This window comes from Meriones unguiculatus, chromosome 14, assembly GCF_030254825.1.
Source record: "Meriones unguiculatus strain TT.TT164.6M chromosome 14, Bangor_MerUng_6.1, whole genome shotgun sequence".
NCBI classification, from domain to species: Eukaryota; Metazoa; Chordata; class Mammalia; order Rodentia; family Muridae; genus Meriones; species Meriones unguiculatus.
In genome coordinates this window covers 25446785-25707879 of record NC_083361.1, presented here as the reverse complement: position 1 = coordinate 25707879, position 261095 = coordinate 25446785, and the positions used below count along the sequence as shown (strand labels likewise).

General features: G+C 37.8%; 3 protein-coding genes and 2 non-coding genes across 9 annotated transcripts; 2 read left to right on the top strand and 3 right to left on the bottom strand.

Annotated features, from left to right (window-relative positions):
* Positions 1-25115: 25115 nt before the first annotated feature.
* Positions 25116-167422, top strand: Pde3b (phosphodiesterase 3B). Of its 2 annotated transcripts, none has more exons than XM_060366999.1 (16): positions 25116-26269; positions 115467-115517; positions 122420-122668; positions 125271-125410; positions 131956-132062; positions 136059-136269; positions 136809-136882; positions 144847-144986; positions 146073-146210; positions 147313-147424; positions 149920-150033; positions 155386-155585; positions 159322-159525; positions 161392-161553; positions 164083-164335; positions 165482-167422. In XM_060366999.1, the coding sequence occupies exons 1-16, from the start codon at positions 25358-25360 to the stop codon at positions 165694-165696; spliced, it is 3282 nt and encodes a 1093-aa protein (XP_060222982.1). In that variant the 5' UTR covers positions 25116-25357; the 3' UTR covers positions 165697-167422. The 2 variants fall into 2 exon arrangements, with proteins under 2 accessions (XP_060222982.1, XP_060222983.1); XM_060367000.1 differs by having other exon boundaries at positions 164083-164421; positions 165482-165585.
* On the bottom strand, positions 53051-53181 carry LOC132647563 (small nucleolar RNA SNORA17). Its single transcript, XR_009585922.1, has one exon. It is a non-coding gene; the product is annotated as a small nucleolar RNA SNORA17 (small nucleolar RNA).
* Positions 54020-54126, top strand: LOC132647554 (U6 spliceosomal RNA). The gene has a single exon (XR_009585915.1). It is a non-coding gene; the product is annotated as a U6 spliceosomal RNA (small nuclear RNA).
* Positions 167423-173472: 6050 nt separating the features above from the next.
* On the bottom strand, positions 173473-187375 carry LOC110549426 (vitamin D 25-hydroxylase). Of its 3 annotated transcripts, none has more exons than XM_021638609.2 (5): positions 187122-187375; positions 181492-181633; positions 179479-180111; positions 178406-178735; positions 173473-177138 (listed from the first exon to the last, which is right to left on the bottom strand). In XM_021638609.2, exons 1-5 carry the CDS (start codon positions 187344-187346, stop codon positions 176963-176965), a joined length of 1506 nt encoding a protein of 501 aa, XP_021494284.1. In that variant the 5' UTR covers positions 187347-187375; the 3' UTR covers positions 173473-176962. The 3 variants fall into 3 exon arrangements, with proteins under 3 accessions (XP_021494284.1, XP_060222984.1, XP_060222985.1); XM_060367001.1 differs by lacking the exon at positions 187122-187375 and adding an exon at positions 186841-187086; XM_060367002.1 differs by lacking the exon at positions 181492-181633 and having other exon boundaries at positions 187122-187222.
* Positions 187376-255045: 67670 nt separating this feature from the next.
* On the bottom strand, positions 255046-260332 carry LOC110549432 (calcitonin gene-related peptide 1). Of its 2 annotated transcripts, XM_060366998.1 has the most exons (5): positions 260103-260278; positions 259012-259106; positions 258250-258390; positions 256284-256467; positions 255046-255794 (listed from the first exon to the last, which is right to left on the bottom strand). In XM_060366998.1, the coding sequence occupies exons 2-4, from the start codon at positions 259095-259097 to the stop codon at positions 256308-256310; spliced, it is 387 nt and encodes a 128-aa protein (XP_060222981.1). In that variant the 5' UTR covers positions 259098-259106; positions 260103-260278; the 3' UTR covers positions 255046-255794; positions 256284-256307. The 2 variants fall into 2 exon arrangements, with proteins under 2 accessions (XP_060222981.1, XP_021494294.1); XM_021638619.2 differs by lacking the exons at positions 255046-255794; positions 256284-256467 and adding an exon at positions 256481-257570 and having other exon boundaries at positions 260103-260332.
* Positions 260333-261095: the final 763 nt, after the last annotated feature.

Here is a 261095-nt window from a genome sequence, read left to right as displayed (position 1 = left end):
AGAGTACAGTATTACCATCATGGATTATTTTCCTCACCTGGGCAGGGGTCTGTTCTGTAAACATTTCGTCTTCCTGGAATCCCAGGTGACTTTAAGTTTAGGACAATTGCATACCTCTGTGTCTTCAGGCAAAAAATACACAAGGTAAAGACATGGACGTCAGACTTTGATTCTGCTTTTAGTTACCAAGTGAGGAGTTTTGCCTTTTAGCAAAACAGCTTCTAAGTTCTTATTTCATGTACTGCATTAAAAATCATTCCACTTTTCACAAGATGCACAGCCATTTAAAACATAATGCTTTTTGGAGGGTATTTTGATGAAAAAATTGAAAGGAGTATTTTGACAAAACATAGTCTAAGCCTTAGTTCTTCCCTCTAAAATACTAGGACAGTATTATTGACTGTCTAAACAAGCACTCTACCACGGTGTCACATGCGCCACACAATTTTTAGTAGATATAGTAACTTTACTGTGACTAAAGTTAGGACTAAAAACAAACAAACAAACAAACAAAAAGAGAGAAAATCATCACATGTCTCATCATGTGTAACTAGTGGCAAACTTCCTATTGGTTTCAGCTAATCAGAACCAGCTTTCTAAAACTTCAGGACAATTATGCTGAGCACTACACAAAAGAAGTCAAGCTGTGAGACCATATACCTATGCATTTAACTCATGGATCAACAGGAATAAAAGCATGTAATTTCTTTTCTTTTCTTTTCTTTTCTTTTCTTTTCTTTTCTTTTTTTGGAGACAGGCTTTCTCTGTGTAGCCTTGGCTGTCCTGGAACTTGCCCTATAGACTGTCTGCCTCTACATCCCAACTGCTGGGATTAAAGGTGTGCAAAACAGTTAGCATGTCAGTTCTTAAAGAAAGCAGTTAAGGAAGATAGACACAAAGGAGAATCCAGCAGTCTAAATAATTCTGGCTGTGTCATGGATGAAGTAATATTGGACAGCTTTTAATTCTCTCTTGGTTGTTTTAAAATAAATTTCCATGTACATATGAAGCTTATAACAAGATTAAAATTATCAGTCTGCTACTTATTCAACAATTTCTTCAGTAAATACTTCTTATGTGCCTACTATAAAGGAAAGAGCTCTGAAAAATAATTGCACATCACTGGAATGTAGGCTACAAAATGAAACTATGGAAAAAACTTAGATTTTATTTATGGGAAACTACGGGAAACTTAGATTTTTATTTACAAGAGTGAATGAGTTTAAATTTAAAGGGCAAAGAGCCCTCAATGGTCAAAACTTTTTTCCCTTAAAACAAAACAACACTTCAAAACCACTATGTAAATCTGAGTTGTATCACCAATAAACAAACAAAATCCCTTCCATGGGAAGGAGTATCAGTAGTGTTTATTTTTGACTCTAATGAAGTTTATTTCATTATATAATAAGTCACATTTCCCTTTTGCTACTAACAGAAGTTCAGAAAATCTGGTGGCTATGTTTTATATAAACTAAAAAATGTTTCCCAAACTGGTACATTGGTGAATGTCAACTGGCTATCATCCCGTGTTCCGGTTACAACAAACTCAGTCTGAAAAGGCTGAAATGGGGGCAGACGCCCATGAACGCCATCTCTTTTCCTCTTCTGACTTACAGTCACCATGAACCTACCTTCTTTAGCCAGAAACTGGGTACTCATCTACTCTTCATTTTGTGTCATCGAACTGTTACTTCTATTTGCACAACAGGACTAAAATCTTCATTTCGTCATCACTGCCACTGCTGTATTGCCACCCCCTTCATCCTCACCGCACTATAAAGACCTCCAACATGATCTTCCTGACTTCGGACCATGGTGCTCAAGGCCACGGCTTCTTAAACTATAGAGTGTGACTTGATAGGAAATTGTGCAACTGAGTGTGAGGATCGTAAAACAACTATTTTTTCAGCAGACTATTTCTAAGTGTGCAGTAACCAATCAAATTCAGATTCAAACTCAAATGCCTAATGAATTCAAGGTGTTTTTATGGTGTCCGCCTACGTTGTATCACGTCTCCACTGGCGCCTTGGCTATGCACACAGCATGCACACTCCCCAATGCATATGTTACCCTTACACCCAATGCCAGTTACCTAAACACCTAGGCTGATTCGGGACTAGTGGGTTGTGAATTTCAGTGTTTTTACTGTACATATAGCTTTCTGCTATTATATAAAGGCTTAATTACTGAAAACTAAGACAATATTTTCTTACTGACATTCTTCGTCATGACAGTTATCAAATTAGTTTGTCTTTAGATTATACTTAGAATGTTTGATTTTTTTAAATTGCTGTTTAAATTATTGACTTGATTTCTTTTCTTTTTAAACATTATTTATTACTTATTACAGTTTATTCACTTTGTACCCTGGCTGTAGACCCCTCCCTCATGTCTTCCCAGTCCCACCCTCTCTCCCTCTTCTCCCCCTATGCCCCTCCCCTACTCCACTGATAGTTGAGGTCCTCATTCCCTACTATCTGACCCTAGACTATCAAGTATCATCAGGACTGGCTGCATAGTCTTCCTCTGTGGCCTGGCAAGGCTGCACTCTCCAGGGGGAGGTGATCAAAGAGCCAGTCACTGAGTTCATGTCAGAGACAGCCCCTTAGTAGGGAACCCACTTGGAGACTGAGCTGCCTATTGGCTACATCTGAGCTACATCATGCATGGTCCTTGGTTGGAGTATTAGTCTCTGAAGGTCGCCCTGGGCCCAGATATTTTCTCCATTGGTTTTCTTGTGGAGCTCCTGTCCCCTCCAGGTCTTTCTATCTCCCCATTCTTCCACAGGATTCCCTGCATATTATAAAATGTTAAAAAGGTATTTGTCTTCAAATTGTGATGGAATTTCCTACACTTTATAAAATGTCCTTCAACATATTTCTGTCATTTTGCATAATGTGTGCAAAGTGGTATTCTCAGCATTAGTAATTATAAAATAAAAATATTAATGAATTCTGAAGAAGATATTGAAGACTCTGTATTTCTGCAGTATTAAATATTCAGCCAAGGTGCTGGCAAGATGAGTTACCAGGTAATAAACTTTCTGGAAAAGGAGGAAGACCTGAGGTTGGATCCTCAGCACACAGGTTAAATGGCTAGGTGGTGAGTGTCTCTAGCCTTAGCATTGAAGGCTGCGGTGGAGATAAGGAGAGTTTCAGAAGTTTGCTGGCCAGCTCATATAGACAAAATAGCAAGCCGTAGGTTCAGTGACAAACTGTCTCAACAAAACTTGGTGGGAAACTGGGTCTGGTGGTGCATGCCTTTAATCCCAGTGCAGGGAGGCAGAGAGAGAGGCAGATCTCTGTAAAACTGAGGTTAGCCTGGTCTACACAAAGAAACCCTGTCCTGAACCAGCCCCAACCCCAAAATATAGTGGGTAGCTATAGAGGATGATGCTTGATAACAAGACCACATTTGTAGTCTACAAATGTGCACGTCTAGGCGAATGTACTTGCATACACGTGTGCACATACACATAACCTCCCTCCACACACACACAAACATGTCAAAAGATATTGCCCAATAGTTACTTCTTGATGTGAACCATAAGCAAGCATATTTATTTCATTAGTATGCAAAATTCCTTCATCTTTAATAAATGGTAAAATTATATGCATCTCAAAGAATTATTTTATTTTCACAAGAATTATTTTAAAAGAAATATATGATTGTCTTATCAACAAATATTTGATTTATAAGTCTATTTTATTTATCTATATGCTTGGGGTTACATAAACATTTCCTGAGCAAAAGGATCGATCCCAAGTAAAAAGTTTAAGGAGCAGAGACTGTATATACCTGGGTCACCTTTTCGAACTTACCTATGCTTCAAGATCATTTCTGCAAGTGGCACGTTCTTCTTCCAAATGCATGTCAGTTACTTTTCTGTTTCTGTGATGAAACACATGACCAAGACAATTTGTTAAGAAGGAGTTTATTCTGGCTTGCGGTTTTAGAGTGATAAGAGTCCACCATAGTGGGAAGGCACAGCAGCAAGCAGCCGGCTTGGTGGAAGAAGCAGGACTCTGGTTGATGACATTTTCATTGGCATGTGGGAATCACAAGAGCAAACAGGAAGTACAATGACACTATAAACTTTAAAAGCCTGTCCCAGGAACATACTTCCTCCAGAAAGATTCTACCTTTCAAAGGTTCCAAAACCTCCTCAGTCAGCACCACTACTCTCAACTAAGTGTTCAGCTGAGTCCATAGGAAACACTTCCCATTTAAACCCTACATATTGCCTGTCTAGACAGACTATACATGTTCTTACATCTACTGAATGTGTTATCTCTTTGCCTGGAATATCATAACTTCTTGGTAATCTACTTATCTCTGTGTCTAACTTAGGGACCATCTCCTCTAAAGAGCCTGTGATATCCACAGTTTGTTTGCTATCTCTGCTGACATTAACGTGGGATACTCTTTTCATAATTTTCTGCTTGCCCTGTGACGCTAGAGCCTGATTTAAAATTTTTTCCTTTATTATTATTATTTATTACAATTTATTCACTTTGTATCCCAGCTGTAGCACCCTCCCTCATCTCGTCCAGGTTCTGGAAAAAACTCCCCACAATGTCCTTCCCCTAGTCCACTGATAGGGGAGGTCCTCCTCCCCTACTATCTGACCCAAGCCTATCAGGTCTCATCAGGACTATCTGGATGCTCTTTCTCTGTGGTCTAGTTAGGCCACCTTGCCAGGGGGAGTTGATCAAATAGCCTGCCACTGAGTCCATGTCAGAGAGAGGCCCTGCTCCTCTTATTAGGGAACCCACATGGAGACTGAGCTGCCTATGGGCTAACATCTGGGCAGGGGCTGATTAATCTGTCTTTGCAGGATCCCCTGAGCCCAGAGTTTTTGGCTCTGTTGGTCTCCATGTGGAGCTCCTGTCCCCTCCAGGTCTTCCTATCTCCCCCTTCTTCCATAACATCCCCTGCATTCTGCCCAAAGTCTGGCTATGAGTCTCAGCACCTGCTTTGATACCCTGATGGGTAGAGACTTTTAAAGGCCCCCTGTGGAAGGCTCCTGCCCTATTCTCTGTCTTCTCTACTTACAATGGAATACTACTCAGCAAATAAAAAACAAAGAAACCATGAAATTTGTAGGCAAATGGATGGAACTAGAAAAGATCATCCTGAGTGAGGTAACCCAGAAACATAAAGACACACAAGGTATGTACTCACTTATAAGTGGATATTAGACATGTAATATAGGATAAACATACTAAAACCTATAGTCCTAAAGAAGGTAAACAACAAGGAGGATCCTAGGGAAGAGGCTTAATCCTCATTCAGAAGGGCAAACAGGAGGTTGACTCTTTTTGCACAACAGGTTTCAGTCCTTGCTTTTTTTTTTTTTTTTTTTTCAGTCCTTGCTTTTTGCTGGTCTGGAACAATCAGAGACCTGGAAGAAGCTAGGAAGATGGTGAAGAGTGATAAAGATAGCAATATTTTCCCAACTTCTCTTGGCAGAAAAAATATTACTGTCATTATATTGAATGTCTTGGCAGGGCCTGCATTAATCTACTACATCAGAACTCCTCTTCTATAGATTCATTTCTAGATTTTGGAAATCTCTTCAGGCCTAGAGGGGCCAAGTGCTGGTGTTCCACTGTCCTCAATTTTGTGCACCTTTGTGAATGAATCTCTTATCTAACTGTTTAAATTTCTTCTGAGCGTGCTGTCTGTTTACCACTATGACTGGCTTATAGTCGTGGCGCCCTTTATCGATCTCTTTAATTTCAATAAACACACTTTATTTCAAATAGTGTGGCTTTTCTCATTAACTTCCCTAAAAGCTAGGTCTGAATCCAGAGTAAAGAATGTTGTGGCTATGTAGGAAAGTGCCTCCTTTTCTAGGACGGTTTTGTAAACATGGTAGAGTATGCAGAGGCCAGAGCAAAGAGGAATATTCAGAACAGGAGAGACAGGGGGTCATCTTTTAGGTGAGGAGCTAACTTACAGCCTGGTATGTACATTAAATTATCTTCATCTGGCAGAAAGTAGTACATGCAGAAAACAATGGCTTTGATGCAACCTGGTCTTGGAAACCCACTTTGCATCTTATTAGCTATGCAACATCGGGCAGACTATGCTTGCAGCAAAGGAACTATGTTCTGGCTGTTTTTAGGTCATTTTATCTGTGAGGACGTCATCTGCTTCTCAGACGGATGCCCATTTCATTGCTTATTATTTTATTACTCACGCCCTAGCCCATGTCTTTCTTTTCCATTCTTCAAATATGCCTGCTTTATCTTCCAGACATCAGATTATGCTGTCTGATAGCATGTAACTATCCAGAAATGTGATTATTCTTCTTACTTCTTTAATTTTTCCTGTTTTTCAAGCTTGAGATTGTATCTCATTTAACTATTTCCTTAGTTACTGATTGACTTAATGGAATCCAGCTTCACTGACATAATTTCTGAACTTTGGCTGCCTCTAACATCTATTTGAACCACAGTAGCTTGTCAAATTGCCTTGTTATTTTTATTGCCTCTTACAGAACTACTGAAGCTTATTACCAATGGTCACTTCAAAATGCGTCAGCTATTTTAGTCTCTCAACAGTTATTCAAATGTAACACATTTTTTCTTGACCATTGAAACCTGTATGTTTTGTACCTGGCAGTGTGTATTTCTGGAAATACTATCTATATGGAATTGTCCAAATCATGAATGTATAAACAAATAGCCATTTAATACATTAAAACACAGAAACAGTATTTTAAAAAAAGATATCAATGCCTACTTCTCTAAAATGAGACTTTTACTGTATTATACAGCTTTCTCCTAACATTTTTCTATTTTCTATTCCTTCTATGGTCCTCCTATTTTAATGAGCCAAGGTTTTTTTTTTTTTTTTTGAGGGGGGGCGTGTCACAGACTGTTACAGATTGAGTAACTATTTGCTATAGTCTACTAAGTAATAAGCAACGGCGACTTTTGGTCAACTTTATGCAGGATTTCAAAGTTTATACTGTCGTTTCATTGAGTTTGAGTCTAGAACACAGGATCTTACATAAGTAACTTTTCTATTGCTAAAATAATAATTCTATTTTTGCCATACAGGCATGTTTAATACTTCTAAGGCAATTACTCAATTAATTAATTAATTCAACTAATATTTATTGAGTCTTCCCTATATTGAGCTCTATATTAGAAATCCTATACAAAAAGAGATGAATATGGCATAGCCCTGTATTTAAACCAGGGAGAAATATTTAATATTAATAAGCAATGATATGATGTTCAAATATTGTCATTTATTTAAAGGGTTAGAAGAATACAGGAGATGAGGAGGTTAACTCATGCCTAAGATTTGCAGAGGCTCAGGTTTCAGCAAATGGCAACTGTACAGAGAAAAACAGACAAGCAAATAATGAAACCCTGAAACAAAATGCTAATTTATGTGTTTTAAAAATATTTCATATAGCTGGGTGAGGTGGTACATTCCTGTAATCCTAGCACTTGGGCAGGCAGAGGCATGCATATTTTCTGTGAGTCTGAGGCCAGCCTGGTCTACAAAGTGAGTTTAGGACAGCCAGGGCTACACAGAGAAACCCTGTCTCAAAAAACCAAAAGAAAATTAATATAGTATTTTTTCTCTGGGGCATGTGTAGATGATACCACAGGGAAGATAATTGTGAAATCTAACAAAATAGGATACTGTACTCCTGACAGGTGGAATCACTGTCTTATTATCCTAGACATCTAAGCCCTAGGTTTTTTCATGAAAAATCTAGTTACATGAAATTTCTAGGCAATGACTACCAAATGAAACTTATGCCATATATATAGAACTTAAGTGTTTTAATTGAGTCATTATCTTTAAAAATCATGATAAAATAAATGCATGGAATCAGATGCTAGGTAGTATTTCCTGCTTATTTTTAATAATTTATTTTTATTTTATGTACATTTGTGTTTTGCTTACATATATGTCTAATTACAGACAGTTTTGACCTGCCATGTAGGTGTGGGAATTGAACCCAGATCTTCTGGAAGGTGCTTTTTAACTGTTGAGGCATCTCTCCTGCCCTCGTGTGTGTGTGTGTGTGTGTGTGTGTGTGTGTGTGTGTGTTAATAGTAGCAGTAAAAGTTTTATACTTGAATGATATTGGGTCCACACCTTAATTTTTTTTTTAGATGCTAGGGATTGAACCCAGATCCATGTATATTTTATATAGATACTTTACCAATGAGTTACAATCTTCAACACTTGTGGTTGCAAACATTGTGTATATGTTTTCTTAAGAGTGTTTTTAGCATTGTAACATGGTAAGACATTTTTTAGTTCTTTTTCAAAAGCAACTACAACAGAAAGAACAAGCAGAATTTCCTTTATAACTAATATTGACTTAACTTTATAGGGTCCCAAACTTGAATGCCTCTGTTTATTCATGAAATAGAGCCAGGCTATTGGTCCATTTGGATTCACTTCCAACTTTTGTAGTTCAAACTGTTCAGCCAGTTTAACTTTTGGCCTCTCAGGTGAATTGACTTACAAATGTTATAGAAAAGGCCACAGCAGTGCTGTTATGAAAGAAACCCATGCCCTGGAACACAGCCCAGTAGACTAAAGTCACTCAGCAAGAGAGTTTCCACTAGTTACACTTGGGAGTTACCCTTGGTTTTGCCTTTGTCTCAGACCATCTGGACGTCAAAAGTGCTAATAAGCAACTGACTCACTGGTGGAATAAATTCAATCTGTTGATTCTGTTCTGGAAAGCTCTGTAATGAGAGAAGTGCTGGCAATAAAGGAGCAGAGCAATTTCCCAAGGTTTGAGGTCATATAAGTGAGATGGCATATTGATATGAGTGGGCACCTGGAGGCTTAGCATATACCCACACAGATATATAGCATATATAATATATATTTATTAATGAAAGAAGCCATGTTTAAATCTTGGCCAACAATCTAATTTTTTCCTTTCTTCCTTCCTTCCTTCCTTCCTTCCTTCCTTCCTTCCTTCCTTCTCTCTAAAAAGCAGCAAATGTGGATTTCTTCTTAGAGACCTTAAGCTTATTTCATAGCCCTCAGTGGCAATTACTGGGAAAGTTTTATGAGACCTGGCAGTTCCCTGAAAGTTATCGAAAGAATTTTAAAATTGACCACTAAGCTAATGGCAGCGGAGAGAACCACTGAATCCTCTTAAGTCAGAGCATACAAGAATAACAATGCCTTAATGAGTCATCTTAATGAGGACTAGACATGCATGTGTCCCAGCAGCATATAATACCTTTTAATTTTCTTGTATTGGTTCTTACAATGACCCATGTTGGAAAAAAATGTGAATGTATTCATTAGAGACGATTTTTGGCGTGAGAGGGAGGGAAAAGACAGGGTTTCTCTGTGTAGCCCTGACTGTTTTAGAACTTAGCCTATAAAGCAAGCTGGTCCTGAACTCAAGAGATCTGCCTACCTCTGCCTCCGGAAAGCTGGGATTAAAGGCCAGCTGTAGAGCAAGGATTTTGATACAAAATCAGGCTAGCCTTAAACTGGAGATTGTTCTCCCTTGGTCTACTAATGCTGGTTTATTTATTTATATAGAAACAGGCATTTAGGTAACAGAAAACATCACTTTGTAGGGTGGCTAGTGTGTGCAATCATCTTATTTCAAAACTATACTTGATTTATTATTATTAAAATAACTTATCAGTAATCTCAAGTGAGAGATTTTATAAAATTATCTTAACACTAGCAAAGCTGGTTGTGAATTAATTGGCTCACGGCAACTCCTGTTTTGCCTCATCAGGTCAAATGTCCGTTTCCATAAGTAATTATTTCTTTCTAGCTTTACCATTATTTTTCTTTTCAGTTTTTCTTGGAAGCCTCATGCTCTCCAGAAAAACATTCCAAGCACTTTCACTTTAAAGGGCAACACGTATCTTTCACATTTCTTTTAAGCCTCTACTTAAGGAGTTAGCCTAACGTCCCATCTCTTCATCATATCTGATGGTTCTCTGTGACTTGGAAGAATACAAGTGATAAGGCTGAGTGTTTTTTATGTGTCAGCCACTACTGACTCTCAATTAGTATCTACTTAATTCTCATAATAACTCTGTGAGTTAGAGAAAGGTTGTCTAAGTCTACCTACATCTTCCTCAACTTCCTACTTTGTTCATTAGTTCATTTACACAACAATATGATTGTTAAACGTCAGGAGAATGTGTCTGAGAATAAGGTCTCAGACACATAGTGTGTAGCAACTGATATGGCGTGTTCTTTTCTATTATAAAAGAAGACTCAGAAGCGGTTCACATTTCTGTGAGTCTCACAAAAGCTTTCAGGCTTATATCAATTCTGCTGTCTTAATAAACTCTGAAGAGTCTAGATAGCAAAGACAAGTTACTTGATGGATTACATTGATAATAATAAAATTCTGATTTACAGGAAGGGGCTACTATGCTAAAGGCTTGGATGAAAAATGGTGTTCCAAAAAGTTGGAAATAAATCCTATGAAAATTTATGGATTTGACATTTTAGTGATTTAGGGCTCCAGTGGTCAAAATATGGTAAGATATCCCCTCTAAAGCAAAATGGAAAATTTCACAGATTCTATTCACTCTTACAAAGAATGAAATAAAGCACCTAGCAGGCTTTTTTAGGTAACACATTCTATATTTATCAAAACTGCTCCATAAACAAAGTGAATATTTTTGATTGAGGAGGTCCTACCTATGGAACAAAAATTATGCCAATTTGATCATAAAGCCCAGCAGATCTTATTGTGTTGGATATGTCAATAGTAGGAAAAAGAGGCAGTGTTTTAAGAAAAATATCAATGAGAGAATAATGATTCAGGGCCCTGTTATTCAGTGGCAAGGCCATTTGCTTCATATAACTATATGTCTTTTGAGCAAAGGCTCTTGTGAGTTGTTGGAAAGTGACCATGGGTCTTGAGTACATTATAAGCTAGGTTCTAATGAATATGTTTAATCACACAGCTGTGTAGGCTCAGAACTAGACCAGCGTGATATGGTAGTGATGCAGCTAGGATTAAGCCTGAGCATGACAAAAGCCACAGAACATAGTTCAGACTAGCATATCACTCACAACAATGACAATAATCTTCTCAGCTTGTTTCTTTGCTGTAGGAGTGGAAGGGGAGCTTGTATGATCACAGAAAGGAAGAAAAGTCTACTTTTGTTTTCTGAGTGGTTATAGTCTCAGAAATGAGTACAGGCTGAAAACAGGCCATGGCTACCTTACAATGATGTTCAAGGAAAGCTCTAAAGGACAGTGGAGAAGAAAAATCTTCCCAGTAAGAAGAGCCATGAACCATGTTCTTAGTCACTAAGTTTTGATGGGATGAGAAGTAGTCCAGTAAACATGTATTTGGCAAATGGCCAATGGTCTGGCTGTCTGCTCAGGGCATGGAATGAAAAGCATTGGGAGACTGGAAACAAAAGTTATAGAATAAAAAAATGTAGATGATCTTGAGCAGGTTTGTGGCCAAACAAAATGTATCTACTGCAAAAAAAGTAATGAACAACCAAGAAGATACGTTAGCATAAGTATGCCTTTGTTATTGGCCACTTACAACTGCCATAATAGGCACATGAACAAAGTGGTCATAGTGGCAAAACAGAGTAGGCCTCAGCTCAGGAGCACAGGGTTCTTTTTCAGACTTCCGTCTTACTATCAAAGCTGAAAGTAGCTTCTGCTGCTTCTGAATGTCCAACTTATCAGCAACAGAGACTAATGCTGGCATATCACTATTTCTTCATGAAGCCAATCAGTTGCACTGGAAAAACAGTGCATCCCTAGGGTCTCTGGTTTATCTCTCTTGCAAGCAAGCATTCCTTCAAAGAAGGCTTAGAGAAGATCCTTATTTTAAATCTGCATTAAAGAATGTATCTGTCTAAATCAAGGGGTCGACCACAGTAACCATGAAAATGTGCCTCCAAAATCTTTTGCAATGGGGAACATAACTGATTGTTGGTGCCTGAACTGTCTTAATCCATCCTTCACTTTACACTGGCTTACATTTCTCTTATTCAGTGCCGATGAAGGTAATAACATAGGACCATTACTATTTTAAAAGTTGTTGTTTCAATCATGACTTCAGCTTGAGGACTCCACAATGGCCTGGTTGACATTTTCCTTAGTGACATTCTAAAGTCTAAGACTCTTCCTACTTTGGTCTCCTCTCTTCTCCAACTTCCACTAGTGTCAGACTTTATCACAGTCTGAAACTTCTTCCTACTTTCCATATCGTCCCCTGTCCTTCAGAGGTACTTTCTCTAGCATGTCTAATTCTGTCCTGACATCTGCTTCTCAGAGGATTCAGACTGAGAGTGCTGCTGGGAAAATGAGACTTCAGCTAAAAAGACAGCATTAAGGTGCCAAGCAGACAGACTTAAGCCTACATTTCTGTACTGGGTCTATAGAAATTTCTTATCTAATGTTGATCTTGTTTTCTCTGAATACCAATTAAATTTCCATATTTTGCCATCCTAATTCAAACCAAGTGCTTACAAAAAGAAAAAAAAAAGCAATCATTTTCTCTTCCTTTAGCTACTCTTTCACTTTTTCTATTTATATATATATATTTAGTCTGCAATTATATAGGCAGGTATTCATAGCACTTAGCATTTGAGAAAAGTAATGTCTACTATTAGACTATTCAAAAGTTTACTCAGAAATTTTCTAAAGAATTAAAAGTATAATCCTAATTCAAGCAAGAGGGAACAATTTGTAATTGCTTAGTCAGTTCTTTAAGATGAGAAATGAACATTGGGATTCCTGTATAGTACTGTATCTCATCTTTGCTATTGGTGTACAGATATATCACTTGAGTTACGACACATTATGTTAATATATAGCTAAACTATATGAGCCTTTTCTATGTCAATCATACCTCATAATGTGTGCATGTGTATGAAGTAGGAAAATAAGATTAAGATTTTGGGGTAAGAAGTTCTTAACTCAGTTCTACAACATTTAAGAAATCTGGACAAATCTTATTGCCTCACTGAATTCTGGGTAGCTCACTGGCTGTTACAAAGTTCAAGCAAAGCAGAATATGAGAAAAAGGCTTTGCAAACTATAAAATTCTGTATCAGTGTGGATTTTCATGTGATGATAATTTGGAATCCTTGTGACAGTTTCTGATATGACAGATCTATATCATTTAGGAAAAGTAGGAAGTTAATTGGGCTTGAAGTATTAGTTTGCCAGGGCTGTCATGACAAAATACTACAAACTGGGTGGCAACAGAACAACAGAAATTATTTTTCTTAGTTTTGAAATTCCAAAATCAAGGTGTTAGCAGGTTTTGTTTGTTATGAGGCTTGAGAATTACAATTCTTGAAGATGGCTGCCTTTTTACAATGACCTCATATGTCCTTTTCTCTGGGTGTGGGCCTCCCTAGTGTCTCTTCCTCTTATAAAGATGTCAGTCAGTCATATCAGATTAGGGCCCTATCCTTACAAGTTCATTTAACCTTTACCCCATTAAAGGGCCATTTGCAAATACAGTCACACAGGGGGCAACAATTCAGTCTAACATGCATCATTACACGTGTCCAAGCCCATTCGATGTTTTAAGTTTTATTCAGAACTGCTGGTCTACCTCAGGAACTTGTAGCTCCTAACCCTTCTGTTCAGGAATACTGTAGGCATGGTAGGGATGCATGTTTCTTACTCTTATCTTTGGTTTACAGAGTTAGAATCTTTGGTGTTAAAAGTGCAGAAATCTTCACTTTTACCATATAGATACATGTTATCTGGGTGATTTTTACATAATGTTAATAATTACTGATATAATGGAATGCATACAGGAGCTCTGGAGTCACATCGCATGGGTTTAGTATCAGATCAGCCCATTACTAGATGTGTGAATTTTGCTAAATTACTTCCTTACTCTGTTCTGCAACTTCCTCATACAGAAGATAAAGATTATTTCCTTCATATTGTGAGAATCAGTAAGGGGACTTAAAATGTCACTGCAGTATTTTTTTATTTTTACCCTTCTCAAACTTTATATTGCTCATGAATATTTTCTTCTCATTTATACCCTTTCTCCTGTTCCTAAATTATATTTACTCCTTAAAGACAGATTTTTTTAACTGATCATGTGCGTTAATTTACTTATTTCAAAGATTTATTTATTTATTTATTATTTATACCGCGCACCAGAAAAGGGCACCTGATCTCACTATAGATGGTTGTGAGCCACCATGGGGTTGCTAGGAATTGAACTCAGGACCTTAGGAAGAACAGTCATCTCTCTGAGCCGTCTCCCTAGCCTCTAATTTATTTATTTATTACAATTTATTTTCTTTGTATCCCCACTCCATCTCTTCCCAGTCCCACCCACCCTATGCCCCTTATCTAGTCCACTGATAGGGGAGGACCTCCTCCCCTTGTATCTACCTTAGCCTCTCAAGTTAAAGACAGAATTTTTTATTAATTTATTTTTTATTAATTACAGTTTATTCATTTTGTATCCCAGCTGTAGCCCCCTCCCTGAGCCCCTCCCAAAACCACTCACCCTTCCTCTTCTCCTACCTTGCCTTTCCCCTAATCCACTGATAGGGGCGGTCCTCCTCCCCTTCCCTCTGACCCTAGCTTATCAGGTCTCAATCAGGACTGGCTGCATTGTTAAAGATTTTTAAGTGTGTGTGTGTGTGTAAGTGCCTTATACATGCCTGTCAAGTGCTCTATCACTGGAGACTTATTTCATGTAAACAGATTCCCATTGCAATCTGGCTATTTTTTAGGGCAATCCATTGTGTATTATAATATTTTTTGTATGGCCATTGTTGATTTCATCCCAACAAATACATGCATATATATCACATCATGGTCCTGCATGTGACATGCATTCCTTGAGGGTCCAGAACAAGCCAAATTAACACATATTTTGTCTATTCTTCAATAAAAGGAGATGTGATTTTTTTCAAAGTGATGTTGTATTTGGGAAACTGAGGTTTTTTTTTTTTATGACCATGATAATAAGAAGTAGGCCATAATTAGGGGCCAATAGTGTGCCACAGAATTAAAAAACAGAATATTGACAAAGGCGAATGTATGCAGGGAACTGAAGCTAACACTTTTCTCCATTCTTAAATCTTGGAAAACAAAAAGTCTGTAAACTTTACCCCATTATGAGTATGTGGCTGGAGATACTTCCTAATAGGTGGTTCTAGAAGAATAGAACTTGATAGCAACAGTGGGGAAGGATGAAGGAATTTTGATTGTTAGAGAAACTTGGAGCCCTCCGTTTATTTTGAAACTATTTTTAGTAAAGATTTAGTCAGGATCATTCCTATGAAGGTTTAGAAATGTCTGGTCTATTTTATAGCACAATAAAACCTTATGGTTTCCTGGTTGGTTGGTATTTGTTTAAAGAGAGTGGGTTGCTGGTACTGACAACATTTGAGGGGTTATAATGGGGAGAAATCTGATGTAAACCTTTTTACCTGTAAAAAAGTGGGTTATTAAGGACTAAAACCAGCCATGCCTGTGAGGTATTTTTGATTTGTTTAAAGTCTTGTTCATATTAAAGTAGATGTTAGTCATCCTTTCAAACATGATTAAACATCCCCAAATACAGCATTAAAATCTTGAATTTATGTAAGGGTTCTTGTTATTTTTCAGTTTGCACTTATGTTTAATATAGTTTCCAAAGCACCTAACCATGCTAGAGCGTTGTCACTGGGAACAGTCCAAGCATAATTTGACTGAAGATTGATGCTAGGTTAAAACTGAAGCACTACAGCTAATCCTGGTTATTTATCAGGGAAATATCTAACCAAACATTAAAAAATTCTCAAAATGTACAAATCTGTCTTTTGCTTTTAATTAGTAGATCTAGTTGGCTGTTTGCTATTACCAGAGCTGATGAAAATATAGTGATTTTAAGCAAAGAACATTGAGCAAGACTAAACGATCTCATCTGAGTCTTTCAAAAAATGAAGACATGTCACTGACTTCAAAGGGGTGCTTGAAGAAAAAAAAAGAATCGGGCTCATATTGCATTACTCTTTGAAGCTGGGTGGATAATTGTTCAATTAAACAACTTTCCGATCTGCTGAGATTCCTATTTGCTCTTGTATCATGAAGACTGTAGTCTCAGTCTATTTTGTTCTCTTCGTTTGTAAGACATAGGGCTATAAAGTTAGTGCTTACTTCTAACATTTATTTATGAAAATATATTAAAGACTGTATGCCCTTTAGAGAAATCTGCCAAGTTCACTCATGGTTCTGGGACTGAACCCAGGGCTTCGTGCTTAGTAGGCAAGCAGCACAAAGCCAGCACTCTACTGGTTACTTGCATCTTCAAACTTTTTTTTCAAAATAAAAAATCGAGACAGCATCTCCCTGGTTTTGAGCTTGTAGTCCTCCTGCTTCAGCCTCATCAGTAGCAGGGTTTTAAAGTGTGTGGTATGTGCTACCATGCCTAACAACCTTTTTCTTTACACAGCCAAAATCAAAGGCGTATCAACTTTCTATTAATTCACTAAGCCATTTAAATAATGCTTGTAAGGCCCACACCGATAAGAAACAAACAAAACCCCCAAGACACTAAAAAAAAAAATGTTATGTCCTGGGTAATTACTTAGAATTAAACTTTTGTTGTTGTTAATGCCAATGTAAGTATTTATCTTTTCCTTAAGTCACTGCCAATGCCTTTTGCCTATACAAATACCAGTGTTGGTTCACATAACAGCAACAACGGTTTCTGGTGAGTATTTTCTTGTCCTTATCTTTTTCTGTCTTTCAAACTTTCCTCACATTGATTTGCAACATTTCTATTACCTGGTTCTTTTTCTAGCATTTTTCCTCCACAGTCATCATTTTGTTCCATATCCCCTCTTGGTGCTCTTCGGAGTTAAAAAAGCAAACAAACAACTGATCTGTGCTTCATGCATTCTACCTATACACTATAGGATTCCAATCTGCCTCTCCAATCCAAATTGCTATTGTGTTTCACATCTTCTGTAGTTTTCAATGAAAAATGTAGTTTAAAAATGAATTCCATAACCTTTACTCCCCGCTATTCCTCTAATATTTTTTCTCTTCATTAATGCCTTTAAAATTATTTGTCTGGTCACCTAGACTAGACAAAGGGAACTTTTTTCACAGTACCATTTGAATAATTTGGAATTGATCAGACTTATTATAATTATTTCTTAAATGGTTTTCCTGGCTTTGGTATCATATTCTCAAAATTATCCCTATGAACTATTTTAAAATGCACAATTACAACGGATCATGCTTTACTTCTGCTTTAGAACCGTCCACAGGTCCTAATTATCCATACAATCAAGTTGTTTATACTTCTTAGTAACTCAAAGGGTTTCCCACACTTGGTCTCCACATTTCTCTTTTGTGTTTTTTTTCACATCCACCTTTCTTCTACCCCAAATCATACCAATCTGCTTACAGTCCCAGAACTTCCTGTGACAGCCCTCATGGTTCTGCACATCCTGCTCTTTGTCTGGCTTCTTGTCTTTCTTCTTTTACACTTGGGAAGCCTTTATTTATTCTTCAGTAATCAGGCTAGCATCTCTTTGTCTGAGAGCTCCTCTTTGTTCCAGGCTGTACTTGCTAAGAACTCATTTCACACTATGCTGCTCTTGTTTACATATTTTCCCTTCTACTAAACTGAGGGAAGAGGCTGTAATTTGTTTGAACTTATTTGTAACTTTAGTGTCTAAATAGTGCCTGGTACATGCTAAATGAAGGAATAAACTTCTAAACACAAATATTTCCTTGTCTTTACGATGTTTAATGTTACTATGAATGAAACACATTGTTAATATCAGATTTTTTTTTTTTTGTTTCTCCTGCTGTCATGAATAGGCCCTAAAACAACATATATTCTGTAGTATAAGTTTCCACAGGCCTACAAGTTTCCATAGGCTAATAATATAGTTATTCCATGGAAAGTAATGTATTCATTCTACACTTTTAGTAATTAGGACACTAAAACCCTTTATCATTGCTTTGTGATGAGGGCTGTTTATTTATCTATATGTTGATGATGGAGTTAGGAAAGTAAAGCTATAAAATGAAATTAAGTTTAAAGGAAGCCTCGAGAAAGAGTTGAACAAATGGTGAGACATGGCGATCTCTTTGGTAAAACTTGTTAACAGTTTTATGGAGCGTTAGGAAGAGGATAGATAAGAAACACACACACAACCACACACACAGTATCTACACATTGCTATCTACCTTAAATATATAACTTGATTTATATATTAACATAATATATAACATAATAAAAACATATATAACATAATAAAAACTCCGAGAGGACAGGCATGTAAAAGATGAGGTCGGTAACATGAGACATCAATGAGCTCCGAGGTCATGGACCTACAAAGTGGCAACTAGACCAGGCTGACAGTGAAACTTCTTCATTCACATCATGCTGCTTTCCAACCAATTCCCAGAACTGCTGTGCTGCTGCTGTGTGCAGCTTGGTCACACACACAAAGATACATTGCTGCTTTTCTCTGCGATGATCATGTGTAGGTGGTTCATTTAGCAGTTCCGAGTAATACAATTATAATTTTATTTTCAATTCCACCCCCTTAAACTTATAAAAGAATAGTTAACATTTATTGATGTTGCTACATAATTTATCAAATGATTTCTCTTAAGCTTCTCTTTCAAAACAGCACAGATAAATTTTAAGCAGGTTTAGCAGACCAAGCTGACTCCCAAGTTTTTCTTGGTGTGTTCCACTGTTGGCTGTTTGAAATCCCGAAAGGAACTGCTGTCTGGTGTGAAAGGTAGTTTGCTCTTGCTGCCTCCCATAGGTGCTCTGCCTGGCAGTTTGTCACTCTCCTGGGCAAGTGCCCAGCTTGTGGTAATGAGGTGGTTTTGTGGCAGAGCTCCACAATTAACCGCAAGTTCAGTGTCAACGGCAGGCTGCCACCGTCGTGGCTGTGATCCTTCACATCTGCTGGGATAGCCTGAGTTGAAGAAACTACTGCTTGTCTAAGGAGGGAACAGGAAAACTTGGAAAGAGTCTGCATTGCTGTTTATTGTTCAAGCTTGAGCTTTTAGGTATAAAACAACACGAACAAAAATCCAGGAAACTTCGGATTAATAGTCAAGAGATTTAATATCTTTACCAGTTATTATATTTTTAAATCTCAGCAGTGAATTTTTGGCACAGATATGATCATTGTTATAAAAATTAGAAAATTCAAATATTAGGATATAGTCTTTTATAGCAAAATAAATTTAGGCATTATCATTTGACTTAAATTTTAAAAATCACCTACATTTCTTGTAAGAATTTAGTTTATATTATAATTTAAATCACTCATGAAAGTGTTTAAAAGCAGCTTTTTTTCTCTTGAGGTAATTGCTGTCTCAAAGGCCTGCAGCTTCCTTCTGCTAACCCAGGCCTAGTCCTAGAAGCTTCTAGGTCTGTGTGATTTCTTGCCAGAGCAGCCATGTTCTGAATTAAAATTCCTCTACAGAAGCGTGTATTTCTTTTTTTATAAACTTAAAAAGTGTCTTTTTCTTAATTTTGTGAAAATAGATGTTAAAGTATTTATAAAAATATGGAATCTTGTTTTCTGTCAAATCATCTAAGGAATTTCTATTAAAATTCTTTGATGAAGCAAAAAAATTATATCAGCGAACAAGTAACTGAAAGTCTTATTTGTAAAACTCGCTTTGAGAAACACTAACTTGACAAATGTCTAATCACTTGCTATAGGATGAAGACTGTGCTACTCAGGAGATCAAGCTAAGTCTGAACAAGAGAATTCTTTGCGGTATCAGTACAGAATTTTGTACTTGCTTGCTTCCAGATTCTCTTTTCTTCCCACGTTACTTAGGTAACTTCTATTTTCCTCTCAATATTGATCCTGACATGACTTCCTTCACCTGACACCAGACCCTTATTCCTCACATGCTCTTCCCAGGACAGCCTAGGCAGATGCTCTTGCGCTGGCCTTTCCAAGTACAAAGACCACAGTTTAACTCTCCATCAAAGATTCCATTTCATATTTAGTAGTTATTTTTACTCTCCAATGTTCTACTAGACCATGGATCATTATCATTACAGTATCTTTGCTACCAGGAACCAGGCACTTAATAAATGAATGCATCTGTTAGAGATGTGGTATTAAATGTTTGTGGAGAATGGTGCTATAGAGGAAGTGAGGGAATTAATTTCAGAGATTAAAAGAAAACAGAGAAGGAGAGAGACATGAGAGACACACAGTAGAGGCATTCTAAAGATAAAATTTTTTCTTTAATAGTTATGAATACTTGTAACCAAGTTTTTATGTGCTATGCTGCACTTTTTAAATAGTTTATGTGCATAAAATTTCTTTTTCCTAGAGACAGCTGTAGCTCTGAAGGAGTTATGAAGAACTGTTTATAGTCTATTTGTTTTTGAATATAGTATATTAAGTATTCTGCAAATAGAAACTTGATGAATTATGAGAAAGTAAGGAGCTGGGGATAGGGATAAAGTGCTTGCTGTATGATGACCAGTTTAGATCTTTACTACCCATTTAAATGTCCAGTAGGCCTGGGATCCCACCTGTAATTCTAGCAATAGGAAGCTGGAGATGGCATCCTCAGAACAAGATGGCCAGGAGGATTGGTGAGCTCTGGGTTCAGCTAGAGAGCCTGCCTCCATAAATAAGGTGCTAAACTGTGGGCATCCACATGGATATACAAGTGTACCCCTACACATTGTACCCCACACATGTAAACATTCATATACATATATACGGCACAGGCACACATGAAAACAAAAGGATAAGGAAAAGGCAGACTCCATTCTGAGAAGGGTATTAGCTAGAAGGAAAGCAGATATTTTTAACATCTTTGGGCAGCATAGTTGCCTGACTGTTCAAAATAGAACAATCTTTTCTATACTGGAAAACGGTTTTTATTTTTTTAATCTAGGTTAGTAAGTATGTTGATTCTCCCACTTTTTCAAAAAATCTTACAAGTTTCATATGTAACTTAGGGGAAAAAATCTTAATATTAGAAATTAGGAACTTCAATGACACTGGTTAACTGACTTATTCCTGAAGGTTTCTTTTGATACTTAACATGTGCCAGATTGCTTTGTGTCTTTGTTCCTAAAAAAATCAAAACTATATTTTATGGAATTTTGTAAAGTGACATTTAGGAAAAACATTCAGGATTTTTCTAAGCATTTTTTTCTCAAGTAGTCTAGAGATTTTATTTATTCTAGAGGTTTTAACTCCCCCCCCCCCCAACCAGGGGTTTCATAGATTGGTTTAGCTCAGACTAGGAAGTGCTAGAGAGCTTCTGAAGGGCTGGACATTTTTACTTAAAGAAGAGCAGCCTAGGGCTGGGTGTGGTGGAGCATACACCTTTAATCCTAGCATTTCTGAGGCAGAGACAGGCAGATCTCTGAGTGCAGGGCTAGCCTGGTCTAAATAACAAGGTCCAGGACATCCAGGGCTCTGTAGAGAGACATTGTCTCAAAACCAACCAACCAAATCAAAACAAACCAAAAAGCAGCCTATCATTTGCATAACATTTTTTCCTGAAAATTAACTGAAAATCATGGTTAAGTGGCAACATACATTGGGAACAGTTTTAAAAATTTTTAAAGAACTAGTAAATATTATTCTCTTTGCAAGGCCTCTTAATAAATATTTCATAATTTCTCTACCTTCTTGCTTCTCTCTGTCTCTTCTGTTTTCCATCCTTTCACTGTCCTCCTTCCTTCCCCTTCTTTTGGTGTTGTGAGTTAGGATCTTCTCATGTAGCATCCCAGGTTGCTTTTGTACTCATGATCCTTCTGCCTCAGGCTCCGGAATGTTACCATCATGCCTGGCTTCTCTTAGCTGTCAGATTCTAAAGAGTTGTCTTTTGTCTGATAATAAAGATGAGAGTCAATTATTCAATTTCCTGAACTATTCTTTTCTATTTATGTTCCATAATTGCAATTATAAGAACCACTATGGGTGCACCAGCCAAGATTCACTGAAAAAAATTGATGTTAGAAAAGAATTTCTGGGAATATTGCTCTAGAAATGGATTTTCTTTATCTCTGGGTTTTAGAGTTAGGAAATGATCCTATCAAAACAACAGTTGAAAATACAAGTCATAAAAAAAAAAGGAAAATACAAGTCCTAAGGGTAGGAAATTAGTTACCAGAAGATACAGTGGAAGGGAAAATAGTTGAGAGCAAACATGAGCCCTCTTTATCTTTTGGATTCACTGAGAACCATTTTTGATGCATCGATGACTAGCACCAGATATTTCAGATGCAGAAGACATTTTAGCAGTTGGGCAGACCCTAGGGCTGATATGTCTCAAATTGTGCTTGCAGTCAGGTAACATATATTAATGATAAAAGTGTCCTTAGGCACTAAACTAGTTTTCAGAGTCAAGTTTTAGGCTCTGAGAATAAAAAGATTAGGATGGGTTTCCTCCAGAGTCAATGGAAGCTTCAATAGCTTATTGGCGTAAGTACTCCTTTAAGGAATAAAGAACAAAATTCCCGTCCTTTGTATTAGAGCACACAAAGCAACTCTGGGTATTTGGAACTTGACAGAGACTCCAATATTATATAAAAAATTAACACATAGGGGGTTGCCCTGCTTCAGCAAAACTTAGGAGATGAGTGGTAAGCACCTGGATTCCATGTCATGTGTCATCAAACTAAAAAGTGAAGATAGTAGAGAGACAGGAACTAAGGCCAACTTGGGTTAAAGAAAGCTGGGAAAAGAAAGAGCTAAGAGAAGTTAAGTTAAGGTCTTCTGGCATAACAAATAATGGTCAGAGATTCTTGAACCTAAAGATGAGAACGAAGGAAATCTATTAGTTGTTTAAGTGTGGCAGAAGAATTAATTTGCCCTCTAAGAAATGCAGCCTAGTAATCTTTGACAAAGACTATAAATAGAGAAGGGAGTTATTATAAACATAGCTAGCTCTTTCTTTTGTTAAGTAAACTTCGGAGCGTCTCGTCACAATCCTTACATTTTATTTTAGAATCCTCAGGTACTGGGCTGCTTACAGAAGGATGTGATCCATCCATGTGTTATTGAGAAAGTTGGGCTTTTAGACCTACAAAGATCTTGACTACAGCTAAAAGAATTTTAAAGAACTGCAAAGTAAAACAGTTTCGTGAAAGTGGCTTTGAATTCTATGAAAGAATGAGGCTTCTTTCTCTCTTTCTTTCGTTTATAGAGCCGTGGATTGTTTACTATTAGGGCATGAGTAGCCAGGTGTTTGGAACTCAACTCAAGAAACGGCATCTAGTCCATTATTGTTTTCATTACCATGTCTGTCCTATCTCAGAGGACAAGCTCAGACTTAAAAATAACAAAAGCACAATTTTTAGAAAGAACAGTGTAATAACTTTAATTTGTTTTATAATTTATTATTTAAAAAATTACCTAAAATGGGTCTTTTAGTAATGTTGATGTTTGTTTTGTCATGCTGTTCTATACAAGCTCTAAATGTGTAGATTAAGTTTCCTATTTAGTCTTCAGTTGATTGTGTTTGTGTGATGACTTCTGTTTATAGGATTTAAAATACATATTTGTTGAGTTTAGCTAAAATGAGCTCCCTCCTTTCATTTGTCTAGTGGAAAAACGACCCAGTGATTTTTTCTTTCTTTCTTTCTTTCTTTCTTTCTTTCTTTCTTTCTTTCTAAATCATTTAGGACATTTGGGTAACCATTACAACACTATTAAATATTTCTTCTTTATCCAGCACATAGAAAACCAAGGAAATTGTGGTCTTTTCCCACATTTGTTAAATTCTTGTGTTAATTCCACATATTATGTATGTGAACTACGACCATATATGAAATGGTCTGCTTTAGGTCATGGCTGTGGGCTGAGATTAATTGGTGAAAAATAGTCCTGTTTGTGGGATTTACCACACAGTAAGGTTTCTCCTCTCCCTGGAAAAATGTGGAATTAGCTTTTTGAGAAAAGCAGGCCTGTCAGGAGGTTGAAGGGAGAGTTTTGGTGGAGGAAACAGTTCATACTTTCTAAGGCAGTTATGACTGGTTGGATTCTTTAGAAAGTTCATGCTTTCTAAGGCAGTTATGACTGGTTGTGTCCTTTGGTTTAGGAGAGTTCTTTTCTCTCACTTCTAAGTCTGTCTTTGCTAATGTCACTTCCACTTTTGTCTTTCCTAATGTCCCCAGTTTCACAAGTCCTTCACGGAAAACTTATTTGGCTTTTTCCAAGGCCAAGCCATTCAAACTGATGAGTGGTCTTAGGGCTATGGGGCTCTGTCCTCTCACCCAGAACACACTGTTGCCCAGAAAAAGTCTCTGACTTGGAAAGAACTTTTGGGACAGCAAGTCTATGCTGTGGTGGAGTGGCAGGGGTGTGAAGCAGCGAGTGTCTGCCAAGGATGGCAAACACAGGACTGGATATTAGTTCGCAGTCTCATTGAAAAGGGTTCTTCTGCAAGACATACTTGCTGTCAGAAAGCACCCTCCAGGGCCCTGCCGTCTTGAGCCAATGAAGGGAAGGCGGGCCTGATGCTGGGCCCTAAGTCTACCTTGCCTCGGAAGCCAGATGCAACAGAGCCGAGTTTCTTCATCCCGGAACGCCCCCTTCCCCCAACCCTTACCCCGTTATCCTCATTAGGCACTGATTTGGGGTTCGCGTCTCACCGAGACCAGCTTGCAGGGCAGTATGTGACTTACCGCCAAAGTGATCAGTGTTTGGGGGCGGGGGGGCTCTCAGGAGTCCCTCCCATCTGCCAAAGAGCACGTCGCTCTTTGGTAGGTGTCCCAACCGCGGCGGCCCCGCTCGCGGTGGCCCGGGCGCGCCACCCCTCCGAGGGGTCCGAGTCCGGCCGCCCGACCCGAGGGCCGTCTCAGGCGGAGCGACCATCCCGGCCGCGCGCTCAGCCGCGGGGTCCCGGATGCGCATCCCGACGGGGGCGGCGGCCGCCCGAGTGAGCGGCCGAGTCACGGGAGCGCGCGCGGGGCCGCCGGCGGGGCGCGCGCCCGGCAGGGGCAGCCGCGCCGGCGGGGGGGAGGAGCGCCCGACCGCGCGCCCAACGGACCGAGCCGCGGCCGGGAGGTAACTGTTGCAGCGCGCGGGAGCGGGGAGGGGACGCCGCCGTCTCCCGTCCCGAGCGGTGCCCGAGGAGGCGGGGGCGGAGGGGGGGGGGCGGAAAAAACAAACCGACCCAGAACCAGAGGAGGCGTCCGCGGCGGCCCGGGACACCGAGGAGCCCCTCCCGCCGCTCTCCTCCGCCGGCATGAGGCGGACGCCGCCGCCCCTCAGCCCGCGCGCCGGGGAGCCCGGGCGGCGGCGGCGACGGGCGCAGCCCTGACCGCCCTGCGGAGCTCGGCGAGGGGCGCCCCGGAACGCGGAGGGCGCGGGGCTCGGCGAGCCGCCGGCGGGGGGCCATGAGGAAGGACGAGCGCGAGCGGGACGCGCCAGCCATGAGGTCCCCGGCCGCCTCGCCCCCCGAGAGCCTGCGCAACGGCTACGTGAAGGGCTGCGTGAGCCCGCTGCGGCCGGACCCCCCGCGCGGCTTCTTCTTCCACCTCTGCCGCTTCTGCAACGTGGAGCCGCCGGCGGCCTCGCTCGGCGCCGGGGCGCGCCTCTCGCTCGGCGCCCTGGCCGCCTTTGTCCTGGCCGTGCTGCTGGGCGCGGGGCCCGAGCGCTGGGCGGCCGCGGCGGCCGGGCTGCGGACGCTGCTGGGCGCCTGCTCGCTCAGCCTCAGCCCGCTCTTCAGCATCGCCTGTGCCTTCTTCTTCCTCACCTGCTTCCTGCGGCGCGCGCCGCGCGGCCCGGGCCGCGGCGCCGGCTCCTGGTGGCTGCTGGCGCTGCCCGCCTGCTGCTACCTGGGCGACTTCGCGGCGTGGCAGTGGTGGTCGTGGCTGCGCGGGGAGCCGGCGGCGTCGGCGGCGGCGGCGGCGGGGGGCCGCCTGTGCCTGGTGCTGAGCTGCGTGGGGCTGCTGACCCTCGCTCCCCGCGTGACGCTGCGGCACGGCGTCCTGGTGCTGCTGGTCGCCGGCCTGGTGTGGTGGGTGTCCTTCTCCGGCCTCGGGGCTCTGCCGCCCGCGCTCAGGCCTCTGCTGTCGTGCCTGGTCGGGGGAGCGGGATGCCTGCTGGCCCTGGGCTTGGACCACTTCTTCCACGTCCGGGGAGCCGCTCCTGCCCCGCGCCCGGCGGGTACCGCGGAGGAAAAAGTGCCTGTGATCCGACCCCGGAGGAGGTCCAGCTGCGTGTCGCTGGGAGAAAGCGCCGCCGGTTACTATGGCAGTGGCAAGATGTTCAGGAGACCGTCGTTGCCTTGCATTTCCCGAGAACAGGTAGGGTTCTTGGGTGAGCAGGGTCTGGGAGAGAGGAGCGCGGGGGGGACCGCCTGCGTGTCCCCGGCGCAGGAGCGCCCCTGGGAGAGCGCGCTGGCTCTCTCGGTGGAAAGCGAGGGGCAGGGACATCATGATGTTCTGGGCTGGAACGGCTGCCCCCAGTACAGGGGTGCCTCCAGACCCCAGAAGCCAGTGGCTTTTCATCAGTGAGTGGAAACGAGATAGCCTGCTCTCCGACTTGGCTTATGCAGGAGGGAGAGTTTTCAAGAATGAAGTGAACAACTTGAGGTTTAATAGATTGACTGCTCCCACTTTCGACATACTGGGCTCCTATACATAACATTTTGGTATCGCTTTTCTAGTAAAATGAGGATGTCTGCCTGGAGATGACCAGCTGCCTTTAGAACGAGAGTGTATGTATATGCAGATTTTTGACAGGCTCGTCACGAATGGTGAGCTGAGAGGACAAATGAGTGTTTTCATAATTAAAAGAACAGAAACGAGCCTTGGAATTGAGACTTAATTTAGATGAACAGACAGCAGTATACACTAATGCAATTAAAATGTTTTTGCAGACTAACTCATGGGCTTGTGTATTTCTTGCATAATTAGGAGAACGTTTTAGCAACTTAACCTTTAAACTTAGTAATGTGTGGAATGATGCCCAAAACATTCCCCCCCACACCCCCAATAGGCTTTCATATTTTGTTTTTAAAGGAGTTGAAATCACTACTTGAGGGAATGAACTTGAATCTGTATAGCATTGGAACATCCACCTGGTCTACAGCACCAAGAGATCCTCGGTATTGAACATTTACCGAGTGCAAACACTTCACATTTATTGTTTCAGATCCTCCCAGGGTCTGTGTTTGGCTGGGTAAGGTTCACATTGGTTTAGACAGGTATGTATTCAGGCAGACGCAGAAGATCCAGAGCCAAAAAAAGTGGCAGTGGTAGGGTCTGATTAGATTTTTCAGTTCTCAGAGGTGTGTTCTTTGCAGCGTACAGGGTAACTGTAGGAACTCTATGAAGGATTGTATATCCTTAGCTGTCAGAGTTTGCTGATTAGTGATTTTTCTTTTCTTCACACTGTGACCCAGAAGACGGGAAACAAAAGTTTCTTGTCCTTAACACTTTTGAGGCACTGGTCTCTTGTGTTCTCTTTAAAATAATCTATGAGCCACTACATAGATTTCATGGCCTGGTAAACACTGACCTATATATAGTGTGTAGTGTCTCATGAGACACCATTTTCCTGCAGCTTCTTGATTTTTTTTTTTTTTTTTTTCATTTTTGAGACAGGGTCTTGCTGTATAGTCTTGTCTGGCTTTCCTGGGTGGGCCGAGAACTGGAGGATCTATTTCTTGTCTCCTGCTCTTGAATTCACCTCTTTGCTTGGTTTTAGAGGCCATTCTTGTGCTTTGTTACTATTTGGCCAGATGCTAGGAAAAACGAACCAACCGACCAACCAGTTACACCTTTTGTTTTCTAAGTTTGCTATCGGCGGTAATAGGCAATGTTTAGAAGAATATCCATCAAGTGAAAATTTGTTTGAAGATTTGCCAACTATTTTCATAGAGTGGAATAAATTTGACTTTTATGTGACCAGACTGCATTTTTTTTTTCAATATTGGGAAGGTCTTTAGCGTAGTTTTGGCATTTTTGTAGAGGATTTTTAGGGACACATTACAGTTTAAATATTTTGGTTGTAATTTATTGGTTAGTTATGAACAGCTAGGTCTGTTCTTTTGTAAGTTGAAAAATTTTAGTCTTCTTTTCCTACTGTGGCTCCCTTGCTATCAAAGCAACTGTTTTCAGCCTTTAAATGCAGTATTATTCCAGGTAATATTACTTATTATATGTATTAGAAGAAAATAGAATTTGTGTTTGTAAAGACGGCATATTTTCTTAGGGTAGAAAACCCTTACTCAGATTCTAGTCCTCAGTAGACAGATTTAAAGTATATGCTGATAGTTTGGAGGTATATACAGTGCTCTGTTCAGTGCTCTGAAATGATAACATTTGGACATTTCTAGGTAAGGGTATTTTTAACCTAGCAAAGGTTATAATACAAGAATCTTTATTTATGCTGTTCTTGCAGTTTAACAGAAGATTTGTGTGTTTGTGTGTGTTTTGCATGTGTATTATGTTAGAAAGTTAAGAAATCAGAAGATCAGATGGTTTTCTAACTTGAAATGGTGTATATGATAATTATAAAAACGTTTTTCTTCTTTCAGAAGGTGTCAAATAAGACTTTAGGTGAAACCTGACATAAGAGAAAATGGGCTAGATTCACAGGCATAGACGTTCAAGGATCAAATCTTGGCCTTCCTCTTTAACTTTGGAGATATCAATGAACTCCTCAGTGTCTAACTACCAGTAGATGAATTTTATAATACCCTCTGATTCTAAGTTAATTTCATACAGTGATTTTATACTTTCTATAGTATATAAACTAAAGTATATGGAGTCACAAATGAAAAATTTTAAAAAGTTCTATTTTAATATTGAAGGTTATTACTGCTATAACATTTTTCAAGGTATGATTGGGGGAAAAATGAACAAGTCTGCATATTTTTGGAGAGAACTTTCTTTTAAAAAATGGATTTGTTCTTGTGATAAAATTGTTGAAATATTTTCTAGAATTTAACTGTATTAATATCTTTGAAAATACTTGAAAATGCAAATCAACATAATTGTTTTTACTTACATGAGAATAGAGTTATGTTGATTTTTTAGATGTTATATTAGGTACTGTACTAAAAATAATGGCATGATTATAAAATTTACATTTATAGGATTTAAATATTATACATATGTCAGTTCTTAATTAAGGCCCTCTTTTAGAAACATACCTAGGAATTTAAGGTTGAAATCTAATCATTGCTGACTTTGGTAAGTTAATAGAAAAAAGCAGTAAGTTTACAGTGTGCCAGGAATAGGCTGAAACTAAGAGGTTTTTAAAAAAGTCAGTTGTCTATAAGAAATCTATGATGGAATTGAACTGTATTTCTATTCCATTTTAGTTGTGTTTTTTACAGTGGTCAGCTTTGCAGTGGTGCAGTGGTCAGCTTTGCAACACTGTCATTGCATATGTGAGTACTTAAATGTGAGGTTTGGAAAAATGAAAGATGGTGTGTTGCGATATTTTTCTATACCTAAAATGCCAAGTGCTTTCTAAATGGTTAGGTAAATATTTAAAAATCCTGTGGCCTTAATGCTCATAAATACTATTTAAAGTGTTAATTTTATTTGAAAAAAGCATACATATGTAATGTGAAGACTTAAAAAAAGGAGATTTTAAAGTGTGACTATTTAATGCCCTTAAGTAATTTGCAAAGTATACCCCACTGTAATTTCTTTAATAATATTGTAATAGTTTTGAAATTTATTTCCTAGCTTCAGTTAGCATTTTAGTTTTATGTTAAAATTTGTTAGTAATAACAGCCTACGTGACAGTTTTTCTCTGATTGTTTCTCTTATTGTTATTGGATGTATGCTGCCACCAGGTATCTTTTCAGATTTGGCTAGGTTCCTCATCCTTTTAGAAAAAATACTTAATGGCTTTTTATTACACACAAGCTAAAGTTCATGCCCTTGACCACTGCTTGCAAAGACTTTTTCATAACCTGTTTTTAGTCTTTTTCATTTTTGTTTTAAATTTGCTATTATGAATTTATTGTTTTTTTGTTATTTTATGATTTGTGGAGCACCTTCCTGTGTTCATACTAGTTCTAGCTATTTAAGGGTTTCTTATTGTTGTTAGTGAGCTTGTTGTATACTCTTTTCTTTGCGTTTCTCTTTTATCATAGTTGAATGTTCCCTTAAGATTATGATATTTGGACAGATAACTAGTACTTAATATGTAAGTGGGGAACAACTCTCTGTGGTTGCAGAGTTGATCATATTTAAGAATAAAAGTTGACTATGTAATAGAATATTTTAATTATATTATATAGTGACATTTCTATAACTTGTTTTCATATGCTGAGTGAAAGACACGCACAAGTAAAGCTGTGAAATTTGTTTTCATTGTCTTTAGGCTGACTTCCCAGTGATGTTGCTCATCTCTCATTCTTTTTCCCCTTGTCTCTTTCATACCCAGGTCATCCTATTTCCCCAGCACACTCTCCAGGCTTTCTGTATCCCTTCCAAAGCAGGGAGAATCTGCACATGCTGAAAGCTTATTTTAGTGTAAATATTTGTATAGATGATATTGGAGAAATTTAGAGACATTGAAACTGAACCTTGGAAGAATGAAAAGATTGGCTCTAGGTTATGCTGTAAGGTATTGTGAAAAAGAAGCCTAGAGCCTAGATCTTGACTTCTGGTCCACCAGTACTTTGCACAAAGAGCCCATCTACCCGCAGTCAAAGTTTTCTTAAGCTGCTGTATTTAATTTTTCAAGTATTTACAATTAACAATGTCCTTAGTTATAGGACATCAGGAGAAATGATGGGAAAGACAGGGGAGGGAAAATTAGGAGGTAGTATTGAAAATCAGCGTACATAATAATATTGAAGATGAACTTGTCAGGGTGCAGCTAGTCTCAAATTCAGGCCAGCCAGGCCAGGCCAGCCTTGTAATAGATCTTGAAAAAAAGAGGAGAAAGTGAAGAGAGTAGAAAGAATAGAAGTGAACTGACAGAGGCCTGCTGTACCAGAAGGCATTTCATTTAAACAAAACCAACTGAGCAACTGTGATAGCTAAACAAAACTTTGGGGAGCTGGAATCTGTCTGTGGGCAGTTCTTGACAGTTTATAACTTTGAGTTGGTATTCACTTATTATTTACAAGCAGATCTAGGCTTACTTAGTGGTGCTTAGAAGCCAGTTATTTTGGTAGACCTTTGGTCAGAGACCGTATCTAGCAGTGTTCTTCTTCTTTTTTTTCCTTCTTCTGTAACCTAGAACTTTCTTATCAGCATTGATTTTACTCGGAAGTATTCTATCTTTATAGGTTTCTTCTCTTGTTTACCTATATTTGACTAGTTCTTCATCACATACATTTCATACAACTTGAATTCAGCACATTTTAAATGTCCTTAATTATAATCGAAAATTTTAATGAGAAGTGTCATGCACAAAGGACTCTATGTACCTGAATATTTTACATGGTTTAAGGAAAACAAAACAAAACAAAATAAAATAGGTAATATAGTCACTGTTTTCTTTGAAAGCTCTTTCTTCCTTGTCTTCTCTTTCATCACATTCTTCTCTCATAGGCATTATTCCCACTCTGTTCATTTCCTTGGTTATCTTTATAACTCTCTATGAATGCATACCTAAATAATATTGGTAATCTTGCTTGCTTTTTAACTTTAGATAAATAAAAATATACTGCATGCATTCATCTATAACTTTACATTTTGCTTGAGAATTTCTGAGTTACATTCATGTTGAAGTGGGTAGTTGAAGTTCATTTTTCAGTATTCTGTGTTATTTCATTTTCTGAACATAGTAAATTTACTTATCCTTTTTATTGCTTGTAGACCCTTGGGTGTTTTTCAGTTTTTTTTTCTATTATGTATAGTGCCACTGTGAAAATTCTTGTTAATATCCCCTATTACAAATGTGTGTATATAGAAATAGAATTGTTAGGTTGCAGGATGTGTTCATATTTAACTTTACTCTCTGTAAGCAATGTAATAGTATTCTAAAGACATCTGTGTTCTAATCCCTTAAGTTTCTATTTTACTTTATATACATAGCGAGGGTACTTTACAGATGAGATCAAGTTAAGGATTTTGAAATGGGGAGATGATCTAGGATTATCTGAGTTGGCCCAGTGTAATCACATGGATCTTTAAAAAAGAGAATAGAGAAGCAAGAGGGCAGAGAAGGAAATGGCAGTGGAAATGGTGCTTGGATTAAGGCAGTGTTATGACTCAGTTAGTCTGTCTCTGCTGGCTCTGTTGTTTTAAGGGTCATAAATCAGGGAAAGCTAGCTGAGAAAGAAGATGGAAAAGGCAAAGGACAGATTTCCTCTGAAAGTAGTGAATCCCTGCCAATCCCTCAACTTTGGTCAGTGAGACCTGTGTCAGTCAGATTTTCATCCTGTATAGCTGTGGTACATTTGTCTTGTTTATGTCATTGAGTTTATTTTGTTACTGGAATGAACAAGTTTAGTTTGCTAGAGCTATAGCAACGAAGCACCACAAACTGGTGATTTGAAGAATTTAAATAGCCTTACATTCTAGAGGCCAGAAGATCAAGATCAAGATGCCTCCAGGCTTGTTTCCGTCTGAAGACTGTTCTGTAACATATTTATGACTTGACATTTTAGATATGCCAAGCCTTGAAGAGTCTAAAATGATGAGTACAAAGTATTTCACGGAGACCACACAGGAATAATAGAAGTTATATAAAGAATGACAATTTGATGTAGTGACTGATGTAATATAGGCATGAGACTGTCATGCAAGGGACAGCCAACCTTCTGCACAAGTTAGAGAGCCTTCAAAAAGTATACAGCAATTGAGCATTAATTTTAAAGGAAGTTTCTTGATATAATGCAAATAAAAATGAATTAAAATTTTTACTGTATGCCGTTACAAGGACATTTTTAAAAGTCTCCTGTCATTTTCACTTCATTCTAAGTACAAAAATAAGTGAATTTTTTCCATCCACCTAGATCCTGGAAGGTCATAACATAGAGCCTGTGAAATCAGGTAAGAAAATTCATCATTTAGTTGCCAGTCATTAATAACAACCAAAACAGATACTTCAGTTTTCCACCAGAAATTCTAAGGACAATAGTAAGCAATAATAGAGTTAATAGATTTTTACCTAGGTTTAGAAAAGAGGTTATTATTATATGGTAGAATGACTGTAAAGTACGTAACAGTCCTGTGAACTAAATAAGTAATGGGACCTGTTCTGCAGCTAGAGATTAAAGTGATTAATTTCCTCAAATCACTTACCTTGCGTGTACTATAAGATGCTAAGTATCATTTCAAGTATAGAACATGCCTCTGAGAAATAGCCTAGTTGAAGGGGCAGGTGAGACAGCTCCATCAGCAAAGTTAAGGGGACTGAAGGGATAGTTCAGTTAGTAAAGTACTTGCTGCATGAGCACAAGAACCCAAGTTTGATACCTAGACTTTATTGATAGAGCCTGATTATGGAGGTATGTGTTTATGGTACCATTGCTACAGAGGTGGATATAGGATGATTCTTAGGGTTTCCTGTTCAGCCTAACTAGCCTGATTGGTGAGCTCCAGGGTAGTGGAAATGCTGTACCTTAAAGGAAGTGGATGATGCTTTTGAAGATAACACCAGAGGTTGTCCTCTGGCCTTCACAGGCACACACATACACAAGCACCCCTGCACATACATCAAAAATGTGTATTAAAAACTCCTAATTGACACAAACTACAAGTCAAACATTAAAAAATACCTTTTGTAAAAATTTGTAAGACTATAGTTGCTGAATTGGCATGAGAAGAAAATATTAGGACTGGATATGTAGCTCAGTTGTAGAGCAGTTGCCTTGTATATGTGGGCCCCTGGGTTTGATCTCAAGCCCTACCAAATTGAAAAAAAAATAGAAAAAGTATCCTAAGATACCCAGAAGAAATCAAAGTAGGAAGTCTGTGAAGTTATTAGACATTGAAGTGTACCAGGGAGCCAAGAAGGGTTAAATAAATCTTCTCTGAAGATAGATAATCACAAGAGGGCTTCAATGTGTGTGGATATGTACAAACATGTCTTAATTTTAACAAAATTTTTGTTTATTACAATTTATTCACTTTGTATCCTGGCTGTGTCTCCCTCCCTTATCTCCTCCCAACCCCACCTCCCTCCCTCTTAGTCCACAGATAGGAGAGGTCCTCCTCCCCTTCTATCTGACTCTAGCTTATCAGGTCTCATCAGGACTGGTTGCATAGTCTTCCTCTGTGGCCTGGCAAGGCTGCCCTGCTAGGGGGAGGTGCTCAAAGAGCCAGCCACTGAGTTTATGCCAGAGATAGCCCCTGCTTCCCTTACTAGGGAGACTGAGTCTATGGCATCTGAGCAGGGGTTTTAGGTCCTCTCCATGCATGGTCCTTAGTTGCGGTATCAGTCTCCGGAGGGCCCCCAGGGCCCTTTTTTTAAATCTCCACCTCCTTTCATAAAATTCCATGCACTCTTCCCAAAGTTTGACTGTGAGTCTCAACCTCTGCTTCCATACCCTGCTGGGTAGAGTCTTTCAGAGGCCCTCTGTGGTAGGCCCCTGTCCTGTTCCCTGTCTTCTGTCAAAATAATACAATGGAATAAAGACAGCGTCTTCAACAAACAGTGCTACTTTAACTGGGTGTCTACATGTAGAAAAATGCAAATAGATCCACATTTATCACCATGCACAAAACTGAAGTCCAAGTGGATCAAAAACCTCAACATAAAACCAGATAAACTAAACCTGTTAGAAGCAAAAGTGGGGAAGAGCCTGGAACTCATTGGCACAGGAAACAACTTCCTGAATAGAACAGCATGGGCTCTAAGAGCAACAATCAATAAATGGTACCTCATGAAACTGAAAATCTTCTGTAAAGCAAAGGACACTGTCATATGTGTTAATTTTTAAACTTGAGGTCAAATATGCATAATTTTATAGTCAGTTACTATTTTTTGGTTCACAGTTCATTCACAGTCAGTACATTCTAGAGCTGACTAGACATTAACCATCATTTATCTATAGAATGATATTTACCTTCCAAAACTGAGTATTACTCCATACTTGCTAAACCAATAGCTCTCTGGTCCTCCATTTTTTCAAGCCCAGCAACCACCGTTTTCCTTTCTGTCTCTAGTTTGACTACCCTAGGAGTGTCATATAAATTTAGTGAATAATAGTTGACTTATTTCAATTAGCATAATAATTTCAGGGTCTATATGTTGCACCATGTCTTAGAGTTTCCTTTATGTGACTAAATAATGTTCTAAATATTTTACAAACATTTAAAAAACATTTATTTGAGGATATGTTTAGGTTAGGTTGCTTCCACCTTCTTCTTCTTATGAATAGTACAGTATTGTAAACATGGATGTTTCTGCTATTAGTTTTTTAGGGCCTATTCCCAGAAGTAGAACTGTTGAATTCTATCTACCATACCATTTTGTAGAGTGGCTGCCTTGCATTATATTATTTTTTCTGTGTTATTTATTTTTATGATTACTTTAAAAGTTTGTCCTTTGAGGTACAGGCAGGCAGGTGGAATAAGAGTAGGTTAACCTATGAGGTCATAGTTTTGGGTATCAGGGAGTGTTCAAGGGAAGACTAAAACTTGTTTTAAGGTATACATATATCTCAAATTGACAGGAATTAGACAAAATCTTTTTACACATGCCTCAAATTGATATGAATTAGACAAAATCTTTTTATAAATTTATTTTATTTTATGTGCATTGGTGTTTTGCCTACATGTCCGTCTATGTGAGGTGTTGGATCTTGTGCAGCTGGAGCTGTGATCTGTTGTGGTGCTGGGAATTGAACCCTGGTACTCCGGAAGGGCAGCCAGTGCTCTTAACTCTGAGCCATCTCTCCAGATCCCCTTGCTCCCAACTACAATAGTGCATTACTTTATTCTCCACGTCTATGAAAACTGAAGCTTATGGAATGTGTCTGACTTTCTTTTCCTTATCTCTTCTTTTACTTCATGGTAAACTATTCCTGACCTTTCCCAACAATACAGTTTAAATGCCATCTTTCTTTTCCCTGTTTTTTGACATAGACTCATGTAGCCTAGGCTGGCCTTGAACTTGATGTGTAACCAAGGAAGATCTTGAATTTTTGGTCTTTTTGCCTCTACCCACATAGTGATGGGATTATATGTATGTGTCTCTGTATTTAACTATTTATTGTGCATGAAAAATGTGCCAAGTTTTGTTTTATGTAAGTTTCTGCTCTCATAGAGTGGTAAACACTCTGTGAAATAGAAGTAGAAGACAGTGAGATAACTTGAGGTAATTTGGGTCCTGTGATGCATAGAGAAAATTTTGAGCATAGTAATGGGCAAAGAGATATTAAGGCCTGGACTTGTAGAGGTATGGGTGTGTTGCTTTCAAGTGTAGCTGTCAGGGAAAGCCTCTCTGAAGAGGTGTTTTAACTTACACATGAAGTTGGTCAGGGACTGTCATGCTGGGGAGAAGACTAGCAAAGGCAAAAAGGCTCCATGATGGGAAATAGTTTAAGGTTAGAAAGAAAACTTGAATGTTTAGGGAGTGTAGGAGTGTTAAGAGTGGATCTCAGAGTACCCTGTAGACCATGTTAGCATTTGCATTTCATTATAATTGAATCCTAAAAACAATTTATTATATAATTTATATTTTTAGAAAGGCTGCCTGGCTTTTTTAAAATGGACTGTTGACAGAGAGCAGCCATAGTGGAAGGGGGGAGATAGGAGGCTGTTCCAGTTGTTCAAGTGAGAGATAATAGTGACTTAAACTGTCTCACGTAAGTTTTCCTCTTTATCTCTGCTTACTGATACGTAGATAAAATACTCTTTTAAAATGGTTCATAGTACTTAAAATATAGTCAAAATACCTTTACATCGCATTTTTAGTTAGGTGTGCAACCATTAAATTTGTGATTTCTTAAGCATAGGGTAAAAGTCTCATCTTTCTTCATTTATTACTATTAACCTAGCAGGTAGCACAAAGTTACCGATTTGGTGTTTGTACTGGTTAGTTTTTATTGTCAACTTGACAATGGTTTTTAAGGTTGGACCAGGAGGACGGTTCATGAGCAGTTCTGGACACAATTCTGTATCTGGAGCCCATGCTTTGAAACAGAATTTTCTGCAGCTTATTCTGTGAGCATCATCACACGAGCACATGGCACAGGTGAGCCTACACTCTTACACACACAGTAAGTAAGTAAATAAAAGATAAAAATGCCCAAAATGTAAGCCCATATGTAAACTTACTATGTTATATTGATTCCTTTTAGTAACATGATACGTTCATTAAATCCAAACAAAATTTCTCCCAGATACCCTTTTGCTAAATGAATAAGCTAGGCTGAACAGTGATGTTTGGTAGGTTAAGGTTAAAGTCCATTTTAATTTCTATTTTAAACTTATGGCGGGTTTACTGGTATCTAACTCCATGGCAAGTCAAAATGTATCTGAACTCAGAAATAGCAGAAGAATACCTGGACAGATACAAGAATAGATAGAAGTCCCCGAAGGAATATTCCAATTTAATCCATAAATTGAACTGTGATGAAATTAAGGAGCTATGAAAATAATTCTGGAGTTCCCACAATTTATATTTTGTCTAACAAGGATTTATTTTGCCTCTTCTCTCACTGCTCAGGTGGATTTACGATTCAGTTTATAGTATCCAGTTGATTAATATTTAATTTTAAATTATGATTCAAAAGATAAAAATCTATGCTAATTAGAGTTACTAATCAGCATTTTCTCAAATTACTTTATAATTTGCTTTTATTGGATAATACAAAATATGTAATTTTCATTATACATAACTTAATATATTATGAGAATCAAACATTTTCCCTAAAATTTACACTCAGAATTTTATTTCTCACTTAACAACTGAAAAAGGTGTGTTTTCATTTTGTTATATCGAAATTATGCTGTTTTAGTAAAGAAATTAAAATTTTCACTTTCACTTGTTTTTAACAATAGGGAAAACATGAGTGTTTTCAAGAAATTAGATATTGTAAAACTTGTAATTACTTTTTATGTCTCAACTAGTTCATTGAGCCTTTATGTGTAAAATCTTCAGGAAATCAGAGTTGCATGTTTTCAGGCTTGGAGAAAAATGAATCCTAGCAACTGAAAGCAAATAGAACTACGTCACTACCTGTGTCTAAGTGCTGACACTGTGTCAGCAGTTTGTCTTGTTTACTTGGGAACTCTTGTTCAGTTGTGTGTTTACCATGAGGTCTTTCAGTGAAAGATGGCTTTACGACTGAATATGTACTCTGTATTGTCTGAGTGTGTTCTGTATACAAACTTTGATTTGTTAATACAGGCCTATTTATCGCTACTTGGTATTGATGTTTAGTTTTATTTATTTTCTTTATCAAGAGCATATTATTGTTTCTCTTTGCTAGCTAGCAGTAGGCTATTGACTGTGTTTTTAATATGGCATCTTTGTGTAGTACCCTGAATATGATTGTGGATAAATTATTAAACTTATCAACTATGGTTGATAAGCACATGACTTCTCTTAAGGAAGGATGTTTAAGATTTTAGAGGTGGAATAATTTAAGCTTGGCTTTATTAAGGCCTACAGTTGTGTTCTTTTTCTTAATGATTATTATTAACTACTCATTTAATACAGCATTGCATATTTAAATGAAGTTGAATATTGTAAATATTAGGGGATTGTTTTGTTGTTTTTATTTTTTGTCTAGGTAGAAAAACCACAAGCAGTTGGAAATTGTGTGAGGCAAGAGCCATACTGTGTTATTCAGTAGGTTTTATTGTTAGCTGTGTGCCCCAAAGATTTGGCCTTGGAATTCATGCAGAATACAAGCTAGCCATCTTCTTTCTCTGTCACCTTGATGATATAGTCACTAGATTCTAGAAAGGAGGAATGTTTGTTTTGAAAGTTGTAGTTGACATTCGAAAATGGGTGAAAAAAATTTAAAAAAAATTTAAAATATAAAAAAATACTGATTTTCATTCTTCTCTCCATGTCATGTGGCATTGAAGTGACTTTTAGACAGTTTGGGAACCCTGCTGTGGGGAAGTTGAATTTTGGGTTTACACTTCATTTAAATGGCACATATTTATGTTTTTCTGCTGCTGTTTCCAAGCACAAATACATTTTGGCTTGTCATGGAGTTATGTACTAACAAAGCCACCATAAATCGGAAGTATGTTATAATGAACTGTAGTCCACGTAACCTACCAAACACCATAGCTTAGCTGAGTCTGTGGTTAAATATGCCTAGAATACTCCATTAGCCTATAGTTGGGTACACTCATCTGACAGTAAAGTCTTATTTTAAGATAAAGTATGCAATATCTTATGTAATTTATTCAGTATTATACTGAAGGTGAAAAATTATGGCTGTATAAATTCAGGAGGCACAGATGAGCATTTTGTGGACAAGGAAACCACAAAACAGTATCACCAAACTGATAGTAATTTTAGTACACAACAGAGCAGTGGTTGTTTATGTTTACGATTCTGACGGTAGGGAGTTTTAGTTCACTGCTGCTGGCCTGTGTTGTGCAAGTTTATTTTACACAACTGTCTATTGCTCGCTTGAATAAAGGTGAAAATTCAGGATTCAAAAGTATAGTTTCTCTTGAATTTGTTATCCTTTCACATTGAAAAAGATGAGCATTGCATGTTGAATCTTTGTGATTTTGGAGTGTTTTTATGGAATGAATCTGGAGACATTCTTTTATCCACTCCGCTGACTCATAGCTAGGACTCAGTGGTGCAAGGCCAGAGGTCTTAGGGTGATAAAGCTGTTGTACACTGCCTACCACTAATGTGGTAGAGGCGGATTTTGAAATAAATAGAGCTAGAAGCTAGTCTGGGAAAACCTTTTTGGTTTGTTATTATACAAATGAAAGAAACAATTTGAGTTTTCTTAAATTTCCTTTGACAGCACTAAAAATTTGCCTGGCGAGTATGTGTGTGTTTGTGTGTGTATGTATGCATGTATTACCTGTGACAGTTTGTGAATTTCAAACTATTTTATGAAATAGAAATAATTTAGTTTTTGAAAAACTTTTTAATATGTTTTTAATAGAAAATCTATAATATTCTTACCATAGAAAGAGTGCTCACAAAAGATATGTGATAAGATCCAATAAAATGAAGAAGCAATAAATAGAAATGTCTTGGGATTATTGATAAAAAATTCTATTTTATGGATTTTTGTGATGCTGTGACTTTTTATCAGTGTAGATTGGTTTTACCCTTGTACCTAATTTTGACTTGTAATTTTTTTTCCCTTGAAGAGATCGCGCTCTGAATTGTCTAATGCTTAAATTCAGTAAACTGTCAAAAGCACAAAAAACATGGTTTGCAGTCAACAAAAGTAATTCATACCAATGGCTCTATGAGTTTCCATTATAGCTATATTTATCACTGACTCCCCAAATGAAAACATGTCTGTAAAACATGTCTGTAAACTAAAGAGCAAATAAATAACATGTGTATGTTTACGCCACAGAGTACTACAGAAAACTTAAATAAACTGCTGATAATTTTTATAGGCAGACTTTACAGAAAATAACGATGACAGATCACATAATTCAACTTATATGAAATTTAAAAAGTGGAAAACACAGAAATCAGTAGTGACATCTGTCTAAACAGTAATGGCCCAGAGTGAATAAAAATTTCTTATGTGTTAAGTATTAGACCTAAGTAGTAACTGTGTAAGTATTCATCTATGAAACTAATCATGATTCATATATTTAGAATGGACTTATATATATTTAATGAACTTATAGTATGTTAGGATGCTTGAATAAAAAAAAAATCGCCAAACTTGGGAAAGAAAACAGAAGCTTCAGTCTAGAATTTGGAAATATGCACAATAAGGTAGGTATTTAATAGAGGAGTAAATCATCCTTTTCTTGGCTCATACAAGGCATCCATATACAATATGCAGAGTAGCCATGCCCCAAATAGGGGCTACTAGCATTCATTTACAGTTTGTAAATTGAGAAATCTGTCAGTGCTGCATAGACACTACCATACAAAATTTTATTTAAACTATGCAGCAAACTATAGTCAGGTGCTAGTAAGTTTTAGAGACAAGAAAAACAAGGTAAGTAGATGTTGCTCCAATTAAAATTAAGTGATTTTTACCTTAGTAAACAGTTTGGTTTGTAGAAAACATTTTTTTCTAAACACTGTTAGAAAGTTATTTTTATAAAACTTTGTTTTTCAGTTTCTCTCTTAACCTGGCTATCACACAAATAATTGATACTTTTTAATATTTGTTTAATAATAAGCTTCACAGCAGAATAACTGAGCAGTTATTACTCTATTCTTAACCCTCTAAGCTAATCTGGTTTCCTCCCATACATTCCAGAGATGCTTGCACTTTGTAGCTTTCTCTGCTCCAGTTCCTCTTCTATTGTCTCCTGGACCTCTGCAGTGGTCGAATCCCCTACTTCCTCCTCTAACTTCTCCTCCTTTGGCTGGCAGGAAGTCCAGCTCGTTTCTCTGCCCTGCTCAGTGATTAGCTGTAAGCTCCTTTATGGCGTATAAGAGGACAGTTGGGAAGCAGTGTTTACACAACATTGAGACATGAGATTCTCAGAACAAGGACTGCAACCAGATATAGGGGGTGGAGGATGTTACAGAAATCAGCATTTAAATTGCACAGTAACCTTATGTCTATAAAATAAACTGACCAAATGCAGTATTTGTATGTTTTCTTATCTTTCATCATAACAAATACTACATGACAGCACGTATGTTTATGTTCCACATTATCATTTCCCCAGCTACAATTTAAGTTCTCTAATGAGGGCAGGCTTTGTTGATCTTCATGGCCCCATTTTCACAGCTTAGACCTATGCTTTCACATAATGAACACTCACCATGTGCCCTAACACCCTCAGTTCTATACTCTTTTTTTATACTGTCTATAAAACTAAGAAAATAATGTTATTTTTGTTCTTTATGTTATCTGATTTAAAAACATAATGAGCAAAAAAATATGTGATATATGTATATACTTTAAAGCTGCTGAAATGATTTCAGAAATTTGGAAACTTAGGTTTAATGTGGCTTTAAAGTAATGCATTTAATAGACTTCATATTTTATGAAACAGGAAAAATTGAAATGATATAAACAGTCTAAGCAAGAAGATGGGCCAGATATCTATGCTGCAAATTCTAAAACAATATATTTTGGGGTGGGAAGATGTTATTTGTTTGTTTTGGTGCTAGAAATTGAGCCCAAAAACTCACACATGAGGGGAAAAAAAGCCTGTAAAGATGTAATTCAAGAAGTTAGGAGAAAACAGTACACAGAAAGAGGATACAGTTTTGTTTTAATAGAAATTGAGGTAACTAGGGAAGTTAGTGGGATTTGATGTATATGGGTTGCTGCCCTTCAGTAGTGAACATAAATTTGGGGACAAGAAATGATGGCTATGTACTTTTAAAGGAAAGTAACACCAGTCTCCAAGAGTGGTGGTTTTTGGGAAAAATAAAGTCCAGTGAAGTTTTTGTTGTATGTGTGTTTCAAAGATAGTTAGGTGTGGACAGACATCCAAATATAGTAAAGTAGCATGGCAAGAAAAAAGTAAAGACAATATCCAAGTAGGTTAAAGTAAAGCAGAAAATATCAGCCAGAACAGGGAGGCAAAAGAAGAGGGGAAAAAAAAAGACAGGCATAGCAGTGAGCAGTGGGATTTAGTGACAGTGATTTAGCCATCACTGTGTCATGATTGTTTTATATATATGCATGTATGTACATACACATATTTATTACAACTTGTAATATGCTATGTATATTTGACTTTCATTTACTATTTTTGCTTGCTTTCAAGAAATTCTTAGTTAAAATTTTACATTTGCTTATGTATTCCTCCTCTCCACTGCTCCTGTATATATGGAGGCCAGACATCAATGTTATGTGTCTTCCTCATTCATTTTTCCACATTATATATTTGCTTATTTATATTTTTATTAGCAAATTTTCTTCTTTGGCATGTATATAATGTATATGTAGATAGCTTACCCTCACCTTCTCTTGTTTTCCTCCCGCCTCTGTTACCCTCCACTTAAAAAAATTCTTTGTCCATATTTACTTTTGGACAAAGTATACTGACTAATGAGTGTACAACAGAATGCTATGCCTTCCCATCTCCTGAAATCTGTTAGTTGCCATTAAATCAAATGACAAGGCCTTGTCCTTAGCTGACTGCTTGGAGAGTCCGATTTGTGTATACTCCTTATGTTTTTGTAACAGTGTTTCACTAAATCTGGAGCTTACTTATTCTGCTAGGTTGGCTGGGCAGCAACTCAGGATCCTCCTGTCTGTTTTGTCAGTTCTGGGATTGTGTCCTACTATACACTGTCTGTCTATCTATTTTTCTATCTATCATCTATCTGTCTGTCTGTCTAATATTTCATGGGTGCTACGAATCTAAATTCAAGTCTTTATGCTTGTGTTTCGGGCCGTTACCAACTGCGCCATCTCCCTCTGCTATTTGTGTGTGTGTGTGTGAGTGTGTGATTGAAACAGGGTTTCTCTTTTGTAGGGGTGGCTGTCCTATTCTCACTTTGCAGACCAGGCTGGCCTTGAACTCGTAGCTATTAGCTTGCCTCTACCTCCTGAGTGCTTGGATTAAAGGCATGTATCATTGCGACCTGCTATTTTTAAATCTTGAATCAAATATTTGTTTCTGGAATAAATTTTATTTGGTTATATTATCTACCTATTGCTCTTTCCCTCTCTCCTTCCTTCCTTCCTTCCTTCCTTCCTTCCTTCCTTCTCTCTCTCTCTCTCTCTCTCTCTCTCTCTCTCTCTCTCCTTCCTTCCTTCCTTCCTTCCTTCTCTCTCTCTCTCTCTCTCTCTCTTTCTTCAGGGTTTTTCTGTGTAGACTTAGCTGTCTCTGTAGACCAGGCTGCCCTCAAACTCACAGAGATCCACCTGCCTTTTCCTTCCAGAGTCCTGGGATTACAGGTGTACACCACTTCTTCTAGCCGTACTGCTCTTTCTTAAATTTCTATTTTGATATAAAATTTTTCATCTGTATTCATAATAGATTCTGATCTGTAGTTTTCTTTTTTTTATGTCCAAGTCTGGTAAATTTGGATCATGCTGGCTTCAAACAGTCACTTAAGAAGTGTGCCCTTCCCCCACTGTTTGTTGCCATACATAAGATTGATTTGTGCTATATTTAATTTTTATCATCTCTTTCAGTTTAATGTTGTTATCAATAGTTATCAAAATATGCCATGATTTTTTTTCTGCATTTAGGCTTAGAGAAATTGGAGCCTGGAGAAGTTCAGAACCACTAGACATAGGCATTAGAGAGGCTGAGATAGGAGGATATCAGATTTGAAGCCACTTTAGCTTCCCTACTGTCTCAAAATCAAACCAAACCAAAACCCTGTTCTGCTTTACTTCAAAGATGGTATTGCAAATAGTGCAGATGGAATAACTGACTGGCTAGGTGGCTATGTTGTGTAGATCTTAATTGATATTAGAAGTTGTTATTTTGAACCCTTAGCAGACATCTCTGAAAAACTCTGAGCCAGGCTGAGGGCTCCTCTTGAAGAATGTTTCTTGGTCCTCTTAGCTAAGCTTGGTGACTCTGCTGCCTTTGTCAAATAAAAAGCCATCCCATTCTAAGACTGCAAGTTTTATTTCTCTGCGAGGAACAAATAGTTATTTGAAATTTATTGGAAATCCCCCCCCCCCATCCACACAGTCTTTGGATTTGTAGCAGTTAGGATGTTTCTAAACTTGACTCTTTCCAACATATGGTAGGATAAAGGAATCAGTTCACTCTACACTGAGAGGCTCTGGACAGAGAGAGACTCAGCTGGGCACCTTATAAAGACAGGCGGCAGCTGTGCTTCTTAAGCAGGCATCTTTTCTCTTCTTCTCTTTTTCCACTTTTATTTTTTAGTATTAATATATATATATTTACAATTTATTCATTATATATCACGATTGAAGCCCCCTCCCTCAACTCCTCCTAGTCTTACCTTCCCTTCCTCTTCCCTTCTATTCTTTTTCCCTAGTCCACTGAAAGGGGAGTTCTCCTCTGCCATCTCCCTTTATCTTATGTCTCATCAGGACTGCCTGGATCCTCTTCCTCTGCGGTCTGGCAAGGGCGCATCACCAGGGAGAAGTGATCAAAGAGCAGGCAACCGAGTTCATGACAGAGGCAGCCCCTACTCCCCTTACTCAGGAACCCATATGGATACTGAACTGCCAATTGGCTACATCTGAGTAGGGTGTCTAGGTCCTCTCCATGCATGGTCCTTGGTTGGTGCATCAGTCTCTGCAGAACCGCCTGGGCTCAGAATTTTTAGCTTTGTTGATCTTCCTGTGGACCTCCTGTCATTCTCTGTGACCTTCTATCTCCCTTCTTCTATAAGACTTCCTGTGCTCTGCTCAAAATTTGGCTGTGAGTCTCAGCATCTGCTTGAATCCCCTGTTGGGTAGAGCCTTTCAGAGGACCCTCTGTAGTAGGCTCTTCCACCACTTCTGGTGTCTATCCTGTTTGCCATTCTGAATGAGATTTAAGCACCTCCTTCCTCCCATGGTCCTCCTTGTTGTTTAGATTCTTTAGGTCTTTAGATTTTAGTAGTTAAGTAACACAAAATATTTGAAAAGCTGTTCCTTATTTGTTGATTATTTTAAGAAGTCTAGTGTTCAGACAATTAATTATTAGTGAATTAGTCTATAGTTATTGAAGGGTTTTCAGCAGGATTTTATTTTAAACATTTGGCTCCTGTATGACTTTGCAGCAGTTCTTAATGCTACTTAGTGACTACAATTTATATTGTTCGGTGATATGATCTTATTTGTTCTATATGAAAGCATCACTAAGTTTGTCTCATTTTCAGTTAATTTTATTAGAAAGTCTGGCTCTGTTTGCAATAGCTCCTCACTTTTAAAGCATAAAGTGTTATTTAGGGAAACCTATGAGAATACTGTTAGCAAAGATGATGCTTTTGAATTGAAACAGTTCTCTAGCTAAACTAGAGCTAGAGAAGGAGAACATTTGTTTTCTAGAGCTTGTGATATTGCTCTCTTAGTAGGTTAACGTCCCTGACAAATGTAGTATTTAATACTTAAAAATAAAATTCTATATTAAAAATTTTGTTATTAATTTTGTATACCTCCAGTAATTGTGATGTTGTTAGTTTAAAGGACTAGTTTAATTATGTGGGGACATCTTAAGATGAAATTCAAGGTCTTTTTCCTTCCTTCTAGTTCTTATAGTAAAGACCATGATTTTTCATTCTTTTGTAGGTCTAGTAGGTTATAATGTGTGGAATCTGAATGTTTATCAAGGTTAATTACTATGAGAAGAATTTTGTTGTTGTTGTTAAAATGTCAGTTAAGGGTTGTAATAACTTGTGCTGAATGACAACTTTAGTTTCAGGTATTTGCTACAATGGGATTGGAAACATTTGTTCTAGAAATTATTTTAAAACTCCCAAGATATAAAAGGTAGATTGATTTTAGTATGACAGTACTATGAAACAGGGAAAAAGAGATGCTATCATCGGTTATCAGAAATAAGTATGAGAAAAGAAAGATTTGGATTTTAAGTTACTTATGAGGTAGTGTCTGTAATTCTTTGCTTGAAAAATTAGAAAAGGTTTGACTGTTCCTCCATTTTTAAGGAAATTATTTCTCAGCCACTTTCTGAAAAAAAAAATCTGATTGAAGTTTTTCTTTTTGATGTTCTCATTTCTAAGATCCAGGCACTAAGTATGGCATGCGGATCACAGCAGTGTCTTCAGATGTTAAATGTATCTCACTCTCCTGCATGTCTGGACGTTATTGCCATCCTTTTCTGTATTTTGTTTTGCTTGAGTTATTTTATGAGAACCTGAAAGAGAGGGCAAAAGGTCAGTTGGAAGAAAAATGAGATGAAACTGAAACTAAAAGTGGTTAAATATACACTAGTCAGTTGTCAGTTCCTACTTGTGTATTACCCATAGGAGCATTTCAGCTTGTACTGGTTTTTTGTTCTTTGGGTTCCTCAGTTAAAATCAGTTTCATGATTTAGTTAACAGACTCAAGTGTGGTTTCTGTGACCATCCATTTCACTGCTGATGCTGAAATGATGATCAATACTTCTACTATTACTTTAATAAAACATGCCGAGCTTAATTTTTTCACATTGTGGGAAGAATCTTCCCACAAATTTTATTTTGTATATGTTAGTGCCAAAATAAGTAGAATTATTCCTCTTGTAACCTTTATTATGGGCATGAATGAACAGCTTGAACTGTATTTCCTTAACACTTCTATAATTTCATAAAATGAATAATAAGTACCCATTTTCTGGTATTTTATTATAAAAAATGGTTTCAAAGGTTTGAAAAATTTAAATGTAAAATTGACGTTTAATTTTTCATAACTTGACTATTTAAAGTAGTGTACATACATATTTAAAAGTCAAGCAGCAGTGAAAGATACAAGATAAAAACAATCAGCTACAAAAATAAAAAAACTAACAAAACTCTGCTTAGTTTTTATCATCTGGTCCTACTCCCCAGAAGCAGTCAGTCCTAGTTCTTTTTCCTATTTCCTGTGTTTTTTTTTTTTTTCCATTTTAAACATACTTAATTTAAAGTAGTACAGGCTCTCTAACCATTTCTTGGCTTATGTAATTGTTATAATAATTGAGACTAAATCTTACTAACTCTTCTTTTATTCTTCCAGTTTAAGTCTTAATTCTCTTTTAAGCTCATCGAACTCTTTGTGTCATCTTTAAACTCACTGAATTCTTTGATCAACACATTTTGTTCTTTTTTTAAATCCTGTGTCTTGTAGTTCATCTAAGTAATTATCACTGGCAAACATTTCTATAGGACTGAATAATTTTGTGAGGGAGATGCTATCTTGATCTTTTATATTGTTTGTAATTTTGCAATGAGATCTAGGCACTTCTTTTATTAATTTCTTGAGGACTTCTTTTGTTAATCCTGTGTCTGGTGGTGGGCCGAGAAGGTTGGGGCGGAGCATAGTGCCACAGTGGTTGGGCCTAAAGGCTGCATCTGGCTCAGGTGGAGTGAAGTCAGGTGGATATAGGGGTCTGAGATGGTATACAAGGTTTGCATCCAGGTACAATCTTGGAGTTTGGGGGTGGAGTGGGGGTTGAGGGTGCAGACATGGAAGGATCAGGCAGATCTGGCTGCAGTGTTAGATCCTGGTGACGGATGTGCAGGATATGGGTGTGCCGAGAGTTTGGTTGCAAAGTAGAAAGGAAGGTCCTGGTGGAAGAACAGAGGTGGGCAAGGCAGGCAAGGTGAGCAGACTAGGCGAGGGCATTGGATATTGGGCTAGTGCTATATATGGGGGCCCATCAGGGTGCTTTCAAGGGAGGGTAGGCAGACTCTGGGAAGGTTATGCCTTTTTCCAGTTTTAAAAAATTACATCAAAAAATTTCAATCCATATTCAGTATTTATATGTTTTATATTGAAAATACTATTTACTGATGAAATAGTCAATTTTTTCTATAGTCATCCAAGATTACTATTAGAAAGTTTAAGAATCATTTTGACTTCTCTTTGGAAGTGTTTACTTTTGATGGTCACAAATTTTGTTGTGTGGTGCCTTGGTAATGTGACTTTTTTGTTTAATCTTTTAAAATTTATTTTTATTTAAAAAAATTTTAACTTGATTAAAGTAGAATTATGCCATTTTTCTCCTTCTTGTCCTCCTCCCACTCCTCCCCAAGACTCCCCTTCCGACACTTTTTAAAATTCACGGCCACTTTTTCTTTAATTTTTATTGTTACACTTACATATATGTGAATAAGTATATAAATGAAACCCACTGAATATTTTTAGTGTTACTTTTATGTCTACATCTTTTAGGACTGACCACTTGGTATTGGAGGCTCATTCCTGGGCAATACTGAAAGGGGGAGTTCTCTTCCCCTGCCATCTTGCTCTTAACTTATCAAGTCTCATCAGGACTGCCTGGATTCTCTTCCTCTGTGGCCTGGTTAGATCATATCACCAGGGGGCAGTGATCAAAGAGCAGGCAACCGAGTTCATGACAGAGGCAGCCCCTGCTCACCATACTCAGGAACCCATATGGATACTGAGCTGCTTATATTGGCCATAGCTGAGCAGGGTGTCTAGGTCCTCTCCATGCATGGTCCTTGGTTGGTGCATAAGTTTCTGCAGGACCTTCTGGACTCAGAATTTTTTAGCTTTGTTTTGTCCCCTTGTGAAGCTCCTGTCTCCTCTGTGTCCTTCTATCCCCCATTCTTCCATAAGACTCCCTGTGCTCTGCCCAAAAGTTTGTCTATGAGTCTCAGCATCTGCTTGAATCCCCTGTTGGGTGGAGCCTTTCAGAGGACCCTCTATAGTAGGCTCTTCCACCACTTCTGGTGTCTATCCTGTTTGCCATTCTGAATGAGATTTAAGCACCTCCTTCCCCCTAGGGTCCTCCTTGTTGTTTAGCTTAGCTTCAGGTTGCTGTTTAATTACTTAGTGATCTTAATATTGAGACCCTTTAGTTCTCTCTCACGTCTTGTGGTCCACTTCTACTGGGGATTGAACTCAGGGCCTTGCACTTGCTAGGTAAGCACTATACCACTGAGATATATTGATAGTTCTTTAGTCCATTTTTTTTTTCAGATACCAAAATAAAGATCTTTTGTTAATCTAAGGAAAGTATTTACTTGACTAAGTGTGGTGGAGGGACAGAGTGTCTTATAAGTATGTAGAATTAATACAAAATTGTCCAGATTTTAGGAGGAAGTCTTACTCCAGTACCCAATTAGAATTGCTGAGTTCTAAATCCTTTCAGGGTTCTTTGGAGTAAATTGTCTTATTATTTTTTCCAGAGACTGTGGTTTCAGTTAGGTCTGATTTAAAAATTACTACTTCTTACAGCTTAAGAAAAGCTATAATGGATAGTATTTCAAACAAAAGAAAAAGCATACGTACAATTTGTAGACTGTTAGTATAACCCCACCTAGATCCTGAGCTGGCTGAAAAAAGACTAAGAATATTTTATTTGATTAAAGTTCGGGGAACTTGACACCACTCCTTTTTTTTTTTTGAATTTTGTTTGTTGTATTTATTGAAATATCTTTAAAATATTTTTGTTTACTATTATTACTTATTACAATTTATTCACTTTTTATCCCAGCTGTAGCTCCCTCTCTCATCTCCTCCTGATCCCACCCTCCATCCCTCTTCCCCCACTGTGTCCCTCCCCTAGTCCACTGATAGGAGAAGTCCTACTATCTGACCCTAGCCTATCATGTTTTATCAGGACTGTCTGCATCCTCTTTCTCTGTGGCCTAATTTGGCCACCTCACCAGGGGGAGTTGATTAAAGAGCTGGCCACTGAGACAGACCCTGCCCCCCTTTACTAGGGAACTCACATGGAGACCGAGCTGTCCATGGGTTACATCTGAGCAGGGAGTGTAGGTCCTCTCCATGTTTGGTTCTTGGTTGATGCATCAGTCTCTGCAGGAACCCCTGAGCCCAGATTTTTGGCTCTGTTGGTCTCCTTGTGGAGCTCCTGTTCTCCAGGTCTTTCTTCCATAATATTCCCTGCACTCTGTACAGAGTTTAGCCATGAGTCTCTGCATCTTCTTGGATACTCTGATGGGTAGAGTCTTTCAGAAGCCCTCTATGCCACTATTTTTTGACATCAAGACTGTATTGTCTTTTTTCCTCATATTTTGCTGTTTAGTTTACAAATATTTGTATCTATTTGCATAATATCTATTTGCATAAGACATTGATGTATTCTGTTCACTTTTTAAAATGTCTACTCTCATTTATTTTTGATGTTAAGGTAATACCAGAATCATGAAAAAAGTGTTACTTTTTTTTTTTCTACTTAGAATTGAAAGTAGTTGTTCCTTGAATGCTTGGCACTTCCTTTGGATTTTCTTGTGTTTTGCGTGGTACATTACATATCTTTTCTGTGATTTGATGCTTCGTAAGATACATTAAAAATAGCCCTTTCAGTTAAGGTCTGCTGCTGGTCAGGTTTTTTGTATGTCTGAAGATTTCTTTTTAAATTTTAAGACATTTACAAATTAATTATTTTGGCATGTGTATGCATGCATTGTGTGTGTGTGTGTATACATGAATGTTTGCACACGTGTGTGCATATGAGGACAGGCTTGCAGTCTACAAGTTCTCTTGTTCTACATTTGTGTAGGTTCTGAGGATCAAACTCAGGTCATCAGACTTGCATAGTAAACACTAATCATTGAGCTAAGTGACTAGTCATGAAATCTTTTCCGACTTTCACTTTTTGAATGTTAATTTAGCTGAGTATGGAATTTCAGGCTATCCTTTTCCTCACTTTTTTTTTTTTTTGTTCTTCACTTTTTTTTTTTAGATATTTTATAGATTTGTACTTATTTTTAAAAAGCTTTTAATAGTTCTTTGTGAATTTCACATCATGCACCCCAGTCCCACTCATCTTTCCCTCCTCTCATACCTGCTCTCACCCTTACAACCTCCTCACCAACAGAGGAAAAAAAAAATCTCATTATGGAAGCTATAGCGTGTCACAGTGTGTCCCACAGTATACCCCTTTGTCCACACTTCTTAACTTGAAAATGTTGCACTGAGTCTTAGGTCTGGTAAGAGTTTTTGGCCTTCTGCTACCTTATCAATACTGGAACATCACTGAAACTCCTCTTAGATATCCTGTTGTTGCCCTGTGTCCTGTAGTTTTGGATCTGTAGGACCGGCCCCTTCATGCATTCCAGCAGTTCATCCATGGGGTAGATGTTGGGATGGACCAATTCAAAGCCCTGGAACTGGGCCTGAGAGGTATCGGAGTTGGTCATGCTGCCAGCTTTCATGCCCGCTCCCAGCAACCCCTGAAAACAGGGCCAGCTCTACCCTGTTACTCAGGTGAAGAGCAGGGCCTGCACTCTAGAGTGTTGCAGCAGGTTTGGTTAGTTCGCCCACTCTCATGACCCAGGTGCCGGCTTTCCCTCCTATAATAGATGGTGAGGATGAGGGAGGGGAGGAGGGTATGTCTCTCTTATCCATACCACTGCCCAGCAGACAAAAGACAGGGCTAGCTTTTCTATGCTCACATCCTTGGGGCCGGCTCACCTGCCACCCCCACATCCAGAGCTAGCTTTACTGTGCTATGGCAGGTGAGGGGCAGGGCCAGCTCTCTTGCTCTGATGACCTCAAGGCCAGCTTTCATTCCTGCCTTAGGTGGCAAGGTGTAAGGGGGAGGGGGCGCAATCTCTCCCTTGTATATGTCACCACACACTAGATAAGTTGTGGGGCTGGCTCTACCATGCTCACTCCCTCAGGGCCAGCCCCTGTCCTCCTTGCTACCAGGGACAGCTCTACTGTGATGCCCAGGCGAGGTGTGGTGCCTGCTCTCCCAAGTGCTGCAGCTGGTGAGGCTCAGGCCAGTTTTACTGCTCTTATGAATCCAGGACCAGGTCTCCTGCCTGTTCCACTACAGGTGGTAAAGGATGAGGCAGATATCCCTTCCTTGTCCACACCACTGCACAGGAGTGAGTGTTAGAGGCAGCTCTCTCAAGGTTGAATCCTTGGGGCTGGCTCACCTTGCTCTCTGGGTACTGCAGCTAGCTAGGGAAGGAGTCAGCCCTTCTGCTTTTATGCCTCCAGGGCCAGCTCTCCCATGATTGTCCAGGTGAGGAGTGGGGCTAGTTCTGCACAGCCCCCAGGTATTAACACATCCCTGGGTGGCAGCCCAGACCGGGGATATCTGCCTAGCCTTTGGTGGCGACAGACCCTTGCTGCTACAGTGCCATGGACCCAGATGTGTCCCCTAGTGGGGCTAGGACCACATCATGGTCCTAGGTAGCATCACAGGCTACTCACTTCAGGCTGTTCCTCACTACTGTCTCTTCATTATGCCCACATTCTTCTTTTTCTCTTTCTCTTCCATTTCTCTACCATTTATTGCTCCTCTTAATACCTCTGGGTCTCTGAGTATCTGGGGTTGTCTCAGGTGTGCTTTGCTTCTCCTGTATGTTATGACTTCAGGTAGGGGTCATCTCTGCCATAGTCTGCCCCCTCCCAACCCTGCGAGGCACCGACTGATGGTCCTGCTTCCTGTCCCTGGCCCTGGACTGATGGTCATCCCAGGCTTGCTTTTTTGTCAGGGAATGTTAGGCTACTAAATATTTAGTTGTTCATAGGTCAGAGCTTTGAGAGTAGACATAGCCTCTCTCCTCTCTGCCATCTACTGATGCACAGGTGACACAGCAGCACGCCTGCAGTGCTTCTAGGGGCAGGGATTTGTAGCTATTTTTACATAGTTACCAAGTTGCTTGATATTTAATCTGAAGATTACTTTTCATAATAGGCTTATGTGGAAATTAATTTTTATAATAGGTTTTCTAATTTCCAGGTAGGGTAGTAGCAATAATTATGACAAAACATACTTTTAGCTTCAGATATTTTAAATTTTTAATAGATATAATTAACTTCATTTAAGCTGTTATACCTGCATTTCTGAATTAAGGCTCTTAATAAAAATGCAGTGCTGTAATTGATTTGGGAGTGGGGATGCAGGCCTCTGCTATTTATTTATTTATTTATCCATTCATTTATTCATTAAACTGGGCCTAGATATTTTTAAATTGTAAATAGGCATTATGAAACAGACTAACATTGCTCTTTAGTGTCAGTGAAATCCTAATACAAATCCCAGTACACTTTGTCTTCTCAAGGATATCAAAATTTAAATTTTATAATTTGAATGGAAAGAACATATAATACATAAAACAGTGTATAGTTTGACATATATAGTACTTCACTTTGAGGTTACCTTAAAAGTGAGTCATATTAATGATACATGAATGTTTTGTGTATGTCTGAGTAATCTGAAATAGATATTAATTCTTACAAATAAATTTATTGAATGAAATGTACATTATATGTAGAAAATATTGAAACACAGATTTTTTTATCTAATATAATGTACAAATCTGAACTCAAAGTACTTTATTGTCCTGAACTTAAAAGAATAACAACAAAAAAACTGTGTCTAATATCCAGAAGGAAATAGAGCCCACAAAATCACAGCTATAGAAGAAAAAATTAAATTGATTTCTTAATAATTAAAAATATGGTGCTCGCTTCGGCAGCACATATACCAAAATTGGAACGATACAGAGAAGATTAGCATGGCCTCTGCGCAAGGATGACATGCAAATTCCTGAAGCGTTCCATATTTTTTTATCACCCTGCACAAAACTAAAGTCCAAGTGGATCAAAGACCTCAGCATAAAACCAGATACTCTAAATCTCTTAGAAGAAAAAGTGGGGAACAGCCTAGAACTCATTGGCACAGGAGACAACTTCCTGAACAGAACACCAACAGCACAGGCTCTAAGAGCAACAATCAATAAATGGGACCTCATGAAACTGAAAAGCTTCTGTAAAGCAAAGGACACCGTCATCAAAACAAAACGACTGCCTACAGATTGGGAAAGAATCTTCACTAACCCTTTATCTGACAGAGGACTAATATCCAGTATATACAAAGAACTAAAGAAGCTGAAAAACAGCAAACCAAGTAATCCAATCAAAAAATGGGGAACAGAGCTAAACAGAGAATTCTTGACAGAGGAATATCGAATGGCAGAGAAACACTTAAAGCAATGCTCATCCTCATTAGCCATCAGGGAAATGCAAATCAAAACGACCCTGAGATATCACCTTACACCCATCAGAATGGCCAAGATGAAAAACTCAAGTGACAACACATGCTGGAGAGGTTGTGGAGAAAGGGGAACCCTCCTCCACTGCTGGTGGGAATGTAAACTGGTACAACCTCTCTGGAAATTATCTGGCGCTTTCTAAGACAATTAGGAATAGTGCTTCCTCAAGACCCAGCTATACCACTGCTAGGTATATACCCAAAGTTTGCTCAAGTACACAAAAGGGATACTTGCTCAACCATGTTTATAGCAGCTTTATTTGTAATAGCCAGAACCTGGAAACAACCCAGATGTCCACCAACAGAGGAATGGGTACAGAAATTGTGGTATTTTTACACAATGGAATACTACTCAGCAATCAAAAAGGAGGAAATCATGAAATTTGCAGGCAAATGATGGGATCTAGAAAAGATCATTCTGAGTGAAATATCCCAGAAGGAGAAAGAAAAACACAGTATATACTCACTTATATAGACCTATAAGATATGATAAACATAATGAAATCTATACACCTAAAAAAGATAATCAAGAGAGCGGACATGGGGTAAGATGATCAATCCTCGTTTAGAAAGACAGATGGGATGTGCATTGAACGTATGACAGGAGTCTACTGAGCGCATCTGAAAGACTAACTAGCAGTGTTTTCAAAGCAAAGACTCATAACCAAACCTTTGGCAGAGTACAGGGAATCATAAGAAAGAAGGGGAGTTAGTCTGATGGGGAAAGGATAGGAACTCCACAAGGACCAAATATATCTGGGCACAGGGTCTTTTCTGAGACTGACATTCAACCAAGGACCATGTGTAGATATAACCTAGAACCTCCGTTCAGATGTAGCCTGTGGTAGCTCAGTAACCAATTGGTTTCACAAAGTGAGGGGAACAGGGACTATTTCTAACAGGAACTCAATGACTGGCTCTTTGGTCTCCCCACCCCCGAAGGGAGGAGCAGTCCTGTTAGGCCACAGAGGAGGGCTTTGCAGCCAGTCCTGAAGATACCTGATAAAACAGGATCAGATGAATGGGGAGGAGGTCCCCCCCATCAGTGGACTTGGAAAGGGGCATGGTGGAGATGAGGGAGGGAGGGAGGGAGGGAGGGAGGGAGGGAGGGAGGGACTGGGAGGGAATGAGGGATCTGGACACGGCTGGGATACAGAGTTAATAAAATGTAACTGATAAGAAAAAAATAAAATTAAATAAAAAACCTCAAAAAAACAAACAAAACAAAACAAAAATAATTAAAAATATGAATTTTAGAACTTACCATTAAGGATATGAAAAAAGCAAACTCCACCTAAAACAAATATTTAGATAAATATGTCTGAGAAATGATATATATTCATAACATATAAATAACTGTTACAGTTGAATAAAAAGGAATTAAGAGACCTGATTAAAAATAGAAGATTTGATTACTGCCTGTAGGAATATATAAAATGGTACACCTCCTTGGAAAATATTTGGCAGTTTAATATATGAGGGTGCAATCCTCTCTTATATACTTTGCTCAAGAGAAATAAAGCTGTGCTTTTTGCAGAATGTCTTTAAATTTTGTATAATTTTTTTCACTTCAATATCCCAATTGTAGTCCCCCTTTTCATCTCCTGGTCCATCCCTTCTTCCCTCTATCCCCCTATTTTCCTTCCCTAGTCCACGGAAAGGGGGAGAGCTCATCTTCTGGCATCTGACCCTAGCCCATCATCAGGGCTGTCTGCACCCTCTTTCTCTGTTGCCTGGCATGACCACTCCGCCAGGGAGAAGTGTCAAAGAGCAGACAACAGAGTCCATGTCAGAGAGCCCCTGCTCCCTTTACTGGGAAGCCCGTATGGAGACTGTGTTGCCTATTGGCTACACTGAGCCAGGGGGTCTAGGTCCTCTGCATGTGTGGTCCGTGATTGGTGCATCAGTCTCTGCAGGTTTTCGCAGAAATCTGTTCACAGTTGTTATATGGCAGTCTTATTTGTGATAGCCTTGAATCGGGAAGCACTGACATGAGGATGTAGATGAGCGGATTGGGAAATATGATGATGTAGATGAGCGGATCAGTAAATTGGGAAATATCGCTCCTGGTAAAGGAATTTAATTACAGATATTGACAGCATGGATGCATTGCTTTGCACCCACAAAAAAAAAACAAACATAAGCCACACACAGTAAAGTACATATTACATAAGATTATAGAAAATTAAGACTTATAGTCTCAAGAGGCAAATGGCTGCCTGAGGCTTTTGGTAGGTAGAATCAACTGCAGAGTTTTTGTTGGTAATGGAAACATACTTTAATTGTGGTAATGGTTACACAACAATAACATTTGTCAAAAATAATCAAACTTTCTGGGCCTGGTGATGAAGCCCTGTCATACTAGTTACTCAGTAAACAGAGGCAGATGATTACAAGTTGAACACTAGCTTGGGAACTGTAATGAGACCCTGTTACGAAATGGAAGTTAGAAATAGTACTGTGCATAAAACTCATTGGTTAAATGCTTCCCTGCCGTAAGATGAGGGCCTGGATTCAGTCTCAAATACCACATGTACATAACTCATCAAACTGCACATTTTAAATAGGTAGAAATTTTACTTTAACAAATTTGATTGTAGGAAAGGTATTACTGGAATGTACAATTTTATGTTCTTGCCTAAGTAGCATAATATGTAAGTTTGTGTCCTGTTTATAAGCTATATTTATTAATCTAATATTACAGATTTATAATACTATTATAATTTATATTAAGAACAGCCTAAAAGCTGAATTTTAAAAAAGATTCAATGTGTTCCTTTTAACTTTGTGTGTGTGTGTAGTCTTCATTATAGGGCATCTATAGGAAAGGTTGCTTTTCTTCCTGGTGTGACCTTTTTAAGTTGTATGTTCTGAAGGACATTGTGACAGGATGATATTTATTCATGCTTTGAATGATGAGAGGTCATTTTCTTGAAGGGCTGGGAGTGGATTTCTAGTCAGTGGAGAATACATCTGCATATTAAATATGGTGAGCTTGGCATTTTAGTGGATCATTAAACTGTACATTTGCCACAGAAGCTTCCCCTCTTCTTTTTCTTTTCTTCTTTTTTCTCCTCCCCTTTCTCTTCCTCTTCCTCCTTCCTCCCCCCAGACTCCCCTTAAATCAGATACACTGGCATAAATTAGATTATCCAGACAAGAGTTCTGGCCCCAGAAATGGCTGTGTTTCCCAGCATGCATATATTTGTTGTATGTTGATCAAGTCTTCACCAGTTAATACACTGGGAGTCTGGTAATTAATGCCAACCTGGAAATCAATGGGGTCCTTTTCTCCAAACTCCATGGTACTTTTGGTCTTGATGAAGATAACAGCAGTATCTTTTTTGACAGTGATGGCATCATGGTACAACAGATAGCAAAACTTAAGCTTTCTATGGTGAGGAACATACTTTTTTACTATATGGTGGAATGGCTTCCAGAGAGCATTGGTGAACTTTGCTCCAAAATGCTATTTTTGGTAGGTTTTTATCAATAGCGCTCATAGGAGCATATGTTTTCAGAGGTGGTGGGTATAGGACTAGGACATCATGTTAGTCTGGGATTCTGTCATTATGACATAACACTCATGGAACTATCAAAATGTTTATCATTATTTTCATTATTTCATGAGTGTGGATGCTTTGTTTGCATGTATATTTGTATACAGTGTGAATGCATGGTACCTGCAGAGGCCAAAAGAGTGTATTAGATTCCCTAGAACTAGAGTTACAGGTAGATATGAACCACAATAGGGGTGCCTCAAACCTGGATCCTCTGGAAGAGCAGCCAGTGCTTTTTACTGTTGAGCCATCTCTCCAGCCCCAACTCCATCAAATTTATAGGAAGACACAAACTCTCCTGTCACCTTATTGAAGTTAGTATATATCAGGAGCATGGTATTAGAATTTCTCTAACATATAGGTGGCTTCTTTATCTGCTACAGAAGCACAATAACTGTATTCCTCCAGTTTTAATATGTTGTATCTTCATTCTTATTCAGATCAACATGATTTCTTGAACTCTGATTCCTTCTTTTGTAGATTAGTAAGGTTGTTGCTTCATTTTTATCAGAGGGATTTTAAATGTTTTTTCTGTTATCTATGGATTAATAATGTTGAAGTCACAGAACAGGCTCTGAATAGTTTTGACAACTCTTGAGGCTTTATTTGGCTAATTTATGGATATGTTCCATGTACACTGGAAAGCAATTTGAATTCTTCATTGTTGGGTATACTATGTATATGCCATTGTATAGCTCTGAATGTTTTCTCTACTTGTACTATCTGTTGAAGGACAACACCTGATCAGTTCTGTTATGGTTATACTTTGTTTCTTGTTTTGTCAATTTTGAATATGTTTCAGATGCTACATTATTTTTAGTTAGGCTCCACATAGTTCTTCCTGAGATCTTAATCCATTATTACCTCAATTAGTCTTCATCTCTCTGATTTCTTAAAAAAAAAAAATGACTGTTTTTAGGTCAGCAAGGTGGCTCAGTGATTAAGGTGCTTACCACCAAGCCCCATGGCCTTTTGATGTCCAGAATCCATGTTGTGGAAGTAGAGAGAACCAACTCCTATAAGTTTTTCTGTGATCTACATACACATGCCATGGCACACATTCCCATACATATGCACATATGAAACAGATAAGTAAATATAAACAACAAAATGACCTTTTCCTAAGTATAGCCAGCAGGAACTTCTGCAGTAAGCCTGCAAAATAGAATTGCCATTTTAGTTATAATGGTAGAACGTATCTACTATGTTAATATCAATAATTAAATTTTTTTGGAGGAGTGGTTTAGAAATGTTTTTAAAGTTATTACTAGTTATATCATTCCAGAAATGTAGACTATAAACACTCTCTAAATATATGACTATTACCTATCTTTAAAAGAAACAGCCATCAAAATAATATTTTAAAGTGTCTCTATGTATAATATAGACTCAGGATTTTTATATGATTCTTAGTTTTCTTAAAAGTGTACTTTTAAGATCCATGTCATTTTCCCCCCCTGGAAATTTTCTGGCTTGTTCAATGTTTACATTTCTGGTTGGTTTGTTAAAATTAACTTCTATGATGATGATTGTCATGGCTTATATTGAGTGCTTTGTCCATGTCCCATGCTAATTATTTTATATACATTATCCTGAATACATCTCATCTTTTACCTAGTATTGTAGCACTTTAGGTGCTAGAGCATGGGAGGGTTGGGCAGGTGTCAAGGAGCCTGTTCTTTCAAATTCCTTTAAGCATGCAACTGGTACCAGTAAAACCAAACAAAACAGGCTTCACATGTTTATGGTCCTTATCTTGATGTTCCATTGCTGGAGCCAGACTGCCTGCAGTGGAACCTTGGCTATACTTTTTAAGCTGGGGAAATTGGGCTAGTCACTTAACCTTTGTTTATTCACCTGTAATTTGAAGATAAAAATAATATTTACATTATGACGGTTACATAAGCTAAAACATTTAAATATTTAGGACAATGTTTATTACCTGAGGGATACTTTGTGGGAATCAGCTGTTAGTTTTTTTCAATTTTAGTCTGCTTTAATCTGCACTATTTTCATTTTTGTGCCTTGTTAAAAACTCATTGATTCTCTCCTGTTATACCTTTCTGCCATATAGGTAAATCAGTTGTACTTTTGGATTAGATACTTTGGTTATATGGAAGTTACTCCAGTAACTTCCAGAGAATCACTATGAAACATGATTTCTCATATTTAGAAATTTCCTGAAAAAGCATAATCTTTTTATACTTTAGTTAATATGGAAATGTGTTATTTAAGTAACTTCCAGAGAATCAGTATGAAACAGGATTTCCCATACCTAGAAATTCCCTGAAAGAGCACCATCTTTTTGGGAAGTTTTAGTGCTTAAGAGCTGGAAAGCTTGAGGATGTGGAGCTGGAGGCCAGTCTCTGCCACACATTGAATGCAAGGCCAGACTGAGCGACGTAGTGTGAAACCCTGTTCAGTTTTTGTTGTTCCCAGAATGGGTCTCATGATTTAGTGTAATTTAGTTTTACACTCATTATGTAATCCAAACTGAATTCTAACTTGTGATCTTCTTACTTTAATGAGTGCTTGGATTATGAGATTACAGGCTTGTTCATGAGATTACCTGGCTTTTTAGCACAAACACACGCACACACATACTTTCTTTTTTGGTGGGGCTAAGGATTGAGTGTAGATTAGTTTTTGCATTATTCCACTGAGCCCTGTGAACTAAATAGTTAATGTCTGAGTTCTGAGTTACAATGATAGTTTTTAAAAAAAATTTTGAGATTAAAGGAGTTTGAAGAGAAAAGCTAAGTATAATATCTACTTCTTGACTGGATCCTTTAAACACTACAACAGTGTTACTGAGTTAGGGCAACATTGGGCTTAGGCTGTGTATTAGGGTTATCTAGAGTAACAGAATTTACAGAGTGCATCTCCATATATATAAAGGGGATTTATTAGATTTACAGGCTGTGGTCCAGCTAGTCCAAAAATGGCTTGCCAATGCATGGAGGGTCCAAGAATCCAGGAGTTGTTCAGTCTATAAGGCTAGATGTCTCAGTTTGTCTTCAGTATATGCCAGAATCCAGAAGTAGATTCTAATGCCAGTGAAAGAATGGACTTGCTGTTGAGGGTAAGAGCAAGCAGGCGAAGAGGAAAAGCTTCCTTCTTCCACATCCTTTATATAATTTAGCAGCAGAAGATGTGGTCAGATTTAAGGTGGATATTCCCACCTCAAAAGGTCTGGATTAAAGGTTATTCTTCCCAGCTCAAAAATTTGAATTAGAAGTGAGTCTTTCCTCTTCAAATGCTGTAATTAACAACAACAACAACAAAAAATCCCTTACAGGTTTGTCCAGTCATTTGGGTTTTAGTTAACTTCAGATACAGTAAAATTGACACCCAAGAATAGCTATCACAGTAGGCTATTTCTGTTAAGAGACACCATGACCACGGTGCTCTTGTAAAAGAAAGCATTCAATTGAGGTGGTGTACCGTTTCAGAGGTTTGGTTAATTATCATCATGGTGGGGAGCATGGCGGCATATAGGCGTACATGGTTTTGGAGAAGTAGCTGAGAGTTCTGTATCTTGATCTGGGCCTGGCAGGAGCTTTTGAAACCTCAGTGCTCACCCCTCGTGACATACTTCCTTTAACAAGGCCACACTTATCCCAACAAGGCTGTAACTACTAGTTCTTAGGAACTGCCATTCCCTGATGACGAAGTATTCAAATATATAAGCCTATAGGAGCCGTTTTTATTCAAATTACCACATACTGTAAATTTGATCTGTGTTAGTAATGTTGATTTTTTTTTCTGAAGCTGATAGTGTATGTAAGAGAATATACTTTTTGTATTACACTTCCTGGGATCTTGTCAATAAACATCTTTTTACCCTAGATAGGGCACTGACAAAAGATCAAAGAAATGATTTCACTCAAGGCTAGCTTGGTGAGCCAAGGAGTTTATTGTGGTTGTTTGCAGGTACATAGGTAAGAGTTTACTTTTAGGAGTGTGGGACACTTAGGCAGCTGAAAAGCCCTAAAACCATTGAAAAGCCCTAAACACCAGCATGGATAGAAACTCAGGAAAGCTGTATTGTTGGTTCTCCCTGTCCAATTGGCATACAACTCCACTGAAGAGTCTTCTATGTCCTGGCAATTATTTACTGCCTGCACAATCTTAGGAAGGGGACTTTAAAATATTGAAATTATTTAAGCTTCTTGGATATTTAAAAATATCTTGAGTTTCTTTAACTTTCAGAGTTTTATATTAATCTCTTCCTCTGCCCTCTAGGAGGGAATGTGTCAGTTTTGAGGAAATTTACTCTGCCTGGTCATGGTAGTGCATACCTGTAATCCCAGCAGTAGGCAGAGGCAGCACTAGGCAGAGGCAGGCAGATCTCTGTGAGTTTGAGGCCAGCCGATCTACAAAGCGAATACAGGACAGTCAAGGCTACACAGAAAAACCCTGTCGCAAAAAGTAAAATAAAATATAAAACAGAATTAACAACAACCACAAAAAAAGAGTTTAGGATAAAAGATCACGATATAATAAGCTTTAAAATCAACTTTACATATGGAGAAACTTATATAAACTATATATATGGAGAGTTCTGTATATAAAGAGATTTCTGTATCAGTCTTTCTAACAGGCTAATGCACACAATTGGTTCTAGATTTTTTTTGAGATCCTTTAGTACAAAGTGACTAGAAAGGCATAAGGGAGTAGACAGAATTTAAACCAGAATCTGAATTACTGAAGAAGACTGATCTCTCTAGTTAAGATGGCAAAGAAAGACATTTCAGGCAGCAAGAGTAGTGTATGATGAAAACAATACTAGGCAGAATAATTTGGTTAGACTTCAGGGTGTTTCTACATACATATATACATACATACATACATACATACATACACGTACATGTATGTATGTATATATGCATATATGTATGTGCGCACACATATATATACACACACACAAGTAAAAGGATACACACACACACACATATATATACACACACACACAAGTAAAAGGATACACACACACACACAGTAGGAGATGAATAACAGAATTACCACAAGTATGGATGGTGCTGAGTAGTAGCGGTGGTGGTAAGATAGATTGAATACCAAAGGGTGGGGGAGGTGGCACTGTCAAGGATGACAGAAATAATTTTGGCATGTCTGTTGGATTTATGATGATGTTAATCATAAACCATAGACCATCAGAAAGAGGACAGGTTTGGTAGTAAAGATCACTCACTAGTTAGCACTATCTGAACTTGAGATACCTTTGAAGCACTCAAGTTGTAATGTTGAGAAGTTCTGATATGTAAGATCTTAAACTCTAGGTTGTTGATAAAATTGTTCAAAATATATGCAAATAGATTGTAATTGAAGTAAAGGATAAGAATACCTATGTTTGCTGAAAAAATGGCTCAGGAGTTAGCAACACTGTCTGCTCTTACAGAGGTCCTGAGTTCAGTTCCTAGAACCTACATGGTGGCTCACAGCCATGTCCTCTTGGTATGCAGGTGTACATGCAGATAGAGCACTCATATAAATAAATAACTAAAATAGCTAAATAACTAAATAAATATAAAAAAAGAAGAGAGAGAATGCCTTATGATAAGTTGTGAGGAGAAAAGAGGCGCTTGAAGTTGGGGAACTTGTGTTTCAGCTGGTCAGGCTAAAGAAACTGTTGCCTGCAAAGGACACAGTAGGAGAATTTTTCACTGTTGCCACATCCAGTTGTCAATGCAAAACATAGTTTTTGGTCCAAATGAAATAAGAGGTTGTATACTCTGAGCCAGATGTGCCAAGAACATGGATTCCAATTCCCTTGAGTGACAAGTTATGTTAGAAGAGGTTACACAAATATTTATAATCACAAAACAATGGGAAGTCACAAAATGCATTTATTAAATATATTGGTGGGGATATCATTAAGTACGTTATGGCAGATGAGGAAATTTCTTTTGTAGGTTTTAGGTACTACATTCTTAGCTTTTGGGTTGGTGGAACCTTATCATTTGCTGAATCATTTGCTTTACCTGTTTAATAGTCACAAAGTGTTAGGTCATATACAGAGGTGAGTAGTAAATGGGAGTTAAAGATAATTTCGCCTCTTTATCTGCAGCATTCTGCTTCTCTCCAGTCATGAACTTCTGGAGTTACTCAGTTGCAGTTTTCCCAGGAAACTCGAGTTCCACACATAAGACCTGTGCTGTAGTGGGCAATACGTAAATATCTAACTAATTAAGGTGGAAACAAGTGTTAAGAGGAGATTGATGAGGGTTTTGTGGTAGCTAGAGTGGAGAGACTGAAAGAGACTTACGGCCTTTTAGGAAAATCAAGAACTTCCTTTTAGCTATGCTACTTTTGAAATGTCTGGTAATCTATGTGGCTAGCAATGCATTCTTATTTTTTTTTCTCCTCCACCCTCTTCTTCCTTTCCATCCCAATCATCCACTTTCCTCCCTTCAAGTCTTTTTCCCACATTCATGTCTTTTTTTTTGTTTTATGCTTCACTGAATTTAACCAGAGTTACCATTTTGCCCATGAGTTTGGAACTACTCAGTGCAGCCTGGTGGGCTCATCAGTGTTAGACAACTGATGACAATGGCTTCCCTTCTCCCAGAATCGATAAGTAAGTTCAGTAATGAGGAGTAGATTTTTAGAGTTATTCATCCATATTTAACTTCTTATGCAGACCCAGTGCAGGCAATCTTAGTTGGTTGTGAGTTCATGGTTAACAATTATTTTGTTTAACGCAGAAGATAGTGTATTGCAACACTTTCCCTTATATTCTGATGGTTACATTCTTTTGTATATAATTTATTTAATTTTATTTTATGTGCATTAGTGTGAAAGTGTCAGATCCCTTGGAACTGGAGTTATAGACAGTTGTGAGCTGCCATGTGGGTGCTGGGAACTGAACCCGGGTTCTTTGGAATAGCAGCCAGTGCTCTCAACTTCTGAGCCATCTCTCCAGCCCCTGATGGTTACATTCTTGACCCCTCAGAATTTCCTTAGCTGTAGAGGGATGGCATAAATGTCTTGTTTATGATTAAGCAGTCACTGTCACTTATTTTCAGCACCTTGAGTAGCCATGGGTCTCCAGATTCACCACTGTTTAGTAAGAAGACGGGCTTCTCTGATTATGGGTAGGAGTAGCATTTCTTTGTATGAATATAAATATTTAGAAGGCAGTGTGATGCTATGTCAACTTAGCTAAAATCGGCACGAAGTTCTCCCTGAGGGCTATGCCCTTTTCAGCCATAGTTGTTTTTTTTTTTTTTTTTTTTTTTTTTTAATTGGGTTCTTGATACCAGGCATGAATTCCCTCCTGTGGAGATAACCTCAATCCAGTCAGAGAGTGACTGGGTACTCCTATGCAGTTGTGCCAGTATTACTCAATTGTAAGTGCTGTGAGCACTGTAGACCATAGCACCAACCAATGTACCAATCTGATTACTCTGATTATTTACACTATGTCTTTAGTCCATGCCACCATTTCTTCTTACTTAAACAATTAGAACAACCGCTTTTCTTTACTGTTAGTATCATCTTTTTGTAATCTGGTCACACATGACAGCCAGAGTAATTTTTTAAAAATTAAATCTTAACTGTTTCACTTCTTTGGCTAGCTCTTCCAGTTTCCTGTAAAATCTAAGTACCTATAACACTCTTACATAAACTCAAACCACTTTCATGACTTCATGTTTGAATGCTCTTTTATTCACTGGTGAGGACTCTGCTGTTCCTTCCAGTATCAGTATTATTCTTGGTTTCAGGCCACCTAACTTTGCTGTTTCTTCACTTGAAAAGCTCCTCATATTGTCATATTACTTGCTTCCTCATTAAATAGCAGTTTGCTTAAATGTGACCTTATATAAAAGGTTTTTCTTAAGCTCCTTTTGAATACAAGCCTTTTTCTATACCTACCTGTCATTTTATATTTCTAGAGCCTGTATTTTAAAAAAAGTGTAGTTTTTATTTATTATTTTTCTCACCCCTCTTGTCTTATTTATGCATCCCAGTAGCCTGGAATAAAACCATAATAAGTGCTTAATGAATATTTGCTGTGTGAATTTATCTGTTACACAGAAGAGCTTTCAGTCTTGAAATGTAAATTTTAGAGTCACCAGCATAGAGATGGTACTTAAAACCACATGAATCCATAAATTTGCCAAGGGGGAGTATATACAAAGTACAAAAGGGAACTCAGATTTAAGTCTTGGGCCACTATTCCATTGTAAACCAGAGGAAGAGGACTTGAGAAGTAGGAGGGAAACCCAAGAGAGGGATCACTGAAACTCAGGGGAAAAAGGTTTTGAGAATACAACTAGTTTGGATAATATTGAAAAGCTGGTACAGAGGTGCTTTGTAATTGCTTTTGGATTTGGCAGAGTTGTTGGGATAGAAATCAGATTGGGCAGATGGAACAGACACCAGAAAGAAAAGGAAGATAGCATCCTTTTGAGAAATTTGGATGAAATGACAGAAAATTGAATGATTGTTGATGGAGGAGGAAATGTATTCTCTAGGGTGGAGAGATTTCATATTCTCTAGAGTACTTGTGAACTTGGGCTGCATCTATCCTCTCTATCTTCTTTTAAATTGAAGTCTGTCAATCATCAGTTAACTGGAAGATTGATTCTTAATGCCCCCCCTTTTTTTTTGAAAAGAAAGATTAGTTTCTTTTTAAACTTTTGTCTACTATAGTTCTTTATTTCATTTCGTTAGAGTCCTCAGCAAATGGTTCCTGTTTCTTTGAATGATAACTATTGAATCTTCTTTCTTGCTGATTTTATTATATTGTATAGCTGTCAGAGAAAATTTCAAGTAGTAAAAAATAGTGATAATTGTAATTAGATAACATGTGGAAATGTGCATGTAGAACTATTGGAAAAGACTTACATGTTTACACACACACACACACACACACACACACAAATTCATGCTATCCAGCAGGCAGATGATGCAACAGTGCACATATGGGAGGCAGAGGACAACTTTTACACTTTTCTCCTCTCATCTTATTTCTGAAGCAAGGTCTCTCATTGTTTCTGTCATGCTGTGTACTTCAGACTAGGTGGCCCAGAAGCTTTCATGTGGTTTCTTTGATTTTTACCTCCTTTCTTGTTAGGAAAATACTGGCATTACTGCATTTGCCAGTTCACTTGGGTTCAGAGGATTGAAGTCAGGTCATCAGGCTTGTATGACATTTTTATCAAATGACCCTTCTTGTTGATCCCTGGCTTTTAAATTTTAATATTGAAAGTCCTATGAAAGGCAAGTATGTTATTAACCTTACCAGAGAAACTACGGACCAAGGCAGCTGCCTGTATGGTTGTAGAGCTTTTCTTCTCAGTCACCGTGCTTATTGGGCTCTGTATTTACAAAGCAAAGGATCATCTTGTAATTATGTTTTCATATATATGTGTATATATATATATGTGTGTGTGTGTATATACATACATATATGTATCTATGTATAAAACATATATTCATATAGCATTACAATACATAATATATTATTGATATATCAATATTAATAACATTAATAATATCAATTAACAACATATCAAAATTAACATCAATAATTATTAATATATCAATATTAACAATTATCAATACCATACATTAATATTAATAATTAATAAAATAATATCAATTTATATAATATTAATATATCATTAATGTATTATATAATATTAATGATATAGTAATAATAACAATCAGCAATATGATAATATGTCAATATTAATAATGAATATATTAATATATTAATACATATTTATATATGTATATATAAACATAAATACAAGATATATATGTATATATATATCTTTGGTGAATCATTTCAGCAGGTAATCTTGTGCTTTTATATCTATTATAAAAATTTATATTATTGGATTGTTTGTAACTATTTTGAAATAATCAAATTCTAGAACTAGATGGGACATTTAATTAAGAATGAGAGTAAATTTATGAAGAGGTAGACTTGTTTGCCGATCTGTTTCATTCCTTCTTTATGTTGTTATTTACTTTGATAGCTGTGAACTTGAGTTTTAAATGTTTTTGTGCTCATAACAATGAATAGCATTTGTTTTCTGCTTTGTTTTGCTATTCTTTACGTGCTGTGTCGTTTCTAGAATGGCAGAGTAGGCTATTTTTTAAAATTTTATGTATATTGGAGTGAAGGTGTCAGATCCCCTGGAACTGGAATTACAGACAGCTGTGAGCTGCCACGTGGGTGCTGGGAATTGAACCTGCATCCTTTGGAAGAGCCATTTCTCCAGACCCCAGTTTACCCTTCTTAAATGCACTCTTGGACTTCTGATAAAGAACATGCTTACAGGCGTTGCTGAGGAGTGATAATGCTCTCTCTGTGGGAGCTCTATTTATTATAGAAAGTTGTAATTTATACATTAGTAAACATAATATGTATTTAAAGTTCTTATTAGTAAAATGTGTACATTGCAAATAGAGTTCATGGATTTAAGTTTTTATGTTATTTTAATGTCAGAACTTATGAAGTTAAACTCCTTCATTTCAGATAATTACTAAAGTTATCTGTGGCTGATTATATTAAGTTACTTTCTAATAATGATAGGATGAACATTGTATGCTTTTCTGCAAATTATTTACTTAATACGTAATGAAAGTATTCCTACTGCAACAATTTTGAAAGATACTTTTTTATATATAGTATAAAGTAATAGTATAAAGAATGTCAGAGGCAATGCAGAAGCCCGAGGGAGGTAGACCTAAGGAGAAAATGAAGATTGGGTAGTGTCTTGTAGTACCTTTTGTGTTTTAGTCAGGTCAGTTGCAGGGAGTTTACACACGCTTTATTTCATAGAAGCCTTGCAGTATCAGCATTATTGGTTTCACTTTATAGATGTGGAACTTTAAATGGCACAGATTTGCAAACATATAAACTGAAATACATCTATTTAATACTCAAGTCTTGTCTATGTTCTTTTTTTATGGACTTATTCTTGGGCCTCTTATAGCAGAGTATATTTTTTTGTCATCGCAGAATTTCTTTTTTGAACTAAGGTATTAAATTTTGTTCTCTTCTCATAAAATCCAATTATTTTATTACCTATGTTAGCCGGTCTTTTCAGTTGTATTAAGCTGAATATTGACATATCTCTCAAAGTGCTGTAGAATAGTTAACAGTACTTAAACTAGGTATTTCAAATGTACATACTCACAGGATATCTCTACACCATGCCCTGTTTACCAACAACCTCATCTGTACTCCCATTCAGCTTGTCTTTGTGGGAGTTCCAGGGTTAGAGAACATTTTCTGTCTTTTCTGTCATAATTTCAGATAAATTGGACAAAAGCTTATATTAAGTGGACATACTTACTCTAGCATATACCTTAGAACACTAACAATAATGGCACTATTGACTGATATGAGCAAATGAAATATCATAATACTGTTATTGATCAAATTCATGCTTAGATGTTTTAAGAATTTCAAATAAAATGATAGTAATATATTAGTGTGATGGCTTCTTTCTGAGGTTAACTTGGATATACTGACTTTTATTTATTTTTTAACATTTCAGAGATTACATTGTGCTTATTTTCTCAGTGACCTCTAGCTAAAAGCAATAAACTTCTATCCTGTGTAGAGCTAGGCTAGTTGTTTCTCAGGTTTTCATGGTGCGATATTTTACTCTAATGAAAACAACGCACATTTTCACTGCTCCCTTTGTTTATTTTTCTTGGTTGCAGAAATGAGCTACTACATAATAAAATATCAAAATTTTTGTAATATCCTTTATTTTAATTTTGAGCAAAAAGTTTTGTTTAAACATTTCTATGGTAAAATTAGTATGAAATGTGATTGATATTCAGAAGTGACATTTTAGTACTATGTCAGGTATATAAAATAGTTAATCTCAGTGTGCAAATATACAAGCAGATTTAGATATAAAATGGCCCTTTCTTGTTCTGATAGTCCCGTGTTGGCTCTGCTTTGTAAATGTTGAACCTTTCTGCTTTGCCCGACAACGCCGAACTGCTTGTGTAATGCCTACTGTGGCATTTACTCACGACAGTTTTGTTTTTGTTGCTTTGCCAGCATTACCGTGCTCCTTCTTCACTTGGAGTTTTTCGGCTATAAGTGGCCATGAGTCACGTATGAACTAAGCCATTTTGAGTATGCCTTATATTAATTTTGTTTTTACTCAGTAAATTTAGATCATAAAAAGTAACCAGAAAAATTAACTTTTTTTTCTTTTTCTACCTTGGTGTAGACTTTTTTGTATGTATTGTTGGCTGGGGTGTGTGTGTCATATTTTGTAGTTCAAGCTGGCTTTGTTCTTACTGTGTTGCGGTTCATCTCCTGTCTAAGCCCCCAAGGTGGTAGAATCTCTCTCTCTCTCTCTCTCTCTCTCTCTCTCTCTCTCTCTCTCACACACACACACACACACATCACACCACACCTAGCTTGCATAAATATTTTCCAGCTCATTTTAAATATGCAGTGAGGTGGATCAGCAAGTAGACATTTGCCATAAAGCCTGAATATCTTTGTTTCATTTGTGAGTGTCTAATTTTGCCTCATTTACAAGAACAGGTAATTATGTTAGGTCAGTATGTCTCAGTTCCCTGGGTTTTGTGTTTAGATTTCTTTTTGGGAATTTTGTATAATAACCATTGGTTCAATCCCTTCCCCATTATTGTATATTTGTTAAATATTTTAAGATTTTAAGTGATTTAACTTTTATTTTTATTTTATTCTTCTCTCATTTATTACATCATGACCGCAGTTTCCCTTTCCTCCACCCCTCCCACCTACCCCAACCCCTCTGTATGCCCTCTCCCTCAGAGTCACTCCTCCTCCATTTTACCTCACAAAAGAGCAGGCCTCCCTGGAATGTCAACCAAACATGGCATAACAGATTACAATAAGGGTTGGAACAGAACCTTATAGCAAGGCTGGACGAGGCTACCCAGTAGGAGGAAAAGGGTCCTAAGAGCAATTGAAAGAGTCAGAGTGACCACCATTCCTACTATTAGGAGTCCAACAAGAAGACCCAGCTATACAACAATAATATATGTGTAGAAGACCTAGCTCAGACCCATACAGGGTCCATGATTGTCACTTCCGTCTCTGTGAGCCCTTATGAACTCTGTTTTGTTGATTCTGGAGGCCATGTTCTCATGGGGATCTTTGAACCCTCTGACTCCTACAATTCTTCTGTAGGGTTCTTGAACTCTGCCTAATGTTTAACTCTGCGTCTCTGCATCTGCTCCTGTAATTTGTTGGATGTAGCCTCTCTGGTGATTGGGCTAGGCACTAATCTATGAGTATAGAAAAATATCATTAGGAATTGTTTTGCTGACTTTTTCCCCGCAAGTTGTATTTTGTTCTGTCTCTGGGCTATCCACTCTCTGGTTCTTGGCCATACAGGCAATGTCAATTGTGGACTCCCTCTTGTGGCATGGGCCTCAAGTTGGATCGGTCATTGGTCAGCCACTCCTACAAGTTCTGTGCCACCATTATCCCAGCACATATTGCAGGAAGGACAAACTGTAGGTTCGAAGGTTTTGTGGCTGGATTGATGTCCTAATCCCTCCACTGGAATCCTTATCTGGTTACAGAAGAGGCTGATTCAGGCTTCATATCTACAATTACGAGGAGTCTTTACTAGGATCATTCTCTTGATTCCAGGAAGTTTTACATTGCACTAGGTTTGATTTCATTCTTAGAGTACTCTTGTGTAATGTAAAATTTATGACTATAGTAACTGAGGTAAACAGCAAAATCCTGAGTTTTTATATCTCATTTTCACATCTGAGACTTTTTTATTTTTTGTTTCTTGAACTCACAAGAACCGCTTGCCTGTGCTTTCCTGAGTGCTGGGATCACAGGCACCGGGGCTTTGTTTTCTATTTTGAAGATAGTCTTCCCATGCATTTCAAGTGGCCTGGAACTCAACCTTTGGAGATCAGGCCTGACTTCCCAATCCAACTCCTAACAATTCTCCTGCCTCTGCCTATCAACTACCCAGATTGCAGGTGTGCACTACTATGGTTGATTGAGAAATTTAATACTGATTTCTATTTCTCTTCTGTATATTTCCCAAATACTCTTGTTTTAAATATTGTGTGTTTGTCAGTATGTCTGTCTCTTTGTCTCTCTCTGTTTGTGTGTGTGTGTGTGTGCATGTACACATGTATATGGCGTATGTCAGGGGTCAGAGGACAACCTGATAAGTATGCTCATCCTGTCTACATTGTAGGTTCTGGGGAGTGAAATCAGGTCCAGTCAGGTATGGTACCAAATGCCTTTACCTACTGAGCTATCTCTTCCATTGGTACCTTTTGTAGCTTTCATCTTTCTCCCTAAAACTAGGTAAAGTTTACATATTGATTATATGTGCCTATATATTTTCTCATATTCTTCAATCTTGAACATTATTTTGCCCACCACAATAAAGTGACTTTCACAATAAAGTGACTTTTTGGGGAATGTAGAGACTGTCTTGGTAGAGACTGTCCCTATTCTCATAAATTATGTGCTTTATTTAAGAACTTTTGGCATCTAGTTAATTCAAGACTTTAAAAAATATTATTATATGATATTGATTTTAAATATTTTTAGTAGAAATATATTTGTTTATATAAACTATAGTAATAAGACTACTCTATTTCTCACAGAATAACACAGTTGTTGAGTATTTTTGTGATTAGAAGTAGTAAGAGAAATTTCAAAACTTTATTTAGATACTCATTGAATACTTATTCGACATCTAGTGTATTTTTGTATCTGCTAAATGCTTGGGTGTTCATATGTTAAACAAGTATTTTTGTTTAATTAGAACTGAGACAGCAATAGGGAAAACCAGATAGTTAATGTTAAAAAAATCATATGAGCCGTTTATAAAGAAGAATCTTGCCAAAGAGGGGTTGGAAGAATTGTAGGAGGCAGAGGGGTCAAGGGCACCACAAGAAAACCCACAAAATCAATTAACCTGGGTTCGTAGAGGCTCACAGAGACTGAAATGCCAACCAGAAAACCTTCATGGAACTGGCCTAGGCCCTCTGCACATTTAGTTGTATAGCTTAGTCTTTTTGTTGAACTTTTAACAGTGAGGGCAGGGCCTGTCTCTAACTCTGTTGTCTGCTTTTGGGTCTTCTTTCTCTTATTGGGTTGCCTCGTCCAGCTTCAATAGGAGAGGAGGTCCCTTGTCTCACTGCAACTTGATATGCTGTGAGTGGTTGATATCCTTGGCAGGCCTTCCCTCTTCTGAAGAGAACTGGAGGAGTGGATGGTTGGTGGGAGGGACTAGAGGGGAAGGACTGGAAGGGAGGAAAAGCTACGTCAGGTGCTACACATCTGAGTGCTAAACCTGGCTCAAGAATATCAAGAAAATGGGGAAAAACTTTAAACATTTAGCCATCTCTCCAGCCCCCATGTATTTTTTAGCCTACATTTTAAAAAGACTTACTTAGATTGAGAGGAAGGTAATGCCTTTATGAGAACCATGAAAGATAACATACCAGGGTAACTCATCTATATTAGCCTTGTAGTTGTTTCTTTCCTAGCATCTTCTTAATCTTTATATTGGTGACATGATCCTTATTTTGTTCATTGCTTCATACAAATATGAAATTTTCCCCTTTGCCCCTTTCCCAGCGATAGGCACACTATGTTTGTGTGTGATCTGCCTATCTATCTATCTATCTATCTATCTATCAACTATCTATCCATTACCTACCTACCTATTTTTTATCGTTGAGGGTATGTACATGCAGGTGTACGTGTGTGTGGGGTTATGTGCATATTTGTGTGTGAAGGCCCAAGGACAACCTTGGATATTATTCCTCAGGAGCCTGTTTTAATCTGGACAGGTTGATCTCACAAACCTGCAGTTTGCAGAGTTGACTAGATTGTCTGGCCAGTCATCATCCCCAGGGATCTTCCTCACCCCACCTCCTTACCTCTGCACTTACCAGAATGTGCCACCATGCCTAGTTTTATTTCATGTGGCTCCTGGGGATTATTCACATCCTCATGGTTGCAAGGCAAATTACTAACTGAACTATCTCCCTGACCCTAATATTCTTAAAATATTTAAAAATGCTTAGTATAAAAGTTCATTTTGGCAAACTCATATACTTTAACTATTAGTATATTTCTTACTTAATGAGATGATAATATGAAAAAATATTATCCAGAAATCTTTTCTGAAATATTCAAATATCTTATTTTTTATATATTTTTTATTTTCATATTAATTACAGTTTATTTACTTTGTGTCCCAGCTGTAGCCCCTTCTTCATTCCTTCCCAGTCCCCCCCCCCTCATATCCTCCTTGCCCATCTCTAAGTCAACTTATAGGGGAGGTCCTCCTCTCCTTCCATCTGACTCCAGCTTATCATGTCTCAGCAGGGCTGGCTGCAATGTCCTCCTGTGTGGCCTAGCTAGGCATCTCCTCCCATGGGGGGCTGGGGAAGTCAAAGAGCTAGCCATAGAATTTACGCCAGAGACAGTCCCTGTTCCCCTTACTAGGATACTGAGCTGCCACGGGCTACCCCTTCCATGAACAGGGGTTCTAGGTTATATCCATGCATGGTCCCTGGTTGGAGAATCAGTCTCAGATAAGCCCCTGTGCCCAGATATATTTGGTCCTTGTGGAGCTCCTGTTCTCTCCAGGTCTTACTAACTCTCTCTTCTTTCATATGATTCCCTGTACTTGGTTATGAGTCTCAGCATCTGCTTTGATACACTGCTAGGTAGAGTCTTTCAGAGGCCTTCTATGGTAGGCTCCTATCCTGCTTCTCATTTTCTCCTATTTCCAGTGTCCATCTTGTTTGTCTTTCCAAGTAAGGATTGATCTTCTTACCCTGTGTCCTCCTTATTTACCTTCTTTAGGTGTACAGATTTTAGTATGTATCTTACTTATAAGGCTAGTATCCACTTATAAGTGAGTATATACCATGTGTGTCTTTCTGCTTCTGGAATACCTCACTCAGGATGATCATTTCTAGGTCCCACCATTTGCCTGCTAATTTCATGATTTCCTTGTTTTCAATTGCTGAGTAGTTTTCCATTGTGTACATGTGCCCCAATTTCTGTATCCATTCCTTCATTGATGGACATCTGGGTTGTTTCCAGGTTCTGGCTATTATGAATAAAGCTGCTACAAATATGGTTGAACAAATGTCCTTGTTGTGTACTTGAGCATCTTTTGGATATATGCCTAGGAGTGGTATAGCTGGATCTTGAGGTAGCACTATTCCTAATTGTCTGAGATAGCGCCAGACTGATTTCCAAAGTGGTTGTACAAGTTTACATTCCCACCAGCAATGTAGGAGGGTTCCCCTTTCTCCACAACCTCTACGGCATGTGACGTCACTTGAGTTTTTGATCTTAGCCATTCTGATGGGTGTGAGGTGAAATCTCAGGGTCGTTTTGATTTGCATCTCCCTGATGGCTAAGGACATTGAGCGTTTCTTTAAGTGTTTCTCTGCCGTTCTACAACCCTCTACAGAGAGTTCTCTGTTTAGCCTCGTACCCCATTTTTTAGTTTGATTACTTAATTTGTTGCTGTTTAACTTCTTGAGTTCTTTATATATTCTGGATATTAGCCCTCTGTCAGATATAGAGTTGGTGAAGATCCTTTCCCAGTCTGTAGACTGTCGTTTTGTTTTGACGACAGTGTCTTTTGCATTACAGAAGCTTTTCAGTTTCATGAGGTACCATTTATTTATTTTTGATCTTAGAGCCTGTGCTGTTGGTGTTCTGTTCAGGAAGTAGTCTCCTGTGCCAATGTGTTCTAGGCTCTTCACCACTTTTTTTTTTTTTCTAACTGATTTAGTGTATCTGGTTTTATGTTGAGGTCTTTGATCCACTTGGACTTTAGTTCTGTGCAGGGTGATAAATATGGATCTATTTTCACTTTTCTGCATGTAGACATCCAGTTGGACCAGCACCAAGGTGCTGGTCTTTTTTCTCTTGAATGGATATGGCTTCTTTGTCAAAAATCAAGTATCCATAGGTGTGTGGGTTTATTTCTGGGTCTTGTTTTTGGTTCCATTGATCCACTATTCTGTTTCTATGCCAATACCATGCAGTTTTTATTACTATTGCTCTGTAGTGCAGCTTGTAGATTAGGGATGGAGATACCTCCAGATGATCTATTATTGTACAGGATCGTTTTGGCAATTCTGTTTTTTTTTTTTTTTTTTTTCTATATGAAGTTGAGAATTTTTCTTTCGAGGTCTGTAAAGAATTGAGTTAGTATTTTGATGGGAATTGCATTGAATCTGTAGATTGCTTTTGGCAGAATGGCCATTTTCACTATTTTAATCCTATCAATCCATGAGCATGGGGGATCTTTCCATCTTCTGATATCTTCTTCAATTTATTTCTTCAGAGACTTGAAGCTTTTCTCACACAGGTCTTTGACTTGCTTGGTTAGAGTCACACCAAGGTACTTTATGTTCTTAGTGGCTTTTGTTAAGGGTGTTATTTCCCTAATTTCTTTCTCCACCCTTTTGTCTTTGGTATACAGGAGGGCTTCTGATATATATATATATATATATATATATATATATATATATATATTTAGTTAATTTTGTATCCAGCCACTTTGCTGAAGGTGTTTATCAGCTGAAGGAGTTCTCTGGTTGAATTTTTGGGGTAACTCCAGTATACTATCATATCATCTGTGAATGGTGTTACTTTGACTTCTTCCTTTCCAATTTGTATCCCCTTTAGTTGTCTTATTGCTCTAGCTATGACTTCAAATACTATGTTGAAGAGATATAGAGACAGTGGGCAGCTTTGCCTTGTCCCTGATTTCAGTGGGATTGATTCAAGTTTCTCTCCATCGAGTTTGATGTTGGCTATAGGCTTGCTGTATATTGCCTTTACTATGTTTAGGTATGTGCCTTGTATCCCTGATCTTTCCAAGATTAAACATGAATGGGTGTTGGATTTTGTTGAATGTTTTTTCGGCATCTAAGGAGATGATCATGTAGTTTTTTCTCCTTCAGTTTGTTTATATGGTGGATTACATTGAGGGATTTCTGTATATTGAACCACCCTTGCATGCCTGGGATGAAGCCTCCTTGGTCATGGTGGATGATATCTTTTATGTGTTCTTGGATTTGGTTTGCAAGTATTTTATTGAGTATTCTTGCATCAATGTTCATAAGAGAGATAGGTCTGAAGTTTTCTTTTATTGTTGGGTCTTTGTGTGGTTTAGGTATCAAGGTGACTGTGGCTTCATAGAATGAGTTTGATAATGTTTCTTCTCTTTCTATTTTGTGGAATAGTTTGAAGAGAATTGGAGGTAGCTCCTTTCAGAAGGTCTGGTAGAATTCTGCACTGAAACCTTCTGGCCCTGGGCTTTTTTTGGAAGGGAGACTGTTGATAACTGCTTCTATTTCCTTGGGGGATATGGGACTATTCAATCTTTCTATCTGATCTTGACTTAATTCAGGCAGATGGAATCTATTGAGAAAATTTTCCATTTCCTTTAGATTTTCAAATTTTGTGGCATATAGGCTTTTGTAATATGACCTAATGATTGTTTAGATTTCCTCAGTGTCTGTAGTTATGTCTCCCTTTTCATTTCTGATTTTGTTGATTTGGATAGTTTCTCTCTGCCTTTTAGTTTGGCAAGGGGCTTCTTTTTTTTTTTTTAAAAAAAAAACAGAGAATATTTATTTTGCTAAAATTTGTAAAAGGGAACAAAGAAAGCTAGTATTATCATTTTATTAAACAAGATAACTGAGCATTAATAATACCTAACAATAAAAATATTTTTCCTACTAAATGCTTTTGTGAACTTTGAAGCCTTATATCTGTGGTTTCCTTTCTATCCAAGATCAACATAAAGTTGTCATCATGCCAATTTTTTTTTTAAATTTTTCATCAATTACACTTTATTCATTCTGCATCCCCCATAAGCCCCTCCCTCCTCCCCTCCCAACCCCACCCTCCCTCCTCCCTCTGCTTGCATGCCACTCCCCAAGTCCTCTGATAGGGGAGGTTCTCCTCTCCTTTCTGATCTTAGTCTATCAGTTCACATCAAAAGTGGCTGCATTGTCCTCTACTATGGCCTGGTAAGGCTGTTCCCTCCCAGGGGGAGGTGATCAAAGAGCAGGCCCATCAGATTATGTCAGAGGCAGTCCCTCTTCCCATTACTATGTAACCCAATTGGACTCTGAACTGCCCTGGGCTACATCTGTGCAGGGGTTCTGGGTTATCTCCATGAATAGTCCTTGGTTGGAGTATGAGTCTCTGGGAAGTTCCCTGTGTTCAAATTTTCTTGTTCTGTTGCTCTCCTTGTGGAGACTCTGTCCTCTCCAGCTCTTACTATTTCCCGGTTCTTACCTAAAATTCCATTCACTCTGCCCAACAGTTGCCCATCAGGCTCAGCATCTGTTTTGATAGTCTGTAGGGCAGAGGCTTTCAGAGGCCGCAAGGGGCTTCTTTATCTTGTTGATTTTTCTCAAAAGAACCAGCTCTTGGTCTCATTGATTCTTTGAATAGGTTTTTTTAATTCTAATTTATTGATTTCAGACCCGAGTTTATTTCCAGCTGTCTGCTCCTCTTGGGTGTATCTGCTTCTTTTTTTTTTTTTTTTCCTTCCCTAGGGCTTTCAGTTGGGCCATTAAGTTGCTTGTATGATATGTTTCAAATTTCTCCTTGTAGGTACTTAGTGCTATGAGCTTTCCTCTTAGCACTGCCTTCATTGTGTCCCATAAGTTTGGGTATGTTGTGCCTTCATTTTCGTTGAATTCTACGAAGTCTTTAATTTCTTTCCTTATTTCTTCCCTAACCAAGCTGTCATTGAGTAGCGAGTTGATCATTTTTCATGTATGTGTAAGCTTTTTGTTGTTTCTGTTGTTGATGAGGTCCAGCTTTAGACCATGATGGTCAGATAGGATAAAAGGTATTATTTCAATCTTCTTGTATCTGCTGAGGCTTGCTTTGTGACCAACTATATGGTCTATTTTGGAGTAGGTCCCATGAGGTGCTGAAAAGAAGGTATACTGTTTTGATTTTGGGTGAAAAGTTCTGTAGACATCTATTAGGTCCATTTGATTTAGGGCCCCTGTAAGTGCCCTTATTTCTGTTTCGCTTCTGATAGGATGATCTGTCCCTTGATGAGAGTGTAGTGTTGAAGTTTCCCACTATTACGGTGTTGGGATCAATGTGTGATTTCAGCTTTAATAAAGTTTCATTTACAAATTTAGATAGTCTTGTATTTGGGGCATAGATGTTCAAAATTGTTATGTCCTCCTGTTGGAATTTTCCCTTGATGAGACGGAAGTGCCCTTTCTCATCTTTTTGATTAATTTTGTTTGAAAGTCTATTTTATTAGATATTAGGATCAACAGCTTTTCCAGGCCACAGGGGAAGACAGTGCAGACTGTCCTGATGTAGTCTGACCCTGATAGGGTAGGGTCAGAGGGAAGGAGAGGAGGACCTCCCCTATCAGTGGACTGGGGGGGGTAAGGGAGGAGAAGGGAGAGGGAAGGTGGGATGGAGAGGGAAGGTGGGATTGGGAGGGGAGGAGGAGAGGGGTCTAGGGTGGGATACAAAGTGAACAAATTGTAATTAATAAAAAATAAATTAAAAAACAAAACAAAACAAAAGAAACATAGAAAGGAGGAAATAGGTACAAAAAAAATGACTTGGCAGTACATTACATCAAGAAAGTATGATTTGTGCTGGTTGACCATAGAAGATTCTAAACATTGTGGAAACCAAGTCAAATTTTGTCCTAGCCCCTTCTGTCAAACACAGGATGACAAATTTGTCTCATCTGTTGTTTTCTGCAATATGGTATTCATGTTTGAAATGTGCCATTGTGGAACAAAGTTCATTTCTGACGTAATGTGTCTGACCTTCCTCAGTTTGTGGCATTTCTGTTTTCTTGAACACGTGTTTGTCATTATTGTCTTTTAGAAAGTCTGCAGGCAATCATCCAGGAAAAGAAAACAGCAACCAAAGCTTTTCTATGTTATTTTCTAGGACAAATATTCTGACTTCTTAAACTACTTAAACTACTTAAACTGACTTCTTTCTTTTCCCTTACCATATTTTAAATTAGAAAAAAATTAATGAGAATATGTACAGTGGTCCTTATAAGTATAAAAATCCTTTCCCCCTAAACTTAGAGTTCTGTCTGTCTGTAAATAATTACACATTGATATTTATACTTCACACAATTGAGATCAGGGTTTTTTCTGGGGTTAAAAATTATATTTATTTGTTATAGAGTAGTTTTTAAAATTAGATTTTAAAACTACTAGCTCCATTTAACCCAGTTCTTAATTTTATGAACTCTTAAATTAATCACCTGTAGATTATGTTTAATGTTAAAAATAACTAATTATTCAGTAGCTGGAGAGATGGCTTAGAGGTCAGGAGAAAATACTTGAAGAGGACTGAGGTTTGGTTCCCAGCCCCTGCATGGAGCTCATAACCACCTGTAACATCAGTTCCAAGGGCTCTAGTATCCTCTTCTGGCTTTCTTGACCACTGCAGGCAGGTATATGGTGCTCTTATGTACACACAGTCAAAATACTCAAACATAAAAGGAAACCTTTAACAATTATTATTTTATTCTGAACCATACTTCCATGAGTTAATATTTCTAAAATTTGAAAATCTGGAATAACTACACATGACATTAAAAAACAATTCTATGGAAAAATTTTAGGAAGTCTTTCATACATGCCAAATTAATTTATCTCTGTTCTGTGGTTTTTAATTCTTATAATAAAGATTTTAGCTATTAGTGTCTAAACATCAAACTGTCATGGCCTTTAGTTTTCTTTTGAGGGTGATGTTTTGTTCTCTCAAACTGGTCTTGAACTCTATCAGAGGATATCTTTGGTGTGTTCATCATACTGTTCCTACCTCCCACATGCTGGGATTTCAAACATGTGCCACCTCTCCTAACTAGTATGCCTTCCTTTTTACAAGCACTTTGCCACTGTAATATTTTCTTTTTTGCATAGCATCATTTCTATAGATGAAGTAGATAAGTGTGTTCAGGATGACTTGGAGTCTCCCAAATAGTACTGACTCTTCGGACTTTAGAAGTACCTTAATCTAATATACCATAACTTCTGTACATGTGAGAGACTTGACACAGTCAGCTTCTTCTGATGATCGTAACATTCTTGACTGGCTGTTTTGAGTAAATTTTTGATGTAACTTATTTTCCCATATTGGTCTAATTTTCACGACAGCACATGAAGAATACACAGCTGTATAAGCCATTTAAAGCTATATCTGATTAACTCTTCATGTTAATATTGGGGATAGAGTACTCAGTCATTAAGACCTTCTGTATGTCAGTACTATGTCAGGCACAGAATAAGAACTCTGTTTTTTCATGGTTAAAACATATCAATGGTTAATCAGTGGTTGTAGTTAGAAAATTTACACTAAGGTCAGAAGGGTTCAAATTTTTATCATGAATGTTTAGCCCTTAAAAGGCAAGTTATTTAAATTTATATTACCTAATCTCAAATTGGAAATAGTAGTACTTTTATAAAAAATATTCAGCATGCTTTTACATACTGTCCGTTGTTGAAGGTGGAGTTTACCTATAGGCCAGTTATCTTGTAGGGCTGCTACAAGAGAGCTACATGAGATAATTCTGTTGCTCTTTTCAATAGACTGATACCAGTTTATACCAATTAATACACTCTTACAAATCACAGTTACTAAACTTCAAATTACTCAATTACAGAAAAGTCTATCAGGCATTTATTTAACTTTTGCAACTCCTAAGATCTGTTGAAAGCCCTTTTGGCTTACAGGTTATTTTTTGAAGGAGAGCTTTAAAGCACTGACTTTGAGGAACATGCTAATTTGCCAAACAACCATACGTGAGATAGATGTTTTAAATGTTAAAAAGAACCTAAAATCATTCATTGTAGAATGTTTCAAATAAGTTTCAAAACAGAAAACCATGACAAAAAATGTTCATCTGTTCTCCAGCTTTACAGTATGAAGTACTTGACAATGTCTCAGACCAAAAATACATAATTATGTTTGGTTAGAAGGAAACTGATAATGAGTGCTATGTATCATGTTGAGTTCTCAAAGTCGCTTTATCTATTTTCTTCAGAAGATAGATTCTAAAAGAGATCTTTAAGCTTAACAAGTAGAACATTGAAAGATTTACAAGGCCAGCCTCATCATATATATTTTCATCTTCTGTTGCTTCTGCTTTTTCTTTTTTCTTCTTTCTCTTCTTCTTTTTCTTCCTTCCTTCCTTCTTCTTATATACAATTTATTTGCTTTGTATCCCAGTTGTAGCCCCCTTCTTCATCTCCTCCCTGTCCCACCCTCCCTCCCTTTTCCTCCCCTGTCCTCTTCTTCCTTAGTCCACTGATAGGGGAAGTCCTCCTCCCCTACTGTCTGACCCTCGTCTGTCAGGTCCCATCAGGACTGCCTGGATCCTCTTCCTCTGGAGAGATGCTTGGTTGCCTCTCCAGGGAGAAGTGATCTAGGAATAGGCAGCTGAGTTCTTGTCAGAGACTGTGTCTTCTCCTCTTATTAGGGTACCCACATGTAGAATAAGCTGTCTGTGGGCTACATCTGAGCTGGGGGTCTAGGTCCTCTCTGTGTGTGGTCCTTGGTTGATGTATCAGTCTCTGCAGTCTCCCCTCGGCTCTGCTCTTTTTTGGCTTTGTTGGTCTCCTTGTGTGGCTCCTGTCCCCTCTTGGTCCTTTTATATCATCCTTCTTCCATAAGACTCCCTGTGCTGTGAGAGTCTCTACATCTGCTTTGATCCCCTGCTGGGTGGAGTCTTTTAGAGAACATCTGTGGTAGGCTCCCATCCTGTTTCCTCACTTCTCCTACTTCCTGAGTCCATTCTGTTTACCCTTCTGAATGAGAATTAAGTATCTTCCCTAAGGTCCTTCTTTTTTTAATTTTAATTTTTTATATGAATTACAGTTTATTTACTTTGTATCCCAGCCCCCTCCCTCATTCCCTCCCAATCCCCTTCCCCCTCCCTCATCTCCTCTATGCCCCTCTCTAAGTCCAATGATAGGGAAGGTCCCCCCCCCCCCCATCTGATCCTAGTCTATCAGGTCTCATCAGGATGCAGTGTCTTCCTCTGTGGCCTGTTACCTGGAGTCCTTCTTGTTGTTTAGCCTCACTAGGTTTGTAGACTTTACTATCTTTTTCCTATATTATATGGCGAATATACACTATTTTCAAATCATGGTTCAGTTAAGACATTATTGATCACCTTTCAAAAATAGGTATCTGTCATTTATTCTTGGATAATTTTATACTTGTAAGCAATGTATTTGAGCATATCCACTCTTGTCCACCACTGAGGCCAGTTAGTGCTGCATTCTGGATTGATTAGTCTTGTAGGCTTGATCATGTGTGGGTCTTGTTTATGTCACTATAGTTTCAGTGATTTCCTAGTGCAATGCCCATGTCTTCTCCAGAAGACAACATTTCATAACACTTTTCCCATACTGCATCTCTTACATTCTTTCTATTCATTTCTCAGTGCTTCTTGAGCTTTGTGCAGAAGCTGATATAGGTGTCTTATTGAGAACTGAGTACTCAACACTCACTTACTTTTGACCAGCTATGAGTCTCTACATTAATTGTTGGCCACTGCAGGGAGAAGCTTCTGTAGCAGTGGTTGGGGGCAGCACTAAGCTATGTGCATGTAAACATAAATATTTAGGAGGCAGTTTGACAAAGTGGCCATTTACAAGATGATAATAGTTGTTTCTCTACTAGAGATAAGACTTAGAGAGCCATGAGGGTTTACTAGTTTATGGTTTTAGGCTTGAAATCTAAAATCCATTCGGAAAAGCAGATGGTTACGTCCATAATCTTCGTCCTTCTATTGTATCAGTGGGCATATCTTGCCTGGCAGGTCACTGTTGTAGCATTTAAGGTTTACCAGTGGGTAATACCATTGATAGCTATTCTCTGCCTGTGACCTGCATAGCATTTTCTGACACTATGAAACCTAGCCCAGCAGGGAGGAAGTTTTCAGGTCAGTTTCGGCTTGCTTTCTCTATGTCCTATATCAAAAGTATGCTGTGCCTTTAGCACAACGTCTCACCATCTAGTTTGAGTTAGCAACAAGGGCAATGGCAGTAGTCTTTGTTGTTTTGATAACTTTTGGGGACTCTGACCAATAATTCATAGGGAGGTGTGTATGTCTAGCACTGAGATTTTTATTTAATAACCAATGTCTTCTGGAGGAAGCATTGCCCATTTATTTTATTTTTATTTTTTAAGAGATTTATTTTATGTATATGAACACTATTTTTATGTACAGCAGAAGGAATCAGATTCCATTATAGATGGTAATGGAATACTTGTGACTGTCTAGAAATGGGCCATAATTGCCTGCTAGTGTAGCTGCTAACTACAAAAGGGCAATTAAATGTATTTTTTTACAATTAAAATAACAAAATTAAAAGTTCAGTGTCCCAGTCACTCTGACGAGAGTTCAAGTTCTCAATCTACTACTTATGTAGTAGATTGCATATCACAACATTTCTCCTATCAAAATATGTTTAATTGGGCAGCACTGTAATATAATGTGTATAAAGGTATGTGTGTAGTTAAGAAGCTGTAAAGAGATTTTTAAGACTGATTAAAGTTATGCTTTAGATAGTATGTATATTGTCAGCTTAGCACTCAGGAGGCTGAGGTAGTAAAATTGCATGTTGCAGGCCAGCTTCAGCTCCATAATGAGAATCTTACATGTGCTGAAGAATCAAAGGACATGTACATAAGCTCAGAAAAGGCCCCAGAACACAGAACTGTTCTGAAAAGGCTGGGACAATGTTTTGCTTTCTTTTTTTTCTCTCTGCACATCTCTCCAGATTCAGGTTAAAAAATAACTATTGGAACGCATGATGACCACTAACTCAACAGATTTCAAAATTCTGTGGCAGCCACACAAGACAGATACTACATACTTTACAAACTAGTTTGTGGAAGTTACTAAATAAGGTGACAGTATCCTGCAACCAAAACAAACACCACAGAGGTTTGCCACATTCTATTAAAATGTTCAGTTTTTAACAGAAAGTGCGAGACATGGAATGAAAGAAGAGCTCATTCACAAAAACAAAGGAAATAACAATGTCTATGAGAAAGCACAGTGTTAAATTTACAAGTTTCAAATTAAGTGCTTAAATATGCTTAATTCGTTAAATCACACCATGAGAAAAACTTACAAGAACATCAGAACAATAATGTGTCTCCCAAATGGAGAATATCAGTAAAGAGAATGAAAAATGCAATAGCCAAGCGGTCTTGAGTAGAAAGAGCAAAGTTGGTGATAACCTGATAACTGATTTTAGATTGTACTATTAAGCCATATAGTAACAAAAACAACATGGTAATTTGGCAAAAGAACAAACATGTAGACCAGTGGAATAGGATAGAGAACTATAGCCATTTGATTTTTGACTGAAAGACACTGAAAATACATTGAAGAAAAAGAACCAAAACCAACTCACCAACCAACCAAACAAGCCCCTTCCCCCCTCCAAATATCTTGAGCTAAGAGGGTAAAACGTATGCTCACATATTTTATCTTAGTGTGTACAAAAATCAATCCAAAACAATTTAGAGACTTAATGTAAGATCTGGAACACTGAAACTGCTAGAGATAAACATTTGAAGTTGCAGACATAGGTAAAGGCTTTATGAAAAAGATTCCAGTGGCTGAGGAAGTAATAGGAATATTTGACAAGTAGGGTTGCATGATATTAAAAAACTTATACATAGCTCTGGATACAGTTATCAGTAATGAGACAGCTTACAGAATGAGAATTTGTATACATTTCCAATTATACAAATGACAGATGATTAATATCTAGAATATAAAATGAAGTTGAGAGAGTTAAACATCAAAGACAAGTCTTCAATAAATAAATGGGCCAATGAACCCACAGTTCTAAAAAGAAAAAATACAAGTCACCAGTAAGTGTATAAAAATATGCCTAATCTCTTTAGATATCGTAGACATGCAAACAAAACTACCCTGAGAGATTTTCCAACACAAGTCAGAGTGGCTTAGCAGCATGACAAATTACTGGATGATGAGGAAAACAACCTTTACACACTACTGATTGTAATGTAAACTAATATCTTTCTACTGAAATCAGTGTGGAGACTTCTCCCAATACTTAAAATACAACTTCCATATGATCTAGCTCTACCACTCCTGGATATATACCCAAAGGAATGTAGGCCAGCCTATATCACAGAGGTACCTGAATAGCCATCCTTGTTTTTGTGACATTATTTTTAATACCTAAGATGGAGTCAGCATGGATATCCACCAGCAGGTGAATGTGGTATATATACATAATGGAATTTTATGTGGCCATAAAAATGAAATTTTGTCATTTTCAGAAAAAATGGATGAAACTAGAGATCAGGATGTTAATATACTCCAGTCTCAGACAAATGTCACATATTTCTTTTATGTGAAATCAATATTAACTGTACCCATACACACACAAACAGAACATAAAAATAGAATGGGAAATTAGAAAGCAGACTAGTGGTGTGGGATAAAAGGGTGTTTAGAGTGAATATGAGCAAAGTACAGTGTATCAGTATGTCATAATGAAGCTTCGTATTTTATTTGCTAATTTAAATATAGATACAAAAGGAGAAAAAAGAAACATGAGTTTCCTGTCTAGACTTGGTTCCCACCTAAATATATTTCATTACACACACACACACGCACACACACACACACACACACACACACACACACACACACATTTAAACAATCCAGAAACCTGAATTACTTCTGGTTCCAAGCATTTGGGATAAGGGGTACCAAATCTACACCCAGCATATTCAACTATTGCTTATCTTGTTTGGCAGAAAATTGGGGGGAAAAATGAGGGTTTACTTTTTAGATTCTCTTGATTTTGTGAAACTAGATACCTGAGTGAGTCAGGAAAAGGATGGAAATCCAGGGCAACTGTCCACCGTACATTCTCTGTTATGTTGTCAACAGCTTTTTCTCAAGACTGAAATATTTATTCCCTTCAGTGCTGGGAAAACTGTTCACTAGTTTGTCTCAGCAGGGAGGGCTGTCCTGAAATTGTTGAATTTTTTTAAGGAGTCTTCCACAAAGAAGCTGATACTCTCTTTCTAGTGAACAGCACAGCACTTACTGATGTGGAGTTATACAATCTAGACTCTTCACAAATTCAGGGCAACTCTGAAGTGATGTCTTAACCATTCCATTGTTGCTTCAAGTAAGTTTTAAAAGTTGAGTACAAAAACTCTCCCAAGTATTTTTTATTCTTGCCTCATGTGAAATGATGTTTTAAAACTAATGTGCTTCTGGGACATTTGAAAGGGCTTTAGGTCTTATCAGCCATTGTTTAAAGTGTCAATCATCACACAGATATAAAAATAAGTGGTGTATAACCCAGAAAAGTCCTGAGTGTGACTAGAAAGAATATGAGTACATTGTCACTGTTAACATTTGGATGATCTTACTTGATGTGGCAAAGATTTAATTTCATAGAATTTCATTTGCTTCTTTATGGGGGCAGCTACTCTGGTTCTAGAGGGAATGGTGCATAACCAGAGTGTAAAGCAGCCAATTTGTTGTTTTTGAATGGATTTATACAACATAATACAAATCTTTTGTCTCAAAATTAAAAATAATACAATTTCAAAAAGTTACAAATATGTAAGTTACAAATACAAGTCAGAAGGGTGAGTGCTGAAGTCATTCCATACAGAATTGATTAGTTGTGATTGAATGCACTGCAGAAAGACAAAAGGGAAGGTTAGTTTTCATTTTGAGTCTTTGTCTGCCGTATAAAAATTTGGGAAGAGGTGTATACATAATTCCTGTAATGTAAAGTCTAATAGTAGTGGCAGTGTGTACACAGTAGCATGTGCATGTCAGAGAGCTTGGAGCAACAGGAAATGGCTTTAAAAATAACTTCTTAAAATATTTCTTGCCCTTTAACTTTCTCATTTTGAATAAAGAAATTTTTGGAAAAATAAAAAGTTTTACATACATATATAAAACATTAAGCAGAAAATAGCTTATAAAAATTAAAAAAAAATTGTAGTACTAGAAATTAAAACCAGGGCCTTGTTCATGCTAGGCAAGTGCTCATCTGCAAAGCTATGTGCTAAGCCTTTTTTTTTTTTTTTTTTTTTGGCTATTTTCCACATTGAGTCTAGGTATCATTCATTAAGTGCCTGGGTTAGTCTTGAACTCACTCTGTAGTCTAAGTAGGCCTTGATCATCTTGCCTCAGCCTTCTGAGTAGGAAGCATTATGGGTATTTGTCACCATGCATGCCATCAATGCCATTTTATAGAACTGCATAAATTTTTTTATGTTCAGAGTTTGAAAACCTCTTTAGAGAAATAGTCATCATATATGAGATGCAAAAGTATACTTGTATTTTCAGTGACTAAATTTTATGTTTAAATTTTATTGTATGCCATGGTATAGATTTTAATATTATATTGCAAATGAATGTTATAAGCAAATTATATAACCTAAATTCTTTAATGTACCACTCAATTATATTGTAAGAATAGATCATGCATCTTAAAATTAAGTGTTAATTAATTAAGGATTAATTAAGGATTACTTTAAAACATATTATTTGAATTTCAAATTGGAGCTTCATTCTTGAAATTGATTGTCGAGTGGGTAGATTTCTGTGCTTATTAATTGTTTTCATGGACACATAGCTGTTTATGTTTCATGCTGAACACAGACCTGTTTGATCATTTATAGCTGTTTTGATTTGAGGCAGATGGCCTGAAGAGGCAGCATCCATAAATTAAAACACCAACTCTTTTTTTCTTTGTATTTTTAAATCTTTCCCAGAAAACTGAAGGCTTTTCAGTACAAAGTAATTTTGACGTCATAATGGTTTTTGAATTCATGTAATCAGTATAAGTTAAATGGGATTTGTATGCAATATTTTTCAGCTTTATGAAATTACTAATTCTTTCAAAGCGGAACTAAGATAAAAGGTACTAATTAAGTTTTTATATTACGATTTATACAAGATAATATTGAGATCTAAATAAAATGGTTTTTCCTATTTTAACCATTTCAAAATTGCAAATGCTATTTCAAATGGCATTCTTATCTAATCATTCTAATCATTATGTTTTTACAGATTTTATTTTTAATTGTGTGTGTAGGTCAGGGGATAACTTGGGGGAATTGGTTCTTGTCTTCCATCATGTGAATCCTAGGGATCCACCTTGAATCTTGTGATTCGATGGAGGCAAGTGCCTCTACTCACTGAGCAATCACATTGGCTCCTTCTCCATGTTAAGCAACTTTTTGAGAAATTAAGACTTCATTTTTCTTAAATGATATCTAATAGTTGACTTGTCAAAAAGGAAAAGATCACTGGCTTTTTAGTGAGTCGATACAAGTATCTACTAATTACTACTCTTATCTATTTTTTTTATAGAGCATTCTTCAAATATTGTCTGTGAACGATTAATATTAGCCCTAGTGTTTTGATTTGGGTTTCTGTAAAAGTCAATCTTGAATCAGAAACATGGTATTGGTAATTTATTTGTGATTCTGTGAAGCACATCTAAAGAAACTAAGCAAAAGAGAGGACCCTGACTAAAAATTATATTCTCATTTATTGCATTGCTTTAGGACTCCCCAGCAACTCTGTTGGATCTGATAAGAACTTGGTGCTCAGGTATAAAGGAATGGTGGTGTTTGAGAGAGGTATATACCTTTCTCCTTCATCCACAAGCTGTTGTATCAGAGGAAAAATAAACAATTATTAACCTTTTGCTTAAGTAAAATACCATTTGGTTATTTGGAGAGCAGAGAAATACAGCAGTTTTACAGTTAGGACTATGTTCATGCAGCTGGGTGTTGGCAGCACATGCCTTTAATCCCAGCACTTGGGAGGCAGAGGCAGGCTGATCTCTATGAATTTGAGGCTACCCTGGTCTACCGAGTGACTTCTAGGACAGTCAGAGCTATACAGAGAGACCCTATCTCAAAAAACAAACAAACAAAAAAAAAAAACAAAAAACAAAAAAAAAGATATGTTCATGCATTTTCTTTTAACGGGTATCTTAAAAATAATTTTATCTTGTATTAAATGAGAATATAAGGCAAATAGTACAGAATGTAAAAGGAAAAAACATTGAAAATAGTGAGGAGGGAACTATTTGAGGAAAGGGATTGCATATTGTGAGATCATACTATTTATAACAAACTTCATTAATGCTAAAAATAAACTGAAATACAGAAATGGGAGATAGCCTGGGCTATAGCTCTAAAACATTTCTTTAAATTCGAGTGCCAAATACATAATTTATTTTCTGATTTTAAGTATGTTTTGTAGAGGTCTGTGTGTATGTTTTCCCATCGTGTTCATTTCAATTCTCTCTCCTATGTTTAGGCAACTAGAGTGCCAAAAGATTTCAGCAAACAGAATGTATGTAGTGTCAGAAAGTATGCTGTTTTTTTTTTTTTTTTTATACTGAAGTAGACACTGGAGATTTCTTAAACTACACTTGATATTAGATGACTAAAGTTGGAAGACAGAACTTGTTATGAAAACAGTTTATTCCACACCAACAAAAATCTCACTGGTTTATTTATTTTTATTTTTGAACATGGTAGAGTGAATGTGTAAGATTGTATTAGGAACTTCTTGTGCTGTTTAGATTATATTAAATAGCAAACACATTAAAGAAAACTTTTCTAAACAACTAAAATGTTAAAGTAATGTGAGGTAGATAAAAACTTGGAAAAGTATTTCATGGTGTAGAGATAGTCCACTTTTTGTGAATTGCTTGTTCTTTTCTGAATTGCCTTACAAAGTACTGCCAGCTCCTATGTGAGCTAGTCCTCAAGGATGAGGCATCCAGCCTGATTCTTTCAGGTTCTGTGCCCAAACTGAATGGTGTCTTGAGCAGTAGCAGTCCCTCCAATTGTGGGATGCCACCAAAGGCAATGACAATATCCTATATTGTTTGGGGAGAGTTTTGAAGTTTCCTGACCAACAACTTAAAGGGGAGATATTTTCTTTAACATTTAGTTTTAATGTTTACTTTTTAAAAACTCCTGTAAGCAAATGCTTAAATCAAGGGAACTTGTTGTGATGAAGATCAGTAGTACTAAAAAAAAAAAAAAAAAGTTCTAGTATTTCTTGATATCAGCCTCTTAGAAATAAGATTGCAAGACAGTTGTGACTAGTATCTCATTTAATTCCTCAGCATCTTGACTTTTGGTACTATTATCATCACATATATCTTGCAGATGAGATTACTTAACAGAACTTTTAGTAACTCTTTAAAAATATCTTTTAGAATGTGAGCAGTGCCATGGACTACAGGCAATGCCACCCTAGTTTGTCCATTCTGTGTCTAGTAGTGTTGTTGACTTTGTTATCTCTGGATTTCATAATTTTTTTCATTAAATTATATTGTTGTCAACATTGTCTTCTGTTCGGACATCAACTCTCCACATTTGCATGCCTATGTCTTTTCCACAAACCAAGAAGCAAGAAGTTACAGTTTTGGGCAAACATTCTCTATAGCTTTTATCCAATTACCTTTTTTCATTAATTTTTTTTTTTAAAGTTCAGGCTTGAGAATAATTTTTTTTTTTCTGGGTGAGCAGAACCATCTGTACTTACTATTGTTGAATACCAAATGACTTTTTAGATTATTTTTTTACTTCAGACTTTGTTTTCTAATAAATTATACCTCAAACTTCAAGGAGTAGTAGAGTCTAAAATGCAAAATTTAAAGCCAGGCAGCGTGGTAGGCACCTGCAATCCTATCACTGGGAAGGCAGAGGCAAAATAATTGCATATTTGAGGCCAGGTTTTGGTTGTACATAGTGTGACTGGCTGCAAAAACAAACAAGAACAGAGCAAATAAAAGGGTAAAGTTTATACTGTGATAAAAGTAATTTTGATGCAAGGGAGTGGTTGACTCACAAGTAATGCCAAGCTATGTATATGACATGTCAAAATAACGAGATCATATTCCCTTACAGTTTATAGTACATACATTTCTTAGATATAATTATATTTATGTTGATGATTTGATTCCATGTAACCTTCAATTGCAACTGATTATCTGCAATATAATAACTTGATGAAAGGCAAGTGTCAGGAGAGGAATTTAAGAATTTTCTTAGCACCTCCCAAGTGGTGAATATATTTAATTGAGACCATTTACATGTGGTCTACTTGTATTTGTCAGACAGCATCTCTCGGTTTGAAAAGAGGTTTTAAAAAATGAAATAGATAAAATGTTAATGAAAATGCATGTGAACAGTTGGATGTTGACTCTTATGTGAGTGCCAGATAAAAGGAATATTCATTCATTTTGTCAGCCCTGTACTAAATAAATTTCACTTGACTTTTCTTTTTTTTTAGAGAGCTCATGCTTATCAAATACTGGAAATAAACTTCTTTTGGTAGTGTTTCAACTGTTAATTGAAAAAAATCTACATAATTCCTCAAACAGGTTTTAGATAATCATTTATTCCTTAAGAATTCCAAGAACAAATTCCTTAAGAATTCATAGTTTAATGGAATATTGTTATTGGTCAAACTGAGAACAGAATGAAAATTTCTTACTTTATGTCTGGTGTTCTTTTTAGTACACTTTATATACAAATGAGAAAAATTGTGTGTGTTATAAGGGGGCTTACTGTAGTTGGTCACGAGGATCATTCAATGAAGAACTATTTATCAAGTAAAAGGAGAACTATAAGAAATAGTCTCACTAAAGACCTAAAGAGAGACAAAGGGAAGCTGTAAGAGCTATGGATGAGGACAGCAGTAGGAGCTGTGGTTTTTCTTGGACCATCCATTGTTGCCAGCCTGTGCTGGCTAAAAAGGGGTTAGTGCTTCTTTATCAGCAACCTGACCTTATCTTCCTTCTGTATCTTTTTGTGTCACATAGTCCTAAATTCACCAAAAACCAGGTGACATGTAACCTTTTATAGAAGTCCAAAAGGATTAGCATTTTAGAGAAAAAAAATTTTTTTTCAGAGTCCATCTTCAGGGATGGATGGAGCCTAAGGGGGAAGATTATTTATGTAATAATAATACATTCTAAGTGTGAGGAGTCTGGACAACATGTACCTAAGGTAGTGGCTTGTCAACAGAAAGTATTCTGAGCATTTTTGTAGTGCTTTACATCGTATAAAATGCAGTTCATCTGCACAGCGAATTCAAGACAGTGTTCTTTTCTGTACTGACACCTTGTACAAAACTAATTGGGTCTTTGGTGTTGTAAATTGGCAGTTCACGTTTGTGCATGATGTCTTAACAGCAGCAGATGTTTCAGAGCCTTTGAGAGGAGGCTGACCTTAAAGGCTGGGAAAGTGTGCTGTAGTGCCTTGTCTCTTAAAATTTTATTTTCTAAAGTGTTTTTGTGAAATTGATCTTTTTATAAAATCAAAGGTACTCATACAGTAGAGATTCATATGAGGCATAAATATAAGTGTAAGTTCGTCATTCAAATGGATTTTTTTAAGTAGGCAAGATCAGTTTAAATTCTGGCTCTACCCATTTACCTGCCATGTAAAGTCACATGGTTGCTTAGACATTTAGCTCTAGTTTATTATAAATAATAATAGGGAAAGCCATAATACTGATTTTCAAGTTTTAAGTGAAATAATATAATGTACAGTAGCTTTTACAACTATTAGCTGCCATTAATAACATTATTAGACTCTATAACCCAATCTTAAAATGTACTGAATGGAACAAGTGTATGTGTAGATTAACTCATTATATATAAGTACTTATTAAGCAGTTATTAGGCATTAGGTACTCACTGTCTTCAAGATCCCGGTAGGAACAAAACAGACTTTGTGCTCCTGCAGGCTGACTGTGCAGACTTTGTTTCTGTTTTGTGTTACTATCTGTGGAGTTTTAAACAGGGCCTGTATTGACATGCATGGCAATGAGCTTATTTAACTATCCTTGTTGACTATCAATATTACAACAACAAGACCAAGAGTTTATTTTCTAACAGTTTTATGGTAAAAAAAAATATAATTAACAGTTTATAACTGCAGTAGACTCTTTAATCTCAGCACAACACAAAATTCCTGTGGATATGCCTACTAAAAAGTGACCAGTCATAATTTTGAAGAAAGATCATTATTATTAAATTACTTTTAAAATTTAAGAATCCATTGATTATTGATGTATGTTGATACAATTACTTGGCTTTCTTTTCCAGTATGATTTAAAGCTATAATTGTTAATTTTTTTAATTGTTAATTTTTATTTGAATGTTACTTTTAGAAAGATCAATTTGAAAAAATAAACTATTCCAGTTGCTTTCATTTAGATGTGCTGTTTAGAAGTTACTGGCAATATGATTTTAATCTGCCAGTTTCTTTAGCTGAGTTTTGCCAAACTGTAGTAACGTCAGTGCAGTGTTAAATAATTCCTAGGGTTTTACTATTCCAATCTCTTTTATATATGGAAAATTAGAATTTAGTGGTCTTCTACTCTGTAAAGTTTTTCCCTTCATATATGGGGTTAAGTTTATCTGTAATTATAAAACTTCTTTTAAAAGCTTTAATACTTACGTAAAATATAAAAAAGTTTATCATATTTTGCTTTATTACTGTTGTATATCCTGACAGTCTTTGGAGAATTTGATCTTTTTCCTCAAGTGGGAGATTCCTAATTTTCATTTTAAGGTCGGGTTGCTGTGGAGCTGGTATCTTTGTTTGCTTAAATTTAAGCTTGGTTACCATGACATAATGTATTTACTCAGCTAATATCTAGCAGTGTCAAATAGATACTGCTGTTCACTTGAATAATTTTGTTTGACCAAGAGAAGTCCAAAATAAAAGCGACAAATTTTTATTTTAACGGAAAATTAAATTGGTTAGAAATTGATTTTTAAGTTTTTTCTTGGTCAAAGTAAAAACTTTGTTACTTTAGTGTTAATTTTAATAGACATCTCTTAAATTTAATATAGAGTTCTAAAATAAAGGCAGGTGAGGGCAAAGTAAATTTGTCTAATAAAACAAGAGATTTCCTGTGAAAAGTTGTTTAAACTCACACAAGTATTCTAGAACACTCGCCTCGCATATCAGCCGTCATCTTCATCAAAACAGCTGTGGCTGTGTGTGACAGTCCCTCCCCTGTGTTTAGCTTTATTGTCTTTTGAGGTTCCTTCATAAAAGGAGAGGTTGGGTTATTGAATCCTCTCTTGGCATTCTCTCTGCTCCCTTCTGCACCTCTTGGTCCTGGCCATTCATATGTCATTTTGCCCTATTTGCACATGGTCTTGTGGTTGCTAAGAGTAGATTGTGGAAGGTTAATGTGGACTCCACCTATGCGGCTATGGAGAAGTAGATACTTATGCTTTGTTACACTTTTTGATGCTTTGGGGTTGTTAGTAACCCCTTATTCATGCTCTGTAAATTCATTGGTTCCTTAAGCTGAACTTGAGCTCATTCATACCTTGGTTTGTTAGTGCCTTGTAAGGAGTGAGTAGAGGTTCAAGTTTCTCTAGGGAAAGGGCTTCCATAAGATCAAGTGTTAAGAAAAAACATTTTTACAACCGTGCTATTTTCCTACATAGTCCTTTCTGGAAGAAATGCATTTTCTCCCTCCTCCCCCAATTTTATCTCTATCTATCTATCTATCTATCTATCTATCTATCTATCTGTCTGTCTGTCTGTCTGTCTGTCTGTCTGTCTGTCTGTCCGTCCGTCCGTCCGTCCGTCCGTCCGTCCGTCCGTCCGTCCGTCCGTCCATCCATCCATCACAAATTATTCACTTTGTGTCCCAGCTATAGCCTCCTCCTAGTCTCACCCACCTGTTCTCTTCTCCCCCTATACTCCTCCCCTAGTCCACTGATAGGGGAAGATCTTCTCCCCTTCTGTCTGACCCTAGCCTATCCGGTCTCATCAGGGTTGGCTGCATCATCTTCCTCTGTGTCCTGGCTAGGCTGCACCCCCCAGGGGGAGGTGATCAAAGAGCTGGCTGCTGAGTTCATCTCAAAGACAGCCCCTGCTTCCCTTACTCGGGAACCCTCTTGGAGACTGAGCAGCTTATGGGCTTCCTCTGAGCAGGGGTTCTAGGTCCTCTCCATTCGTGGTCCGTGGTTGGAGTATAGATCTCTGCAGGCCCCCTGGGTCCCGGTTTTTTGGCTCTGTTGGTCTCCTCATGGACCTCCTGTCCCCTTCAGGTGTGTGTATCATGCTGTGGTTTGCCAGACTTGGGTTGAATTCTTTGAACTCTATTTTAAATAGAAATCAGACACAAATTTGAGGACATAAAATACAAACAGATTAATAAGCATATGCATTCACAATGTTTTCTCTTTCAAATTCATGGCCTCAGTAGTACTTAAATGTTACCTACAGTTCTTTTTATCCTGTATCTACAAATGTAATTGCAGCAGTCTTTCTGGACTGTAACTGACATTGATAATTCCCATGCTAGAGAAGACAGACTGTAGAGGGTTATCATTTTGCAGTTGAACCCTTATAGGGAATTAGCATTTTTCCCCCCACCAGGGGAATATGCTGGGCATCCTTTGGGCAAAGATTACAGCTACATCAAAGGTACACATATGAAAAGAGACTAGCAGTGGAATTCCTAAGCAAATGGACTTAGGGATAACATGTTTATATTTGAGAGATAACATGTATTGGTGTTTAGTGGGTGTATTTCTTCTATAAGGGATATGATTATTTTACAAATAAGTCTGATGGCTTTGCACATTAATCTTCAGGAAATCAGAACAGAAATTGTGTTACGTATGTTTTGTTAGGAATAAAGTATATGTAGGGTGGCTAATTCCTTTGTTTTACTTGATTGTCTGAGCTGTTTGTGGATTTTTTTTTAGTTGTGTGCATTGGTCAGAGCTGCAACAGCAGCCTCTTAATCTGTTTGGACCAGATATCAGTGGATGCTGTAACTGTGTACTGTTTAGAGAGCCCGAGTTATAACATTAGAAGGGCTGAATTATTGTATATATATATACATGGAGCATCTCTATATTTTAAAAGTGATTTTTAATTTTTTAAAGACCTTAGTTTTTAAAAAGCCTAAATACAAAATTATAAATCATTACCTATTTAGCATAGTAGAAGGAAATTAAATAAATCAGAGGAAATAAATCATATTATGTCATTTTGCAGTGACAGAAAAAAGTTATAATAGCCTTGTATGACTTAGGGGCCCAGCAGAAAAAAAATTCAGTCAAAGATGGTTCAAATAAGAATGTTTTCATTAAAAAAAATTTTCTAGGTAATGAATGCAGGAATCCTCTACAGTCTTGTCTTCTCTAGCTTGGGAATTATCAATGTCAGTTACAGTCCAATGGCTAAGAGAAGGGTAGACAACTAGAGACTTGTAATAGTAGAAAGCTGTTCCCTCACCTATGGCTTAAAGAATGGGTGTACATGACATTTTCAGAGTTTGGTTATCACTGAAGCTGTGAAGAGGAATCATCTAGTGCAAACTTGTAGTCATAGAGGACCAAACTGTTGCTAGAAGAATGGTATGCAAATCCAGAGTAGCAGCATAGAAGAATTAACCTAAGTTTCTCTTCCTGAACAAACTCTATTTCCTGCTGTGCTAGTTAAATCTAAGCAGAAGCCAGCTGTAATGTTGCTTAGGTGACACAGAATATAGAGCTTAACTTCCCTCTGGTTCAAAAGAGAACAAAGAATGGGCCTGGAGGGAAGAGCAGAGTGATCTGTACCCTACTGTGCCTCCACTTCTCCTAGGTAAAATCAGGCTAGCATGTCATGTTGCTGTGCTGTTCACATGCCCTGCTAAGCCTCTGCCACATTGTTAGCACACGGCAGTAAATGCTATGCATAAGATGGTACTTCCTAATGGCTAACAATCCCTAAAGCACTAAAATTAAATCCAAAGTATGTCTAGTCACAAGACTTGGGGAGTCTGTTTTTTTTCATATGTGAAATGGAGAAGCCTCAAAATTATAGGAATATGGATAATTATAGTAAAGATTAAAGGAGACTGTATATTGAATGCATGTCATTGTATTGTATATAACATGTGGTCAGAGTCCCATGGCTGTCACTCTATTAGCTGATTAGTAGGAATAATAAATAAGATTAGTATAATAGTCCCTTCCCTATCTCCAAGTCCTTCATAGACCCCTTTTTCTTTTTTAGATTTCCTGAATGGGGTTCTTTTTTGTTTGTTTGTTTCATAGGTATCAAATTTTGTTTGCATATTAGAGTCTTATAAGCTATAACTATAGTTAAACATTTTGTCTATCCTTTTATATTTTTATGTTCCATAAACACCAATTTAAATGATTTTTTCAACTGGGTCTAAGATGGAAGGCACAGAATGAGAAGGATTGAAGTACTGAAATTTGTTCAGTCTCAGTAGCATTGATGTGAACACGAAGCTCAAGAAACAAGAACACAGCATGTTTTCACAGTTCATATGGAAATGTACCGCAATAAGTATTCTTTTGAATTTGACATGAGTATTGCAGTTCCTTGAGTTTTATTTGAGGGTTCATATATGCTTTTCTTTTGGGCTACATAGAAAAAATGAAGTAAAACCTCATTGACGTAATTGAACTTGATAACATCTCCTGGTTGTACTGCTGATGATTCACTGTGGTTTTGGTGGTTTTGTAGAACTCTGTAAAGCATGTTCGACTTATAAACATATTCAAACAGAAACTTTTATCAAGATTCAACTTTTAACCACAAAGAAAAAATGAATTTAAATAAATGCAACTTTGGGTACAACTTTATCGAAACAATTAAAATTTTTAAAAATCATTTACATTTCCTATGTTGCTTAGAGAAAGCAGTGTTCTTAAAATTAGCTTGAATGTGTAGTCATAGTTTGTGAAAAGGCATAATCATTTTATATAATGTATAAGTTCTGGTATTTAGAAAAACATAGATATAAATATGTGAAAGTATACTATTGTCACTGAGATGTTTTTATTGTGATTCACAATTCAGCTTTGCTCTTCTAATTAAGTTGTTTTAGTGATATGGAAAGTGAAGGTTTAGATGCCTACAGCTTTGCTGACTTGGAAACTGCATGCAGTTGTCTACCTACCTGGAAGCAAGACTTCAAAAGAACTGCATATTTTATAGGAGAAATAAATACTTAAACTAATACTTTAAAAACATTAAATTTATCTTTGCCATGCACTATTCATTCAGTATGTTTGATAGCCACCCACCAGTTTTAAGTAAATTAAAAAAAATAAATTTTTACTACTTTTATGAACTAAAAGCACAATGTTTTTGTTTCAGCAAGTGCTTCTTGTAGTAATAAAGGTATTTCTCTATGACAAGTAAATAATTTACATGTTTTAGGTTCATTTATATCCAGCCATTTTCTGCTTTATTTAAATGGAAAAAAATGAAACCACAGTAATACAAAGGGAGCATCAAGTGTTTATTATTGTTGGTTCTATCCATTCATGGACCTTGGAATTATAAATATATTATTCACTAATGTCCAATTTTAGTCTGTTATTAATTTAATGAGCCATATCATACTTAACTTTTGAGAAATAGAATCGTTTCATATTTTGTTTAAAATATTTTAGTATTTGTTCCATTGTGTAAAGCATATTTATGTAGCCAAGATTATGTTTACATTTGTGCTATTTAGATTGATTCGTCCCCATCATGTTTTAAGTACCAGTTGTTTTCTCCAAGTAAAAGCTGGGCGAGGTAGCACAACCTGTAATAATCCTGCTCTTGGGAGGTGGAGTCAGGAAGATCTGAAGTTGAGGAATTTGAGGCCAGTTTGGTCTGCTCCACATGGTCCAGTCTCACCATCCCCTAATGAAAAGCAGCACGTGATTAGTGTTAGCACGGTACTTCTACTTCTTACTGAAGCTTTTTGCTTTTCAGATAACCGAATCTGTTTAGGAACATTCCTTGATTCTGATGCACATTTCCAAGTCTATGCTAAAGTTGACAAAATAATGACTAAAGAGGAGCAAGCTTTTATACCATGGATCTTTTGTGATAAACATGTTAGAAAGTTAGCTGCTGTTCTTCCTTGTGTGGATTATACTTTACTAAGGAATGGCTTGTACTTAGATCCTGAGTGTTTTCACCATCTTTAATTTTGAATGTTACCATTAGCAAGAGTATTCCCCGTTTTCTGTATTACTAACTTCTCTTCTAAAGGTATTTTGCATGCTAAATGTCCTTACTTACAGTGTCCCATATAATCATATTTCTAAAAGTATACCTTAATAGTATATATTTCATTTATGCAGGTAGATTTATATTTTTCCTTACTTGTCTTGTTCTGGGAGTCACATACATAGTCTGTAGCTGTATTTCATTAATTGTCACTTACAGTATGAATATACAATTTTTCCAATATCTATGATGTATTTGTGTTGTAATTAGCCTTTTCCCATACCAAGTTGAACTCCTGGGTTAATTCTTATTTTTATCTCCTAGTCTCACATTATAGCAAAAGATAAAACTTTGGGATTTTTCCTTAATTTGCTGTGGATCAAGCTATTGTAAGGAACAATAAAAACATCTGAACAATGCCAAATTTCTAAAGCTTAGAGGCTGGTGAGATGGCTCAGCAGATAAAAGTGCTTTCATGTAAGCCTGATAACCTGGGTTTTTATATCCCAAACCCACAATGGAAAGAGAGAAACAACCTTTAAGAGATATCTTCTGATTCCCCCCTCCCCACTGTTATATATGCTTGGCCTGGTTTTGCTGTGTAGTAGAAGCTGCCGAGGATCTCATTCTTAAGGCCAAACCATCCACTATCACCTTTAACTTTGAATGTTACCATTGTTACACACCCAACCAACCCCCTACAAATGAAACACAATTTTGGAATCTTTGTTAATTTGGAGCTGGAGAGGTGCCTCAGAAGTTAAGAACACTGGCTGTTTTTCCAAAAGTCCTGAGTTCAATTCCCAGCAACCACATGGTGGCTCACAACCATCTATAGTGAGATACGGTGCTTTCTTCTGTTGTTTAAGCACACATGTAGGCAGAACACTGTATAAATAATAAATAAATAAATACATCTTTAAAAATTCTTTAAATTTGACACGATTGTGAATACAGTGATAATTCCATATATATATATGTTCAGTGTATAATGATCAAATCAGAGTAATTAGCATATGTGTTGAAGTTTCGAACTCTTCTAGTTCTTATAAAATATATTTTTATTATTTTTAATTTTTTTTATTTATTTGTTATTTATACAGCATTCTGCCTGCATGTGCGCCTGTGAACCAGATCTCACTGTAGATGGTTGTGAGCCAACATGTGGTTGACTGGGAATTGAACTCAGGACCTTTGGAAGAACAGCCAGTGCTCTTAACCTCTGAGCCATCTCTCCAGCTGCCTTATAAAATATATAATGAATGAGAAATAGAGCCACTTCTGTTCTGTAGAACATTAGAAATTATTCCACCTATGAAACTGTAATTTTACCTCTTGTTTAACTCCTCCCTGTCCTTCCTCCAACCCACTATTGTGTATTCTGTTTTTATAAAATCAATTCTTTCAGCTTCTACATGCAAATGTAGAACATTTGCAAACATGTGGCATTTGTCTTTCTGTGTGAGACTTTTAAGGTGATGTCTTATAGCTCCATCCTTGTTATTGTAAAAGAGACAGCATTTCTTTCCCTTTCATGGCAGAATGATACCTTCTCACACATATCCAGTACATGTTCATCTTACCGTATGTGGAAATGAAGGCTGACCTGTATCTATTCCGAATAACACTGAAATAGACACGGGATTGCAGATAGCTCTGATAAACTTACTTCAGTTTGCTTGAATTGTATATCTTGTAGTAGAATAGCTGAGTCATGTCGAAGTTCTGTTTTTAGTTTTTGAAAGCCACTCCATACTGTTTTTTGTAATTTCTGTGTTAGAATACACTCTGAACAATGGTGTATATAAATGTCTCTTCTTGTGTTCTTCATCAGCATTAGAAAAATCTTTTTGTTATATTTCTCTTTAATGAAATATGATATTTGCCCCCATTTTCTTCTTCTAACTTCCTATGTATTCCCAGCATACATTCTCTCCCTACTTCAACTTCATTTTTTTTTTTTAAATAACCCACTAAACCCAGGTAGTTCTGCCCATATATATAAGTATATGAAATCACCCTTTCCATCAAAAAAGAAGGTTAGAGGTAGAAAAGTTAAGGTTAAGAACTGGGTTGGGAACTGAGTTGGGAATCAAATTGGAAACCGAGTTACTATTATTCTTGGGAATCTCTCTCTCTCTCTCTCTCTCTCTCTCTCTCTCTCTCTCTCTCAGAAGCTGTCAACTGCCAATAACTTCTTAGTAAGGAGTGGGGACTGGAGAACATCTAGGCCAGATTTTTTTTTTCTTAATTTCATTCAGGTTTTGTGCAGGTAATATCAGCTGCTATGAGTTAATGAGCGCCTCAGCCATGTCATTTTCTCTGGATATTTTTCTTCCCTCTCACAGTCTTGTTCCTATTTTCATGGGCCATATATATATGTTGTTGTTTCTAAAATTTCTGTTTTTAAAAATGATCTATATCTTTCTGATGAATTCTTTTAGATCATGGATTGCTTTATTGTCATTGTCTTTGCGTTATCTGTAATTTCCTATGTCTCACTGAATTATTTTAGAGTCATTAGTTTTAATTATTCATGTAGTCTACCAGTCCCTTTCCGTCCTGTATGTTATCGGAGAACTTTTATGTTAATTTGATTTTTAGATGTTTCTTCCATTTATGCTTTGATATTAATGTGTCTGGAGGATTAGTTGCTTTTACTAGTTTTATAAGGTGGCTTTTGTAGAAAATTTTAAAAATGTATGCTTCTTGAGTATTGGTTGAATAGGCTATGTGGGTATTGGTTTAAGGATAGTTGAAATAGTATTATATTTATGTATCTTAACCAGCAGTGGTTAATGTTGGTCATGATTATGTGTGTCCCTTTGCTCCTCTCAGTTGTAGGAGTTCGTGGGATTACCCTTCTAGCTGCGATGTAACTTTCTTAGGTTTAGTGGTTTTTGCCAATGGCTATGGGTGTGGCATATGGCTGTTACTATGAGGTGCCTGTCAGATTTGTGGGTCATGTGTCTGTAGTGCCACTCTGGTGGATTTCAAAAGGCATATCATAGTCTGGATGATAGTGAGGGTGGGATGCTATGAGTGCCCAAGGGCCATAGTGAATTAGATAGGTACTTGTTAAGTTGAAGGTTTATGTGTGTCCCTTCAAGAGGCTTCAGGACCCAAGTTGCTCAGGGTGGCGTTTTGGCTGTTCCCTAGTGCCAAAGGTGAACGGGTAAAGGCACTCGATTGGTCTTGGCAGGCTACATGCTTGTTTCCTTAGGTTATGGGATGGTGGGCAGGAACAAATAGCTGTTCTTTGAACCTGTAAGATGCCATCCTGGCAGTTTCCAGGGAAACTGGCAAGCTCCATTTAGTAGAAAGTGTGCTTAGCAGTGTGTGGAATCATTAGGAAGATAGGAAGTGTCACCTAGTTATTGTCCAGGCTATAGGGGGTGGGCTGAATAGCCTGGGTACTTCATGGTGTTACAAGTTAATGAGTGTGATCACAGAAGAGCTACTAGCTTCTGGTTAGGTGGGCAGACAAGATCTTCTGGCTGGTTCATGTGTGTTCCTTTGTCATGTTAAATGTAACTAATCCATTTATCCCTAGAGCTTAGCTGAATCATATCTGTCTTAGAACTCTTGATATGGCCGAGAATGACCTTGAATTTTGATCATCCTACCTCTATCTTCTAGCTGCTGAGATTTAAAGCGTGCACCACCACATGGAGTTGGTTTATGTGGTTCTGAGGATTGAACCTAAGGTTTCATGTGCACTTGGCAAGCATTCTACCAATTCAGCTTCATATCCATCACCAGCCTCACCCCTTCTTCCAACTTTTTAAGACAGGGTCTCATATATACTGGAGTGGACCAGAACTTATAATGTAGACGAAGATGTTAATTTCTGGATTTATCCTTTTATGAGACACACTTTGCTCTGAAATTAGAGACCTAAGTGTGACCCTGGGGCAATTCATTTTGTGTTAATTATGTAGAAAATTCTGTTTCCTCAAAATCTCTAATATTGTTACAAAAGATAGTCTCTAAAAAAATTATTCTACTAGCATCACGTGGCTTTTACATGTCTTTTCATTTCAAAATAGGAAGAGAATTTCAGCTTAAGAACTGTTACTTTTTTGTAATTTTGATCTTAAAGAATCTAGTTGAAAATAATGACATGGCTGTTGCTTAAGAGTTGATTTGAAGCCAACTTTTAGTAAAGAGAAGTGAGGGGAAAACATAATGGGACAAAGGTCCATGAAGAATGAATTTATTAAGGGAAATGACCCACAGTAGAAAATGCTACAGTAGAGAGGACCTAAAAGTAGTGAGCGGAGAGGAAAAGCACTACACATTGTAAGGTGTAGTGAACTGATAGATTACAGTGGCTCCTGAATAGGCCATTTTACATCTGTCTGAACTCAGAGTGCAAGCAGAGATGGGTTCATTTTTATAAGCAAGCAGCAGAATTACTTTATGTCAGTGTCTCTATTTTCACCCTGTTTTCATTGTAATTTTCTGCTCCTACCAGGAAGCTCTTTAGATTTTTTTTTTTTTTTGCAATGATTTCTCCCTTTCCTAGATACTGTAACACCACAAATGCACAGCATATCTCTTTATAATACATCTATGTAGTATAGCTTTTAAGATTCTTTGGGGTCCTCAAGAACCAATTCTTAATTGTTTAAGGGCAATGGCAACTCTACTAAGAACACTAGGTCTGATTATAAATATGGTTTTTGGCAATATAGCACAACTAGCTAAAAGGGTAATAATGTTAACTAGCCAGATGAATCAACGAATTGGGAAGAATACTTGGTGTTACGCTATCCAACTGTAAGTGTGCTTGAGTTAGTAAATGGACTGATGCTTTGACTAATGAATTTTGGAAATGGGGCATCAGCATTTATTTGATGGTATCTTTGTGAAAGAAATATTGAAATTTGAGTCACGTGATATAGTACTGTTTTTCAAACTAATAGACCCAAGTCCAAATTAGTATATCACAGCTTGTCCCTTAGGTAAATTTTCATTACATGTATCATGTGACTATTTTCAATTGTCTATTTCAGACTTATTGGTAAACTTGAGAAAAACACCATATTTTTAAAAGTTATAATAATGAGAGGAATGGTGAGTAAGCTAGTTGATCTCAATTGCCAAGGAACTTTGTCGTACTAAAATAAGGACAGAATTAAAGTATTACAGGTAGATATCCAAAGTGAGTATGTACAGAAAGCATACAGAGAACGGATCATAGCGGTATCAAGTTCTAGAGAATCTCAGGGATTTTGAGTTGTTAGTCTTAGTGTTTAAATTGCATTAGTATCTTTAGAATCAAGATTGCATGCTCATTAATAACAAAGTAATTATAGGAAGACTATACTATACTCTGGGTCATATAATAAAACAACTGTGTAAATGTAATAATTCTATCTTCTGAAATGTAATTTTGTGTATAGCTACACCGCAGCCAGTTTTTGGGCACTGGCCCATGAATTTTTTTTTTAAAGATTTTATTTATTTATTTCGAATGTTCTATTTTTATGTACACTTGAATGCCAGAAGAGAGCAGTAGAAGGTATAGATGGTTGTAAGCCACCATGTGGTTGCTGGGAATTGAACTCCAGGACCTCTGGAAGAGCAGTCAGAGCTCTTAACCACTGAGCCATCTCTCTAAGCCCCCCATGAATTTTTTTTGAATGACCGAAGTTGGCACATTTTCTAAAACAGGAATCACCAATTTATAGCTCACTGATATTAACCTACTAGCAGTCTGGTTCTGAACTAGTGTTTTTTTTTTTTTTTTTTTTTTTTTTTACTTTTTTATTTTTTAAAGGAAAAATAAGCAATCAGGTAAACAAGCAAACAAAAGGATATGCTATAGTGACTATATTTGGATTGGTTCTCTCCCATGGGAATTGGTTTCAAGTGGGGGCCAGTCTTTGGTGGGCCATCCCTCAATCTTTGCTCCATCTTTGTCCCTGCATATCTTGTAGGCAGGTCAAATTTTAGATTGAAGGTTTTATGGGTGGGTTGGTGTCCATATCCTTACCCTGGAAGTCCTGTCTGGCTACAGGAAGTGGCCATTTCAGGCTCCATATCCCCACTGCTAGGAGTCTCAGATAGGGTCCCTCATTGACTTCCTGTGGCCTCTCCTACCCCAAGTCAGACACATCACAGAAATACCCTCTACCTCATTTCCATTCTCTCACCAGATCCATTCTCCTCTGCTCTCCCTACTCCTAATTCCCACCCCTGCTCTGCTCTCTTATCTTTTCTCCTACCCAGTTCCTTCTCTGTATCCGCCTCCAATGCCTATTTTATTTCCCCTTCTGAGTGAGATTCAAGCATCCTCCCTTGGGCCCTCCTGTTACTTAGCTCCTTTGGCTCTGTGGATTTTAGCACCGTTATCCTGTACTTTATGGCTAATATGCACTTTATAATGAGACCTACTGTGCTTGTCTTTCTGGGTCTGGGTTATGTCAGTCATGGTGATACTTTCTTTTTTTTCATAATTTTTATTTTTTTGATATTAATCACTGGTTACTTTGTATCCCAGCCATAGCCCCCTCCCTCATTCTCTCCAATCCCAGCCTCCCTCCCTCATCTCCTCCCTGACTCTCTCTAAGTTCTCTGGTAGGGGAGGTCCTCCTCCTCCCCTTCCATCTGACCCTAGTTTATCAGGTCTCATCAGGACTAGCTACACTGTCCTCCTCTGTGGCCTAGCAAGGCTACTCCTCACTCCGGGGGAGGGGGAGGACAAAGAGCCCACCACTGAGTTCATGTCAGAGACAGTGAACTTAATAGGGAACCCCCCTTGGATGCTGAGCTGCCTTGGGCTACATCTGAGCAGGGGTTCTAGGTTGTGTCCATGCATGGTCTTTGGTTGGAGAATCAGTCTCAGAAAAGACCCCTGTGCCCAGATATATTTGGTCTTTATGGAACTCCTGTCCTCTCCAGGTCTTACTAAATCCCCCTTCTTTCATATGATTCCCTGCACTCTGCCCAAGGTTTGGTTATGAGTCTCAGCATCTGCTTTGATACACTGTTAGGTGGAGTCTTTCAGAGGCCCTCTATTGTAGGCGATATTTTCTAGTTTGACCTGTTTTCTGGCAAATTTCATGATATCCTTGTTTTTAATAGTTGAAAGTATTTCACTGTGTAAATGTACCACATTTTCTTAATCCATTCTTCAGGTGAGGGACATCTAGGTTATTTCCATGTGGTATGGGGAAGCATCTTTTGGGTATATGCCCAGGAGTGGTGTTGTGTTCAGAAACTTGGCTTCTGTACCAGTGCATTTAAGGCTTTTCCCTACTTTCTTTTCTATTGGATTTAGTGTATCCAGCTTTATGTTGAAGTCTCTGATCCACTTGGACTGGAGTTTTGTGCAGGATGATAAATACGGATCTATTTGCATTCTACATGTAGACATCCAGTTAGATCAGCACCATTTGTTGAAGATGCTTTCTTTTTTCCATTGTATGGTTTTGGCTTCTTTGTGAAAAATCAGGTGTCTTTAAGTGTATGTTTATTTCTGAGTCTTTGATTTAAATCAATTGATCAACCTGTCTGTTTTTATGCCGATGCCATTTGTTTTTTAATTATTATTGCTCTGTGGTATAGCTTGATATTGGAGATGGTTATATCTCCAGAAGTTATTTGATTGTACAGGATTGTTTTAGCTATCCTGGGATTTTTATTTTTCCATATGAAGTTGAGAATTGTTCTTTCAAAGTCTGTAAAGAATTGTGTTGGAATTTTGATGGGAATTGCATTGAATCTGTAGATTGCTTTTGGTAAGATTGCCATTTTTACTATGTTAATCCTGCCAATCCTTGAACATGGGAGATTGTTCGAAATCTTCTGATATTTTCTTCCATTTCATTCTTCAAAGACTTGAAGTTCTTATCATACAAGTTTTCACTTGCTTGGTTAGAGTTACACCAAGATATTTACACCATAAATAATATTTTGTATTATTTATGGCTATTGTGAAGGGTGTTGTTTCTCTAATTTCTTTCTTAGCCCATTGATTGCTTGTATAAAGGAGGGCTACTGATTTTTTTTTTTAGTTAATTTTGTATCCTGTCACTGTGCCGAAGGTGTTTATCAGCTGTAGGAGTTCTCTGTTAGAATTTTGGTCATCACTGAGGCATACTATCCATATCATCTGCAAATAGTGATACTTTAACTTCTTCCTTTCCAATTTGTATCCCATTGATCTCCTTTAGCTTCAGCTAGAACTTCAAGTATTATATTGAATAGATACAGAGAGAGTGGGCAGCCGTGTCTTGTCCTTGATTTTAATGGAATTGCTTTAAGGTTCTGTCCACTTAATTTGATATTGACTATTGGCTTTGTTGTATATTGCCTTTATTATGTTTAGGTATATGACATATCTTTGATCTCACCAAGACTTTTAACATGAAGAGGTGTTAGATTTTGTCAAAGGCTTTTCAGCATCTAATGAGATGATCATGTGGTTTCTTTCTTTCAGTTAGTTTACATGGTCGATTATATTGATAGATTTTTGTATATTGAACAACCCCTGTTTATAGGTCTATTTAAGTTGTTCACCTGATCTTGATTTAATGTTGGTAAGTGGCATTTATCAAGAAAATCATCCCCTTTCATTTAGATTTTTCAATTTTGTAGTATACAGGATTTTGAAGACCTAATGATTCTTTGGATTGCCTTAGTGTCTGTTGTTGTATCCCTCTTTTCACTTCTGAGTTTGTTAATTTGGATGCTGTCTCTCTACCTTTAGTTAGTTTGGCTAAATGTTTGTTAATCTTGTTGCTTTTCTCAAAGAACCAGCTCTTGGTTTTGTTGATTCTTTGTATTGTATTTGTTTCTTATTTATTGATTTCAGCCCTGGGTTTGATTATTTCCTGCTGTCTATTCTTCTTTGGTGTGTTTGCTTCTTTTTGTTCTAGAGGTTTCAGGTTACTTTAAAATTTTTAGTATGAAATTTCCCCAATTTCTTTATGAAGGCACTTAGTGTTATGAACTTTCCTCTTAGCAGTTTTCATTGTGTCCTATAAGTTTGGATACGTTGTGCCTTCCTTTTCATTGCATTACAGAAAATCTTTTAATTTCATTATTTGTTTTTATTTGTTATCCCTGTTCCAGTGGTCAATGAGTAAATTTTCCAGAAGTGTATAAGCTTTCTCTTGTTTCTGTTGTTGTTGAAGTCCGGTTTTAATCTGTGGTGGCCTGATAAAATACAAGGAGTTATTTCAACTTTCTTATATCTGTTGAGGCTTGCCTTGTAAGGTATTTTTTTGTTTGGATAGAATGTTCTGTAGATATGTGAAGATGATAGAATTCTGTTCAGAGGGGATCCAAGATGGTGGCAACCAGCATGCACCATTTCTGAGGGGCAAAGGATCTGAAACTCTGAAATTGCACCTCATGGAACCTTCTCCAAAATAGACCATATAGTTGGTCACAAAGCAAGCCTAAACAGATACAAGATTGTTGTAGGCGGTTACTGATATTTACTATTGTTTTATCTTCTTGTAACGCTGCTGTTAATCCTCAGCAGCTGTAAAATCAAATCACCACACAGAGACTGCGTTTTTAGTTAACCTAGAACACAATGCTGGGCAATATTTACTCTCTCCTAAACCTCCAAGCCCTCAGTTTCCTAACATTTAGATTTCCCACATTATACTTGCTTTTTGTGAAATCTTAGGTCTGGTTCATGCTCCAAGTCCTCCAAGCTCTCGCTCCCGCTCTGCTCTGCTCGTGCACTCCTCTCCTCGAGCTCCTCCTCCTTCTCGCCCCTTCCTGTTCTCTAGCTCCTCCCCTCTTTCCTGTCCTCTGGCTCCTCCCATTGCACAACATTGTATCTAGTTGCTTTATTTGTGTCCTGTTTACACAAGAGTTGAGACAGGATGCTTATAGTGAGTATCACAATGCAATATCCAGATTGAAACCAGAGAGTTGGGGGTGGGGAAATCAGCATTTGAATTAACAAGGGTAAGGCATATACATTTTAAAAGAACATTATACCAACTAATCCCCTGTATTCTATCTATCCACCGTGGACTAAAGCTGGACCTCAACAACAATGGAAATAGGAAAAAGCCTACACGCACATGGAAACTAAACAACTTGCTACTCAGTGACAGCTGAGTTAAGGAAGAAATAAAGAAATTAAAGACTTCCTTGAATTCAACAAAAATGAAGGTGCAACATACCCAAATTTATGGGACAAATGAAAGCAGTGCTCTGAGAAAAATTTATAGCACTAAGAGCCTTCAAGAAGAAATTTGTATCATCTCATACAAGCAACTTAATGGCCCAACCGAAAGCCCTAGAAAAAAGAAGTAAATACACCCAGGAGGAGCAGATGGCTGGAAATAATCAAACTTGGGGCTGAAAACAATAAATTAGAATCAAATAAAACTATTCAAAGAATCAATGAAACCAAGAGCTGGTTCTTTGAGAAAACTAACATGATAGACAAACCCTTAGCCAAACTAACTAAAAGGCAGAGAGAAACTATCTAAATCAACAAAATCAGAAATGAAAAGGGAGACATAACTACAGACACTGAGGAAAGCTAAACAATCATTTGGTCATACTACAAAAGCCTATATGCCACAAAATTTGAAAATCTAAATGAAAAGGACAATTTTCTTGATAGATTCAATTTACCAAAATTAAGTCAAGATCAGGTAGAAAGACTGAATAGCCCTATATTCCCCAAGGAAATTGAAGCAATCATCAACAGTCTCCCTTCCAAAAAAAGCCTAGGGCCAGATGGTTTCAGCGCAGAATTCTACCAGACCTTCAGAGAAGAGCTACCTCCAATTCTCTTCAAACTATTCCACAAAATAGAAACAGTAGGATCATTACCAAACTCATTCTATGAAGCCACAGTCACCTTGATACCTAACCAGACAAAGACCCAACAATAAAAGAGGACTTGAGACCTATCTTATGAACATTGATGCAAGAATACTCAACAAAATACTTGCAAACCAAATCAAAGAACACATAAAAGATATCCACCATGACTAAGTAGGCTTCATCCCAGGCATGCAAGGGTGGTTCAATATACAGAAATCCCTCAATGTAATCCACCATATAGAGAAACTGAAGGAGAAAAACCACATGATTATCTCCTTAGATGTCAAAAAAGCATTCAACAAAATCCAACACCCATTCATGTTTAAAGTCTTGGAGAGATCAGGGATACAAGACACATACCTAAACATAGTAAAGGCAGTATACAGCAAGCCTATAGCCAACATCAAACTCAATGGAGAGAAACTTGAATCAATCCCACTGAAATCAGGGATAAGGCAAGGTTTCCCACTGTCTCCATATCTCTTCAACATAGTAATGAAGTCCTTGCTAGAGCAGTAAGACAATTAAAGGAGATGAAGGGGATACAAATTGGAAAAGAAGAAGTCAAAGAATCACTATTTGCAGATGATGTGATGGTATACCTGAGTGACCCCAAAAATTCAACCAGAGAACACCTTCAGCAAAGTGGCTAGATACAAAATTAACTAAAAAAAAATCAGAAGCCCTCTTGTATATCAAAGACAAAAGGGCTGAGAAAGAAATTAGGGGAAACAACACCCTTCACAATAGCCACTAATAACATAAAGTACCTTGGTGTGATTCTAACCAAGCAAGTGAAAAAACTTCAAGTCTCTGAAGAAAGAAAAAGAAGAAGATATCAGAAGATGGAAAGATCCCCCATGCTCATGGATTGGTAGAATTAACAGAGTGAAAATGGCCATTCTGCCAAAAGTTATGTACAGATTCAATGCAATTCCCATCAAAATACGAACACAATTCTTTACAGACCTTGAAAGAAAAATTCTCAACTTCATATAGAAAAAAAAAAAAAAAAAAAAAAAACAGAATTGCCAAAACGATCCTGTACAATAATAGATCATCTGGAGGTATCTCCATCCCTAATCTACAAGCTGCACTACAGAGCAATAGTAATAAAAACTGCATGGTATTGGCATAGAAACAGAATAGTGGATCAATGGAACCAAAAACAAGACCCAGAAATAAACCCACACACCTATGGATACTTGATTTTTGACAAAGAAGCCATATCCATTCAAGAGAAAAAAGACAGCACCTTCAACAAATGGTGCTGGTCCAACTGGATGTCTACATGCAGAAAAGTGAAAATAGATCCATATTTATCACCCTGCACAGAACTAAAGTCCAAGTGGATCAAAGACCTCAACATAAAACCAGATACACTAAATCAGTTAGAAAAAAAAAAAGTGGTGAAGAGCCTAGAACACATTGGCACAGGAGACTACTTCCTGAACAGAACACCAACAGCACAGGCTCTAAGATCAAAAATAAATAAATGGTACCTCATGAAACTGAAAAGCTTCTGTAATGCAAAAGACACTGTCGTCAAAACAAAACGACAGTCTACAGACTGGGAAAGGATCTTCACCAACTCTATATCTGACAGAGGGCTAATATCCAGAATATATAAAGAACTCAAGAAGTTAAACAGCAACAAATTAAGTAATCAAACTAAAAAATGGGGTACGAGGCTAAACAGAGAACTCTCTGTAGAGGGTTGTAGAACGGCAGAGAAACACTTAAAGAAATGCTCAATGTCCTTAGCCATCAGGGAGATGCAAATCAAAACGACCCTGAGATTTCACCTCACACCCATCAGAATGGCTAAGATCAAAACTCACGTGGGAACACATGCTGGAGAGGATGTGGTGAAAAGGGAACCCTCCTCCATTGCTGGTAGGTATGTAAACTTGTACAACCACTTTGGATGTCATTATCTTAGACAATTAGGAATAGTGCTTCCTCAAGATCCAGCTATACCACTCCTAGGCATATATCCAAAAGATGCTCAAGTACACAATAAGTACATTTGTTCACCATGTTTATAGCAGCTTTATTCATAATAGCCAGAACCTGGAAACAACCCAGATGTCCTTCAATGGAGGAATGGATACAGAAATTGTGGTACATTTACATAATGGAAAACTACTCAGCAGTTAAAAACAAGGAAATCATGAAATTAGCAGGCAAATGGTGGGATCTAGGAAAGATCATCCTGAGTGAGGTATCCCAGAAGCAGAAAGACACAGACGGTATATACTCATTTACAACTGGATACTAGACTTATAATGTAGGATAAACCTACACAAGTCTGTACACCTAAAGAAACCAAGCAAGAAGGAGGACCCTGGGTAGGATGATCAATCCTCACTCAAAGATACAAACAGGATGGACATTGGAAGAAGGAGAAAACAGGAAACATGATAGGAGCCTACTACAAAGGGCCTCTGAAAGACTTTACCCAGCTGTGTATCAAAGCAGATGATGAGACCCATAACCAAACTTTGGGCAGAGTACAGGGAATCTTATGAAAGAAAGGGTAGTTAGTAAAGACCTGAAGAGGACCGGAGCTCCACAGGACCAAATATATCTGGACCCAGGGGTCTTTGCTGAGACTGATATTCCAAGCAAGGTCCATTCATGGATATTAGCTAGAACCCCTGGTCAGATGTAGCACATGGCAGCTCAGTATCCAAGTGAGTTCCCTAGTACTGGGAACCCATACTGTCTATGACCTGACATGAACTCTGTGGCTGGATCTTTGATTTCCTACCCCTGAGTGTGGAACCACCTTTCCAGGCCACAAAGGAGGAAAGTGCTGCCATTCCTGATGAGACCTGATAAACTAGGGTCAGATAGAAGGGGAAGAGGACCTCCCCTGTTAGTCGACTTGGAGAGGAGCATGGGAGGAGGAAAGGGAGGGAGGGTGGGATTTGGAGGGAATGACGAGGGCCTACAGCCAGGATACAAAGTGAGTAAACTGTAATTAAAATTAAAAAAAAAAAGAAAAGATGTTTACATCCTTTGTTTTGTTTTCCCTAGGTTTTCTATGTTCAGGATTCCTTCAGAATGCTTTTTTTTGTTGCTTCTATTTCCATTTTCATGTCTTGAACAGCTTTATTCATTTCTTTCTCCTATTAAGTTGTATTTTCCTATATTTCTTTTAGGGATTTCTTCACTTCCTCTTTAAAGGCATCTCTCTGACTTCATTTTCCTGTATTTCTTTAAGGAACTTATTAATTTTCTAAATTCTCTATCATTATAAAATTGTATTTAAGGTCATTTTTTTGGTGCTTCAGATGTGTTAAAATATCTTGGACTTGCTTAGTATTGTAGCTGGGTTTTGGTGGTTCCATATTCCCCTATTTCATGTTGTGTTCTTATCCTGGCCTTTAGCCCTCTGCTTGTCCCTGGTATGGCAGGCCTCAGGGAGTACAGGCCCAGTTGTGGGCCAGTACATGGAACAGTGGGGAGCAGATGAGGTTTACCTCTGTTGGGAGTGTTTTAGATGGACCTTCAGGCAGGGGTTGATGCTGTGATTCTTATCTGGTGGTCCTTATTGTTAGCAAGCCTCTGGAATGCAGGTAGGACTGTGGTTCTGGAGATGGAGTGTGCAGTTGGCAGGGTTTAGCTCACAACTGCCAAGCTTGCACTAGAAGCTCCCAGAAGTCAGGGGCTAGCCTCTAAATGTCTCTCTCCCCTGTCTGTCCTCTGTGTGTCTGTAGGCCTGCTGAGATGGAGACTGAGCTGTGGGCTGAGAATCGAAGGGAGTATACTTTGATTCTTTTAAACATTTCTTTAAATGTAATTTAACCCAGTACACATGAAGTTCTGAACTTTTGTCCATAGGAGTCCTGCATCTTTAGTGACAATTTTAGATCTGCTTTTTTTGAGATTTTTTTATATTTAAAATTTATTTATTTGTATGTGTTTGTTTGTATATATACCATGTGGATGCAATTCCCATGGAGTCCAGAAAGGGACACTGTATCTCCTAGAATTGGAGCTATAGGTAGTTGTGAGTCACCTGATGTGAGTGCTGGGATTTGAACCTGGGTCACCTGTGAGAACATTAAGTGCTTTTAACTTCTGAGCCATATTTCTATTCCAATAATAAATGCTTGAAGGCTAATATAAGTTACTGTAGTGCTTTAGGTCTGTACATGCTTTATTCTTTGGATTGCTCAGTTATATATTATATAAATTAATGAAGTAATCCATGAAGAGATTATTTTTATTCTCATCTCCCCAATTCCCTTTCTGATGTCTGAGCTGTTGTAGGTCTCAGATGGAAGAGGGTGCAGCTTGTCTTTGCATGTGTTTGTTCATGACTTTTAACCAAATATTCTTTTTTCAGATGATTCTCTGGGACTGGGACTTGAAGCAGTGGTGTAAACCTCATTACCAGGTGAGCATGAATGGTGTTGATGTCTGTAGAAATTACCCTTCATTTAGATAAAGTTACTCACAGGATTAGTACACTCGCATGATTTCTGAAGAATAAAATAATTTTTTTCTTTTTTTTAAATCTGAGGTAAGTTAACCAAAATCTTTATGGAAGCAGATTTTTTGTAGAATAATTTTAATTCAGTAGCATGACTACGCTGACAAGGAATCACATCCAAAGACGTAGCTCTGCGATACAGCTGGAATACACAGCTTTAATTCCTCTGGCTGGAATATAGACATGCCTTTAGTATACACTTTTAATCCAAAACAATGGGGTCTAATTTAGGGGCAGACAAAGTGACAAATCAGAGAAAGATTTGATGAGACGAGTAAGAGATAACATGCACCCAACTCTCTCTCTCTCTCTCTCTCTCTCTGTTACTTAAGAGTAGTTCAGAGAGAGATAGTATAGTAATACATTAGAGTTTGTGCACTCAGTATAGTACAGTTTGGTTACAGTTCAGTTTGTGGAGTTCAGAGGCAGTTTTTCCAAGCAGAGTAATTCAGTGAGAAGCCAACAGAATCCAGTTTGAATCAGCCAGCTTGGAGAGGCATTTAAGCCAGAAAAACTGATTTGAACCAGCCAGCCAAAGTACAGAAAGAGCTAGAAAGAGTGAGTTTTTTCAGCAGTGAGTCTTGGAGACTGAAAACCTTCTAGGCTGAGGTTACCAGATGGAGGCTAGAAGCTGAAGTCTGGAGCTTGCTGAAAATTAGATTATAGAGAGGCTAGAAGCTTCCAGGTCTAGGCTAGGTATATTTAGATAGAATTGCCCTGGGCTCAGCCCAAGCCATTTATTAGGAAGCTTGGGTTTGGCTCTCATCTTGTCCCTTCATCTGAGGAAATAAAAAACATTTACAGATTTTGTAAAAGTTTATTAAATATAAAGGAAAAAGAAAAGTAGTTGTTTTAAAAGTATTTCTAATAAAGTCATGGCTGAAAAGAAACTAATATCTTTATATTAAGGATGAGGTGGTTTTTTTGTTTAGTTTTGTTTTTTGGTGTGGAACACTGATGTGGGTCACATATGGAAGACTAAATCAACTGGCAAAGAATTTTATTAGGGAAAGAAAGCATTTTATTTATTGATTTTCTGAAATATATTTCTTACTGATTTTTAATATATGTTCAGTAAACTGTAGAGTTTAGTAGATTTTTTACAAGCTACACCTCCAATGTAAGTAGTGCCCAAGTGGGAAAAAAAAGAGAGCATTACTACCACCTCAGAACCTCAGCCTACTGTATCCCCGGAGATGATCCTTGGCCTGACTTCTAGTAATGTATTCCTATTTTTTCACACTTTATATATACATGGGTAAATGGAGATGGGATAATGTTGTAGGAAGGTTTTTCTTCAGGCTTTATGCTCATGGAATAAAAACTCATTAAATATTATACAAATTAAATATTAAATATCATACAAATATTAAATATTATACAAATACCTAGGCTATATAACTAGGCTCTTCTCTGACTAGCTCATAACTTAAAATAATGTGGCTGGTTACTTGGGCTCATATACCATGTGTCCATCCTCACAGTTGGTGGCTGCATCTCATGTGCCTCACTCTATCCCAGAATTCTTTCTACCTACTGATGTTCTACTCCCATTTCCTACCTAAGCTATAGGTCATCAGATTTATTATTGACAGATGCTACATCCATACAACATACAAGATAGTCCTTCTACAGAATAATATATTCTTTAAGCTCTTTTTTTATCACTTGAGATTTATGTATCTGAAACAGAAAATGAAAATAGAGTATAAGGAGAAAGAGAAACTCGATATATTTTCATACAGTAACATGATGTTACTGTATTTTATACAAACTGCTAAGTTTTTATTTTGGTAGGTGTTTTTGAATTACAAATATGCATATGTATCATCTACTCTATAAAACTCATGGCATTTAGAAAGTTTTTTCACAATAATAAAGAAATATGAAGTATTTAATCATGTATGTATTTATATTTACAGGAAGAAATATGAAGTATTTAATCATTTAAGTATTTATATTTACAGAAAATATAGCATTCTCTTAGCTTTATTTCACTAATTGTCTCACTACCAACCTTTGCATGCTCTTTGGAATGGCTGATTTTTATTTTGCATTTAAGTGGTTTTGTTCTATTACTTTTTATGATATGGATGTATATGTGCCACGCACCATGTACATGGAGTGCTTCCAAAGTCAATAAAAGAGTATATAGAATTATAGATGGTTGTGAACCACCATGTGGGTTCTGGGAACTGAAGCCAGATTCTCTGAACTAGCAGCAGTGCTTTTAACTGCAGAATCACCACTTTAGCCCCATTTTTTTTTTTTAAAGAAAAACAGTGTGTGCAATAGCCACAATAGCCCCTAGAATAAAAATGCCCTCTGGACCTTGGTAAGCAAAATAATGCTTACCAAGGTCTACCACAGGAGCAGGCCACACTTGACTTGAAATGGGATGTTTCTTTGAATGGATTTTATCACATTCATACTTACAAAGATGATCAGTTTCCAGTTAAAAGAGAATCCAAATTAGTGGCAAAATATAAACACAAATAAGCAATAAGTTCAGACCTGTGGGCTCGTTTGACAGGCTAGTGTATGTTATTAGGCATCTCTGTCCTTTTTGCTTTTTCCTCTTCCTTTCTTATAACCTTTATCAAATTGTAGCATTCATTTATAAAAGTACACAGCTCATAAATGTACAACTCAATCTATTTTCTTACACTGAAAAATTAACAGTTTCAATCCCTCTTAGTCCATCTTCTAAGTTATTGAGCATCCTTCTGGGGTTATGTCAGTCCTGAATTCTGCCGCTTCACTGTAGCTTTTTAAAAATACGTTTGTGTGTATATGTGTATTTGTGTGTGTGTGTTTACCTATTAACTCGGCTATGAGATTAATTAGTTTTGGATAAATCAGTAGCCTGTTTATTTTCCATTTATTCCACTGAATGAATATATTATATCAATTATATTGTTTTGTTCCACTTTTGTTTTGGTTTGGATTTTGGTTTTTCAAAACAAGGTTTCCCAGTGTAGTTCTGGCTGTTTTGGAACTTGCTCTGTAGTCCAAGCTGCACTGGAACTCACAGATATCCAACTGCCTCTGCCTCCCTAGTGCTGGGATTAAAGACATGCACCACCATTGCCTGGTTGTGTTTCACTTTGTTTTTGATGCTCAGTTTTTTTGTCTATTGCAAACGATATTGGTGGAACAGTCTTTTTCTCAGGTACACAATGTAGAGTGGATTTCCAGCTTGTTCACTTTCATTTGACAGTGCCAGACAGTTTCCCAGAGTTTGTGTTCATTTTATTTAACATCCATCAATGTAGGAAGGTTCCAGTTGCTTTGCATTCCTATAAAATTTGGTAGCAAAATCCTGGTAACTATGTAACGCTCTTATTGATAACTCATCAGATTGAGGGCTGTTTATTTTTTTTAATAATTTATTTTCATTTTTATGTGCATTTGTGTTTTGCATGCATGTATATCTGTGTCAGTATCAGATCTTGGAGTTACAGACAGTTATGAACTGCCATGTGGGTGCTGGGAATTGAACCCAAGTCCTCTGGAGGAGTAGTCAGTGCTTTTAGCTGTTGAGCCATCTCTCCAGCTGAGGCCTATTTCTTATTTTAGTTGGTCACCCAGGTAGCCACTGGTCAAATTTTGTGTAAGATTTTATTATTCGCTTAGCAATTAGTGGAAGTTCTTAATATATCCTGGACATGACTTACATAGATATATGGCAATGTATGTATAGCTATATGCCTACATACGAATTATATGTACATCTAAGGTATACTGAAAAACTCTGCCTCAAGAGTAAAGATTTTTTTTTCTATGCTCCCTTCTAGATGCTTTATTGTTTAATTTTCCAAAGTTTAGATCTGTTGTATATTTATAATTAATTTCCTGGTTTGGGTAAGTTTGACTTATTTAGAAATGTGTCCTATAGTTCAAGATAAACTAAAATGATATCTATCTATCTGTCTGTCTGTCTGTCTGTCTATCTATCTCTACCTATCTATCGTTTGGGTTGGGAGAGGCATGTGGGTATCAGAGAATAACATGTGAACTCACTGCTCTCCTTTCACCATAAGGGATTTAGGGATTAAACTCAGGATTTCAGGCTTGGTGACAAGTATGGTTCACTCACTAAGCTGTTTCACTGACCCAGGATACCTTTCTTCAAATAAAAATTTAGACATAAAATTAACTAAATTTTAATATGAATTGAAAGATTCTCTACAAAATAGAAATATTTTTGAGGATTTCTGCTTTGTTTTATCTCTGGCAACTGTTTATGAATGGGCAAATGCCTTTAATAGAAAAGCAGTATTTAATTTAAGCTTGTTTCTTTGTTTTCTTCTATTATGATCTTGCTTGCCCTTTTAAGTTCTGCCTTCATAGAGTTTTACTTGCCTTTAAACCTTTCTGAATTTGTTTTCCCAGACACTGGAGACTGAAGAGAGCCCCTTTCTGTCTCCTGTGAATGCTCTGCCTCCCATCCTCCCTATCTTGTGCCAGTTATGAATCACTAGCAAGTTCCTCCAGGGAGGAAGAATAGCACAGCTGTTTATAAAAAAATGTATATGTATGTGATTATGACTGGTCTCAGGCCACAGCTAGAGCGATAGGTTATCTGTACCAGTGGGTTCACTGTGGGTGCTGGGAGCCAAACCCAGGCCCTATGGAAGAGCAGCAAGCAAATCATAATGAGCCATCTAGACGTCTGAGTTCACTTTTTAAAACCAGGATATTGACTTTACAACTGCATTTATTTTATGCAGAGCTGCCCTCTTGGGTGCAGGTGTTGTTCCTTCATGGAACCCATGGCCACATCTTCTATAGATAATTTTTAGATGCCTAACCCACCCAGGGTCGGTAGTGTGTTGTCTCAGCCTTGGCAGGGTACAGCTCCAGTTATGCTTTGTCTTGCCCTTGGCAGGGTGGCCACATTTGCCACAGGCCAACGTCTGTAGGTGGTAGGCCTTGGAGCTAAGATGCAGCACAGTGTGTGCATAGTATTGCCACAGTTTTCAAAGAATGCTGTGTCTGTTGTTATCTTGCTTCTGCTTCCCAGTCCAGGGACTAGAGGAGAAGGCACTTCCTTCTGTTACTTCCTTTGAATTCATTTCTGTCTTCTGTCTTAGCTCTGAGTCTTTGCTTTTTTGTGCCCTGAATACTTGGCTGTGCTGTGTTGCCTGAATGTGTGAGACAGTATTTAAGTCAGCTTTTCTACCTTTAGGCTGGAGTTGCCCTGATAGAGTTGGCCAAGTAGTTTCTCTTACTGAAAGTAGTTTGAGAATACTACAAGTTTCCTCAGAGAACTGGTTGAAATACTTTGCTTCATAGTAGACCTAAATAAAAATGTAAACTCATCTTACATTAATTTCAATAACAGCAACTATTAATTAAGCACCTCTGAAATTATGGTACAAGAATGGTCAGAGATCAAATTATTTTTTAGGCCAAGCACAGCCACTCTCAGTGTGCCAGTTGCAGGTTCTCCTTGCTTCCTTCTTTGCCATCTGTCTTTCTGCCTTTGTCTCTTCCTGTCTGTTTCTCCTTCAGTAACATTTAAGATGCAGAAACAATTATTAGCTTTCTGTACAAACTCAAGATTTTTACTGAATATAAGACAGTGAGAAATGGAATTTGTTCAACATTAACATTATAAATTGGTTGAATATTCAACTTAATCTGTGTTGAATCATGTTGTCTTGCTTACTACTTCTCTGTCTCAACTAGAACTGAAAAGCAAGGCCTTGTCATAGACATAAAAGAATTCACAAATTTCAGTGAGTTCCTTTTTGCCTTTTGACACTCTGACTCACCAACTACCTCTTTTATCATCACTTTTCTTCCAGTTGCCCCAGGTCCATGTTCTGTTGCAGACACAGGCCAGGCAGACTTATGCTTCTTGACTTTGTACTTTACTTGCTAGACTCTGCACCAAATACTTGTTTTCTATAATTCTGTCATTTCCTGACATACATTTGCCTTCTACGTGAACACTGACTATACTCTAAAATTATATTAGCTCCGATCACCTCTTCTTTCCTCTCTTTTATGTGTTTTGTATTTTCTTTTTATGGCCCTACATGACCCTACATTGACAAATAACTTGAGATACAATGTTCTCAACAATTTTAAATTAAATTCTACCAAAGTTTTAGATTCTCACTCCAACTATGACATTCATACATTTTTTTCTCACTCAGTTCAAACTTACCTTTTGTTCTTTTAAATCCTCATACCATTTTTTTCTGTACTCTCACATTTTTTTTTTTTACAATAACACTGATACACTTTTATGTATGTTAAAGGTCACCCTTAAGTTTAAAGTCTAGACTTCAAATCCAGGAATCTTTGCAGCACATCTGTCATGATGCTTCTTAAGTAAGGTTATGACACAAGAGCTTAAATTTTTATAAGTTTTGCCATGAAGGTAAGGAGGTCATCAATAAATTACTGAAGTAGCAGGATTGTAGACTTTAGAGTTAACACATATTTAGTTATCTGCTAGTTATGAAGTAATGACTACCATTTGTTATGACATAGGCTAAAGAAATAAAACCATATTATCAAAAATATTAAAGCTTATATTTAGTATTTTTAGTACCAAAAATACTAAAGCTTATAGTATCTGTTACACACACATACCTCAAGTTAGAATTTTATTATTTATTGTTATTCATGACAAGTCATATGATTAAAATTTTATAATTAACAAAGTTATATTATTAGGCATTATAAGAAACACTTTAGTTTAAATCAGGTTTTTTTTTGTTTTTTTTTTTTGTTTTAGTGTTAAAATTTCTATGTAACAAACACATAATTTTCCTTTTTTTGTTTTTTAGAATTCTGGAGGTGGAAATGGAGTTGATCTTTCAGTGCTAAATGAAGCTCGCAATATGGTGTCAGACCTTCTGATTGACCAGAGCCTTCCTCCGCAAGTCATTTCTTCTCTGCGGAGCATCAGTAGCTTGATGGGTGCTTTCTCAGGTTCCTGTAGGCCAAAGATTCATCCTCTCACACCATTTCCTGGATTTTATCCCTGCTCTGAAGTAGAAGATCCAGTAGAGAAAGGAGATCGAAAACTTCACAAGGTTAAAATACATTAACCATCCAGCCTTATTTAATGATTTGTTTTTATTAAAAACATTCCTCCAAATGTTAGGTAATACATAGTTTTCTTTCCAAGGATCAGCTTCTTTGATATTATATCATATTGCTTGTGGCTTTATAGGCATTTATAAATTAAAGTAAGTCTGTACTTTTCATTAATTTCATTCCAGTGCTGGGGATTGAACCCAGGGCCTTGCATATGCTGGGCAAATGTTATGACTCTAGCTGTTTTTATTTTAAATAGCACTCTATATTTAGCAGTTACAATTTATGTGCTAAGAACTATTTGGTATCATTGTAGTAAGAATTAGAAAGCAGCAAGGAACTTAGTTTCAGGCTTATATAAACGAGATCATGTCATTAATTTCCTTTCTTTTATAGTGTCCTGGAATTACACTTGTTGAACCAAGAACAAATGACCATTATAATGTTATTACTTAATGATTTTTACAGATTTAAAACCCTGCCTCACTGACATTTTTATCTCTAAGCGAGCATTGGTTTTTCAATAATTAGTTATGGAATTAATTTTTTTTAAATTTATTCATTCATTTACTCATTTTACATCCTGATTGTAGCCCCTCTCCTCTCAGTCCCCTCTCTCACACTCCTCTCCTCGCCCTTCTCTCTCCTCTCCCTCAGAGTAGGGGGAGGTCCCCCATGGGTAGCAACCTGCCTTGGTACTTAAAACTAAGGTTTACTTTAAAAACGAATACATACAGGATATATTAACTTGGTACATATTATGCTTGTTCATAGTGCTGTTTATTATCTATTGCTATATTGTACATCTTCACTAATAACTGCAATCATAAAGTTTTAAAGTTAGAAATATTTTAGGGATCATTGTAGTTTAACTGATTCTGCAGCTAACCAAGAAAACCTAACCAAGAAAAGATAAAATTCAAACAAGTTAATTTTGTTAAATTGTACTAGTTTATATAGAACCTAGAAAAGGGAAATATGGGAATTGAGGGACTTTTGGTCAGTTCATTTCATTTTTGTCAGGTCCCAACATTGGGGTTTAGAAATGTTGAAAATTTAAGTAAGTAAGGACAGTTACAGGCTTGAAACCTATTGATCATCTGGCTCATAGATAGTTGGTGCTTTTACTTTTAAAAAGTTTAGCAAATGCTGCCCATTCACTAAAGCTCATTTAACAATTGTATTAATTCATGTGACTTTTTTAGTGCACCACATAACCATATAATCACAAACACCCAAAGGGACAATAGTCAGAAATCTGTGAAATAATGCTAAGATATCTTTGAGTTTTCATCCAGTATGTTTTTCTTTTTCATTTCCCACTGACATTTATTGATCTGAGGTAGTGATTATTAAAGAGAGCAATTCTTTAACCATTAGCAGGATATAGTGGTGTCCTCCTGTAACTGCAGCGCGGGGGAGGTGGAAGCCAGAGGACCGGGCTACATACTAACGCTTTGCTTCAAAAGTCTTACAAAGTAATCTAAGCAGAAAACCCCCATTGAACTCATTATGATGCTGTTGTACTTGCTGTATAGAAAAGTTTTCTTGTACATTTAAAAACCATTTTAAGCATGATATTAATTAAGTAGAAAGTCTAAATAGCTTATTTCCTAAGCATTATAGTTAATTATAGTAATTTAGGGTGCTGGAATCTGCTGATGTTAGTCATTTAAGATTACCAGGAAGTAACAATCTTGTTTTCTTTGTTATTTAAATTTCTTATTAGTATTTCATATCTAATTTGTCTCTTACTTTGGTAAAGTATAGACATACTAAGACTTACTTTTTTATAGAAAAGAGCCACAGAATTTGTCAAAAAAAATAGTAAAGGAAAGGGAATAGGGACAGATAATTCAATAGAAATATTTTATACATATGCTATGAACTCTATGAACTAAGAAAGTTTATATGAAGCTAAGTCAGAGTAAACAAGGGTTGTATATAGAATGTTTTCACTGTGCATCTGACTTACCACAGACTTTTACAAAATCACTGTCCTTGTGAAAATGTGTGTGTGTGTATACACGTATATATAATGTTTAGCTTTTTGATAGTGTAGTGTCTGCAGTGGGGAAATTGTATTCCCTATAATTGGATGTTTAGGTCAGTTGAGAATTTTGTCAAAAATTACTACAGTAAAATGTTTACGATTCGCTGTACTTAATTTAATCATTAGTTTTAAAGCTAACTGAGAATCCTGGAATTTCTCTATATTAGCTATCATGTACTTAGATATGTTTTGCTGAAAATATAAAAATTGATGCTCACCCTGGGTCCTAACCTGGTCATCTGAAGTGGAGTTTTAGTGTCAGTCTTTCAAACCCATTTTTAAAATTACGATTTTTTCTTTTTCTTGAACCTAAGAGTAAAATGTAAAAAATAAAATGTGTAGTTTGTAACAAAAGTTCAGGAGCTTTTTTATTTGAAAAAAAATCAATAGATTAACAATATAAATTATGGAAGTTGGAAGTGGACGTGGAAAGCTGCAAGATTTTCAGAGTGAACTTTTGTTTTGCCTGCACATATTATATTAATATTTTCACATGTCGTTATATATAGCATATTAAAGGATGATAATTTGAAATTATTTGGCAGGGATTGAGTAGCAGAAGCAGTTTCCCAACTCCACAGCTGAGGAGGAGCTCAGGAGCATCAGCATTGCTAGCTAATGAGCACTGTTCAAGGTGGGATCGCAGCAGTGGCAAGAGGCCCCCCCATGAACTGGGTGTTCCAAGGTAAAATCCTGAGAGCCTTTTAAACCTAAAGCATCCATTTCTTGGCAAGTAAAGTCTGAAACAGTTTTAAAATCAAGAAAGAATTGTTGCACTTTTTTAAGGACAACATGGATAGTAATTCTTAAAGATGCTAAAGCCTGAGAAGACCCTAAATATATTGAGACCCTCTAGCCAGTGTTTTAGTTCTTGTCTCTGTCAAAGATAAAAATGGAAAGATAAGATAAAGTATTAAAGGTTAATTATAAGGCAGGGAAATACTACTCAAGGGGTGGATGCAGGCTTCTGAGGAGAGAGTAGCAATATGGGATTTTGGATAGCTTGATGGCCAAGTTTTATGCAAGGGAAGTATTGCTTAAAGTTTTCTTTCAAACAGAGGAGAAGTTATGGAATTCCAGAAATAGTTGTAATTTTCTTTGGAATAGGGTTACTTCCTTTTCCATCCTATTTATGGGTTTTCAGATATAGAGTGGGAACAGTTTTGGGTTACCGCTTGTTTTTATTAAGCTTGCATAGCCCACCTTATCAATAATAGTTATAATCAATAAACTGATGATTAAAAAGAAAGTAACAATCTCTCACAGCTTAGGTCAGCTGGATATGGAGAATGCTAGAGCCTTAAAAAAACATATCCATGAGATGGCTTAGGGCTTAGGGCAGTGGTTCTCAGCCTTCCTAATGATGTGACCCTTTAATACAGTTCCTCACATTGTGGTGACCCCCAACCGTAAAAAATACTTTCATTGCTGCTTCACAACTTTAATTTTGCTACTGTTATGAATCATAATGTGAAAATCTGTGTTTTCTGATGGTCTTAGGTGACCTTGTTAAAAGGGTTATTTGATCCCCAGAGGGCCGTGATCCACTGGTATAGGGCAACTAAAATTAATTTAGTACACTTTGTTCCTAGACCCTTCTGAGCTTTCCTGCAGAGGCTCAAACCTAGAGACCTGACACATGCTAGGCAAGGCTTCTATATGTTGGGGCACCTTTCAGATTTTTGGAGGCAGTCACCAATCCGTTGTGTAGTGCAACACAGTTAAGGACTTGAAAAGAAGAAGCACATTTCTAGACTTGGCATAGTTGCTAGTTTAAAGTAGCAAGAATGTTCCAAATTCTGTTCCTATTTAAGCCAAGACTACACACGCATTCTTTAATCTTATAATGGAAACTCTTAAAATCAGAATCACAGTTAAATGAGGCTGGGAAATTATGAACTGAAATTGTATGATATTAATAAATATTTTCCCTCATAACAGAAGATTCAATACTTCATCTTTTGAAAGCCATGATAGATACTGATCTGTTTCTTGTGTGGGTAGAAACTTTTCAGTCAGTCATCAGGAATAGAAGATTTGTAATGAATGTCAAGTTCATGTTGAGGCACAGTATCTACTGAGCAGATGTCAAGCTAAACTTTGTTTAGTTTCAGCTGTGTATAGTTACATGTTTGAAACAGTAGATGGCAGGATTGGAACATGTGTTAAAATCTATGTTAAGAATTACATGTGAAATATACTCAGATAACTATATTTTTCACATTGTTTTGTGGTGTGTTAGTTTAAATTTGTAATGTTTGATCAAATTAATTAATTTCTCATAAAACTTTAATGTTTAGAATAGTAGAGTGAAGTATGAATACTTTATAGTACAGAAGAATGAGAATGTCTTGAACTTCTTTTTTAAAGGAAGTATAATGCAGAAATGGGAAATAAAAAACCAGAAGTGAGCAGAAGACTTAGGTTTCTATGCTATAGGAAGAAATTATCATATTGGAAATACTGTTGAATTTAAAAAGCAAGAACACAAATGTTGATTTTTGTTTTTACTCTTCATATTTATATTATGCCAATATATTTTTACTTAAAAATGTTTGATTTATTAAATCCAAGTCATTTTTATCTAGGTGCTGCCTCAAATAGTTAAAATAGAAATATGGACTAGATAAATTTTAATCTTCAGTGATTTACATAGATTCTCCAGATTCAGTTAAATCATTCAAACAAACTCATATTTTTCATCAATGTTTTGGAAATTTGGGCAAAAACGTAATTAGTTTTATGATGTATGTCTTCTTTAAGGAGACATATATTTAAAGGCTAAATATAGTTTTTCTAGTATACAGAAGCTGGAGTTTCTCCATAATAAATATCCAAATATACTTAATACATAGTTGGGATAACATAGTGTGTTGGCAAGTTTTATGTAAACTTGACGTAAGCTAGGGTCATCCAGGAAGAGGAGCCTCAGTTGAGAAAAGATGAAATACAGACATACACCATTTGACATCAATTAATACACTGATACTTTATCCACGAAACAGTAGGGTTTTTGTAATAGCTCTATATTCACCCTCATAAGTTATAGTCCTCATGGTAGAATTTTGGGTTTTGATTTGAACTCAATTTTGTGTCTGATTATAGCTTTGCTAACAATGAATTTAACAAGATTTCAGTATTAAACCTCTCTGAATATAACTGAAACCAGTTTTCTCATCCCTCAGCAGTCTTTTCTTTTTAATCTGTTACCAATTTTTGGCCTTTAATTCTTGGTATAATTTTATCTTCCTCTGGCTTAATGATTGTTTACAAAATTAATTTACTTAGAATACTTTTCATGTTATATGGTACTTTGTATTTCATTCCACAGATAGCAGCTGAGTCTTTCAGTAATGTTGCTCTCTATTTCATCTTCTTCCTTATCATGGAGCTCCACAAGGACCAAATATATCTGGGCACAGGGATCTTTTATGAGACTGTTTCTCCAACCAAGGACCATGTATGGATATAACTTAGAACCCCTGCTCGGATGTAGCCAATGGTAGCTCCGTATCTAAGTGGGTTCCCCTAGTAAGGGGAATAGGGACTATTTCTGACATGAACTCATTGGCTGGTTCTTTGACCTCCCCTTCCCGCGAGGGAGGAGCAGCCTTGCTAGGCTACAGAGGAGGACATTGCAGCCAGCCCTGATGAGACCTGATAATCTAGGGTCAGATGGAAGGGGAGGAGGACCTCCCCTATCAGTGGACTTGGAAAGGGGCAGGGAGGAGATGGGGGGGGTGGGATTAGGAGGGAATGAAGGAGGGGCTACGACTGGGATACAAAATAAATAACCTGTGATTAATATAAAAAAATAAAAATTATACAACAAAATCTTTTAACCTACACTGTTTCATGGTTTTGCTACAGCTTACATGGGCTATTGAATTAAGACAGTTTTAGTGTCATTCACCAGTTGTTTCATCTTCCTTTAGCAAAGCTTTGATTGAATGGCTTTTCTAATCATTAGATTTTGGGATCCCTTACTAATAATACCTATAGAGTGACAAATCTGCAGCCTTATTTGGAAAAGATGGAAATCAGTGGAACAGTCTTTCAAAAAAAAAAAAAAAAAGAGAGTAACAGGAGGCACTGGGTTAACTCTTGCAGTGAAAAATAGAGAAGAAACAACAGAAATGTTGATTAAGAGCATTGAAAATAATTTGGAAATTTCTCTACGTGAAAACAATAAGCATGCAGCTTGTTTTAGACTTCTTGAAGCTTTCTGATAAGTACTCACATTTTCAAATAACTGAATGATTAGCAAATGCTATCACCTTCTGAGAAAAAAAGCTTTGTTCATTAAAGGATAAGTAAGTAAGTTCAGCTTGTGGAATTTCCTAACACTCCCTCCCACTTTATAAAACTTTTTACTTTCTGGCAATTCTCACCGTTAGTACTAACGTCTTTCATTCACAGTGAATGGTTATATTTATATTAATATAGATCTTTAAAGATAGATGGCTGCTTTTAACAAATGTCATATAGAGTATGGCATCCATGTTGAATTATGATATTGATTCTGTGAAGGAAAATAACTCAAAATTTAGAGTAGACAAGCTCTATTATCTGTTGTAAAGCAAAAATGTAAAAAGTCTATTCTTTTTTTGCCCTCCAAAATCCTTTGAACACCTCTATCAAGCATTGAGCTATATCTACGGTCAATGTTAACACGAGAAAGACACAGACCCACAAGAAACTCACAAATCAATGAGACAAAGCAATCTCTAGAGACTGGATAAATAGCTCAGTGAATAAGGACCTGAGTTTGGATTCCTAGCACCTATATAAATGCTGAATTGATAGTCTGTTTATAATTTCAGCACTCAAAATGCAGAGAAAAGGTATCCCTGATGAAGCTGGTTAGCTCGCTTACCTCTGTTAGCAAGCTCTGGGCTCAGTGCTAAGAATGAGTGAAGTTGAGAACAATCAGTGAAGATTCTTTATGTCAGCCTCAAGCCTCCTTACATATGCTTATATACAAACATTATACCTGCCAGTGAACACACACATGAATGTGCATACACACATGCACTCATACCACATAAATATTCAAAGAATCTTTAAGCATTAAAATTATGAGCAATATGGGAACATTTATAATAGAAATATAAGTAAATACCTCTGAGGTCAAAACTAGCTCCTTATTGAGAAAATGGAGTTTGAAAGAATATGCAGGATGGAAGGAGGTGGGTAGGACCTTAGTGAGAACAGAGCCTATATCAATAAAAATTAAAAGAAAGTAGATACAGAATGTGGTCCTGAGGCCTGTTAAATTGCTGTGAATTCTTGGCATACTTGTAACTATTAAGAAGAATGGTTGCTAAATAAGTGTCTTATAGGAGTGACATTGATTATATCTTTGTGGGCACATGTGGAGTCAACCAATAGAAGAAAGTAATCCAGTAAATATAAAAAGAAAGGAAGATGTAACAACTATGTGTTTCATATACTTTGTAACAGATATTGTACATTTTATTTTACTCATTATCTTAGCTTACTAGGTATAAGTATGGATAATATCTTATACATATTTAATTTCTTAATGAAGGCCCTAGAACCTATAGTAAATATTTCAGTTATATACAATGACTGAGATAGTGATAGTGTTTCTGAGAAACAGGAAAAGAAAATTAGAGCTTTACCTTAGGCCAGTAGTTCGCAGTGAGGACTCTGATCACACTTGTGTCATCTAAAGCCTTGTTAGAAAACCATACTAACCTGGCCTATCCAAGCCTTACTAAATTGGAAACCATGGGGATGGAAACAGGCTCTGTTTCAAGAAGACACTTAGGTGATAACTAACTTTAGCAATGATGAATAAACTACACCTGGTGGACGTCATCTTTTCCATAACCTGTTTTGTGGACAGCATCATGTGGAAACTTGCCTGTGCCAGTTTATCGTGTTCATGGGGCTCCTTTACTGCTGTGGCAGCATTGAGAAGTTGCATCAGAGACATTATGGACTGAAAAGTCAGAAGAATTTATTATTTTGCCCTCTTAATGGAAAAGCTTTGCTGGTTTTCCTCCAGGCGTTAGGCAGAAGTCTTATTTATTTATTTATTATTATTATTATTATTTACAATTTATTCACTTGTATCCTAGTTGTAGCCCCTCATCTCCTCCTGATCACATCCTCCCTCCCTCTTCCTCTCCAATCCCTCTTCCCTAGTCTACTTATAGGGGAAGGCCTCCTCCCCTACTGTCTGACCCTACCTATCCCATCAAGACCTGTGGTGTGTGTGTGTGTGTGTGTGTGTGTGTGTGTGTATTAGTGAATGAAATGACTGCCGAGGTCAAAGAGATCAAAAGACCCCTTTAAGCTGGATTGTGAGTCACCCAACAGGAATACTGGAAATGAACCTCGGTTCTCTCGGAAAAACAGCAAGAGCTCTTAACTGCTGAGCTATCTCTTTAGCACTCATTCATTACTTCCTCATCAACAGTAGCTACTCGGCATTACTTCTCCAGTGTTACAAGTAAAATGAAAGTCCACTACAGAATGTGATACTGTCTTCATACAAACTCTACTCTGTAGATCTGTTTTACTAGAGTAGTTCATGTTCTAAGTTCCAATAAGAGACATGAAGCTTATTTCAAGAGTGACACTGATGATGAGGGATAGGATTAAGTTTTTGGAGCATAATTTACAATGCTTGTACCTGCTTTTAAAAAATTATTATTATTACTAGTATTATTATTATTATTATTATTATTTACAACTTATTCATTTTGTATCCCAGTTGTAGCCTCCTCCCTCATCTCCTCCTGATCCCACCATCCCTCTCTCTTCCCTAGTCCACTCACTGATAGAGGAAGTCCTCCTCCCTCATTGTCTGACTCTAGTCTATCAGATCCCATCAGGACTGCCTGGATCTTCTTCCTCTGTGGGCTGGCTAGCTCGTCCCACCAGGGAGAATTGAGAAGGAGCAGGCAACTGAGTTCATGTCAGAGACTGTCTCTTCTCCTTTTACTAGGGAACACATGGAGACTGAGCTGTCTGTGGGCTACATCTGAGCCAGGGGTCTAGGCACTCTCTGTGTATGGTCTTTGGTTGATGCATCAGTCTCTGCAGTCCCCCCCCCCCCCGACCCCCGCCCCGGGCCCTTAGGCAGAAGTCTTAAGTGTGAGTGTAGAAGAACTATTTTTGCTAATGTATTTGCTAAGAGAAAATAGGAAAAAAAGAAACTTTTATGTTCTAAAAGTTCTTATTTTTTCCTTTTTTTAGTCATGGATGCCACCTAAATGGGCCTTTTAGTTCAAATTCCCTGACAATTCCGAAGCAGAGATCATCATCTGTGTCACTGACTCACCATGTAGGTCTGAGAAGAGCTGGTAAGAACTCATTCTGTTTTAAAAGTACATTTTTTAAGAGACAAGGTGTTACTGTTGTACAAGCTGGCTTTGAATCCTTGGAGTCAAGGCTTTTCCTACCTCAGTCTTTCAAGTAGTTGGAATTATGGGTATATATCACTTTGATTGGCATACAAATAATTCCTTATGATGAAAACATGGGGGCTCTCAAATCATATGGTAATTTACATGCTTTTTATTTCACATATTTTGAGTATCACATAATGCATTGGCATAATTACACTATTTGTGTTAGCTACTATTTGTCCATTTGTTAGTTCAATGCAGTAAATACATTTTGGACATCTATGTACTATATACTTTGATAGACACATTTAGATACAACATAAGGAATAATTGTACTGACTTAAAATAGTTGTAGATCCAGAACAAGGGACAATTTTTAGGAGAGTACATTGATTATGTAAGATAATAATTACAAATATGTAGTCTGAGAGTAGAAAAACCCCTGCCTATGCCTTGACAAATCATCCTGACACAGTGGTCCCCATCCTTCCTAATGCTGTGACCCTTCAATACAGTTTCTCATGTTGTGATGACCTCCGAGAGCATAAAATTATTTCATTGTAATTTTGCTGCTGTTATGAATTGTAATGTAAATATCTGATATGCTGACTCCAAAGGGGTCGTAACCCATAGGTTGAGAACCACTGCTCTAGTAGGATTTTCCTTAAACTAAAGATTATAGGGATGGCAAAATATCTCAGTTAGTAAGGAACTCATTTCAGACCTCAGGTGGTAGTGCACTGGAGAGGCAAAAGCAGAAGGATCCCTGGGGTTCAGGGGCTATCCAGTCAAGTCTATGTGGATAGCCTCAGGTCAGTGACAGACACTGCATAAAGGGAAAACCAAAAACAGACAAAAGATGGGCAGCTCCTGAGGAGCAATGCAATAGGTTTTCTTTTTGTGCCTCCATATGCACACACATATTCAAATAAACATACACGTAGACACATATCACAAGTGCAGACATACATAAACAGTGCACAAAAAGTAAACCAAAAACCCAAGATTAGATAATTTGCCAAACTTTCTTAGGCGAAAGAGATTTAAAAAATAACATAGTGGGTGATGAGCAATGGCTGCCATTTGAGACCACTGGCTCCTTTTGCTTGGGTTGGATGTGTAGCATCAACATGACAACTCGCAACCATCTGTAACTCAGTTCCAGGGTATCTGATGCCCTCTTCTGGCCTCCATGAGCACAAGGCACACATATGGTGCATAGACATATATGCAGGGAAAATAGTCACATGTAAAATAAAGTTAAAGCCATTCTAAAAATACAATATCAGAGACTGTCCAATATTTTTATATAACAAAATTCTTTTGTGTATGTTAAGATATAAATGTGAAAAGGCAGTAAAATATTACTTATAGTCAAGAGAAATAGGTGCTTAAAACATTTACATATGTTACTTGGTTTAACAATCTTAAAAAATGATGCTTCAAAGAAAGTGACAAAAACATAGATATAGCGACTTTGGACAGATAATTGGAATGTGCAGGATAGTTAGTGGAACATCTAGAACTTAAGAATGAATTTAAGTTAAAAGTTCTTGGGGACTTGCAATAGAAAACAAAAGCACTGACCCTGACAACAGGGAAATAGAAGGTGTTGGAACTGAGTTATAGAGAGAAGAAAAGTAAAACAAATAATAGAAGCAAGTGTGCAAATGGGGAACAGTATCAAATTTTCAAGTATATGTGTAAATAAAACTACAAAGGAAAGGACAGTAGAACACTACAATTTTTTAGTTAATAAAACTGATTCACAAAGCTCAGTGGGCTCTCAGCTATATGTGGAAAAGTATTCCTGAATTGCAAAGATAAATGGAAAGTTCCTCATGTAAACAAAAAAATCTCATATTATCAAGGGAAAACACTAATATGATGACTTAAACAGCAACTTTGGAAGCCAAAGACAACAAACTGTATCTGAAAAATGCTGAAACAGTAAAAAAAAGATTTCAGTAATCAGGGAGAGTTAGTGGTATAGAAATTCCTTTCTAGTTTTTTTGTTTGTTTGTTTGTTTGAGCTCACAGTGGGTGCATATTAGTTAATGTGCCTGCATTCACATTGTATAGGCTAACAGTACAACTAAGGGAAATTTGTTTATTCAGGAAAGAAGCTAAGAAATGAAACAGTTTTTCTTATATACCAAAGCTGCATGAATCTTTTGCTAACACCTCTGCAAAGGAAGTTCCTTAGGTAGCATAAAAAAATTATCCAGTATGAAACTGCATACATAAGTGAAAAGCACCCTTTAGCCCAAGTAGGTAGGTATAAGGAAATTATTGGGTAACAATAAATTCCTCATATCATTTTATTTATTTTTATTTTTATTTTTTGAGACAGGGTTTCTCTATGATATGGTCCTGGCTGTCTTCCTGTTCTCACTTTGTAGACCAGGCTGGCCCCAAACTCACAGAGATCCACCTGCCTCTGCCTCCTGAGTGCTGGGCATGCACCACCATGCTCAGATCTTCTTAGCATTTTATAACGTATGTATAGTAACAATAGCAGGAAAGGGTACAGAAAGGTTAAATCGATATCAACTTGTATGATATCTAGCCCTGATTGAAATAGCACATAGACTAACACATCACATATGCATATAATATAGAAAAAAACTAGCATTGGTGGTAGAGAGGTATAATTTTTAAAAAATAAATAATCCAAAATAATTCAGAAAATAGAATTATGAAAAATGACAGTTTAAAATAACAAAATAACAGTTTAAAGACCTAAACAAAGAGACCCCATGAATGAATGAATGAATGAATACATAAATAAATGGAGTTTTATGCAAAAGAAAAAGTGGGGACTTAGAAGTTTAGTTATTAAAACTTATTACAGAGTTGTGATATATTATTAGCCTAAATATACTCCAATTTTGGGTAACAGAATTCAGATATAAAACTTTACATTCATGATCAAGTTATTTTCAACAAAGATGCCAAGATGACCTAGCCATCTGGGAACCTCAGATGCTTGTGTTCTTAGAAGTTTGCTGCGAACAAGAGTCCCTCGCCTAGAGACGACACAAAGGAAGTCGTCCCTGTGGTGGTCCCTGTGCTTGCATGTCCATTTCTGCATTATTCACAATAGCCAAGATACACAGACAGCCTAATGGCAACGAGTACATGAATAGTTAAAAATAGATGATATATTTTCATGATATACTTAACATTTTATAGGGCTCTTAATTTTCACCAAAGTATTTCTTCTGTGTACCTCTCTTCAGGTAAATCTTCATCACTTTTTTCAAGGAATTCACCAAAGATTTCACCAATAATTTGAGAGAAATGCTACTTGGTCCTGAATGATTTTTGTCCTCATTTTATTTGTATTATTCTCTTTACTGTGTTGTAGGCTTATTGAGCTACAAAGAAACTAAAATGTTTTTTTTTTTTTTTTTTTGCCTTTCTGGAATTCAACACATTTTCAGCATAAAGTAGCTTCTCAGCTGTTTGTTGCGTGAGCTAGGAAGTCGTGGCTGTGTCTTCTAAAAGGGCCCGTCACTGTTCTAGTATAATTTTATCAACTTCCCCAATACTGTTAAGAACTTTAGTTTTTCAATCCTGAATATTATAAATTAGGAAAAATTCCCCATACTTTAGTTAGGTGAACAATGAAGCTTTTTTTTTTTTATTTTTACTTTTTGAAAACACAGGCCTTTCATAAAATGTAAACTTGAAGAATTTCTGCTGTGCAGCCCAAACCTGTAAAGAAACTCTCAGTATTTACCTAGCATGTGTTGTTATGCCAGAGGCTGGTGACTACTAATTACTCAGTAATTAGTCCCAAAGCCCAGCATAGATACAAATTTACTCTTTAATTGAAATTTCTTTCTTTTAGGAGGCAGATGCTCTTTATAGAAACTCAAAACACATACAGTGAACACATACTCATAAATTCATGCTTATTTATATACCCTCTCTGTTAATTTTTAGGTGCTTTGCCCAGCCTGAGTCTTATGAATTCTCCAAGCCATGTACCATTGTCTGCTGGCTCTCTAACTAATCGATCACCCATAGAATTTCCTGATACTGCTGATTTCCTTACTAAGCCAAGTATTATTTTACATAGATCCCTGTCCAATGTACCCAATACAGCTGATTTCTATCAGTACCTTAGAAACTCTGATAGCAATCTCTGTAGCAGGTAAGTCCTGTAGCCTCTTCATTTCTGTTTCAGAATTCAGGTTTTTTTAAAAGAGGTATTAGCAGTTTTCTGAGTCTCTATAGTAAGTGCGGGTGGATTAGGACTATATCCTCTGTATTTACCTTGTAGTTTTTATTATAAAGAAGTGATTTTCTCAGTTTAGTGCTATTAGTTTCTGATAAATAATCTCTAAGGTGAAATACAATGGTATTTTACTCATGATGTTTCTGTAAACAGAATTATTTAATACATACTACTTAGTGCTTATTTTGAAGTTCCTTGTTGATTTGATGTTCTTTTTTGGCTCCAATAGAAATACAAGTTTTTACCTTAGACTCTAGTGTTGACTTTCAAAAATATATTATTTCTTTTAAGGACACAGGAACTTCCTAGAATAAAATCATTCAGGTTTATGTGCAGATTAGCATATTAGTACATTTATAGTTGGGATGTTATTTAAAAATCAGTCAGATTTCTTTATTATGTTTAGAAAACAAAACAAAACTTTATCATATATATTTATCTGTTTATTCTATAAGCTGTGGACATCAAATACTCAAATATGTTTCAACATGTGAACCTGATGGTACAGAATACCACAGTGGAAAATCAGGTGAGAATGCATCAATCATATGTATTTGAGCTCAAGTTTTGCAATGTTTTTTAACTTCCAATTACTTAGTTTTACATTTCTGGGTTTTTGTTTTCTGTGGTGCTGGGAATGAAACTAGAGTCACATTTGCTAAGTGAATCCTCTGCGCTGATTACATCACAGTTTACACTTGTCTATCTTCACAGTGAAGAATACAGTGTTTTCACTTGTTCTCCACGAATTACCAAGAATGACTTACAAGTAACAGGTAGTGAGCATATTTGGAAGAGTAAGAAATGTGTTATGCAGATGAATGTGGTCTTTGGTTATGGCTCATATTGATAAATAGTGAAATTAGTAACATTGAAACCTGTAAAAACACAATTTACATTTGAAAGGGATTACATAGTTTTATGACATTGAGAGAAGTGATTAGTGTTATGAAGCATTGTTTACCATCAGACAAGAAATGCTGTTGATGAAATTTTAGCTATTTTATAACTTAAAAGAAATTTATTATGGAAGGTGTAAACTTTAAAAGGCTATATCTTAGACAATAGGGTAACAAAGAAATAGGCTCTTCCTGATCCCCCCTGGACTATAAAATTTACTCTTTTTAAGATTTATCTATTCGTGCCCCACGTTGGGCGCCTATTTCTAACAGGAACTCAACGACTGGCTCTTTGGCCTCCCCACCCCCCAAGGGAGGAGCAGTCCTGTTAGGCCACAGAGGAGGGCTTTGCAGCCAGTCCTGAAGATACCTGATAAAACAGGATCAGATGAATGGGGAGGAGGTCCCCCCATCAGTGGACTTGGAAAGGGGCACGGTGGAGATGAGGGAGGGAGGGAGGGACTGGGAGGGAATGAGGGAGCGGGACACGGCTGGGATACAGAGTTAATAAAATGTAACTGATAAGAAAAAAATACAATTAAAAAAAAAGATTTATTTATTTTGTATACAGTGTTCTGTCAGCATGTACATCTACAGGCCAGAAGAGGGCACCAGATCTCATTACAGATGTTTGTGAGCCACCATGTGGTTGCTGGGAATTGAACTCAGGACCTTTGGAAGAGCGGCCAGTGCTCTTAACCTCTGAGCCATCTTTCCAGCTCTAAAATTCCCTCTTAAAAGTATACAACTTAATAGTTTTTTAAAAAGCTTTATCTGTCTGTCTCTCTATCCATGTATCTATTTACTTTATATGTTAAAAGGTTATTTAAAAGAAGACTGGCTAATCCCTCACACACATGCTTCCCAAACAGGAAGTAAAGCCTTCCAGCTTACTCATCTGATTTACATTACTCTAATGGCACAGCCCCACAGTCATCACAAGAACAGGCAACAGGCTGATATCTCTATGTAGATAACATAAAAATTCTTAACAAAATACTAGCAGACTGAATTTAGCAATATAAAAATGCCCCCTGTGATCACATATTCCAAAAATGCAAGAATCACAGGACATCCGAAGGTTAATAAGCAGTATGCACAAAAGTAACAAAATACAGAGCTACATTCCCGGGGCTTCCTACATTTATTTGTTTGTTTGTTTATTTATTTATTTGAGAGACTACATACAGCCATCAGTGTAAGTGAGTGTGTATGAAACATGTGTATGCAGGTTAGGAGGCAACTGTGGTAGTAGTGTTTTGAACTCAGGTCACCCGACTTGGCACAATCTTGTTGACCCCGTTAACATTCTTTTTTAAATTTTGTTCAGATTCCTTTTTATTTTTAATTATGTGTATGTGTATGTGTGTAGATACATACATGGGATGCAGGTGCCCACAGCAGCTAGAAGTGTTTTTCACATCCTCTGGAATTGGAGTCACAAGTTGCCATGAGCTTCCTTAAGAGGGTGTTGACAGCTAAACTTGGGTCGTCTGCACAAACAGTGTGTTGATCCATCTCACCAGCCCAAAATTATACTCATTGGAGAAATACTAATGCTTTCCAGAAAGTCAGTAATGGCTTAGGAGAATGCTTGGTGCTTGCAGTTCTTTTCAGTGTTATTATAATGGTTTAGTATGAGAAAGAAGAAGTAAGAAAAAGAAGAATGAATGATGTCATTTATAGTCTAAAGGAAGATCTATTCATTGATCATGTATATCTTCAATATAAACTGTAACATACATACTTTCTCTCTTTCCCCTCTCATCTCCCTCTCTCCCCATCACACACACACACACACACACACACACACTGCCCCCTACAAGAACTACTAGAATCAAACAAGTTTAATTCGACTGCATTTCTCCATGTTAGAAATAAGCCATTAGAAACTGAAGCAAAGAAAATGTTTCATTGAAAGCAGTATCAAAAAGAATAAGGTAGCTAGAATAAATCTAACAGAACAAATAAAAAATTAGTACACTAAAAATTTTAAAACATTGCTGAGGCAGTATCAGATTCTTATTTTACCTGGTGGAAATTGAAAAGTGGATATTAAAGTTTATATTCAGTACAGATGGCCTGCAATAGAATATGTGAATTTGAGGTGTTTGTTATGGGGACAGAGATGAATGTCCATGTCAGTGAATAGAACCAAGGGTTGAGGAGAAGAGTCTAGCATTAATGGTCCACTAATATTGCCAGGTAAGCCAGGATCGTTGAGAATGGAAAGGATGACTTTCTCAACAGATAGTGCTGGGATATATCCACTAGCAAGAAAAACAAAAACAAAAACTTGAACTCTTATTTCACTATGTGCTTAAAAAAATAACTTAAGTCATGGTGTAAAAATTAAAACCATGAATTTTGTAGAAAGTATAGGCCAAAGTTGTTATGCTCTTAGATTGAAAAAAATCATTTTTAAATACAAATTTTGCTATCTCTGAAAGAAAAAAAAAATTTGGCCTTATCTATCTAAGGCTTAGCCAGACCTGTTGGGGCAGGCCTTGACAACTACTTAGGAGGCAAGTACACAGTCTGTTTAGACTACAGAGTGAAAGTCACCCTGGCTTTACAATAAATTCAAGGCCATTCTCTGCAACTTAATGAGACATCTTTGAAACTGCCAACTTTAAAAAAGATTTATTTATGTGTATGTGTTTTGCCTGCTTGTATGAATGTGCACTATGTGCATTCATTTCCCATGGAAGCTGGAAGAGGACATTAGTTACCCTGGAACTTTAGTTAGAGGACCTGGATTATAGATGGTTGTGAATTGCTGGAAATTGAACCCAGGTCTTTTGGAAGAACAGCCAGTATTGTTAACTGCTAAACTATCTCTCCAGTCCTCTGCCCTAAAATTTAAAAATAAAAAGAGGGCTGAGGATATAGCTCAGTGGTAGAACTCTTACTTACCACAACCAGTAATATCCTAGCTCAGTATCGATTGGTACAGAAAGAAGGAAGCAAAAAAAGGAAACCAAAGGGGGTTTTATTTAAAGGTACTAATAAGAAAATGAAAGTACAAATCAAGACTTAACAGGACATATTTGTGAATTATTTGTCTGAGTAGGAATTGCATTCAGGCAGAGTAAAGAACTTTAAAATTTCAGTAGTAGTATGTCAGATTACTTAGTTAAAAATGGAGACCTATAAGATAGGATAAACGTACTGAAATCTATACACCTAAAGAAGCTAAACAAGAAAGATTACCCAGGGTAAGATGATCAACCCTCACTTAGAAAGCCAAATGGGATGGACATTGGATGTTGAAGAAAACAAGTAACAGGACAGGAGCCAACCACTGAGGGCTTCTGAAATACTCTACCAAGCAGTGTATCAAAGCAGATACTGAGATTCATAACCAAACCTTTGGCAGAGTACAGGGAGTCATATAAAAGAAGGGGAAGTCAGCATGACCTGGAGAGGACAGGAGCTCCACAAGGACCAAATGTATCAGGGCACGGGGGTCCTCTATGAGACTGTTTCTCCAGCCAAGGACCATGTATGTATATAACCTAGAACCCCTGCTCGGATGTAGCCCATGGTAGCTCAGTATCCAAGTGGGTGCCCTAATAAGGGGAACAGGGACTATTTCTGACATGAAGTCAATGGCTGGCTCTTTGACCTCCCCCTTCCCCCACCTGAGGGAGGAGCAGCCTTGCTAGGCCACAGAGGAGGACTTTGTAGCCAGGCCTGAAGATACCTGACAAGCTAGGGTCAGATGAAAGGGGAGGAGGACCTCCCCTATCAGTGGACTTGGAAAGGGGTAGGGAGAAGATGAGGGAGAGAGGGTGGCATTGGGAGGGAATGAGGGAGCGGGTACAGCTGGGATACAAAGTTAATAAACTGTTACTAATATTAAAAAAAATAAAAATTTAATTAAAAAATGGAGACAGGTACTTGTAATGAATGCAGGAAGAAGGGGCAAGGAGATCATGAGGTAGAGGTCAGTCTGGGTACACAGTGAAACCTTTGTCCAAAAAAAAAAAAAAAAGAAAGAAAAGAAAAGAAAACATGATGGAGGAGGAGGAGTTATTTCAGTGATAATCATTTGGCAAAAGAGCTAACTGAATAATTAAAATGATGACAAATATCTTCAGGGAAATGTAATTTACTACTACAATGAGATAATACTAATACTCTAAGTAGAATAGCTAAAATCAAAGGGAGAGTCACTAGTGGATGAATGCAGAGGAATCTGGATCCTTGTGCAAAATCATTTTGACAGTTTCTAGAAAGTTACATGTAGATTTACATGACTCAGCGCTAGTACAGTTCAGAATATACCCAGGAGAAAACCTGCTCAAGGCATCATTAGACTTAGTGCAGATCTGGAAGCAGTATAGATTCCAGCTTCTGAATGAAATATGCCTACAGTGAATTTTTGTTTATCGTTAAAGGAAAGAACTTTTGGTATATGATCCAACACAAATAATATTGTTTAAGTGAAAGAATACAGGCTCAAAATATTTACATATTGTGTTATTACATTTATAACACATTCTCAAAGAATAAATTATATAATTTCAGAACAGTTGAGATCTAAAAGGATAATGGAGATTAATAATAGACAGGCAATGAACGATATTTTGGAGTTGACGAGAATGTTCTAAAAGTAAATTATCATGAAAGGGGGAACTATAATATTTAAATATTCTTGGTAAATAGTGACAGTCACTACAATGATAATCTAAACTAGAACGTGATTTCAAATTGTTGCTTTTTTGAGATTTTTAAAATTTATTTTTAAATTTATTACAGTTTATTCACTTTGTATTACAGCTGCGTCCCCCTCCCTCGCCCCCTCCCAATCCCACCCTCCCTTCCTCTTCTCCTCCCATGCCCCTCCCCTAGTCCACTGATAGGGCCTGTGAGCTCCCAAGTCATGGAGTTTTGATCAAGTTTCAGTACCAGGCTTGAAATCCCTCTCATGGAGGGGGTTTCAGATAGAATTAGAAAACTATTACTTGTCCCTGTATGTCATACCACTGTTCCAGCTTGGGCACACGTTGCCTGGTGTGTTGTTCCTGTTGTTTGTGGGGTTCACAGCTGGGTTAGACCGCTGATGTCTTTTCTCCTCCCTGCGTAGCACCTTCTATCCAGCATGGAGGAAGCTTCCAGCTCAGTTCCAAATGTGTGGTGTGTGGTGTTTTCAGCAATATAATGCAACAATTGGAAATCAACTCCTAGTTTTAGAGTATCATTGTAGGGACTGCTCGTGTTTACCAAGAATATTTAAATATTATAGTCCCCTTTCTTACAGGCTTTATTAAGTAAAGTAAATTACTAGACTCTTGTCAGCAGCACTATAGTTGATTTGATAACTGAGGTGGATACTAGGTGTTACAAACAGGTGGGAGCCATAGACCTGGGTACACTGGGTGAAGAAGTGATTCTGGGGCTGGGTGGGCTGGGGAAAAACAGTGGGGTTTCAGTAGTTTGGTGTGCACACAGTTTGAGGTCATGACTTCTGTAGACTTCTCCATGGAGCATTTTGGGTGGCCGTTGACCACGGGTAACTGAAATTGGAAAGTGGGTCTTCAGATAAAGAGGCACTACTATATCGTAAATTTATTTTATAAAATGACTGTGTTTTATTTGGAAAAGTAATATTTTATAAACAATAGTACTTTCTAATCCTAAATTAATTTTTGCTGTAATCCAGTATGGTAGGCATAGAATTGATTAACTTTGCATAAGTTTTTTTAAATATCTATCTATCTATCTATCTATCTATCTATCTATCTATCTATGTATCTATCTATCTATCATCTATACAATATTCTGTCTGCATGTATACCTTCATGTGAGAAGAGGGCACCAGATCTCATTACAGATGGTTGTGAGCCACCATGTGATTGCTGGGAATTGAACTCAGGACCTCTGGAAGAGCAGCCAGTGCTCGTAACCTCTGAGCCATCTCTCCAGACCCTTAAGTCAGCTTTTGTAATATCACTGGTGTATTTGTTTAGTTACTACCAACATTTTATAGGGAAGAGAAATCTTGCCATTAAGTTTAAGTACAAACATCAGGTTTTGAACCTACTTCTGAAGTTTAACTTCAATGAGTACTTTTTGTTATCCTTTTTTTTTCCTCAAGAGATAGTAGCTCTCTAAATTGCCCATGTTGGCCTCAATTTAGTGATCATCCTCCCTGGTATCTGGGATTGGAGGCATGGGACAGTGTACCTAGTTCATTGAGGGCATTCAAGAATTTAAAAGAGCCAGCATATTTACGCCTATCACTAGCACTTGGGAGAGTGAACCATGAGGCTTGCTGTGAGTTCAAGGCCCAGATTAAGCTACATATTAACAGTTCTAGGCCAACCCATGCTACAAAGTGAGGTGCATGCATGTGGGTGTGCACACACACACACACACACCCACACCCCAAAAGACCTCCCAACACAAACAGAAAACCTAGCTTTATTTAAAAAGGAAACTAGCCAGGTCTATAGTATAGATGAAGTGAGGGGTTGCTAGTTGAGGGGAGACTGGGCAATTTAGTGAGATGCCATCTCAGTAAGTAAACAGAATAAAATATTTAAGATCCTATATATAGAAGAACATACAGAGCATGAGTTTAAAGCTCAAAGAATTTTTATACATTGTGTAATCTGTACCCAGATCTAGAAAGTAAATGTTAATCTTGAAATTTCCCTTTATGCACTCTTGCAGCTGTACCCCCTAAGGTAAATGATTTCCCTGTCTTTCAGTGCTCATGTATACCACTCATGCACATTATTAAAACTTTTAAAAATTATTGTGTGTTTGTGAATGATGGTGGGAACTTCATACCATGTATGCATGTGGGGAGCAGACAACATCGATGAGTCGGTTCTCTCTTTCCACCTTTATACGGGATCCAGGGGTTGGACTCAGGTTGCCAGGCTGTGTGACAGGCACCTTCACAGGCATGGCTAGCTCACTGGCTGAAATACCAGTTTTGAGAAAAGAACATTTCTTAAGAAGAAAAACAAGATATGGACCTTTCTCCCTGATTTTCTTCACTGATCATTTTGTGTTTAAGAACTCACATTGTATGTAATTATATATATTCTTGTTACTTACTAGTGTATGAATCTATCACTGAAAAATTATCTGTTTAGGGTATTATAAATAAAACAAAATTGTTCAAAACATGAATAAGTACTATTTGGTTACTAGTGTTACCCTGATTCTCCATATAACTTGAGAAAAAGACTATTATTAATCAAATAAGCTGAGAAATAACTCAGAATTTGTCATATTGTGGTGTAGGTTTTATGTATTTCTTAATTGTATTGACATATAGGGACTGACTTTTTATTTCTTACTTTTACAAAGATATGTACTTCTTTCTGTCACCCATGAGTAAATGTATAAACTGAGCCCCAAATATTAAGGGTTTATGCTCTCTGAACACAAGAGCCCTGCCTGCACACAGGTCAGCAAGATAGAACTTGATGGTGCGAACAAACGCTTTACACTGAATTGCATTGTGATTCACTGTCTTAGAGTAGTTTAAATTGGTAACCAGGTTTTGTAAATAAAGCTTCATATTTAAGGCAAATTTTTATTTCTATTTATTACTGTATATACTTTTTGAAAGGTGAAGAAGACAATACTGTTTCCCCGAAAGAACAATTCAACATTGTGGAGACTCAAGAAGAAGAGACAGTGAAGAAAGACTGCAGGGAGTTATTTTTGGAAGGTGATAATCACCTAATGGAAGAGGCACAGCAACCAAATGTAAAAGATAAACTTTCAATATCATTATGTTAAGGTGAAATATGGCACGAGTTAGTACTGGTTTCATTATTTTTACACAGAACATAATTATCAATGTAATGGAATTTTTACTTTTTTCACTGAGAAGTCACTATTACTAAAATAATGCCTAGGTTAAAATAGTAGTTCTAAGCCTGTTATCTGGGAATAACAAAGATTTACTTTGGTATGAGTATTTTATACCACATGTATTTCATTTTATTATTTCTTAATTGTGTTTTTAAAATGCAGAGATTTTGTGTATAGTTATTTAAAAAACAAAGAAAATAATTATTTACATGAACCAGCAAGGTGGCTCAGTTGGAAGAGTGCTTGCTGGCAAGTGACGATCTGAGTTCGATCTCTGGAGCCCCATGGTGGAAGAAGAGAACTTTTAACTCTGAAAAATTATCTTAGGACTTTCACAGGCACACACTTTGTCACATTTGTGAATCCACACACACACAATATTAAAAATAAAATAATCACTTCTGGTAGTAACATTTTCCTCAAGTTCAGTATTTAAGTTTGTAGGAGAAAAATCCTATTCATGTATTTGGGGATACTATCCTAGTAAGAACTACTACTGTAATGAGACAAGATTTTTTTCCTTATACTTTGGACATATATGGAAATAATGGATTTTAGGTTTACATAGTCAATAAAAAGCTTTGAAAATAAAAATCTTAATCATATGTAAGTATATATATTATATGTAATCAGCCTTCTGATGCTAAGAAGCCATGTTTAAAGTTGTCTTGAAGTGGCACTTAACTAAGAGAAGAAATAGAAGGCAAAATGAAAAAATATTTGAGAAAACTACTACAGAAAAGATAGCTAAGTGTTGTTAGTGTTCAGTCTTAAGCATTCTTACTTTGACGTAGATTTAAAAATATGTGTGCTCACAAATATAACATACAATAGTTACTAAACCTTTTAAAATACTTTTATAGTGACTATATAGTGAAATGATAATATTTTAGATGTATTGGTTTGAATAAAATATATGGCTTAAGTTCACTGAAAAAAATCAGTAAAAGCTAAAGTTATTTTTTCTGCTATGTTCAGATTGACCAGGAAGTGTTACTGGACCTGATGTTAATAGAAGATCATGACTCATTAATAGAAAAGATGAGCAACTGGAATTTTCAGATTTTTGAGCTTGTAGAAAAGATGGGAGAAAAATCAGGAACGATTCTCAGTCAGGTTTGTTTTCATTTTACTATAATTTTTTTCAAACATTTATAAAAGCAAAATCTAAGTCATGATACTGGTTTAAGTGCAAACTCAGAAATGGCATTGTCATTAAATTTAACTTTCAGGTAGCCCTTAAAACATATACTTAAATTATACATGATATACATATATGTTCTATAGTATATGCTATTGTAAATATAAATATATTTTACATACATAAATATATCTTAAAATCATTGATTTATCTATATTAATGAGATTTAAGTTAGGCGAAAATAGTAATAAAGATTTACTTATTTTGATTCTTGAGGTTTGAAAGGACCTGAAAAATGATTTAGTTCTAATTACTAAAATGTAAGCTTCCTTTTTTTTTTTTTTAACATCGCTATCTATCTATGACCTTGGGTGAATAGTTCATCTCATCAGTGAACCAAAAGTCAGAGTTGTACCTAATCAGTCTACTTAACAATTGACCTTCCTAAAATATGATTCTCATTAATTCCTTTAATATCTACAAACTATAAAACATAAAGGGACAGCATATAGCAGGCATAGAAGGACCGTCCACTGAATTCTCATTTATTTAATTTTTTAATTTTATGTGCATTAAAATTATGTGTGAAGGTGTCAGATCCCTTGGAATTGGGGTTATAGACAGTTGTGAGCTGCCATGTGTCAGGTTCTCTGGAAGAGCAAGCAGTGCTCTTAACAACTGAGCCATCCATCCAGCCCCTCACTGAATTCTTTAGGACCAAAAATATGATGAATAAATTTTTTGGACTTGTTTTAATTTTTAAGCACTTAAGAAAAAATAAAATTTAGAATAAAAAGCTAAAGTAAGATCAAGAAAAAAACTTAGATTTGGACATGATACGTTTGATAAAATTTCTTTGGTTTTCATAGACCTTAGAGTGATACCTTATTATTTGGAAAAAAAAAATAATTCTTGAGACGCTTATAAGGAACTAACTTAAAGAAATATACTGAGAGACTTGGCGAGATGGCTCAGCAAGTAAGAGCACTTGATCTTCTTCCCAAGGGCTTGCGTTTGGATCCCATACAGAGAGACAGTTTGATTTTTAAATTTTGCTTCCTTTTATTTTACAATTAGGTTATGTATACTTTATTTCAAGATACTGGTTTATTGGAAACATTTAAAATTCCCACTCAAGAATTTATGAACTATTTTCGTGCATTAGAAAATGGCTACCGAGACATTCCTTGTGAGTATTGCCATACCTGGTTCCATTTTAATAACTTGTCTTTCTCTTCAGATAAGCCCTGAAATATTTTTAGAAATGCACATTTGAGAAAGTTTTAAATAGATATTTTAAAAGAAGAATATTTATATACTATTACCTGGTGTTAACCGACTTAATTTTGATATATGTCCTCCAAACCTCCCTCTTACAAAATTTTCATAAAGTGGATCATAATATTGATACCTACCTATAATCTGGTTTCTTCACTTAAATGTTGTGTAGTACGTATCATCTTGTGTGTGTGTGTTTGCATGTATGTGTATATGTATGTGTCCCGTGGTGTACACATGCAAACATGCATGTGTAGGACAGACCAAGTGAGGGCTATATTCTCGTGGAGCTCACCAAGTAGGCCAGGCTGGCCAGCTAGTGAGTCCCAAGGACTTTCCTGTCTCAGCCCCAGCACTTGGTTTACAAGTATTGTAAAGCAGGGCCTAGTTTTTTGTTGTTGTTTTGTTTTGTTTTTGTTTTTAAAATACGAATTCTGGGGCTCAAACTCAGGTCTTTGTGGTTGCAAAGGAAACATTTTACTGACTGAACCATTTCTTTAGTCCAGTATACAGCTTGTATATCAATTATTCATGTGCCTTGTATTTTTAAGTTTTCATGAATATTAAGTCAACAATTTTAAAAATTGTTCTTTTAAAATTATTTAAAATTTACTCATAATTTTCTATTTTAAGTTTTTATTTTAAGCTCTGACATCTGGAATTATTTAAAATTTTTAATACTGCGTATAATTTGAATTTCATATTAAGAAAATGGTTTTCTATGTGTTAGACCTTTCTGTAGTTTCCCTCCATATGAACACATACAGAATGAATTTTCCTAAATTAGCATAATAACACTGCTTCATAGTTTAAAGTGAGTTAGTCAAGCTTTAGTTTCCATTTAATCTTCATAGGGAAGCTAAGAGGTGAGTACTGCTCACTTTTTTATGATCAAAAACATAAGCATTCAGGGTATATAACTGTTCAGTGAGCAAAACTATCTATGTCTGTGCACACACATGCCTGTTGTAAACACAGAAAGACTTGAGGATGACTTTGACTGGTCTCTTACTGAACCTGTGTCTATGCTGGAAACCAGGCATGTTCCTTCTATCCTCCGTCTCAGTCTTTCCCCTGCTCCTCCCACCCTGTTCCCCAGCTCCCCGCCACACCACCCCCAAATGCTGGGATTACAGTGCAAATACAATTATGCCCAGCTTTTCACTTTGGTACTGGGATCTGAAATCAGATCTTCGTTCTTATACAGGAAATGCTCTTACCCACTGGGTCATCTTTCCTGTCCCTCAGACTACTCTATTGTGTTTCCTTAATCTAGATACCATGTTACATAAGCCACAAAATAGAAATCTCAACAATTTTTTTCAATACCTTTCAATTTTCTTTGTCTTCCCTGTGTGTTCCTTGGGCCTTTACTATTTTTTTGCATTTTATCTGAAACCTTTTAAATGAACACCTTTTGGAGTGCCTGTTCCCTCCAGGTCTTTCTGTCTCTCCCTTCTTTCATAAGATTCCCTGCACTCTGCAAAAAGTTTGGCTATGATTCTTAGCATATGTTTTGATACCCTCCTGGGTAGAGTCTTTCAGAGGCCCTCTGTGATAGGCCCTCTGTGATAGTCCTGTTCCTGTCCTGTTTTCTCCCTCTTCTGATGTCCATCCTGTTTGCCTTTCTGAATGAAGATTGAGCATCTTTCCCAGCGTCTTCCTTCTTGCCTAGCTTCCTTAGGTGTACAGATTTTAGTATGATTATCCTATATTATATGTCTAATATCCACTTATAAGTGAGTAAATACCATGAGTGTCCTTCTGCTTTTGGGATGATCATTTCTACATCCCACCATTTGCCTGCAAATTTCATGATTTCTTCAGAACCAAAAAAATCTGAGCACAGGGGTCTTTTCTGAGACTGATACTCCAAACAAGGACTATGCATGGAGAAAACTTAGAACCCCTGCACAGAAGTAGCCCGAGGCAACTAAGTGTCCAAGATGGTTCCCCAATAATAGGAACAGGGACAGTCTCTGACATGAACTCATGGGTTGGCTCTTTGATCACCTCCACCTGAGGAGGGGAGCAGCCTTACCAGTCCACAGAGGAAGACAGTGGAGCCAGTCCTTTGAGACCTGATAGACTAGAGTCAGATGGAAGGGGAGGAGGACCTCCCCTATCATTGGACTGGGGGAGGGGCATAGGGAAGAAGAGGGAGGGAGGTGGGATTGGGAGGGGAGGGAGAAGGGGGCTACAGCTGGGATACAAAGTGAGTAAACTGTAATTAAAAAAAACACCTTTTACTATACCAGAACATCTTTAAAATAAAACAAAATATAAATGTGGGAAATAACTTACTTGTTGGGACATAGTATAGCTAGAAAAAAACTTTCACTTTTCAAATGTCTTAAGCCAAAGCTATCAGAATGATGCTATAATAAAGTATTTTGGTGACTTTAGATCACAATCGTATACATGCCACAGATGTCCTGCATGCTGTTTGGTATTTGACAACACGACCAATTCCTGGCTTACAGCAGATCCACAATAACCATGGAACAGGAACCGAAGCAGGTACCTCCTCCTAGAAATCTTTCTTTAACTTATTTGATTAGAAATAATAATAAATCAAGTTATTTTATATAGTGTCTCTAATCTAAACAATTTTTTAAGTAAACTCTGGTACATGTAAAAGATTGTGTAAGTTACAGTGTTTAACATGACATAAAAATTGTAAATCTGTTACCATGTGAAGAATTAGACTATGATCCAGAACTACTGTATGTAACATATTTTCTGCCTTTCCATTCTACTTAGATAGCGGTTATCTTGGATATTTCGATAATTTTTGTTTCAGGTCTATTAGGTATTTTTAAAATAAACAGTGATATCAAACCAAAGGAACACATTTAAAAATCTCACAGAAGTATTTAAGTAATACTTAAAAACAGGTGCAAGCTCAACAAGAGAGGACCTAGACCCCTGGCTCAGATGTAGCCCACAGACAGCTCAGTCTCCATGTGTTCCCTAGTAAAAGGAGAAGAGACAGTCTCTGACATGAACTCAGTTGCCTGCCCCTTGAACACTTCTCCCTGGTGGGACGAGCTAGCCAGCCCACAGAGGAAGAAGATCCAGGCAGTCCTGATGGGACCTGATAGACTAGAGTCAGACAATGAGGGAGGAGGACTTCCCCTATCAGTGAGTGGACTAGGGAAGAGAGAGAGGGTAGGATCAGGAGGAGATGAGGGAGGAGGCTACAACTGGGATACAAAATGAATAAGTTGTAAATAATAATAATAATAATAATAATAATAATTTTTAAAAGCAGGTACAAGCATTGTAAATTATGCTCCAAAAACTTAATCCTATCCCTCATCATCAGTGTCATTCTTGAAATAAGCTTCATGTATTAAAAGGTTCCTTTGTCTCTTATTGGAACTTAGAACATGAACTACTCTAGTAAAACAGATCTACAGAATAGAGTTTGTATGGAAACAGTTTCACTTTCTGTAGTGGACTTTCATTTTACTTGTAACACTGGAGAAGTAATGCCGAGTAGCTACTGTTGATGAGGAAGTAATAAATGAGTGCTAAAGAGATAGCTCAGCAGTTAAGAGCTCTTGCTGTTTTTCCGAGAGAACAGAGGTTCATTTCCAGTGTTCCTGTTGGGTGACTCACAATCCAGCTTAAAGGGGTCTTTTGATCTCTTTGACCTCGACAGTCATTGCACTCACTAGTGCCTGTGTGTGCACGAGCATGCGTGTACACACTGTTAAATAAAGCAATGAATATTCTAGATGCTCAGTAGGGGTAAGTACTGATGAGAGAGGGAGAGAGAGCAACTGACTGACCAAGAGAGGCAGAGACAGACAGGTAAAGCGGGGAGAGGAGGGATCATCCCTTTATTCCTGAGATTTTCTAGGCAGTTAGGGGTCTAAGCCCTATTGAAATTTCCCCTGCAAAATGGTGGATAACTGAGGAATTTGAAAATCTGTACGTAGAGGAACCTTTGAGTTCTAATGGCAAATTTACCACATTTGAATACCACCTGCCCTCTCATCTCGTCCCAATCCTTTAACACTAAGGCTGTGGATTTTATGTGATACCCGGAATATGAAAGTCATATGAAATGTTTTCCCCTTGTGTAAGTTGTATTTCAAGATGTCCAACCAAGCTAGAAGTGCTCATGCTATCTTTTATGGAGCCTTTATAGATCACTGAATGGGAATTTTGGTGTATAAATCCATAAGTTTTTAGATAAAATCAAGCTGTCTTCCTCAGATAGCTATTCTTTTGGTAAAAGTTCCTAGATTATTACTATATTCTAGTGCATTTTGAAAACTAGGTTATTGCATGATGTACTCATAATGGTCAGTAACCATAAACATTAAAGTATTTTTCTGGACTTTGCAGTCCATTTCATTTATCTGTGTTTATTTCTGTAATAGTACCATGTATCTTTCACTTGAGCTGTGCAGTAAGCTTTAAAGTTAGGAAATTGAGTCCTCCAGTGTTATTCCTTTTTTTTCCTTTGGGGTAATTTTAGCCATTCAGTCTCTTATATTTATATTAATTATATATGTATTATATATAAGCATAATTATATGTTAGATTTATATTAATTGTATACTTGGTTTATATTTTTATGTTCGAAAAGCCAGTTTGGATTTTGATATATATGTAGCGTTGAATCTGAAGAACAATTTGCAAAACACTGCCATGTTAATATTAAGTTTCTATAAAATTTGTATGTACTGCTGTATCAAGAACCTACTGTCTAAGTTCTAAGTAATTACTGAGTTTTAATTTTGATTTGTTTTTTAAGTATTTGCTGTTGTTTGTTTTTGTTTTGAGAAAGTGTCTTATGTACCTGGATAGTCCTTGAATTCCCAAGTATTGGCGTTTATGTGCTTCATCACTAACTAATTTTTTAGTTTAATAAGGATTTATTTTGCCATTTTTGATTTTTAAAATTTGGTTTATAACTTAAGGGGGATTCTATGATGGGTATAACACAAGGAAATGTTGAAGATATTGACCTGATATTAATAATTAAAGAGTTTTTAAAAGCAGTTTGCCTATATAATGTATGTCCATATATTCAACTGTTTTGTTTCATAATTGTCTTAAGGAGTGTTAGAGTATAGTTTTCTAAAACTCAATATACATTGAAAGCATAAACAGTATAAAAATAATGAATACTTTAGCATTAAGGTTATTATGTTAAAATTTCTTGCAGAAACAAATATTGACTTAAATTATGATTAGAAAATCATTTGGACTTTAAAAAAAGCATTATTTCTATCTGATGAACACAATCAAAGATAGCTTGTATCTCTTTTATCTTTGGTTTTATAAACTGTCTACTATAATGTCTTTTACTTTTTGTAATTTCTTCCAATTCCCTTAACAGCAGTAATAGCTTGACCATTTAGGCTTGGCTAATACATATGTATATGTATATGTATATGTATATGTATATGTATATGTATATGTATATGTATATTTGATGAGATATTAGGAACCAGAAGCCCAGACAGGGGAGAACACGGTGCTTCTGACAGGTGGAAGCAGAGGAGTGGTACCTGAGTAGTTCTCAGTTTTCAGGCCTTTTTGTGTTCATCCTTTTTTTTCTGTTCTATTGTACAGAGCCTCATGGGAGGGAAAAGAAGGGAAAGAAAAATTGTAGTCAATGCAGCACGTGAAACATTTCTTCAGAATGAGACTTGAAAAGTAGTGTCTCCTATTGAGGAGCTTATTTTGGTGGTACAATAAATTCCTACGTGTTCATAGTGTTTTTATAATCAAATTTAATTCTCAAGTTTTGTCCATTTAGATCTTTTTATGACTACTATATATAATGTTTCATTTAGCATATATATGTATATATTTATATATAACTTTATATTAGTTTATTTTACATCCCTAGGGTGCCCCCTCTCTTCCTTCCTCACAGTCTCCCCACTTCCCCTCCTTTCCACTTCCTCTCTCCCTTTACTGAAGAAAAGGGGAGCCTCCCTCCTTCTGTATTAACCTTTCCCAACACATCAAGTCACATCAGGACTGAGCATGTCTTCATCCCCTGAGGCAAGGCAGCCCTGCCAGGGGGAAGTGATCTAAAAGCAGGCAATAGAGTCCATGTTAGCAACAGCCTCTCCCCTCCCCCACTCTTCAGGCACCACTTATGAAGACTAATCTGCCTGTGGGCTACATGTGTGCAGGGGCCCTTTGTCCAGATCATGCATGCTTTTTAGTTGATGTCTCAGTCTCTGAAGGCCCCCATGGGACTGGGTTAGTTGTCTCTGTTGGTCTTCTTGTGGGATTCCTGTCCCCTCCAGATCCTTCCATCTTTCCCCTAACACTTTCACAGGACCCCCAGAGATCTACTCCATGCTTGGCTGAAAGTCCCAGCATCTATCTGTCTCAATCAGCTGCTATTGGAGCCTCCCACAGGACAGTCAAGTTAGGCTCCTGTCTGAAAGTATAGCAGAATATTATTATTAGTGTCAGGGGCTGGCTCTCTACTGTGGGGTGGGTCTCAGGTTGTTGTTGAACTTATTATTGTTTGAACTTTCCCTCAAACTTTGTTCCCTCATTATCCCTGCATTTCTTGTAGGCAGGGTAATTTTTGGATCACAGGTTTTGTCGGTGGCTTGTTGTTCCCATTTTTCTACTAGTACTACTTTGCTAGGAGATTGTCACTTCCGTCTTCATGCCCCACCCCCATTAGGAGTTTCAGCTAGAGTCACACCTATATCCTCCCAGGAGCCTATCCTGTCACCAGCCTCCAGCTTGACAAAGAGATGTCCATTCCCCATCCCACCCCTCAGTTTCCCTTTTTGTTCCCAGCCCTCTTACCTCCCACCCCTGTTCTCCCCATATCTGATCCACACCCTTGTTTTCCTCCCCATTCCATCTCCTGTCCACTTCCCTCTCTTTATCCACTTCTGCTGTCTATTCTATTTCCCCTTCTGAGTGACATTCCTGCACCGTCTCACTGGCCCTCCTTATGCTTTATAGTTCCGTGGATTGTAGTATGATTATCCTGTACTCTAGGTCTAATAATATGCTTATAAGTGAGTACATACCATGTGTGTCTTTCTGGGTCCAGGTTACTTCACTTAGGCTGATCTTTCCTAGTTCCATCCATTTGCCTGCAAATTTCATTATTTCTTTTAATAGCTGAGTAGTATTCCATTGTGTAAATGTACCACAATTTTTATATCCATTCCTCAGTTTGTTCAGTATATTTTGATCATATTCTTTCCGTTCCCCAAGTTTCTCCCAGATCCTCCTCATGTCCTTACCTCCAACTACTTGTTCCTTCTTTTTTTCTCTCTCAAAAAAAAAGCAGGAAAGACAATTAACAACAAAAGGAAAATCAAACCAAACTTTAAAAAAAGAAAATTAGACAAAAGGTAACAAAACAACACCTACACACACATACACACAGAAACAAAAACCAAAAACCATAGCATCTGTTCTTTGCTAGCTAACTACCTTTGAGCATGGAGCCTGTCCTAGAGTGTAGTTGATATACCCACGGACACTCCATTGGAGAAAAATTTATACTCCCTTTCCCAGGAGGTATCAATTACAAGTAACTTTTTGGTAATGTGTGGGACTTTGTGTCCACTTTCTCTTCTTGGTGCCAGTATTTTGTATGACTACTGTATTTAGCACTTACAAACAAATGTTTTGAAAATTCCAAATTTAAAGTTTTTATGAATTGATTAGCAAGAAAGCATCATCCTAGTGTCAGGGTTTTCCAGTGTAGTGCAAGATAAACCATGGGAAACTAGACACTCTTGTTGAGTAGTTAATTTTACCCAGTTAGAACTGATGCTCCTTATGGGGAAGTCTCTCCTTAGCACAGTTGTCAGGAAGTTGCATTCTAATGTGTGTTTACTATTTACTGTCACACAGAGTCAGATGGTCAACTTGGTTCTGGACAGATGGCTTACATTTCTTCCAAGAGTTGCTGTATTCCAGACGAGACCTATGGCTGCTTATCTGCAAACATCCCTGCATTAGAGTTGATGGCTTTGTATGTGGCAGCTGCCATGCATGACTATGATCACCCAGGAAGAACAAATGCGTTTCTAGTAGCTACAAATGCACCTCAGGTAGGAAAGAGTGTTTCAGAAGCTTAAGAATTATTCCATAATTTTTTATAACCCATTGTATAATCCCTCTATTAGCCATCGTTTTTATGAGTTATGTTGCCAATAGACTCTTTACTGTAATTAATTGATGAAAATACATGGTGATGAATGCTAAGAGAATTTGGAAAAATCAGTTCCTTCAGCTATAAAAAAAGAATAGTTTATGAAATAAATCATGTTTTGTAAATTCTAGAGCTTGATAGAAATATTACTGTCCTTTATCACCTTGATCAAACTTTCTGGTTGGATCTTTGTTCCTTCTGCCTGGGTCCCTAGTATGGCTAAAAGCTATAATGGCTAAGGATATTATGTTCTTCCCATTTTTCTCCTATGATTTGTCTTAATATCTTGACTTTCAGTCCTTTAGTACTATATTAATGAATATATTAGTGTACTAACAATTATTTTTTTCTTGGGCTGGCAAGATGCCTGCCTCCCTCCAAGCATGACAACCTGAGTCTCATCTTTGAGGCCCACTTGATAGAAAGAGAGAACCAATTACCACAAGCTGTCCTTAGACATTCGCATGTCTACATGTCTTAGACATGTAGTCTCTGTCCACATAAACAATTATGTAAATACAAATGTAATAAAAAAGATATATAATAGTTTCTTTTGGTACAATATTTTACATGGAAAGAAATACAGCTGATAAACTTAAGAAATTCTTCTATGGTCATATCACAGTTTAAATAAAGTAGTATGAGTTCCCAACATGAATACTGTAACTACAATAGCTTTAATTATGAGGCCTTGAAACTAAACATGGTTTTTGGAAGAATTTAAGGTGATTTGAAGTGTTTGTTTGTGTAACAGACTGCTGCAATGTTGTTTGTTTCTAACCATATGCCTTACATAGAGACTTGTAACTGTTTCTGATGAATTCATCTGTCTTCACTTTAGCATTCGGTTTAAACTAAGTTTTTATCTTTTTGTCATTTGAAGCCACTTTATGTTCCTCTTTTTTTCCTATCTTCTTCAAGCAGGCCAACTGTTTTAAATATAGAAGATAAATTCTTTTAATTTCAAGTTGAGGGACGTGTGTGTATGTATGTATGTGTTAGAAATGAGAGAGAGGGATGCTTACTTTGTAAGTGTTATTTTGGAGAAACTACCTGCCCAAGGATACATATTTGCAGTACCATTCTACATATTCAGAGGCCATGCTAACCTTCACATCATGTTTGACTGGCATACTTACTTGGGGGAAAGCACTGCACCTGATATCTGGAGGCTTGTGTTTGATTTCTGGTTACCTTTTTGTTCCTGAGGTATGTGAATGAAGATATAAGTTTATCTCTCTGGGGCTGGGAGAGGGATCACCTCTTAAAAGTATCTATGTCCAAAGCATTAAGATTTCTAGGATTCATGTTCAAAAGCCAGATAGAGTGACATGTTCTTAAAACCCAGCACTAGGCAGAGGAGGGTTATAAATTAAGCTCTATACAAACAATGAGCTTCAGAAGGTTCACAGAGGGATTGTCACAAAAATAAAGACAGAAAATGATCAAGAAAAGACATTCACCATTAAGCTCTCGCTTCCACATGCACTTGCACACACATGCGCACTTATACACATTAACAAGTATGTACAACACACCATACCACACACAAAGTTTTGCAGTGGAACAAAAAATTGTTATCTTAAGGGCAAAAAGAGGTACTATATTAAAACTTTCTATAAAAAATTGTTACTTTGATAAAATACCTAAAGCAATGATCAATTAAAAAGGAATGGTTTATTTCGGCTCATCATTTCAGAAGTTTTAGTTTACAAGATCAGTGTGTTACATTGTCTTTTGGCCCGTGTGGATGTAACTCATGATGAGGAATGAGTAGCAAAGCAGAACTGTTGTCTTAAGGCAAGTCACGTGAGAAAGGCAGAAGAAACTGGCATCTAACAATCCTTTCCGAGGGCATGCACAGTGACTTGAGTGCTATGTTTGCCTTCTAATATTGGAGGAAGCTGCCTGGAGAGAATGAGATGCTAGTATGGGAATCAGTACTCCAGACTAAATAGTCCTCAAAATAGAAGTGTAGTAGGTAGCACTCAGCTGGGGAACAGATGCAGCCCCTGAACCCACATTCCTGGAGTTTCTTCTCATTCAGAGACTCAGTGCTAAGCATGACACCTGAGGAAAGCACTTTACAATGCAGTTCATTTTCATATCAACAGGTGACTTGGTTTTTCCACAACCTGTTCTTATTTTTGCCCCTGTATTTGAAATTTCTAGTATGGAGATTATAAATCAATTTTGATTTTTGCTTCCATTTTATTTCTCTTTTAGTAATTTTAGTTCGAATGGTAAAGGAATTGGGAACTTTTTATTTTACTGCCCTAGCTCTCTGAAAGTTTTTAAGGCCACTAGCTGATGGCTTCAGAAAATACTTATTGAACATGTCATGTCTTAAAAATATTGCTATGTGTATGGTGTGTGTCTGCTTGTGTGTGTGTGTATGCATGTGGAGGTTAGAGAACAAATTTCAGGGAGGTTGCTTTCTGCTTGTACTTTATGCAGATCCCAGATTGAAGCAGAGGGTGAGGCTTGTGTAGTGAACACCTGTACCTGCTGAGTCCTCTCATGGCCCAGAACAGTGTCTTTTAATGACCTGGGAGTTCAGTTTCTTCTTTCTGATATGGTGGAGCTATTTTGATAGCTTACCAGTCTTTGTTAAATTAAGCATGAATTTGTCAGTGCTGTTAAATATAAATTGTCCCCTTATGGAGTCTTAGGAGAGACATCTTTTTAGGAATGACTTACACTTAGAAGTTCTTTGAAAATTGACAAGAAGCTTTTTCTGTGGCTCGTAAGAGCTTAAATCATTGCACGGTGTAAAGTGGTCACATGATGACATGCAGGTATGCTTACATCTAGGCTCTAATTTTCAAATAACAGGTCTAGAAGTCAAGCCCACATGACTCACCTGATATTACTTCCTCTCTTTATCTGTCTTTCTTTTCTTTTTGGCAGTAAGGACCAGGAAAACAAGTTTTGTTTCTGCGTTTTAATTCCTGCACTTTAACACAACTTGACAGCTTTTTAGAAAGTTACTGATTCTTTAGTAATTTTGAAAATGTTTTGGTTATTAGAGAGGTAGAAGCTTTAGAAATTCTACCTTCTATTGGTTCTGAATGCCTCTCAAGGCCTTCCACTGGTATGAGGTAGAGAAGCGAGCTCATACTGTTGTTTCCAGAAGGTTTGTGATCTTACTACTCAGGCATTGTGTCAAGATGGAAACATAGGCTGTGTCCTCAGACACATGCTCTGGCTTACCCTACACATCACTTCTTTAGTTAACTCTGTGTTGGCTGTAGAACAGAGTTCTGCCCTAGCCCTGTTCTGTATTCCCTTGAATTTATTATTAGAATCATTACAAATTGAATGTTTACTTCAAAAACACAATTTTCCATCACTTGGGAGGCAGCATGGTATTACAGAGTATTTGAGGACAAATGTTTTATTTTAAATGTGCACATAAGAAGAAAAGGTGTCCTTAGCCTCTGCATGACAGTCTACTCATTTGTAAAATTATTACAACCTTTTATCATAGATATTAAAACCCATAGATATTTTATCATAATATTAAAATGCCCCATTTGTAGGAGGTATGCACTGTTCTGGCCTGTTTCTGACTGTGCGTGATTAAAGCTCCTGTGTGTAAGATGCCTGTCTCATTTTTTCTTTCTTTTTTTTAGGCAGTTTTATACAATGACAGATCTGTTCTGGAAAATCATCATGCTGCATCAGCTTGGAATCTGTATCTTTCTCGCCCAGAATACAACTTCCTCCTTAACCTTGATCATGTGGAATTCAAGCGCTTTCGATTTTTAGTCATAGAAGCAATCCTTGCTACAGATCTCAAAAAACATTTTGATTTCCTTGCTGAATTCAATGCCAAGGTTTGTTATGTAAAGTAGTACCTGAATTTGGAAAGGGAAATTGTTAGTGTGATAGATGAAAGTAGGGGTTTTGTTTTTTGTTGTTGTTGTTAGGTTGGAATTACATTACACATGAAGTAAGAATAATAACTGATATTCAATAATATTATTGTACTATTTTAAATAAACATTTTTATTATTATGGCAATATGTCTTAAAATATTGTTGCTTGCTTTGCTTTCTTTTGCCAAAAAGATGAATTTTATTGTGGCTTTCTTTTTCAAATAGTAACTGTTGTATGAAACGATTAATATTTACTGTTGATATATCTTCTGGTAAAGCTGCTGTTAATCCTAAACAGCTGTATAAACAAATCATCACACAGAGACTATGATTTATTTAGTTAACCTAGAACACAATGCTGGGCAATAGTTACTCCATCCTAAACTTCCAAGCCCCATAGTTTCCCAACATTTAGATTCACCCATTATACTTGCTTTTTGTGAAATCTTAGGTCCAAGTCCATCTCTCCATGGCCTCTCTCCCTTGGCTCTCCTCCCTCTGCCTGGCCCTTTCTCCTCCCACTCATTCCCTGCCCTCTGGCTCCTCCCCTCTGGCTCCTTCCATTGCTCAACATTGTGGCTAGTTGCTTTATTTTGGCTTGTTTACACAAAGTTGAGACAGGATGCTTAGGAAAAGTATCACAATGCAATATCCGGATTGAAACCAGAGAGTGGGGGTAGAAATCAGCATTTGAATGAACAAGGGTAAGGTGTATACATTTCAAAAGAACATTATACCAACAAGTAACTAATTATATCCAAAGTTTTTATAGCAAAATCAGAGCTACTCAGTACCAAGCGAGACATTTTATGAAATTAAAGTTGTGTTTTTTAAGAAGCCAGTTCTTAAAAATGTTCATGTCTATCTTGCCACACCTGTCAAATCTTCTTTGTATTAGTAATTTTCTACTGCTGATCTGGCAGAAGAGCAGTGTCTCTTCTCTTCTGTTTTGACAGTGATCTCCTCATTCCCAAACTGTCTGCTAGAACTGCTATGTGTGTGTAGTCACTGTGATGTGTGTGGAATGATGAAGATCAGCTCATGGCCTCCCAGCCTCAGAGAATTCATATTTACTGTGGAGTGTAGAATCAATAACTTGCTCTGACAATGATAATGACATTGTGTCCCATGGAAGAGAAAAAAGTTGAGAAAGTATACTAAATTTTCCTAATAAATAATGTTAATGTTACTTACTTATGTCATGCTAATTAATATTTACTTAGCCTTTGTTATAAACCAAGTGCTGTTTACTTATCTTTATGGCAGTGAATGAAAAGATTACCATCACTTTTTTTATAGAGAAAGAAATGAATTTGAATAGGTTAAATAGGTTCAGTTTAAATCAGTTGTGAGTTAATATTTAGACCATAGAGTTGAGCTTCTAAAACTTGTGTCTTTGAACTGTATCACTGCCTGTCACAGCTAGAATGGATTTTTCCTTAGGTGTTTTAAGTGGCTTTTCTTTTAGGTAGAAATAATTACAATTCTTATTGTTTATAGATCATAAATATATATATTTAATATATATTATAAACATATACATTATTATTATTCTCTATGATAATTACAAATAATAAAACCAGAGTTGTCTTTTTTTAAAAATAAAAAACGATGGTGCCTTTGAAACAAAGTCTTATTATTAGTTCAGTGGGACATTTTATCACATAGATGATCCATGTTTACAGCACATTTTGATTTTAAGGATGCATTTAGTAAAATTTCTTCCTGTCCTTTGGACAGAAAATAATTTTAAGATAATTGGTAAGAACGAACATTAGAAACTGTGTCTGCAGGACCTAAAACAAGTCTTTTTCTCCAAAATAGGCCAATGACGTGAACAGTAACGGTATAGAATGGAGCAGTGAGAGCGACCGCCTCTTAGTCTGCCAGGTGTGCATCAAACTAGCAGATATAAACGGCCCAGCCAAAGCTCGAGACCTACATTTGAGATGGACAGAAGGCATTGTGAATGAATTTTATGAGCAGGTAAGATGAAGCATGAGATTGGTGTGTTTTAAAAGAGCTGCCATAGGAAGAAAGCATCTTTGAGGTTTAATTGCTACAGAAATGAGCTGTCTTGTAAGGGACTAAATGTTGTTTGTACCATGGCTCCTAGTGTTTTCTTGGCTCTACCTTTGATTTTAATATTTTAAAAATTTTATTGTATGCATATGGATGTTTTGCCTGCATGTGTAGTGTGCCTGGTGCCTGTAGAGACCACAAGAGGACTTCACCTCTGCTGGAACTGGAGTGAGAGATGTTGTAAGCTACCATGTGGGTTTTGGGGACTGAATTCAGGTCTTCTGAAAGAGCAGCCAGTGCTTTTATCCACTTAGCCATCCCTCTAGCCACTACTGCTAACATGTAAAGTAGCAAACAAAACTATATAGCTTATAACTTGTCTGAAATAAGTTGATTATATTTTTGGCTGAGTAGATAGGGATAGACCGTGATCTCTAAGATCACTTTCAACCTGAGAATCTATAATTTAAAATAGTTGATTTGCAAATGAAGTAGTTTTCCTCCCAACATATTTTTATTAATTATTTGGGAATTTCATACAATGTACCCTGATCACACTGGTTTCCCATTCCACCCAGCTTCACCTTCTGATCCTTCCTCCTCCCCCAAAAAACATGCCAAGTACAATTTGTGTTGACCATATTCACATTCGAGCATGGTCAAACCCCCAGTGGCCAGCAAATTGATGACTGCAGACTCGTAACTGAGAATGAGACATTGAAGGCTTCTGTGACACCACCTCTCAAAACAATAACAACAAAAAACAAACAAACAAAAAACCCCAATACAGACAGGAGGCTATTGAAGAGTCCTAAAAAACTGTTATAAAGCTGCAGAAGTAGTTTTTTTTTTAAGATTTATTTTATTTATTTATTACATACATGCCAGAAGATAACACCAGATCTCATTATAGATGGTTGTGAGCCATCATGTGGTTCCTGGAAATTGAACTCAGTACCTTTGGGAGAACAGCCAGTATTCTTAACCTCTGAGCCATCTTTCCAGCCTGCAGAAGTAGTTTTTAAGTGATTTTCTGTTCTCTTCAGAACATATTTAATCATCTAAAGATGTCTGTCATAGAAAGACTATCTTTGCATTGGAAGTATCAATGGGGGCAGAAGTCCTGACAGAAAATAAAGGATAGAGTTCAGCATAGATGCTGAGTGGTTTTTCAAGACTTCAATTATAAACATGCTTTTTTTTTTTCATTTTTCTTTAAAAATCTTCACTTTAAAAGATTTTTATTTAGCCAGGTGGGTGGCACACGCCTGTAATCAAGGAGGCAGAGGCAGGTGGATCTCTGTGAGTTTGAAGCCAACCTCATCTATAAAAGCAAATATAGGACAGCCAAGGCTAAAACAAACAAACAAAAGATATTTATTAATTTTCAGGGTCTGTGCCATTTGGGGGGGGTGTTTCCCATCATGTTGAAGAAAGCTAATTATCCTACAAGCTTCAAATTTCATTGTCATTAAAATATCAAATACCACCTGCCTATACTATAGTCCTTTGGAATCCTTGGCCCTCATAGTTACGAATACTCAAGTTGTTTACAAAGTTAGAATTCCTGTTCATTTAGAAAGTAGGAGTAATGAGGTTGAGCTTGTCAGATCATATTTACTTAACCTCATATTGTATTGTAAAGGCACAGTGTCCTTTAACCACCCTTGGAAGTTACAAAACACCATACTGTGTAACCAGCTATCATTGAGAATGTGAATAGGAATATGCAAATTACATGCTATCTTAAATTAAGAAAATATTGTCATTTATCACTCTATGTAAAAAATTTAGTATTAATGTATTAATTATAAACTATTAATGTTGGTAATTATCGAATGTTGCAGGTTGGTAGTAAAATTATTAGTACTTTATATATTTTCTCTGTTAACTGAATATTAGTTGATGTAAACAGAATATGAGAATAATTTTTTTTTGTTTGTTTGTTTTTCAAGACAGGGTTTCTCTGTGTAGCCTTGGCTGTCCTGGGCTTGTTTTGTAGACCAGGTAGCCTCGAATTCACAGAGATCTGCCTGCCTCTGCTTTCCTGAGTTCTGGGATTAAAGGTGTGTTACACCATGCCCGGCTGAAAATAAATTTTAAGACTTCTCAAATGTCTGGAGAAAAGAAAGTGTGATTGTTTTTCCTCTGCTGATGGCTGATATAGGTCTCATGAGCCTCAGGTGAGCATGTGCCTATTAAGCCACACTCCATTCTAACAGTAATTACCATCATTAATGTTTAATGTAAAGATTACCTCAAGATGCCAGGTGTGGTGGTGTACACCTTTAACCCAGCACTCCAGAGGCAGAGGAAGGTGGATCTCTGTGAATTCAAGGCTTGCCTGGTTTACAGAGTGAATTCCTGGATAGCCAAGGCTATGTAGAGAGACCTTTCCTCAAAATAGCAAACATAAAGAAAAGAAAAAAAAAACATCAAGATAACTTTAATAGTAAACCTTAATAGTTAAATGTATTTTTTTAAAATTCTCAGGGAGATGAAGAAGCAAACCTGGGCCTACCCATTAGTCCCTTCATGGATCGTTCTTCTCCTCAACTAGCAAAACTCCAAGAGTCTTTTATCACCCATATTGTGGGGCCCCTGTGCAACTCCTATGATGCTGCTGGCTTGCTGCCTGGTCAGTGGATAGAAGCAGAAGAGGATGATGATACAGAAAGTGGTGATGATGATGATGGTGAAGAGTTAGATTCAGATGATGAAGAAACAGAAGACAATCTAAATCCCAGTAAGAACAGAAGGAAAAATATGTTCTATTTAATGCTACTGATTACAGATGATCACTTAATTTGGATTTAGACTTTTGCATCTTAGGTACAGATATGTTGAGTAACTCCTATCTAAGTGTTTACATTGAATACTCAGGTTTTGGATAGCTACTGTGTGCTGTCACTGTGCTGCTTCTGTGCACAGTTGGGACTCTTATTTAATGAAAGCATCTCTCAAGCTGCTGTCCTCCAGCAAATACTTATCTGAAAAATCTCTGAAGTGCGTCATAGCAGTTAGACTCCTCATCTCCCCCTCTTCAAACATCAAAACAGCTGGGAGCACAACTTGAAGGCAGCCTCACATGGACTCAAGAAATGAGTCAAGATAGTGGGGAGAAAAAGAAGAACAGAGCTCCTAGCTCTGAGAAAACCAAGGTTTTGATATTAAGAATGAGTTATATAGCAACATATTTTTCTGAATAAAACAATGAGAATAAGTGGAAAATAGAAAAAAAAAACTTGTCTTTGAAACTGTTACGAATGCCACGTTCTCTTTTTTTAAAGGAACATTTAAATTACTCCTGATATTAAGAATCTAACATGTAACACAATGAGAATTTCTTTTTTATTTAGTGGAAGTACATCTCTGTAGATGCTGTTGTCCTGCCAGTGCTCTTCATCAGGCTCCACTTGTATAAGCCTTATACCCAGTTCGGATACAAATGCCTTGCTTGTAGGGTTAGCACAGCAGAGAATAATCTTATGCCAACTTGGGGTTGGTTGACTGGCTTTTCAAAATAAATAATATTCATCAGAATACTGGAAGTACATTTACCACATTAAGACATTACAAACTTGATTTTTAACTTTGGATTTTTATGATTTTCATCTTAGATTTCAGTACTGTACCCCCTTCCAACCCCATATTCTCTGTATCTTGTCACTGTTTTGTTTTCCATCCAGAACAACCCCTGTCACTCATAGCTATGTCTATAGTGTTCTGTTAGGATATGATCTTCATAGCATGGATAGTTTTTTTCTTATTCTTCACACGTATAAAATTAGAGCTTATGTAACTATTTAGACTATAGAGTGGGCACTGAGGCATTTATTGAATGATTGAGTTATATTTGCTTTGATATAAGTGTTTGTTTTAAATTTCACAGAACCACAAAGAAGGAAAGGCAGGCGGCGAATATTTTGTCAGCTAATGCACCACCTCACTGAAAATCACAAGATATGGAAGGAAATCATAGAAGAAGAAGAAAAATGCAGAGCTGAGGAGAGCAAACTGCAGGTGGAGAATACCTCCTTATCTCAAGCAGATGAGATTCAGGTTATTGAAGAAGCTGATGAAGAGGAAGAGCAAATGTTTGAATAGAAAAGAACAAAACCAAACATATGCTGAAGAAGCCTGGGGTGCTCTTCCCAGGGTCATTATGTAATGCTCACTGTACTGACTAAATTGACCATTCCCATGTGGACAGACCTTAATACTGTGAGAGGATCTTTGCTTCCCTGGCAGTTCTCACTCCTAAGCACTTTCCTCATAAAGTAGAGAATGATTCTTAGAGCTGGCTACAGTTGACTCATGTTGCAAAGCCCTTCCTCAAAGGCTTCACTGGTGTGTAAATACTGTGTCATGATGCTGCTTTGCTGGTAGTGAACTCTTAATCTCTTATGACAAGGGAGGGCTAAAACTGAAAACTCAAGTGACTTTGGTTTTTCAAGTGGCCATAATGCTTTTATGAAAACAGGATTCATCCTGTATTTCCAAATATATCTGTTATGTCTTTGTTTGGGGGTGGGGTGGGGCAGGAAACAAACCTCTATGCCTAATCCAAAAAGGAATTCATTGTGGCCTTTCTGAGTGATTTCTGCTTATGGCAGTACACTGTTCAATGTGGTTCTCGCTTCATCCATGAAGGACTGAGGACCTTTGTTATACTTAACAAAACCCAGGTGCATCTATTTCTGATGCTTTTTATTGTTGTGTATAATCTACTTGTGTGTTTTTATTTCTGCCTAAAGTATTCAGGTTTGCTGTGGACATCAGAAGTCTGAATTCTAGTCTTACTGATTTTGTTCCATGGTTGAATTTTAAAGGTGTTTTACAATGAAGGAGCTTTATTCTTAGTCAAAACTGTTCTTATTTTTATTCTTGCTCAGGACAAGTAATTTTAAATTTTTGTTATAAACATGGCATAAATTTGCTAGGAAAAAAAAAACATTGTCCTAATATTGATGTTACCTTTTTTGAAATGAGCATCATTTTAATTAAAGCCAGGAAAAAGGAAATAGCTATCTTTTGCCTTAATGAAAAATCAAATGAAATCAACCCCATCAAAGATATTGCCTAAATAATTTGTTATCTTTAGTATGTGTCATAGGTGCCTTGTATCTTTTTGTGTCTGGTTGTCATAAAACTGACTTTTTGTTGTTGTTAATTTCTTTCTGCTTCAAGAATACACGGCAGAGATGACCCATCGCTACGTAGTAATACTAGAGCCCCACAGGAAGACTGAATTCTGAAGTCAAGTTCATGATGGGGATGAACATTTATTTTTTATGTAAAAACTACAAATAGTTCAATAAATAATTCCATGAAAATGCATATAAATAAATAAATACCTTACCAAGGAAATGGAACACATTTATAATGTCATATAACCTCACTAGAGAGTGGCTGTGTGCCCTTGTTGTGAAAAATTATTGAAGTTATACACAGCAACTAAAATGATAACAAGATGGTAAACTGATTTCTCATTATTCTTCAAGACTGTACAATTTCTTAGAGCCATTCAACTTTGTGCACAACAAAGCTGTCAGTTTACACAGTAGTTCCTATGCAGTGTGATGCTGGGGTTTCTTACCAAGATATTTGGGCTGCCTACAAGGCCGCATTCAAAGATCTGTTTCAGTACTGAGATTTTTGATCCTGCAGGTATCATATTTAATGAATCACTACACTTTATTTATTAAACATATTGAGTGCTGAGTTCCTTCCTGTCACTTTTGTTACCACAACCACATCATCTGTAAACTGGTCCCACCATATGTTACTGAGTAATAAAATTTCAACTGATAATCTATCAAATTTGAATTTATATACATCCAGAGTGTGTATTTCTCTAAAATGTGCTTTATATCCTATGCAAATATATCTATTCTGTTGCTTCCTTTCCTACAGAAAACAATATACATGTGTTTTTAAATTGATACATGTACAGGCATGCATGTATTACCAGAATCAAGTCTCTAAACTATTATGTTATTTAAATTTCATATTGGATAATTTATTTTTAAATTCTGTCTTCTTGAAAGACACACTTTTAAACCAGGCACAGTGGTGCACGTCTGTAATCCCAGCACTCAGGGACGCAGACACATGTGGATCTCTGGCTTGGGGCCAACTTGGTCTACAAAGCAAGTCTAGGAAAGCCAAGGCTACACAGAGAAACCCTGTCTCGAAACAAAACGCAATTTTCTTTTACTAAAATGTTACTGAGGATTCATTTGAAAATGGCCATTATCTTTAAACCTTGCTTAGTAACCATAAATCAGAACATCCCAAAGAAATTAAAATTATTCATGACAAAAATTCATATATCATGATTTTAAGTTATAAGTGTGTGGATATATTAAATATATATACACTACTGTTAAAAGGCATCCTACTTGAGGAATGATTATAAGCCTTATTTTTCTGTAGGGTGTGTGGATTTTACCAAGGGCCACTAGCCTGCTGTGTGAGCACTCTGCTCTTACACTATGCTTCCAGCTCATATTGCTGTTCTTATTTTGCTTGCTGTAGAATCAGATTAATTTTTACTAGGATTTTATCACAAATATGTCAGTCATTGGTGTTATACATATATAACACTGTAAATACCTTTGTTCTTTCTATCACAATTTTTTCTCTATAGAAATCTACTTTTTTGCTTATTATTGTTTGATTATTTGAAATCTAGTAACAAGTGGTTGTTGTTTTTTGGTTATTTGAAAGCTTTTTCCCACTACGCTTAACTATTCTTTTCCTGTTGGCCTTGTCTGCTCATTTTTACAAGAGTCTGGCATTGTATAAGTAATCAAAAATTCTCATTCTTTCTGGATTACAGCCTATAGAAACAGACTTTAAAGAAGGGATGAGTAGAGCAAACCAGTTCCTTTATTCTAGTTGCCAGGCCATTTATGAACGTCTCTGACTGGGTGTGGGTTTGTAGGATAGCAGTGATAGTGCAGGATGAGAGCTGGGGCAGGGTGGGGGCGGGGTCATTTTACACTGAGTGCTGAGGAAGTCATTTAGTTTTGATATGACTGGAGTGAGGGAAACAATACAAATAGAGGCCAGAGCAGGAGAAACCACATTAGAGAAGCTGAGTTTTTTGTTGACTAGAGCACAGAGTGTAAGAGGAGGGACTGGTTAATGAGAGATGATGGTTATGAAGTCTCTTCTGGAGCATGGTATGCCATTTAAATTCTCGTAAGGTTATAGGAACCAAAAGGGTTTTGATCTGAGTGAAACGGTTAGCTTTTCATATGGGATCATTCACACACTATTTTGAATTGTTACAAAGCTGTGGGAGGCCATTGTTGAGATTGAGTTTCTACCCTTCGCCCCAGCGGAATAGACAAAGCCTAAATGCAGTTACTCTAGGTAAATGCCATATAGTGAGAGTAAAACTTCAAGAGAATAGAGTCCCAAAATCTATTTTGATGAAAAACAGATTTTAGTCTGTCTGGGTGAATTAAGCACAGTAAGGAAGTCTGTGTTTTCACCTAGAACAAAACAAAAAACTAACCCTTTGTTAACCAGTCTTTACTTCTACAATTGTTCTCTTCTTTCATTTCCACCTTACAAAAACCCACTGTTCTGCCACAGTCTGGTAGGACAGCTATTTTGTAGACTCAAGGGTACCCCGGTTTATATTTTCCAGATAAAAGCTTTAAGATCTATAATTGAATGTTATTTTTTTCTTTTGACAATTTTAATTTTTGTTTTTGACAAAGAGGAAGAACAGGCTTTAGAGACAGGCCTTGTGAGTTTTGGTTAGGATGGATTATAGGGTAATAGGATAAAAGAAATGAACGATCTTAAGATTTAGGATACAGAGTCAGTTTTCCTGGTGATTAATAAGGTTTGGTAGCGAGGAGGGTGACAGGTTTCTCATCTGGAAACTCAGTTTCTGAGGCTGAAAAAGAATACATTCGAGAAGGAGTAGATTTTGGATGCAATGGAGGGTAAACAGATAAAGTCAGATTGGGACTGAAGGATCTAATACATTCTGCTGTAGTCCAATAAAGCTGAGTTCAAAAGAGAGGGATGGGCTAATGTCTGGATTCACTTGACAGTGAAAACCACAAGGTGGAGTCTGAATGTAGGAAGGCTGAATCAGAACTGAAAGGACTAGAGGGAGAAGGAGACTTGTAAGAGAAAGTAGCTGGAGACATAGTAAGAAAGAGAAGGGCACAATTAGAAATCCAAGTAAGTGGATCTTTCAAGAAGGAAACCTAAGAGCTGGTGAGATAGCTTAGCAGGCAAGGGTACTTGCCACCAAGCTTGAGGAACTGAGCCTGATCCCCCGAACCCATAGTAGGAGAGAACTACCACAGTTCGATCTCTATAAGCATGTACGTGCACACATGCACACACACACACACACACACTAAATTTTAAAAGAAAAAAACAGAGGCCATCCTGGGCTACAGTGTGAGACCATGTCTCAAGTAATTTTTTCTTTTAAAAAAAAATAGATGATCAGGGAGTTATGTTATGTCCCGCCTAAAGGATTAAATCATAATAATGAAAATGTTTTGATTTCAATGAGAATATTAACTTTGTTGTTTGCAAGAAGAGTTCAGTTGGTGTGACTGGACACATACCAGAATAGCACAGGTTAAAATATTTTGGAAACTCAACAAGGTGGTGCTATGAGAGATTAAACACCTTCCCATCACAGAGCTGCTCTAGGAGAAAAACTCTGGGTTTTATATATTTTACCAGTGTGTACTGAAGTAGCAGTTGTCTGTCTTTGAAAACATTCTCTCCTGCATTTTTTTTTTTTTTTTGTGTGTGTGTGGGGGGGAACTAAGGGTTTCTTGATTTCCTTTTTTAAAAATTTGTTTAAATTACAGTTTATTCACTTTATATCCCAACTGTAGCCCCCTCTCTTGTCCCCTCCCAAGCCCATCCTCCCTCCCTCTTCTCTCCCCATGTTCCTCCCCAAGTCCACTGATAGGGGAGGTCCGCCTTCCCTTCCATCTTACCCTAGTCTATCAGGTCTCATCAGGACTGTCTGCATTGTCTTCCTCTGTGGCCAGGTAAGGCTGCTTCCCCCTCAGGGGGAGGTGATCAAAGAGCCAGCCACTGAGTTCATGTCAGAGACAGTCCCTGTTCCCCTTCCTAAGAAATCCACTTGGATACTGAACTGCCATGTGCTACATTTGTGCAGGGGTTCTAGGTTATCTCCATACCTGGTCCTTGGTTGGAGTATCAGTCTCAGAAAAGATCCCTGTGCCCACTTTTTTTTTCTCTCTCTCCTTGTGGAGCTCCTGTCCTCTCCAGCTCTATCTCCCCTTCTTTCATAAGATTCCCTGCACTCTGCCTAAAGTTTGGTTAATGCGTCTCGATAGCTGCTTTGATACCCTGCAGGGTAGAGTCTTTCAGAGTCTCTATGATAGGCACCTGTTCCGTTCCCTGCTTTCTCTCTCTTCAGATGTCCATTCCATTTGCCTTTCTGGATGAGGACTGGGCATCTTAACCAGGGTCCTCCTTGTTTAGCAAGTACGTTTATGTTTTAGTACATTAATGCTATATTATATGTCTAATATCCACTTATATACCATGTGTATCTTTCTGCTTCTGGGATACCTCACTCAGGATGATCTTTGCCACCATTTGCCTGCAAATTTCATGATTTCCTTGTTTCTAATTTCTGAGTAGTATTTCATTGTGTAAATGTACCAGGTCTTCATGGCAGTATAGTAAGAGTCATAGCCCAGAGCAGCCCAGGAAGTTCCCTCCCTAATGAAGTACCTCCAACCAGTAAGTACTTTGATTTTGCTGCAGAAAAAATTTCAGAACGAGCCAGTATGAAGCAGGGTTGAGGTTTCTTAAAGAGACATTAAAGAAAACAAAAACACTCCCCCCCCAAAACTGATTTAAGCTTGGTGGCTAATTGAAAGAGGCACCCAACTCACAGAAAGGATAAGACACCTAAGTGTGAGTGGGCTTCCTAAGGAAGATTCATGATTGAGGGTCTTACCAGTAGCCATAGTTTGGTTGTAGCCATATTTTAGTTGCTTTCAGGTTACATATCAAGTGTTGTTTAAAAACGTTTTTCCTTTTTTTTTTTTTTAACAGATTATAGGATATGGCAGTGGAGGGGCTTTTATCTGATAAGATAAAATCAGATAAGGGTTATTTAGATGTATAAAGATATATGTCCTTCTTGTGAGATTTCCAGGAAGTTATTTTTATTTTTATTTATTTATTTATTTTCTAGACAGGGTTTCTCTGTAGCCTTGGCTGTCCTGGGCTTGCTCTGTAGAGCAGGATGGCCTTGAACTCATAGAGATCTGCTTGCCTGTGCCTCCCCAAGTGCTAGGATTACAGGTTGTGCCAACGCACCCAACCCAGAAGTAATTTTATAGCTGAAAAGATTGTACACCTTAAGAATGATTCATTGCTATTTGAACATTCTTATTTGAAAAATCCCTATATAGGCTCTGAAGAAGAGATGACTCAGCAGTTAAGAGTTTGTTCTGTGCTTGGAGAGGACCCAAGTTCAGTTGCAATGCTGACAACTACCACCATTCCAGCTCCAGGATTTTTAGTACCCTCTTCTGGCCTGGGCACATGAACACTCCCACCCAGACACATTAAAATACAGCAAACAAAACCCTAAAACAACTATGTTGGCAACTTCCACAGTGAATGATGTGTTGGAATTCTTGACTCTCCTAACTAGGCTTCAACCAGACTCTGAGGTGAGGAACTCTTTTCCATATGCATGTTCCTTTCTATCCTGTCTCAAAACCACTCAACCATTCACTCTGTGTTTGGATTTACTTGATACTGCTCCCAGTGTCAACATTTCTAACCATAGTTTTCACTAAAAGTGTGGGATTTTTTTTTTTTTTACCTATTCATTGACTACTGCAATGAAATAGAATATAATTTTAATGAACTCACAATTAGTAAAGAATTTTTTTGGTGTGGCTAACAAACTTTTGTTTCACCGTAATTTTCTTTGTGTATAGAAATTCTGTTATGATTGTTGCTCATGTCAGGAATGTTGTAAGGATTTCTTAGTCTGGTGATCACTAATACTCTATTTTGTTAACAGAGGTTTATAATGTCATTACCTAGTAAACACAATCCTTTATCACCTTAGTTGGTTAACAGAATAATCCACACACAACTGTGCCTTAGAAACATTTCATTCAGATTTTGTGACTTTGTTTGATTTATTGAGTGTTCATTGGTATTACAAACTTAAGTTTGATAGTAAAATGAAATGCTGTTTGTGAATATGCATAGCACTAGAAACGCTGCCAAGTTATAGCCATTAATTGTGACTTGCAGGGCACTAAGAGACAGTGGATGAGCATACTTCATATGATTTCTTTTACAATTATACTATTAAAATACAAAAAACTATAAACAATGTATAAAATGTTTCTGTATTTCAATATAAAGTTTTGAATATAATGTGAAAGTAATAAATTCTCATAATCACAAAATATTAATCTTACTCCTCACCCATTTAAAAGTGTAAGAACCAGTTTTAGCTTATGATCCATGTGAAGTAGATGGTAGGCCAGATTTGAAATAACCTGACAATCTAATTCTAAAAGATGGAAAATATCTATTAGTTTTATTTTTCTGTTGCCTAACGTTAATTCTTGCCTGTCTGAAAGTAGTAAATTTCTTACAGGTTATTTGTTTTTTAACTGTATTTTTGCTTATTTTCAACATTTAATTTTTCATTGAAATGGGGACTTAGGTATTCTCTTCTTCCAGAATACTGCCTTAAATCTACTTTATAGATTCTCATATGCAGAGTTTAAATTGTTTTTACATATCCTACAATTTTATTTTTTCCTCTTTCAGCTAAATGTTGTTTTAAAACAAAAATTCAAGACATAAGGCAAATTTTGCTTTCTGGTTTTATTTTGTTATTAAAATCCATTTTCACTTTATGGCATTATTTTTAGAGGATAATATACATATTTGTGCTTCTGAACTTATTGAAATTTACTTTTGGTACATTATATGCTTAATTTTCAAGAACTTTACATGCATTGTAGAAATTACACAGAACTTTATATGCATTAGATTGACCTTCCTGCAGATAAAATATAGGTCTTTTGTATTTTGTGTGTGTACATGTTGCTGTGTATGCACATGCATGTAAGTGTGTGTGGTTGTACATGGAAGGTAGAAAGCAATTTTGGGTGTTGTTCATCAGACATTATTCACTCTGCTTTTTTGAGACAGGGTCTCTCACAGACCTGGTTCTTGAGAAGTAGGCTAGTCTAGCTGACCAGTGAGCCTCAGGAAACCATCTAACCTCTGCCTTTCTGGAGTTGGAATTATAAGTGTATGTTACATCTTGCTTTCTGGAAGCTTGAACTCAGAACCTCATGCTTATACAGCAAGCACTTTATCTGCATTGCCATCTCCCAGCCCTGTATTCTCATTTAAAAAAAAAAAAAAAAGCCAATTGATTTGTCTTAGCATGGGGGAAATGAAGACTTGTTTCCTGAAAAGTGCTATTTGGCATACTATTATAGCTTCCTCATAAACAATATATTTTAGAATTATATAAAATGCACACCTTTATCTTATACTCTCTGGCTTTAACACCATTCAGTTCATTACCTCTGTTTCTTTTCTATATGCATTTTGTCATAGGCCGTTTGCCTGTCATTTAAAAGAAATTGCTCCTTTGTGGTAAGACTTGTATACTCCAGGCTAGCCTAAAACTGTATGTCAGGCTGCCATGACCTCCTGATCTTCCCATTTTTCACCTGGGATTACAGGTGTGTACTATCATGACAAGCTTCATCCTGTTTCAGGTATCTCCTCTATGTAATCATAGCATTGGTTTGCTTCATTATCTAATCTTTACAGCGTTTAAAAGGTAGATTAGCCCAATTTACATTTACTCAGCTAACTCTGTAAAGACTTCATATTATTTGGTCTTATCTATACAATTAGGGCAGTGAGATTAAGGCTCTTCTGCCTTTAATAGTTTATATAGATGAAAGAAAAATTACAAAACTGTCCTAAGGCATAGGTAAACAACAATAGAATCTTGCATAGCTGTATGGAATTCCTGTCCATACAAAAAGCAGTGGTAGCCTTACTCAAAAGAACAAAGCCTACTTAATTTTTACCACAATCCAATTTACTAAGTTATCTTATTCAGTAAGACTGTCAAGCCTGTAGAATCCCCAGAGTATAGATTTTATAAGAAATTATAGTAAGGAAGAGATCTAAGGGTGTGAAGTTTTTTGCTATGTTGAAGAATAAAGACTGAAGAGCAACCTGTCTGTCATAGTACATCTGTTAAGATTCAGGAAGTTAGGTCAGAAAGTAGTAAAAGCAGACAAAGTGGGTATTGTAACTGGTCTCTTGATTTGTGGATCCTCTTCTATTCCACTATTCCACTCTCATGTAGCACATATACTTTGGGGAAGTGAAAACCAAAACAGTTTTAAATTAATGTTTGAACATGTGACTCATGCTCTTTTTACCGTGAGGAAGAGTTTATGGGGTTACAGGAAAAACTCCCATTGTGTTCCCAGAAACCAAGCTTGATCTCTTTATGTGGCAATGTGTGAAGCGCATGTACTCCTGTAAACTAGCTTTTGGGTAAAGTTGTTATAATTTGGAAAGCAAAAGATTGATGGGAAGAAATAGGGGTTTTTAATTAAACCATGAAACATCTATGCTATTCCAACCTTAATCCTTTCATATTACCTCTAAATTTCAATTTATTATTATTTTTTCAATTCATTATTATTATTGCACAGGATTTTCTTTTCCTTTGAGCCAGAAATATCTTAATACATTTTAATGCTAACTAAGGTTAAATCATGTCTTTTTCTTTTTTTTTTAGGTTTTAGGAGACAGGGTTTGTGTGTGTGTAGTAGCCCTGGCTGTCCTGGACTTGCTTTGTAGACCAGGCTGGCCTCAAACTCACAGCAATCTGCCTGCTTTTACTTTTTAAAAAGTTTATTTATATTATTTTAATTATGTATATGTGTGTGTGTGGGGGGGTATATGCCCATAAAGTGGAAATAACCATGGATGCCAAAAGCAGTGGATTCCCTTAGAGCTTATATTATAGTCAGTTGTAACCCACCAGATGTAGACAGTGGGAACTAAACTCAAGTCCTTTCTGCAAGCATAGTATGTGCTCTTAACTGTTGAGCCTTTTCTTCAGTCTGATCCATATTCATCATAACGGCCATTGTTATCTTATTTAGCTATCTATTTATTTATTTACTTACTTACTTGTTTTTTGAGATAGGGTTTCTCTGTTTAGCCTTGGCTGTCCTGGACGCTCACTTTGCAGACCAGGCTGGCCTCAAATTCACAGAGATCTGCCTGCCTTTGCCTTGCCCAGTGCTGGGATTACAGGTATGTGCATTGTGCCCAGATGCCATTGCTATTTTTAATTGCTCTAAGACTGCAACTCCTCACAGAATAAGTTAGAAGAATGTGGGCTCTTTGAATAACTTTAGAAGAAATAATAATGAAAAATAGCTATAAATGAGTAAGTATACATTCCAGTTTGGTTTAGCCTGTGATAATATATCATTTGTTTTGGTATAATTAGTAATAGCATTCCATCATTCTCATGTGTCCCGATTTACAAGTTACCCTTTCTCTATAGCAGGATTTTGGATTGGAATATTGTTGGGAAAAATAGGCTAATCTATGGAACTAAGACCTCAGTAAGATAAGATGTTTGAGTCTTTGAGCTCTGTGACTGGTTTTAGAAAGAAGTGGTGCCAAGAAAGTGTGTCTACAAAGAATCAATAGCTATGAGTGGTTTTTATCCCAACTGAACACTGTGTTTCTTATATGCTGGACTGCTGCTGTAAGGATGAATGCTCAGGGATCACAGAAACTCCTGTTTATAAGAAGAATGACACAATTCTTATAAATACATAGTAGAGAGGAATATCTGAAAGCACTGGAAGGGTCTACATTAAATGTAGAGTATTTCCATTGTCAATCATATCTAAAATACTTCTGTGGTCAAAATACATTTGTGTGCATTATTTCTTCTTTAGTCCTGGACTGATACCACAGTATGGAATCATAACACCTAATCATAAAGGAAACCATTTGGAATCAAAATTCCTCAGGATAGAGCCAGATCAGAGAAACCTTAAACAAAAGCTCTGTTTAGAGAATCCATGGCCCTTCTTCGTATCTACATAACACCTGCACCTTTGTGTTACTCAATACATTTTACAATAAGAATTCATGGAAGTTAGAAAAAAAAATAACAGCTAATGCTTCTAACTGCTATAGCACTATTTTAAACAACGTATCTTGTGTTCATTTTTGGCCCAAACATCATTGTTGACTCAACCCGGTTATAACTCAACACATTTGTGCACTCTCAGCGTCTTTCTGCGCAGATGAGGTAGGACTGTGGCTGCAATGTCATGCCCAACCTGGGTGACAGGTTTGGAACTAGTTCATGTGGAAAATGCAGATGAAATTGCTGAAGCAGTGATGTAAAAAACAAGAACATTTCCATCCGAGCCAGCTGTTCTCCAAGACAGTGTCTTCTCCCTGAACAGAAAAAGCAAATAAGTTTAAAGACCATTTACAAAAATCAACATCTAATATTTGGATGCCATTCAGGAAACTTGGAATTTAGGTTAGAAGACATCATGAGAGGAGTTTCTCAAATCTCAAAGATTAGAAACTAGAACTTCATTGCAAAAACCTATTCCTTTATTTCCTTATATCAAATCATGGATTTTAAAGATTTTGGTTCCATCTCTGACTTATCTTGCATAATGCAGTAGAGCACAAGATATATTATATAGGTCTTTGAGCTGTGACATTTTATTCTTATTGATTCAAGGGAAGCCCATTTCAACTGACCTTCTGGGTTCTTTAGTCAGTAATAAAGACAGTCTATCTATCAAGCTCTGTGATTCATGTCCTATTTCAAAGCAAAAGCAAAAGCTTTGAAATAGGTTGGAGATTTAGTTGGAGATGGTATAATAAACTAGAAGGCATTAATGAGATTCTAGCTTAACTTGGAGTTTTCTTTCCTTTCTCCAAGTTTTAGTTCTTGAATTTTAGCTCTAGAACTTTGACAACTCCCAGTTCACATGCTAAAAAGCTTTGTAAGTAGCCAGCCACAGCTTCTCAAAAACTTTAGCTTTATTTAGCTAACTAAAGCATGCTTTGAATAGAAACAGGTGCTCATCACTCTAAAGAAACCATTCTTTCCTCTTAAGAATGTTATTTTTAAGTGTATAGAAGGACACCAAGAAAACAAGGCCTCCTAAACAAATATGATCAAAGCTCATGTGAACTCAAAGACTGACAATGCACAGGGCCTGCACAGGTCTGCACTAGGTCCTCCGCATATATATCATGGCTTCCAATTTAGTATTTTTATGGGATTTCTGAGTGTATGTATGAGTGGGTCTCTGATTCTTGTGCCTTTGCTTGAGCTCTTCTCCAATTCTGCAATGTTTGTTCAACTATGATGTGATAATTTTTGTTTTATTATATGTTACTTTGTTATATTTTTAATTATCCTGTAGAAGCCTATTTTTTTTTCCTAATGGGAGAAATGAAAGGGAGTGGGTGAGATTAGAGAGGAGGTAAAGAGGAACAGGGAAGAATAAGGGAGGGAAAACTGATCGAGATTTATTTTGTGAGAAAAAAAAATCTATCTTCAAAAAAATACTAAAAAAAAAAAAAGAATTAATGGCATATGTTCAGAATTGTCTACTCTAGAGCAGGTTGCTTCAAACTGAGACTGCAGTAATAATGAGTCATTGTTATACTTTAAAATTATATACTTGTGTTTTCTTACCTAGAGAAAAAGGAATCAAAGCTTCCTTTCTAGTAAAATATCCACTGCTGTCCAGAAATCGCTCAGGATAGAACATGTCTGGGTCTTTCCAGTACTTTTCATCAAAGTGAACAGAATAAAGATTTGTAATGACTGTTGTTCCTTTAGGGATGGAATAACCACGTACAACTGTATCTTCAGAGGTTGCGTGGAAAATCCCCAGTGGAACTATATTACAGAATCTTAAAACTTCATGTAAAACTGCTTCAGTGTAAGGCATTTTGTACTTGTCATCCCAAGAGGGCCTCCTATTGTGACCCATAATTGAATCAATCTCTTTATGAACTTGTCCTGTCAGAGAGACATGTTAAAGTTATTATGTTATTTGTTAAATTATATGTAAACTTACTTCTCTTTGGGTTACAACAAATGATAACCCATAATCAACGATATATGGGTCTACCTAGATTTGAATTTTTCATCATCTTGTATTTACATGAATTTATTATATACCCCCTCAAATATTCTATTAGTAAGAACCAACATTTTGGGTAACCTCAAAAAAGAATTATAAATAAATGTATAATCAGCCTAGAATCAGAATAGCATCACTGTCAGCAAGGAAAATAATGGAAGATTAGACCTGAATAGGAAAAAAGCAGAGTTCAGATCTGAGCTTTGCAGCTTCCAGACACCCAACCTTTATCATTCATTATAAAAGATGAATATTGAGGTCCATTTTAAAAAGTTTTTTAAAGATACTGCCATTCTATATATCCCAGGTTGGTTTTAAACTTACTATGTAGGCTGAAGTGGTCTTGAACTTGAGATTTTCCTGTCTTGGTCTCCTGAGTTCTCAGATAAGAGGAATATTACCACCATGCCTACCCTTCAGATGCTTTTTATCCTTTTCTTCTTCCTTTCCTTCCTTTCTTAAATTTGCATTAAAATATTAGATTTGAAAATTAGAATTATGAAATATTTCCCTTCTTGACTAGTACAGTTGTAGCTCCTAAAACTGCCTTATACTTAGTTATAACACTAAAAGTATATATGACCCCTGAGGAGAGACCCTGAGATCAAGGTATCCTCACCTTGAATATTAGGATAAAGGGCCATGAATAGAATTGCCCAGCGTAGCACATTGGTTGTAGTTTCAGTTCCAGCAATGATGAGTTCACCCACTGAAAAAATTAGATTCTCTTTGGAGAATGTAGATAAAGGATCGCTTTCACTTTGATCCATCTCATCTAAATAAGCATCAACAAAATGCTGAGGTAAATGAGGCTTTCTGTTGACAGAAGCTTTTTCAATAAGTGTGGAGAGGAAATCATAGACCATATCTGCATTTCTGAATAGCTTTTGATGTTTTCCGAAAGGTAAGATGCCAATCCATGGAAATGCATTATAAAGGAAGACTGGAGCACTGGCAGCTAATTCCACATTCTCACTAAATAACTCAATCATATGCTGAAAATCAGTGTCTTCATAAGTGAATCGATCTCCAAAAAGGATCAGATTGGTTATGTTTGAAACAGCATTTGTTAATAGTTGCTTGAGGTCAAAAGGTCTACCTTTGTATGTTTCAATAGCATCAATTAAAAACCAAGTTTCTTCTAAGATTTTAGATTCAAAAGATTTTTGGCCATTTCCAAAATAGTGAAAGCTGTTAACAGCCAATCTTCTGTGATCAATCCATCCTCGGCCATATCTGGAATTGAGTAAACCTGTAAGGAAAGTATTAAAAATCTTGTGTGTGCCATACTTTTCTGTACTTGAAATGCTATGAAATAAAAGAAAAAATTCAAAGATAGACAGTTGGTGATTTTACCTCCCAATTATCTAAGTACATGATCGGGTCCTAGGTGATGCTGCCCAGAAGCCAAAGAACATTAGATAAAGCTGGTCTATTCCTCATGAAATGACTGATATAAAAGACCTATAATTCTCATTCTGTTACCACAAGAAATTGTCCAGGCTTTTGTAATCAAATACAGATGAACGAGGCCTACATAAATCTATTTATTACTTTCTCATACACATAAGTTATAACAGATACATTTTACAGACAAAATTTAATTTTTGATTAAATAAATACCTCCAAATCGGAAGTTTTTTGTCTAAAAGAAACTAGATTGTTTAATTTATTTGTTTATTTTTATTTTAAGTACATTGGTGTTTTGACTGTATGTATATTTGTATGAGGGTGTCAGATCCCCTGGAACTGTAGTTATAAACATTTGTGAGCTGCCATGTAGGTGCTGGGAATTGAACCTGGGTCCTCAGGAAGAGCAGCCAGTGCTCTTAACTGCTGAGTCAACTTTCCAGTCCCAAGAAACTAGACTTTTACAACACAAATTTTCTTCTGTTAAAAGCATGTGATACGTAGGAGGTAATTATGCCAAAGTCACGAGCAGCCCTGACTTGTCAAAGTAGAAACATTCATGTAATTAAAGAGAGAAAACCATGAATTCAAAATTTGATAATGCTATTATTACCTGCCATTTAGCTTATTTAAGCAAGATACTAAGTTTTTAAAGTAAGTGTGAAGGTCCCATTACAGAATTTAGAACACCATTACTGTAAAACAAAAAAATCAGATACCAGTTCTATCTGATGTCAATATTTTATTTTGGCCATTTTATTCCTGCTTTCTCCTTGACTGTGTCAACTTCAGCTTTTCTCCCTTGTTGAATATGTAGTCATCCAAATCTTATCATTACTAAGTCCTATAGAATGTCTGTCCTTTGTATAAACTCTACAGCTCTCAGTGTATACAGCATAATGATGAGTAGTTAAAATCTGCTTGTTTCTGTAAGCTTGTGTGTGAGAGAAAGTCCGTCATTGTGTGTGCGCATGCGTGCTGCGCACACCTAAATTGTTTCAGTACATATTAAGCACTAATTCTTTAAAACATTCCTTATGTTTCTTAGAATTGGCAACAAAACCAGCACATAATGGTCTAAAACATTATTGAATGCAGTCTGATGGCTCCTCAAATCCAGTTTTCACAAAGTAACAAAACAATCTGTCTACACTAAAATTATTTAAAATAAGAAGGAATGTGATTTAAAATAGGTTCATTGAATAGATGAAAATAAGCATACCTCCCATTTTTGTCATCTTCATGAACAAAGGAAGGCATGGTCTATCTGCAAAAATTTCACTTTGATGAACAAGGCATTCTTTTACTACATCATAGCCATTTAGAACCACAGCTGATATGCCTCCAAGATCTAAACTGAAAATCTTTGAGAAGAAAAACAACATTGAGACAGCAAAATATACAGAAAAACAGATGGAATCCACATGTTCTAAGCCTATCCCTCCTAGTATTTGCTACTTCTTAAAAATGTACAGATTTGTTACTTGACAATGTTTAGGCAGCGTGATTAATTTATACTACTGCATACATGGGACCATCTTATAAGGTATAGTGTAAAAAGTACGAAACACAGGAGGCCTGTATTCTACTTTAAGGTTTGCAATTAAATAGATTTAAGGTAATGGGCTAAACAAACTTTTTGGACTTCAGTATTGCCACAGAAAATAGATTTGATTTAGATACTGTATTAGGAATCATTCCATGTCAAAATATTCATTATATAAGAATCTCATTTTACTTCCAAGACAAATGAGTAACTATTTATCTATTATACCATTTATAATTTATCTATTTATAAATAGGTAAATTTATCTATTATTATACCAGCTTGAAGTCGGGGGAGAGGATTGAAAAGTCCAAAAGGGAACTTTGGAGTTTAAGCATATGGTCAATTGTATTGGCCTTTCTAAAGCCCAGGTTCTAAGGGAATCTAACTTTAGAGGAGTGATATTCACCATGTATACATAGGGGAAAATAAAGCAGAATAATCCATCCTATACCGTGCTGGAGTTGCTTGCCACATGTTCAAGTTTGATTTCTTTTGCTGTCATAAACACCATGACCAAAAACAACTTAGAGGAGAAAAGGGCTTGTTTCAGCTTGCACTTCCAGATCACAGTCCATCAATGATGGAAGCAGGGCAGGAATCTGGAGAGAGGAACCATGGAGGAACTCTGCTATTGGCTCAATCTCTGGTTCTGTCTCTTAGTTTAGGTATACAGCCTATACACACCTTCCAGGTTTCTTAGATGGGTTTCTATTGCTGTGATAAAACACATGACTAAAAGCAACTTAGAGAGGAAAGGGTTTATTTTGTTACACATCCACATCATTGTTCATAACTGAAGGAGACCAGAGCAGGAATTCCAGTAGGACAGGAACAGATGCAGAGGCTATGGAGAACTGTTGCTTACTGGCCATAGTTTGTTCTACATTCTTACAAACTCAAGACCACCAGCCCAGGGGTGGTACTGCCCACAGTGAGCTGGGTCCTCTCACATCAATCATCAGTCAAGAAAATGTACTACAGGCTTGCCCACAGGCCCATCTGGTGGGTTCTTTTTTTCAATTAAGTTTTTCTCTTCCCAAACTACTATAGATTGTGTCTAGTTGACAAAATTTGCCATCACACTAGGGATTGTGCCCTACTCCCGGTGTACAAAACTATCTTTTTTTGAGGTCCTGGGATAAGCTGAGACAATTACTCAATTGACCTTTCCTTTTCCCAGGTGTCTCTAGGTTGAGTTAACAATAAAAATTAGCCAAGACACCATATGTTCACCTCAGGTTCACTTACAAGGTCACTCCTGAATTGTATTTTAGCCAAGTTAAAGGCCTAACCTAAGAAAAGCTAAGTCCCAAAGATTGCTTATCACTAACCTCTCAGGAATTTCCCAAGATAAAATACCTTGATGAGCCTTATCTTTGTGCAAACAACTAAGGCAGATTTAATCCTGGTATATTCTGCTTCAGAAGAAAACAGGAAGTCTTAGCTGATAACAAAAGCTCTTCAGGAGTGGGTTAGCAAAAGTGATAAAGATTACCAGGAGGAACTGCAATTAGTCCCATCAGAAATCAGTCCTATCAGAGTCTTTAGCCCAAGGGTGAACCCTGGACTAGAGAAGTATGTACATTTAGAATCTTGGGGGTGGGGAAGGGATATAGATTTTGTACACAGTGGCATTAGTTCACAGTGGCCATGGAAGAGGGTTTTTTTCTTTTTTTTAACATAAAGGGAATTACTACCAGATAAGAAAAAGAGAGACCTTTCAGTATTAGTGTTATTAAAGAACAGTCTTTCCCCAGAATTGTATTCAGTGAAATGTAGGAAGTGGTACTGATGTAGGAGAAAAAAACAAAAACAAAACTCAAATTCATCATTTTGCAAGGATGATTTAAGACCTTGCTGTTGGAAAGTATGTTTAATTGAAGACAGAACTGAGGGAGAATATATTTCAAAGAAAATCTTCTGATTGTGGTTACTGGAGATTAATAAAAAAGGACTCATTACTTAAGAAAGCTATTATATAATCTATTTTACTCAAGAAATTGAAATAGTTGTCTGTTCAGAGAGCAGAACTGGGGAAAATTTAGCTGATCTAGTTGTAGATTATACTTCAGAATTTTTAGTAAATTTTCACTGACTAAACTGTGAAAACTTACTCTTAAACTGTTTTGATCTATGGAAGGGTCCAAGATTATGTTTATTCAATCTTTGATTTATTGAACAGTTTTAAAATGTCTTTTATGAGACAACTGTGCTAGCAGTGATGTAAACAGAAATACACCAAAAACTCAAAAACTCATGCCTTCCAGAAAGCTAGTTCAACACAGAAAATTTTACTATCCCATTTAATGATCACACTATCTGTCTTTCCTTCAAGGTGTTCAGGTCCTGTTTGAATGTGAAGTGTTCCCCCACAGACTTGTGGTTGAACACTTTGCCCTCAGCTGCCAATATTATTCTGAGAAATAATAGAACCTTTAGGAAGTGGGGACTACCTAGAGGTAGTGGGTTCTTGGAACATGGCAGTGAGGGTCATATTCTGGGCCTAGTGGGTACAAAGTAAGGAGCCATTGCAAACTCCTGACACCAGAAGCTGACCCACTAACTGCCATGATAAACTGCCTTCTGCACAAGCCCAGATGACTCCTTCCCTTCTTAAGTTGCTTCTATGAGGTGCTGGATCACAAGAGAAGACTAAGGAAGGTCCGAGACCCAGGTTGACTCATTTTCTGCCCAACCCAAAATCCAGCAGCTCATCCTGTATACTGTTTCTACTTTGAAGTTATAAAAGAATTTGACCAAATTTCTTATCACTTCACATCTTAAATTTCCCTCCGAGGCTTATATGTTAAAGATACAGATTTTAGCTTAGTCCTACAGGGAAAGAGTAGAAGTCTTAGGGGAACTAGGGGGAGATTTCTTCTGGCCCCTCCTCTTCTCTCCTTTTTATGTCTCGGCTGCATGATATAAGCAGTCTCCTTTGCCAAACACTCCTACTAGGACACACTGCTTCACCACAGTTCCAAAAGCAATGATGTCAATCAACTGTAGGAAACATCCAAGACACAATGATCTTTCCTTTTGTAAATTTCTTATCTCAAATACTTTGTTTCAGTAATGCAAGGCTGGCTTTCACAACTTCTATACTCTGATTCAAGCCACCTGCTTTTCACCCTTGTAATAGATATGACAACCACCTCCTTACTGGCCTAATTTTACTTCTGTCACAACCCTAAAGTAGTGCCCATCTCCAGTACTCTAAATTTAGCTCCTGTTATAGCTCGTACAACTTTAATATATAATTTACTTATATTTATTTTGTCTGTCTCTCCCCAGACGGAATGTATGCTCCCTAGTGACAGAGACCCCTGTTTTGTTCACTACCATATTGCCAGCATTCATGACAGTTCATGGCAGATGATAACTGATGCACCTATGCTGGATTGATGAATTTGGCAGAAACATTTAAGCACATCATTACAACACCACGGGTTAAGTACTAAAAACAAACAAATGTACAGAGTGTTAACGCTGATAAGTGACTATCACATTTTCAGCCTTTGTTTGGTGGTTTTCTCATTTGGAATGCCTTCCATGGTTGTCATACTACCTAAACCATATCAAGTCTTTAGAGACCATATTCTATATAGTATATATATATTCCCGTTGCTCTAGCTATCACAGCTCATATACAACATTCCGTGACATTAATACTAATTTGAACCTGAAACATTTCCATCTGCCTGGCTTCTAAATTATAAATGACTTTAAAATGACTTACTTTTTCATTTTAAAATTCTCCACAGAACCCCACTCAGTGCCTTGAATAAGTTCTCAATAAAAGTTTGCCATAAAACAAATAAACTGTCAATTCTGTTTGCTGTATTGCAAAAAATTACCTTTATTGCCCCTTAGAGTATTGCCTGAGTCTGACAAATCCACTTATATCAACTTTGCCAGCCATGGAATGCTGCTCAAAATCTACATTAAGAATCTAATCACAGCAGAAGTTAAAACAATAAAGAATGTATCTCCAAAGAAATGGCAATTTATGCTGCAGCACATTTCTATATAAGATTGCTTAAAAATAAATATGAATCTTGGGCACTACTGTTTTCCTTTCAAAAATTACAAAGGATTCAACTCAGAGTGCACAAAAGTAGGAGTTATTTTAAAGTTCAGATTTATTTACTTTTTATTTGACTACACAGCTCAAATTAAAAGGGAGACAGTAAAAGAATAAATCCTGTGAATTGCACCCTACAACTTTTCTGAAGCACAGGAGATAAGTATTTTAACAACTTTTACTAATTTTAACACAATAAGAATTGGGAAATATCTCTAGGATAATGGTTCTAGTGTTTAACAACTAGAATAAAGATCAAATGCAGTGGCTTACAAAGCGTTAATTTTTGGTGGGTATTAAACCTAGCAATTACTCTACAGTGCATACATCCTTTTTAGTTTTGTTCCTTGCAGTTTTAGCAGCTTTCAGCACAGGTTAGCCTTATTTGATGTGTAGTTATCATCACGGTGAACAATGCCTGCTTTACCCAGTGTACCAGAAACAAAATTATTCTATTATGCCAATTTCTAATCAATTGAATCTAATCAATTGATTCCTTGATGGCAGTCTTCCACACACTTATATTTCCATTTTAGCTTACTGGAACAGACTTACATCACTCGTCTTATATGAATATTCATAGTAAGTAATTCCTTTCAGCTCAAATATTTATGTATTCCAAATAACTGGTTTAAAGACAATTTTACATTTGTAGGCATAGTTAAGTTTCTATTGTACTCAGTGGTAGAGCACTTACCTAGCCAGACTCCTATACTAAATGAAAATACCTTTCACACATACCAACCGAAAGTATACGTCACTGGTAATACATTTGGGTAGCCTTTTACTGTTTGTGGGTATCATTACCCGGACGAGGAAAACTTCGGGTCCGGAATTAGAACTAAAAGGCGATTTTTATTTTTAGTGTTATATTCTTTATAAGACGGCTCAAACAGCAACCTGCAATTCTAACCACTAACTCTGTCCTAGAAACTCACGGGGTCTTGATTTTCCCTCCAGCTCAGGACCCACAAGGCCGAAAAGTTTCTGTCCCGGGCACCTTGAGGGAAGGCCTGTCCGACAGACTACAGGCCACGTAGCGCAAGCGCAGAAGCACATGCCCGTCGGCGGGCGGGAAACTCAAGCCGAAGCGCGCCGGTGAGGCGGCTTCCGGTTGGAGGCACGGCCCTCGGAGCGGGGGTTCCCCCGAGGGGCGGCAGGCCCGCGGGGTTCCCCAGCTGCGGCTCCTGACCGGAGGAAGGTCCGCCTGGCGGCCTACCTCGCCGTACACCCGGCTCTGCCTCCGCATGTAGACGTGGGGGAGCTCGGCCGACGTGGCCAGGGAGCAGATGTTGCCGACGAGCGGCAGCCGCGGCGGGCCCGGGGGGAAGCCCGCCGGGCGCCTCTGCCTCAGGAGCTGGCGGACCACCAGCGCGACGAGCAGCAGGGAGAGCGCGCCCCCGAGCGCCGCCGCGCACGCCTGGGCCGCGGGCGGCTCCATCATCGGTCGGCCGGGCACCCGGCCGCTCGCTGGCGCTGAGGCAGGGGCGCGCCCTCCAGCCCCGCCGCGCTGCCATTGGCCGGCTGCCCCGACGGCCCGCCCTATCTGCGCGGCCGTTGGCTCGTTGAGGGTGGGTTCAGAGCCCTTTGGGTCAGCCTCCAGGATCTGCTCTGCTCGGGGTTTGATTGGCAGACCTTTGGGGTTGGCTTGGCCCCAGGTGAGCACCACCTAGCACGGCACGGAGCCCTGGGGCCCCTTTCCAGAAGGTTGTCAGTAGGCTCGTCATGTGAGCGTTGAACTCTGGGCTCGGGGCCTTGTCTCTCTGGACACTGGTCCTAGGGAGGAGGTTATATGAACTGCAGTCTTTAACTGAATCTGGTAACACTCAGAAGCCCATCAGCGAGTCCACATACTCACACAGTTATTTATTGTGTGGAATGTATTTATTGAATGCCTGCTCTGTGCAAGTGTTCTGTACAGTGAAGATACTTAGGTGGATAAGAACAGCAAAGTCCCTACTGAGTGTTTTTTCAGTATCTTCATCCACAGACCACCCACCTACTGTCTGTTAAAATGTTTGATACTTTATCTTGAAATAGTCCTTAATTTTATTATTAATCTTCTAGTAGGTTAAGGAAATGATGGTCTTCACTGTCACAGGATGGATATTGAACTTGTTATTGGGAAAGAGTAGTGGTGAGGCACCAGGAGCAGGGAAATAGTACCTGCTAGATACTTGGTATCAGTCCCGCCTTTTCCCCCTGACATCATTTAAAGGCTCGAAGTATCTAGTTTGATCGCAGCTGCTGTGCAATGCAAGCGCTCATTCAGGAGGGGCTTCCTTCCTTGTTTACTTTTAAAACAGATTCATTTCAGTTCTAGAAATAGTCTCCAATTTGTGTTGATTAAGAAACCTTTTCTTCTTTCCCTGCTATGTTAGTAGGAAGTCAGGCTCGCCCTTTGCTAGCCTATCTGATTGACAGCACATGATGGCATGTCCCCTCCACTGACCTTAAGGCATAAGAGCTAATGAATAACTAAAACTCGGAGCCCAGAACCTTCTCTGGAACCATTTATTTTGCCAGTGCTCAGCAAAGATAGCTCACTGCACCCTTCCTTTCATTCCATCTCCCTGCATTTGCTCTTTGAATGATAGACACTGAACTATATTGTATTTCTGTAGTTCTTATTACTACAGGGGTGTTAAAAGAGGAGAATTTCACTGTTTCACGCGGGCATTTTGTTTTTCCTATGCAAAGTGGAGTGAGTTCTTGGAGAAAAGTGAATACCACATACAGGACTTTGTCATTTCTGTGTGCAGAGTGATAATTGTTACAACAGAGAAAAGCATAGCCCATGCTCCAGCGAGAAAGCCTCCTTTTATTGGCCTTTGGGAACTGTTGTGGTTTGAATATGATTTGGCGTCACCAAGGCTCGTGTTGAGGCTTAGCCTCCAATAAGACAGTGTTGTTCAGATCTTTGAGAGGTAATTAGGTTGTGGGAGTTCTACACTCACAACGGGATTAAAGTAATTACCTCTGGGTGAGTTATCCTTTAGAGGGTTGTTATTAAGGTAAATTGGGGCCGGATGGTGGTGGTGCACAGTTTTAATCCCAGTCCTTGGGAGGGATTATATATATTCATGTATATTTGTTTGTATATTATGTATGTATGTATGTATGCTTGTAAATTTGCTTTCTGTGTTGCTTTTCTGTCTATTTCAGCTCTTCTGTAAGAACTTGCTCCTGCTTCCTTTCCATCTTTTTCCTATGGAGCCACACACAGATGCTGGTGCCATGCTCTTGGACCTACAGAACTGTAAGCTACATAAATGTTTTTTCTTTGTAACTTACCAGATCTAGTAAGAAACAGAGACAACCTAAGACAACCTAACTCCTTAGTCTGAGAAGCAGTGTCTGTTGAGTCTCGATGCTGTGGCGCGGGGTGCTTACGCCCTAGTGCTTCCCTAGCTCAGTGATGTAGCAAGCATGTATTTGCCTCCTTTGCACATTGTGCATATGCCTGGTGTCTTTTATAAGAAGGAATCGAGAAAGTGTTGGATTGAACTGTACTGGAGCCTAAGGCAAAAGAAAAAAAATCAATAATACAGATCCTTCCTTATTAAAAATTTTATAACTTGTTCATGAATTTTGCTTTTTGATCATAAAGTGTTGTATTGAAATGCTATTTTGATTATCAGGTTTTATGGTGCTACTTTAATTTTTTTTCTCCCAAAGTGAACTACTTGCCTCACCTGAGTCTGGGAGAAAGGCTATCCAAATGATGGTTTTGATTACAAAGTGGTGTGCAAGAACTGGGTTTATATACTATTCTTTTCATGGTATTCTAGGAGCCTGGCACTGATGTGAGTATGGTAGTTTTATCTGTAGGTGGGATTTGGAAAACCCTTTTGAAATGTCTACCTTCAGCCATTAAAAGCATTTCTCCCTAACCATTTCTGGAACCTTCATTTTTACAAATTAATTTATATGAGTTAAACATTCTCCAAAACAGACTGATTTAGAAGATACAGCTGGCTGGGGCAGTGCATATGCTGATGAAGCAGAGGGAGGAAGATCACAAGTGTGAGGCCAGCCTGAGTTACACATGTGTAGGGGCTGGAGAGATGGGTCAGTGGTTAAGATCCTCATCCAGGGGATCGAGGTTCAATTTCCAGCACCCACATGGTAGGTTTAGAACTGTTTGTAACTCTAGTCCCAGAGAATCTGTTGCCCTCTTCTGGAGCTACATTGCTTTGCAAATACTAAGGCCAACCTAAAACTTTAAGATGCTGTGCTTTCAAAGGAACAATGCCTTCACTAAAATTTGCTTCTTTGCTCAAACACATCTGGCAGGCAAAGAAGCTTTTAAGTTGTTAGTAAATTTCTGAAAAATAAACTACATATAAGTTTAAAAGACAAAATCTGCTGGATGGAGAAGACAGTTCATAAACTCAGTGTGTATTAAATTCACATACAGGATTCAGGGAAGGAAAGGAGGGTTTTTATAAAAACAACTTCTTTACCTGCACACTTTCCCAAAGAATAAATCAATTTTAGAAGTAATCATTTTTCTCAGAACTAGGATCCATTCTTGCTGTTTTCTTTGGCGAATCATTCTACCCTGGGAACTCCTTCCCTGCTAGTTTCCCATTGAACCACTCTTATATCTTTGACAGCTGGTATTTTCTTGGTTGGCTACAATGGAAACCTAAAAACAAACAAACAAAAACAAAACAACAACAACAAAACTCTTAGCATCATATTGAAGGGTCTCTTCTGAATGTAGCAACCGAGAGTTAGAGAAGGTTTACTGTATTTGTTCATGATCATGCATGTGAGAACAGAGTTTTGAACTTTTTGCCATGTGTTCTCATTTCAGTCATCCATCACAAAATAAGTGGTCACTATGGAATGTTCAGAATGTTCATTAAATTAGGGACTGGTATTATAATTCAATAAGCACAATTCGTGTTCTCCACTTTTCCTGGGGTTTGTAGTTTAATGGAGGATACAAATATCAAATAATCACAAATGAGTTTATGGTTATAGATAAATATCCTGAGGTAAAGAAGCAGTTCTATATGCATGGAGAGCATGGTGTTGGGTTAGTAATTATAGTCTAGAGTTCAGAACCAGCTTTTCTCTAGGGACTTGTCTTCCCTGAGATCATGTTTATGGCAAGGGTTACTCAGTTGAGAAGCAACTGGTCTTTAATGGGAAACTGAACTCTAAGTAGGAAATATAAGGAAAGTGTAATGAACTTCAGTTTCTAAAATTCATGGATATCACTCAGACTTCAAAGTCTTAATTTGAAGGCTTCTTTCTGTATCTTTGCAATTTTTTTTAATAATCATTCTCATATTGTGCTCTTTTTAAAAAAAACAGTAGATTTGAAAAAGCAATAGGTTGAGTTGATATTAAAGATAACCATGACTGCAGGGATGTCAATATCTCATAATGAAAAAAGAAAAAGTAATTATAAAATGTTGATATACAAAACCAAAGGCACAGTAGGCCGGGTTTGACTGGAAGACATCTACTGTGTTTATCTTCAAGGCAGAGGCCACCGTATATAGAACAGCAGAACACATTTATGTTCTTAACAAATGAGCATCCTTATCAAAGATTAGGATTTTATGTTTTTTTTAATTTTTTTGAGATTACAATATCATTTCATCATTTTTTCTTCCCTTTCCTCTCTCCAAATCCTTCCATATTACCCGCCCCCCACCATTGTGCTCTTTAACTCAGGGCCCTATTTTCATCACAAAATTATTTGTTTTTAATTTGATATTGCATTACTAGAGGGAGTTCATTCTTTCCTTCCACCATGTGGACCCTGGAGATTGAATATACGTTGTCAACTCAATTTGACAGCAAGAACCTTTACCTCCTGATTCATTTTGCTGTCTCAAAACTAAAGTTGTCTTGAGAGAATTCTAACTTAAGGATGCAGTGGAAGTGCATAGTGTATATTTGTGTATTCTGACTTGCTAAATTAGGAACAACTCCAAACGTTTAAAAGATTAGTATCAGTTATTTAGAAAGTGCTGTCAGAGGAAACAAAGACTTAATTACCCTTTGCCTTCAACCAAAAGAGAACTTTAATTATTGTGGAACAACGTGAGAAGTCTTTCATGTTCAGCTTAGAGTGACAGTCTGGACTTGCGACTGGCCATTGTATTGTGCCACTGTACGCAGCTCATGTTCTCAAGGAGCTTTAAAAATGCTTTCATAAAGGACATTCAGAGGTAGCGTGTAATGTGTAGAGTGTAATGGTGGAGTGTAATGTGTGTTTCTCCGGATCTGAAGACAATAACTCTGAGTGTTGGATGGAGTGAAGAAATTGCTGGGCACACAAAAAAATAGCATGACTTCTCAGAGAAGTACCCAGCTGCTTTCTCTTCCTGCCTCTCATCACATCTACTCTGGTCAGGACTGTGGCAGCTACCTTTATGTACAATGTTCATCACCTCTCAGATTTACCAGCACTGTCCTTGGCACTGAGCTCAGCATTCACTGTGTGATAACTTCTCTAATTTTTTCAATTAATCATTTCATGGAATGACCTTGAATTCCTGGAGGCAGGAATCCTTGTCATTCTGCTCTTGAATCACTCCATTCTGGTACATGTTGAGGCACTCCCTGGGCCCTGAATCCTTGCTAAATGGTTGGCTGGGTAATAGAGTCCCTTGAGAAGACACCTCCTGTACTGGCTGGTTTTGTGTCAACTTGGCACAAGCTAGAGTCATCAGAGAGGAAGGAGCCTCAGTTGAAGAAATAACTCTATGAGATTCAGGTGTAAGGCCCCAGCCATTGTGGGTAGGGCCACTCTGGGTAGTGGTCCTGGGTTTTATTAGAAAGCAGGCTGAGCAAGCCAGGGGAAGCAAGCCAGTAAGGAGCATTCCTCCATGACTTCTGCATCAGCTCCTGCCTCCATGTTCCTGCCCTTTTTGACTTCCTTTCCGAACCTCCTTTGGTGATGAACATCAATGTGGAAGTGCAAGCCAAATAAACTTTTTGCTCCCAAAGGTGACTTTTGGTCATGGTGTTTCATTGCAGCAATAGAAACCCTAAGAATCCCCCTTTGAAGGTTGCATTTTACCTCTAGGTGGATTGATTGTGTAATGACAATGAAAAGCTTTTTTTTTTCTTATCAAAAGACATGATGTTATCCAGAGACAATTTACAAGTTATTCTCAGAGTAGCACAATCCCAGACTCAATGTATGCCTCCTTTAAGGAAGCATCTCTTGATGCAGGCTTCTAACCCTAGCTGTTGGAGGATGAGGCAGAGGGATCACAAAGTGAAGGCTTTTATTAGAGGCTTAAGAGTGAGTTAAAGGTTAGCTTGACTAACTCAGTGAGATCTTGTCTCAAAATGAAAAATCAAAAGGGGTAGGTGTGCTACTCAGTCCCCAGCACTGATGTAAACAAACAGGAACACATGCAGTGTTCTCCTTTCTTCCTCTGTTCCTGCCCACTGAAAACTGTTGGAAATGCTGTCTGCCATTGGATCTGAGAAAAAAAATAATCTCAGGGGTGGCTCTGTAATTTTCTTTATTACACCTCACACTCTGATCTGTGTCCATCTGTACATCTCTGCTGGATTTCTGCAATGCATAAGGCAAGCCGGTGTTCTAGAACGTCTGTGTAGAATTAGCATGGCATACATTTACAGCAACTCTACAGTATTTCAGAATTGGAAGGATCATGAAGGAACACGCTTTATATCATGGAAGATGAAGTTGTAAGTGAAAAGTAACTTGCTTATCACCACATACTGAGTTGTTGACAAGAGTAAGTATGCCTTGTGAATTCCTGGGGCCGCTGTGCCCTTTCCATTTTCTCAGCAACCATGTCTATATTTATAGATAGTTTAGTAACAATTAATCAAAATGAATTAAAATTTTTAAAGCATATCCGTCAGCACAGAATAAAGTGAATTGAGATTTTTTCTGCTTTTGCAATTTTCTTTTTAACTGTAATTTAAATTTTTAGAGTTCTCTTTGGATATATATTTTGAATAAATTGGTAAGCATATAATTTTATGTTATAAAACTGGAAATTTTCCGTATTTTAGGGTAAAGTATATACTGACCTGTGCCTTTTTGTTATAAATCAGTTTTCTTACTTTGAAGTCTGGGTAGAAAGAACTAACTATATTTTCCTTATGTTTGTATTACCCACTATGTTAGCAAATATGGCAGAAATATATCTGAGGATAAAATGTAGTTTTACAAAAAGCCTATGCTGTAATTGTATAAATATTAATTTATGGATTTTCAAATATTGAGACTATTACTGCTAAACTCAAGTTTTATTATTCATAGAACAAGTAACTTAGAGTTGTCAAGTCTCAGTTTGTACTTTTCATTATGTTTATGTGCTAATGCCTTTAGGATACAAACCCTCAGAATTCTCCTGACAGGAGAATTAGACAGGAATCACTAGATCAGAAACAGTTTCTTTAGTGTGTATTTCTAAACAGCATGGTTTGACCACTGCCAGATCACTAAGCAGAATGCTCCTCTGGGTGCCCTCTGTCTACAGTGGATGGCTCTTTAAAGGCAGGTGCTCGAGTGCTCTCTGATAGCCTGATGTATGGCAGGGAAGCCATCCTTCTGTTCCTTTTGTTTCTTTCTTGTACAATAGCCCCATGATAGAAAGCTTTTGGCTCTCTCTTTGAAAACCATAATATCTGTGCAGTTTGGAATACTTCAGCTAATTAGATATTTTCAAATCCTGCCAAGATAGAGGTAGGGCCCAGCTCAAAAAATATTGTCTAACTTACTCATGGATTGATCCAATAACAGTATTTTAACCTGAGCTCTGAAATATTTTTTTCAGTAACTATTACCTTAGGGAAAATGAAAACTTTGAAAAATACATTCCAGCTAAATGAAGTATCTCTGTATCTCAGAACTTTATTACTAAGCTCCTAGCAATAAATCTCATAATAGTCAAGAACTATCTATGAATTAAAAATAAAATCTAAAATATCTATTTCATTTGTGTAAAGTGTTTGTGAATGTGAGTGTGGTATTAAATTCCAAAGAATGTATGTGGTTAATTCTCTGTGCTTATTTTAGAATACAATATAAAATGGTGTTTTTATTATAAATATATTTTGAGATTTTGCTTATTACCAACAAATAAAAGTAAAAGAGACAAGATAGCCATGGAGGCAATACATTTGCTATTATAAAATACTCCAAAGAGTTTAATATTTGTTTACTGATATTTTATTTAACTCTATAAATAAAATAAAAGTTTTTTTTAATTTATTTAATTTTTATTTTTATGTGCATTAGGGTAAAGATGTCAAGTCTGTTACAGACAGTTGTGAGCTGCCGTGTGGATGCTGGGAATTGAACCTGGGTCCTTTAGGAAGAGCAGACTGTGCTCTTAACCACTGAGCCATCTCTCCAGCCCCAAAATAAAAGTTTTGAAAATCCTATAGATAATTATACAAAGTCCATGGGTAACCATATATGTGGTACATAGACATACATGCAGGCAAAACACCATACACATAAAATAAAAAATAAACCATAAAACAAGCAATAAAAAACAAACAAACAAACAAACAAAAAACAGTGCCATCTGGACAACAGAAGAGAGGCAGCCACCCACCTCAGCTTCAGGTTTGAGAACAAGTACTGTGCCCAAGAGCAGAGTCCACCTCATTTCAGCAAGGCTCCTGTTTTTTTCCCTTGAAGAGGAGGAGAATACAGTAGCCAGGACAGGGAGACTGGGGTGCTCTCTACCTTGGAACATTCCCTGAACATGTTGGGGGGGGAGTCATAAAAGCATTAATTTTGGGAAGAAGTTTTATTTTCTGGAGACAGTGACAGACAGGCAGACAGAGAAGACAACAAGAACCCTTGAAGGGTATACATTTCAAGGAGGGCTTCCATTGAAGGTGCTTGTTCTCTGAAGAGCACAAACACTTAACACAGGTTACACTTACCCTCTGTGTAACCTGTGTTCCTCAGGAGGATTTAGGAGGATGGGCCACAGTGCTCATGACCCTTTGGCCCAGAGAGCCTGGCAGCAGGTGAACTAACCTGGCCTGACCTTCTCTGTGGTGGCTGCTATGTAAACAGGTCTCTGGTCCTAGGCAGCTGTGAAAACAATTTGGATTTCAATCTCCTGATGAATGAGTGTTGTACAGAGACAGAGAGACAGACAGAGAGAGCCAGGGAGAGCCAGGGAGACAGATGAACACACAGAGACAGACAGACTAAATCCTCAAGCCTGGACTTTCTCCCTGCATTTTCAAGCCTCTGAACTATTCATATTCCTTTGAATATTTACCTTTGAACTTTAAAGTAGTCCCACTGGTACAGAGAAAGAGAAACCTTTACAAATGCTCTTCATTCAGCACAGACAGAGCCACACTAGGGACCTGGCCTGTGGCTCTTCTGTCACGCCCTCCTGGAAAAGGATCCTTTAAAACATGGGGCCTAGGAGACACTGGGAGTTCCCCTCACTAGTGCACAGTTGAGATTTAAATCCCTATGAAGAAGGTAGGCTACAGCATGGTGACAAAGCCCTCCACAGGGGTGCTGCACTCTACTTTTGTAGAAGGGTAAGAAATAGGAGATTCCTCATGGGGGAGTTGGGGTGATCAGAAAGAGGGACCAGAAAATCCTAGGTGGGAAATTACTTTGGCCATGGAAATCTGAAGAAACCCAGCACACTGATCTAAGGATTATAGGCATCATGGAAAGGAAGGCCTTCTAGATCTCTGTTTAGGCTGATGAGTTCAGCTTGGCGTGGTAGGGCGGAACCAGGTATCCAGACAGTAGCTGGCCAGAAATGAGTATGGAGGTTTTGGCTTTGGCTGCAGGAACATAGTGAGCCTTAGCTGGCCTGGATTAGTTCTTTAGAAAGCAAAAGATCCATGAATAAGCAGGTTAGCACAAAAGACTGAAGAAGACTACACACTGTTTCCAGCATGGGATTGGTAGACTGTATCTGGAGGTCTTCTCTCTATTTTCCAGAGTTATTTTCTGCCTCTCAGGACTTGGTACTATGGGAGGTGGGCATCCCTAGGTGACATCCTCCTTTGCTCCTGAAGTCACTGTTTCACTCCTCAGAGACCACACCAGTGCTTGGCATATGGTAAAAGAGCATTTGAGGTGCACAGAGGAATGAGTCCCTGAGCCTTGGAAGTCAGGGTGATCACATCCTCGGGACTAGGAAGGCTGCCTGTCTGTGGGGGAAGTAGGCAGTGCCTGCAGTGGGTCTGTTTTCCCTCCAAGGGAGCTGGAGCAGGAGTCATTTGAGAGCTTCAAGTAAGGCTTCTTACTTGGCTCCAATATATCCACTGTGACTATGACTAATCCCAGAGGAGAGATGGAGGAAAGGAGAGAGAGAGAGGAAGGGAGCGAAGGAGATGAGGAGGGAGGGAGCGGTGGATGGAGAGAGAGAGAGAGAGGACTGTTCAGAAGTTCAGCAAGCTGCCCTGTTCACTAGGACATGGGGCCTTGTGTTCTCAAGCCTCACTGAAGTTGGAGGACAGCTGCAGCTGGAGTGACTCTTCTCTGGCCTAAATTCCCATGTACCCAGAACCTAGCAGAGAGAGTAGCCCTGGTTTCCCCTTGGCTGAGGATCCCAGGGCTGGTAGAAAGTTGGAAAAGTTCACACCTCCCTCACTGCCCATTCCTGGCCTACCACATATCTGAATCCTCTTAATTGAAAATGTATGAACTTGTGTACCAGCAAGGTGGTTAAAAGGCTAAAAGCACTTGTTACACCCTCAGTATCCCAGGACAGCAGGCATGCACCCACACACGCATGTAAACACGCGCACACACACTTTAAAGTCCTGAAGTTTTACCGAAAAGAGGCCCTCCCTCAAATCAGAGCTTTAAATGTCTCCCCTCAGAAGTACTGTGCGTCTATACTTTCCGCAGCTTGCACTAAGTCATGGAGAATGTTTGTCAAGTCTATTGCTGCTCCTAAGCTCACTCTCTAGCTCTGAAATGTGGGCATGAAGCCCAGAAGGGAAATAACATGTACCTAGTTGTAGGAAGGAAGCAAGAGAAGAACCCAGCAAGGGAGGAAGGAGCTTAGTTTTTTTCTTGGGCACCCCCAAGTGAAGAAGACCCACTACAAGCGTTTCAAGCAAGCATGTCACAGGTGTGAAACATGCCCCAGTCTTGTACGTGTCCACCTAGCAGGTACTGAAATCCGTTTACTGCTGAGGTCTAGGGCTCTTCAGGGCAAAGGTACAAAATCATGCACTGTGGCCTGGCCTTGTGTCCAGTCAGCAGAACAGTCTGACCAGGTGCCTGAGACCTGGGAATCAGGAATTGCAGGGAGTTCTAGACTTGGAGGGCATTCTGTAGGAGTGATTTTTCTCTAATGGTTCTTGTAATTGTCTTTTTATAATTATGTTTTGGAGAAACACTTAATTGGTTCAATGATACAACTCAGCCATAGGGACTTTCCATGCTGGTCCCATGGGGAGTAGGCTTCTCAACTCTGGGCTATTCTAACCTCAGTATCTTCATGCCACCATGTTGATCTCATGGAGTAGGCTCCTCGCCAAACCTCATACTGACAGGTTTGTCACTGTCCAGTAACACTGTCCAGCTAGTAACACTGCCATCTGTGTGTGATGTCAGATGGGCTAAACGGAGCTGGGATTATGTTGGAGACTCATTTCATGACCATAATGAGGGTTCCAAGGCCTTTGCCTGGCATTGTAGGACCCTTCAGACCTAAACAGTTAGAGAGTTCAGGAAGACAGTGACTGCTGTCTTGGCCACAGAGGAGGCCCAAATAAGGCAAGGGAGTGATCCATTTTCTAAGCTCTGTTAGGCATGAGCAATCTTACATGTTTGTGGAAGAACAAGACCAATGTTCTTTTGTGACACTGAGTTAATGCATCTAGGATGCTTAAATGGATTTCTTCCTTCCTTCCCTTTTTTTCCTTCCTTCCTTCCTTCCTTCCTTCCTTCCTTCCTTCCTTCCTTCCTCCCATCTTCCCTCCTTCCCTCCCTCCCTATTTCTCTTTCTTTCTTTCTTTCTTTCTTTCTTTCTTTCTTTCTTTCTTTCTTTTTCTTTCTTTCTCTCTCTCTTTCTGTTTTTTTGAGGTAGGGCCTTATTATGTAGCTCTGGCTGTCATGGAACTCACTATGTAGACCATGCCTCTGCCTTCTGAGTGCTGAGAGTAAAGATATATGACACTATACCTTCCTAAATTGTGTTAATTTAAAGCATGGATTATTTAATTGAGAACACTCAATGTATGGGACCTGACCCTGGATTCACTGTTATCCTTTTTTGGCTGTTTCAGGGAAATTTAACTGTGACTTTCTTGGATTTGTGAATCATTATCAACTAGAAACACTTCCATGGAAAATACACCTTTCAGCTCCTTTTCATTATTGTAAAATATCTTAATGTAACATCTGTATGCAAAGCAAACTCACTCCAGTTTTTCCTGTTCTTTCCTTTAAAAAATATACTTTTAATTTTGGACTAATCATAGATTCACAGCAGAGTTATATAGTTCAGAGTTCTCATGTGCTTGTCACCTACTTCTGCTATCTTACATAACTAGTTCACATTAGTCTGAACTAAGAGAGTAATATTGGATGCTATTAACTAAGTTCCAAGCACCATTCAAAGTTTCCTAGTTACTTTTCTAATTTTTGTTTTTGTGTCTCAAGATCTAATCCAGGATTCCACATTGCATTTTGCTATCCTGTTTTCTTTGGTCTATAGTAGTTTTTCATATTTTTTTTTGGTGCTCTTCTCCCTCTCTTTTTAGTGACATCAAGGATTCAGCGGAGTTCTGTCCCTGCATTTTATAGAATTGCCCTAATTTAGATTTGTTTAAAAGTTCTATCACATTTAGGTTAGGATGTTTGGGAAAGAGCATCATAGGCGTGAAAACCCTTCTCATCAGATCATATTGGGGTCATGCTGTCAACATGACTTGTCATATGTGGTCTTAGCTTTGTTCCAAAAGCTGTCTGCATTGTCAGGTTGTTTCCGTATTGTATCCTTTGGAAGCAAGCCATGTGTCAGGCTCACTTACAGGGGCTCAAGAGGACAGCTTTAAACGCCATCCCCTGGAGGGGATGTTAAAGGAACTATGTAGTGGTGGCTAGTTATGTTTGGTTTCTTTCACAAAGCATTATGTAATGTTTCATCTAAATTGTAGTATATACTAGTATTTTACTGTTTTTAATGGCTGAATAATATTAAGTTGTGGAGACAAATCCCTTTTTGTATAGCCATAGTTCAATTGGTAGATTTGAGTTGTTTTCATCTGGGATTAGTGATGTCATTAGGATCAGGATAATAGACCTAATTCTATAGGACTTGCTAACACAATTTCAAAGTACTATGTCCTGCAAATCTCTTTCATATTCCATCTAAAGTTAAAAAAAATTCAACAGTGCTTGACAGGTTGTATAGTACATATCTTTATCCAGTGCTGTGTACTGTCAGTCTTTATCCTTACATTTTCACAAGGTAGATACTAGTATTATTCTCATTTTATAGGCAATAAAGCTGAGACAAGCAAGGTTAGATCTCATTAAAAGCCAAACCTAGTAAGCTGTAGAGCTGGGCATTGGGACCCTGCTAGTCTGGGTCCAGAGTTTTTCTTAACCAATACTTCCGCTGCCCATAGTGATGTGTGAAGATGGAGTAGGGACTAATTGAAGCAGGTTTCCTTACTTGACAGAAGGTTCCGGACTTTCTCCAGGTTCTCTCTTCACCTTGTAATCAGTGTGATTCCTGGTGACTGCTTTTCTCATTAATGTCTCAGAGATAGAGGGTTAAGCCTTAGGCTGGTAGTTCATCACCACCAGATGGCGACAGAAAGCTATCTAGATTACGCTCTTGCTAGTGTGATTAATCCCTGAAGAGGAAGCTGAGGTGAACTCATGGAAATGTCTCTCATTCTTGAATAATTAAATTCACAGGAAAGAAGTGAAGTCCTTAGGGCTTAATTGATGCAGAAACGCCTTAGGGACCTTTGCTGGTATTCAGCACAGTATTGAAAAAGAGCTGGTGATGGTGCATGCATTTGCTCTCCAAAATCCTGGAGGCAAAAGAGTTCACTGTTACCACATTAAATCAATAGCCACGGCATTTTTAATAAATACTTTCAGAATAAGAAAGTTCTGGATTTTTAAATGTTACCAGGAAGAGTCTTGGGTTTTGTCAAATACCTTCTCTGCATGTAGGGAGACATTTGCTCTTTTATTATGTTAAAGTAGCAAATTAAATTGACTTTCAAATGAAAAAATAATCTGTAGTTCAAGTATAAATGCCATATACAGGTGAGAAACCACAGGCCACACAGTCACCTTCAAGCTGTGTGAGGAAGTCCCCTCTGAGCTAGAGCATGGCAGAGGTGGGCTTCAGGGCCAGGCTAGCTGCCTCTGTGTTTGGCTTCCTATTGGTTTTGGTGTTTTGTCTAGGGTTGATTACATTTCTATTCCAGGGAGTCTTTTGCTTTTATTTTTCTTTCCTAGTGAGGTCCTCACAAGTTTTGGTGGGATTAGCTGGGAGAGCTGTCAGTTTTCTCTAGGTTTTTGTTTAAGTGTATTTCTTTCTTGAAGTTTGCTTTGCAGGAGAAATTCAAGCAATACATTCATACCTTAATTAGACACACAACTACTCATACATTCCATTTCCTGATATGTAAATTTTGGCAACTTGTCTGTTTTTTCAATAAATGTCTATTTTGGCAATATTACTGCTATTGTGCTCTTCTTACCATTTAAGATCTGTGTGATCTCTGGTGGTGTGTCCCTCCTGTTTCCGATAGTGGTATTTTATGCCTTTTCCTGCTGGAAGTTTGTGAAGAAGCCACTTTTGGCTCTGTTGATTTTTCTTTCTGCTACCTCATTAATTTCTACTTTTATCTTTATTATTCACCTCCCTTACTTTTGGTTTAATTTATGATCTGTTTTTCTAGCTTCTTGAGATGAAAGTTGAGCTAACTCATTCTTGAGATCTCAAGAATTTTTTTCCTGATCTATGTATTAAAACATGCAATTTCTTCCATTATCATCTTTTGTTGTTCCAACAGGCCACATTTTCATTTTTAGTGTAAAATACTCTCTATTTTCATTAAAATTGTTTCTTTGACACACAAACTATTTAGAACTGCATTATTGAGTTTGCAAATATTTGCTTGTTTTCTAATTTTTCTTTTGTTGATTTTTTAAATTATTTTTTACAATGATCAAAGAAATACCCTCAATTATTCTAATTCCTTGAAGTTCAGAACTGCTTTGTTATTGTGTCTGTTATGTGTCTGTTTTGGTAAACGTTCTAGGTATACTTGAATATGTACATGTTCTGTAGCTGTTTGTTTAGACAAAGTTGCTTAATGGTGAGGTCCAGATCTCTGAAACGCTTTGACTTTGGGCTGTTTTTTTTTTCTTGGTTAGTACTGAGAAGGATGTGCTAAGTTCCTCCACAGTGTGAGTTGCCCTCTTTTATATTTTCTGTTGCATGCATCATGAAGCTACAAGCCTGTCCTATTAGAGGCACTAAGAATTGAAGGATCTTTCTGTTTCATCTCTTTTCAGATATTGAAATTTCCCGTATCATGTGTCAGATTAGTTTACCTGATATTATGTAGCCATACTATGTACATTGTGATAAGTGTTTTCATGCCTTGTCTTTTCTCTTACTTTCACATTTGTAAACAGGATATAGCAGATTCAATCATCTGTTTTTTTTTAATTTGTTTGTTTGTTTGACATAAGGTACCACACTGGCCTCAAACTTTATGTAATTGCAAATGACCTTGAATTCATCTCCTGTATGTACCTCCAAAGTGCAAGGACTACAAACCTGAGCCATCACACTTGTCGTGACCATTGTTTTAATTGGAATGTTTAGTCCATTTAGGTTTAAAACCAATTCCTGATATAACTGAGATAGCCTTCTATTTGTATTAGCTTTGTCCTGTGTGATCTGTATTCCTTTTTCTCTTTGCTTTTATATGAAACAAGTTTTTTTTTTAATTCTTTTTTCCCCTTTGCTTTTTTTTTTAATTTTGGTAATGATTTTATTTGTCAAAACTTGCCAAATTATTACTTTTAAATGAATGAATTTAGCCAGGTGTGGTGGCATGCACCTGTAACCCCAGAACTCAGTGTTAGGATTTATAAAAAATGCCAACCCCACAAAGAGAGCAACAGAACCAGAAAATTGGAACACAGGGGTCTTCCCAGAGACTCATACTCCAACCAAGTACCATGCATGGAGATAACTTGGAACCCTTGCACAGATGTAGCCCATGGCAGTTCAGTGTCCAAGTGGGTTCCATAGTAATGGGAACAGGGACTGTCTCTGACATGAACTCAATGTCTGGCTCTTTGATCACCTCCCCCTGAGAGGGGAACAGTCTTACCAGGCCACAGAAGATGACAATGCAGCCACTTCTGATGAGATTTGGTAGACTAAGATCAGAAGGAAGGAGAGGGGGAGCTCCCCTATCAGTGGACTTGAGGAGCTGCATACGTTAAGAAGGAGGAGGGAAGGTGGGATTAGGAGGGGAGGTAGGAGGGGTTTATGGGGGATACAAAGTGAATAAAGTGTAATTAATAAAAGTTAAAAAAGACATATACATGAAAAAGAACAATAAGACATAAGTATGAGTAGTTTTTTAGACCAGACTGATGAAAATAAAATGTGGATCTTCAGGAGAAAAAAAAAATGCCACACACGAAACAGATCTGATAAGAAGAGATTTATTCGGAGGAAGAAAAGGGGAGGGGAGTTAGGGCCTGAGTGGGCCATAAGGGTAGAGAGAAAAAGAGACAGAGATAGACAGAGAGAAACAGTGGGAGAGCATAGGAGAGAAAGAGCATGGTGGGTGTCCCTGAGAGAGAAAGTCGGAGAAGAGGGAGGGGGAGAGAAACTGAGGCAGAGAGAGCAGAGTTGGAGTGAGAGTTGAGTTGGAGTGGCAGATGGGTCCTTGGCCCAGGTGATGACAGGACACAGGTGGTAACATAGGATGTTGTCAGGACCCTAAAGGCCCCTGAGGGCAGGCCAGTTGAATTGCCTGTACAACTGCATAACATTCCTTCCTTTTTGTTTAATTAAAAAAAAAATGAAGATCTAGGGAGGGTTGGTGAGGCTGGAATGAAGAGGTTGGACTGCTTTTCATGCAAGGCAAGTTAAAGTATATAAATGTAGGGTCATTGGAAACAGCTCTTTGCTGCCATGCAAGGGGTGGGAGAGAGAGAGAGAACCAAAATGCCTGGGTTATATGGTGAAGGGGAAGAAGAAGTCCTTGCCCTGGGAACTTCAGGGTAAAGGGCGGGGCTTACCAGCCATGCCGGGCTGCAGCTAGAGACTGAGGAAGGGTAGGAGGACCTGGAACTGTTTGTCTCCAGCCTGAAGCACACCATTCCAGCCTTTTGTTGATAATAAATGGATAATAGGTGAAGAAATCAATCATCTTTGGCTACTTCCTGCTGAGATTGGGATGGTAATAGGGAGGACAAAAGGCTGAAATGTTGCCCAAGTCCAGGAAGAGCAGGCTGTTATAGTTACTGTTCAGGATCTGAGAACATCTGCAGCTGGGTAGGAAAGTGCAGGTCTGGCTTGATGCTGTCTGCAAGGTTAGACTGGAGCACCTGTGGGTAGCTGCTTTGGCACTGTCGTGGATGTAGGAAACATCTGGACCTGACAGAATACTGGAACATATATAGGCAGAAGACAAAGTTAAGTAGGTTGGGGAGAAAATTCCTTTTAGGCGTACATTTAAAACTTTTCAGAGAATGAGCAGAGATGGAAGGTTTGGAGTGAAGAAGAAGAAGGAAAAAAAACCTTGAACACTAGGAACCTCTACCTGACTGCTGACAGTAATTAAAAAGGTTATTTTTTTGAATCTGTCATCTAAGGGATACTGGGGTCAGGTTTGGTTGCAGAGGCATCTAAACTTGGAAGTCCTTAATACAGGTACTCTAAAATTCTCCAGGAGACAACCCAATAGGGAGCCTGGAGGAATGGATGAATGGACTGTTCCCATTGGGAACAGTGACCTGTCCAAGGCATCCCAAGGGCAAGGTTTGACACAGTAGTTTGGTACAATCTGTGCCAACTGCTCATTATCGATGGCCAGGGACCAAGGGCACAGTTGCCTTAGCAGACACAATTACCTAGAGCTAGGATTTCGTAGATGGGTGATGGGGAGGGAGCGAAAACATGTCGGTAAAGATAATATCTCACTCAAGTTAGAAAGTCCTAGAAGAAGGGTTTGGATGTAGGTTTTTGAGAAGGGTAGGAAGTGTTTACACCAACCAGAAGGGAAGACTCACCAACTCACTGTTGGGTATAGGAATGTAGCGACTGGAAAGCCAGAAAAGAGGAGTCCCAAAACCAGGGAAAGGGGGAGGAATCCCACCCTCTGAGATAGAAAATAGGTGCAGTATTTATCTGGAGTCCAACTGACCTGAGAGGTGGATTTGGGTGGATTTCCTATAGCTTATAAGAATCCTTTTTAAGTTTACAAAAAAGATAAACTGTAGACATGTTATTATCATCATTGTAATCTACAGTAAAATATACATTATAGAAAACGGCAGTAGACAGATATTTTTGTGCTATAGCATAGCAGAGGTTTGGGGAGGCAGAGGCAGGCAGGTATCTGTGAGTTTGAAGCTAGCCTGGTCTACAAAGTGAGTCCAGGATAGCCAAAGCTTCACAGAGAAATCCTGTCACAAACAAACAAATAATAAAATGAATGAATTTAATCTTATGTGAATTATATAGCCATCAAGTTGATGTTTCAGAAAAACAAGTGGAAGAGTTGACGAAAGAAAAGATCAAATTTATATTTATTTAGTAAAATGATTTTAAAAGTTTAATTGATATATAATTTTTCATACTTATGGTATGATATCTAGAAACGTGTATAATGTGTGATGATCAGATCAGGGTAATTAGTATATCCATCATTTCAAATACTTATCATTTTTCAGTATTGGAAACCTAAAAATTCCCCCTCCTAGCTATTTTGCAATATACAATAATCTCTTATCAACCATAGCCACCTTCTGGGCTAGATATCAGAACACACTGCTCCTGTCTGATTATATGTTTGCAGCTGCTAGCCAGTCTCTTTTCCTTCTACTTCGTAGGCTTCTAGACTCTGGTCTCAGGGTCTATGAGATTATTTAGTTTCCATATATGAGAATGTGCAGTACCTTTCTGTGCTTGATTAATTTCACTTAATATCTTTTAGAATGATCTCTCTTTACTTTGTTTTTGAGATGCTGACTCAGGGCTTCCGATGCAAGTGTGAATACTTGAGTTCATTCCCCAGAGTTCATATAAAAAAGCCAGGCTCAGAGGCTTGCTGGACATTCAGCCTAGATAAATGAGTGAGCTCCAAGTTCAGTGAAATGCAAGTCTTAAAAGATCCAGTGGAGAGCAATTAAGGAAGACACTCAGTGTTGACCTTTAGCCTCCATTCACATACAGATCTGTAGATGTGCATATAAGTGCATACTTATCTACATGCAAACATGCACATGTACACTCACACACAAATAATATCAGATGACTTTATTATTTGTTTTTATATATTTCATATTTTTAATTTCAGAATACCTCTTGTCCATTTTTGTCTTTATGATCCATATTTATTTAATAGCATATTATTTTTAGTTTTTTACTTCCAATTTTTTTTGTTTTTGTTTTTAAATTCTTTATTAATTACACTTTACTCACTTTGTACTTCAAATTCTTAACTTCTAAATTCTAACTTCTAATTCCTTACTTCTAAAATAGTTTTCTTATGTATAATACTTTCTTTGATTTTGTTAATTTTATTTTCCTATTCTTTTTTTCCAACATTATTTTTGAGTTATTTTGATCCAAATTTAACTTTTTTGTAAATTATACTATTACTTTATCTTTTTAGTATTGATATCAATACTTTCAGCATTGATAGTTTATATTATTTACTTATATTTTTAACTTAAAATTTTTATATTTTTGAGAATTTCACATAAATACTGTATTATATCATTTTCATCTCTCCCTTTCCACTCTTTTTATATCCTATCACTCACTCTTAAATCTATGGTTACTTAAAAATTTTAACACTTTTATTAATTCTTTGATAATTTTATGCAATGTATTTTGATCACCTCCCTACTCCTCCCCCTAACTTCTCTCAGATTTTTTTTTGTGCTTCTCTACCCCTCCCAACTTTGTATCTTTAAATTCTATTATTTTTTAAAAGTGTTTAGCTTGTTTATTTGAAATATGAGTATGCAGGTTTTCTTTATTTTGTATGCATCCTTTTCTGGCTTATTTTTATTTCTTGGAAAATATAATTTATGGTAATTTTGTATGAGTTTGACTTTTTATCATCCCTCTTGTCTATATTTAAGTAAAATGTATTTCTCTGTACTAGAAGGAACAATAGCCAGTAGCTTCCTAGTTCAGCATTCTAGAAATCTCTCCTCCATAGAAACACTGAATTTTGAGAAAATCTGTTTTTTTTTTCTTTTGTTCACCCTTCTTATTGCTGCTTACTACAGAGGTTTTGTCTAGAAGTAAGGTCTAGTCTTTAATCCAGATCACCTCAGTATTCTCTGATTTAACTGGGTCCTTTTGTTCCCAGTCAGTGTAAACCCCTTCAAGTTTTGACTGCTGTTCTCCGGGAGAATGCATATAAGGACAAAGCACTTGTAGTTATGTTTAATATCTATAATTTAATTCCTATAATGAAAAGGAAACTACTCAGAAGAATAATGTACAAAGATTATAAACTGGCAGTGGAAATTCGAATATCAAATAGGCATATAAAAGGGTGCTGCTTTAATTAGAAATGGAAATTAAAATAAAAATACAGTTTCATCTGATTCAGCACTAAGAACATGACAGTCATCTAATATAACTGTTTATTTTTAAAGAGTCAACATTTGGCTTCTACTAACGGTTTTCTGAAAAAAAAAATGCCAGAAAAAAATGTGATGACAAAGAAAATTCCATCTGCCTGATCTCTCTGTTTTACCTCTGGGTCTTTGTTTCCATATTCTAGGATTTTCTCTGTCTGCATTTTTTCCTGGTTGATATCCATCTACATTTCAGGTCTTAACTGTCATCATTTAAAAAATAATTTTTTATTATTTTTAAATTTATGTGTATGTGTGTATCTGTGGATGCCCATGCAGGCAAGAAGAGGGTACTGAATTCCCTGGAACTGGAGTTATTGTTGTGAAATGCCGATTGTTGGTGCTGAGAACTGAACTCAGGTCCCGTACTAGAACAGCAAGTACCCTTAACTGCTAAGCCATCTCTCCAGCTCCCAGCTGTCTCACTTTCTGGAAGCATTATGTGACTCCCTTAGACCAACATGGATGCCCCTTCTCTCTTTTAGAGTACATAGAAAAGCCATCCCCCATAGTGTAGGTAGTTTTTATTTAAGAAGTTATAATCATAGTTTTACATTCCTATTAGATACTTGTTCTGCTGTTTGATAAAACACCCTGACAAAAGCAGCTTAAGGGAGGGAGGCACACGGTAGGGGGCAGCCCTGGCAGCAGGAACTTGAGGCAGCTGGCAGGAGCCTTCTTCTTATGCAGTCCAGGGCCTAAACCGAGGGGATGGCGCTGCCCACCTCAGGGTGACTCCACCCACCGTAACCTATTCAAGGTGACCCCAGAAACTAACTTGATCTACATGATTCCTTAGAGGTATGCCTAGAGGCCTGTTTCCTCGGTATTCCCAAATTTTGACAAAAAACAGTCAATACTGACCATCAAATTTTCATATGCAGATTGAGTAACCACTGTCTGGAAATGTTTCTGACTTCATATGATTTTGAAATATTTGCATATATGAAGTAAGAAATATTGGGCATGGAACCCCAACTTAAACAGAAAATTAATTTATGGCTCCCATGTACTGTATATCCATAGCCTGAAGGTAATCATACATAGTACTCTTAGGATTCCTGCCTTTGAACTCCCTGTGTCTAAGGATTCATCGAGTAAATTTTTACTTCATGATTTAACACTTAAATTTAACATAACTTATCACTTAAATTTAGCATAATTTAACACTTAAAAACTGGAATTGTCGAGCATTTGGGATTTGGATCTTTAAATTAAGAGTGCTCCGGTTGTATCTGTATATAGACAAATATAACACAAATATATACATACTTATTTAAATACATGGAATATATGTATGCACACACTGGTTCTCTGTGTTGGGTGAAATTTCATAATCGCTGTACTAGATGTATAATCATTTGTTTTCTTTCCTATCAGACTGTGATTACCATTAAAGCACAAATGCTGACTGCCTTTCTGATATCTAGAATATTGTATTAAAAAATTATTGAATTAATTCATGAATTTCCAATGTAAACTGTAGAATCTAAGATGCTCAGTATAAAAATTCTCAACGCAACTGTAATGAACTTGCTTAATGTACTGTAGGATTGGAGAAGAAGGAGCAAAAAGCCTTCCAGAAAGTTCTGGTAAATTCTGAATACCAACATATCAAAAGATGGAAAGATCTCCCATGCTCATGGACAGGTAGGATAAACATAGTGAAAATGGCCATCCTGCTAAAAGCAGTCTACAGATTCCATGCAATTCACATCAAAATAACAACACAATTCTTTACAGAACTTGAATGAACAATTCTCAGTTTCATATAGAAAAACAAAAAAACTCAGAATTTCTGAAACAATCTTGTACAATAACAGATTGTCTGGAGTATCTCCATCCCTGATCTCAAGCTGTACTATAGAGCAACAGTAATAAAAACTGCATGGTACTGGCAGAGAAACAGACTGGTGAATGGATCGAATTGAAGACCCAGAAATAAACCCACACACCTACGGATACTTGATTTATGAAAAAGAAGCCAAAACCATACAATGGAAAAAAGACAGCATCTTCAACAAATGGTGCTGGTCTAACTGGATGTCTACATGTAGAAAAATGCAAATAGATCCATGTTTATCACCCTGGACAAAACTAAAGTCCAAGGATGAAAGACCTCAACATAAAACCAGATGCACTAAATCTGTTAAAAAAAAAAAAGTGGGGAAGAGCCTTGAACTCATTGGCACAGGAGATAACTTCTTGAACAGAACACCAGCAGCACAGGCTCTAAGAGCAACAATCAATAACCTCATGAAACTTCAGAACAAAATGACAGCCTACAGACTGGAAAAGGATCTTCACCAACCCTATATCTGACAGAGAGCTAATATCCAGAATATATAAAGAACTCAAGAAGTTAAACACCAGCAAATCAAGTAATCCAATTAAAAAATGGGGTACAGAGCTAAACAGAGAATTCTCAATAGAGGAATATCGAATGGCAAAGAAACAAAGAAATGCTCAATGTCCTTAGTCATCAGGGAAATGCAAATCAAAACGACCCTGAGATTTTACCTTATACCCACCAGAATGGCCAAGAAAAAAAAAAAAAAAAAACTCAAGTGACAACATGTCAACATGTGCTGGAGAGGATGTGGAGAAATGGGAACCCTCCTACATTGCTGGTGGGAATGTAAACTTGTACAACCACTTTGGAAATCAATCTGGCGCTTTCTCAGACAACTAGGAATAGCGCTTTCTCAATATTCAGCTATATTACTCCTTGGCATATATCAAAAAGATGCTCTAGTATACAGCAAGGACATTTGCTCAACCACATTCATAGCAACTTTATTTATAATAGCCGGAATCTGGAAACAACCCAGATGTCTCTCAACTGAGGAATGGATATAGAAATTGTGGTACATTTACACAATGGGATACTACTCAGCAATCAAAAACAAAGAAATCATGAAATTTGCAGGCAAATGGATAGAACTAGAAAAGATCATCCTGAGTGAGGTATTCAAGAAGCAGAAAGACACACATGGTATATACTCACTTGTAAGTGTATATTAGACATATAATATAGGATAAACATACTAAAATCTGTATGCCTAAAGAACCTAAGTAAGAAGGAGGACCCTGGAGAAGATGCTCAATCCTCATTCAGAAGGGCAAACAGGATAGACATCGGAAGAGGGAGAAAACAGGGAACAGGACAGGGCCTCTGAAAGACTATCCAGCAGGGTATTGTAGCAGATGCTGAGACTCATAGCAAAACTTTGGGCAGAATGTAGGGAATCTTATGAAAGAAGGGGGAGATAGAGCTGGAGGGGACAGGAGCTCCATAAGGAGAGCAACAGAAACAAAGAATCTGGGCCTAGGGGTCTTTGCAGAGACTGATACTCTAACCAAGGAGATAACTGAGAAACCCTGCTCAGATGTAGCCCATGGTAGCTCAGTCTCCAAGTGGGTTCCCTAGTAAAGGGAACAGGGGCTGTCTCTGACATGAGCTCAGTGGCCAGCTTTTTCATCACCCCTTCCTGGGTGGTACAGCCTTAACAGGCCACAGAGGATGACAATGAAGCCAGTCCTGATGAGACCTAATAGGGTAGTGTCAGATAGAAGAGGTGGAGGACCTCCCTTATAAATGGACTAGGGGAAGAAGCATAGTGGGAGAAGAGGGAGAGAGGGTGGGACTGGGAGGAGACGCAGGAGGGGGCTACACCCAGGAATTACACAAAGTGAATAAATTATAGTAAATTTAAAAAAATTTAAAAGAGTACAGAAATTTAATCCAACTGTGTTGTTTAGTGTTGGGGAATGTGGAAAATGATCAGGCATAGATAAAGTCACTAGGATGGAACCTCAAGATTGAAGCTTGGTAGTTTTAAAAGAAGAGGATTTGGTCTCTGCCCATAATCTCAGCACCAGAGAGGCAGAGCCAGAAGGATGACAGCAAGTTTAAGGCAGCATAGACTGAAGAGTAAGTTTGAGGCTAGTCTTGGCTACAGGGTTAAACCTTATCTTGAAAGAAAGGAAGCAAGCCTGATGGGCAACTGTTGGGCAGAGTGAAGGAAATTTTATGTAAGAACTGGGAAATAGTAAGAGCTGGAGAGGACAGGGTCTCCACAAGGAGAGCAACAGAACAAGAAAATTTGAACATAGGAAACTTCCAGAGACTCATACTCCAACCAAGGACTATTCATAGAGATAACCCAGAACCCCTGCACAGAGGTAGCCCAGGGCAGTTCAGAGTCCAATTGGGTTACATAGTAATGTGAAGAGGGACTGCCTCTGACATAATCTGATTGGCCTGCTCTTTGATCACCTCCCCCTGGGGGGGGAGCAGCCTTACCAGGCCATAGTAGAGGACAATGCAGCCACTTTTGATGTGAACTGATAGACTAAGATCAGAAAGGAGAGGAGAACCTCCCCTATCAGTGGACTTGGGGAGTGGCATGCATGCAGAGGGAGGAGGGAGGGTGGAATTGGGAGGGGAGGAGGGAGGGGCTTATGGGGGGATGCAGAATGAATAAAGTGTAATTGAAAAATTAAAAAAAATAAAAATAAAAAAAGAAAGGAAGCAAAAAATTAAGAGAAAAAGGAAGGAAGAAAAGTAAGAAGGAAGAAAGGAAGGAAGGAAAAAATGGAAGGAAGGAAGGAAGAAAGAAAGGGAGAAAAGAAGGAAAAAAGAAAGGAAGGTAGGAAGGAAGGAAGAGATACACAGACCAGATGCAGACATGGACATGTGCTTTCTCTATGCCATCCATGTCCTACTTCAGGGCTCTGCCAACAAGAAGGCCATCATCAAAACTGAGCCGATGTCAGCATGATAACCTTGAACCTCCAAAACTGAAAACTAAATAAACCTATTTTCAAAGTAAAAAAAGAAATTCTGAATACATTCAATACAATGTAAGAATGAAAATACAATAAAAGAAAAATTAAGTGGCCCATAATCACATACTCTAGAACTTTTAACTTCACTGTTAGATTCCGATGAAAATCGGCATTCCTCTGATTCAGCACAGAAGGTATAATAACCTAATATGATAAATATAAAAGAATGAATCAGAATCTTGGCATTTTGTATAGAACAGACATTACCTTGTAGCTTGTAGGTATTCAAAAAAAAAAAAAAAAAAAAAAAAAAAAAAAAAAAAAAGAGGAAAGGGAAAGAAAGAGAGCCAGAAGAAAAGAGCTAATGACTATAAATCTTAAAGAAAGAAAACACTATGGATTAGTGTTTTGTTTTTTTTTTTTTTTTGTTTGTTTTTTTTAAAGACAATCTAAACTGTGCCCTGAACCTACGTATTCTGAGGAAGCCTGAGGGCTTACTGAGGCTAGCATAGTCTGATACATCAATGGCATTATTGTTGCATCTTCATCATGCACCTGGATGACTGATGTGCAGCCAGTTTTGATAGTGTTGGGGAGTGTAGAACACACGTTCCTCATCACACAGGTCAAGGGTAGCATTCTAAAATGTGCTTTCCGTGACTTATTCTTTTTACCTACTGGGAAGGTTTCTGTGGTTCATTTTATCTGCTAGTTCCCATATCTCTATATGGTATTTAAGCAGTGGATTGTTTTTATTAAATTGTTACATTGAATTTAAAAAGAACTGAGAAGCTGTAGTATAACATCTATTTCTGGCACGTTAGTTGTTTTATTTGTTCAAGCGTTCTTACAAATAGAGCAGTGAACACGTTGCTGCTCAGCTGTAAATCTGTGATAGCCTATATCCTTCTCAGGAAAGATCCTAGAGCACAGATGTCTGGGAACAAAAAACAGCTTACTTGGATTAAGGTGCAATATAGGACTTTTCTATTAATAACTTTGATTTACTAATACTCTTGAACCAGTCTTTCAAAAGGAAGTTAAATTGCTAACAAAATTGTAGGCATGAAATAAAATTATAACCTCAGGACCCGGAATTCAAATCTCAGCCGCACCACTAATGCAACATTTTAGGGTTTGCCTTTCTACATCTGGACAGCCTAATCTTACATTCTTCACATTGAGTAAAAGGGGTGAATCCTCATTACAGCCTATATATCTCACTGCTAGAATATATATATTTCAGTGCCTATCATGTGTGAGATCCTGTATTCAATCACCAGTAACTAACACAAACACACACACACACACACACACACACACACACACACACCATTAAGTGCCATGACAGATTGAAAATGAGTGGGAAAACAAAATTGTTTCTTATCCATCAAATAGATGTTGGTGGTCATACTGCTACTATAATTTTTAGTTTTAATAGGGATGATCCTCATTATGACATCTCCAGAAGCAAAACAAATCTGTAGCTCTAGTGAACTTTATTTTTAAAATACATACCAAAGGAAAACCTCTAAAACAATGTTCTTATTTCACAGAAACTCCAGAAAATATCATTTTGTTAGCAACTCTCTGTGAAGAATTGAAAAAGGTGGCTTTTATGTACTAGTGATATTTTTCAGGAGTAGCTAGAATTTGGATGCTTTTTGAGACCTTTGCCACATGCACATCAAGAAATGACATGGATTTTAAGCTTCCTTCATTTGAATTTGGATTGATCTTTGCTATTAATTCAGTTATTATAGTGTTGCAGGTGGGGCACTGTTGGGGGTTGGTTTGGTGCTATTTATGCAAATGCTAAATGTTAGCCCCCTAGATCTGGTTGTAGTCCAGACAAGTGGATTCTGATATACACTGAATGATGTTGTGTAAACTTTGTTCTGCAATATTCTCTGATTGGTTAAATAAAAAAGGCTGGATAGCTTGTAACTGGGCAGAAGAGAAGTAGTTCCCCAGCTGGGCCTGAGGGTCTGAGGTTAAGACCAGGAGGCCAGGGAGAAAGGAGAAAGAAGAAGGAATATGGAGAGAGGGAGAGAGGATGTGGCCTGATGGAGCAGATCCAGTAAAGACACAATGAAGATTGGCAAATAACTTGAGGTAACCAGACTAGCTTAACAAATTAATTTAACTCATACCTTCCCAGTTATTGTGTCTAAAGCTTGTTTAAATTAATCAAAAGATCTCTGCTTCAATTATAGGGGAACTAGCTAAATTAGAATAGCTTTCTAGAATAAATAAATATAGGACACCATATGATAGTTGAAATGAAGCCTTAAAAAGCAGGAGTACACAACGTCATTAGCCATCAGGGAAATGCAAATCAAAATGACCCTGAGATTTCACCTTATAGCCATCAGAATGGCCAAGATCAAAAACTCAAGTGACAACACATGCTGGAGAGGTTGTGGAGAAAGGAGAACCCTCCTCCACTGCTGGTGGGAATGTAAACTTGTACAACCACTCTGGAAATCAATCTGGTGCTTTCTCAGGCAACTAGGAGTAGCGCTTTCTCAAAATCCAGCTATACCACTTCTAGGCACATATCCAAAAGAGGCTCAAGTACACAATAAGGACATTTGCTCAACCATGTTTGTAGCAGCTTTATTCATAACAGCCAGAAGCTGGATACAACCCAGATGCCCCTCAACTGAAGAATGCATACAGAAATTGTGGTACATCTACACAATGGAATATTACTCAGCAATAAAAAACAAAGAAATCATGAACTTTGCAGGTAAATGGTGGGAACTGGAAAAGATCATCCTGAGTGAGCTATCCCAGAAGCAGAAAGACACACAGGGTATATACCCACTGATAAGTGGATATTAGACATGTAATATAGGATAAACCTACTAAAATTTGTACACTTAAAGAAACTAACCAAGAGGGAGGACTCTGGCTAAAATGCTTAATCTGCTTGCCATTCAGAAAGGCAAAGAGGATGGACATCAGAAGAAGAAGAAAACAGGGAACAAGTCAGGAGCCTGCCACAGAGGGCCTCTGAGAGGCTTTACCCTGAAGACTATCAATGCAGATGCTGAGACTTATGGGCAACCTTTGGGCAGCGTGCAGAGAATCTTATGAAAGAAGTGGGAAATAATAAGATCTAGAGAAGACAGGAGCTCCACAAAGAAAGCAATAGAACCAAAAAAATCTGGTCACAGGGGTCTTTTCTGAGACTGATACTCCAACCAAGGACCATTCATGGAGATAACCTAGGCAGTTCAGTGTCCAAGTGCATTCTATAGTAATGGGAACAGGGACTGTCTCTGACATGAACTGATTGGCCTGCTCTTTGATCACCTCCCCCTAAGGGGGGAGCAACCTTACGAGGCCACAGAGGAAGACAATGCAGCCACTCCTGATGAGACCTGATAGAATAGGATCAGAAGGAAAGAGAAGAGGATCTCCCCTATCAGTGGACTTGAGGAGGGGCATGTATGGAGAAGGGGAAAGGAGGGTGGGATTGGAAGGGGAGGAAGGAGGGAGCTACTGGGGGGATACAAAGTGAATAAAGTGTAATTAATGAAAGTTAAAATAAAAAATATTAAAAAAAAGCAGGAGTACAACTTCTGCCACACTCTGTCTTTCATAATTCTTGCTTTCAGAGTCAGGCCACTAGGAGATTCATATCACACCATATGAAGATGTCTACACAAAGAGCACCAGATGAACTCCCAGCTGACAGCCAAATCATAGTTAAGTGAGCAGTCTTGAGATGGACTATCTAGCTCTTTACCATATACCATCAGGTGATGATGCACAGAACAGGCACACGCTCCTATACCCTTCCAAAATTTGCAGATTTTTTTTGAGATAAACAAATGTATTTTGATTTATACATTAGGTTGTGGCAGAGTCTGTTGTGCAACAATAGATGATCAGAATAGTGTCAGAGTTTCCTAGACATGTATATCAATACTTTATGCTAGCATTTCTCAACCCCACAGGGTGCTAGGATAGAGAAGTTTAGAATTCTGTTCAGCTGAAGGATGTTACTCAAAGAAGTATTAGGATTCATCTTAATATGTGCATAGTGAGTCTCTTGGCTTATTTGTGCTATTTTAAAAACCCACAGACTGTGTAATTTATTAAAAAATAGAAATCTATTCTTAATTCTGGAAATTATGAGATTCAAGAACAGTACATAAGAGGTTCAGCGTCTGTTGAAGGACATTCCTGCTTCTGGGAGTGAACCTGTTGCTGTGTCCTTTACAGGGGGAAATTGCTGTATCCTTATGTGCAAAAAGGGAGAAAATAATAAAAGAAAAGCTTGCTTCTTTAAGGTATTTTTGTAAAGTACCAATCCCTCATGGTTCTTGTATCTCTAAAGACTCCACATCTTTTTTTAATTAAATTTTTATTTTTTATATTAATTACAGTTTATTCACTTAAGGCTCCACATCTTAATGCTGTTGCACTGGGATTTAAGTTTCTGCATGAATTTTTCAGAGTTCACAAAACTTCAAATCTTAGTAGCGTGCAAATTGTTTAAGTTTGAGAAAGAAAACATGTGAGTGGATGTACATTTTAATGCTATTTTTAATAGCAGAAAATAAAAACCATCTATGTGAGCACTAACTGTTAACTATCACACAGAGAGACAAAGACAGAGAGACAAAGAGAGATACAGAGACAAAGAGACAAAAAATGTACTGACTTAATTTCCTAATTTTAAGAGGAAAATGGAAAATATTAAACTGAGTATAAGATGATTCCATTGGTGTTAAATGTATAATAAGAACTCTATTTTCATAGTGTATAAGGAGAAAACATTTTGGAACGAGACCCTATAAACTCTTAATACATTTTGGGGCATAGGAATGTAGAATTGAATTGTAGACATAGGAAACTTTCTTTTTCTACATACATTTTAGCCTGTGGTGTATATGCAAGATTAGAGTCTCACAACAGCGTAATGCAGCCATGATCATTCAGGCCTTTACAGCCATTGAAGCAGGACAGTCTCCCCAAGCATGGTTGGCTACCATAAAAAGCTGAAATGTTATGCTCAGGATGCGAGGCTAAGCACTGCACTCAGGGTCAGCCGCTTTCGACTCACAGAAGAGCATGTCTGATTGTATGCGGGTTGATGCCCCAGGTCCCGCCTCTGAGAAAAAGGTATCAGACGGGTCTGATGCTCTTTGGGTGGATGACACCTAAATGAACATCGGTACAAAGTTCCAATTTATTTCTAATATCAGAGATCAGACCTCTACTCTTGCCTGATGCGTCTAAAACAAAAAGGGGGAACTGTAGAGAGCTGCGTAATGCCGCGCCTTAAAGATGGAGCTGGTTTCTGCCTTCCACCTTCCCGATGGTGAGTGCTCTCTGTCACGAACAACTCTATATTTGGCTAAGGCTGAGGATCTGGCTTGCTTCCATGTATGTGGACCTATCTGCATTGCCCATGAGGCACGCTGGGGTTGGCTACCCAGAGGCTATTTAAGCTGTGGGCTGGCTTTCCCCAGGGTCAGAAGATTGTTCAAGGTTCCTGAATAAACTGCATTGAGAAGAACAAAAAAAAAAAAAAAAGATCAGAAAGAAGGAGAGGAGGACCTCCCCTATCAGTGGACTTGGGGAGAGGCATGCATGCAGAAAGGGGGGGAGGGTGGGACCGGGAGGGGAGGAGGGAGGGGCTTATGGGGGGATACAAAAGGAATAAAGTGTAATTAATAAAAGTTAAATAAAAAATTTAAAAAAAAGAAAAAAATTGGGTCTAAGTTTTATATTACATGCCTTTTAAGTGGATCAAAATAATACAAGTTAGCTGCAAGCTATCAGAATTAGCTTCAAGATTTTTTTCAAAATATTTCTTACCCAAGGGACAGATGTAGCTACTCGAAGCACATTTGTTCTCCCTTGATGTTCTTGCTGGATAATATATTTGTTCACAATATCCATGGTACATTGAGCTACTGACTAACACATTTGATCACTGGCTGCCATGGATTTCCAGTAAAAACAGTTAAATTTAAAGGACAAATATTTGATTTCATCAAGGTCAATTGCAGGGGAAGACTCTGAAGAAATACAAAGCAATATTAGAAGATAGCCTTGATGTCCCACAGCAAGGGTGTGTGGGACATCAAAGACAGAATTTTATGGACAGCATGATTACTTCTCTAACTTGTTTATTTACTTATTAAACAACTCATTACCATAGTCATTGGGATAACTACATATGTTAATAGAAACATATTAGTGTTAGGTGTGACAGGTATTTATTCTGTCCAGCATTAGAGGATTTGCATACTATTTCACTGGTATATCGCTGAGGCTAAGAGTAAAATTACTCCGATTTTATAAACACAACAGCTAAGGATTACATTAGAGTACAGGTGAGTGGCAGGCCAAAACAATGTTAGAGAATAAAATTTGCTTTGTATTATCTGTCATTCAGATTGCCAAAGACAATTAGGAATGTAATATTGTCAAACTAATACAGTGCAGTTTTGATGTTTTTATTCTTTATTATGTTTAATGAAATGGAAATTTTGATTTGAAAATATGATCATACAGTCACTGAAGAAATGTATATGAAAAATAACACAAACAACATACTAACAATAATCCCTAACTAATAACCTCAGATAAACAGAGCTACAGGCTCCAGTGAAAATCTATAATATCCTAAGATTCTGAACTTTCAGTGCATCCAAACCTCACACTCCCTTCTTTGAGAAACCAGAACATGAATTTGTCTCCTCAAGAATTCTGTACTAATTCATTTGTAGTGCATATTATGCACAGCGTTTTTAAAAGGTAAAGGATACCATCTTTGACTTCAGAGATTTGACTTGTGTGATTACTTGGTTCATATCACAGCATGTTGTATAAATTTATATTAAAGAAGGTCCAGGTCTTACCCATATTCACTGTTTCTAGTATAATCTTCAATTTTAATTTCAACAAAAGGTGTATCTGCATTTGAAAGATTTACCCTCTTCCAGCAGGGATCAATTGCAAGTAGCTTCTTGGTTAGAGATGGAGCTTTTTGTCCACTTCCCTTTCTTCCCACTAGAATTTTGTCTAGCTTGAACTTATGCAGGTCTTGTGCATGCTGTCACAGTCTGTGAATTCATGTGTATCAGTCCTCTTGTATGGCGGACACTGTTTCCTTGGTGTTATCTGCCATGTCTGGCTCTTATAATCTTCCTACTTCCTCTTCTTCATAATTTCCTGAGCCTTGAGGAAAGGGCTTTGTTAAAGACATACCATTTAGGGATTAGTACTTTAAAGTCTGTCACTCTTTGCATGCTGTCCAGTTGTGAGTCTCTATATTAATTACTTTCTACTGCAAGAAGCTTTTCTGATGAGGGTAGAGCTATGCTACAATCTATGGGTATAGCAATATGTTATTAGGAGTAATTTTGTTTTTATGTCTTTTTTGCAGAATAATAGTAAGTTTTCTACTAGGGCCCATGACCTACCTAGCCTCAGGTTCTTGTCCACCTTAGCAATATTGGGCATAAATTCCATCTCATGGAATGGTCTTTAAATCCAACTTTAAAATGTGCCATTATTATAGCAGTATGTTTTTCAGATATAGATCACAGGGTTCATAGCTACGTGATAATGATGAACACTTTTTCCTGCTGGTAGTATGCATAGTACCTTCCAGCATCATAGACACTAGTCAGCATGCTCAGGAGTAGTTTGCTAAATATCTTCTATTTTTTCATGTGTTTTTGTTTTGTTTTGGTGGGTTTTGCATTTTTTGTTTGTTTATTTTGATTTTTGTGGGGTTTTTTTTTTTAGAGAAATAGCATAAATTTTGGTGTGTAGGGAGGAATTAGGGGAGAGAAAAGTGTATGATCAAAATATATTGTATGAAAAGTTTTAAATCTGATAGATACACAGAAAAATACCTTTTACTATTAATTTTTTTCTAAAAAATAATCAGTGTAGAGAAAAATGAATACATGAGTGAATGAGTGAAGGGAAACTAGAGAAAGGATAGAAGAGTTTCAGGGAAATGATAAGCAGAAGATAAATGGATTAAAGAATGAATTAAAGGACTGATAATAGGTGAGTTCTTTGCTTGATCCAAAGATATAGTGCATAGTATCTTTAACATCAGGCTTTGGTTTCTTCTCTTCACTAGTTTCTGCTTCTCCTTCAAATCTCAGGATGGGTGTCAAAGCTTTCTCCAAGAAACTTTCTTATGCCCAAAGTTAAATTTGTTGTCAAAAGTGACACATGGTACAAATTAAGTTAAATCTTTGGTGTTCCTACCCTACCTAGCAACCTAGTAAATCCCTTGTTCTGAGTATAGTCCCATGCAAGCTGAGCAGCCAAGAAGTTCTAGGTCTGTTTACCCTTCTCACTTAAAATGCTGCAACTTCCCCTTTATCTGTCTCATTTAGATGCTGGCCAGAACTTAGGTATATTTCAAATATTTATGTTTGTTTGTTTGTTTTGGGATTTTGAGACAAGGTTTTTTTTTGTGTAGTCCTGGACTTCCTGGAACTCACTCTGTAGACCAGCCTGTCCTTGAACTCAGAGATACACCTACCTCTGCCTCCAAGTACTGGGATTAATGGTGTGCACCACCACTGCCTAGCTTATTTATCTATTTGTCTATTTACTTATTGATTGATTGATTTTTACATTTTTTATTCTTCTCTTATATATTACATCCTGACCAATTTCTTCTTCTTCCCTTCCCCAAAGCCTTCTCCTCATCCTCCCTTTCCTCTCCCCAAGTCCATTCCTCAACCCAGGAAAGATCAGGCCTCCCACAGACATCAGCCCAACACAGCATAACAAGTAAAATAAGACCAGGCTTCTACCATCTCATCAAGGCTGGAAAAAGTAACCCAGTAAGGTAAAAGGGCCCCAAAAGTAGACAAAAGAGTCAGGGACAGTCCTTGCTCCCACCGTTAGGATTTCCACACCAAGTAACACCAAGTTACTCAGACACAACATACATGTAGAAGACCTAGGTCAGACCCTTATAGGTTCCCCAATCTCTCATTTTCCCATGAATCTGGGTCCATTGATTCTGTGGGCCATGTTCTTGTCATGTTTGGCTGTGGGATTCGGTTTCTGGTCCTATTAGTTGCTGGATGAAGTCTGTCTAGTCTCCTTGATGATGATTCTGCTAGGCTCCTGTTCCAGCACATTCTGTAGGTAGAACAAACTGTATGTTGAAGGTCTTGTGGTTGCGTTAGTATCCTAGTCCCTCCATTTGAGGCCTTGCCTGTTTACAGAAGATGGCCAGTTCAGACCCTGTGTCCTCATAACTAGGGGTCTCTGCTAGGGTCACTCTTGTAGATTCCATGGAGTTTCAATTGCACTAAGTTTCCACCTGCCCTTGAAATGCCCCCCAATTTTGGTCCTTTCTTCCAGTACTTTCTCCTTTCCTCCCCCTACTTGATTCCTTCTGTCCCAATTCCTTACCCGATCTGTGAAATCTATTCTATTTCCCCTTCCCAGAGAGATCCTTGTGTTCTGCCTTAAGCCCTCCTTATTGCTTAGCCTCTCTGGATCTGTGGATTATTTACTTTACAGCTAATATCTACTTATGAGTACATACCATGCTTGTCTTTCTGGGACTGGGTTACCTCACTCAGGATGATTTTTTTTCTAGTTCTAGCCATTTGCCTGCAAATTTCATGATGTCATTTTTTTCAAAATAAATTAATGTTATTCAAAAACAATATTTTGGTTTTTTTTTTACCATGATTAAGTTTCATTATTCCAATGATGCAGGGATGAAAAACATGTTGGTAAATATAATAAAACATGGATAGACTTATAGATAAAAATCACATGATCTCAGTAGATACAGTTGACAAAATGAACATTATATCATGATAAATATCTTAGAGAAACTGGCCTGAAGGGAACATACTAAAACATAATAAACATCAAAACCATAGCCAACATAATCCTAAATGTAAAAATTTGAAACAATTCCATGAAAATCATGAACAAGATAGGACTATGTACTGTCTCTATTATTCAAAACAGTGCTTTAATTTGATTTTTTAAATTTTATTTATTTTTATATTAATTACAGTTTATTCACTTTGTATCCCAGCTGTTGCTCCCTCCCACCTCCCCTCCCAAACTCACCCTTCCTCCTTCTTCTCCTCCCATACCTCTCTCCAAGTCCACTCCCCTTCCATCTGACCCTACGCTATCAGGTCTCATCAGGACTGGCTGCATTGTCTTCCTCTGTGGCCTGGTAAGGCTGCACTCCCCTAAGGGAGAGGTCATCAAAGAGCCAGTCACTGAGTTCATGTCAGAGACAGACCCTGTTCTCCTTACTATGGAACCCAGATGTCATAGTTTTTTAATGGATGAGTAATTCTCCATTGTGTAAATGTACCACATTAAAAAAAACTTTTTATTGATTCTTTGTGAGTTTCACATCATGCACCCCAATCCTGTTCATCTCCCTGTCCCTTTGTATTCACCCTCTCCCCTTGCAACCTCCCCCCAAAATAAAATAAAAAACAAAAATAACAAAACAAAGCATAGAAAACCTCTTGTTGTGGAAGCTGTGGTGTGTTACAGTGTATCACACAGTACACCCTTTTGTCCACACATCTTTACTTGCAAATGTGCATTGTAATGAGTCATTGGTCTGGTTCGAGGCCTCTGGCTTCTGCTACATCAGTACTGGATCCTCTTCAGGACTCTTGTTGCTTATCCTGCTGTTGCCCTGAGTCATGGAGATCCTGAAGCTTTGGATCTGCAGGAATGGCCCCTTGTCATGCTCCATCAGTTCATAGGTAGGGTAGATGTTGGGGTGGGCCAATTCAGGGGCCTGGATCTGGGCCTAGGTAGTGGCTGAGTTGGTTAGCCCACCAGCTCCTTCACACCTGCACTACCAGGGTGAGCTCCCCAGCACTGCTCCGGCTAGTACGCCCAGTGCTGCAGCCAAAAAGGAGCAGGGTCAGCTCTCCTGCTCTCATGCCCTCAGGGCAGCCCCCCCATGCCTTCACCATCAGGGCCAGCTCTACTGTGTTGCCCAGGCAAGGTGCAGGGCTCATTCACCTGAGTGCTGCAGCTAGTGAGGGGCAGAGACAGATCTCCCTGAGCTTATTGCACTGTCCCTGATGTCACTCTGGATAGGTGTGAGGCAGACCAAATATCCTAAAATGTGTTTGTTTCATCCTTTGCTCAGGGGTGCACAATAACAGCTGCCTCACTGCAACTTCCTCTGCCCCATTTGACTTGTACAGCCTACACAGCTCATCACATTGTGCAGTGTCAGCAGTCCCGGACCAGTGGGTAGTCCAAGAACATCCACATTTTCTTTATCCATTTTTTGATTGAGAGACAGCTAGGTTGTTTCTAATTTCTGGCTGTTATGAATAAAGCTGCTATACACATAGTTAAACAAGTGTCTTTATGGTAGGATGCAACATCCTTTGGATATTTGCCCAGGAGTGGTATAGCTGGGTCTTGAGGTAAATTGACTTCCACTTTTTTGAGAAACCACCAATATTGACTTCTAGAGTGGCTGTATGAGTTTGTGCTCCTACCAGCAGTGGAAGAGTGCTCCCTTTGCTCCACATCTTTACCAGCACGAAGGTCACTTGTGTTTTTGATCTTAGCCGTTCTGATGGGTGTAAGATGAAATCTCAAAGTACTTTTGATTTGTATTTTCCTGGTGGTTAAGAATGTTGAACATTTAAGTGTTTTCTTTTCTCAGCCATTTGAGATTCCTCTGTTTGAGAATTCTCTCTTTAAATCTGCAACCAATTTTTATTTTTTTAAATTTTATTTATTTACTCACTTTTCATCCCAATCTTAGTGCCCCTTTCTCCTATCCTCATGTTACCAACCTCCCTCCCTCTTTCCCCTATTCTGCCTCCTCTATCCCCCAGAAAAAGGGAGGCCACCCACCAACCCAGCCTAACACATCAAATCACATCACAACTGAGCACATCTTCTTCCTCAGTGGCCTGGGAAGGGATGCCTTGCCAGAGGGAAGTGATCAAAAAACATGCAACAGAGTCTATGTCAGAGACAGCCCCTACTTTCCTTACTAGAAACCCATATGAAGACCAAGCTGCCCATCGGGTACATATGTGTCAGGCCCTAACTTTAGTCAATGCATGGTCCTTGGTTGGTGCTTCAGTCTCCTCTAGCTCCCCTGGACCCAGCTTAATTTGCTCTGTTGGACTTCTTGTGGAGTTCCTGTCCCCTCCAGGTCCTTCTATCCTTCCCCTCACTCTACCACAAGGCTCTCTGTGCTCCACCCACTATTTGGCTGTGAGTCTCAGCATCTGTTTCAATCCATTGCTTGGGTGCAGCCTCTCAGCAAACAGCTATGCTAGGCAAGCATAGCAGAATGTTCTTAATAGCATTAGGGTCTCTCTCTCTCGGTGTGGGTTTCAGGTTGGACCAGGCATTGGTTGAGATTTCCTCAATCTCTGCTCTATCTTTATCCCTGCACATTTAATAGGCACAGTAAATTTGGGGTTGAAGTTTTTGAGTGTGGGTTGGTGTTCATATTCCTCCACTAGGAGTCCTGTCTGGTTAGAGGGTGGCCTCTTCAGTCTTCATGACTTCCACTACTAGGGGTCTCAGAGTCACCCTATATCCTCCCAGGACCCTACCCTATGTAGATCTCCAGCTTATCTCAGAGATGCCCCAGTTCTTGGTATTACTTCTCTTTGCAAGTCCTCTGTCATCTCGACCCTGCTCTCCCCACATCTTATCCCCCACCTTCATTTCCCTCAGCACTCTCCTGTACAGTTCCTTCTCTTCAACCACTTCTGATGTCTATTATATTTCTCCTTTTGAGTGAGATTCAAACATCCTTCCTTGGGTCCTCTTTGTTACTAAGCTTCTTTGGGTCTGTGAATTGTTTGTACCCCATCATTAATTAGATAATTTGGTTTGTTGATGTCTAGTTACTTGAGTTCTTTATAGATATTGGATATTATCCCTCTGGCAGATGCTCAGTTGGTGAAGAATTTTTCCCATTCTGTGGGCCACCATTTTGTTCTATTTATGGTGTCCTTTGCACCACAGAAGCTTTTCAGTTTCATGAGGTCTCATTTATTAATTGTTGATCTTCGTGCCTGACCTGTTAGTGTTCTGTTCAGGAAGTTGTGTCCTGTGCCAATACGTTCAAGACTATTCCCTACTTTTCCTTCTATCAGGTTCAGTGTATCCAGTTTTATGTTAAGGTCTTTGATCCACTTGGACTTGAATTTTGTGCAGAGTGATATGAATCGGTTTGCATTATTCTCCATACTGATATCCAGTTAGACCAGCACCATTTGTTGAAGATATTTTCATTTTTTTTCATTGTGCATTTCTGACTTCTTTATAAAAAAAAAATCAGGTGTCTATGAGTCTGTAGATTAATGTCTGCATCTTCAATTCAATGTTTTTGATCAGTGTGTCTGTTTTTATTACTATTGCTCTGCAGTACAGCTTGAAATCAGGAATGGTAATATCTCTGGAAGCTCTTTTATTGCATAGGATTGTTTAGATAGCCTGTTTCTCATTTTCTTGTCTATCATGTGTCTAATCTCCATTCCAGCTTAAAAGGCATGGCTGTTTTTCCTCCCTCCTCTCTACTTTTCTTCTCTAGGCCCCTACTGAAATTTACAGCTTGCTAGACCGAGGTATTTTCACTTAAATTCTAATAAAATTGTCCCCAGGCTTAAAAAACAACAACAACAACAATAACAACAACAAACAAACAAACCTTTTATTGTTTATTCTTGTTTGAATTGTATTTTCTGTTATTTATAGCTGAAATCATCTTCTCACTGACAACTTCCAAAATAACTTTTATTACACTTAGCAGTGAGTAGGACTATTGAAGGGGGAGGTGTTAGTGATTTTGGGGACAAGTATCAACTTGCTCTTCCAGAGGCAAAATGAGATGTTTAGGCAATCCACTTTGAAGAAATAAGATGGTTGCAATTGTGTTGGTGGATGAACTGTAAAAGCTTTAGAAAATTAGTCTTTGATCTCTGGACATCAGCTTTTCCCTGTATAAAATGAAATGTGATAGTCTTAGTTTAGATGTTTGTTTACTTATGCAATGTTTGACTTTCTCACTCAATGAGACTCTAAAAGCTGAACCATTCCTTGGAGTACTAGTGTTTCTTGAGGCCTTATTAGTCAGCCTTTGTTATAGTAATTACTACAGAACAAATATCTACAAAAATCTCAGTCAAATGCAACAATTTTCATTTTTCTTCTTGATAAGTCTGCAGATAAGGTTGTGGTTTGGCTGAGATCAGCTGGTTTGCTTGGCTAGGATGAGCTCCAGTGTTTGACTTGGGTTCAAAATGTTCCAAATGCTTTCTTTCTAGGACCTATTCTCATAGAGTACTAAAAGCTTCCAGAGACCAGGAAAAGCCATTCAAATATTTTAAAGGTCAGTGGTAGAACTTTAATATACCTGCATAATATACAGCAAAGGCTGTAGCAAAGGCTACACAGAGAAAGCCCATCTTAAAAAAAGCAATAATAATAATAATAATAATAATTGACATTTTCAAAAAAATAAGCAAGCAAACAAACAAAAACAACAATAAAATATAGCAGTGGCTCATAAAAAAGAGGTGGTTTAAATCAGCTCAGAGTCCTTTTTAAATCTATTTTTAAGCCAGGTGGTGGCTGGAGCACATGCCTTTAATCCCAGCACTTGGAAGGTAGAGATAGGTAGATTTCTATGAGTTAAAGTCCAATCTGGTCTATAGAGCTAGTTTCAGGACAGCCGGAACCCCAGATTTAAGCCAGAGAATGACAAACACCAACAGTAGAAGCTGCAACAACAAAAGTCTCTGGCCTGACATGACATACACTGTTTATACACATTCAAGCAGATCATATGGCCAAGCTCACTGTTAGACCAGGGCTATGAACTCTACCTGACAAAAGTCACATGGTAAAAGCTTAGATGTGTAAAAACATTAAAGAATAGAAGTGAAGACTTGGTGACAGTGATTCAGAGTGATATTTAACATATGTTAGACTTTCTAGACAAGGCTCTTGAAAGAGATAATCTTCACAGTAATGATTTTACAGAGGTACTATTTTCTATATAAATGAGAATTTGCCTTTTGTGTGCATGTAGAGTTATGTACTGTGGTTATCTTGTAAATTACTTCTGAGATTCAGTTGGCTGGAGAATAAGCAAGGTATCTAGAAGGCTCTGTTAAGAATATGTACAATTAGTATGCTTGAATTGCTTTTATATTCTTTAATATAATTTAAAAAGAGGGGACAGGAATTATTTCTTTAGCTCAGATTAGAAATTATCTACCTATGAATCCAGAACAGCCAGTGAACATGGAAACCTCGATTTAAGTAGAAAGAGAATTTCACATGATAGTCACAGCTCATTCTCTCCAGCCCCTTCTGGTGCCCTTACTCTTCAGAGTTGTTTCCTTTATGGCACAATTTTTTAAAATGAAGTCTCACTAACATTTGGTTCTACCTCCTCTGATGCCCATGTGTTTCTCAAACTGAGGTTTAATATTAGCCTCCTGAGTAGCTCTAAGTACAGATATATGTCACCATGCTGACCCTTGTATCACCACGGAATACTGTTTCTTCCCCTCTCTCTCACCGTATAACTAGCTTCATAGGTTAATCCACTAAATGTTAGTTATTTTTTATGTTAGTTATTTGTTATTCTTCCACATTCATTCCAGCCTTTACATGAACAGTAGAGAATCACTAATGAACAGTAATTGCAAACCACAAAAGACTGTAATAAACACTTAGGGGATGGTGTATCTGACCACTAGGGTTCTCATAATGGGATTCGTAGCATCAAAAAAAAAAGCCTAATGAAGGGAAAAACCGGGGACAATAATGATTTCCAGTCAGTGTTCAGATCACTTCTCCTCCCACTCCATCCCAAGACCATTTTCATATCATAAATCTGGAGCACCGGATTTTGAGTGTTTTGCCAAATCATTATCCTTTAAAAGGATGGGTGAGAAAACACATTTTTCTATTTAATAAATAATGCCTTCTAGCAATTAATACAGGATGTTAGGATACATAACAGTATTTCACTCTTCCTTTACTGAATATTTACTGTGTTCCAGGCAATACAGTAGTGCTGGTGACAGTTTTGGTGTTGCATCACTAACCCATGTATAAGCAAGTACATGGTCTATATTTTAATAAAGTGTTGGCAGTGATGAATTTGATATAGGAACACGTATCATTAGGTACAGAAGAGTGGGAGAGTATTCCATATTTTGTAAGGAAAAACAAAAAGATGCCATTAAATCTGAGTCTTTGAAGAAATGAGGAATAAGAATGAGTTAGGATAAGAGTGATACCTTAGATATAAATGGCTGTGTCAGGTGCTACTTTGGGATAGGGAATATTATAAAGTTGTAAAATGTCACTCCACAGAAGGTATGGTGAAGTTTTAATACCTAGTACCTCAGAAGGTAGTTCCATCTGGAACTGAGATCATTAGAGAGATAATTAGTATACTAAGTTAAGCTGAGGTTTTATTATTAGTTGAGGTTTAATTATTAGTTGAGTTAATTAGCTGAAGTCCACAGTCCAATATTATTGGTGCCCCAATTTAGAGTGGAACATATAAAAAATGACACAATAAAGAGACACACAGTATAGATGCCATGTGAAGAGGATTAGAGTTAAACATTTACAAGTCAGAGAATATTGGAAATGCTGGCAAACTGTCAGAGTACAGGAAGAAGAAAAAAGCATTCCCTGCAGGCTTAAGAGCAAACATGGCCTACAGACACCTTAGTTTCCATCTCTGGGCCTAAAGAACCATGCATGAGAAAGTATTTTTTTATTGGCTTTGAGCCATTCAATTTGTGGTTTATTCCAATAGACCTAGGAAATGAATGTATACAATTAAGAAGACTCTTTTAAGATTTTGGACTGTCAATCCCTATCTCAAACATAGAGACTCCCTTTAATGTTTCTGCTTTATGTTCCTTAGAAAAAAGAACATGGAAATAGGGCTGGAGAGATGCTCTGCCTGAAGAGCTGAGTTCAGTTCTCAGCACTCACTTGAGGCAGCTCACAACTACCTGTATCTCAAATTGCAGGGATTTGATGCCCTCTCCTTGGCTCTATTTATAAAGTAAATAAAAAAGAACTATTGGCTGTTGGTCATAATTATAAGAAAAGAAAACATGTTGTTTAGCTCCCCTAGGAGTATAGATTTTAGTGTGTTTATCCTATGTTACATGTCTAATAACCACTTATGATTATAAATTTATAATACCATCACATAATTTATTATAGCATAAACTTAAAAAAAGGAGAACATGAAAACAGCTTAGAACTTTAAAAGCATGACTATAGGCTTAGATTTCTTAATTAAATTTTTATTTTTATGTTAATAACAGTTTATTCACTTTGTATCCCAGCTGTAGCCCCCTCCCTCATTCCCTCCCAACTCCACCCTTCCTCCCTCATCTCCTCCTGGCCCTTCTCTAAGGTCACTGATAGGGGAGATCCTCCTCCCCTTCCATCTGACCCTAGCGTATCAGGTCTCATCAGGACTGGCTGCATTGTCCTCCTCTGTGGCCTGGCAAGGCTGCTCCCCCCTTGGGGGGGGTGTCAAAGAGCCAGCCACTGAGTTAATATCAGATACAGTCCCTGTTCCCCTTACTAGAGAACCCACTTGGATACTGAGCTGTCATGGGCTACATCTAAGCAGGAGTTCTAGGTAATATCTGTGAATGGTCCCTGGTTGGAGTATCAGTCTCAGAAAAGATCCCTGTGCCCAGGTATTTTGGTTCTATTGCTCTTCTTGTGGAGCTTCTGTCCTCTCCAGGTGTTACTATCTCCCCACTCTTTCATAGGATTTCCTGTACTCTGCCCAAAGTTTGGGTATGAGTCCCAGCATCTGCTTTGATACATTGCTGGGTAGAACGTCTTTCAGAGGCTCTCTGTGGTAGGCTCCTGTCCTGTTTCCTGTTTTCTCCTTTTTCCAATGTCCATCTCTTTTGGCTTTCTAAGTGAGGATTGATCATCTTACCCAGGGTCCTCCTTCTTGCTTAGCTTCCTTAGGTGTACAGATTTTAGTATGTTTATCCTATATTATATGTCTAGTATCCACTTATAACTGAGTATATACCTTGTTTGTCTTTCTGCTTCTGGGATACCTCACTCAGGATGATCTTTTTTAGATCCCACCATTTGCTTGCAAATTTTATGATTTCCTTGTTTTTAATTGCTGAGTAGTTTTCCATTGTGTAAAAGTACCACAATTTCTGTATCCATTCCTCCACTGATGGACATCTGGGTTGTTTCCAGGTTCTGGCTATTACGAATAAAGCTGCTATGAATATGGTTGAGCAAATGTCCTTGTTGTATACTTGAACATCTTTTGGATATATGCCTAGGAGTGGTATAGCTGGACCTTGAGGAAGCGCTATTCCTAGTTGTCTGAGAAAGCGCCAGATTGATTTCCAAAGTGGTTGTACAAATTTATATTCCCACCAGCAATGTAGGAGGGTTCCCCTTTCTCCACAACCTCTCCACATGTGTTGTCACTCGAGTTTTTGATCTTAGCCATTCTGATGGGTGTAAGGTAAATGTCTCTGCCTCCCTTCCAATCTCACATAGGAGATTAATAGGGAAAGAGGCTGTTCACCTCTTTGAGCTACTTCCTGTTGATAAGGGTCGATGGATTCTTTGGAGATTACCAAACTCAGTTGTTAGGATACCAGAAGTCTAGTCAAACAATAAAGCAGCAGCAACAGCGCAATGATTCAGTAAAAGCAGCAGCACTTCACCCAAAAGGCACAAGTCCAAACTTTGGCAAAACTTCGTCAAAGCAACATGAGTAGTTCTCTGGAGCATTTCTCTCTGTGAAGACCAGCAAAGGATGCAAACCATTGCAAATGGTAGCAATGCAAAAGTGTAGCAATGCAAAAGTGTTCTCACTGTCTGTGGGCTTCTATTTGTTCCTTCTCAGAGTTCACATGGGGATGTTTTCCAGCTCACAAAACTACTCCCCTTGCACAGGGTAGTTTTCAGCTCATAAACATCATGTGCCTTTTCATGGGGGCTGTTTTCCACAGGGGAAAACCATTCCCATATCCCACACTTAGGACCAAAACAAAAAACGAATTCACATGACACAACTGGGTTTCCAAAGAACTCAGAAACTTCCACTTTACACGACAATTGTGTGCTTCCAATCATAAATAACATGGCCCATAATTCAAGCGGCCTAACTTGATGATATACATCTTAGGTAATTATGGAATTCTTTAAATAATGGGAACCTGTATGTAATTTGGTAGAGGCTTTGATGGAGGTCTGACTCTGAAGCGGTCTGTAGCCTTCTTATGTAATGGCTTCTTCCTCCAGCTTGCTTTTGTTATGATAGCTTGCTTTTGTTATGATTGTAATAGGTCTAAGCTTCACCATTCAGATTTATAAACAGTTTTGACCTGGTATTCCCCAGAAGGGCCTTATGGTTCCTATTGCTTGATCATTCCTACCAGTCTCTATGTACACCAACCAGGGTAGGCCTGTGCATGGACCAGTTGTAATAACAAAAGATTTACTTTGATTGGCTCACTCTACATTTCCTTGGTCTTAGCTATGTATGTTAAAAACAAACAAACAAACAAACAAACATAATTCATTAGCACCAAGCCATAGCAATTTATTTGCTCATGGGTCTTTGGATCAGAATTTATCTGGAGTAGCTAAGCCCCTTCTGTATCATGTCTTAGTTAACATGTTTTTAGGGTCATTGAGCAGGTTAGCTAGGAGCTTGCTTGTCTTGCTGTATGAGTGTCTCAGTTCTTTTCTCTGTGTTCTGTGCAGTGATTTTTCTTGGGCTTGTGTACATAAGTGTTCTGTGAGTGTGAGAATAGAAGCTATAAGGCTTGACATCTTAGCTTTGGGCTTTTATGGTGTAAATTTTGGCATGTCATATATTAGTCAAAACAAGTGACCAAATCTCTATGGAAAATGCTGTAAAACAATCTGTGGTCATTTAAAATTAATAATTTTTTATCATTCTTTTAATATTAGTATATTCTTATCCTTTCTTTTCTTACAAGTTGGGGGAATAGTAACAATTTCAGTGAAACAACACCACTCTTAAATGGAATGTATACTGTGGAGAAAGCTGATTGGAGGCTGGTGGGAGATTTGAGGTAGGTTTAAGTTGGATATGGCAATTGCACCTTAGCAATTTTGGAAAGGGAGTTGATTTTTTTTCAGGCCCATGTTTTTTGCTCATTTTTAAAGTATGGTATAGTTAATACATATGATGATTCCCATTCGTAGACACAATTTAGAATTCATTCATAGCTGGGATACAAATTGAATAAATTGTAATAAATGATAATAATAATTAAAAACTGGCTGAAGTAGTCCTAAAAAAATAATTCATTTACTATGGCTTTGCATTTCAACCTATGGAGTGGTTTTAGGAAGGTTTCCTATGCCACTGTGTGTGTGCGTGCGTGCATGCCTATGTTTCTGTATATGTTACTACTTCGTAAATTATACTCCTGGACAATGAAAAGACACTGATGTCATGTTGTCCAGTGCAAAGGAGATTTTCAGCTCTAGGATTGGGTGCTTTTTAAAATTAATTAATTAGTTTATTTATTCACTTTACATTCCGGTTATAGCCCCTTCCCTCATCTCCTTTCAGTCCCACCCTCTTCCCCTCTCATATGCCCCTATTTTTCAGATAAGGAGAGCCCCTACCCCCAATCCCAACCCTAGATCATCAAGTTGCATTAGCACTGAATGCCTGAGTGCATCTTCCCCTGTGTTCTGGCGAGGTAGCCCTGCCAGCAGGGAGTGATCAGAAAGCAGGCAACAGAGTCTGTGCCAGAGACAGCTTTTGCTTCCCTTACTAGGGAACCCACATGAAGCCTGAGCTGCCCATCTGCTACGTCTGTGTATGGGCCTAGGTCCAGTCTATGCATGGTCCTTGGTTGATGCTTATGGCTCCACAAGCCCCTCTGGGCTCTCGTTAGTTGGCTCTGTTAGTTTTCTTGGGGAGCCCTTGGCACCTTCAGGTCCTTCTGTTTTTCCACAATATTCCCTGCATTTTGCCCCATGCTTGGCTGTGAGTCTCAACATCTGTTTCGATATGCTGGGTGGGGATAGGGACATTTCTTCCTATGGCCAAGTCCTTGACTTTTATTTCGCTCATGGTTACTCACATACAATTCTCATTGCTTTGGTTTTATCCTTATTTCTAGTGTCAGAGAGAACATTCCAGTTCATCCAATGCATGTTTGAATCTCAAGCAGGTAAATAGTCACCAATAGTTTTTCCTTCGAGAAGACTTCTCCAGCATCCTCCATCTGCTATTGTCTTCAGTGCCCAAATTGACATATGTACTTTGAGCTAGGGGAGGATGGATGAAGCCTCTGAACTGGAGCTTCGGTGTCCTGTCTTGTTAAATATTGCTTTCTACTGTTAGACTATGCACAGTTTATAAAGAGAATATAAAATTTAACTTATTTATGGGTGAAATGATTAATGAATGGATATTGAGTTAGTGAATTAATAATAGATAAACAAATATAACTCATGCCCTATTCCCTAGATAGAAAAGTTAGGTAACGTGGAAATTTTTCTCTAGTGGACAAGTCCTCTTTTCTTCACTCGGAGCCCTAGAGGCTAGGGAGATAGAGCCTAGGGAGGTGTAAGTGGAAACCAGGTAGCCACATGCTAGATTGTCTCACATAGCAGGGAGGAAACCTGAGGCAAGAGGGAGAGTTTAGAAGAGTGGGAATATTCTCAAACTGAGAAAGGATAAGGCTTTGAAAACTCTATCAGTACACTGAAGCAAGTAGGGGAAAATACTTTCCACCTATTCGAACAAGCAAGGCTTAGGGTAGAGGCAGGGGCAGGGGAAAGGATGTAAATAGGAAGAACAATGTAAGAAGTGATCAGGGAAGAGGGAACCTCTCCATCTCCTCTCTTGTGGGCATTCTTCAAAGGGAATCTCACCAGGAAGCCTTCAGAATTGTTTCTGAAGAAGTTCTGGCAGTGCCTTCATGAGAACAGCTAGTTTACAAGAAGAACTTGAAGCCTTAAGTGTTTCTTGCTTAATTCAGCAGATGCTGTGACAACCACTCCCATTAGAGGCAGCCTTAACTCACCTCCATTTGGCTAACTACATGGTGCTGGAAAACATGGAGGCTATTTACAGTAAATTATTCAATTTGTACATGGAGCAGGCCAGCTGCTCCCATCGTCTGACAAACCAATCCAAGGGCAACTCAAAATAGAAGGACTGTTTAATCTGTAGAGTCCATTAGGGCTGTCAGCAGAGGTGGGATAGTAAATACTATGGGAATCAGGTAAGAAATACAGCCAGATTGCAGCTTCATTAGCAGTTCTAGAACTGACTGGTAGGAGGTACAAGGAGTTTAGTGATAAAGGTTAGGAGGGACGGACAGGGCAAGGAAGGTTGGTTAGCCTTAAGGACTGCTCTTCCAAGATGTCTAACCCACTGATTCTCCAGCCTTGGATGCATATGAGACTCCTTTGACAGTCTTCCAAAAATGACAATACCTTATAATTTTCCTTTTCACCAATTCTAATTAAATTTATTTGGCTTGTAGCCTAGATCTAAGGGTTGGGAAACTCTTCAGGTAAAGCTTCTGAAAGGGGAGGGAGAAGTTTCACCATTTTATAGTGAAAAATTCAGAGTGAAGTACAGAGAAGAAACAAGCTAAGGGGGAAAAGGCTGCCTATTTGACCTAGTGACAATGGAAAGACCTGAGTTGCCAGGGCAATTAATTCTCCATTTCCTTTCACCTAGGTGCATTTCTGTGTTAAGTCTTAGTTTCCTACCTCTGTGAGGAAAATAATGATGTCTAACTAAAAGATGGGATACTGTCACCCATGTCTCATTATGTAGCCTAGGCTGGTTTTGAACTCATATTAGTCATCCTACCTTAGATGCCCAAATGCTGAGATCAGAGGTGTTTGCCATCATGCCTAAGTGTGTTCTATTTATCTCTTATGGCATGAAGATCAGGTTCAGGAAGGTATAATACAAAGAGCATAGAAACAGAAGAGATGTAACTTTTATGGGAAGGACTTTTAAATATTTACTTTTATTTTATGTGTATGAGTTTTTGTTTTGTTTGCTTGTTTTACCTGCATGCATATATTTGCACCACATACATGTCTCATGTCTTCAGAGATCAATATCCAAGATTATTATCTTCATGACCAGACATAACATGTTGAAGAAAGGTCAAATTGAGGATTTTGGCGATAGTATCCAGGCATCCCACTGGAGACTCACGAGATACAGAGGCCATATATTAATTCATTTGACACAGAGAGCTTTGGAAATGTCTTAGTCCATTTATGTGTGCTCCTTTAACAGAATGTAATAGACTGGATTACTTATTTAAAAATATATTTCTCATAGTTCTGGAGGCAGGAGACCCCAGTATCAAAGTGCCCACATGTTGAAGGTCTACTTGTGGCTCGATGGTAAAAGGCAGCACATGGTAAAAGAACACGAGGGCAGGAAAATTCCCAGGATAAGCAACTCTTTTTGCCAAAATGGGTGTAATATCCTCATAGAGGTAGTTCCTTGAGCAATTCATGAGGTTATCATGGAACTAGGGTTCTGGCTGCAGGAGTACCAAAGTTAACCATGGGAGCAGGGTTGTCCTAGAGTTCACTATAGGATCATGTTTTTTGTTTTTACTCTAATCCTCAGTTGGTTCACAGAGTTCAGCCTGGGACTAGTATAGATCCCAAGTGGATTCACAGAGTTAAGTATCTAATTAGGGTTTGATCTATCTAGTACCCCCAAGATCAGCATGTATCCTACTCATGGTCCTACCGTCATCTAGCCAAGACTAGACCAACTCAGAGTCCTCACCTAGGAGTCAACACTGAGCTTTAACAGTCTCCATAGCTAAACTTCACGTGGACATCCTTATAGGAATATGCACAGAAAACAAAACACCCAACTACAGTTGAAAGATGGGGAAGTTAAAACTGGAAGACAGTGTATTTCCACAGATGTACATAACACTACAAAGAAACACAGTGTAACACAACTAACTAACCATGACCCATTCCCAAACTCTCACTCTCCTGTGATGGAATCTAGATAGCTGAAATGTCTAAAAAAGAATTCAGTCTTACATTTTAAAATAGTTAATGAGTATTTAGAAGACTCAAAGATATACACGCAGTAAGAAAACCTAGGACCTCAACAAGACAGCCTCCAAAGTGAAGCAAGCTACAGGAGAAAGTTCAAAATATACAACTTAAACACGGAAAACCAAGAATAAATAATGAAAATGAAAGAAATAGTCAATCAAATAAAAACCACATTAGAGAACATCATCAACAGACAAGAATATGCAGAAGAACTGATTTCAGAAATAAGGACAAAGTGGAGACAATAATACAGTCAAGCATGTGTAAGGAAAATGAAGGAACATGAACAATACTTCTAAGAATTGTGGGATACATTCAAGAAACCAAACCTGAAAATTCATAGTGTAGGAGAAAGAGCCGATAGAAAGTCAGAAGGAACAGACAGACAATTTCATGAAATTAGAACAGAAACTTTCTAAAACCTAGAGAATGAGTTAAACATCCAAAAACAAGAGACGCTTAGAACTCATAGACAAGAGAAAAATCTCTGCAAAACACATAGTCAAGATGTCAAAAAAAAAAAAAAATGAAGAAACAACACTAAAAGTGGTCTGAGAAACATGACAACTCACATAAAAGGTAGAAATATCAAAATAACCTCAGACCCTTCAGTAGCCTTAAGATCCAGAAAAATATGGGATAATATATTTTAATCTCTGAAAATAAATTGCTATAAACCAAGAATGCTATACCAAGTAAAGTTATCTTTTAAATTTGATGGAAAAATAAAGATATTTCAAGACAGCTCATTAAGATATATAGAAGAAGAGGGAGGGAGGGTAGGATTGGGAGGGGCTGGAGGAGGGGCCACAGGTGGGATACAAAGTAAATAAACTGTAAATAAAAAAATAAAAATTTAAATAGCACAGTTTATAGCTACCACCTCTCATATAACAACTAGAGCATCTCAAATAAACAACCAAATGATGGCACTCAAGGTTTGAGAAAAACAAGAAGCCAATCTCAATCCCTATAGATATCAAAAAATTAGATTACAAAAGAAATTAATATAATAGAAAGGAAGATAATAATATACAAAATAAACAAAAAATTGATTCTTTGAAAAAAAGTCAGTAAGAATGAGAATCCCTTAGCCAAACTGGTAAAAAAAGAAAGACAAAGACAAAAAGGGGTATTTATTATAACAGACTCCAATAAAATCCAAAAACATCATTAGAGAATACTTTGAAAACATATACTCCAGTGATCTGGAAGAGATGAATGAATTTCTAAATGCCTATGAACAACCCAAAAGTAAAACCAGAAGGTGTAAGCAACTTAGATAGGTATATTACAAGCAATCAGACTGAAGCTATAATCAAATGTCTCTTCACAAAGAAAACTTAGGAGCAAATGGAGTCACTGCTGAATTCTATCAAAAACTTAAGGAAGATCCAATATCAGTACTCCCCAATTTGTCCCACAAAATAGAAAGGGAAGGAACGGTACTAAATGCATCCCATGAAACTAGTGTTATCCAGATGCCCAAACCAGATAAACGCATGCAGGCATACGCACACACATTACACACGCAATAAACAACCCTATAAGCCAATACCCCAGATAAAAATAGATGCAAACAGTCTCAGCAAAATACTTACAAACTGAATTCAGGAAAACATCATGAAGATCATCATGATCAAGTGTGCTTTATCCTGGGGATGTAACATTGGTGCATAAAAATACACATCAATAAGAATAATATCCCCTATCTATAAACTCAAGAATAGAAAATAACATAAGTGTTTTGATAGATGTCAAAATAATGTGCTTGACAAAGCTCAGTATGCCTTCATGATAAAAGTTCTGAAGATAGGAATATATAGAACATATTCCCAAATAATGAAAACCCACAGACAGCATTATATTAAACAGAGAAACTTGTTTTATTTCTTCTAAAAATGGGAATGAGACAAGGATGCTTGCTCTTACCTCTTATGCAATCAGTTTTCAAACTCCCAGCTATAACAATGAGACAAAATGAAGGCATAAAAGGGATATATCCAAGAAAAATCAGCCATTCTATAGACTAACAACTCACAGAAGAAATTTTTGGAAAATATTTCATTAATAATAGACTCCCCCAAAATATACCTATATACTTAATGAAAGAAATAAAGGACTACTACAGTGAAAACTTTAAGAATTAAGCAAGGAATCAAAGAGACATTATATGATAGACCTTCCATGCTTCTGGATTGGTAGAATTAATATCATAAAATGGCTGTATTATCAAAAGTAATCAAAAGATTCAATGAAATTGTCACAAAAATTCCAGTCTTTTTTTAAAAACAGAACTAGAACAAACAATATACTAATTCATGCAGAACTACAAAAAAGATCAAAAACAGCCAAAGCAATCCTAAAAGGAAAGAATACAGCTAAGAGTACCGTAATACCTGTTTATATTACAGAGCCATAATAACAAAGACGGCCTGGTACTGCCATAGAAACAGACAGGTAGACCAATGGAACAGAATAGAGGGCCAGATATGAACTAACAAAGCTACGGTCTCCTAACTGTTAGCAAAGGTGTCAAAAACATGCAGCGGAAAAGAAGCCCGCTCAGCAAATGATACAGACTAAACTGAATATCCACCTGCAAAAGGGTGAAATCAGATACATATCTTTCACTCTGTATAAAAATAAACTCAAAGACATTAACTTAAACCCTGAAATGCTGAAACAGAGAAAAGCAACGGGAAATGCGTTTTAAGATATAAGTCGGGCTGGGGAAATAGCTAAGGGGTTAAGAGCGCTGGCTGGCTGCTCTTCCAAAGGTCCTGAGTTCAATTCCCAGTAACCACATAGTGGCTCCCAACTATCTATAATGAGATCTGGTGCCCTCTTCTGGTGTGCAGATAGAACACTGTATATATAATAAGTAAATCTTTAAAAAAAATTATAAGTCTATCCATGGACTTTCTGAAGAAAGCTTCAGTAGCATGGGAACCAGCCCCCAGAATCAACAGATGAGACTGCATCTGTTAGGAGGTTTCTGCAGAGCAAAAGGTGCCAGTCAACAAATGAGCTAATGAAATGAATAGTCAGTTAAAACAAAAACAAAAACAAAAAAACTACAACAACAAAAAACAAATGGCCAGTAAATCTTTTCTTAGTGTTCAGCATCCATAGTCACGAGGGAGATGTAAATTAAAAAACTGTTTTGAGATGCCACCTCACCTCAGGTAGAATGGCTGTTATCAAGAAGTCTAACAACAGATGTTGGAGAGAGTGTGAAGGAGGCGCCTGCATTCACTACCAGTGGAAGCGCAAACTGGTATAGCCATTATGGATATCAGTGTAGGAGTTTCTCAAAACAATTAAAATCAGAACTACTGTGTGGCCAGGCCCTACTCAGCCATTCCATACCCATCACACACCCAGAGGACCTACTACGGAGATATTTAGACATCTGTTTATCACTGTTCTTTTAATCCTAGCAAGGAACTAGAACCAGCCTACACATCAACTGTTGTGGATAGAAACATGTTTTTGTTTTAATCCCAGGTGTGGGATGTGAGACTGATTCAGATGGTCCACAGCAGCAAACTATTTGCCTCATGCAGGCTTTGAGAAGAGCTGCAGATAGTTTAAATCTGGGGACACTGGAGAGCAAATAAATGCCAGAGCCCAGAGAATGTGGGGGTGCTCTGAGAACAAGGCTGCTGCTGCTCCCCGCCCCCTTTGGCTCCTGTTGCTATTGATACAGTGAGGCAAGAAGTTGGAGATCTCCTGAAACAAGGATTAGACTGGCTCCAAGGAACCTGAGGACTCTAACCAGCAGGAAGTGGCCCCTCTCCCACTAACCCTTTCACTCTCCTATCTGTTGTTGGGGTGTTGGAAGGGATTGGGGTGGAGTACGGAGAAAGAGATATAAAAAAATGTCAATAAAAGTTTTTTATAAGCACATCAACATTCAACAGATGAATGGTTAATGAAAATGTGCTACATATTCACAATGAAATTTTAGTCAGATGTAAATAAAAATAAAATGAAAATTTCAGGAAATGGTGGATCTGGACGATGTGTGTGTACATTTATGTAAAATTTAGAAAGGTCAGAACCACATATTGTGTGTGTGTGTGTGTGCGCGTGTAAATATGAGTAAAATCTAAAAAGTTAGAAAGTATACTAAGGGTAAAAATAGGTGATGGGGGAGGAAGGGGAGAGATACATGGGATACAAGAGAACGAAAAGCCTGGTGTTGAGTGATTATAGGAGGATCACAGGTAATCAGAGGGTTGGGAAAGGTGAAGGGAAGGAGAATCTACTAAAACATACTTCATTTCAAAATGCTGTAATGATACTTTGCATACTAGCTTTAAAGGTAAGTAAAGTGACTTTTAACTTAAAGGGGAAAATGAGAATGAAAAAAAGACAGTTCTTTCCTTCAACCATGTGGGTCCCAGGGCTTGGAGGGAAGCACCTTTACCCGCCGACCCATCTTGCCAGCTTCACCACCACAGTTCTTTCATATCCCCTGTGTCAACTTAGCATTCCAAATAAGCACAAGGACCCTAATGTTTATTATAACAAAGTCTCTGGAAGTAACACTGTGTTTGTAATTATCTCATAGAAATATGGCATTTTAATAAAGATTCAAAGATTTTTATACTCTGCTTCAGAACAGAATACCATTAATATGCCTGAGAGAGAACTTCAGAGAAATTGAAATAAGAAATAAAGTACCTGTGGGTTATTAGATGAATTCCTGCCTAGGGGTGCTTGTTGATGTTGGTTCCTCCATGAGTCAAGGTACTTCAAAAATAGGTCTTAAGCCATTACTATACAACAAACATTAAGTTTATTCTTCAGTCAGAGAAAAAGAATGCCCCTAGGCAGAGGATAAAGGTCATAACGTATCTTTTTAAAGTTTGGTTTTCCAAAGTGACTATAATTTGATAATATCCAGTATGAGTGTTGTAGTATGGTTAATCAAGAAGTTTTGGCTTTTGATGCAGGTGTTTTGAGGACGATGAATAGTGGTGGGAAAAGGGAAGAAAGCTCTGAGGTCAGAGGCTGACCAATATAGCACCATGTTGAATCATCACCCGTTATACGCGTGAGAAAAGTTTTATTTATCCTTATAATCTTCTAACTTTATAATATTCTACTATGAAATATAGCCATTATAGAAGAGTGTAAAGAATTCCAAAGCTCTTTTCCTTAAGTTTAAGACATTAATGTTGAAAATTAATAAGCACTGTACTTTAAGCAAATGACTCACAGGTGTAGTTGCTATGAATAGACATAACTCTAGTACAAGAACCATTAGAGTAAATTGAATAACTTTAATGTAGAGAGAATTTGGAAATATATCAGGTTTTATAAATCACATGCAAAAGTTATACTTGCCAAGATCTTTGAATTTATAAGCTATGACATAGACCTAGGCTGGGGAGATGTCTGTGCTCTCCAAAAGAAAATAAAAGATGTGATCCAAATTTAAATTTTCAAAATTTCAAATATAACAGTTTACTTCAGTTTTAATATATAAACAATTATTTTAAATTTACATGTGTATTTTTGCCTACTCAACATAACCAGAAATGTGCAGTTACTTTTATATTTAAAGAAATTGTCATAATGTCAAGTAAATGATCCTCTAGATGTACCAGAGGAAAATATACTAGTTTTCAATTCAAATTCTTGTTGTGCAGTGTTTATCTATCAACTGAAATATTAAGCCATATAATATTTGAATATACATGAGTAAACTCAAAAGAAGTTTAAATGAATAAATAGAAAAAGGGTTATTAATAAACTATTTTATTTTATTTTCAGTGTAAATTAATTTATCATGAACTGGCCATATTCCCAGTCAGCAAAAAGAAGCTAACATAAATTAACACTTGGGGATCTAAACTTGGGCCAATAAAATTCCAGTGATGCAGGACCAATGAACTAAAAGTTTTTTAAAATCACAAAATATACATGGTATTGTAAGTCATTATAAGTGATAAGTAATTCATTTTCTTTAAGGAAAAAAAAAAAGAAGGAAATGCACCCACAAAGACTGGTTTTCTCAGACATAGTCAAATAAGCTATTAGCCAAAGGCACAGAGAACTATTTGATGCTTTCAACATTTTAGTGTATCCTTTACTATTTAATGATTAGAGAATTAACAAAAGAGAAAAAAGGGAAGTAAAAAACTTAAAAATTAGACATACTTTATGTAAAATCAGAAATACAATAATGTGAAATTATAGAAATTACCATCTTTTAAAGCCAATTTGTCTAATATTTGTCTAATATTTTTATCTCATAAACTTTTATTGGCTCCTATCTGTTGTACATAGTAATAGATTTCATAAAGGCATATCAACCAAGTATAACATGGACTTTTATTTTTTCTCCTACTTGTTCTTCCTTTTCTTTTCCTCACTAGTTCTTTTTGTTATTTCATTCTCACTTCTACTTTTTTTTTTTTTTTTTTGAGACATGGTTTCTCTGTGTAGTGTTAGCTGGCCTGGACTTGCTTTGTAGTCTAAGCTGGCCTTGAACTCACAGAGATCTGCCTGCCTGTGCCTTCCTGAGTTCTGGGATTGATTACAGATGTATGCTGCTGTGCCTGGCTCTCACTTCTTTTTCTATGTCTTTATAAACTTATCTACTTATATGTCTTTATAAACAACTTACGCACATATATTTAAGATCTACGAATGAGAGAAATATGCAGCATTTATCTCTTTTAGTTTGGCTTACTCCATTTATGAAGATTTTCAGTTGTGTTCATTTTCCTGAAAATGACATAATTTTGTTCTTTGTGGCTGAATAAAAACTCCATGGTTTATATATTTTCTTTGCCCTTTCTTTTGCTGACAGCTACCTAGAATGATTCAATCACTTGGCTTTTGTAGATAGTCCTGCACACCTATACATATGCAAGTGTCCGTTGTGTGCTTAGAGTCCTGCAGGTGTAGTCCCAGGAGTGGCACAGCTGGGTATTTGGTAGTTTTGTTTTCAGTTTTATGAGGATCATCTGTAGAGAGGTTATATCTTTCATAGTGACTTCAGAGAGCGGAGACTCAAGTTTGCTCACTGAAATCCTCTTCTTTGTTGCTGTTCCATGGAAGCCCTATGACAGCAGTCCCTTCTGCCTGTTCACAGTCACACTCACAGCAAGATCTCACCCTAGCTTGTGATGACAGCCACAAGCCAGGTCACATGGAGTTGTGCCTGTGTTGAGCCCCACAAGCACATGTACACATTTAACACTTCTCAGGACAAAGTGCTGTCCCTGGCAAAACTAGAAGGATAGATCAGATGGTATGGTTCGACCTTACATTAAGTTGGACATACAAACATTCACACATGAGTGTATGCGTATATCACCACATAAATATTCACTCATACTATTAGTATGCAGACCAACAGTTAAGCAGCTTGATTATTCCCTTCTCTCTTGCTTCCAGGAACTTCCCTTATCTATCCCTGTTGAGCTGTGGATCCTACCAATAACACTAAATGAGAGTGGTGCTTCCTGCAGCTGCTGCTGTGGTGCTGCATGGGCTGGAGTGGCCACAAGTCAGGGGCTCAAGCTGGCAGCTGGGGCCGCATCTTCAGCAGCCCCTGCCCCTACAGTAAAAGTCAGAAATGTCCAAAGCTGAGATGCTCATCCCTCTAGTTCCTGAGAGATGGTGGATCAGTACTAGTGAGAGAGAGAAGGGCATGGTAGGGACAGAGGAACTTCTACCTCTCCCCAGATCCCCTGGAACTGATTGAGTTACTGAAAAAGCAAACTCCTTGCTTAATCAGGTATCAGAGGCCATTCCTGTTCATAACTAAGGTTCTACCAGTTAGAAAGGAACTTTTCAATTCTTCTAGCTGGCTTGTCCTTTCTTTATCTAGCTACAGCCTTTCTAACTTTGTTGTTAGTTTTGCTGGCTCTGGGTAGGTTGTTTGGTGGACTTACGTCACCCTCTATTTTAGTACACCTCCAAGATTAGGACAGTTTCACTGTTTCCATGTGAGCTTGCACAAAGAAGGTGATCAAGATTTGAGATCAGCATAAAAATAGCTGATGGCCAGACAGGCTTCTGACTTTGTGGTAGAGATAAGGCCATGATGATAGTGACTGACATACCCCAACAGGAGAGGAGCAGAGCTGCGATAAACCGCACACTTTATTTTGTTACCATCCTTACAGAATTGAGCAAGAGGGGAGCCTAGAGGGTGCACAGTACCCACTCCCTCATCTAACAGAAAGGAAAGCTGAAGCCCAAGGGTCCAGGCTAAGGCCTAGACATGGCTACATAAGGAAGTCAAAGCAAAATAGGAACAGGAAACTAGCATCTTGTATTTATACTTCCTGCTCTAGCCAGTCATCTTTCCCATACTATATACTACTAAATCTGATGGTGTTATCTGCTTGAGAAACCATGACTTCCCAGCTCAGGGGAGAAAGACCACTGATCTGAATGCATGCTTAGATGAGCTATGCCAGACACATCTACTTATTTACCCTGTTTGCTCCCATTCACTTGGGGAGCTCAGAAATTTGAGTAAAGATGGAGCCTCCTAGAGACCCAGGTCTGTGTCTAAAAGCTACATGATCCCAGCAGAAACACAGGAAGAAGCATAAACTCAAAAAGAGGCTGCCACTGCCCGTATTCTTTGTGTCTTTTTTGAGTTATTGACAAAACAGCACTCTCTCAAGGCCATGGAATTATAAACAACTGACATTTATGATCATAGAATGGGTAGATAATAGGCTTGATCACTGTTTGAGGGTAAATTTGTTACTCTTGGGAACCAAATGAGCTGGTAACCACCTAAGCTGAAGCTGTATCTGCATCCCTACTCCTGAGGGCTTATCTGGTCGTCTCATAGAAGCCTTGTGACATCCGGTCACCTCCTCAGAAGCTGGTTTATCATCTAGTTTTAAGGCTGTACCATCATTCATCATGGGGCACAGCTACTTTTATATCTTTAATAAATGACCAATGATTTCAATTTGCTTAAAGAAGAAACTTGACATGATCTAGACCTCTATCATTTTATTCAGATTCCTGCTATTTCTTACACCTCTAGTTTTGTTCAGCTGACCGAATCTTGTATATATTTAAATGCTTCGTATGATACCTTTTTCCCCAGCAAAGTCTTTCTGTTTGAGTTAGGTAGACCAAAATCTCCTGTGCCTCTTTCAAGGATAGAGTTTATCCCATTGGGTTATAATTGCATCCTCACTTTATCTCACAAATACCTATTAAATTCCAACTACTCCTGGAACAAAGTATTGTAATATAAAGCAAAATGGCTCTAGCCCCTGTGTCAGTGTCTGGGACTAATACTAAGTAATTAGAGGAAAAAGTTAAAATGAAATGGTGACTAAAAGGGAAGTATTTCTCTGCCTTTTGAAATGAATAAGATCCACTTGTAAATGAGTATCTACCATGTGTGTCTTTCTGCTTCTGGGATACCTCATTCAGGATGATCTTTCCGAGATCCCGCCATTTGACTGCAAATTTCATGATTTCCTTGTTTTTAATTGCTGAGTGTAAATGTACCACAATTTCTGTATCCAGTCTTCAGTGGAGGGACATTTGGGTTATTTACAGATTATGGCTATTATGAATAAAGCTGCTACCAACTTGGTTGAACAAATGTCCTTGTTGTATACTTGAGCATCTTTTAGATATATGCCTAGAAGTGGTATAGCTGGATCTTGAGGTAGCACTATTTCTAATAGTCTAAGAAAGCTCCAGATTGATTTCCAAAGTGGTTATACAAGGTTATATTCCCACCAGCAATGGAGAAGGGTTTCCCTTTCTCCACAACCTCTCCAGCATGTGTTGTCACTTGAATTTTTGATCTTAGCCATTCTGATGGGTGTAAGGTAAAATCTCAGGGTCGTTTTGATTTACATTTCCCTGATGACTAAGGACATTGAGCATTTCTTTAAGTGTTTCTCTGCCATTTGTTATTCCTCTATTGAGAATTCTCTATTTAGCTCTGTCTGCCATTTTTTAATTGGATTACTTGATTTGTTGGTGTTTAAGTTCTTGAGTTCTTTATATATTCTGGATGTTAGCCCTCTGTCAGATATAGGGTTGGTGAAGATCCTTTCCCAGTCCGTAGACTGTCATTTTGTTCTGATGACAGTGTCCTTTGCTTTACAGAAGCTTTTCAGTTTCATGAGGTCCCCTTTATTGATTGTTGATTTTAGAGCCTGTGCTGTTGGTTCAGGAAGTTGTCTCCTGTGCCAATAAGAAATAAATATAGCGTAGACATGAGGGTGGTGGCCTCGGAAGGCTTCCCAAAGGAAACAATGCTTAGCTGAGGTATGAAAAATGAGTAAGGGTTGACTGGAAATAGACAACATAAGGAGTCTCTAGCCCATGGTAACGTAACGTAGAAAGACCCTGTGTCTGGATGAACATCTGTGTGTAACACACTGAAAGAACGTCAGTATAACTGGAGTTTGAGGATGGCAGGAGCGCATGCAGTGGGACTGAAGCAAGAGTCAGCTGGTACGTCACTGCAGTTCTGTAGATTGTGCTAAAGGCATTGTGCAAGACTTAGCATATTGTTGGCACTGATTATGTAGGCAAGACACTACTCCTGTGAACTTCTTAGATCTACAGATGAGCCAAGCTCTCCAGGAAGTCCCTAAAGTACCCCTCTTTATGGAAACCATTAATCTTATCATTGTGCTGGCAAGTCTAAGTGAGAAAGATGAGTCCAGACTTACAGAGCTTGGCTCAGAGCCCTGCCTGAGACAAGGGCAAGACATTTGTTAGCTCTACCCATCACACAGTGCAGCAGCTACACAAATACCCAGAAAAGTTTCACCAAAAGAAGATATTTCTGAGGATTGAAATAGTTGAAGAGCTTTATTTCCTACCCCAATACACATTTTTGATGAGTAGATAAAAGTCTATGGTGGATCCAGCTAATATATGTCATAGAAAGCCAAGCTTGGTTGGGCTAGCTATGGATTTCATAGTGAAAAGAAAAAGTTATTTTCTTGGCTCACCTGACAGTTAATACCCAGTCTTTATGGAGGTTAGTCTTCAGCTGGAGGGCCAGCTCAAGAGTGAATCTCACGCAGACCACATGAAGTAGTGCAGCAGAGAATGAGCTCTGTTAGTGCATGGGGAGATTTTTCTAAGAACTAGGATGATCCAGAAATGGAATTAGGTACCTGTGGTGGTTTGAATGAAATAGTCTCCATAGGCTTATATGTTTGAATGCTTGACCACCAGTTTGTGGAATTGTTTGGAAGGGATTAGTAGGTGTGGCCTTGTTGGAGAAAGTGTGTCACTGGGGGTGGGCTTTGATGTTTTAAAAGCCTACATCAAGCCCTATCTCTGTCTCTCTGTCTTTGCCTCTTTTTTTCACTCTCTCTGCCTCTGTCTCTCTCTCTCCCCCTGCTGCATATGTATCAGTATATAAATCTCTCGGCTACTGCTCAAGCACCATGACTGTCTGCTTTCCACAGCATAATCATGAACTAACTCTATAAAACTACAAGCAAACCTCTAATGAAATGTTTTCCTTTATAAGGGTTGCCTCGGTTCTGGTATTTCTTCAAAGCAATAGAACAGTAACTAAGAGACTATCTCAGAAAACACCTCAAATTTTCAAATATTCACCAGAAGACAGCTTGGGAGATGTTATAGATGTGGGTTGGTCTATATGATCATAAACATTTCTTTTTACTGTGAGGAGCTTAGAGGCAAAAAGAACAACTTGAGGCAAGTGCTATAGGATGGAAAGATATGAGACATCAGAAAGGGAGGATAGTGCTGATAAAAAGCACTCATACTAAGAACAAATGTATTTAATCTCATTTATGCCATTACATTTAATCTCTCATGGGCTTGTGGACCAGGAAGCCGGTAGGAGGATCCTGGACACAATGACCTCTAACTTGAACTTGGCTTTGAGGGGTGGAGAAAGAGTGAGCATAGTTTGGAGGGGTATTGGTTATCCCTTGTGTTAAAGCACATTATTTTCAGAATTTAGCAGTTCAGAATAGCAGATACTATGTTGCAGTTTCTGCCTGTCAGGAATCTTGGAGAGGCTCAGTAAGAGTGGTTCTGTTTCCTGAGATGCAGGCAAGTGCTTATCTAAGGCTGGAATCATGTGCAGGCTCAAAGGGATGGAGAGCTACATCTAAGCTCACATGCTGGTGTTAGAGGGCTGACTACTTCTGGCAATTGTCCAGAGACCTTTCCCTACCTTACTTGATGGGCATTTGGCATTCCACACAGAGAATGAGCTAGAATTGATACAGATGTGAGAAAGTACATGTTCAAATAGTGCTCTAAAAGGAATCAGGGCTGGTATGTAGATGCAGAAATCAACTCAACTCAGTAATAAGCAGATAATCTGTCTAGTCAAAATGGGTAACACTTAAGAAAAACTAAAAAAACAAAACAAAAAACAAAAAACAAAAAAACCAAAAACTAATGAGTTTTCAATAAACACAGGAGAGTTATCAAGAGTGTGACAATTTAGAGTTTGATGATATACTATTACAGAATCATAGGGATATCTAAAACTAAAAACAAAACAAAACCCTGGAAACACCACAACTGGATGTGTAAAATAGAAAGGTAATACTTTCCTGCTGGGATTGTGAAACAGCATAGCCATCAGAAATCAATTTAGTTACTATGATCAGTGACCACATAACTCACAAGTATTCACTCAGGAGAAATAGGTTCACCTGTTCCCACCAAACATTCATAAGAAAATCACTTAAAATAACGAGACCTGGATCAAATCAAGTGTCTGTCCAACAAGCTGTGGTGTACAATGAAATGCTACTTAACCTCTCTCACTGAAATCTTCAAAACTTAATACACAACAAATCCCCGAAATAGTCATATATATATATATATATATATATATATATATATATATATTGTAGCCATATAAATGAATTTTATGAACTTTAGGCTAATGAAAGAAACTAGAGGCAGGGGTGCATGTGACCTGTTGTGTTTTTTTCTTTCAGTATGTATGTGAATCTATCTTGTCTATCTGCCTACCTATTTATCTGTATCAATCATCTCTCTGCTTTCCATATAATTTTTCTAAAAATGAGTCCAAAGTGATAGAAATTAGGTCAATGATTTCTTGAATAGGATATAAGGAATGAACTTCGAGTGGTGTGAAGAACATTCTATAATAATGGAAATATTCTTTAGCTTTGTTATGATAATTATATGAGCTTATGTACCATGTACATATATGTTTTATGAAAGTTGACTTTTAAAATAAGAAATATGTATACTGTCAAATATTAGAATGCAAAAGATAAGTCATAAGAACAAAATAGCCCTTGGAAACTTTTATTGGCCTATTTTAGTTTCCTAGGATTATCGATACAAAAATAACATGTAAAACAATGAAGTTAATCACTATAACTACATACATAGATGTATTTAGCTAAACTACTCTAGATGTAGTTTCTACCATATAAAAATGCTTTTAAGTTCTTTAAAATATTGATGGCAAATAATCATATTATGAGCATTACATAAATTTCCTAAATAAAATAATGTAGAGATAACTATATCAAAACACAGCATAAAACATAGAACTGAATGACTGAAGTATAATTATAAAAATTATTTTAACTGCCAGCAGTTCAGTGTCCAAGTGGCTTCCATAGTAATGGGAACAGGGACTGCCTCTGACATAAACTGATTGGCTTGCTCTTTGATCACCTACCCCTGAGGGGGAAGCAGCCTTACCAGGCCACAGAGGAAGACAATGCAGCCACTCCTGATGAGACCTGATAGAATAGGATCAGAAGGAAGGAGAGGAAGACCTCCCCTATCAGTGGACTTGGGGAGGCACATGGGTGGAGAAGGGGAGAGGGAGGGTGGGATTGGGAGGAGAAGGAGAGAGCTACATGGATGATACAAAGTGAATAAGCTGTAATTAATAAAAATAAAAATTAAAAAAGAAAAAAGAAAACTTGGTTAAAATTTATTTTAAATGATAAAATGTTCAACTTAATAATTTTTAACTTAAACTGGAAATCAAAACAAAAATGATAGTCTAAAATAGCAATGCCAAATGGTCATCCCTGAAAACACATATACCAGTAGCATTACACAGATTGAACAGGTTATATTTAAAATATAAATGTATTTATGTGTACATGTATTCATGTTTAACAATGAATGAAAAAATAGGCCATCAATTTGAAAGAGAGCATAGATGAGTATATGGGTGGGTTCAGAGGGATGAGAAGTGAGAAAACATAATTATAATCTAAAAATAGAAAAACAATATGGTACATTTCAAAACATGGTATATTTTTAAAAATGAACTCAAAAGGTAAGATAAAACTAAATATTTTGCAGTTAATTAATTTAATAAATACTTTTTGAAGGCCTACCATGACTTAATGGAAATAACTGTAAATATATATATGACTTTCCCTTCCAGTTATATGCTAGTAGAAGAACACAGAAAAGAAGTAAGAAATATATTTATTTTAGAAAGTGCTAAGTTTTGTGAATACAATTAAATTTTAATATAGTAGCTAGCACATGAACAGAGATGGCAAGATATTCTGTATATGCTGAAGTTGGTGTCTGGGCAGTCTTAAAAGAAGAGAGCATCTGGAGTCAGTCTGAACCAGTACACACTGAACCAGTCATTCAAAGGGAGTTCGCCTGCTGCGAACAGTTATTTCTAAAAAGTGTCCAAGGAAGCGAAAGTGGATCAGACATTGGTGGGAAGAAAGGTGGGGGGAATGGTTTGGGGTCAGATTGTGTGCTATCTATAAAGCCACTGTGAGTGAAGCCAGGGAGTGTTAGAAGGCTTTGCGTAGAGGATGTACAAGCTCTGACTTACCACTTAAAAGGTACACTCGAAAGCAATGTGCCCTGTAACCCTTCTGCTCATGCTGCTGTAACAATACCACATGCGAGTGGCTGAAACAACAGACTCTAGTGTCACATGTGAAGGCTGGACATCAAAACCATAGTCTCAGGGTGGGTATCTGCTGAGGCCTCTCTTCTTAGATCACTGTGCCCTCAACTGGAATCTTCTCTGTGTATAAGGAGAGTGCTAGAGAGCATTTCCTTGTCTTAAAAGGATAGCAGCCCCATCAGATTGGAACTACCTTTGGCACCCCACTTTACCTTAATTAGCTCTACCTTCAAATGTAGTCACTTTGAGGCTTAAGGTTTTCACATCTGAACTTGAGAAAGACACAGTTTAACCTCCCAAACCTTATGATGTACTTTTCTGTTGTCACAATAACACAAGAATAAGCTCAGTGTCGTGACTTGTGAACATTCTTTTTCCTGCTTGTGGGTTTGTGGGTATTTGCTTGGAGGTGAACTCTAGTGGTACTGGCTACACTTGAGTTCACATCAAAGGTTAGAATTAGCTCCATCCTCATTTTGAATAATATGGCAAAGAATAATTTGGCAAAGCATGGCGCTGGGGTGTGTTCATTTCCTGACAACAAAGGAAACTCAAGAGCATGAAACTCAACCACATAAACACACTTCAAACTTCTGCTTGTTGGAAGACTACAATATTCTTTTAGCTAAAAAATGTCACATGGTCATGCCTAGAGCTGGGGGCCAGAGGAGTCAACTTCACCTGTCCATGAAACCATGGCAATGATGACAGTACATGATAATTCTGTAGTGTGATGAAGGGCTGGGAGCACTTACCCATTTAGCCACAACATATCCACTGTATCTCTGACTGTTTATTGGCATTGGAAGACCTCTCTTTCCTGTAGTGGTCCATGTAGCAAATGAGGCATAAAGACTGATGCCACATCCACAGTAAAAATAGTTGTTCCATGTGGTGTGATGTTGCCTGGTGTGCTGTTAGCATCTAATAGTTCTTGGGTTTCTGAACCACTGAACCTGATGCTGTTTGGGGGTTCAAGTTAATTACTCTTTTGCTCTATGGACCCCTGAGTCATCTTGGAAGTAACCACAGGATTCTGGGGTAAATTTAGTGTAAGTATGTAGTAACCCTAGATATAAAACTAAAATATTTTTTGTTTTCCTTACTTTTAACTTCTTTACCTAATCATAGGTATCATACCTAGTGTGCTCCTTGCCGCCTTTGTGTTGACCATAATTAATCAAATGGATAAAAAGGGTGGGGTTCGACTGTGTCCAAAATGAAATACTGTGCTAGGCAGGAAAAGAGAATTATTAACAAACTCATGGTCACTGAAGATTCTAGTCAGTTGAGGGATTCCTATGCAAGAGATAACTGAAGGTATCTTGGGCAGTTAAGACCAAAGAAAACCAGACCAGAATAAACATGAGAATTGACCACAAGCATAAAAGAGAAGATTTAACTGCATCACTCAGTCACCAATTCAATACCTATTTGTTGAGTGCCACCTTGCTCCAGGCACACTATTCTGCATATTGGATAAGAGTGATTAATAAAATGGACTATTGCTACTGATATGTATCTTTTTTATGGTGAAGGGCACAAACAATAAGCAAAGTAAGAAAAACTATGGTATGGTAAAAGATTAAGTGGTAAGGAGAAATCCAAAAAAAACAAAGAAAGGTGGTAAGATGTGTTGGGTGCAGTTTCAGAAAAGATGACCAAAGTAACATTTGAGTGAAGATAAGAGGGACCACTAGGGAAAAGTGTTCTACACAGAGTGACACTAGCCAATGTAAATTCACAGTCATAAAGGCTATGATATAGAAGTCAAAAAATAGTACTAAAGCCAGTGTAGGGGAGGGTTGGCGATGCAGCTAGGCAGATGATGGGACTGGATATGAAAAGAAAAGCTCAATTTGGACTTTTAAGTTACTGTAATGTCTTAAGTGTTTTCTTGTTTGTTTGTTTGTTTGTTTGTTTTTTTCTGGAGAGGTGAGGAGTCATTGAAGTATTTTAAAGACAGGAAAATTGGTTGTAATCCACCCTTTACAATGACAACTGTGGTACTGTGCTCAGTAGACTGGAAGAAGGAAGGAACATAATTCTGTATGTGCCTAAGAAAATAATCTTATGATTCCCTGTACTCTGCCAAAGGTTTGGTCATGAGTCTTTGCTTTGAAAACACTGCTAGTTAGAGTCTTTCAGATGCGCTCAGTAGACTCCTGTCATACGTTCAATGCACATCCCATCTGTCTTTCTAAATGAGGATTGATCATCTTACCCCATGTCCGCTCAATTGATTATCTTTTTTAGGTGTATAGATTTCATTATGTTTATCATATCTTATAGGTCTATATAAGTGAGTATATCCCATGTTTGTCTTTCTCCTTCTGGGATATTTCACTCAGAATGATCTTTTCTAGATCCCACCATTTGCCTGCAAATTTCATGATTTCCTCCTTTTTGATTGCTGAGTAGTATTCCATTGTATGATGGGGAAAGGATAGGAGCTCCACAAGGACCAAATATATCTGGGCACAGGGTCTTTTCTGAGACTGACATTCAACCAAGGACCATGTATGGACATAACCTAGAACCTCCACTCAGATGTAGCCTGTGGTAGCTCAGTAACCAATTGGTTTCCCAAAGTGAGGGGAACAGGGACTATTTCTAACAGGAACTCGATGACTGGCTCTTTGGTCTCCCCACCCCCGAAGGGAGGAGCAGTCCTGTTAGGCCACAGAGGAGGGCTTTGCAGCCAGTCCTGAAGATACCTGATAAAACAGGATCAGATGAATGGGGAGGAGGTCCCCCCCCCATCAGTGGACTTGGAAAGGGGCACGGTGGAGATGAGGGAGGGAGGGAGGGAGGGACTGGGAGGGAATGAGGGATCGGGACACGGCTGGGATACAGAGTTAATAAAATGTAACTGATTAAAAAAAAAAAGAAATAAAGATGCTGTTTTTTGCTTTAAAAAAAAAAAGAAAAGAAAATAATCAAGGATAGAAGAGGCTGAGCTTTCTAAATAACTGATTACCTGACTTGATTGCCAGTGAGACTGGCTACCCACTCATCTTGGAGTTTTCACTTGCAGCTCCCCACTGCTGGTAGGTCCCAGCAGACACCAGGGATATTGTTACTGGCAAATGCCTACATGAAATGGAGCATCAGAAACAATGACATCCCAGCTACCTATGTGTAGCAAGTCTGTGATTCTGTAGTATGTATCATCGTATCATCTCAGTCTCCCCTAAGCAGAATGTAAATGCCATGTGGGCAGGAATTTTTATCTGGTCTGTTTATTGCTCAAAATTTCTAGTACCTAGAATAGTGTCAACATATAGCAGTCAGTAAGCCAATGTTTGTTAAATGTGCAAAATGTCAGACTTGTTGAAGGACCTTAAGTACGACTCTCTTAAGTGTTTCACATAAATCAAAGTGGGCCTGGATGGCATTGATGAGCATTCTAGACTGGCTAGCCTTTGGTTAATATTTAAACTCCAAGCTACCATTTCTAAAGGTCTTTGTAGGCCAAGAGGTGCAAGAAGGGGACTTTAATAGGGAGAAAAGGCAAGGGTGAGTAAGGGCAAACCTGAGAAATGAAGGAGCATAGGTACCACTGGGGCTGGCAAACAGGTCACTCTCCAGAAATAAATATGCATTGTTCTCGTTGACATAGGTAACATTCTCATAAATGGTGGGGGTTAACCAGAAACTCAGCAATCTAAAACACCAAGAATCACCCAAGACCAATGCCTTTGCTTCAACAAAGTGCTCACAGACCTCCAAAGCTCTCTTGGCAAAAAACAGTATAAGTAACAACAAACACTCCACTTGAGGATATTGAAAATACATTTTTTTAAATTTGATTAAGTTCACAAGTGACAACACTGACATTTCTTTAAACATATGGTTCCATTAAGTCATAACATATACCATGTGTCCCCAGAAGACCAAGAAGCAGTGGCTTCATATCCCCTTGAGGTTTATCAGAGTTGACAGCATCCACAGGATGGTTTGCAGGGACCAGGTTTGCTACCAGATCAGCTGGAACCATGCTGTCATGTTTATTGGCTACAGAATCACGTACAGCACGATGCACAATTATAATGAGCTTGCTTTCACTTAGTTTTAGTTCCTGTCAAAGGGAGAAGGGTTTTCAATACCAAGAAGGATGCAAATTTGTGTCTTCCATCAGCCTTTCTTGCACATGACTTTAATTACATGTGAAAACAATTAGAGTTTATCTTTACTGTAACCTAGAAGGGAATAAAAAGAACAAAGTTTAGAAATTGATTGTCAAGCTCTTGACATTATTTCATTTAATTTGCTATTAATACTAGTAGGTCCTGTTGCTGTCCCCAGTTTATAAAGGAAGAAATTTGAAACTCAGTGAGAGTTAAGTGGTTATATACTTTGTATAGAGCAAATACAGTTCTTAAGCCTATGGCTGCTCTTTCACTGTAGTGTGTACTAAAGGGATGTCATTGGCTTTCAAACCCATATGGCAGAATATTTACAATTATAGTGATGAATGAAAAGGTTCTATTTCCAGATCCTAGAGCACAGCATCACAGGAGAGAGCAAAAAGGCAGGGCAGACAAACTAGGAGAAGGGAAGGTTAGGGGAAGGAGGTTAAAAAAAAAAAAAAGCTATAAGATGGAATTTGATTCATAGGCCCAGTGAGGTTCAGAGTATAGCTTATATCCCTGAGATATGTGGACATCCATTTGAATGAAAAAAGTCACCTTTATTCTGGGGCTATTGTCTGCTCAGGCCTGAAGTTCCCTGCGGCGACGGCCAAAGGCTTCAGAGCCCACATTGGTGGGCACGAAGTTCTCCTTCACCACACCTCCTGATCTGCTCAGCAAGCCTGCCAACCGATGGGTCACACAGGTGGCAGTGTTGCAAGATCTCTTCTGGGTAGTGATGCTGATATTCAGTAGGGATGGAGGGAAGGAGGAAGAAAGGGAAAGAGGGAGAGAGAGAGAGAGAGAGAGAGAAAGAGAGAGAGTCATTGAGGTTGGGGAGGTGTCTGCCCCATGGGACTATCATGGGAATATTGCTTTCAGAGCACCAATTAACTTTATGTGTTTCTCCCAAACATGGTTATCAGAACAAACAATCACAAGCCATTAGGGGAAATGCTGTAATCACTTTCTTTAGATATTCCCAGGAGCATTAGAAAACCCAGATGGGGTTCCAACTGGTCATGGGACACAGGGCTATTAACAGCCAACCATGGCCATATAAATAAAAATAAGCAAAGATGTATGAGTTTAGGGTGAATTTTGATGCCACCTCTGAGCCCATTCACGAGGACTGTAGAATCCAAGTCCCAGTCAGACCCAAATGTCCCTCCTTAGTAAAGTGAAAGTATATCTTACCTGAGGAAGAACGGAGTTTGGAGCATCTAGTCCCAGCATTTGCTTACCTGCTACTTGGCACTGCTCTTGTTACTGCTTGAGCTGTCATGAGCACCGCTCACCGGACTATGACTGGTTAAATCTTAGGGCTAAGACTACTTCTAACCACAGGTCCTGAATTCCATGGAGCCTGAGATGTGGGCTAGAGCAATGACCAACATGGCTCAAGTCTTTTTAGAAAAATAGTTTTATTTCCCAAACAACGGACATTTTCAGAAGCAAGACCAAGGAGCTCTGCTAGAAAGCCAGAGGACTGCCCTTGCTCTCTGGCGTCTTCCTGGGTGATTCCCCTTTAGCCTGTGAGTCCTCCTTTCTCCTCACCCACTGGGGATTTCCTTTGCCTCAGAAAAGCAACCAGAGAGGAACTACATGCATTAAATTATAGGAAGAAAGCAGGAAAGGAAACGAGAAAGGAGAGGGGGAGCTTAGTTGCCAAAATGGGTGCGGTGGTTTGTCTCCAAGTCCTTGGCCATATCCCTTTTCTTGCCAGGTGCTCCAACCCCGATTGCAGTTTGGGGGAAGGTGTGGAACTTGTTGAGGTCTTGTGTGTATGTGCCCAGCATGCAGGTACTTAGATTCCCACACCGCTTAGATCTGGGGCTGTCCAAGCTGCAGGGAAAAGACATGCGAAGGAGTACCATGCAGGAGGGGCTGACCCCGTGGGCAGTCAGCAGGTTAGACCAGTCACAGGACTGGAAGTCGGTCAGTTCATACATTCACTATATATTGGGAAAGCTTGGGGTGTGGTGGGTCAGGACAGTGTCGGGAAGGGCAGAGGAAAGGGTGACTTTTTTTTTTTTTCTGGCATTCCGTGTGCTGTTCAATCTTTCATGCTGGCAGGGCGTTTCTCAGGGTGGATGCAGGTTACATGCTTTTCCTTGGGTAGTGCTGGGGCCAGGCCAGGGCTGGTCTGTTTCCAGGCTGGGGCACACAGGGAGGCAGGGATGGGGAGGGGTGCTCTCCTTGGCCCTGTGACCACTATCATATCTCTGCAGAGGTCTCCAGACTTTAGGCTCTCCCTTTACCGGTTTAACTCATCCAGTGGCAGGGACTCTCCACAGTACTACCAGGCCCATTTCTGCAGTGATTCCACACCTTCTCTTAAGTGCTTTCAGAAATAAAGCTTTTAAGTGCGCTTTAACCATGCCTCACCAGATGAATTCTGTTGGAGCCTGAGAATAGCTGCGCCCCGTGTCCAGCCAAACAGCAACCAGATGGCCAGTGTGTCCTCTCCTACCTCCTGGGCTCTGCCTTCCCCTGGGTATGCTAGCAGGGTGAGGAATCTTACCTGGACCCCTCAGCCTCCTGTTCCTCCTCCTGCTCCAGTTCCCTAGCTTTCATCTGCATGTAGTCCTGCAGCAGTGCAGCCAGCAGGCGAGCTTCCTCCTCACTCAGAGTGGCCGCGCCTGGGCTGCTTTCCAGGGTTGACCTGTGCAAGGGAAGGAAAGCTAGTGCCGTTCTTGATTCCCTGCCTGCCTCTGCCCCAGGGAGGCTCGAGCTGGGGTCCTCCTGGTGGTGCACCAGAGCCAGTTTAGGAATTTCACAGGTTAACTGATGAGTGCAGCCATAATTACAAAGAATGAAAGCACAATTAGTGTTGAATTTGAAATGGAGGCTCATTTTAATAAATATATTTTGTAAGTAGAGGAGAAATAGAGCAACAGATCATAAGTTAGAGTCAGTAATATTTATCGGCAAGTTACCAGATTAGAGTGAAATTCGTATCTCATGAGGGCTAAACTGAATAAACAGATTTGACTAGTGATACCAAATTTGGGGAGAAAAGCAGCCAAAGCATTTTGTGAGTTAAAGGACCACTTGAAATTTATAATGTGGGGTTCTATACATCCTGTCATTGCTTAAAAATTGTATATTTCCATCTTTATATCAGGGAAAGGTTGTAGTGAACTTGCATGTATATATGTATATATGTATATATCTATAGATCTATTCCTCAAGAGAGTTAGTTTTTAAATATTTGGTACTCTACAGCTAACTGACAGGAAGTTGTCCAATCCCTGGATAGTAGAGCTCCTGTCTTTAGACTTACCTGAAAGGCACTGCATGGAGGCTGCATGCCTGGTACAGGAGCAAGATGCTGACAGCCAGAAGAGGGGAGAACTTCAGAAAGCCCATGATGCCTCCCTGCAAGAGAAAAATGGCATCATATTTGCTTGTTTCTTTGGACCAGCTCAAAGTCTATGAGCCCACGGACTTCACCTTTGGTATGCTTCTGCCTGTATCTCCCTGGCATGTTGGCTTCGTACTGATAACTACCTTTCTCATCACGTTTGCTTCCTTATTGACAGAGAAGACTGCAAGGTCCAGTGGGCTTGCAGCCTATATTGGTTTGGAAAGAGTCTTAGTCCTACAGATGGAGGATAGTGAGGAGAGAGAGAGAGAGAGAGAGAGAGAGAGAGAGAGAGAGAGAGAGAGAGACCTAAGCTACCTCACAGGTAAATAAAACAATTGGTCAGCCTCAAGGAGTCAAAGAATCCTAGGGGCTTCCTGTCTCCACATCTGTTTTCATAGGGAAGTATAGAGCTGGCTTTTGCAGATACCCAAGGATGTGAGAAAGAAAGCCTATAGAGAGGGGGTCTCTGTGCCTGGCAATCTGAGAGAAACCGAAAGCTGCACTGCTCAGCTGCTCCACCCTCTGGCAACTCAGTCCGCTGCAAGAACCAGTCTAAAGTTCCGGGCCCAAGACACTCTCTGTAATACCAGAGTCCCAAATCAGGGTTTGCAGTTGCGGCTGCTGGCTCATGTTCGCTACAAGCTGGCGCTTGGCTCAGACTCCGGACCAATTTCTCAGGAATCCTGAAAGAACCACCTGAGCAGAGATACTCCCGACTGCGTGCGCGATGCCTGGGAGCTGGAGAGACCCTGGACTGGCGGATCAGGTGTACAGAGGGAGAAAGGTGAGACTGGAGCCCGCGCTCCAGGGTAACAGGAGGCAAGCTCTGTGGACCAGTTCTGTCGGGTTCTACCTGGATCGGGGTCTGGCACGAGCCACAGGCTGACGGAGACCGGGACTGTCAGGGAAAACAAACTAAGGAGGACTAAAAGCGAGAGCGGGAGAGAGGAAAAGGAGATGGAGAGTAAAGTGGGACAACACACCCGAGCAGGAGTCTCAGGGCTCACCTGGTAAGGGGTGGTTTGGAGCAGAGGCTGCGGGGTCCTGATGGAGCCGGGCGGAGGATGCGGTGACTCCTGAGCTGGACAGCGGCTCCGGTACCTCCCAGCGCCAGCAGCTGCTCTTATTCTTGCCGCGGTGTGTCGGGAGGGGTCCCAGGGCGCCAGGCAGCCAATGGGTGCAAGGGCCCCGTGCCCCAGACAGATTGCGTCACCTCGGTACTTCCAGAACCCAGAACATCTAGCAAGATGACACCGTTTGAATTGGAATTGAGGTCATTGATGGAAATGTGTGTGTGTGTGTGTGTGTGTGTGTGTGTGTGTGTGTGTGTGTATGTGTTGGGGGGGTTACGGGATCAATGAGAAATACCCTTAAAATTAGTGGGAATTTGGAGGGCTTTTTGACACCAAGGTAAATTTCATCTCTTCTTTCCGTCTTGACTTCGAGCATACCCCGACTCCAATTTCTGCATCATGGAGAGTAGGGCTCAGAACCTCAGGCACGCCTGGCTTCTTGTTTGACTCTAATCATACCCCTACCCTAACCCTCTCTTATGCCTCTGCCCCCCACCCCTGCGCCATTAGCTAGGAGTGAGTTTAGTGCACCTTTGAGGTGGGTTCATGAACTGCAAGGTTGACTCTAGTAGCAAGCAGCACAGGGTGATGCTCTTAGGAAGAGGTGTTGTCGCTGGACACAAGGATTGTTTTAGACTTGAGCCTGTTGCAGCTGTCTCATTGAAGGTTATGTGACCACAGATAAAAACAAAAGCAAAACATCAACAACACCCTCCCCCCGCAAAACAAAACCTTCAAAAAACCTCCATATACTCAGCTTTTTAGTGGGTACCAGAGTCCCCTTTTGAAGGGCCTGCTAGTAGACAGAAACCTTGGTGTTTCCTGGGTTGTAAGATCTTTCCTGTTCTCCTGTGTGAATCCCCTCTCCTCAGCACTCTTAATGTGCTTATACAGCTCAATCACATGTGTGAGGAGGGGTTCCATATT

Coding starts and splice junctions, on each gene's coding strand:
- LOC110549432 (XM_021638619.2), bottom strand. CDS start 259,097: ATGGGCTTTCTGAAGTTCTCCCCTCTTCTGGCTGTCAGCATCTTGCTC. Junction 258,391..259,011: donor CTCCATGCAGTGCCTTTCAG/GTAAGTCTAAAG, acceptor TCCCTTGCACAG/GTCAACCCTGGAAAGCAGCC. Junction 257,571..258,249: donor CAGGAGGCTGAGGGGTCCAG/GTAAGATTCCTC, acceptor TTTTCCCTGCAG/CTTGGACAGCCCCAGATCTA.
- LOC110549426 (XM_021638609.2), bottom strand. CDS start 187,346: ATGATGGAGCCGCCCGCGGCCCAGGCGTGCGCGGCGGCGCTCGGGGGC. Junction 178,736..179,478: donor CCTTTATCCTAATATTCAAG/GTGAGGATACCT, acceptor TCTCTCTGACAG/GACAAGTTCATAAAGAGATT. Junction 177,139..178,405: donor TTTGATTCCTTTTTCTCTAG/GTAAGAAAACAC, acceptor TTTTCTGTTCAG/GGAGAAGACACTGTCTTGGA.
- Pde3b (XM_060366999.1), top strand. CDS start 25,358: ATGAGGAAGGACGAGCGCGAGCGGGACGCGCCAGCCATGAGGTCCCCG. Junction 136,883..144,846: donor ATACCACAGTGGAAAATCAG/GTGAGAATGCAT, acceptor ACTTTTTGAAAG/GTGAAGAAGACAATACTGTT. Junction 147,425..149,919: donor TGGCTACCGAGACATTCCTT/GTGAGTATTGCC, acceptor TGGTGACTTTAG/ATCACAATCGTATACATGCC.